Genomic DNA, 204,684 nt, shown 5'->3' with positions numbered 1-204,684 from the left:
ACTGTGCTCTCGAGCCGTGGCAAAAGGCCAAGCTTGAATAACGGACGTAGAGAAGAGATATAAATGAATTATGTTTCAATGTATGCTTCTCTTTGGAAAGGAATTGCTCAGGGGAAGTTTATGCCTTAATGATTACTCTTACTAAATGGGAAAACCTTAAGTGATTTTACCTTAACATTTTAGAACCTTACTCTCTTTTACCAGATTTTAAAAATTCAGGCCTCCTTGCAAAAATGCGAACACACTTCTACTTCTTGATGGGTTGTAACAAAAGCAGAAGACTTAATAATTCTTTGTATGAAAAGATGAAATCTGAGCACAGTTCACACATTTGCCAATGATTCTTCTCTATTGCATGTTATCTATGAATCATCTGACACGAAACAGCTGGAGGGCCTCTCTGCTCTAAGGACGGGGTGGCCTGGCCAGGAACTGCACCCCAGCTTGTGGTCTAGTCTCTGACAGCATTTACATAATACTTCTTGCAGCTAACTAAGCCTGCAGAGTGACTACCCCTCCCCTCCTGCACGCCCTGGAATGGCCATACTTGAGGCTGGCCCTGGCCTCAGCAGGAAGCACAGGTCTCCTGGCCGCGGATCACACCCACACATAGGTTTGTTTGCTTTGTTTTGTTTGGGGGAGGATCTTTTTATTTTGATATAATTTCAATTTTCCAGAAAAATTACAAGAACAGTACAAGGAACTTCTGCAACCTTTGATTCATGTGTTTGCATTTGTGCCTTATTTGCTGTGTTATTCTCTCTCTCTCCCACTCTCCTCTTGCATGCAAGATGGAGATGTAGTGCCCCTATTTGTTCCAATATGCATTTTCCAAAAAGGCATTCTCTTAATAACTGCAGGATAGTTACACGATCAGGCAGTGAAGCATTAATACAATACTACTATCTCTTTCATTAATTGTCCCCAAAATGTTCTTACTCTTTTTTTTTTTCCTCCCCCAAGTCCAGGATCAAATTCAAGATCATGCATAGCACTTAGTTGTTGGGTCTATTTATTTTCCTTTATTTTGGGACATTTCTTTAGCTTTTCTTTGTGTTTCTTGACCCTAACATTTTTAAAAAGTACAGGCCAGTTATTTTGTAGAATGTCTTTCAATTTGGGTTTGTCTCATGCTTCCTCATGATTAGATTCAGGTTATGCAATTTTGGCAGGAATATCAGAGTTGATAGTGTGCCCTTCTCCAAGCATCCTAATTGGGGTCGCAGGACATGAGATATTGGTTTGTACCAATATAGTGACGTTAGGTCTGATGACTTGACATAGGTGGTATCTGATACTGTGAAGTTACTATTTTTCCCTTTCAATAAGTAATTGGGGGGCATACTTTACATCTCTGTAATTATCCTATTTTTTTGTTTTAATTTAAATTCCAGTTAACATACAGTGTAATTTTAGTTTCAGGTGTACAATATAGTGAGTCCATACATCACCTGGTGCTCATCACAACAGGGGGACTCCTTAATCCCCATCACCTGTTTCACCTATCCCTCCACCCACCTCCCCTCTGGTAACCATCAGCTTGTTTTCTATAGTTAAGAATCGATTTCTTGGTTTGCCTCTCTCGTTTTCCCCCCAGGATTGTTTGTTCTGTTTCTTAAATTCCACGTATGAGTCAAATCATATGGTATTTGTCTTTCTTTGACTGGCTTATTTCATTGAGCATAACACACTCTAGCTCCATCCATGTTGCTGCAAATGAGAAGATTTCTTTTTTTTTTATGGCTAATATTTCATGATCACACCTTCTTTATGCATTCACCAGTAGATGAACATCTGGGCTCTTTCCATAATTTGGTTATTGGAGATAATGCTGCTTTGAACATCAGGGTGCATGTATCCCTTCGAATTTTTAAGAAATATTTATTTATTTTGAGAGAGTAGGGGGGAGGGAGGATGGTAGAGGGACAGAATTTTCAAGCAGACTCCCCGCCGAGCTCAGAATCCAACTCAGGACTTGATCCCATGACCTATGAAATTATGACCTGGGCCAAACTCATGAGTTAGACACTCAAGCAACTGAGCCACCCAGGCGCCCCTCAAATTAGTATTTTTGTAATCATTAGGTAAATACCTAGTAGTACAATTGTATATCCTATTTTATTTATTTATTTTTTTAAGTAGACTCCATGCCCAACATGGGGCTTCAACTCACAACCCTGAGATCAAGGGTCACACACTCTACCAACTGGGTCAGCCAGGCACCCCTGCAATTATCCTACTTTTTTCCTTCTTTTTTCTTTTTTTTGTTTGTGTAATTATCTTATTTTTAATGAAATTTTACACATCCATTGATGGTTTTCTATGTCTCTCATTTTGGCATTCTACTGTAACGAAGAGATTTCCCTTCGCCTCTATCTATCTATCATCTATCATCTATCTGTCATCTATCTATCTATCTATCTATCTATCATCTATCTATCTATCATCTATCATCTATCTATATCAGTATGATTCTTATTCTATCCATGGGATATAATTCATTGCAAATTTTATTTATTTTGATGCTCAGATTGTTCCAGATTACTGAGTAGAGCCCCCTCAAGCTGGCTTCTGAGTCTTTTCAACATATTTTCATGATTCTTTGAGCACTTGCTTACCTTCTAGCATAATAAAATGCTCCAGGCTTATCCTCTACTTTTCCTGCCCCCAGCTGCAGAATAAGCCCTTTCTCAAGAATCCCTGGTTCCTTTAGTGGGTAATGGTATTTAGAAACCAAGATCTGGGTGCTAAATATGCTCATTCCTACTGGTGTGTCCCTGCTTCTGGGCCCTCTTAGCAGACAGAATAGGTAATATTACATACACAAACAGAAATAGATACATATAGAGACATAGATATATATTAGAAATATGTTAGATAGATATATATATATTTATCTATAGCTATATGACATAATATATAGTTATACCAATAACTACAATTTCAATGCAACAAACACCTTTTCCAAATTTGTAATTTATTTCCCCAATGCTTAGAAATCTGTCTCCCGTTAACCTCAGCTCAAGGATACACAGATTGCAGTTTCAGAATTGTTAATCCATAGTACCATTAAAAGTAAACCTAATGAGAGTTCAAGTCGTTTACAGTTTTGGGGGGTAAAACTTACGTACTGAAGTGCACAAGCCCCAAGACTACACCTCAATGACTTTGGACAAATGGATATACCTGTGTGACCCACACTGTTTTCAAGATACAGAACGTTTATCTCTGTATCTTCTCAGAAAGTCCCCTCCTGTTTCTTCCCAGCCAGCAACACCCCCACCCCCCAAGCAAGAGGCAACCACTGTTCCAGTATTTTGCTTAGTCTGTAGACATCAGTTGGCTCCCCTGGTTCTGAACACCCATCTTCAACTTGGACCCTACTCTGTGCTGTCCCCCTCAAGGCTTATGCCACCTCAGTGTCTGGCCTTGGATTTTGTTTTGTCTGCTCTTTCTTGGCAATTCCAGATTTGATTTCCAGTTCCACTTCCAGTCTTTCCTGATCCCTGGTGCCAATGAGTCTGCCCCTCCTCTGGGCTAGATGTTAATTTGTTCTGCACTTGTCTACATTCCCCATTCTTCCTGGGCTTTTGATCTAGCCCCAAAGGACCTCTGGCCTGGAATGTGCTTCCAGGATAACACAATTTACCAAAGATAGTTTCATAAAAAGACATCATTTCATGAAAAGTCTCCTTAAGATTTGGTAATATTGCCCTGTCTGATCCTGCTTGATACCTGGATTCTGAGCAACACCTGTTCTTCCTTTTCTTTCTTTCTGTTTATTTGTTTGTTTACTTATATATTCATCTTGAGAGAGCCAGCGAGTGAGAGAGAACCTTAAGCAGGCTCCATCCCCAGCGTGGAGCCCAAGACAGGGCTCGATCTCACAATCCTGAGTCGAAATCAAGAATCAGATGCTTAACCAACTGAACCACCCAGGGGCGCCTGTTCTTCTGTTTCTAAATCTTGCTTCTGTACCCCACTTGGGTGTCTGTCACAATCCTCCCTTCCATGTGACAGCGCGAGCCAGAGGCTGGTGAGGCTTTTCTCACAAGGGTAGCTTGTGAGCGTGACTATGAAAAACAGAAACCATGTCTCTTGTGGGCGTTTAGTACATGTGAAACCACTCAGCCCACCACCAAGATGTGGCAAATGACCAGAGTGGGGGGCACAGGCAGAGGAGGTGGGTGGGTCCCTATGCACCCTGTCAATGCTTAATGAATGACTCCCTTTCAGTAGTGCCCAGCCTGGCCAGATCTATAGGGTGTAGGGTAAAAACTAAGGTGAGGTCTCAGAACCAGAAAGTCACACCCATGTTAATATTTAGAAAACAATGGGGTTATAATAGCTTCTTTTCTAGGCTCCTTAATGAAAAGGGGTAGTGTGGTTCAGTCATGAGAGCTTCTGAAAAGACTCTTTGACACGAAGGCTCTTAGCTTCTCTCTTCATGTTGGCCCTTGATTGTATCAGTGGTTTAATAAGCAGTTGCTTGTTCTGCCTTTTGTGTGCTTGGATCCCCGCCCCTTCCCCCCACCCCCTCCCCGGTTCAGCAAGGCTAAGAGCTCCTTGAGGGAGGTGACAAGGTTGTGCATTTTTCTGTTTTCCTCCCATCTCAGCACCAGCTCCTTGTCACGTGACAGGAGGTGTTCAGTAGATGCTTCTGAATTGAACTGAGTTTTCTTAGTCGCTTTAATGATGTCCTCCCTCCCTAGTATCCCAATTCCTCCTGCGATTCCAAGCACAGATTGCCTGAGTAAATCATGAACTAATTCCACTAAATTGTTGTTGAATCAAAGCGTTACTCCTTTCAGGAGTCTGTGTTTTAGAAGAGGGCAGACGTGAATGGGCAGTGCTTAATAACCCAAGTGGAATCAACCTCGTAGTGGAATTGCAGGCACCAGAGAGCCAGATGAGGACAGTTACGAGCAGAGAGCTCTTTGGTGCCCCACCAGTCATGCCACATCACTCTTACTCTTCCCCTGAGGCTCTCAGAATGTCGGGTCATAAAGGGACCGTTACATTCTGCTGATGCGCCCCATTGCTGCCTGCTTTTCCCGAGCTTCTCTCTCCCATTGATTTTCATCTGTTTACGTGGGCCCAGAGCAAATCGGCTGTAGCACCTTCCTCTAAAGAGCCTGGTAGACGCAGAATCTCCTAGCGGCAAACCTTCTAAGCTTTTGTTGCTTCCAGCAAGCCTGACGAGGTTGACAGCAGCAGGCCTGCAACCAGGGGCCCTGGGGGGCTGGATCCCCTCCTCGACAGGCCACCTACGTTCTGGGGTTGGGTTTCAACTCTTTAGCCTGCTGTATTTGCTCAGGTGCCCTGCTGTGTACAGTCCACCTGTGACACCTTCCACTGCTGTCTTGACCCAGTTCAAGCCCTTGCTTGCCTCTTACCTAGATTATTTTAACCGTAATGAGTCTTCCTAATGAGTCTACCTGCTGCTGATTGTGGTAAGATGTAGAGCTATTTGGCCATGATCTCAAATTTATGATTAGCCTCCTACTGGGGTTACTACCTGGCCCACTAGTGTCTCTAGTCAGAGACAAGCCCAGGAAAACACAAGCCATTTAGTACCAACCAGATGAACTGGACTGGGCCACACCTGACCTGGGAAGCCTCATTTGGACCCAAGGCCAACAGGTGCTCTCTCAACGTTGACTTCAGTTAGAATCGTCTGGGGAAACAAACACATTTTCACGTGCGTTCCCCACCCCTTGAGCTTTTAATTTAATTAGACTGGGATGAGGCCTGAACGTGTTTATTCTTTGCTCTGGAATGAACTTTTGTGTAGGTACAAAAGTACTTTTGTCCAAAGAAATGCTACAAGTTCATCATTAGTACATTTTAATGTATTATTACAAATTTTCATTACAATTTTAATTGTTACAAAATGTTTCACTGAGTACACCTATTTAACCATTCACCTGTCAACTTGTTGAACATTTAGTTTGTTTCTGATTTTTTTTTAAGATTTTATTTATTTATTTGACAGAGAGACAGCCACAAGAGAGGGGGCACAAGCAGGGGGAGTGGGAAAGGAAGAAGCAGGCTCACAGCGGAGGAGCCTGATGTGGGGCTCGATCCCAGAACGCCGGGATCACGCCCTGAGCCGAAGGCAGATGCTTAACGACTGAGCCACCCAGGCGCCCCCATTTCTGATTTTTAGCTATAGCAATTCTTCACATAAATTTTTCTTATTTGAGGCATTTTGCTTTATACCAAGAGAAATTTCCAGAAGTTTTTATTACTGGACAAAATAATATGAAAGTATTTTTAGACACTTAATATTATCTAATTGCTTTTCAAAAGGCTGTTAACCAATTTATACTCCTTCCAAAATAGATGACAATTTCTATTTTATCCAACATCAGTCATTGGCTAACATAACAAAACATTTATTCTCTATTTCAGTGTATATATCTGTATTTGAGGCTTATATTTTTTCAAAGCTTCCCAGGCAATTCTAAGGTGGAATCTGGGTGGAGAGCAATAGTAGGCTGGCCTGAAAGTTGCCAAGTGTTGTGGCCCCTTTTCCTCAGCCTCTGGAGATCCTTCGCTCTGATACAAAGGCCCAGGAAAAGTGCCCCAAGGAAATGGGCACCAAAGTAAAGAGGAGGTTTCTTTCTAAGGCCTAGGGCCAAGTAGGCCCAGGTCATCCTCCCCGGCTTTTCCTAGGGAGGGGCCTGTCTCCTCTGGCTGCCGAGGGTTGGAAGTGACCCAACGAGAACCAAGAGCACGTGGCCCCAAAGAGGGAGAACAGGGGAAAAAAAGGAACTGTTCTGCCTCATCGGGAACTTGGAGCCTCTCCCCCAACACTCAGAGAGTCTACTTCCCTGCTCTTGGGCCTGAGCCACAGAGGCCCTCCTGGCCGTGCTGACCACCCCCATCAAATGTGCCTCCTCCATACCGTGTCCCATAATCTTGGTTTTTTAAATTGCTTTTTTATTTTTTATTTTTAATTTTTATTTGTTTGTTTGTTTTTTAGAGAGGGAGAACTGTGTGTGGGCAGAGGGAGAGAGAATCTTAAGCAGGCTCCACAGCCAGCACAGAGCCTGACTCGGAGTTTGATCTCACGACCCTGAGATAATTGGCTAAACTGAAATCAAGAGTCAGACACTTAATTGACTGAGCCACCCAGGCGCCCCAATTGCTTTTTTAAATTACAAAAGAACTATTATTGGTCCATCGTAAACAAGTAATACAGAAATGAATATGGCAAAATTGGAACGTTCTCCCTTACCTCCCTATTTCCATTCTCTTCCCCAGAGGCAACCTGAGAATAGTGTAGTGCATCTCTTCCTAGATCTCTGTCTAGCAGAAGTGAGTCTGTGTGCATGCACATGCAGGATTTTTAAAATACGTAAATGGAGTTATGCTATATATAGTTTTCCCCAACCTGCCTTTATCATTTAACTTTAAGGTGTAGACCACCTTCTGTGTTAATTAATATACAGCAGTCTTCTTTTTCATGGCTGCATAATAATCCACAGCATATGACGCTATCATATAATCGAACCCATTTTGTTGCATCAGTTGCCTTTCATTTTTCTCTGTAACAACAGTGCTGCAATTAGCTCCTTTGTGTCTATGACTTTGTGCCATCTATCTGGCTTTGAGTATCGTCACAGCCAGAAAAGTCCTGGTGTTGGACTCCAAGAATCCAAGTCTGCACACCCCAGAGTATCTCTGCTACCTCCAGGACTCACCGAGACCCTGGACGAACACCGCCCTGGCTCAGTCCTGGCCTCTGCTCTTGCCCTGTTGTTCTGCAGGTATGTTCGCAGCACACCCATGGACCAGCCGCCAGAATTCTGATAACCCCACCATATCACGGAAAGGTGCAAAAAGTATAGCTAGTGTCCCTCCAGTCATTGGGAAAAAAGAAAGAGGGCCAGCTCCTTCAAACACAATTTGGTTGGAGAAACTATGAAAGTGGTTATCTATCGGAATGGTTTTCAAGATTCTCAGTCTTTCACTCCTGGTGTAGTGTGGGCCTGAAACAGCAGGGAATTGCTGGGGTAGAAGATTCGAGAGCTGCAGTGGTGGTAGAAGCTCTCCGGAGCCGCAGAGGGAGTGAGGCAGTATGGTGCATGTGCGTGTGTGCGTGCGTGTGTGCACGCACGCGTGTGTCTGTGTGTGCGTGCGTGTGCGTGTGTGTGCATGTGCGTGCGTGTGTGCGTGTGCGTGTGTGTGTTTAACCCCGAACCAAATGTCCTTGGCCCATGGGCAGAGATTGCCAACCCTTGATCTAATATGTTGTTCTACTTTTGTCCTTTAAGATTTTCAAGCACGAGAGTCCTGCAAGAAGCAGTAAGGGCTAATGGGAAGCAGACAGCACCCTGGGAAACAGGAAATCTGGTTCCATTTATGACTCCACCAGGGCCTGCCATGGAATTTCGGGCAGCGCTGGTTTGCTGCCCCATGCCCTCTTGTTTATAGAGGTGCCATCTGCACCTCTGGGATACAGGGGTTGCGTTTCTTGTTTTTTCCCGCAAAATAGTGCCAGTGTTACAGATGGGACAGGCACACTTCCTTCAGCAGCACCTATATTAAAAAAATTGGAATAATTCAGAGAAGATTAGTATGGCCCCTGCACAAGGATGACATGCAAATTTGTGAAGCGTTCCATTTAAAAAAATAAAATTTAAAAACAGGGACAGGCAAGGGCGCTTTTCCATTTGGCTGAGATGTTTTCTGTGTTTGGCTTATCCGGCTTGGATGTGTTGTTCTTCCTTACTTTTCGGACACGCAGAAAGAACACGTGTTCGTAGTACTGGAGACAGGGGGCGAACTTCCTGGGTGGCGGCCCTCCTGAGATGCATTCTTGCGCGCACAAATGCAAAGGCAGCTGTTGACCTGCTCTCGCAGGGCTTCGGAAACCCTTTGGGGAATGGTGACGGGGTCGCTGTTAGAGCCGAGCAACAAACAGATCTGCTGGAGTCGGGGATAAGCTACATTTGGGCAGTACTAAAGTTTGCTCATGGAAAAGTGATTTATTTAGACAAATCCAGATTTTAAAATTGTTTTTCTTGAAGTGTAACAGATACAGAAAAGTGCGTGCACGGTAAATGTACAGCTTGGGGAATTCGTGCAAAGTGAACACATCTACATTACCCTGGTAACCACGACGTAGATCAAAAAGTAGAATGTTAGAGGCCCCTAGAGGACCCCTGTATGCCTACCCTCCACCCCAGTAACTAGTCCTTTGAGATATAACCACTAACCTGACTTTCAACACTTTATATTTTTGCCTGATTTTGACCTTTATATATATTTCTGAAATTTATTCACATTTTATGTAGATCTTGTTCTTATTGCTATTACTTACTACTTATTCCCACGACTATACGGTATTCCATGATAGAGATATGTCACAGTTTTGTATCAGTTCTATGTTGATGGGATTTGGGGTTGTTTTCTTTCTTTTTTTTTTTTAAAGATTTTATTTATTTATTTGACAGAGATAGAGACAGCCAGCTAGAGAGGGAACACAAGGAGGGGGAGTGGGAGAGGAAGAAGCAGGCTCCCAGCAGAGGAGCCTGATGTGGGGCTCGATCCCATGACGCCGGGATCACGCCCTGAGCTGAAGGCAGACGCTTAACCGCTGCGCCACCCAGGCACCCCTGGGGTTGTTTTCTGTGTTGGCAATTTCAGAGGACTCTGGTGTGAATAGTTTTGCACCTGTTGGCGCTCACATGCATGCATTTCTGTTGCACACATTCCCACAAGTGGAATCACCAGCTCACAGGGTTTGCAGGCATTCCACTGTAATGGACCCTGGAAATAGCAGCAAATGAGAGTTCGGAATTTTTTTTTGATAGGGGACAAAGCACACAGTGAAGATCAGACCCCAGGATTCCGGTCTCCTCCCAGGCTTGGACGAGAAGGGAGCCAAAGCAAAGCACTTACCCTCTGTGCTTCCTCAGCTGGAAGTAGGAAATAATTAGTACCTGCTCCAGTACTTGCTGTGGGCTGGAAAAGCCCTCTGCAAAACTTGACGCTGTGCAAATGGAAGCTGTCATTAAAATGGAAGCAGGGAAGGGAGATTTTTAATTATTAATGAGAACAAGACAGTAACTATACTTATGTGGATTTCCATTCCCAATTAAGAATCCAGATATTAGATTAACTGCTCAGATGGACAGGGTTGTATTGCCGAAGGGGTCTGTGGTATTATTCTCTCAAACCCAGACACAGGAAGTAGCTTCCCCAACCCATGCTCTGTATCTTGCCAGAGGATTCCTCATCCGCCTGGAGCCCCAGGGGTCCTCCCTGTTCTTTCTCTCAGGCCAAATGCCCCAGCTTTTTCTTTCCCTCTGCATCAGCCCAAGTTGGCCTACTCTGGAAAAAACTGGTCTGGTTCTGCCTGACTGGACCGTTATAACGCACCAGGAAAGCCAAAGAACACAATCCTTCCATATCGTCCTGCATTATTGAATGTAAAGTGTGAGTATTGTCGACGAGGCACTGTGGTCTCACAGCACAACTAAAAGCTCACAGGCATTCATTCTACCAAAGACGGTGCTAAGTAAGCTACACCAGGGGCTGTAAAAAATAATAGTTGAAAGTAGTGTCAACATTTTGTCCATCCTACTGATTCCTTTGCAGATGGTTACACAAGTAGAAGGCAGTGCCCTCTTCTGGCCAATGCCACACTTGCATGGCTGTGGCTAGGGATGGCCAACTCATGGCACTGGTGCTTGGAAGGCAACTGGCTCATCTTGGGGTTAGTGTTGAGCAAATCACATTTGCCTCAAAAGGGAAAAATCCAAATTGTGATGATTACATTGTATGCGTGATTAACATTTAAATCGGTAGACTTCTTTACCCTCCATAATGCAGGTGGTTATCCTTATGAGCAAAAACGGAGGTTTCCGGAAGGAAAAAAAAGTTCTGCTTCAAGACAGCAAAATAGAAACCCGGCTGAGTTTCCAGTTTTCAGATTTTGAATACAAGACTGCAACATCAACTCTTCCCTGAATTTCTAGCTTGCCAGCCTGCTCTGCAAATTCCAGACTTGTCAGCCCCCACAATCGTGTGAGCCAATTCCTTAAAATAAATCTGTGTGTGTGTGTGTGTGTGTGTGTGTGTGTGTGTGTATCTTGTTCGTTTTGTTTCCCTGGAAAACCCTAATGCAAAACCTAACTCCAAAACCCATTTATATCAGTGACATCTCATTTGCACAAATATAAGGGGACATGATGTATAGCAGTTGACCTTCTGAGTTCAGGTTCGAGTCCCAGTACCATCTCATTTACTAGTGTCATAAAGTAGCTCCTTAATGATACTTAGCCCTGGTATTTTCATGTGTATAAAGGAGGAAATAGTAACACTTATTGAATAGGCTCTTGTGAAGATTAAGAGAAAACATGTGCTTAGAATAGTGATTGGCTCACAATAAGTACTAAATAAATGTTAGTCATAATTATTATTAATTATTATTACTAAGGTCATAGAAGGAAGTTGTCCAAGAAGGGTGACTTACAGGCTGAGGGGTACATGGAAGGATAGTTAGTTTCGTTCACTCCCCCATCCCTGGTTCCCCCAGACCCTCATGCACAAGCAGTTTTTCACTACCTGTTCCTGGGCAATATTATAAAGCCATTCCTTCTAAAGTGTCCCGTCTCTTCCCATAGGAACCCAATCAAGATTAAAAGTTGAATTCCAATTTAAGGACTAAGTCATAGATGAAGCCATTTTTATGTCACAAAAACAAAGTTCAGTAAATCTTGACAATCATTTAAAACAGTACATTTATCCTAAGTCCAAACATGGGGCTTCCATAAAATTTATCTTCACTCCATGATACAATTTACTAATTTAATTAGCAGTTTTGTTGGCCTTCTCACAATTTAGAAGGACTTCTGCAAGATGATTTGGTTGGTTAAAATCTTGTTTTTAAAGTTAGCCAAGTGGTTATCTCTAGGTATAAGGATTTTGGTCAATTTATATATATTGACATACATTTTTATATAAATTTATATACTTATATTTATCTCTGTGTTATTCAGTGATTCACCATAAGGACCCACAGGATTCAATAGCAGGTTATATACTCACTGAGATTTATTATAGCAAAGGATACAGAGCAAAAGTAGCAGGAAAAAGATATGCACACATGGAGTCCAGAGACATTCAACACAGACTTCCAATGTCCTTCCTGGTCCAAATACTCCTTCTGTGAGGCCATATAGGAGTACTCTTTCTCTCACCATTAACTTTGAGGACATGTGTGGGATGCCTGCCCAGAGAGGCCTGTTTGTCTCAGAGTTGAAGGCTTTTATGGGCGGCTGGTCACCTAGGTATATCCTGCTATGTATGCAACCACTATGGCAACCAACACTCAACCCTAACAATGAAACTAGGTGCGCACTGTAGATCCTGATGTTTGCGCGACTCAACCTGAGAAGCATATGGTGTGGTCCGTTGGTGCAGGTGTATGTGACAAACCCATCAACCAGCAACATGAAGAACACTCTAAGGGCCGCCAAGGGTTCATCATGGGTCCCTTGAAGACGGGTAAAGAGCAAGCAACCAGACCTGCTGTGTTAACTGTTTCCTCACAGTCTGTATTTTCTAAAATGTCTGTAATTAACCTCTAGTACTTCTATAATGAGAAAAGTAGTTATTAATCTAAAGGCATCCAAAGTTAATGATTTTCCTTTTTAGTTATTTAATGATGTTGTTTTATAATCTCAGGACATTTCCGTGTCGTCAGCAGAGCTGCTGAGAGAAGTCAAGTCACACTACTGGACACTTCATGGATACCCATCACAGCCTTCATGCTCTTTGGGAAAATCATAAAAACAGGCCAGGACAGAGCATGTGTGACATAGAAGGAACCACGGCAACACCTAGTTCAACTTCCCCATCTCGGAGATGAGGAAGTGGAAATTCTGAGCAATGAAAGGACTCATCCAAGGTTCTAAACCTTAGAACTTTCTTTTTTTTTTTTTTTAAGATTTTATTTATTAGAGAGAGAGAGAGTGAATGAGAGAGAGAGAGAGAGCACAAGCAGGTGGAGGGGCAGAGGGAGAGGGAGAAGCAGACTCCCCGCTGAGCAAGGAGCCCGATGCAGGACTCCATCTCAGGACCCTGGGATCATGACCTGAGCCCAAGGCAGATGCTTAACTGACTGAACCACCCAGGAGCCCCTAAACCTTAGAGCTTTCAGTTAAAAACCTCTCTTGGAACTCCTGAAATGGGACAGGGCAAGGTCTGCTCTGTAGCTTCTGCTTGTCTTTAGCCTGGGCAGAAACTGGTGGGGCTGCCTGAACTGAGTGTCCATGGTCCAATAGCCCTTAGTCTAGACAGAGGCTTCCTATTCTTCCCCAACCCCTCCCTTGTCCAGTGGCCTGACAGAAGCCCCAGGACTCTGTATCCAGAACCTATGCTATTGGGTCAATGGCCTAGTTTGGAACCTAATGAGACATTAGTTTCATCTTCACCAAATTTCCCCCTTTTCTCTCCTTTTACTGTCTTGTAGGCTGGAGGGTGATGTCTGTCTCTCTACTGCCCTGCACATCCCTTGAGGGCCTCCTGGAACCCGGTTATACAGCAGTTATGATTGTGGGTGGTGAAGTTAAACGGTCCAGGGTTTGAATTCTGACTTAGCATCTCCCTGGCTTGTGTGATTGGCGTGAGTGACTTAATGGAAATCATAGAACTTCCTTTATAAGGTTACTGGGAAGACCCTTAACTAGTATAGAGTTTGGCATATAAAAGCATTCAGTAAATAGTGCATATTATTCTTGAAAAAGGTATTCCATTTACTTTGGAAAACCCTATCCTCTGATCTTTGTAACATTTTCGTTGAGGTAATTAACATACAGTATACACTGTATGTATTTAAAGTATACAATGTCATAAGTTTTAACATGTATACACCTGTGAAATCATCCCCATAATCAACCTAGTTACCGTACCCGTACCTCCCAAAATTTCCCTTGTATCGTTTTGTAATCCCTTTTCCTGTCCCCAGGCAATCACTGTTTATTCTCTGCCTCTACCGATTAGCTTGCATTTTCTAGAATTTCATGTAAATGGAATCATACGGTATGCACCCTTTTTTGGCTTCTTTCATTCAGCATTATTTTGAGATTCATCCCTGTTGTTGAGCGGACCAGTTGCTCAGTTCTCTTCCATTGTTGAGGGTATCACTTGCTCAGTAGATAGACCACAATTAGTTATCCATTCACTTACCAATGAGCATTTGGGATGTTTCTAGTTTTGAAGTATTAGAAATAAAACTTCTGTGAACATTTGTGAACAAGTGTTTGCATAAACACATACTTACGTTTCTCCTGGGAGGTGAATGGGTGGGTCCTAAGGTATATGTTTAAATTTTTAAGAAACTGCCAAATTATTTTCCAAGTAATTGTACCATTTTGTATTTTCAGTTGCTCCACATCCTTGACAACAGTTGGTATGGTCAGTCTTCTAATAGATGCGTAATGGTATCTCTTTGTTATTTTAATTCGAGTTTCCCTGATGACATTTTATTTGTTTGTTTTAGGGGGGAGGGGTGAAAGGAGAGGGAGAGAGAGAATCTTAAACTGGCTCCACGTGGGGCTCAATCTCACAACCAGAGATCGTGACCTGAGCTGAAATCAAGAGTCAGACAGTCAACCAACCGAGCCGCTGAGGCACCCTCCACAGTGACGTTTTAAATGTGTTTTTTTGCCAACCATGTATGTTTTGGCAAATTGTCTGTTCAAATCATTTGCCTATTTTAATTGGGGTATTTGTTTTCTTATTGTTGAATTTTGAGACTTTTAAAAAAATATATTCTGTATACAAGTCCTTCAAGTGATTTAAAATATTTGCTTGAAGTCCGTAACTAGTCTTATCGTTCTCTTAACAGTGTCTCAGAGAACAGAAGTTCTTAATTGTAAAGAAGTACAATTTATCAATTTTGTCTGTTATGGAATGTGCTTTTGGTATTCTAATCCAAGGATCCTTTCTCTACTAAATCACTTTTATGTTTGTTGGAAATCAATTTACCGTATATATGTGGGTCTATTTCCACACTGTTTTTTTCCTCCCGTGATCTGTTTTCATGTCAATACCGTACTATCTTGATTATTGTGGCTTTCCCAAATTTGTTTAGCTGTTTGATTTACGTCTTTTTCATTTCCAAATGAATTTTAGAATTAGCTTGTCAATTTTTACACAAACTGCTGGGGATTTTGATAAGGACAGCATAGAATCTATGTGAAAGTTTAGGGAGAACTGTCTTCTCAACTATATTGAGTCAAATATTGAGTCTTCTGGTCCATGAATATAGAATATCTCTTCATTTATTGAGGTTTCTTTAATTTCTCTCGGCTATGTTTTGTAGTTTTTTGGGTATAGGACTTACACATCTTTGTCAGTTTATTGCTATGCATTTGATATTTTTGGTACTAGGGTAAATGGTATTGTTTTTAATTTCAATTTCCAATTGTTTGCTAGTATATAGAAATACACTTTATTTTTATACATTGAACTTGTATCCAGCAACTTACTAAACTCACTTATTAGTTTTAGTAGTTGTTTTTATGGACTTGATAGGATTTTCTGCATAGACAATTATGTCATCTATGTATAGACAGTTTTATTACTTCCTTTTCACTTTGATTGACTTTTATTTCTTTTTCTTGCTCTGTTGCATTGGCTTGAACCAGTACGATGTTGAATAGAAGTGGTGAGAGCAGACATCTTTGGCTTTTTTTGTAATTTTAGAGGGAAAGCACTCAGTCTTCCACTGTTTAGTATAATGTTAGCTGTAGATGCCCTATAACCAGTTGAGGAAGTTCCCTTCTATTCTTAGTTGGCTAAGATTTTTTTTAAAGATCTATTTATTTCAGAGAGAGAGCATGTGTGTGCCAGCAGGGGGAGAGGCAGAAGGAGAGGGAGAGAACAAGAGAATCTCCAGCAGACTCCCCACTGAGCATAGAGCCCAGCTCAGGGCTTGCTCTCACAACCCCAGGATCATGACCTGAGCTAAAACCAAGAGTCAGATGCTTAACTGAGTGAGCCTCCCAAGTACCCCAAGATTTTTTTTTTAATCAAGAATTGATGTTGGGGGTGTGTGGGTGGCTCAGTCAGTTAAGTGTCTGCCTTTGGCTAGGGTCATGATTTCAGAGCCCTGGGATTGAGCCCCAAGTCAGGCTCCTTGCTCAATGGGGAGCCTGCTTCTCCCTCTGCCTGCTGCTTGAGCTCTCTCTCTCTCTCTCACTGTCTCTCTCTCTCAAATAAATGGATAGATCTTTAAAAAAAAAATTGGTGTTGGATTTTGTCACATATTTTTCTGCATCTATTCATATAATTATTTTTGTCTTTAATATGGTAAATTATAAAGATTGATTTAATAATAACTTTATTGAGATATAATTCATAGAGCACAAATTCACCCTTTTAGAGTGTGCAGTTCAGTGGATTTTACTATATTTGCAGAGTTATGCATCCATCAGCACAACCAAATCCCATAACATTTTCATTACCCCAAAGAGAAACTCTGTACCTATCAGGAGTCAGTCCCCACTTCCCTCTAGCTCCCCAGGCCCTGGCGACCGCCAATCTACCTTTATGGGTTTATCTATTCTGCACATTCATATCAATGGAATCCTACTCAATGTGGTCATTTGTGACCGGCTTCTTTCACTTGGCATAATGTTTTCAAGGTTCATCCATGTTACAGCACGTATCAGTATTTCATTCGTTTTTATGGCTGAATAGCATTCTACTGTGTGGATATACCACATTTTGTTTATCCATTCCTCAGTTAATGGACATTTGGTGTGTTTCTACTTTTTAGCTATTATGAATAACGCTGCTGTGAACATTTGTTGCAAGTGTTTGTGTCAACATATGTTTTCATTTCTCTTGAGTATACACCTAGGAGTAGAATTCCTCAACTGACTGAGCCACCCGGGGGTCCCATACTGTTCTTTTTTTAAGATTTTATTTACTTATTTGAGAGAGAGGCAGAACACAAGCAGGGGGAGGGGCAAGGGGAGAGGGAGAAGCAGGCTCCCCGCTGAGCAGGGAGCCGGTCACAGGGCTCAATCCCAGGACCCTGGGATCATGACCTGAGCTGAAGGCAGATGCTTAACCGAATGAGCCACCCAGGCGCCCCTGGAATTGAATACTTTGAAACTATACATCAGATGCACTAAACCCTCCTCCATTAGTCCTTCTTCTTTCTGTGACAGTCACCTACTTTGCCGACAGTACTCACTGAATAAGTGTTAAATTAAAAATAAGCGAGACCCTCAGGTAGTCTTGCCATAGAGACATACTTACTCAAACAGAATAAGTACGTAGCTAAATATGTGTAGGAACTATTGGGTTTCTTCGCTCTAGGACTTGTGAGCGCCTTAACACACTACTGTGGCGCTACCTTTCTATGAGGGGAGGTCACATGTAGTGAGCTCAACCCTATTGACTGATGAACCTCTTTACTCCAGGTGCATCTCTAGCAATTAGTGTTCTTTTTTTTTTTTTTTAAGATTTTATTTATTTATTCGACAGAGATAGAGACAGCCAGCTAGAGAGGGAACACAAGCAGGGGGAGCGGGAGAGGAAGAAGCAGGCTCACAGAGGAGGAGCCTGATGTGGGGCTCGATCCCATAACGCTGGGATCACGCCCTGAGCCGAAGGCAGACGCTTTAACCGCTGCGCCACCCAGGCGCCCCTCTAGCAATTTGTGTTCTACACAACAGATCTCGGGAAATGCTTGGGAATTGCTCTGTGCAAGGCCTTAAAGAGGACTGGAAAATGTAGCTGTTCACTATAGCAGGCACAGGCTAAGCTGTTCATCTGAAATTACCTTGTGTGCTTTATAAACACTCTGTTTTTCTGGGTTAGAAAGAAAACTATGGCAAGAAGCAAGATAGGGAAACTGAAGTTACTTGGGGTATGAGCTGACCAAATTATTCAAGGGTTTCTCTAATTTCACCTTTGGAATAAATTCAGGGATGATACCTCCCCCCCCCCTCAGCACAGTGCTGACAATATTCTTTCACAAGTGGCTTATAGACTGGTGCTTTGGTGTAGGCAGGCACTCTGAACGATATTAAGATTATGAAAAGGAGACTTCCTGTTCCACCAGGCTGGCAAAATATGCCTAATGGGGCTTCAGGGAACCCAGATCTCTATGCAGAGGATCTCCCTGGTATGATTATTCTGGATGGTCAGGGGATTCTTAAGACTTGAAACCGAGTTTATCGGAGCATTTATCAATGGGAAGATAGCTTGCTGCATTTAGTAGACAACACAGAGGAAAAGTAGAGCCGATCATAGGTCTTCTACCCTATTGTGCTCCATTTCACATCCTCTGCCCCAACACCATCAACATGCAGGCAGGTACTCGCACTCCTGGCCCCTTCCTCCCCCCTGCACACAAGGGTGGCCTTTTTCTTGCCGCTCTTGGATTCTCTTCCTGGCACCCTTCTCCTAACTTACTGCCTGCCTAAATCTTGCTCGTCCTTCATATTGCAGCTCAAATGTTTCCTCTGGTGAGCTTTACTCGACTCCTGCCTACTACGTTACGCTCTTTTCCTTGTCACTTATCACAAGTGCAGTTAACATTATTTAACGATCGTCTTTCCCGCCAGGTTGTGAACTACATGAGGTCGGAAATTGTTTCGACTAGTTCACTATTGAATTACCAGACATGGCAGAGGGTAAGTGGTTAGTAAGTCCAGTTGCATGATTGAAAACAGTCTAGGTGCTGACATATTTTGCAATTAACTTAGGGCTGTTCTGTTTTCCTTTGTCCTTGGTCAAAGGTTTCTCAATTCCCTTTGTCCAAGGCTTGGATTCTCCTAAGATTCTTCTTAGATACTCATTCCAAGGAATGCCTCTCTTATCTATTCCCTGATCAGAGTAGTGGTTGACATCAGTGTATACAGGCTAAAGTCTCTCACGTAATCTGGAGCAAAGGAGCAATGGTTTTCCTTTTAAGTATGAGGTGTTCAGAGTTTCCAGTGAGCTTGAGACTCCGCAGTGAATAGCCCGTGTGTTCTCCCAAAACCCAGCATGAAGGAACAGTGTAGCTGTGGGCAGCCATGAAGCAAGTCGTGTTTGCAGTTATGCTGCTGACGTCACGAGGAAGAATGCAAGGAAAGCTGTTCCAGTGTGGGGACATTCTCCGGAATGTTGGGAACACAGCTCCTTGGAGGGACCACAGTTACACTCGACCTGCTTCTATCAGTTCCTACCCAGCGTCCCGGCCTGAAACTCCCACGCACACCGGGAACGAAGGATGTGATTAGGCAAATATGGCCGGGGGCAAGGTGGCTGGAGGTGAGGACAGTCTCCCTCTTGTGCTTTCTCTTGAGACAGGTCTTTTTCTGGAGTGCCAGTTTCCTTGCGACACTCATGGAGACCTGCACCACGAAGGGGAAGGAACCCAGCTCTGCACTGGACAGAGCTGACTTTTACCCCTGGCTTGAAGGTGTTGTGAGGACTCAAGGAGATAATGTGATTAAAGCCCTTAGGAGACCAGGTCACACATGGTTAGCGCTCAAGACATGGTAGCCGTTTAACTACTGGGTGCTCACAGGGTGTGCTCAGAGGAGGCTGTGCCTCCTGCCTCAGTGACATCACACCGGATGCAAATGGCTCGTTCACTTTTCTCTTTCCTCTACTAGACTGTAACATCCTTGTAGGCCCCAAACCTGGAAAAATGCTTTTCAGGTCCCGTGATAAGCTCCCGTTGGTTGAGTGCTTATGATGTCAGCACTAAACGCTTTACGTGGATGGCTTCATTTAATTCTCAAAACCCCACGGAGTTAGGAACTACTGTTTTCTGCATTTGTGGCTGAAGATACGGAGGCACCAAAAGATTACATAACTCTCGCAATGTGATGGATCTAGTAAGTGGTGGAAAGAGTATTTAAATAATACAGCTGGTCGGGGTCCAGGGCCCGGGGTCTCTACCGCGGCATACACTCCTCAGTGCTCACTCTCCGCAGATTTCCCAGTTTTCTCCAGCTACACTGATCATCACCGTGGAACACATCACCCCTATTGTCTCCTCCTGTGCTTGTGGGGCTCTGTTTACTCTGTGATTCTCTCTGTGCCAGCCCCACACAATGCCTCATGTAATCGCACGCTTTACAATTGCTTCTCCATTTGTCTAGTGGGGCTCTGGCGGACTGGGTTTATGTACCAACTGTGCTCTCTCACAAAACAGCTCTTGGTTCCAGGGTCAGCCTGGACACTAGACTGAGTGGCTCACTGGGCAGACCCTTCATGCTTTTGTGTTCTTAATGACAACCATCTGTTTCCTAAAGCAATTGAAAGCTTCAGTTATTAGCGTAAAGGAAAAACATTGACTCTGGGCACAGCCTCACACCGCTGTTACATGCCTGGGGACTCAGCTACCACTGAGGTTATTAGGCTGTCTACCTTTCTCAGAGACACTCTGGGTGAAACGGGGGTTCCTTTCAAGATTAGATGCACAGTCCCCTTATACTTGTAAAAAACCATGTAAATTGTACATATAAAAGAGTATTACGTATTTTTGGAGTTAACAGTGAACATTCGAGTATAGCCATCGCCCCACTCAACAGAATATTGTCAGATTCCACCAAGTCCTCCATGGACCCCCTCCCCAGCTGCATCCCTCTCCCACCCCCTCAACATGCTTTTCCTCATACAAAGAGTATGAGCTGTTGGAGAGCTCTGTGTTGTGGATGAGTGAGTCAGATGTGATTCCAGCTACTTTGTTGTGAAAGGTGCGAGCAGCAAATGGATACTGGTATTTTGAGGTTTCACATCCTATTCAAACTGATGTTTGCAGTGAGCGGTTTTTAACTTCATCACTTCATCCCATTCTAACTGATGTTTTCGGTGAGTATCATAGTGTACTGAGAACAGATGCGTCAGCAAATTGTGGTCAACGTGCAAAATTAATTTTTGCCACAGCTGGGGACGTGTACTTCTACGGCAGTGGCTGTCAGAATGTGAAGCTGACTGCGGCTGCAGATGAAGAGTGGGGCTCAAACTGCAGGGGGAAAGAGGGCGTATACCATTAAGCCAGCATCGAGGAAAAACTGTTTCTGACAACATGCAAGAACTTTGCTGTGAAACTATGTGAGAGAACTTGCAAGAACTTGGTCGTGCCGCAGACATTCTATTCAAACAGGAATACTGGGGGAATACGAGTGTGCCAACCCCAGAAGCAGTCACTCTTTACAGAAGAGCCACAAGTTCCAGTATTAAAAAAATATGTCTCAAACACCAAAAAAGTGAGAACCATTACTCCAGCCGACAGGTATTTCTGAAGTGGTTTAACGAGTTTTCATCATTTATTCCCTGCCACTAATGTACCCTTTGAAAAAATTTCACTGTGTGCTCCTTCCCACCATTACTGTGAATTACAAACATTCCTGTCAGTCCAGGACGGGAGGAAATGAAATGCAATTCTACCACAGATTTGGTAAGGTTTCTATGCAGCAGCTAAAAGACCCCCAAAATTGGACATAATTTTCAGTGCTGTTCAGTGTGTGAGATTAAGTTAAACAACAACAAAAACAAAGAAACTTGAAGCTTTAAGGGAAATTGCTTTCAGGATGTGGGGAAAAAAAGACATGTTTGAGGCCATGAGGCAGAAACCTTTGGAAAGATGCCCAGAAAGTAGTATTCCCATCATTCCTTCTCTATCCATCTTTTCCAGCCTAAAAAAGGCATGGCTTCCTATTCTAGAACTAGAATGTGTGCTTTTCATGCTTTTGGGATTTGCTGAAGACAATGTGGCTACAATTGAGTGACTTGGATATTTTTCTTCACCTTTCTAAGATGCAGTATACGTGGCAGCCTAAATGCTACGTGAGTCAAAGGTTAACTTCTTTGCTAAAACATGGTCTTTAGGATGAGTTTGTATCAGGAAACCAATACGGAAAACCTTCACTTGCATTCTTTTTTGTTACAGTTAGGATAGCCAATTCATAATTTATCCTCAAAACCAGGACGCTTGAGAATGCAAGGAGGGTGCTACTAATAACTATACCTGGACAACACAAACCAGAATTGCTCCAGGCAAACTGGGGTATATGACCACTTACATACTTACTTACGTACTTACCACTACAACCTTGGTGTCCAGTAAGTATATTATCACATTGTGTAACTTCAAGCCTTTAAGCATGACAATCTATTTTTTTAAATAATTTTATTTATTTTTAAAGGTTTTATGTATTAATTTGAGAGAGAACAAGCAGGTGGAGAGGGAGACGCAGACTCCCCGCTGAGCAGGGAGACCGATGCGGGGCTCAATCCCAGGATCCCCTAGGATCATGACCTGAGCCAAAGGCAGACGCTTAACTGACTGAGCCACCCAGGCGCCCCCATGACAATCTAAGTTTAAAAAGGAACATTAATATAGGTATTATTTATTAGAAGTGTAATCTCTTAGTTATGCTACTACACCAAACAGATCCCTTTGGCTAGGTGGAAGGATAGATGTTCCATTTTTTCCCCTGTGGTGCTGTGAGCATGATGACGTGTCTTACATTAAGGTGAGCACAGGAAGCTAGTCAATTGCAGCAAATCACACTGCAGAGCTGAGCTCAAAGCAAAAAAAACTGTTCCGTGGGTCCCCAGCGGTTGTGGTGCTCACTGAAACCGTGAAGGGTTGCCTTCTAGAATTTGATCAGATTTCTATTGCAGATTCACCAGAGGTGGAGACTTACTACTGCCTTTCAGTTAAGCAATCTTATATAAAATTTGTAAAGAGGCTTTTCCTAGTTCGCATTAATCCTCTTCATCCCAATTCCGTAAAAAGCCTGGGTGCTAGTCCAAATCATTAGTCATGTACTTTTGGTCTTTTTCTGTAAAGATTTCTTCGGGCATTCAAGAAGGGATCCAGGTATTCATTAAGTTTAGTCCTTGGGAATTTTGTGTGTTGCAGTAACTAGGCAACGGTCAAGATGTTTTAACTTAGCATGTCCTGTACTGGCAAGTTTAAAAAAAGAACTGTCAAGCCGTACTTGGCAGAACCTCCCTTGGACTCTCCCACCCTCTGTACAGTTCTCCTGTACATCTTGGCTGCTCCTCCACTGCTAACAGAGACCTCTTGTCTCAGCCACTCCGACAGCCTTGTCCAAGCCTTTCCCACTGCAGGGCAGCTGGACACCCAGTGTCCTCAACAATCGGTAGCACTGCGGTCGACTAGTGGTTTGATCATCCGGGACCTTTCCTAACAACGCTCATGTCCGTATCTGAAACCTTTTTTGTTGTTGTTTATTTGAGAGTGAGCACAAACGGTGGGTGGGGAGGGACAGAGGGACAAGGAGAGGGAGAAGCACTTTCCCTGCTGAACAGGATCCAACGCAGGGCTCGATCCCAAGACCGAGATCATGACCTGAGCCGAAGGCAGACGCCTGACCGACTGAGCCACTCAGGCGCGCCTCTGAAACCTACTCCTAACTGCTACACCTTTGAACATAAACTTGCCTTTGTTTATGAAAATACAACTAAGTTCTAAATTAGTTTAAGAACTGTGCTTATTCATCAACTATAAGGACATACATTTCAGACACATACTCTCTTTAAAGTGAATTTCCAATGCCACTCCTTCAATGACATGGAATGTGTGAAAGGTTTGCTACATAACATTCAATGCTAGATGGATCTGACCTCCCAGGTATACAATTTTGGAACTACTGCCCTAAGGCGACTAGGATAAGATGCCGTTCTTAGAAAGCAGCGTTCTGTAGTACAGTGGTATGGGGCAAAGCTTTGGTATCAGGCACAGCTAGGATTGTAATCTGAGTTCCTTACATAGTTAGCTAGGTGATCTCTATAACCTCTTAGCCTTAGCTTCATCATCTGTAAAACGGGGACAAGAACTGTCCTTGTCTAAGAGGATTGTTGCGCGGCTTAACTGAGATAGTGCATGTGAACTGTTTAATACAGTGTCAACTACTTGTTTTTGTCTCCTCCTAGATTCTATGTATCTCAAAAGCAAGGGTGTTAAGAACTGAATGAACCAAAATATATAAAATGTACATAAAAGCTATCATTAGCTCCAAAGAAATTAAGCTGTTAAGTAGGAAAATACATGAAACTCAATTAACTTGACTTCTTTATCTAAAAAGTTAACCAGCTGAGTGTTTTCACCAGTTTTCCCATAGCTTTGGAACCTACCAGTGGCATCTTAAGGGGACAAGAACAAGTCAGGGTGTCTTGTGGAATAGGCAAGGGTTGAGACTGGTAAGCAAGCAACTGCATAAAAAGGGTACTGAATGCCTGAGCGAAAAACAGTGGACAAACCCTAAGCCTTGAAGACAGAACTGGGCACCATCCGTTATTACTATGACCTTGTGAATTTACTTAACCTCTTTATCTCTAAAAAATAGGCTCTTTTTAAGCTGCCTACCAACCTCTAAGGAATGCTAGTCTAAATGATTTTAAAAAATGAGGCTTAACATAAAATAGGAACAAAGCAAAAACTGAACAGTGTTAAATTTCCTCTTTTATATGACATTAACACTTCAAGCATAGCTTAGAATTCTATATGGACTAAGATTCTCTTAAACTTGTGAATGTCTGATTATGATTTTAGCAAAACTCAACCAGGAGACATAGTCTTCTACAACTGTTTTTGGAACTTAAAAGCAGCAAAACATTTTGTTCCCCCAACAACACATCTGTAGTGTTATGAACCAACTGTCCCCCAGAATTTACACTGAAGCCCTAACCGTGGATGTGATGGTATTTGGGCAGGGAGCCTTTGCGAGCTAATTCATTTAGATGAGGTCATGAGGGTGGAGCCTCGATGGGATTAGTGTCCTAAGAGACAACAGTTTGCTTCTCACTCTCCATGAATGAGGACACAGTGAGAAGATGGCCTTCTACAAGCCACAAAGAACCCCTAGTGGGGAACTGAGCAGACCGGCACTTTGTGGACTTACGAGCCTCCAGAACTGTGAGAAATAAACCCGTTGGTTAAGCCACCCAGTCTATGATGTTTGGTTATGGCAGCCGCAAACTAATAAAGTAAAATGATAACAAGTGGAAGAGAGGAACTGCCTTACGAGAAAACACGGAGTAGGGAGGGATGAAGCTCTACCTCATCCCGGGAACCCCAGGGTCCCACAATATACGAAGTGAAAATAACTGTTTAATGTCCACACGAGAAGAATCATGTCCACGGGCCACAGGAACAACTCTACAGGATGGCCCAAATTCTCTTCGGATATTAGACTTCTTTGTATTGTCTTACTGAAAATAAGCGCATAGGATTCTATTTTGCTTTAGACATCTGTTGCGAAAGGATTGGCGCTAAGTCTTTATACGGTGGTAAAAAAAGAACCAGTTTGGGTCAGGTACCTGGGGAAGAACGTGTCTGCTGAAGTGGTGTCATTTCCCGACGGGAAAAAAACCCCAGCCCTGCTTCAGAATGATCTTCTATTTCACTACCTACTTTAAGCTCCACCTGAGGTCGGCACCTTTAAGGGATAGGAAGTAAGACATCAAATGCAACTGAAAAATTTACATTGCGCTCTGTCCAACTTTAAGGCAAAAAGCAGAAGACTCTTTCAAAAGCATAATCTAGTACGTACGTTACAGCCCCACGCACACTGGGGCTCAAGACAGGCTAGCAAACCCCCTGTGGAAAGGGAATGGCAAACCGTACCAAGTCTGATACGGTGACCCTCACCATAGGCATGGTAGTTACAGAAGAACAGACCCATCTTTCATAGAAGAAAGCGGGGGTGGTGGCAGTAGGGGCAGAGAGGGAAACTTCCCTAACTCTGTATATACAGATAACCTGGTTACAAAGAATAATGCAGCCTTGAAGGGATAAGAGGAAGCGCACACAGTGGACACCATGTTGCTGAAAGAGGGTCCATGGAAGGTCATTCCCCGGCAGCCTGTTTAAACGCCTAAGTGAATGCAGGTCACACACCGAGGAGCATCTCAGGCCCTTTTTGTCGTCTTTATGACAACGATTTTGTAGTTAATGAGGCTCTGGACTTCTCAGGGAAGCCCAGAACTGGGCCCAAAGAAAAAGATACATGGAAAACCCGTGAAACCATGAAAATACATTTTTTTAAAAAAAGTTTTCAGATATAATACACAAAAGCAAACAAGTTTATCTTAAAAAATATCAAGTATCACATCCATAGACTATTCCTAATTATAATTACTTCTTAAAGCAACATATGTCTTTGTTTACAAATACAGCAGCAGGTGATAAAACCTAACGTCTCAAACAGATTGCTTACAGTTCATAATACAAACAAATGTCTATGTCTCAAATCACATTTTAGGCAGTTTAACTTAAAATGCATAGACAATTACATACATTAAATTTGTCATTATTAAGTCAATTTAAAAAATCACAATATTAAGAAAAAATACAAAAAAACCTTTATAGAGCACACATAAGAAGTCAAGTTTACTTAATGGCAACAAATCAGTATCTGCTAACCAGTGACAGGCAGTTTAAGTGCCTTCATCCAGGGAAGAAGTGAAGAGGAAAAACATCCCGTTACTTTGCACACATGAACAGTTGCACTGACAAACACTACAATCTGAAGAAACACTAATTTCTTACTTTTAAAAAGGACACAACACACCTTGCTCTTTAAAATGTCCAAAGGCTGGCCTCTGATTTCCACCAGCAGCAAACTAAAACATGTTTAGGTCTACCAAAAATGGGTGTACTGATGCATTCCGTAATGCCACCCCTAGACTGTAAGCCTCCACGGGACGGGCATTCTCTTCCATCTCTGTAGCTCTGGAAGCTGGCAAAGCACCAGGGTCAGACACTCAAGTGTCTGCTGAATGAATGCAGTTCTCAGATGTTTTCTCTAGCCAGCAGCTTGCATGGCATTTAATACTGATTATTTTATTGGCAATTTTCATTTTACTTGGCAGAATTCTGAAAATAAAAAGTGCCTGTCTTCAGTACTAAATATTGCTTAATTAAGATTAAATTTAGTCTCCCTGAAAGCTACCCACCCCTTTCTCTGCATAGTACCCTCTATCAGTGTGATTCATCTGAATTTAACCTTATGCTTTTCAAAAACCAACATTTGAAGGTCTGTACTTAGGTTTAATGTCCAGGGTTTATAACCCTGGCATTTTATAAATCTAGCACTCGACTATTCAGGGTGAGGAAGGAAGATATTGGCACTAATCATTTAGAAGCCTGGGCACTTGACATGCAAACGAGGCCCACCATTTTAACTGACACGTGAGTATAGCTTCGTCCTTCTATACACATGATTTCAAAAGCTGTCCATTTGAGTACAATAGGTAGCACTTAGTATTTTTTGAGGTAAAATTTTATGGGCAAAACTGACTTGTTTCCTAGAAAGTAGGCCAATATTCTGTTGTAGTGGTGTGCCAGATCAAGGCCAAAAATTCACCCCCTTTCTTATCTCCCCTTTTATTATTCTCTACTGAAAACAACAGGAAAACTGACCAAGGAGAAAGGAAGTCCTTGGGTTATTAAAACAAATGTACTGCCTATTCCTGAATAATGAATGTTTTACATTATACAAAACAGGGCCGTAGGGTCCGAGCTGTAAACAGCTATCTTCAAAAGCATGGAAAGGTGTCAGGCCGAGTCCAGTACAGACAAGCCAAGGTTATTTCAAGCACTCCTTTAAGAAGGCTTGATTCTTGAGAACTGCGTGTGTGTGTGAGGACCTAAGGTCTTTATTTTCATTTTTAGGTTTAACATTTCAAAATCTAAGATTCCAACTCCAGAAACACAAATCCTCAACACATCTCAATTATCTCCAACAAATCTGTCTTCAAGTTCTTGCTCTGAGAGAGTACAAGTGCCAGCATATTCCATCCTGTGTATTCCCTTCTGAGACCAACAAACTTTCTAAGAAATAGTCTCTTCCCTAAACTGATGCCAGCCTAACAGGACTGGTTTCAGAAGCAATGTTACTCCCTTGTAAACAGAAAAACCTTCCCCCATGCTTTCCCCCATTCCTCCACCGGAACAACTTCTGCGCTTACCTTTACCCCGAACCAAAAAATACATTTTTGTCCCAGAGTACCCACAAGAATCAAGACTCTCCCTGGAAGTTGAGAAATAATGCTCTAAAAAACTGAAAGGAACATAAAAGCAAATTCTAGTCCCTTTGATTTCCGTTCTTATGTTTTAAAAAAAAATTCACAACTACCAGTTGGAAAGTCCTTGAAAAGCAAAGAAAAGGTGTTATGTCTAGGGCACACTGGGCAGTACGGGTCACTAGCCAAGTTTATGTATTTACTGGGAGTAGTAATTTCCAATCTCACATTCATGGTCCTTCAAATCTTTTAGCAGATTTTCTTGTCTAATAAATGGACCCCATGATTACAGATTCCCAAACGTGCTACCACTTCTCTTAATCAAACAATATCCTCTAGTGTTACAGTAAATATTGTATCTAAAGCCAGAGTTGTCAACTTCTCCCAATGTAGCACAACCAAAATAACCACCGAGAGAGAGCTCTTCGCTATCACACTTTTCCTCTTATCCTTCCAGTCAGCTGACATGATATTGTCTGATCATCTAAGCTAAAATACCTTCTCAGGCTACTGCCTCGTAAATGGGAGGCTACTCTGACCAAAGATTCCAAGAGTGTTGCAGAGCGGTGCGGCCTGTCCTCACAAGGAAGCGAAAGAAAACAAGACCGCTTGTGCCACTATGTAGGAGCTGTCTAACAACATTCCCCAGTCTGAAGATACCTAAACAAATCAGTTTCGATTCTGCAAGCTTGACTCTATCATCTACTTAAAAGGGAGCTTAATCGCTGAATGTTCTTCTCAAAGATGACCATCTTGCTTTCTTAAAAGGAGGTAGCTATCAAACCATTGAACTGGCAGCATTTGGCATTCTTGACATTTTAACTGTAAGAGAAACAAACTACTCAACATTTTATTTCTAAGCAAAAACAAGAGCTTCAGCATAAATCTGTCCTAGTCAAGAAATTCACAACATATTTTAGTAACCCGATAGATACATTCAAAGGTTCAACATGTTATTTGACAAATAACATAGTCATTTCTAAGACTCTAAGAATCTGATTTAGAGATAAGGTGCCAAAAAGCTACTCAGGCTATTCTGGTGGTTACAAACAACACGAATTTAGGCGACAGTCACACTGCTCTCAAAGCAACTGCAAAGATCTACACATTATTATATTAGTTTCGGTGTTAGAGCTAGAGGATAATTTTTAAGGATGGCACTCAATTCTACCTATTGACCTGTCAACAGACACAGAACTGAACTGTTAGCCATAAGCACTTTACAACAGACGGAGGAAACTATGCAAAAGACAATGACACGGCTTCATCAGACTCTGAAGACACAGACACGTTTTGAATGCACTCGTACAAGGAGTCATGTCTAAATGACTAAGGTTCTTTCATAACTGCTATGTGTGTTTACAACAGACCCCTAGAGTGTGCCAGTTTTCCATTATCAGGGAGAAACTAAGGGATGTGCTCCTTCCAAAGAACGGAGGCAGAGGGACCTACAGGGAAGGGTCTGAGTAGAAGAGTGTTTTGTGGGAATGCAAGTTACTTGTCACTATGAAGCAATTTCCAGGGTTTCCTCCGGCTTGAGGTTCAAGACAAAGGAGAGAATTATTTCCTTCTTCGAGTTCTTCCCAAAGCAATACTGACATCTCAAAATCTATTCCAAAGCAATACAGAGATGACCAATTCTCTAATAACAATTTACACACATGTTGGCCTGCATTAAAAAGAAAAAAGCTTTCATAAATGGCAGATTTTGGAGCTGTGTGACCCATCTGGCTAAAAATAAAGCAAATCAGGTGGAACTCAAAATCAAAGTTTTTACTAAAAGCTCAAAGATAAAAATGAACACTGCCTGGCTAATGAACTCAACATCTGACAGTAATTACCAACAGCTTTAAAATATATATCCAAACTACCACCTCACGAGGACCAGGTTTATTTATTCTATAGACAGAGCAGTTCAAGATGTTGAGAGGCATCGTTTGTTTAAATTATGACAATGTAATTGTTTTCAAAGTATGTTTATTTAGGGAAAAAGTGATTATAGAAAAATACTTGAAATAATTTGCCAATGAGGTTGCAGATTCTAACAATAATCCACATCATCTTAGATTTTTGTGTAGTTTCATAATTTAAACAAATCGGAAACTTGTTTTAAACAAACTGTATCAAAGAGCTATTCAATATACTTCATCACTTTAACGTTCCATAAAAACCGAATAAAAATCACATTTGAATGATTTACTTGTACATTTTTATCTGATTGTATCCATCAGATGTACTATACATCCAAGAACAAGAGGCAGATATCTTCTCTGAGAGGTGCAAGAGTTGTTCTTTCATGAATGCCCTCTAAGAAGAGTGAAACCAGCCATTTTTATATATGCATTCATGTGCATATATATGTACTTCAAAAAGCAAAGCGTCATCTCTTCGTCCATTAACTTAATGGTAAGACTGCAACAGAAAAAAGAAAAAGTAAACCTCCAAATTTTTCTAAGTGGAGTTTAGTAACTCCTTGCTGTGGTTTAAAATAAACTTATTGCTTAATAAAATCCAAACGGCAAGTCATCCCATCTATTTTGGCATACAATTTGCAAAAAAAAAAAAACAAACGTATAGCAAGAAGTTATACTAATGAAAGTTGGGTTTTGATGGCATTTTATTAAGATTCCTTTTCCTTTACAGTTGAGGCGGATGTTTGATTAATCTAGTTGGAGACCTGATTATTTTGTTATAGAGTCAGTCATGTTTTCCCCCTAAGGAGAATCATGATTCTGTTTGAACACTCACTTGGCTTACTTCTGGGGGGAAATGAGATGCTTTTCTATTTGGTTGTATGTCCAAGACAGGTTCTCCAACTAATATGTCAACTCTACCTCTCTGGCGTGGCGGACAGTAAAGCATGAAGCATTACCCGTAACTGACAATGCAGAATAATGGTGTAACCTGGAGCTCAGTGCTGCTGAGAACCTAGCAAAACTTTGGCTGAGAAACACTACGGAGAGTTACAGAAAGGACAAGCAATGTTACGTACTCACTGTCCTAGATGCTCTAAAAATCTACCTCTGTATGAAGTCACACAGGCAGAGACTTTATTGAACTGTGCTTTGGTCTGAGGCTATAAAATGTGACTGAGAAATACTAAAAAAAAAAAAAGTCCAATGAAATGCACCTGAGTTTACCTCAAGGATGTTACTGAGGACATTACTTACTATATTATGAAGTCTTTGTGAATCTCTAGGAAATTCTTCTATTTTTAGTAGTACCAGGAATACTTATGTTTTCATCCTTCTAGTAAATGCTTTACCTGAAGCTCAAAATTTACTCATATCTTACATACACATACCCCTTCTTTTAAAAAGTTTTAAATGCCTTCTAATCTTTTATCTGAAACTGGAGGCAAATAATCTTTCAGTTGTGCTTATGCGACTATTAGTGCATTTTAAATAACAAATTTAACACTCACATGGGGGCCACCAGGCATCGGTGGAGCACCAGAAGGTCCTGAAGGCACTTGAAAAGGGTTGTTGGGAGTGGGATAGAGTCCTGGTGTGGGATATGATCCTGCAGGGGCAGGATATGGTGCTGGTGGTCCCCAGGCTCCTGGTGGAACAGTGCCCCATGGAACAGGTGGCGCGGCCCCTGGTGCTTGGGGAGGGGGTGCGGGATATGGCCCTGGAGATGGATATGGCATATTAGGGGTAGGATATTGCCCTCCCATTCCAGGTGCCCAAGGTCCAGAAGACATGGATCCCCATGGACCTAAAGGACCAGCAGCAGCTGGATCTGTGGGTGCACCATATGGTCTCGGAAGCTCTGGAAAGGGCATATTTGGTGTAGGATATGGCCCTGTGGGGCCGGGGCCTGGCACAGTTGGGGCTGGATAAGGACCACCAGGTGGGGGACATGATGGTCCAGAAGGAGGAAAGGGTGCTGGGGGTCCTGGAGGTGGTCCGGTGGGAGGCACAGAGGGATACATTCCTGTTGGTGCTGGTCCAAAAGGCACAGTGGAGGGTGTTGCACTTGGTGGGAGTCCAGACGGCACAGAAGGTGGAGCACTTGGGTTATTCCAAGGGTTGGAACTTGGCCAGCCTTGAGGAGGTTGGCCAGGTTTTGTATTGCTCACAGCAGAGGTTTTGGCAGGGGAGTGTTCAGGTAGCGCATCTGCCAACTGGAATACAAACACGCGTGTCTTATCAATCTTACTTAGGGACAAATCACGTCCAACATGATTATAAACCCAGACAGGACAGTAAGCTGTAGAGTGAGCCATTATAAACACCTGGAACATCTTCAACAGCCAAACTGCTCAGTTCAAAAACAATTCATTTAATATAAAAATCAACTTTACAATGCAAATTCCTTAGAGAAGATCAAATTTTCTAAATGCAATTACTCAAAATACTGTGGATTTGAATCCTGGCTTTACCTCAAACAATTTACATACTCTCTCTGAGCTTTAGTTTCCTCATTAAAAAAAAAAAAAAAAAAAAAAAAAAAAGTTTAGCATTAAGTTGAGGCTTAAATGAGATAATTCATGTAATACCCTTCACATAGTGCCTGGTGTATATTATATTCAAAAAACGCTGGCCACTATTAACACTCCCATGTTAACACTTTTAATTTTTTTTTTACTTAAGGATTCATAAATGCATACAACAGACTACAATTTCAAACATATCTAAGTCAAGGCAGATCATCTCTTAGAATCACATGCTCTCCCCAGCCAAAACCAAGATCACAAAATCATCTCTTTTAAAATAAGAGGTCTATGGCCCACAGTTAGAACTATGTCATTTTCCTAAGAGCCAAAATACTTATGAAGGATGAATGCAACAACTTACCGAAAATTCATCAGACATTTTCCTAAAAAAGATAAAGAAAGAAAGAAAGAATACTTCAAAACCAGTGCTTACCATTTCTTATATATTCTTCACGGAACTTTCTTTGTATAGACCACTGTTACTTAATCACGTACGCAAGGTCTTTGTCTTTATATAGGGAAAACTTCCACTGTAGTTCGTGTAGTTCTACCAACGTCACCCCTTTTTACTGGCTGCACATCATATAAAAGGGATCCACAGTATAGTCTGCACTCTCACTCTGCTGGTAGTTTAGGATGTTTGCACTTTGAGCTGTGTTAGACAATGATACAGTGAACACTTCTGAACACGTATCCTTGTGAATGTGTGTCATCAGGAAAAAGTACTGCAAGTGAAATCTACAATCCACAGTTAAGGCTACCTAAAATCCATCCTGAAGTCCATGCTACTTTGAAGTCCTTTGCCAATTACACTTTTTTTTTTTAAGATTTAATTTATTTGAGAGAGAGAGAGAAAAGGAGCAGCTGGAGAGGCAGAGGGAGAGGGAGAAGCAGACTCCCCGCTGAGCAGGGAGTGTAACATGGGGATGGATTCTGGGACTCTGGGATCATGACCTGAGCTGAAGGCAGATGCTGAGCTGACTCAGCCACCCAGGCACCCCTATACTATCTTTTAAAATTCCTCTTCACCACTGGATATTATTGTCTAAATAGTTTCCAATTATGGCAGGTTAAAAAATTGGCACCTTGTTTTAACTTTTACATTTTTAAAATTAAGTGGAAAGTAGAGCATCTTTAAAATTTCATACCCAATGTATAATAAACCTCTTTTTTGTGAATTTGCTCACATCTTTGGACCACTTTTGTCAAATTCTAAAGGGAAGTATAATTGTCAATAAAATGCACCGATGTTAAGTGTTCAGGTCAACAAGCTCTGACAACTGTATATGTCCGTTTAACCAAGATACAAAACCAACTTCCTTCACTCCAGGTTTACTCAGGCTACTTTCCAACCAACTCCCCCTTCCACTCAGCAACCACTTTCTTAGTTTTTGCTTATTCTTTGACTTCATATAAATAGAGGAAGACAGTATGTACTCTTTTTGCCTTTGATAATTTTACTCCTTAGTAGTATATTTTTTTTTAACACCTTATAAAATTTTAATATTAGCTCTGAAATATATCCCAGGACTCTAGGATCATGACCTGAGCTAGTCAGACGCTTAATTGACTGAGCTACCCAGGCACCCCTAACTTAAATTGTTATCATCTATCTTTTCTCAGTGGATATGACAAACTACCCTTAACACAGTCTACTGCCAGTATTGACAAGAAATACTTAAGAGTTTTCACCACAGAACAGGTACTGTGCTCAAAGTGTTTTAGGTGGGTAATCTCATTGAATAGATGCAAATTATTTCACTCACTTGATAGCTTGAGAAAAGGAAACTCATCAAGTTAACTTGTTTAAAGGTACAGAGCTAGTGACAAGCAGAAAAGGGGTCAGACTCAGGTACATTCTGATTCCAGAGCCAAGGCTCTTAACCACCAGGTTACAGAGTCTCTATTATTTCCCACAAATATTTTGAAGTCTGCTCTTTTCTACTGATCTGCATCACAACATCCCATTTTAATTTCAGTAGCTTTATATTTTTAACAAAAAAAATTTTTTTTAAGATTTTATTTTATTTGACAGAGAGAGAGACAGCCAGCGAGAGAGGGAACACAAGCAGGGGGAGTGGGAGAGGAAGAAGCAGGCTCCCAGCAGAGCAGGGAGCCTGATCCGGGGCTTGATCCCAGAGCGCTGGGATCACGCCCTGAGCCGAAGGCAGACACTTAACGACTGAGCCACCCAGGCGCCCCTATTTTTAACAAATTTTAATGTCAGTTAACCTATTGCTGTTGTCCTTTTCCCCTAGATTCCTGAATATTCTGTTTATTTTTTCCAGATCATTTTGTAAAAAAAATAAAATAAGAAGAATCTGATGGTGTTCTGGTTGGAATAGCATTAAATTTACAGATTAGAGGACATGTAACATATTCAAAATATCAAATCTTCTTATTCAAGAACAAGGTAGATCTTCCTAGGTCCCAACGTCATTTACCACTCAATAGTTTATTTTTATTTTTTTAAAGTAAACTCTAGCCCTAACGTGGGCTTCGAACTCACAACCCTGAGATCAAGAGTCACCCCTATGTGAAAGGCTTTTTAAATTTTAGTGTATTACTTTTGTAAGCAGTGACGTTACTAATTATTTTACTACAGTTGATTTGCTAGGATTTCAGGTAAAGAATTATGTCATCTGCAATAGTAATAATAAAAATAAAAATAATATTATTATAATATTATATATAATATATTCCCTTTCCAATATTTACACCTCCTTTCTCCTTTGCATCAGCTAAACTTAACAATGAAATGTTAAATAGTGATAGTAAGCACAATGGTCTTGTTCTCAATTCTCCTGGAAATGCTTCTGCTATTTAAATAAAACTCCCATTTTTAGTTTGAGATGGAAAAAATTACATTAAAGATGTCTATTTATGCCTATTTATTTATTCCTATTTTGCTAGTTAAAACATTTAGAGGAAAAAAAATTTAGAAAAGACACTGCATTTTTTCAGATCTTTTTGACATCTAATGAGCTGATCACACAGTTTTTCTCCTCTGACCCATGAACAGTTAATTGTATATAAAAACTGCTTAATAATGAGCCATCCTTGCATTTAGTTTTATCTTCAAGTACAACTGGCGAACAGGAATGATAAACAGAATATGAAGGCTAAAACTGCTACGACCCTTTTTATTCAGAATACCAGAAAACACATCTTGAATATATAGCAAATACAACTATCCATTCATTCCCATGTTAAGGTTTTATACCAAAACATTTTATCACACAATAGTGAATTATTAGGATGAACAGCTGAAGAAACTTTATCAGTGCATGACAAGTTTAAAGTCTACATAAGACTAACATGCTTTTCGAATAGGGTGAGCCTTTCTGATACAGAAAGGGAGTATCAAAGTTCACATTAATTCTGGAGCAGAGAACTAACAAAGCAATACATTTGATTTCATGTGGTCTTGCTGTTCAGGTTTTCAGAATTCCTCTTTTTCCTCTTAGTTAAAAAAATACATACATATATATACACACACACACACAAGATATAAAGTTAACTAGTTATAAAATTACACTAGATATAAGTTAATAATAATAAACTGACTCACAACTCTGGTTTTCAAATTTGAAGTTAAAAATTAAATCCTGGGGGCACATGGGTGGCTCAGTTGGTTAAGCAACTGCCTTCAGCTCAGGTCATGATCTCAGGGTCCTGGGATCCAGCCCCGCATCTGGCTCCCTGCTCAGTGGGGAGCCTGCTTCTCCCTCTCCTTCCCACTTGTGCTCTCTCTTGCGATCTTAAAATCTTAAAAAAAAATTAAATCCTGGAAGATAAAGGAAGTATTAGAATCTCATGATTAAGGAAGGAAGCCCTGACTAAAGGGATTAAAAGTAGATCATTTCTTGTTCTACAGCACTTTTAGTAAAGTGACCTTCTCTCCATGTCTAGAATATAGTGTTCATATTAATAGGAAACATTCTATTTTAGTCTTACTTTCATCATAAAAATGTAAAAAACAGAATTGGACATCAGTGTGTGAGTATGAGAAGAGTTATATAATTTTTTTAAAATCTAGATTTTCTAAAAAACTAATTCTAAAAAACTATTCCAAAATACCTAGATTATGCTAATTTTTAGAGGGGGCAGAGGCAGAGGGAGAAACTCTTGTGCACGCTCCACATCACCGTGGATACCTACACGGGACTCCATCTCATGAGATCACGACCTGAGCCAAAATCAAAAGTTGGACCCCTAACCAACTGAGCCGCTTAGGCGCCCCTGGATTATGCTAGTTAAGATAAGGCCAATGTGACCCTGAACTGGCCAAAAAACCTTCCCATTACTACTTTATGGCAGCATCTACGCATCGTCTGAAAAATAATCATTCTATTTTCTGAGCAGCAAGAATAGTAATTTAAAAACAGTATAAAATTTCTTTTGACATACTCTAGAAAATATTTCTGTAACTCTTATGGCTTTTAGAATAAAATGGCAATCCAATCACAAAGAGGTTTTAAAAAGTTGAACTCTGTAAATTACTAGTGACTACCGAACAAGGACTATTTCAAAGGGCCATCCCATTGTGGTGGAGTGATAAAGCGCATAGAACTAGACAGTTATGAAATGTGGACATCAATCCTTTTGACTAAGGCAAGCTTCTTAACCACAGACCATTTCTCATCTGCAAAAGTTTTAATTCCTGAATACTTTACAGATAATTAAAAGTTAACATGTTTATTGTAAAGTACTACAGACATGTAAGATATTTATTAAAAGAAACTTAAGAGGGGTGCCTGGGTGGCTCAGTCGGTTGACTCTTGGGTTTCATTTTTTTTTTTTTTTTAAAGATTTTATTTATTTGACAGAGAGAGACAGCCAGCGAGAGAGGGAACACAAGCAGGGGGAGTGGGAGAGGAAGAAGCAGGCTCCTAGCGGAGGAGCCTGATGTGGGGCTCGATCCCAGAGCACCGGGATCACGCCCTGAGCCGAAGGCAGACGCTTAACGACTGCGCCACCCAGGCGCCCCGACTCTTGGGTTTCAGCTCAGGTCATGATCTCAGGGTCATGGAATCGAGCCCCACTTCAGGCTCCGTGCTCATGCTCCAGGGAGGAGTTGGCTTGAGATTCCATCCCTGCCCCACTGCGGCTCCCCGACTCCCACACTCACTCCTCCTCTCTAAATCAATAAATAAAATCTTAAGAGAAAAGGCTCTCCCTCTCATTTTGCCCCTCCCCGCCTCTAAAAAAAAAAAAGAAAATAAGAGAAATCAGGACTATTGCATTGATGTTTAGTATGGGGAAGATGATGGTAATATACTGAAAACATAAAGTTCGAATTCTAATATTTGATTGTTTTATTACTGGCTTTTATTAGATACGTTCTATTTTACATTTGGGCAACTCAAGGAACTGGGGACTTGATAAAGGTTTGGAGTATTTTAAATTTTTAAAAGACATATAATTTTAAAACATCATTTTTTTATTCTTATGCCTGGAACGTACATACCAGGCACTGTGTTAGGCTTTGGGTAAATGAACAGTATTACATGGAATAAATGCGTAAGGAATTCAGTCTGGTGGAGAACTACCCTTTGAACAGTAACTACCTTACCTGGTGTAAGCACAGGGCACCAAGAGAGTACCTCAAGGAGCTCCTAAAGGAATCAAGGAAGGGAGTATCGGGAGGAATCCTGAGAAGAGGTTCCTTTGCAGTCTGGAGGAACAATGAAGAAAGAGCTGGGAGTAGGGGATGGCTAGGAAAGAAGAGCAGACTGTGCAAAAGCTAGAGGTGGCAAGAGTACACTATGGAAGTGTAAGCAGTTCAGACTGGTTGGAATACAGGAAGAGGGATAGGAGTCTTAAACGGCCTTCAGACTGAGGGTTATGTCTCAATCAGACTGAGCTCCCCTGAGTGATTCTCAGTTTCTTCATCTATAAAGGGGCTAGTGATGTGAAAGACTAAATGATACTCATAAATTAAATGTCTAAGGTAACCGTGCTCTAAAAATAGTGGGTGGGCAACAGACACATTCAATCCTCTTCCTGTGTACACAGGCAAGCAGCATAGGTTAAGAGTGACCCACAGTTACCACTGCCTAGATAAAACCTCAGCTCATCACTCGCTGGCTCTGGACAGGTTGAACTCTACAAACTTCAGAGGTGTAAGTAGACAGGAATGGTATCCACCTCACAGACCTTCTCTGATACTTACGTAATAAATCTCCTGGTCACTGTCTGGCACACAAGGAAAACTCAACAAATGTTAAGCTTTTCCAACTGCTATTATAGGTCTGCAAACCTTTATCCCCAGTTCTCTATTCAGAAACTTTTGAAAATAAAATGAACATTCCCAAGTTTGGCATAAAACAGTTGGTGGCAAAACCTGACCTGAGGATATTTATAGTTTCCACCAAGTCACACCTATCACTGCACAGATATTAATGTTGTCTTAGGGGTGCTGCCTCGACTTTGCAAGGGTGATACCTCTTGTCTATGCATCTTACTCTCTTCCTAAAATCTAAAGATACAATCCAAAGATTTCTGAATTCCAAAACACACTGGCCCCAAGACTTGCAATTAAGGAATGGGTCTCTGTTTCCCCTGGAGAGAGAAAAAGAATATTCTAATACACACAGCCCAAGTTTCTGAGACAAACTAATTTCGAATAGGAGGTTCAGAGACGCCAGTACCAAGAAAAATTTCTGTTCTTCTTGCCCAATGAATACAGCTGAACAAAGAACTTCTGAAAGATCTCTGAAGGCTATCTTGGCCTGTAATGAAGATGCGTTTTCAAAACAGGCCTTTACAATCATCAGGTGTAAGAGTGTGTATTTCTTTAGCTCTAATGCTATAAAAACATTTTTTTTGGTATGCTTTGATGCTTCAGCATTAGAAATTTTATCCAGTAAAAGCAATGCTCTTGGTTTTCAAAAAGGAAATGGTTCAGCTATTTATAAGCTGCCATGCGCAACATAAGCTCCTAAATCCTAAAAAAGAGAGTATCACAGAACTCAGCACTTCTCATGGTTTCTGTCCTGTGTATTCATCGAATGGAAGTGCTAGCAACTCCTTTGGTAAGTAACGACCAGAACGTTGTCACGTTGCAGACGATCTTAAACAAGTGCCAGATTCCTCCAAGACTATACAGGTCCATCTCTCCCGTTTTATTAGAAACTAATGAATGGAGGAACGAGGTCGACCGAGGGGCGCGAGCTGAGAGCCCCTTAAGGCCAGACAAACAAAGGGAGTCCGGGATCAACCGGAGCGAACCGGCCTCCGAGCGGGTCTCGCCGGCCTGGAAAGAGTGGGGGTGGGGTGGAATGGGTGGGGGAGGGGCCGGGCACGCTCGCCGCCCCGCCCCCAAACCAGGCCTGACGTCAAGTGCGGAGAAACCCGTCGGGCGCTACGTCACCCGCCTCCGACGCCTTCTCCTGGGGGGCGATCGGAGGGTGTGGGGGGGAAACCTCGTAGCTCTGACGAAGATGGCGGGGACTAGACGCTTAGTCCCGGCACCCGAAAAGGCGACTCAAGGTGCCTCTGTTACCGCGCCCGTCTCCCGCTTAGGCTCGCTCCCTTGCCCGCCTCCACGATTCCCACTAGCGCCGAAGCAGCCTCACCCGGCAAGATCCGAGCCCGCAGCAAAGTACAGAAGCGGCGATGGGTCCGAGCGAACCAGGTGCCGAAGGACCGAACGCGGACTGACTGACGGCAAGGCGGCAGCAGCGGCGGCGGCGGCGGCGAGAGCAGCAGCAGCAGCACTAACAGCGCGCGGCTCCTCCTGGCGCCGGAACAGGAAGCGCCGAGCGCGCCGCCCCCGCCCGCTCTCTCCCCTCCTCCCGGGGCCGGGCGGGACAGCGCGCGCCCCCCTCAGGCTTCCGGAGGCACTGCGGCCTGCCTGGCCGAGCGGTGGCGCGCGGCGCGGCTGCTCCTTGGGCTCCCCCGGGTTGGCCGTTTTCTTCTGGTGGGCGGGAGGAAAGCTCCCCGGTTTTCCGGAATTCTCGGCACTTGGAGGAAACTCCTGTAGTCAGTGACGTTCTGGGCACCCTGGCGGAAACTGCTAACTTATTTGCTGGAGTGGTCTAAGGACGGGCTCTGGATTTCCTACGCTTGGAGATTTTTACAGCCGGGCCTCGAAGCTGGCTGGGTGTGGACGCGGCCCTCTGGCCGAAATTGAGGAGCGCTAAAGGAACAATACAGGAAAGGGAAGACGTTTGTAAACGGCTTGGCAATTGGTTCTGACTGAAAGCTGTCTATGCAGGCTTATTCTGATCAGTGTCTCTTGCCTCCGCCTGTTTATCTTTGAATAAACCTTTACCTACTCTAGGTCAGGTCGGAAGAATGATTGACACATTCCCCCAGCGTCAAGGAATCTGCTAGCGAGTTATGTAGATGCCATAATTATATAGTGTGCAAAATATATATACGTATAGTATATATACATTAGAATACATGTGTGTGTATATATATATATATATATTAGAAATATGTAGACTTTAGAAGTATGCAGAATCATTACAACATTTTGCTTCTTTGTGTAACCCGTTAGTGGGTCACTGGGCAGGGGCATTTTATTAGAAATTTCTTTAACGAAGACTTATTCCTGAGTATGCTCCACCAGCACACACGCTTCTCTTACTGAAAAACGAGCAGTAGAGAAGCTGCAAATACCCAAGCCTGTTGAAGACTTATTTTTGGACAGGGAAAAGGGTCTATGGAAAATGGTATTAGTGTGAAAGACTTAGCCTGCCCTCAGGAGGCAGTGAATCCACAGTGCCTTGCGGAGCTATAAGGAAGCCTGAGTCACCAGAGGTCAGGAGAACTATAGTTAAAATTTTGGCATTTTTCTTCATTAGGTTATTGTTTTAATTCTGATTTTATTTTTTAAAAAGATTTTATTATTTGAGAGAGAGCAAGAGAGCACAAGCTGCAGGACAGGCAGAGGGAGAGGGAGAAGCAGGCTCCCGCTTAGCAGTGAGCACAGTTGTGGGGCTCCATCCCAGGACCCCGGAATCATGACCTGAGCCGAAGGCACACTTAACTGAGCCACCCAGGTGCCCCTTAATTCTGATTTTAAAACGTACTGAAATATTGCTTTCATTGCTGAGGTTTTTGGTCGAAAAATTTTTGTGCCCAAGTTAAGTGCCTCACTCACCTCACCGTAGTCCTGGTCACCTATCAGAGTGACTGACAGCCTCGTTTTCCCATGCTCAACCAGTAATAGCATGCTGAGAGTTCTAGAACTAGGCCATTCCATCCCATGTGGGTTCCCTCAGTCAACCTTTGCTTGGATACTAAATCCCCATCTTTTTCACAACTGCACTGCAGTCTGAAGCCCACCCTGATCAATCTTTGCATTTCTTTGATGTCTGTCAGACTTGCAAAATGATAGGAAGACTTCACCTCCTTCCTTCATAGGTGTTTCCCCAGTAAATCTCTTGCACGTTTAATCACATCTTGGCATCTGCTTCTAGAAGACCCAAACTGACACACTTAAGACAAAAAGTGTATTTTAAATTAGAAAACGTGTAATATATATTTAAAATTGTTTTTCAGATTTTTTTTTTTTTTTTTAGATTTGAGAGAGCGCGCATGCATATGAAAGCAAAGTCGGGGTGGGGCGGGGGGCGGGAGAGATGTCAGAGGGAGAGGGAAAGAATCCCAAGCAGATTCTGTTCGGTGGGGCCCTATCTTAGGACCCTGAGATCATGACCTGAGCTGAAACCAAAAGTCTGATGCTTAACTGATTGAGCCACCCAGGCGCCCCCAATTTTTTGAGATTCTAAGTTGAAAGTGCAAAGCCAGGATATGCAATGTTTCTTGTTTTCAGGGAGAGAGTGAGTGCATAGGGAAAGGGAGAGAGAGAATCTTAAGCAGCTCCATGCCCAGCATGGAGCCCAAGGCAGGGCTTGATCTCACAACCCTGAGATCATGACCCTGAGCCGAATCAAGTGTCAGATGCTTAACCAACTGAGCCAACCAGGCACCCCAGGATATACAATGTTTTGAAAACAAAATACATAGCCTTTGGATTTTATATACGAAGTTTTAATTAAGAAGAAGTGAAAATTTATTCAGATCAATTTATTTGAACTCACATCCAAGAAGAAACATTCAACTTCAGGATTAGAAATAAAAATGGTAACAGTCTACTTCTTGGGTAAGGGGAGGATCATACAAGCCCGACTGACAAGAGTACCAACAGCTTTGTGAAGTTAATACTTAAACTCTGTATATTCAAGTATATATCAAGTTCATACTTGGTTTATACAGAATTGATTTAATCCTAGCAAAGTCAGCATAATTTAAGTAAACCTCCTTGAGTTTTACTTTAAGTCTGAAAGCTTAGATTTGATTATAACCACAGCAAAAGTGATTATCTTCACTTCCTGCAAATGTAATCAACTTTTAAAATAACAGGCAAACATCAATTTTACATAAACCTTATTAAGGGTAGGAGGAAACTGCAATTGTTCATCCAATTCCAGAGTCTAAACTGTAAATCCAAATTGTACAGTTATCTCTGTTGTCAAACCAAGCCAAGAATGTCTAGTACAGACTATAAGAAGTGAATGTGAATTTGCAGGGTCCACTAAGGGGATACTTTCAAAATCTATCACATTATTTTCAAGAAATTACAGAAATTATTTTCAAGTATGCTCTAACGGTCACCTCTTAAATGAGAATTAACCTTCAGGAAGTCAAGCGACAAGTATTATTTATCTACATTTTATATGCTAGGAGATGATGATTTAGGATTAATATATTCAAAATTAAACAAAAAATAGACTCTGCTTTTATTTGAAATAGGATTAATGTGCCCCAAATCCCTTTACACTGGGTTATATCCATTAGTCTACACTTCTGCTTAGAAGCCAATCCATTTAAAAAGTCACCTCCACTGTGTCCAATATCTTAATATATTAAAACGGCACAGGCAGACTCTTGTAGCATTGCTCACTTCTACTCAGTCATCAAAAAAAGAAAAGAAAACCGTTGTGCTTTCTGCTCATTCTTTAGAAATAAAAATAAATGTAAAACTGATTACAGTTAAAACCAAAATTGTAAAGATTTTTTTCCAAAATAGAAACAGTAGTCTGCTTGACTTAAAATCTTTTATTCATTTGGGTATTACTTAACACACAGGTTTTTTTTACATTTAAACATTGTTCTCTCTGTGTTGTTTCTAGAAATTATTCAGTCTACTTTCCTGTGAAATTTACTCCACCAAAATCAATATATAACCTATTTGACTCATTATAGCTAAAAGTGACAAAAAAAGTTTTAAAATGAAAACTACGAGTATATTTATAAGAGTTAGGTTTCAAGGTTTTTGTTTCATAGGAAGAAACCGCTCTATTACATGGGTCTATAAAATGATCCAAACTTCAGAGAGACAGGAAGCTGATAACTTGATTTGTCTTAATGGCTTTGGCTCATGAATAAATGATAATGGTTTGTGTTTTTCTTATAAAAAGAAATGGAATTTGTATGAGTCCTATTTGCCACATTTACTCTACTTTTTAAAGGATTTCTAATTACTTAGACATTCTTTACATTATTTATAATAAGTCACAACTTTAACAGAAAGCCATTCTTTGACCATTAGCTGAAATTCAGGAAAGAGCACAGTTCAGTTCACCAAATCAATATATCTAACCACAGGCTGACTAAAAGCTTCCTTTAATCTTCTTCCTATTAGGTCTTCCTTTAAATTAAACCATTCTCTCTATGAATTATTTAAGTGAATGGCATGGCTATAGAAAGATCACATAGGATTCTTCACACAAAAATGCTCAAGGAACCTAAAAAAATTCATTCAGAGTATTTCAGGAATTAGAGTATGAATCAAGATGCTATAGCTTAAAAAAAAAAAAAAAAGATGCATGGTGGTGGTGGGGGGGTTGTCCTGAAAAGCTTGAGGAATATAAAAGTCAGGTTTATTTCCTGATTAGTGCAGGATGATTCCCAAAGCGCAGTTAAGTGGCTGGTCCAGACCAGCTATTAGCAGTTAAGAAGTTGCCTTTCACTGTCAAGGCTCTTCCCTGAGGTGATGCCTAAATTCTTAATTTAATATTTTATCTTGTTTCTTTTAGCTCCATCCTGTCTCACCAATAAGCTCTACATATTTCCACCACGCTGATGCCTTCTCAACTCTGGAATTTACACTTTTCAAATGCCCACAGAATTAGAGTTACAAAATTTGTATTTAGTTATATTTGTATCTTTCCTCATGTTTCTCTCAAAATGTAGTCACCTGTTATATATTCAATAATTACATATTTTACACTTTTAAAATAAATTTGTGAATACTGGATGCTCTTCCAAATGTGTCCTCACAAAGTCAGAGAAAGGGATTAAACTTTCTAAAGTCCAACCCTTTAATGTTTTAAAAATTAATTTATTATTACTCTTTCCTTTTTCCTTCATGGTAAACAATTCCCTTCTCAGTCTTTATACTTCTACTTTCCATATTTCTTTTCACTGCAGCAAATACCAAAGGAAAAATACAAACCATTTCAGAGTAAATGAATTTCTTCCCTGCTCTCATTTATTAGGTCATTTACTTCAAGGATATATATATGGCAGTATTTTGAAAATGTTGACAGCTATTGATACCTTGAAGTTGAAAAAATAAGAAAGCCAGAGAAAATATATCACAAGCAACCAGTTTGAATATATGAAAAGCTACTTATATCTTGATTTTCATATAAACATTAATTTTTACCATTATAAAAGACAACATAATTATACTTCATTTTTTCTTTATAAAATTACTCTTTAACAGAATATGTTAGCTAGTCATCCCTTAGGTTTTTCTGTACTGATAAAAAGTTATTTTTAAAAGAAAAATATTTAAAACAATAATTGTTTCACAGAAACAGAAAGTCTCATTATCAAATTCTGATAAAAAACTATAATCATGGGTAGAGTCTTACTTTACTGTTAATGTTCTTTCACCAAAAAATGGATATTTAGGAAGTGTTTTATTGGTAAATAAGACAAGCTTCTCAGTGATCTACAAAAGTGTCACAATAAAGATGAGGTAGTATGAGACTTTTCTACTTTTGTAAAAGGGAAATATCATCTTTAGAAGAGATATTTATCCCGATATCGGTGTTAATGATATCCTGAGCCTCATTACTCCACAGACAGGTGCCATAATTCGTAGTTACCCTACCTGGAACCAAGACAATCTTGAGATCACTGAGGAAAAAAATGCTAGAAAATGGTAGATTTTCTTGGTTTAATTTTGCTGTAATTGCTAAAAATCTATTTTAAAGCTATTACTGAAAAATGTCATCTTTATGTTTAGAACAGAACAGCAGGAAAGGGAAGTGCTACTTCAACATAAAAGCAATGATACTTAAGAAACACCTGTTCTAACTTGGAAAGTTGAGTCAAATTTCTTTCAATCCAGGTAGAAGCAGCTTCCTACTGGATCTCAATTAGCGTCAAGAAATCAATTACATGATATTAAAAATGCCAATTTGTACAAAGGGTTAGGCAGCTCACCAGAAGAAACAACTGTCTAGGAAATTATTATGCACTGACTCTTTAAAAAAGTGGAGTTAGATAGGATATCACTCCCTTTATCTTTATTATACTGGGATAATGACATTTCTAAAAATGCTTCCATATTGGGATAGCAAATTTAAAGTATTACTCCTAGTGCTCAGTACTGTTCAGTATGGCATAAGCCATGTAGCTCTCAAAATGTTTTCCCTTTTTTGAAACCACAGTAAAGACATGTTAATTCTGAAGACAGGAATAATTATTTGAAACCTGAAAATCAAAACCAACATTAAGCTTCAGAAAACTGAGCTCCATGTTCACTTCTTGAATCTTTAGTGAAGCTCACTTTAAAATAATGAAGACCACTTAGGTCTTCTTGGTTACTGATAGAAATTTCTGGCTGTTTATAAAACTGTGGCATCTCCCCAAAATAACAGGCTCAGAGTTTCTATATGAAAAGGCTAATCAGAAGGAACAGTTCATAAGTAAATACAGAAAAACCCCACAGTTGCTTTAGTATGTTAGTAACTACTACTTACTAATAGTGTTATCATTATTTTTAAAGCTTCCAGTGAGAAAGGAATAATATTTGTTCTGAAGATAGCAACTCATCTAGGTTGAGTGAAAGACCTATTCAAAAATAAATGACCACACTACAGTGTAAAAAATAATTTCACCTCCAAAAAGTCATGTTCTCATTTGATTCTTCCTGATCAGATTAATCAAATTTAGTAATACTGCTTTATAGTTAGTATTTAAAATGAAAACACTTCAAGTTTAATTTCAAACCATTTTGTTACCTTTAAACATCGCTATTATTTATTAAGTTACAAAACTCAATTACATTGGTATGGATTGTGAATTACAACACACTCAGCTTTACTAAAGAATTTTAAAACAACTCTGAAAAGGGAGATGAGGAAACTATATTTTATGTATAGGAATGCCAATGGCATAGGTTAACAAGGGAGTTCACATGTAGGAAAGGATATAAGATTATTTTTAAAGAAAATATGAAATGTAGATTATTTAACTGTGTTTGCAATGCCTACCAAATTTCAAATATCCCTGGATCATAAACAAATTACAATTAAGAAAAAAAAGTAAGTATACAATCTATTCAGTAAAAACAAGAACCAAACACCTGGTCAAAAATATTCATTAACCCCTAGTGTGTAACTTTAAACAATTAGTGTATCATAAGAAAAATAAACTGATCTGGAAGTAAAATTTAGGGCAGAGATTTATTTTGGATTCCAACTGCCCTTGTAGAAAAATTCAAAGTGACATAAGAAAAATAAAATATTAAATGAAAATATGTATATAATCATTCCCATATTCCTACACTTTTCCTAGCATTGTTCTGGTGCATCAATCCTGAGTACTCTAACTTTTGATTTATAGTGATATTCCTTCAGATATAATTTCATAGAAGAAGGAATAGGAAGGGCATCAATGCCATCATAAGTTGTACAGTTACAAATAACTGTTCTGCATATATGCTGCAAGGAAAAGGGGAAAGTCCGAATTAAAGGAGTGGATAAAAGTGGTTCGAAGAACATACAGGCACTCGGGTCCTTATAATGTTCTAGGAGCCCAGTAATGTCGGGAGAATGGAAGACACAAGGATCATGTGCATCAAAGCTAAAGTTGTGATTCCACTGTTCAATTCTAGCATGAAGAGAACGACTATAGCGTCTAAAACTAACTGAGAATAAATAGTCTTCCTGTGCTGAGTCTCGAAGTAAAAAGGTACCCTCTGGTTTTCCCTCTAGTAGAGCTTCAGCTGCATATTTATCCATAACTCCCCAGTAACATGGATTGTTATTGATCTGAAGAAGGTCCGGTACAAGACAGTGGACATAATCAATCTGGGTATGGTACTTAGGAGGTGTTTCCAACTGCAGGATTTCTTCATCCATTTCCCATTTGGGTTTGTTTCTTTTCCTGGAACTTGTGCAAAGTGTTATAACTTCATCATCCGAATCCATATCACTATCTTCTATACTGTCATTTGAACCCAGGTTCATCACAGAGCCAGTCACAGGACCACCTCTACATGAAGCACTGTTGGTGGTTATGACACAGGGCTGAACACTGGTATGTGAGAAGCAGTTTACCTCTTCCACGTTCCTTCTTGGCTTTAGCTGACCATCCCTCAATTCACTCTGACACAAGTCTGTGCTTACCCATTCACTGGATTTGGGATTTATAGGAGCAGTGTGTCGTTTAATAAAATGCCACCTAAAGGCTAAATCTGATCGAGGTGGGAAAGGACACGTATCTAACATGAGTTCACTGATATGAATTTTCCTTTTAGACGGGAGCCCCGAAGAGTGCCGACCACTACAGTTCTTTATTGGAAAACACTGCCCCACAGCATCTTGCAGTTTCTGTTTAAGAGATCGGCCTAAAAACCTGTGCCCACAGGAATGATCTAAATCCAACTCGATGGATGAACAGCTGTGCTTCCTTTCTTGGCTCCTTAAAGGAACTTCAGTTTTCTCTACAGCATTCACCGTTTCAGCATCTGAACAACTTTCACTCTTTTTTGACCAAGATAATTTCTTTCCACTCCACACATAACCGTCCTTTCTGTCAGCACTTCTACTTCGACTAGTTTTGGGCCTTACATCTATATTTTTGCTATTACTTTCATTATTTTCTGCCATTTTAACAAATTATCCACAAATTCCAGTGTTATAAATACTGCTTTTTCAGTTTTTCCAGCAGGAAGTTTCTTCTGGGCACTCTCTGGATGTACCTAAAGGGAAAAAAAACAAAACAAAACAAAACAAATAGGAGTCACTTGTCATTTTTTTTTTTTTTTTTTTAGAGAGAGAGCGAGAAAGAGTGCACGAGCAGGGGAGGGGGAGAAGGAAAGAGAGAATCCCAAGCACGCTCCATGCTCAGCGCAAGCTAGTGTGCAGGGGTGGGGTGGGGGCGAGGGGCAGAGAATTTCAAGCAGACTCGCCGATGAGCACTGAGCCCAACATAGGGCTTGATCTCATGACCCCGAGATCATGACCTGAGCTGACACCAAGAATCGGACACTTAACGAACTGAGCTACCCAGGCGTCCAACTGTTATTCATTTTGTATACTGTAGTTTCCATACTAAGCCAAAATCAGACATAAGATGAAAAAGCATAACTAGTACATTAACAAGATAAGAGTACTGGATATGTTGGAAGGCAGCTCCAAGATATTTTGTTTTCACTTAAATGATCTGTTTTACCATATACTAATAATTTCATAGTGCCCGGGAGTTAAGAATCTGTGTTCCTTTCCCACAGCTAATTTTCAATGTAGATTAGAAAAAGTGAGGTCGCCTCCCTTAGTCCAACTGAATGCTCAAAATGTGAACAGTTTCTAGTCTTGAATATATCTTATGCCAATCTCTCCTCCCCTTATTTTTATTTCACAGCAGACTAATCAGTGAATTGTTTGTAAGAGACAGTGAGAAATATATGACTTGGTGTTTGAGAACCACTACCCTGTAGTTCCCTCACTTCCCACTCCTTCCTTTGTTTCATACTGATTGAAAAGATGAACTTCAGTTGTAAAGGCTGTTAAAAATTAAATACTCACCATCGAACAATAGGAATGCCATACAAGTACTCCCAATGCAGTTTCGTCAACTCATATCAGTAATTGGTCAACTTCACTATCAGTCTAGGCAGTTGTTAGGAAATATGGAATCGGATAAAAATTTGTTATTTTACACATATACCCTGGTATTTTTCTTGGTAATTTTGAGAAACAAGCAGATAAATTTCTATAGGGCAATGACTTTCCTATAAAACTGGCTAGATATACTAGAATTTACAATGTGAAATACTGAGTTTTATTATGACTAATAGTAATGATTGGTGATAGAGGGGATTAATTTAACTATTCTTAGGTGGAATAAGAGTTACGCCCAGAATTGGGGGTAAGGATTCTATAATCTCAATATTTTGCAAATGAAATTTGAATGTGGAGAAAATCAGTCTCACTCAGCATACTGATTACAATTAAGTTTCTGATTATGTCAGAGGAACATTATAATCCCAACAGTCAAGTAAATGTTTAGAGCCACTTGAATGCATTTTCAAAGCAATAGGATTTGAAATAAGCATCTGTAGTAGCAAATATGATTGGCAAGTACTTAAGTGTGAACTAATGAATCAGACTTACCAAATAAAATATTCCACTTCTGAACACTGAATAGCACCTGGCGATTATACACATTATTTTGATTTAGTGAGCTCACTAGTATACACTCATTTAAAATCCATAGGGAAAATATTTTAAAATCTATTTTGGAAGATACATCCTCACTTATTATACCAAAATCATATTCAACATTATGTTTTGGCTGTTGTTGACTAAGTTCCACTGAGCAAAAATAAACAAGAAGCAACAAAGAAGGCTGAAGAATATGAAGTCATTGATTAGAAGAGATGCTTGATATTAAGAGCTTACACTTGAACATATTTTTCAAGATAAAAAGTAATAAGGGAGCCCCAAGCAGATCTTTTTCGTTAATACTACATAGTTTCTACTTTTTCAATTCAGTTGTGAAAAAAACGTAAGATTTGAAATGCCTGGTGATTTACAAAAAGGTATCAAAATAGCAGTTTATTAAACTCTATGACCAACTTTACTCCACTGGATATAAGCTCCCTCATCTTGCCTATTACCTCTACATTGTACTATTTCTTCCTTCACTTCTATTATCAAAGATAAGCTCCCTATCTCTGTTCTTGATGGCATTCCCACCTTTACCAGGGACTACTTCAGTTATTCTCCCTCAAGTTCTGCCATCAATAACAATCAAATCTCCTAAAAAATCCTTTAGAGATTCTAATGCTTCCTTTAGCTATGACACCTGTGCTTTCCATTACTAATTTCTTAGTATTATAACTTCATTTCCCCTCAAAATGAGAATAACCTTTTGTTTTCTTCTGATTATAAAACAAATAATTGTTTGGTTTGAAATGGCCAAGTGAAAATCTTTTTGCTCTATCCTCTCAGAAGTCGACCCTACCTTCAACAAGACTAGCAAATGTCTATAACCTGAATCACAAAATATGAGGACAGAATATGAAGGGAGGAGCAGTAAATAACTCAGCAGCAGACAGGTGGGTAACACTAGGCACACAGACAACATGGATGAGAAGCAAACCAACAGAATAGGCAAAGTCCAGGACCCAGAGGCATCAGATGATACAGAAAGTGTAGGTGGAGAACAGGGTGGAAAATGGAGAAGCAGGGTGAAAACATGCATAAGTACAACTGGATCTCTCCAGTTTTTACTCCTACACTTAGAGGAGATGGGATATTTATCATTTGGAGAAACTGAACTAGAGGGGCTCAGGACTTTGGATATCAGACATAGAGGGTAGAGGGGAGATTTGGGACTAAAATCAGAATGAAAGTTCCTACTTCCTTCTTCCACCCAACTCCCAAAACTCCAGCAGCCAGACTTACACCTCCTATTAGGGGATTAAAAGATACTTTGCTGAAGAACTAGAATGGCCAAAGAGAAAAGGTTTCTAGAAGCTGACAGCTGGGACTCTGCCAATAAAAAAGCTGGGGCAGGGGGAGGTGCCTGGGTGCCTCAGTTGGTTGAGTGATCCAACAGTGGACTCTCAATTGCAGCTCGGGTCATGATCTCAGGGTTGCGAGACCAAGCTCCTTACCAGACTCCATGCTCAGTGGGAAGTTGGCTGGAGAGTCTCTCTCTGCCTCTGCCCCTCCCCTGTGTGTGCACTCTCTCTCTCTAAAAATAAATAAATGAATCAAAAAAAACCCACAACCGAACAAACAAACCTGGAAGGCCACCCAAGCATGCAAAAAAGCTTGCCAGTCCACAAGCCCCACCTACTCACACACAGCTGTCAGGCAGCATTGTTGTGCTTCATTCACTCCAGAATATGAATGAATAGTCACAGATCATCAGACTTTTGAGGAAAGCCTCTAACATAAACAACAACAGAGGCTAAAACAAAAAACTGGGAGAAAACCACAAAAAGAACAGAAAATAAAATTGGTTTCTTCCAGGTTAAGAGAAGATATTACACCTATGAATGAGTAAGAGGAGTTTGGGACAATCAGAGAGTAAGAAAGTTTTGTAAATTAAAAATATGATTACAGAAATAAAATATTCAATAGGAAAGTTGAAGAATAAATTGAGTAAATAACAGGAAATAGGAAAAAATTGGTTAACTAGAAAAGGTAAGAAAACTAGAGGATCAATATAGACATTTCACAGAAAATAACAACAAAATGAAGGGGGGAAATTACAAAAGAAACTATATTAGAAAATTTCCCAGAACCAAACATGAGCCTCCATACTGAAAGAGTCCACTGAGTACCCAGCACAATGGGGGAAAAATACACACTATGCTACGTTATTCTAACATTTTAGAACCCTAGAAATAAAGAGGAGATACTAAAGTTAAGAGGGTAGATGTTGTGTTAAGTATTCTTACCACAGTTAAATAAATAAATAAGTCCAAGCCAAAAAATATATAAAAATTAAAAAACAGTCTTCCTGAGGGAAAAAAGTCACAAAGGACTGTAAATAAACGGCATCTGGTTTTTCAACAGTAACAATGGAAGCTAGAGGCTAGTTTTGGAAGCTAGAGGCTAGTTTCCAACTTTGAAGAGATAGCCAGCCAAATTATCAACGAAATATGAGAATAAAATAAAGAAATTTTCAGACATGCAAAGCATCAACAATTTTACCTCATACTGTAAGACACAATCTTCTAAAATTAGAGTCTATACCCACAACAAAAAACATAACCCAGGAAATTAGATTCTTTTTTGTTTTTTGTTTTGTTGTTTTATTTTTAAGATTTTATTTATTTATATGACAGAGAGAGAGAGAGAGAGAGCACAAGCAGGGGGAGAGGCAGAGGGAGAAGCAGGCTCCCCACTGAGCAGGGAGGCCAACACGGGGCTCAACCCCAGGACCCGACCTGAGCTGAAGGCAGTCGCTCAACCAATTGAGCCACCCGGGCACTCCGGGAAATAAGATATTTAACACAGGAGAGAGAAAATGTGAATTCTTAGGATGATGAAGAAGGAAAGTCTCTAGACAATAGGGTATCCAGAGCAACTAGTCCATATAACCACAAAAGGCCACAGGCTCCAAGGTGGAAAATCTCGAGAGGAAAAAACAAAAAAAAGAATTGACTTCTGGAAAATTCAACTAAGAAGAATGCAAACAGAGGAAGAATTAGGTAATTATTTATTACACAAAAATTCAAGAGTTATACAAAAAGAAAACAGAGTTGTAAAACAGCTGGCTCAGCAGTGAAAATATCATTTACATATTCATCAAAACTGTGATATAAATACAATAAGAAAACAGAAAGAAAGGAAGGAGACTAAAAGAGAGTTAAATCCTCATCTATCATAAAAGGAAGTCAGGTGATAATGTCTGGTAACTGATGAATCAAGAAAGAAGTACTAGCATATGATTTAGAAATATAAAGGTAAATATATTTGAAAATATAACTAACAGTTAAAAGATTGAAAGCAGATGCCTTTGGAATGGGTAGGACTGTAGCACTTATCTTATCTAAGCTTTCAACTTAATTTTTAACCTGGGTGCATGTATCATTTTGATGAACATAAATAACAGTAATTCATACTCATCATGATTAATTCAAACTAAGCTTAAAGTTATGAAAAAAACCCAAAAACTGTCCATAATCCTACCATTCAGCAGTAACCATTTTAACATATTCAATAGCTCTATACATGTATATGACAAGCAGCATTTCTACAGCACAGGAATGGCAGCCACTAGTAGAAAGGTTTGAGTCCGGTTTATTTTATACTAGCCATATGATTTGAAACCTCAGTGTTTTCATTTATAAAATAGAGATATTAATGCTATCTATTTCATTCAGCTGTTGGGGATTAAATGAAATCACGTATGTAAAGCACTCAGCTCAGATCCTAAATGTACTAAGTAATCGATAAATGTTCCTTTAAAAAAAAACATTAGATATATTGTTTTATTAAAGCACATAAGCCAGTTTAATAGAAATAGTCATGGGGCATTTGGGCGATACAGTCGTTGGAGTGTCCAACTCTGGTTTTCCACTCAGGTCCTGATCCCAGCCATATGTCCAGCTCCATGCTCAGCACGATGCCTGCTTGAGATTCTCTCTCCCTCTCCCTGCCCCTCCCACTTGTTCTCTCTCTCCCTCTCTCTCTCTCAAATAAATAAATAAATCTTAAAAAAAAAAAAAGAAATAGTTTATAATGACATCACAGAATACTTCCATCTCTAGTCCAATTCTAACTATAAAGTTTATGAGCAAATATAATTTTCAGGAGGATAACATGTTTCAGTGAAAAAAGATCAATATGCCAGATATAGCTGGAACTCAAGAAACCACGCAGCTAGATAACAATTTGACATTTTCCCCCAGAGAACTAATTTCCAGCCTTATTTTATATAAGCTAACATGCCAACATAACGGATTTACCTTGGCAAGGCTTATCAACTTGTATATAATAGGTACTAATCAGTTAAGTATCTTTGGATTTTCGGTTAGCTGCTCTTATATGTGCTAATGTTGCAGGTGTCCATAAAATAAAGTGACATACCATAGCCCTAAATGAATGTTTCATACATTTACTTGTACTTAAAGGGTTAATGCACAGAAAATCTTGGCTTAGTTTTGTATGTATCTCAGAATTATAGCCTTCAATAAATTTCACATAGCTATTCTTTTGCTAGAAAACTGTGTTCATGCTTCAGAAGTCCCTCCCACTTTTATAAATTATGGCAAAAAATTGATTTGGTAAAACATACCATATCAATACACGATCCAAAATGTCATTTAATGTTGTAGACTTCAAAGTAGTAAGAAAATTTAACTTCTATTTATATTTGTATAAACATTAGAAAAATTAAAATTCATTAATATTGAATATATGGTTGGCAATGTTCCCATCACTCATTGTCAAATAGTCACTTGTTGGATGGTGTCCTGTTCCTAAAGGAAGAGTGGGAGTTCCAAAAAGCTGAGGATATGATGGCAGTCCTCTCCATTTCTTTGTTTACCTTTAGTGGACTGCATCTGCTTCCATGTTGCTAGAATAGATTTGTAGATTGTATTACCTTAAATAATAGAATCTTCACAATACTTTGTAAATAGACACAATCATAGACATTTTATAACATATTAGGTTTGCCAGTTACCTCAGAGCAAAGTACTGAAATTGTTGAAATTTAAGGTGTTCTAAAATTGATGATCTTTACTGGGATAAGTGGCTCTCAGAAGCTATTTAGCAGATATATTAAAAAAGAAAGGCAAAACAAAACATTTAATTGGTCATTTCATGGTATAGGTAATATCTTAATTACTAAGAAAGTAACCGCTTAAAAAATTTTGCGCTACAGAGAGATCTTTTTAGAAAAAGATATTCAGAATTTCCTTCACTATTACATGATTTCTTTACAAAAATGATAAAAATGTATCATATGTATAAACTCACATCTTTATACTTAGATACATGGAAAAATAATTTTCTAATTTCTTCCACAAGTTTCATCAAATCTTAAAATTCCTTTTTTTTTTTCTTTTTGAGAGAGAAAGTGCATGCAAGGGGTGGGGAACATAGCAGAGGAAGAGGGAGAGAGAATCTTAAGCAGGTTCCACGCCATGTGGAGTTTGATGTGGGGCTCAATCTACTGACCCTGAGATCATGATCTGAGATGAAATACAGAGTCAGATGCTTAAGCTTAACCGACTGAGCCACCCAGGTGCCCCAAACCTTAAAATTTCTTAAAAATAAAAAAATTCAGGGGCGCCTGGGTGGCATAGCGGTTAAGCGTCTGCCTTCGGCTCAGGGCGTGATCCCGGCGTTCCGGGATCGAGCCCCACATCAGGCTCCTCTGCTATGAGCCTGCTTCTTCCTCTCCCACTCCCCCTGCTTGTGTTCCCTCTCTCGCTGGCTGTCTCTGTCTCTGTCAAATAAATAAATAAAATCTTTAAAAAAAATAAAAAATAAAAAAATTCAATCACACTGTTCTCAATAAAAGTAATTTTTAGTGAGAATAAAATTATTTTTATTGCTCTATTTTTAAAGACTAAAGATGAATTTCAGAAAAGTGCTTTGGTGTCTTGCCTACAGTGGTAAAATCTAAGTGTAAAAAAAAAAGTGTTGGGTTCTGAATCTTAATGAATCCTTTCAAATAGCCTATCATTAGTTCTTGGAATTTTACAAACTTTGTATAAATGAGGCAGAAGAGACACAAAGTGATAAAAAGTGGCTTTCCTACCATTTTTTTATGTATCATAGAAATCAAAGATGATACTTTATTTTTTTAAAAAAGATTTTATTTATTTATTTGACAGAGGGAGAGACAGCAAGAAAGGGAACACAAGCAGGGCAGTAGTAGAGGGAGAAGCCGGCTCCCAAAGATGATACTTTTAAAGGTGCTGACAAATCAAAGATCTTTGCTGGTAATTGCAAAGTTTTTTGTTTGTTCGGTTTTTTTTTTTTTTAAGAGGGTGAAAAAGTCACTTGGGAGAAGATTGCTTTGGCTCTTGATTCAATAATTAATTTTTTATGAAGGCAGCTAAATTATATTGCTCTGGGGAGTACACAGTTACGTCTTTTAAAAAATTATTTCTTAATGAGCAAGAGGGAAATATCTAAAAAGCAAATTTATATAAAAGCCATTTTCAGGAAAGCAAGTTCCCAATTCCCAGTAGTCATTTGATCCCAGATTCTACTGCAAGGACAGTAAACCTAGAATGAATATCCAACATGGTCATTCTACTAACAAAGATTAAAATAACATTTAATTAGTTCTACTGAATAAGGCCAGGTAGGTGATTTTAATTCAAGACTTCTACAGAAAATTGTTAAAAAGCCAATAATTAGGATGCCTGGCTGGCTGGCTCAGTGGGTATAGTATGCGACTCTCAATCTCAGGGTGGTGAGTTCAAGCCCCATGTTGGGCATGGAGTCTACTTAAAAAAAAAAAGCCAATAATTAAAGGATTAAACTTCATCTATCTGAAAAATTCATTGTATTCTCTATGACACTGGATATCAGAGCATTAATGTATATATTAATTATTCATCAAACAACTACTTTATCTACAATGCTGATGCATATCTAAGACCAGAATTCATGTAAATACTAAATTAAAATAAATTTGATCCTAAAATAATTATTTATTACACTACATAAAGAACTCAGTAACAGGGGCGCCTGGGTGGCTCAGTCGTTAAGCGTCTGCCTTTGGCTCAGGGCGTGATCCCAGGGACCTGGGATGGAGCCCCACATCGGGCTCCCCCTCAGCGGGAAGCCTGCTTCTTCCTCTCCCACTCCCCCCTGCTTGTGTTCCCTCTCTCACTGGCTGTCTCTTTCTCTGTCAAATAAATAAATAAAAACCTTTAAAAAAAAAAAAAAAAGAACTTAGTAACAAATTATTGCTCTGGTAGTATTTCAGCTCTGGGAATTTCCTGACCAAATCCGCAACTCCTAAGTTTACCTGCTATTATGTGTCCCAAAAGTCCCCGAAAGCATTCTGACCATAGTCTGTGATATTTGAATTGGATTCTGTGGGTCATAGGCCTTAACATTTGATCATAGTTTGATACTTGAGGAGGAGTCTGTGGAGACATTTAGGGCCCACAAACGGAATATACTGGATAGTAGATGACAGATGAATTCCTTGAAATGTTAAAGAAAAATACAAAAACTGGGTTTGTTCATATGAAAAAAAATCTCTGAACTAATAAAATGTTTTGGTTTTTTTTCATTACAAGAGCAATACAGGTTCATTTTCCAGTAAATATTTTAGTGTCTGCCATTTTCAAGCTACCAAGTCAGCTCATGGGACTTAATTGGATTAATAAACAAAACAAACAAAAGGAATTACTGATTAGTACCACTACACCCTCCTTCTCCCCACACTCTCCACTTCTTTCCCAATTATAGTTTGCTTATGCCAGTGTCCCCCAGTCTGTACTTTGGTGGACACTAGTTCTAAAAGATGTTAATCCACATTCTGGAGAGATAGGGGTTTCCTTGTTAAACAAGTTTAGGAATGGCTTCCCCTCTGAAATATTACAATGCATATTTAGCAAAAGGTTCTGAGAGGTCCTTCAGTTAAGAAGCCTGATTAAGCCATAGTTTCCTGTACTTAGCTCACACAAATCCTTCTGGAGCAAATTTTAGGGGAAATATTAACTTGGGCTAATATTTAAATATTGAGCATGCCAAAGAGAAATGTCCCGGAACCTGTCACTGAAGAAGGTTAATCTAGAGTGAAGAAAGAACAGAAAACTAAGAGCTGGCAGTACCTGGACTGTTAAAAGTGGAAGGACCTTAAAAGAATCTGAGAAACCAGAATATTTAAGATATATGATTGCAACTCCTTAGTGAATAAACTGAATTAAACAGATGTATAAAATAAAGGCAGTCAATGTAGACATTTTGGCCTATTCCCTTGCAGTCTTTTTTCCTGTAAGAGTAATTTAGTCTGAAGAGAAAATTTCAATGCTTTAAACATCTATAAAAAATAAACAATTTAGTTTTTCACTATGTTATATTTAAAAATGAAGCATGGTGCAGATGAAATAGCATGAAGGGCTAAATCATCAAACATGGGCTAAAATTCAGACTTTGTCACATACTAATTATATCACCTGATTTTAAAATCTCATTTAGCTTCAGTTTTCACATTGTAAAATCTGGATAATGCCAGCTGTCTTATGTTTTTACTGCCAGGATTAAGATGTATGAAAATAGCATACATTGAGATTAATGAAAATGCATATTAGCTAGCTTCTAGTAGTACTCCGAACTTTTCATGTAGAAATTAATTCCTAAAAATGAGAGGTGGGAAAGTGGCAAAATTAAAAAAAAAAAGGAACAAGAGGAAACAAAGGCCACATGTACGGCTTGAAAATCTGAGGCTGAGGAGGCTTCAGCATTTCTGAAATACCATAAAACACTTTATATTACTCCTGATATTAAACACAGTTTTTTTAAAAAGTTAAAAAATTTAAAATTCTTTAAAAATGTTATGGGTGTAAATAACTAAACCTTTAACAATTAAAAAATGTAATTTCTTGCAATCTAACTTAGTAAATATATAGATTTCAACAGAAAGAATAGGTAAAGTTTTTTTTTTAACTGATTATAAATCATTCTTTCCATTGCTTTATAATAATATATATCCTTATATTTAAGCTTGGGTGACAAGTTTTACCAATACAAGCTTTAACAAACTAGTACAAGGTGACTCTAGACTTAAATAAAATGCTTTTATGTCCTGATGTGTTTTACTAAATTCTAAGTTTCATGGCAACAGTTAAGATATGGAGTGGCAGTGTGGTAGACTACCTTGAATCAGAAGGTAAAAAACCTGCGTTCTATTTCTCGTTTTGACATTTGGTAGGAGTGTGACTTTGGACAAACTATAACCTCTCTGAGTCCTGGTTTCTTCATCAATAAAAGAGTGATTATATCCGTCTTGCTGTGTAAGGATCCACTATCCATGTAAAAACACAAATACTGTGGCTGTGTTTAGCCACAAGAACTGGAAAGCTGGTAATAGAATTTTTACTGTATTGCCTTTTATACCTTAGGAAGTTTATACCTATGCAAGTATTATTTACTCCAAAAATAAATTAAATAGGCTGGTAAGTTTCAGGACATCTTTAGAGATATACAAATCTTCAGATTTCTAAATTGCCTTCGATATTATTTTCTTTAATACTATGTTCTCCTCAGTTATTTCTTATTTTAATTTTTTAGAGAGAGAGAGAACACACATGCGTGAGAGAGACGGGGGTGGGGAGATCAGAGGGAGACAGAGACTCATAAACAGGCTCCATGCCTAGTGTGGAGCCCACCTGGGGCTCAATCTCACGACCCCCCCTGAGATCATGACCTGAGACGAAATCAAGAGTCAGACACTTAACCAACTGAGCCACACAGATGTCCCTCTCCCAGGAGGACACTGGGTGGCTCTCTTCCAGCCTTATCTTTCACATAATTAGTGATTTTTACATCAAGTACATATTTTGTTGAAAAGGCATTTTTAAAACTCCTTTCATAAGGCAATACTGATATGTGTCTTAGATAAACTGAGTCTCTAAGAGTATGTGATGTAGATAATACTCACCACCATCAGCAGAATGGTAAGATATTTATGTTTTCTCACCCTATTGCCCTTGAGAACACTGTGAGCGTAAGGGTACTATAAATGGTCACAACAGAGGAAAACTAACGAATCTTCATAGCACTTTAAACTGTGACCTTGGTGTCATTTTCAGTGAGTTCATTCAGCTACCCACTCCTATGTGACATGCACTCTTAATGATAAATAAATCCGTCTGGAAAATTTTGATAGCCAGATCAATGACAGCTACAATGGATTTTTTTTTAAGGCTACGTTATCCTAAATAACCACACAATTTTGCTAACATTTAAGTTACATGCATTTCATTACCACACTATCTTGTACATGTTGTTTTAATGTCTGTTTCCATCAAGACCATGAACTCATTGACATTAAAATTTGTCGTCATTTGACTGAAAGAGAAATGTAATACTAGCAAAAGTAAGAATATATCTTTTAATACTTGAAAAATTTTAGAGGATAATGATTTAAACAAAAACCAAGTCTATTTTAAATAAAAGCACTAAGTACCCACCCAAAGTACCCAGTTAATAACACCAGACATTAGTAACAATTAGTGTTATACATCCATGAGTATCTCCTGTACACTATAACTAACAATCAATGGAAGCAGATATCTCCATTTTAGAAATAAGGAATCTGACATTCAGAAAAGTAAAGCATATTCAAGGTCATACAATGAGTAACTGTCAGAGCAAAAATTAAAACCTGGGGCTGTTCAACTCTAAGGCCTAAGCTCTTTCCATACATGTGAAATTTGTAAAGGAAATTTTTCTTTAACCTATGGATCAAATGGCTGGATTGCTAAGGCAGAGTGAAGGGAGAGAAATATATACACCATTCATAGTTTTAAAGTCACATAGTGTTATAGATGTCATAGTTAGGGCATTTTATACCTGTAACTCTTGTTCCAATTTACAGATTCTTCTTATACTGAGCTCTGAATAGTACTACCTTGAAATTTCATCAAGATATATGCAATATAGAGATGAATATTAACAGAGTTCATCTTCAATTCCATAGTCTATCCAGTGATATTGACTTGGATAAAAAAATTACAAATTAGTTTATCTAAAAATTAATGAATGATCTCCAAATAAAATTAAGTCACTCAGAATCATCTCAGGTATCTTTTGCTGTTGTGGGAAATCCACTAAAGTTTCGCTATTTTTCCACAAATTAAAAGTTCATTTTCAGCCAATCATTCTTCCTCTTCATTAATATACCACTTAAGTATCTAGGAAGCCTATTTGGAACCCTAGCACTCAAAACAACCTTCACAGAATGCCAAGACAGTAAGAACAATAGCACCATTTGTGTAACTGTGCAACTTTTCACAATGGAACTAGACTGAAAAACAATGGGAAATGTATACACCAGAAAAATGTCTCACTTGGGTCATAAACTAGTGTCTGATGCAGACTGGAAGGTGGGTACCACAAAAATACGTAACTGTGAAGGTATTCATCAGAGCGGTCTACCAACACATGGGAGAACATGGGGACACAAAGCATGAATTTGATGGCCAAGACCTTCGTTCAGATTTTAAGGAGCGAACGAAGTATTCAACAATATACTTTAGTTCGAGCTCTTCCTTTAGCTCTAAATATGCAGTTCAGTGAATTTTAGGTGGGTTTTGAACGGGGAAACCCAAGTTACTTTCTTCTTAAGGGATATATGTAGAGTCCTCCCCATATAAGCCTTAATGTGCAGGCCATACTTCTAGGAATTGAGAACTGAGATTAAAGTCTTCCCTCCTTTGTCTCTATAGAAACGACAAGGTGAGGGCACGGAAGATGCCAAGATTAGAGGTCTGAGAAGGGTCTCGCTCCCCTCGAGAGAAGATGCTCAAAGACTTCATTCTCTAACCGGGCCCCAAGGAGGAGCTGGACACGTTCAAGGACTCGGATATGGCTGCATGTTACGAGAGCCTGGAAGGTGATAGCAGACCCCAATCAGCAAGGCCAGGCAGCAACCACCCTTCCCCCACTCACCTCTCAGAGCGCAGCTTAACTGGGGCTGTCCGAGTAACTGCCGCCATCACTCTGAGCGCTCGCTAAGGTGGAGAAGGGAGGCCCAGCCACTCCTGCACCTCATGTAGGTCCTAAAAGGCGGAAGCCTTTCTGCAAGCCCCCAACCGTCGGCGCTGAGTTCCTGTCTCACACGTTGCGGTCACCGCCTCCACCTGATCCCAAGGCGCTGCCATCACTTCCGCGTTCGGCACCCTCCCTTTCTTCCTCACTCCCCCAGCAACCGGCTTTTTCCTTTGCAGGCGGCGCGCAGCTGACGCCACCACCCGGCGACTTCGGTCCGGCAAGGCGCTGGACGTGGGCGAGCGGGCGCAGGCGCAGTGTAGTGAGCACGCCCGAGAGCGGGAAGTGGCTCTGCGCGGGCGTTTGCGGCGCCGCTTTCCTCGGTGGTGGAGGTCGGTCCGGCGGGTGAGTACTCTTTCCCGCTGCCGGTGTCCGTGTCGCGCACCGAAGAGAAGCGTATCCTTTTCCCGGCTTATTGTCTGACAGACCCTCTGTTATATCTTGTTCGTGCCGCTCGGGTGGGGGAAAAGGGGCAGCCGGGAGACTAACTTATCTTCTCCATCAGCCACGGTCTTTCCTCACCTTTAAAATAATATTAGCGTTTATAAAACATTTTTCTGTAGGTAGAAGAAAAGATGCCTGCCATACAGAAGCCGATGAGATTTGGACATACAGAGGGACACACGGATGTCTGTTTTGATGATTTGGGGAGGTAAGGTGCTTTGAAAAACAAAAAGAACGTTTCGGGTGTAAGTATTTTTGTTGTTATATGTGAGATAAGTAGTTTGCCTAAAATGACTCACCCAGAGATAGAGAAATAAGGCTGAAATCGAAAATGGCACATGTATTTTCCTTAGATTTATTGTTCGATTCAGACCGACATTGTAGTTTTAGTATCTCGAAAAAATTAACGAGTGTAAAATCTTATTTCCAGAGGAGCTGGAAAGATGTGACCTTTCCCCCATATTTTCCTTTTGTTGACATCTTCTCTGTGTCCCACATTATTATTCTGTCAGATCAACTAGCTGCCTACTTGTCAAATTCAGTGGCCCGTTCTATCTTTCCTTGGCTTTTGTGATGCTGTTTTATTTTTTCATTATTGTTTTTAACCTTTTGACCGCTTTTTTAAAGTTAATTAATTTATTGTTTAAATTAACATGTAATGTATTATTAGCTTCAGAAGTCAAGGTCAGTGATTCATCAGTCTTACGTAATACCCAGATATAATCCCTAATGTCCATCACTCACTTACCCCATCCATCCTTTTGACAGCTTTTTTTCCAACTTATTTCCTCTGCTTGATTGCTAAATTGTGATAGTTTCCCAGAACCCTGGTCTCTTTTATCTTTTTAAGTCCCATTCCTCTCTGTACTATCCAGTTGTGTGGTTTCCAGTGTCACTCCTGTATTGATTCATTCATTGAAAAAATATTTGTGTGTCAAGTCTGGTGGAGGCTAGAGATACAGTAGTACAAAGCACAGTCTATTCCTTAATTGACCTTAAAGTCTTTTTAAATTGACAGACATTGAGCACAAATTAATCACAAAAGTAAATGTATACTTAGAAATAATAAGTGATAGTGCAATGATGAGCATATTTGAAGGGAAGTTGATATAGCTTGAGGAGGCAGGGAAGGTTTCTCGGAGGCATTGTTTCTTGAGATGAGATCTGAAGATCGCGTAGGCATTAGGGAGTAAAAAGAGATGGGGTGGTGATGGCAGTGAGGTGGTGGCGGCAGCATTCCAAACAGAGGGAACATTACAGAATTCCAGTGGGGGTTGGGACCATGCTCAAAGGACTGAAAGAAAGGCAGCAATGCCAAAATGTATAGAGTGTGATACAGAGACTGATGAGAGATGAATCTGTGAAGGTAGGTAGTGGGCATCCTATGCAGGACTTTCTGGGCTTTATTAAGGAATCTTGTTTTTATTCTAAAAGCAGTAGGAGTGTATTAAAAATTTGAAGCAGAGAGATGTGATCAGACTCTTGTTTTTGAGAGGCTACCTGGAGGATGAATTGGAGAAGTAGAGTGGATGCAGAAAGACTGTGGGTATCTGTATTAGTCTGGTGGAATATGATGGAAGCTTGGCCTAGAGAAGATGTGTATGGAAAAAAGAAGATACATTCAGAAAATACTTAAAAGGTAGAATCAATAGAATGGATCAGACATTAAAGATGGAGGAGAGAGAGATGTATGGGATAACATCCGTCTTTCTGGATGTTAATTTGGGGAAATGATGGTGCCATTCACCGATATCTGAAATGCTTGGAGAGGAGTTTATTTCAGAGGTAGAATGAGGGTGGAGATTATGAGTTTACATTTGGACTTGTGCAGTATTTCTTTGAGATCAACTAGAGATGTAGACAGTTGGATAAATGGTTCAAAAGCTAGGAGAAGAAATGTGAGCTAGAGATAGAAATCTATATCTTTTTAAAAAAGTATTTGAGAGAGAATGTGAGAGAGAGCGAGCACAAGCAAGTGGGGTGGCAGGCAGAGGGAGATTGAGAAGCAGACTCCCCACTGAGCAGGGAGCCCCGTATGGGACTCAATCCCAGGACCCTGGGATCATGACCTGAGGTGAAGGCAGACGCTTAACTGAGCCACCCAGGCACCTTAGAAATCTATATCTTTTGCTGATGCCTCCTGGAGTTCAGGATTGAGGTCCTGGCTGGAAATCTAAATGTGGAAGTTGTCAGTAAGTAGATATTTAATGCTATGAACTTGGATGCAGTCACCTAGGGTGGGAGTAAATGTAAAGAAAAAAAGCTTCAAGGGCTAAGTCCTGGGACACTCCAGAATATTTAGAGATCAAGTTAGAGAGGAAGATCAAGTTAGAGAGGAAGATCCAGCTAAGGAGACTAAGAACAGGTGAACGGAAAAGTAGAAAACCAGGAGACAAGAATGATGTCTAGAAGGCAAATGAAATATAAGCATTTTAAGGAGAAGGAAATAATAAACTTTGCCAAATGCTGGTGGGCATTTGAGAATCCACCATTAGATTTAGTGATGTGGAGGCATTAGATGAGCTTGAGCTTCTTTTATGGAGTGGCAAGAATGAAAACCTTGTCACAGTGGATTCAAGAAAATAGGAAGGAATTGGAGTTAGGCTGACACGCAAAGAGTAAGGGTAGTTGAATAGGAATGTGAGGTCAGGAAAGGTCTTTGTTTTAAGGTGAGAAATACAGTATATGTATGAGTGGAAATGATCCAACAAAGAGGGATAAGTTGTTGTTAGAAAGAGGGAGAATTGCTGGATGGCCTTCAGTAGATGAGAGGGGCTACAATATAGTGCACAGGGGGAGAGAGTGGCTAAAGATAGGAGCATGGTCAAATTCACAAGTGGAAGGAAGGAGCACCTAGGTGGGATGGGGAGAACATGCAGCCAATTTCTATAGACTGCTTCTGTTTTCTGCTTCTGTTTCTGTTTCATTAGTCAAGAATGGGGAGGCAGTGAAGGTTTGAAGAAAGAGGAGTAGATATGAGAGAGATGATTAGAAGTGAGGGAAAGCTTAAAGGCCTAGGGACATATTAGTTGGAATACTGGCAGCGCTAAAGGCCTATTAGGTTAGTGATCATGAATTTAAAGTGAGACCAGGAGCGCCTGGGTAGCGCAGTCGTTAAGCGTCTGCCTTTGGCTCAGGGCGTGATCCCGGCATTCCGGGATGGAGTCCCACATCGGGCTCCTCCGCTGGGAGCCTGCTTCTTCCTCTCCCACTCCCCCTGCTATGTTCCCTCTCTCGCTGGCTGTCTCTCTGTCACATAAATAAATAAAATCTTTAAAAAAAAAAAAAAAAAAAAAAAGACCAGACAACCTAGTTGTGTGGTTTTCTCTAGCCATGTTTAGCTCTGCAAGTGCAAACTTTTTTTTTTAAGATTTTATTTACTTATTAGAGAGAGAGAGAGAGAGAGAGCACAAACAGGTAAGGGCAGAGGGAGAGGGAGAAGCAGGCTCCCCGCTGAGCAGGGAGCCCGATGGTGGGGCTCCAATCCAGGACCCCAGGATCATGACTTGAGCCCAGGGCAGATGCTTAACCAACGGAGCTACCCAGATGCCCCAAGTGCAAACTTATTAATAGGCATAGAGATGGATTTAACCAGGGTTGGGGTTTTGCCAGGTTAAGTATGACACAGTGAAAGAGGGCCAGAGCGTTTGAGGATGAGGCAAAGGAGTGATTTTAAGGCCAGGCTGTGGAATCTAAGCCAGATTAGGAGGAATGTGAGAATTTGAAGGGAATGAGAGACAGTGAGGAAGTAGTTTCAGTAGATTATAGATCCTAATAGAAATAAAAAATCGTTGAAGTTAAGATATTAAGGTGAAAAGATAAGTGATTAGGATGATTGAAACTGAAATTATGAAGCAGTTGCAATATTGATAAAGACAAAATCTATGCTATGACTGTGGGAGTTTGGGGATGAGGTGGAGGATAAGGTTTTGTATAAGGTTTTGTCTGCATGGATACTGAAAATACTAAGAATTATGATAAGAATAGTGTTGTTAGAGAATGACAATGACCCTTGTGCTAAAAATCCTTAGGGAACATGGGAGATTTCTCTTTAGGATTTGTAAGTGATCTCTTAGCAGTTTTTTGTCTTTTTTTTTTTTTTAAGATTTTATTTATTTATTTGACAGAGAGAGATAGACAGCCAGCAAGAGAGGGAACACAAGCAGGGGGAGTGGAAGAGGAAGAAGCAGGCTCCCAGTGGAGCAGGGAGCCCAATGTGGGGCTCGATCCCAGGACCCTGGGATCAGGCCCTGAGCCGAAGGCAGACACTTAATGACTGAGCCACCTAGGCGCCCCAGTTTTTTTGTTCCTGTTTTTGTTTTTAAGAGTGGGTTGTAGCAAAAGAATGGAAGTGGTAGTGAAGGGCAAACTTTTTTTTTTTTTAAGATTTTATTTATTCATTTGAGAGAGACAGGCAGAGAGAGCACAAGCAGGGGGAGAGGCAGAGGGAGAGGGAGAAGCAGACTCCATGCTGAGCTGGGAGCCCAACATGGGGCTTGATCCCAGGACCTGGAGATCATGACCCAAGCCGAAGGCAGACCCTCAACCATCTGAGCCACCCAGGTGCCCCGGAAGAGTCTCAGTTTTTAAAATTTATTTTCAATAGATAAATCTTAGTATTTTTACAGGTTCTGGTTTTTTACCTGTAGTCAGAGTGCCCTTTTTAATAGTAAGCTCTTCAATATTTTTGAAATTTATTTTATCATTTTTTTTAGTTCTTTGATATTTTTAAAGACAAAATTCATCAAGTAAGTTGTGGTTTCTTTGACTGTTTCACAAATTTTAAGCTTACTCAATTTAATATGCTGGCACTTTCCGGTGGTTGGTGTCATTTAATACAATTAAAAAAGGAGTTCCCTCAGAAGATTCTTCTCACAGGTCAAGATATTCCAGAGTACAATTAACAAATTTCAAAATTATATCATTCACTCTTTCAGCCTTTAATGTACAGTTTGTTCAATTCTGACTTGCTTTTGTAGGGATATATTTTAGTTTCTTCCTGTGCATAAGCTTTGTTTTCATTAACTGCATTTTACTAAAAGCTTCAAAGCCTTAAGTTGAATGCTTAAATTAAAGATTGTTAACTGATTTTGAGCAAGATGCAACTAAGAGTTACGGAACTTGTTTCCAGTAATAATAATACTGTCATTATAGGGCACCTAGGTTTTGTAAAGTCACTCTTCATGAGATAACCTGGTGACGGGCATTAAGGAGGGCACTTGATGTGATGAGCACTGGGTGTTATAAGCAACTCATGAATCACTGAACACTACATCTAAAACTAATGATGTACTATATGTTGGCTAATTGAATTTAAATTTTAAAAAGTCACTCTTCAAAGACTCAAGTATTTAAAAATCTAATTGATGATAGGCAGAAGAGAAAACATCTTATGCAATGCTGAAGTATTTTTGTGTATTTAATATCAGTTTGTGACAAAAATTTTGTTGTTATCCTGGGTAGAAATAAAATGATCTCAAAATTTGACAATTATGGCTTCTGTGTTGATTGGTACATTATCACAGTGCATTTGGTTTTGAATTATACTTTCAATTCGAAGTACATATGTGTTTCATAGATTTCTTAATTCAGTAAGTACATTGTTTTTGCTACAGTGCTGTGCTCAACCAAAATGTGTATTACTGTAAAAATTAAGAATTTTATCTTTAGCACTGAACATTTCAAATGAAGTTAGATAGAATTCCCAATAATGTTAGATGTTTCACTGACACAGAATAAACTTCTAGAAGCTTTACTTTTTTTCCATGAGCTGAAGAGAAAACTAAACCATTATTGGAATTAATCTGACTGATTTTCTATTTAAACCCTCTGATGACATTGAGATAAAACCAGTATGATTTAACTGTTAGAAAAATTATTTTACTAATGGAGACAACATATTTATAGCTATAACTTTACTTCATACTTGCATTAGAAAACTTAAAATATAAAATGAACAAAATTAATTTAGAACCACTGTCATCTGTTTTAATGCTGCACTGTTCAGTAAGATAGCCACTAGCCACAGGTGGCTATTTAGATTTTAATTAATTAAAGTTAACTAAATTTAAAATTCAGTTCCTCAGTTGCATGAGTCACGTTTTAAACCACATTTTAATTGCTCAGGAGCCTGATATAGACTATTTCCATCCTCTAAGAAAGTTCTTTTGGACAGTACTGAATTATGAAAAGTCATGCCTGACAAGATGCAGACTCACTTTCTACAGCTGTAGAAACATGGTTTTCAGGGAGTCGCAAGATAATTACTAACTTACAAAGTAAATTCTCAGATTTCTTCAGGAATTTTGTGTCTTCTGACTTTCCGGTGGTTGGTGTCATCACTCCAGCCCCCATGGTAAACATCAACTAACATTTTGTTCATGTTACATTTCCATTATCAACTTCTTTTTTTTTTTAAGATTTTTTTTTTTTTTTTTTTTGACAGAGACAAGCCAGCGAGAGAGGGAACACAAGCAGGGGGAGTGGGAGAGGAAAAGGCAGGCTCCTAGAGGAGAAGCCTGATGTGGGGCTCGATCCCAGAATGCTGGGATCACGGCCTGAGCCGAAGGCAGACGCTTAACGACTGCGCCACCCAGGCGCCCCTCCATTATCAACTTCTTGAGAAGCAGAAATTTAGTATTAATTTTTTGTTAAACATGTACTTCATAGCTTTTTTTTAAAGTTGCTACTGAAAGGTATTTTATTAAAAGGCATAATCAATAATAAAATTAACATTTAATTTCATTCCTACAGTAAATGATAAAAACACCGTCAGAAGAATGCTCAGACTACTCTAAAAGCTCAACTCAACTGTTTAACTTAACTATTTCTTGCATGTATTTCTCATTAATTCCACTGTATTTCACTATAATTTTCCATTGATACCACCAACTGGCACCTGCAACTTTCTGCATCTCCTCACTGGCTGGCTTATTGCACCAAATAGTCAGTAGGGACAGCAGTATGAATTACTTACCCCATCACCACTGAAAGAAATTGCTCTCTGTAGGGCCTCTTGACTGACTTCACTTTGGTTTTCATCCATCAGCACCTGTTGTCTGTGAAAGGAGGTATTAGTTGTGTTGCATCAAGAAAGGATTGGTATGGGGAGATGGGTTATCACTTGTCTTTCAGATTTACCTATGTGATAAAGTGAGAATTCTATTCATTGTACATGTTTCACTACTAAACAAGATCACGGCAGAAGCTGGAAGTGCAAAGAAGTCTGTCAAACCCACCTAACCAATTTTGATGCAAATATAACTAATATTTTTTTAAGATACTACATTTTATTTATTTTTTTAAAGTTTATGTATTTTTTTAGTAACCTCTGTACCCAACATGGGGCTCGAACTCACGACCCGAGGTCAAGAGTCACATACTCTTCCGACTGAGCCAGCCAGGTGCCCCAATACTAATATGTCTTAAAATAAAAAAAATCAAGGATGGATTCTAAACCAGCTGGATGCATAAATCGGGGATGTCCTAGGCTGGGGCGCCTGGTGGCTCAGTCAGTTAAACGTCTGCCTTCAGCTCAGGTCATGATCCCAGGGTCCTGGTCACGATCCGAGCCCTGCATCGGGCTCCCTGCCCAGCAAGGAGTCTGCTTCTCACTCTGCCTCTTCCCCAGGCTTGTGCTTTCTCTCTTGCTCTCTCTCTCTCTCTCAAGTAAATAAATAAAATCTTTGAAAAAAAAGGAATGTCCTAGGCAAAAAGACTAATGGTCCTTCTATTTATTTCCTGTAGAAGGGAGTCCTTACTCTTGCATTAAGATCATTGTAAATAGGATGACCCCCAATCTGCATTTTCTTTCTCAGCTTCTTGTACTGTCTGCTCTAAGTGAACTCCCCCATATTTTACTAACTTCATATTTTGGTTCATGTGGTTTCCTGTTTGGAACTGCTCTTTTCACCAATCTCAGCATATCCAGTTCTGCTTGCCCTGTTTGACCTTTGACTTCCCAGTATAGATACCACCTTTCTTATGAACCTCTACAGTTCTTTATGTGACTTCTCTTTGCCATTTGCCATGTTATTTTTGTATTTTGTTTGCTTTTGTTTGTATCAGGACACATACAGATAGGACACATACCAAATGAATAAAAGCACCAGGAAGAAAAGGGGTTTAAAACAAGATTTGAGAGATACAGATGGCCATTTGAATAATCAGCTTTGGATAATTGAGCTCTTGCATCCATGCGCTTATTCATTCAACAGACATTTATCAAGGCTTCTATATGTCAGAGCTTGCTTTGTGCTAGAGGCACAATGGTAAGCAAGGTAGACCTGGTTCCTGTTGTTAACAGAGATTACCCATTCATCTTTCTTACATTATTACAGATAAAGAATTTTATGCCAAGGAGAAATTGTAGGGGACATTAAATTCACCTTTCATTTTATAGGGTAGGAGATTAGCGGGCCTTGTTATTGAGGTTTATGTATGTAAAATGAGAAAACATTGACTAACACTTTGATTTTATTGAAAAAAAGATAAAGAACTCCAAAAAAATTAATAGGCTTGAAACTGGTTGACTTTTCTTTTTCTTTTCTAAAACTTGGATGACCTTTTAATGAACGTGTTTCCTTCACAGTTATATTGTGACTTGTGGAAGTGATGGTGATGTGAGGATTTGGGAAGACTTGGATGATGATGATCCTAAGTCCATTAACGTTGGAGAAAAGGCATATTCATGTGCTTTGAAGGTATTAAAAACATTTATAGCTACCGATGAGAAATGATACTGCTGTGTGATTTTTATGTATGGGTGAAGAATATTTTTGTTGAAGTTTTGAATGTAGGTGTAGTTTTGTTTGTTTCTTTTATAAAATAATATTCAAATATGCATAATAATGCCAAAAACTACCTGAAATTTTTACAAGTAAAATCTGAATCTGAATGGGTTTAAAATCTGAATCTAAAATCTGAATGGTTTATTAAAGGTGATTAATGGTTTAGTAATGTAAACCAATTAAAATATTTGCAAGAAATTATACTTCTTCTTTTGAGATGTTCCCTTCTTTCCCTTTGAGAGAAAACTCCATGACATTTTCAGGTGTTCAGTTCACTAATTTAGACAATTAATGACACTAGAAAAGAGGAATGTTTTAACTTTTTCAAGATACATACATGTTTCATGTTTCTAATGTTTTATGTAAGTATGGGAAAGATATGTAGGTTATTTGGAGAATGGAGACATGTTTTCAGAAGGCCTTTGCAAACTAAGTATCTAAAAACCACTAAGCTTTTTATTTGTGATGAATTTTAAATAGAGTGTATTGTATTTGTGTAGAAAAATATTTTCATAGAATTCATGTTTTTTTCAAACTCAGGCTCATTAATGTAGATGAATGAGATGGTTTTTAGATACTTTTGATATTCTTTTTAAAATGGTCATAGTGGCATTTAGGTGGCGCAGTCATTTAAGCTTCCAACTCTTGGTTTCGGCTCTGGTTGTAGTCTCAGGGTCGTGAGCTTGAGCCCTGTGTCAGACTCCATGCTCAGTGTGGAGTCTGCTTGAGTTTCTCTGTCCCTCTCCCTCCCCCTCTTGCTCATGCTCATGCGTGCGCAAGCACGTGCTCTCTCTCTCAAATAAGTAAATAAATCTTAAAAAAAAAATAAAATGGTCATATATAATGGTAAATATATTCTCAGAAGGAAAAATATAAATGACCAACATATATTTGATACAAGTTAAATTTCACTAATAAGCAAAGAAGTACAAATTAAACAATTGGATTTTTTTTCTATCAGATTGGCAAGGATGAAAAATATTGCTAATTCCAGTAATAGTGAGGGTTTGGAGAAGTATTTGTAAAGGAAAAACACTCTCCCATCTTTTTCCTTTATTCTCACACTACTACCTTCCTCATAACACTTCCAACACCAGATGTGTGGGTTTTTTCCCTTACACCGAGCAATTCTCTGTAATACTGGGTGGGTGTCCTACAGTTCAGTTCAATTCGGACACTGACAGGAGTGAGCACAGACCTTATAGGTCAGGGGCTCAGTCACATGAGACTGCCCCCTCTTTAGATAACAGTTGCAAGCAGTAGGTCCCCAGGTTACCCACAGCATCTGTCCTACTTGGGTATAAATCAGAGGTTCCCACGACCCCCTCCTCCGAGCCAATCTTTTGCTTGAACAGCTCACAGAATTCAGGGAAACTCCTACCAGTTCATTATATTGTGAAATATAAATAAAGGATACAGGTGAACAGCCAGATGAAGAGATACATAGGATAAGGTCTAAAAGGCTCTTTTTTTCCCCATGGAGTTGGGGTCCACCACTCTCCTGTTAACGGAGATGTGTTCACCAACCCAGAAGCTCCTTGAACCCCATACCATTAGGATTTTTATGGAGGCTTCATTACATTGGCATGATTGATTATTAACTCAATTTCCAGCCCTTTTCCCTTTCCCGGATGATGATGGGATAAGGCTGAAAGTTCCAAGCTTCTAATCATGGTTTGATTTTTCTGATGACCAGCTCTCATCCTGAAGCCATCCAGGAGCCCACCAAGAATTGCCTCCTTAGAACAAAAGACATTTCTATCACCCAGGAAATTTCAAGGGATTTAGGAGCTTGTATCAGGAACCGGGATCAAAGACCAAATGTTAGAGCAAAAGCTGCTCCTAGTAATCTTATCACTTAGGAAATTACAAGGGTTTTAGGAACTCTGTGCCAGGAATGGGAGGCAGAGACCAATATGTATTTTCTATTATTTTATAGTATTGCACAACCGTTGCTGAAAGTGTAACTGGGGAGTTTTGTTTTTCTGATTTTTATGTTTTTGGGGGAGAAGGGGCAGAGAAAGGAGAGGAAGAATCTTAAGCAGGCTCCACGCAGGGCTCCATCTCACAAGCCTGAGATCATGACTGAGCTGAAATCAAGTCAGATGCTTAATCAACTGAGCCACCTGGGGAGCTTTTTAAGAAGTAAATTGAGGGGTGTCTGGGTGGCTCAGTGGTTGAGCGACCTACTCTTGATTTCAGCCCTGTTCATGATCTCAGGGTCATGGGATGGAGCCCCATGTCAGGCTCCGTGCTTGTAGTCCGCATGGAGTTTTCTTGTCCCTCTCCCTCTGCTCCTTGCACCTTCCCCTGCCCTCACTTGTACTCTCTCAAATTAAAAAAAGGGGGGAGTAAATTCATACTGTGTATCAAACTTCTAATGCACATGGTCATTTCTGGCTATTTACCTTGAGGAAATTCTTATACACTTTCATATTTGGTCAAGGATATTAGTAAAACGGTTGTTTATAATAGCAAAAATTAGAAGTGTCCTTCAGGAGAGAATTTGTTTTGTAAAGTTTTTTTTAAAGATTTTATTTATTTATTTGAGAGATGGCAAGAGAAAGCACTTGGTGGTAGCAGGAAGAGGGAGAAGCAGGCTCCCCGCTGAGCAGGGAGCCCACCCTGGACTGGGGCTGGATCCCAGGACCCCGGGATCATGACCTGAGCCGAAGGCAGATGCTTAACCAACTGAACCACCCAGGCACCCCTGTTTTACAAATTTTGGTAGACCCATGTAATGTATTACTATGCGGCCACCAAAAAAAAAAAAAAAGTGCGTGTTGTATATCTTCATCTGCAAAGATATTTACAGTGAGTTGAAAAATGAAAAACAGTTGCAGAGTAGTCTGTATTGTGTAGTCTTATGTTTGTTAAAGTAAAAGATATGTATATACATAAAAGTATATAAGAAAGTTAGAAGACTTAACCCCAAAACGTTAACGGGGGTTACTTCAAAAGAGTAAGGAAACTCATTCTTTGCCCAGAACAATTTCATGTTGTTATTTTTCTTCTATAGTATGTATGCGCTGTGTTTGTGTATGAAAAGAATGTAAAGAAGAAAAAAAGTGGTTTTGTGGTAGTTTCCTAGGGCAGCTGTAACAAATTTTCACAGACTTGGTGGCTTAAAATAAAAAATTATTGTCTCGCAGTTCAGAAGGCAAGATGCTTGAAATCAAGGTGTGGTCAGGGTTAGCTCCTTTGGAGGCCCTGAGGGAGAGTCTCTTCCATGCCTCTCTCCTAGCTTCTGGTGCTTGCCACTTATACGCAGTGTTCCTTAGTTGGAAGATATATCACTCCAGTCTCTGCCTCCATCTTTACATTGCCTCCTTCTCTGTGTCTTTGTGTCTCAAATCTCTCCATTTTCTTAAAAGGACACCAATCATTAGATTTAGATCTGTAACTTACTACATGTGCAAAGATCCTATTTCTAAATAAGACCACATTCACAAGTACCTGGGCTTAGGACTTAGGCATGTCTTTTGGGGGCCATTATTCAATCCAGTACAAGTCTGTTTTCTTTGGCTTTAGGAATAGGGTTTATGGTACTTCACTGAAATGACATTACCAAATAGCCATGTGAGGCTGACAATTTTATAACAGATTTCATTTAAAGTATAATTGCTTATAAATATACTTTCTGTTTTTGGAGTTGGTGGTACAGGGAAGTACAGTTAGATGTTTTGTTTGAGAACAAAGTGGAGAAAATGTCACTCTCCAAAATAGTGAAAATGAGATGAATCAACTGGTAGTAATAGTTAATGCTTGCATAGTATTTTACATTGTCAAGGCCTTTTAACAAAGATATGGGGAAGTATGTGGAATTACCTCCGTTCTATTCTTGGGAAAGTCAAAGCTCTGAGGAAGGTGAGGTGACACTGTTGGTAAGGAACACAGTGGGCTGGAGCTCAAGTCAGCCTGTGCTGGTATCCATTCCTCTCAGTCCACTAGGGAGAAGAGTGATCTGACCAGATCCCTGGTCCTTTGGCTGTTTTCTTTTTTTTAATTTTACTGGTTGATAAAGTACTGATAGTGACTTGGTTTCCCAGTAGATTTGTTGGAAATTGACTTCAAAGCAAGTCCTTTATTCAGATCTCCTGGGTGAGTAAGTGCAGATATATACTTTATTTTCACGACTAGAGGACCAGTTAATGTGTTGTTAAAGAATTACCAAAGATCTAACTGAGGATGCTTAGTCAGATTCTAATGAGAGATCTGTCTGTTAAATAAAGCACAGCCAGGTCGCAGAATTGCTGTGCATGCACACAAATAGTTGGTGTTTCTGTAGTTTTGCCAAAGAACATGTAGCATCATCAGTGTTGTCTTGAGTTGGTTATAGTTTTTCCTTAATTCTCTTCTTGTTTTCACATTTAAGCAATTGTTAGTTTAGCTTCAACAGGATAGATTTAGTGTATTGTGGATTGTTTAATTACTTACAGTAGTTACAATGTAGGCGTAAACAGTATTTTTCACCAATTTTCCAGTAATTGAAGATAAGTATATATTATAGTTCAAATCTGAATCATCTCTGCTGTTACTTGAACAGATGTGTACATCCTCCCCAGTTTTCCTATATAGTAACATGTCACTGTATTACTAAGTTCTTTTTCCACTGGATTGGGAGCAGGTGCTGTAGAGAAGTGGAGGGTCTTACATGTGCAAATAAGACTGAGACCTATTACTGTAGAATATTCATTAACTAGTAATTTGTTTCTTTAGCAGTTATCATTTAATCCAAATAAATTGACCATATGATTTATCAGAGTGTGTATGGCATTGGTAGACTATGATTTAGTCTGTCAGGACTTGGTTCCTCCTAGAGAAGTAATAAAATTAAGGTTCTAGGGCAGATACTTAACTTTTTATGATTCTTAGCCAAAATCTATGCAAAGCAGTGGTGTCTGCTGATCATTTTCAGATCCTAAAACTTTCTGTTTATGTATTGTTTTTATTATTTTTTAAAAAGGTCATTTTATATTTTTAATTCCAGTATAGCTAATGTACAAGGTTACATTAGTTTCAGTTGTACAATATAGTACTTCTCACCAGTTCTACAGTGCTCACCAGTGTAAGTATATTCTTTTTAGGACCCTCCTACTCTGCTGTCTTCTTATTTAGTGTTTTAAAGAGAATCCATGGATTCTGCGTTTAGATTTTACCTACTCCAAAAAGACATTTAATGATTTTATTGTGGAAACACAGGGCAACACTGTAGTGCGGACATGCCTTCTGATGTGCTAGTCCCTCACTGAGACTAGCTATGTTTTTTCTCTGAAAAGCTCTCTTGAGTCCTTTCATGACACTTTGGGATGCATAAAAATACTATTTAAATAATTTTCTTGTCAGAAGCAAATGAAAATCCAGAGGCTAAAAATTTGGCTGGTGAAGGGAGAATTAAATTCCATAAATGTAATAAGTAAATTTTCTTGCTAATAGACACTTCAGGAAACTTGTACATTGAGTGATGATTTTTCTCTTGACATTAACTACATTTATAAGTTTTTATTTTTTTATAGAATTGCTAATTGTGGACAGACTCAATTGATTTGGACTTTTTTTTGCCAATGTTTCTTTTAGAATGGGAAATTGGTCACTGCAGTATCTAATAATACTATTCAAATCCACACATTTCCTGAAGGAGTTCCAGACGGTATATTGACTCGCTTCACCACAAACGCAAACCATGTGGTTTTTAATGGGGATGGTGCAAAAATTGCTGCCGGATCTAGGTAAGGCCCTCAGGTACCAGAAAGAAAAGTAGTACTAGAACAGAATGGTCTCATTCATTGGCTTCAGGGTAACATTTTCAGGATTCTCTCCCTTCTTTGTGTGTGTGTGTGTGTGTGTGTGTTACTTAATTCTTTGTGAGGTGGGGAAGGGCAAAGGAAGAGGAAGACAGAGAATCTTAAGTAGGCTCCATGCTCAGCACAGAGCCTGATGTGGGGCTGTTGTCTCACGACCCTGAGATCATGACCTGAGCCAAAATCAAGAGTCAGATGTTTAACTGACTGAGCCCACCCAGGTGCCCCACTTATTTTATATTCAAGTCTTTAGTAAAGGTTGTTGAGGGCACCCGACAACCTTGTGTTTCTTTGTGAATTGAGATATATTGCTTTGCACACAGCCTTTTCAGTAAATGCTGAAAAAGACTGTGGGGAAACATGATAGTTTGATATGAAATTTTAAAAATCATTTTGGGTAGAACCTGGACTGTCAGGATTTTTGTTGTTTCTCTTGATGCTTATTTGTCATAGGAAAAAAAGAAAGGAACTAGTGAATTGCTGAGGTGGAGTAAAAGGCATAGTATGTTTTGTTTTGTTTTTTTTTAGGATTTATTTTAGAGTGTGCACGAGCGGGGGAGGGGCAGAGAGAGAGGGAGAGAGAAAATCTCAAGCAGACTCCCTGCTGAGCGTGGAGCCCAACACAGGGCTGGATCCTAGGACCCTGAGATCATGACCTGAGCCAATATCAAGAGCTGGCCACTTAACCAACTGAGCCACCCAGGTGCCCCTGACATAGTACTTTTAAAAGTGGTTGTGACTGAAAAATAAAAAAGGTTGGGACTTTAATTAATTAATAAATAATAGAGGCTTAAGATGTAACTAAGGAAGCCACTTACAAAGTTATTTGTGTTTTTGTTTTTTTTTTTAAGATTTTATTTATTTATTCGACAGAGATAGAGACAGCCAGCGAGAGAGGGAACACAAGCAGGGGGAGTGGGAGAGGAAGAAGCAGGCTCCTAGCGGAGGAGCCTGACGTGGGGCTCGATCCCATAATGCTGGGATCATGCCCTGAGCCGAAGGCAGACGCTTAACCGCTGTGCCACCCAGGCGCCCCAAAGTTATTTGTGTTTTAAACGAAAATCCTGAGTTGTGTTTTTAGTATCTTTACAGAGCAAGGTTTTTACAGAGCAAAAATTGGTCTTAAATTTGGATGCCAAATTTTACATGTTGCTATAAAGAAATTATGACATTTACTCTTGTGATTTTGAAATATTTGGGTCATAGATTTTAGGAGAGGCTTTTGTATGGGTATTTATTAATGTCCCTTATGCATTACTCTTATTGTTCATAGTGATTTTCTAGTGAAAGTTGTGGATGTGATGGACTGCAGCCAACAGAAAACATTTCGAGGACATGATGCTCCTGTTTTAAGTCTTTCCTTTGATCCTAAGGACATCTTTCTGGTAATCATCTTTTTCCCTTTCTTCTTTTTTTCTTTTTTTTTTTGTCTTTAATATGTTTAAAATTGTAAGAGAATTAGGGGCGCCTGGGTGGCACAGCGGTTAAGCGTCTGCCTTCGGCTCAGGGCGTGATCCCGGCGAGCCGGGATCGAGCCCCACATCAGGCTCTTCTGCTATGAGCCTGCTTCTTCCTCTCCCACTCCCCCTGCTTGCGTTCCCTCTCTCGCTGACTGTCTCTATCTCTGTTGAATAAATAAATAAAATCTTAAAAAAAAAAAAAAAATTGTAAGAGAATTAGCAGAAAATTTCACACAGTTAATAAAAAGGCTGTTTGGTTTATCAGTTGAACCAGTGTCCATATGGTATTATGGCTGTAACTATAGAGAAATTTATTGTTTTATTCCTGCAGGCATCAGCTAGTTGTGATGGATCTGTCAAAGTGTGGCAAATTTCAGATCAGGTAAGCTTATCAATTTGAATTTGAAACTTTATGCTCATTTCTGTCATAAATGGGGTGTTATATAGTATTGGGTCAAATGAATAATTCTTTTTCTTTATAGTTTGTTTCTTTTGAGTAGCATTGAGTACTGTTTTTGTGATCAAATCTATAATAATCTAATGCGAAAGTATGTTGAAGACTAATTGTGTTTGTACCCAATCACAAGGGAAATAATAGATTTATATTTCAATTTTAGGTTTTATAAATCAGTGGGGAAAAATTAGTCAGTATATATTTACTCTACCATGAACTACCATGTGTTGGGATCTCGATGTTAGGGATACAAAAATAAAATAAGACGTTGGCCACACTTTATTTGGAGAGTCACACAAATGACTTATTCTAACCAATCTGATAAAAGTTTTAAAGGAGGTGTGAAGAAAGTGCTCTCTAGATTGGCAAAGGGAACAATTAATTCTTCCTGAGGCATTCTAGAGATAATGTGGCTGATGAGAAAAGTATCCCCCACAGAGTATTCCTCAATAGCCACAGTTTTTTCCCCTTGTATTTGAACTGTTTAAAAGGGTTGATTTTGATACTTTAACATTTTGTTGGAGATTTCTTAACTTTATTTTTGTAGATGTTTTAAGATTTTAATGTATTGGGTTTTTTTTTATGTGTGTATATATGTTTATTCAGCGAGTATATTGTTCACTTATTCTGCATTGGAAATACACTTATTTAATTATTTAAGATTTGTGCTTTTTATACCTCTGAATTATTTAAAGTAATTTAGGTAAATCAGATATCATAGTTAAATGAAAGTGAATCAGGTTGCTTTTTTCATAGCTATATGTCATTTTGAAGAAAGCACCTATGAAATATATTCCGTTCTGCATATCTCTTTGGGAGAAGTTTCATAAAGGGAAATAAATTCTCTTTTTTAAAATATCAGACATGTACTATTAGTTGGCCACTGCTACAAAAATGCAATGATGTGATAAATTCAAAATCAATCTGCAGACTTGCTTGGCAGCCAAAAAGTGGGAAGGTAAGTGACTCTTACTTTTCAACCTTTGTTTTAGTTATTTCTTCTAGTTCTTGTCAACTTTGAATGTGAGAATAGTAGAATTAATTTTTTAAATAGTAAGTATTTAATTTAGGTTATAATTTAGTGCCCCAAGCCAACCAGTTAATATTGAAATGCTTTAAGAAACATTTTAACTTTGGGGTGCCTGGGTGGCTCAGTTGGTTAAAGTGTCTGACTTGTGATGTGGGCTCAGGTCTTGATCTCTCAGGGTTATGGGTTTCAAGCCCCCAGGTTGGGCTCCACGCTGAAAAAAGGAAACATTTCAATTTGGTAAAGGTTCTTTCTGAAGTGTACATTTTGTATGAATTAATTTTATATTCTTCTTTATTTTTGTATTTGATGGAACAACTCTGGAAACAGTCTTGTTATGTCTACTCTTACTAGTAGCGTTTAACGTTTTGGAGATAGTAGCTGATAGACAATAGAAAAGATAGGAACTGCTTGAAAAGAGGAAGGAGAATGTTCATTATTTACAAATGAAATCGTTGAAGATAAGGAGATCTTAAGAAATCAACTGAAGGAAAAATATTATTAGTAAGAAAGTCCAGTAAGGCAGTTGGAAACAAACTTATATACAAAACCAGTATCAATCCTATATATAAATAATAGCCATTTAGAAAATATGGTGAGGGAAAAAATGATGCATTTACTGTGAAATCAAAAAAGATGAAATAACAAGGGTAAACTTACCAAAAATGTTAAAGGGCTATATAAAGAAAACTTTTAACATGATATCAAGAGGAGTAAAAGAAGACTTAAATAGAAAAATATATTCCATTTTTAGAAAGGAATTTTCAATATAAAGATGTCAGTTCTTTCCTAAATTAACCTATAGTTTTGAGAAATTCAAATGTAAAGTATCAGTAGGATGTTTGAGGGGGACCATAGAGCTGTTGTAAAATCCATGTGGAAAATGCTTGGAAAATAAAAGTGATGGAGTCTAATCTAGGCAGATATACATATTATGATGCTATGAGAATTAAAGTGTGCCACTGACTCATGGATGGACAGATATCTCTTAAACAGAGAAATAGACCCAGTATATGAGGAGTTAGTATATTGAAAAGGTGTAGAAAAGAAGATTGAGTAAATGTATTGGCAGAGAGCATGAATACCAGGAGCTAAGAATCTTTGAGAATCATCTTAAAGGCTTCTTACCACATGATGAATCTCTATAGGTATTTGCTGTATAATTCTTTCAACTTTTCTGTACATGTGAAATTTCTCAGAAAAGATTAATAATCTTGACAATATAAAAAGTAAACATTTTTGTATGAAATATTTCAGTCAAAGAACAAATGACAACCTGGGAAAAATGAAAATATGACAAAGAGCTAATTTTCTTTTCTTTCTTTTTTTTTTTTTAAGATTTTATTTATTTATTTGACAGAGACATAGCCAGCAAGAGAGGGAACACAAGCAGGGGGAGTGGGAGAGGAAGAAGCAGGCTCCCAGCAGAGGAGCCCGATGTGGAACTCAATCCCAGAACACCGGGATCACTCCCTGAGCCAAAGGCAGATGCTTAATGACTGCTCTACCCAGGCGCCCCTCTTTTCTTTTTTTTTTAAAGATTTTATTTATTCATTTGACAGAGCATGCACAATCTGGGAGCTGCAGAGGGAGAGGGAGAAGCAGACCCCCCCTGCCGAGCAGGGAGCCCAACGTGTGGTTCAATCCCAGGACCCCGAGATCATGATCTGAGCTGAAGGCAGATGCTCAACTGACTGAGCCACCCAGGTGCCCCAAGAGCTAATTTTCTTAATATTCAGAAAGTTCTTATAAGTCAGGGTACCTGGGTGGCTCAGTAGGTTAAGTGTCTGACTGGCTCAGGTTATGATCTCGGGGTCCTGGGATCAAGCCCTGCACTGGCCTCCCCACCTCGTGGGGAATTGGCTTGTCCCTCTGCCTCTGTCCCCACTACTGTTCTCTCTCACACACACACACTCTCTCTCTCTCACAAATAAATAACCTTTAAAAAAAGTTGTTGTTGTTGTTGTTTTTTTTAGATTTTATTTATTTATTGGACAGAGAGAGACACAGCAAGAGAGGGAACACCAGCAGGGGGAGTGTGAGAGGAAGAAGCAGGCTTCCTGCCGAGCAGGGAGCCTGATGTGGGGTTTGATCCCAGGACCCTGGGATCATGACCGAGCCAAAGGCAGACGCTTAACAACTGAGCCACCCAGGCGCCCCTAAAAAAAAAAAAAGTTTTTAAAAATCAGTAAGATCCGGGGTGCCTGGCTTTCTCATTTGGAGAAATGTGTAACTCTTGGTCTCGGGGTCATGAGTTTAAGCCCCACGTTGGGTGTAGAGATTACTTAAAATCTTTTGGGGCACCTGGGTGGCTCATTCAGTTAAGCATCTGCTTTCAGCTCAGGTCGTGATCTCAGGGTCCTGGGATCAAGCCCCACATCAGGCTCCCTGCTCAGTGGGGAGTCAGCTTCTCCCTTTCACTTGGCCTGTCTACCCCCGCTTGTGTTCCCTCTCTCTCTCTGAAATAAATAAATACAATCTTTGAAAAATAAATAAATAAAAATAAAATCTTTCAAAAAAAAAAAAACAAGTCAGTAAGATCCAAATAGAAAGGTTGTCAAGGACATGAATAATGTACAGAAAAAGATAATACAGATGACTTTTAATATATGGAAGTATATGCAACCTTTCATACCAAAAGAAATACAAGTTGAAACAATGTGATAGCTTGTTTTTCATATGTTCAAACATCAAAAGTTTGATTATATACTATGTAGAAGAGGGCGTGGCATTTTTTATCAGAATGAACACCAGTACTAGTTCTGGCCATAAATCCTATAAGCATATATATATATATATGCACTATAGGGTATATGTAATGAAAATGTTGTATCACTGTAATAGCAAAAGAATAGGAACATCCTAAATGTTTATTAATAGGAACTGGTTAAATAAATCCTGGTATTCCTGAAAGTAGGACTGTTAAAGTGAGGTAGATCTGTATGTCCTCATTAAGAATAGTCTTCTGATACACCGTGAAGTAAAAAACATCAAGCTGTAAAGTAGTAGGTATAAAAAGAATGCTACTGTTTATTGTGTGTGTACTTGTATGTATATATGTGCCTATGCATTCTTTTTTTTTTTTTTTTAGATTTTATTTATTTGACAGAGAGAGAGCAAGCACAAGAAGGGGGAGCAGCAGAGAGAGAGGGAGAAGCAGACTCCTGGCCGAGCAGGGAGCCTGACGTGGGGCTTGATCCCAGGACCCTGGGATCATGACCTGAGCCAAAGGCAGATGCTTAACCGACTGAGCCACCCAGGCGCCCCTGTACCTGTGCATTCTTGTGCAGTCTGTGTTTATGTGCACTTTTAGGAAGTAGTAATAGGATTTAGGGATGGGAGGGGGACTTTCTTTTAATATATGTCCTTTGTAGCATGTGAACTCTTAAGACTACTACATTCTGCATTAAAGTGATAGTTGAGGAATTTAGTATGTATTTTTTCTTTGCTCATGAAACATTAATTTAAAAATCAATACAAGTAGCATACTTTTTCTGTTCAGAGATAATATATTTTTTTCTCTTTTTTTGTATAAACAGGGAAAGAATATATTGTTTTTATTTTTTCTGTTAGTCTGTTTCTTTGGAAGATGTGTAAGAAGACCAGTTTCCTTTTCTTAAGATGTTTAAAGCATTCTGGATCTATTTCTTCCCTTGGCAAATGAGATGAATGTTTAGATCCAAAGGGCTTAGATTCCTGAGAAGTAGTATAAAAAATATGTAACTGAAAGTGCTCTGGTTTTCAGTGCAAGCAATAGAGTGATCACTCATTCTTTGCTTATCAGAATTTTAAGTAATTTTCTGAGTTTTGTTGCCAATTAAGGTAAAATTTTGCTTTTATGTTTCGTAGTCTTATTTGGATGATTTTTTAACTTTTTTCTCTCTAGCGTAAAGTTTTGTTTAAATCATTTATCTTTCCTAATAGTTACTGGCAGTTCCTGTGGAAAAATCTGTTAAACTATATAGAAGAGAAACGTGGAATAATCAATATGATCTTTCAGATACTTTCATTTCTCAGGTAGGTTTTGTAAGTGAAACTTTCATTAGGCTGCAGGAATATTTCATGCATACTTTGCCTAAGTACAATTGTAGTTAAGTATTGCTGGAAATGGAGAACAACTCCAGATTGTTGTGCATGTGTCCACTTTTTGCCCCTTAGCCGTTCTTCATTTAGCCAGTAACTGGACAGTAGGTAGGTCTTTGCTAGGTCCTATGTGAACTCTCTCCTTGTGAAATTTGATAAGAAAATCTCTTAATTTATAAGAAGTCAAATTTAACCCTAACATAGTATTAGAACATGTTGTTTTCACGTTATGAGTAATTAATTAGCCTTTATTGTTAAGTGACTTTCATTGAGACTAGTGATCATAGACTCTGGAATTTTTAAGCAGGAAAGTTGTTCTGTACTCTCTCTCACTTCTCTTATACATTCCCATTTGGCTCTCAAGGAAACAAGAGGTCCAGTAGGTCAGCAGTGGCTTGATATGGTTCACTTCACTTACTGTGGTTCTTTTCATCTTGATAGCAATGGCTGAGATGATACTTTTTATGATCTCTCTTCTAGGATAATAACAGTTTTTAGATTTTGCTTTTAAAATTGTGCCAGTATAATTTTCTCATGGTAAACAAAATAATAGCTGCTAGTGATAGTTGAATATTACTGAAAAAGAAAGTTAAAAAATAAGCAAACTGTCTTGCCATTTATGAATCAATTTAATTAGGAGCTACACAGAATATGAGTTATAAAAATTTGAATTTGGTAATAAAATAAGTATTTAGTTTCAAATTGTGCAAATTGTTATTTATCAATTGTTTTTCCTCATAGGCCCTAAATGTAGTAACCTGGTCTCCCTGTGGGCAATATTTAGCTGCAGGGAGTATTAATGGTTTAATTATAGTTTGGAATGTGGAAACCAAAGATTGCATGGAAAGGTATGATTCAATGTATCTTTTGTCTTTTTTTTTTTTTTTTTTTAAGATTTTATTTATTTATTTGACAGAGAGAGAGACAGCCAGTGAGAGAGGGAATGCAAGCAGGGGGAGTAGGAGAGGAAGAAGCAGGCTTGCAGCAGATCAGGGAGCCTGGTGTGGGGCTCGATCCCAGGACCCTAGGATCACGCCCTGAGCCGAAGGCAGACGCTTAACGACTGAGCCACCCAGGTGGCCCTGTCTTTTGTTTTTTCAGCTAATCTCTGTATGCAATGTTGGGCTCAAACTCACGACCCTGAGATGAAGAGTTGGATGCTGTACTGACTGGGTCAGCCAGGCACCCCCTTTTGTCTTTTTTTTTTTTTTTTTTTGCTTATTTCTATTAGATTTTTGTTTGTTTTATTATGAAACATTTCAAACTTTTGCAATTATTTGATTATTGGAATACAAACGTATAGTTATTAGTTTGTCAGGAGTCATTTAACCTTTTCTAACTGAAATTTACCTAAAGAAATATATAGTTTATATGCATTTGGTAGTGTTTTAAGAACTCACTTTTTAATTTTTAGGGTGAAGCATGAGAAAGGTTATGCAATTTGTGGTCTGGCATGGCATCCTTCTTGTGGTCGAATAGCTTATACTGATGCGGAAGGAAATCTAGGGCTCCTGGAGAATGTTTGTGAACCCAGTGGAAAGACATCAAGCAGTAAGGTAATAAGTGGAATAGTTTCTTCAAAGTCTTTTGTGGTCATATGGGTTCGGAAAACACCACAAAATAAATTACTTTCTTGGAAAATTACAGTTCATGTTATTATATTAGATGCTCAGTAATGATCTGTCATAAAGAAAACTGTTTAAACTTGTTTAACCTAATGTTTCCTAAATATGTTTTACTGAGAAACTTTTCCCCTCCATATAATGCCTATTAATATTCGTTGTCTTTATAAAGAATACCATTGTGAAGTACTATTTTAGTATCCTGGTGTTCTGGAGATTGTTATTTAAATAAATACAGATAAAACTTAGAGTTAATAACTATAACTTAGTTTAGCCTATAAACCTTTCTGCTCTGAATTAGCTTTAACTCTTAGAGCTACCCTATATTTCTTAATGTTTAGCCATCCGGCCTTACTGAACTGCTTTAAACAGGCCACCTTGTTTTATACAACTCCTTGTTTTTGTTTGTTATTCCTCCTGCCTGGCAGATATACCCAATCATATTTTAAGTGTTGGTTTAGGGTTCCAGTTAAAGATCATTCACTTAACACATTCATTTATGTCTACTCAGGTACTGATACCTGAAACACCTAGAAGTAGAAGCATGATGGGAAACTTAAGTTTAGCTTCTCAAAAAGTTGAAAAATTGACTCCAAAGACTGCAGTTGGGGGAAAGTGGAGATACAATTCAGCCTGCCTGACTGAATCTCCCAACGATTCAGAATTTGGTAGCACTAGGCACTTCTAAAAGTGGGGCTGAAAAAAGGAGGGTTGGTTTAATAAACAAGTAGATATCTCCAGTCTCAACATTAGTGTGCATAGCTAGGTAACTGCCTTCCCTCACTGCCATGTATATTCTGGCAGAATGCTGGAGGTTTCTCTAGAAAATGTAAAACAGGAAAGGTCTTTGGTTGGCATACTGGGCACAGATGAGCAGCATTGGGTGGAAGAGGAATACTGTACTGAAAAAGATGAAATGAAAGTGTATATACTTGGATGTTAAAATTCTCAGCTTATTTTTCATACTTGGCTCCTACAGTCTTGTCAGCCAGTCTTACTTAGGCTTTTCAGGCAAGAGATTGGAAGAATTGTCCTTGGGGAATCTGTCCAAGAAAAAAGACCTAAAGATAGAAAAGATTCTTAACTCCAGGAAAAAAATTTATAAAAGGAAGGAAAAGTGATCACAATATACCACATTTATAAAATGAGGATAGGAATAATGTCTACCACCTAGAGTTTTATTGTGAGGATTATATGAATTATGTATAGAATAAAAATGGTCTTTAGCACAGTACTTTGTAAGTTTGGTTTTTTTAATTTATTTACTTGAGAGAGAGAGAGCATAGAGGAAGAGGGAGAAGAAGGCACCCCACTGAACAGGTAGCCTGATGCAGGGCTCGATCCCAGGACTCTGGGATCATGACCTGAGCCGAAAACAGACGCTTAACCGACTGAGCCACCCAGGCACCCCCATAAGTTATTATTTTTATTCAACCATGTTATTATTATTATATTCAGCCATGAATAGCTGTTATTATTTTTATTATTTTTATTCAACCATGAATAGCATTTACATAGTCATAATAATCTATATTTCAGGGTTGTGAGTTCTAGCCCCACGTTGGGTGTGGAGATTACCCAACAAATATAGTAATGTGATCTCAAAAACTGTTTACAGTAATATCTGGGATCTGCAATGGTAGATTCCACATCTACACTGTTCATATTCCTAAGAATCAGGGATTAACGTTGAATTTCCTTGCCTCCTTTGTCTATTGGTTCTATCCATTTGCTTTCAATAAGCATCAAAAAAAAAAAAAGCCCACAAAAAAACTAGCTTTAACTGAGATCATTGAAAGCAAACATATCCTACCTAAGCAAAATAAAATAAATTTAAAATAAAAGTGAGAGAATATCTTATAATAAGAGATCTTATAGGAACTTTAGGTGACTTGTCTGGAGAATGACTTTTGAGGAATAAAATCTTGCCCTGTGTTTGGATATATGCAGTATTTCTTTACATATCTGTCCTACACTCCTGTCCCATCCATAGAGTGTAAGGCACTTAAAGTAAGGATTAGGTCTCACATAAATATAAATCCAGTCCTCGTAAGTACATTTATTAATTATTCTTATCAGGGCATTTGCTTACTTGTAAGGTAGAATGTATAGGTACGTATTACAGAATTGCCTTTTGAGTAATTAAATAGTTCACTAATACTTTGTAATTTGTGTTAATTTGTTCAAGGTATCTAGCAGAGTGGAAAAGGATTACAGTGATCTTTTTGATGGAGATGATACAAATAATGCTGGCGATTTTCTAAATGACAATGCAGTTGAGACACACTCTTTTACAAAGAGGATTATAAATGATGAGGAAGAGGATGACGACCTCATGCTGGCCTCAGGTCGTCCTAGACAGCGAAGTCACATCCTAGAAGATGATGAAAACTCAGTTGGTATGTATTGACTTTGTGGATATGATGATCCATCCTGTTGATCTTTCCAATTTTTTATTAAGATGATTATTTGAAGTCATTATTAAATTTGTAGAATGTAGCTAACACAGTGTGCATAGAGGGAAATGTATAGTATTAAATACTTGTTGAAAAGGTTTCAAATCTATGATCTAAGCTTCTGCTTTAGCAGATTAGAAAAAGAAGAGGAAATTAAACTCCAAACTAGCAGAAGGAAGGAAATAAAAACCAATTCAATGATACTGACACCCAAAAAACTTGAAACCAAAAGCTGGTTCTTTGAAAAGATCAGTAAGGTTGTTAAATCTCTATCCTGACTGACCAGAAAGAAAAAGAAGGCACAAATGACTAAGAGAAGTAATGAAAGGGGAGTTATCATCATAGATCCTGTAGACCTATACTATCCAGTATGGTAGCCACTAGCCACCTGGCTATTGAGCACTTGAAATGTGGCTAGTTCAAAATGAGATGTGTTGTAAGTGTAAAATGAAACCAGATTTTGAAGACAGTATGAAAAGAAAGAATGTAAAATATTTTTAGTCCTTTTTTACTTTGAGTACATGTTGAAATTACAATATTTTAATATAGAATAATATTAAAATTAATTAGACCTGGGTTTTTTTTTTTACTGTTTAAAATATGGCTACTAGAAAATTTAAAATTATATATGTAAATCATTTCTGTTAGATAGCACTGCTATTAATAACAAAAGAATGAAGGAGAATGTTACGAACAGCTTTGTGCCCATAAATGTAACAACGTTGATAAAATGGACAAAGTCTTTGAAAGATACAAGCTACCAAGCTAACTCAAGAAGAAATAGGTAACCTGAATAGCATAGTTTCTGTTGAAGAAATAGAGATTATAATAAAAAACCTTTAAATAAAATGCCTATTGCAACAATTTGCATACTAAAATAGCACATTTGAGCATTATCAAGTAAAATGCCAAGTACCATTTTATGGTGGTGAATTGTGCTACATTTAAATCATATAGGGTTTTATAGGACAGAAGTCCTCAAATGTTTGGTCTCAGGAGCTCATTACATTCTTAAAAACTTTTGAGGATCCCAAAGAAAATTTTTTGTGGAGTTACAGCTATTGTTATTTACCATATTAGAAACTAAAATTGAGAAATTTTAAAAATACTTTGAAATAACAATAAACTCATTTATATAAACATAAATAACATTTCAAATGAAAAATTTCATAAGAAAAGTGGCATTATTGGGGCGCCTGCTGGCGCAGTCGTTAAGCGTCTGCCTTTGGCTCAGGGCGTGGTCCCAGCGTTCTGGGATCGAGCCCCACATCAGGCTCCTCCGCTGGGAGTCTGCTTCTTCCTCTCCCACTCCCCCTGCTTGTGTTCCCTCTCTCGCTGGCTCTCTCTCTCTCTGCCAAATAAATAAATAAATAAAATCTTTTTAAAAAAAAAAGTGGCATTATTTTATCCTTTTGAAAATTTCTTTAATGTCTGGCATAGAAGATGACTTGGATTCTCTGATATGCCTCAGAATTCAGTCTACTGCTATATATGTTGTTTTTGCTTGACGTATGTGTAGAATATTCAGGCTCACATGAACTTGTAGTTTGAAAAGGGAGTATTTTAACAGCCTATTGAAATACTTGTAGATACTCTTCTTTGCTACTGTACCAAAAACTCAACTAACTTGCAATGTGGAATCCAGAAGCTCCAGTGAACATTCCAGCTGTGTTATGTTAAAATCCATTGGTCTGACTTGAATGGATCTTTTCATTTACCATGTTTGATTTTGAAATATATGGATTGGTAATTTGGAAAATACTGGTTCGCTGCAGGTCTGCAGGTCTTTTAATGTTGACACATTATCCGGGATTATATTTGTTAGTATCATAACTGATCTCATCAGAAGTTTTTAAATATTAGGAAGCAGTCAAGCTTATAGTGACAAAAGTTTTCTAATATTCTTTTTTTTTTTTTTTAAAGATTTTATTTATTTATTTATTTGACAGGGAGAGAGACAGCCAGAGAGAGAGGGAACACAAGCAGGGGGCATGGGAGAGGAAGAAGCAGGCTTCCAGTGGAGGAGCCTGATGTGGGGCTCGATCCCAGACCACTGGGATCACGCCCTGAGCCGAAGGCAGACGCTTAACGACTGAGCCACCCAGGCGCCCCTAATATTCTGATTTTTGCTTGAAAACTCAAATTTGATCATTGACAACAAACTCTGTCATTCTTCTTAAATGATCAACTTCATTTATTTAAAGAAAATGTTTACCAAATACCAAAGTCTGCATAGCCATAGTTTATCTGGCATTCTTTGAAGTAAAAATGGTGTTCTGTGAAAAAATCAACTAGTTCAGCTTACAACTCCTGCTCAAATGCTTTTTTCTTTTGCGACAGACATCACACTTCTTTATGCACACTCCCATTTTAGCACAGAGAACATTTTTAAAAAAAATCTGTGCATTAGATCAAGATTCAGCAGAATTAATATTTTTACTGCAATTGAGTGATGGTTAACAATGAGTCGACTACTAATACAGATGGGTACCACTGTCTTAATTCATGTTACCACACCAACTTTACCCACTATTGTTTTTGCACCATCACTGTAAATGTTAACATGGTGGAAGAGGCAGATAGCATGTAGTATTATTAAGTATGAATGGAAAAGGTTATTTAGATTTCATAATGCTTTCCTTTTTCCAGATCATTGGTATTTATGATTCTCTAATTATAATTCTTTGTTTTCTAGATGTTACAATGTTAAAAACTGGTTCTAGTCTTCTCAAAGAGGAGGAGGAAGATGATCAAGCAGACAGCATTCATAATGTACCACTTGTAACATCCCAAAGGTCATTTTATGATGGGCCAATGCCAACTCCCCGGCAAAAGCCATTCCAGTCAGGTTCTACACCCATGCATCTCACTCATAGGTTCATGGTAAGCCTTGGATTTACATTTAACTTTAAAATAGTTTTATCTAACTCTTTAACGTGTAAGTATTTTATCTCACTCTAGTTAATTTTGTTTGGTACAAAATATTTTTAAAAACCTTGATTAACTGGCCTGGAGCACTTTGGTTCATTATAATTTTGTGGTTGATTTATTTTATGGTTAACTTACAGTTTTAATCATATTTCAACCTTACTATTGGAAATCATGTTAAATAAAATTCTGCTTTGCAAAGTGACATAATGAACGTAAGTTAATGTGACTGTATATCTTGCAATATCTCATGACTGTACTTCCAAACTTTATTTCTCACATTTTTATATAGAAGTTTATACTGATTCCAAAACACTAGTTAGAAGGTGTTTTTTGAAGGCAGCTCCTAGTATAATATATTAGAAGGCGATAAGTACTATGGAAAACAAACTATCTGCCTCTTTTCCCCACCTCACCCCACTGGAATATAAACTCCAGAAGGATAAGAGATGTTTCTTTTTTGTTTACTTATAGCACTTAGAAAAAAGTATGGCACAGTAGGCATTAAGAATATATGTCCTAAACAGATGAATGAATATATTAGCTTTTTGTTTTGAAAACTAAAAAGTTTAATATTTTTATTTGTTAGTTATTAGAGGTTTTCCAATGAGGACTTTGCTTGTTGTCCTTTTTGAAAGGTATAGGCCTGGCATAAGTTTGTATGTAAGTATTAAAGGTGATGTTTTATTTCAATAAAACTTTTTATTGCTGTCCGTAATGATCATTAATAGGTCCTGATTTTTTATTGTCAGCTTTCTTATTTATAGTTATTTGTAGGAGAGAAAAGGAAACACTAGGGCCTAGTGTGAGCCTGGTAGTGTATATGGGTGGAAGATAAGTTTTCTAAATGGTATTGATTTATGTTGCCTTAAAATGTATATATTTATTCCTACAATATAAACCAGTTAGTTGGAACAGGAAAATATGCTGTCATTTATATCCATTTTTATAAGTAAATAAATTTTTGAAATATTTCTTTTGGGGAATTTAATGGATTGGTTGTTCAAAATTGTATTTTTTATGGCAGTCATGTAATTTTCAAAATATTAAATGAAATACTCCATTTGCTAGTAAATATTTATGTGTCTTCTCATGAAGAGTGGATAGTAATTGTAGTTCTGATGTCACTACTCTTACTTGACTTTAAAGATAAATGAGCTGTGGTTGCTCCCAGAACTTCAATTTTGATGCAGACGGAATTGTATTTATTAATTTGTACTACTTTACTGATTCAAGGACCTTTAATTTCTCTCAGACTTGTATTTAACCTTAATGTTTGTAGGTGTGGAACTCTATTGGAATTATTCGCTGCTATAATGATGAGCAAGACAATGCCATAGATGTGGAGTTCCATGATACCTCCATACACCATGCGACACACTTATCAAACACTTTGAATTACACAGTAGCAGATCTTTCTTATGAGGCTATTTTGTTGGCATGTGAAAGCACTGATGAACTAGCAAGGTAAATTCCAGATTATTAGGAAGAATTTATCACTGCTGAATTGTTAGATACAGAAGAGTTCCATACATAATACCTCAGAACATGTCTGTTTTTGCCTAATTGTCCTCTCCTTTACATTCTCTAACTACAAATCAAGGTGACATGGGGCGTCTGGGGGACTCAGTCAATTAGGCATCTGACTCTTGATCTCAGCTCAGGTCTTGATCTCAGGATTGTGAATTAAAGCCCTGCATTGGGGGGGAAAAAAGATGACATGATGTAATTCACAATTTGTAATTGTAAGAGAAATTAGAATTAGATAAAACATTATTACTGTTTCATTAGTATTGTAAGATATACATATAGATGAATATAGTATATTATATAATTACATATATTTATAGAAATAATTATATAATATTTAATATATATTGTAAACAAACAAGCAGTACGGGATTTTTAGAAAATAAAAGTTCCCCCCAGATTCTACTCTCAGATATAACCACTGTTAACAATTTGGTATGTATACTTCTAGATTTCTTTTTGTATAAACCCCTGCCTCCTTTTTAAATTTACTTTATTAGTGTAATTCATGTACAATAAAATGTACCTGTTTTAGGGTATAAAGTTTGATGAATTTTACGAATATTTCTGTATTCAGGTAACCACTGTCACAATCAAAAAATTTTTATTTTTTATTTAAAAATTTTTTTAAACATTTTTAAATTTAAATTCAATAATTAACATATAATGTATTTTTTATTTCAGAGATACAGACCTTTGATTCATCAGTCTTATATAATACCCAGTGCTTATTACATCACATGCCCTCCTTAATGTCCATCACCCAGTTACCCTATCCCCTACCCCCGTACCCTCTAGCAACTCTCAGTTTTTTTCGTATGATTAACAGTCTCTTATGGTATCTCCCTCTTTGGTTTCGTCTTGTTTTATTTTTTCCTGTCTTCCCCTATGATCCTCTGTTTTGTTTCTTAAATTCCACACATCAGTGAGATCATATGATAATTGTCTTTCTCTGATTGACTTATTTCGCTTAGGATAATACCCTGTAGTTACACCACGTCATTGCAAATAGCAAAATTTCATTTTTTGATGGCGCATAATATTTCAGTATGTGTCATCTTTTTTTTTTTTTTTTTTAATTTATTTTTTTGTCAGAGAGAAAGAGAAGGAGAGAGAACACAAGCAGGGATGGCAGGCAGAGGGAGAAGCAGGCTTCCCGCTGAGCAAGGAACCCTGATGTGGGACTCGATCCTAGGACACTGGGATCATGACCTGAGCCGAAGGCAGATGCTTAACTGACTGAACCACCCAGGCGTCCCTATAACACATCTCCTTTATCCATTCATCTGTTGATGGACATCTGGCTCTTTCCATAGTTTGGCTATTGTGGACATTGCTGCTATATTTTTGAGTAATCCTTACACCAGTGTAGGGCTCGAACCCACAACCCCGAGACCAAGAGTCACACACACTACTGACTGAGCCAGCCAGGCACCCCTCAAAATATTTTTTATCACTCAGAAATGTTCTCTTGTATCCCTCTGCAATTAATACCAGGCTTGGACAGCTACTAACCTGGGTTTTTTTCTGGTTTTTTTTGGGGGGGGGAGTTGTCACTATAGATTAGAATTGAAACTTCTTTTAAAAAAGGGAGGGGGCAGAACGATATTTGGTAAGTAGATAGATACATAGACAAAATTATGATGGAAAAGTAGTGGAATGCTGAATGCATATTGTTTTAAAGAAGAAAAAATATTTTTATTCAACTTTCTGTTATTTCAGCCAGATGGCCTTTTCCTGATATCTTTTCTTCAGCTGCTTTTAATGCTTATACACTTGATCATAGATTTTACCAACTCCGAGGTGATTTGAAATTAAAATCCTGATTGGATACATTCGCTTCTTGCTGCTCAGAATGTGGTCCACAAACTAGGGGCATGGGTCACCTGGAAGCTTGTTGAAAACAGAATCTCAGACCCCACCCTGGACCTAAGTCAGAATCTGTGTTTTAATGAGATCCATAGGTAATTGAGTATGCATTAGAGTCTGAGAAACACATTTTAACATTTTAATTGGTTTCCTACTTTATACATTGTAAAATCCACTCAATACTTCATTATTGAATTAAATTAATTGAATTAATTAATTGAATTAATTCAAATTGAATTAAATTAATTAGTTAATTAGTTAATAGACACTGTTGACTCAGTGTCTCCAACTCAAAGCCTTACATAATTAGAACATTCGTTTCCATGTGCAATTTTGATTTCAGATATCTTTCTCTCTTTTCCTGGATATGTTATTTCACAGCTTATATTCAATGTTACTTTTCATTTTAAAATTGAATTTAGGGGTGCCTGGGTGGCTCTATAGGTTAAGTGTCTGCCTTTGGCTCAGGTCATGATCCCAGGGTCCTGGGTTTGAGCCCCGCATTGGGCTTCCTGCTCAGCAGAGAGTCTGCTTCTTCCTCTCCCTTTGCCACTCCCCCCGTCCTGCGCTCACTCTCTCTCTTTCTCTCACTCTCAAATAAACAAATCTTTAAAAAAAAATAAAATAAAATTGAATTTAAGATTACTCTTCAGAGAATCAGTACTACCTCTGGTTCCAAATACTATAGTATCTGCATTCCCAAGCTTAGCTTGAATAACTTACATGTATGTATGTATGTGTGCAAAGAAAAAAGACTGGAAACATATCAAATTGTTAGCAGTGGTTGGTGATCTTGCTGGTGGGATTATGTGTGATTGTTTTTCCTTTTTTCCTTTGTTTTCCTATATTAAATTTTTTTGTCAGTGAACTCTAACATTTTGATTCTTCTTCCCTTTTTAAAAATTTAGTTGTGATTTTTCTGTATATTTGCAACCTAGAATCATATTCTGCAGCTTTTGTCTGCCTGTTTTCATTTAACATTAAGTTTGAGCATTTTCCTGTTAATGAAACATTAAGTTATGAGCATTTTCCTGTTAACATGACTGTTAATGGTTTTAATATAGTCCATTTTAAGGATATTCTGTAATTACTTTCTCAGAGCTATTTTTGTATTATTTATGTTTTAATAGAAAAATTAGCTATTTGGTTTTGTCACTGGATATCATGATTAGTTTTATATATATAAAATGTCAAATACGGAAGTTTGATTGTTTCTGTCTTGTTTTAATTTTTAGCAAGCTTCACTGTCTGCACTTTAGTTCTTGGGATTCAAGCAAAGAGTGGATCGTAGACATGCCTCCAAATGAAGATATTGAAACCATATGTCTTGGTCTGGGATGGGCAGCTGCTGCCACCAGTGCTATGCTCCTTCGACTGTTCACTATTGGAGGTGTTCAGAAAGAGGTGTTCAGTCTTCCTGGGCCTGTAGTATCAATGGCAGGACATGGAGAACAGCTTTTCATTGTTTATCATAGAGGTAGATATTTTTTCTAGTCTTTTATTATTTTACCAAGACCTGAAGTAAAATGAAAATTACTCGAGTTTTTTTCTGTTTCTCTTATTTTGTTTTGGGTTATATACCTCCTTTTGCATTCATTTTAGTATTTGAATTAGTGTAATCTTTGTACAGAATTTTGTTGTATTCACTAATAGCAATGAAAATGAAAATACTTTATTTGTAGGAAAACTGTATTGTAGAAAGAATTCCAAGGTTAGTTACTTCCATGTTTAAATCTTATAAGAATTTTCAGAGCTTAAATGCCTCAAAAAATAAACTAACTTGTAGTATGCAGGACCAAGACAGTTTGAATATGACTTAAAAAGTTGCTGTTTCCTTTTCTTCACTTCATATTCTGCGTCAGTCCCCACCAGTATGTGTCAAGACTGATTTTATCAAGATTATTGATATGGGGCAGGCGACCTTCATCTCAGGGCCATGAGTTCAAGCCCCATGTTGGGCCTAGAGCTTACTTAAAAAAAAAAAAGATTACTGATAATCTTTTTATGCTTATTTTTTTGGTAATTTCATTGGGAACACTGTTTTTCTATTTTTTAAAAATTTTATTTAAATTCAAGTTAAATAGTGTAGTATTGGTTTCAGGAGTAGAATTTAGTGATTCATCACTTACATATAACCCCCAGTACTCGTCCCATCAAGTGCCCTCTTTAATACCCATCACCCATTTAACCCATCCCCTTGCCCACCTCCCCTTCCATCAACCCTCAGTTTGTTCTCTTAATTACAGAGTCTCTTACGGTTTGCCTCCCCCTCTGTTTTTACCTTATTTTATTTTTCCTTCCCTTCCCCTATGTTCATCTGTTGGGTTTCTTAAATTCCACGTGTGTGAAATCATATGATATTTATCTTTCTCTGACTGACCTATTTCGCTTAGCACAATACACTCTAGTTCCATCTTTCTCTCTTTTTTTAAATTTTAATTCCAGCATAGTTAAAATACAGTGTTATATTAGTTCCAGGTGTACAATATAATGATTCAGCGATTCCATTCATCACCCAGTGCTCACCACAACAGGTGCACTCCTTAATCCCCATCACCTATTTTACCCATCCGCCACCCAGCACTTTCCTTTCTTGGATTCTGTGGCATCACTCCAGATGTTTTTCTTACTGATAACTCCTTCAGCTATTCTTCTGGCTGGTCCTCCTATATCAGCCTCTTAGCTGGAGTGCTCCAGGACTCTGTCACAGCCCTTCTTCTCTAGTACCCTCTCTAGATGAGGAGCTTTCAGTCTTTTGACTGTTGTCCCTAATAAGAAGTATGTTCTACATTGCTATCCTGTACATATCTGCAAATGTAACAAATAAAAGGCTCATGGACAACATTTACTCTTTAATTTCAGTTTTCTGTAAAGATCTTATTTATATATTTATTTATTTATTTGACACAGACAGAGAGAGAGAGAGAGCACAGCAGGGGGAGCAGCAGGCAGAGGGAGAGGAGAAGCAGGCTCCCCGCTGAGCAAGGAGCCTGATGCAGGGCTGGATCCCAGGACCTTGGGATCCTGACCTGAGTTGAAGGCAGACACTTAACCAACTTAGCCACGCAGGCGCCCCTAATTTCAGTTTTCTTTAAATACTGTTTGCAACTTTGAATTGATTTTATAACTCAGCTCAAAAATTCAGTTTGAGAAATTACCCTGGGATATCTCCTCAAGGCCTGTGGCTTTAAATACATCTGTGTGTCCGTGACTTATATCTCCTTGTATCTACAGACTTACGTATCCAGTGGCCACTTGAAATCTCTGTACAATTTTGATACACATTTCAAACTTAACTTGGTCATAATAAAACCTTTGGGTTTTTGTTTTTGTTTTTTACCTTCCACCTTGCCTTTTACTTAGTTTTCCCCATCTGAGTAAATGGCATACTATTAACCCAGCCACTCAGGGCAGAAATGAATCATGAATTCTTCTCTTTCCCTCGCCGCCCCCCCCACATCAGCCCTATCAGTGAAGTCATATCACCATGTCAGTTCTATTGAGTAAAACATTCCAAACCGTGTTTTCATCTCCTCCACTAAAACCCCAGTCCAACCCAGATGTCTTCTCTTGGACCAGTAGCCCTGTAACTGGCTTGTTAGCTTCAATCCTTGCCTTCCACAGTCCATTCTCCATATAACAGCCTGAATGATCTTTTAAAAACAAATCAGAATACATCTCTCTTCTGCTCAAATTCCTCTGATGACTTCCCATTGCTTTAGAATAAAAATCAAACTTTTTATCACAGCTAGCAAGGTTCTACGTGATCTGACCTTTGCCTGCCTCTTCAACTTCATCTCTTGCCACTTTTTCTTATTATTTTCTTATTATTCATTCTAGCCATGCTAGCTTCTTTGTGTTCTTCAAATTTACCAAGCTTGTTCCCATTTTAGGACCTTTTCATTAGCTGATTCTTCTGTTTACTCTATTACAGCTCTTTCCACTAACCAACTTACAATTTACATCTCAACTAAATTTCACTTTCTCAAAGAGGCCACCTCTGACTCTCCAGTCTAAAGTAACCACTCAGTCTGACACTCTATCACATTATTATTTTAATTCTTTGATAACACTTTGCATTTTTTTTTCTTTTTCAAAGTTAGTCTCCTCCTACCTGAATATAAATTTCATGAGGACATGTCTTTGCCACTGTAGCCCTAGTACCTGGCACATAGTAAGCTCTTTGTAAATATTTCTTGAGTGAGTGAATTACCCCTTAATACCACTTTATATAAATAGTCCTTGTAACATAGTATTCTGCTTCTAATACCTGAATGGTACCTCAGTCAGGTGGTTTATCCATAAAAAGTAGTGCTAGTTAATATAAGAATTTATCACAAAATCAATTCACAGAAGGTACTCTGGCCTTTGATACCTCATTTCTATTTATATATTCTTACTAGGTGCAGGATTTGATGGTGATCAGTGCCTTGGAGTTCAACTGCTAGAGCTGGGGAAAAAGAAAAAACAAATTTTACATGGTGATCCTCTTCCTCTTACAAGGAAATCCTACCTAGTATGGGTTGGATTTTCAGCTGAAGGCAAGATAAACTCATTTATTTATATTAAAGACATTTTTTCAAGTAGAAATTGTTCCATTGTTTTATTCCTAATTTTTTTAAAGATAAATTGTCTATATTGTACGTTTAAATTTCTTTACTATGTTGGCAGTGGGAAACTGGAATTGTTAGGCAAGGTAGCCATTGCTTTTATGTATAAGACCTGTTCATGTGAATTTTGGTTAGAAAACATACAAAGAGTGAAATACATTTCTCTACAAGTATGCTATACATAACAAGGAGAGTGGTGAAGGTTTGGCTTTTCCAGCAGATTCTACGCAAAAAATAGGAAATTTCAGCAGCTGCACTCTCTACTACAGTAACCACATGCGGCTGTTGAGCACTTGAAATGTGGGTAATCCAGACTGAGATGTGCTATAAGTATAAAATACTCCAAATTGTGAAGGCTTAGTATAAAAAAAGAAAAATCTCAGTAGTTATTTTATGTTGATTACATGTTAAAATCATAATATTTTGGATATATTGGATTTAATAAAATATATTAAAATTAACTTCACTTTTTCCCCCTTTCTTCATGTGGCACTAAGAAATGAAAAATTACATTTGTACACTCATTTAATAGTGGCTTATGACTGATGATGATTTGAAGTGCCTTATTTTAAGGTACCTGTTAGCCCCGTTTCCTGGCTCAACTATTTCCGTTGGAGATTCATGTCCTTCAGTTATATTTTTGGAAACTCCAGTTTGTCTTTAAAAAAATCAACCATTTCTAGATGTGTTTTCTAGTGGGGTATTAATTGGTCATTTATATTCTAATAATGTGACCATTAATAATTTCCATTCATATAGCTTTATTTTTTTCCCCAGTTACTAGTCGGATCTAGACTTGAGGAGCATGCCGTTTGCAGCGTGAGAGGTGTATGAAGTCACAGATAAGGAAAGGGGTAATTAGGGAATATGCTATGTACTTCCTGAGATGAGAGCAGAGTAAGTGGGAAACAGGGATACTTACTTGTTTTTGAGGTAAAGAATTACTTATCCAGGAGTTAGGGAACACAACAGTGACAAGGCCAAGAAAGCAAGAGGAAGAAGAGTACTAAAGACGGATTTCTCTAGATCATCACTGTGTATCAGGTTCTGGTCATTTTTCCAAGTCTCTCTTAACTAGTGAAACTTCAGATTCAGGTTTAACTTTTTTTACTGAAATTGGCTTTTAAAAATACTGCTATATTCCAGCAGGTGGCATAGTTCTCACTGAAACAGCTTTTTCTCTGGGGCAAATTTTAGTCCTATCACACGCAATTTTTTTTCTTTTTTCAGTTAGATCTTACTCTGTGTAGTTAATGAAGTTTTGTGGGAAATGATCTTTAATTATTCACCTTTTTGCTTTTGAATTGACAGTTGAATCATTGGTATGCATTTTTGAAATAGGATTTATTTCACAAATATGTAGCCATTTCTCCATGTGGTTTTTTTTTCCAATTGGTGTGTAGGTACCCCCTGTTATGTGGATTCAGAAGGCATTGTTCGAATGCTTAACAGAGGGCTTGGTAATACATGGACTCCCGTATGTAACACAAGAGAGCACTGCAAAGGAAAATCTGATCACTATTGGGTGGTTGGTATCCATGAAAATCCCCAGCAACTGAGGTAAGCTATTAGGAAGTGCTTAGTTGATTCTTTCTAAAAACTTCTTTGAAATTTTTTGTTTTGTATTCTTTAAAGGTATTTTTAAAAATTTTTGTCTTTCACCTTAGTTCGTTTATTTGCTTTCCATATTCACTAGCTTAGAAATATGTTTATATTCATTTTGGTTTTCAACTGATTGCTCGACTTAGAACTTACTGAACAAAATAGAAATTAAGTTTATTGGTGTGACTTTTCAGCCAGACAGGGAAGGGAGTACTGGCTAAAGGTGGCATTTCATCTTTTATTACAGCCTTTTATTTTAAACTGTGATTTAGAATTGAATAAGTTAGTGGCTTTTTGAGATTTTTAAAAGGCTCAATAATTGTAACCAGGGAGAGGGCTAATAGAAATTTAGTAGTTGACTGCAAGTGTAAAATTCTCAATCTGTATAGTCTCTATTCAATATTAAATATTTTCCTCTTTTTTGACACCTGATATCTTCTTGGTCTAAACAACTGGCAGTGACATTGTGTAGGTACTTGGTGAACAAAGAGGTCTCTGCTTTCATGGAGCTTACAGACTGGGGAGACAGATAACAGAAATAAGTAAATGTTAATTACTACTTGGGATAAGTGCTGTAAATTAATCTGAGCAGACCCATGATGAAAATAACAAAAGGGCACATTCTAGGTAGCATGGTCATATAGGATTCTTTTTTTTTTTTTTAAGATTTTATTTATTTGACAGAGACACAGCGAGAGAGGGAACACAAGCAGAGGGAGAGGGAGAAGCAGGCTTCCTGCTGAGCAGGGAGCCCGACGTGGGGCTCGAACCCAGGACCCTGGGATCATGACCCGAGCCGAAGGCAGACAGTTAACAACTAAGCCACCCAGGCGCCCTGGTCACATAGGACTCTTAATAGAGATAGTATTAAAATGAGACCCATGGCCAAGGAGTCTGTTAGGCAGAAATTGAGTGAAAACTGATCCATGCAGAATAGACAGCATATATAAAGGTGCTCAGGTCAGAAAGAGTTAGGTTTGTTTAAAGAGTTGAAAGAATGTAAACGTGGCTAGCATACAAGAAGTGAAGGTTGATGGGAGGCATAAGTCCATGATGATATCAGAAAGTGAGACACAGGCTGCATTATAGACCATATAGAGAAGTTAGTATTTCATTTGAAGTTGTATCATGAAGCCATTTTACATTTTTATCTGGGGAATGATGTAATCTGATTTATACTATAAAAAGAAAATGGATTGGCAGAAGTAAGACTGAAAGTAGGGAGCCCAGTTTTCAATCGGGATTTATCCTGCTTTCTGAGGATGTTTGGAGATGTGGGTAGTATTTTGAGCGGTCAGAATGACTAGGGGTTACTGTAGCATTTAGAGAGCTGTGGCCAGGGCTGTCGAACATCTTACAGCGTGCAGGATGGTCCTGCTCAGCTACAGGTTGTCCTTCCCCAAGTTGCTATCAGTGCCTCCATTGAGAAACATTGAGGAAGATTTTGCAGTCATCCAGCTGAGCTATAAGGATGGCTGGAACTAGTGTGGGGGCAGTAGAAATTAAGGAAACTAGATTTGAGATAGAAACCGTAGCATTTTCTGATAGATGCGGGGTTGGGAGTAATAGAGAAACCTCAATAATGACACCTGTGTCTCCAATTAAAGCAACTAGATGGATAGTCGTACCATTTACAGAAATAAAGAGATGAAAATGAATTTTCTCTTGGGTGTGTTAAGTTTGAAATGCCTGAAGAATATCCAAATGGAGATATCAAGAAGGTATTGTAATACATGATTGTAAGATATAAATTTGGGAATCACCAGAGTATAGAAGGTATTTAAACTCATACTAATAAATGAGACCACTTCGAAGAAAGAAACAAAAAAGGTCACAGAATCCACCTCTTTAAAAATTCCAACATTTAAAGATCCAATATTGGGAGACAGAGCTTTTGAATGAGGAAAAGGAATATTAGCTAAGCAAATAAGAGAAAAATCACTTGAAGAGGGTCATATCACAGAAGCTATAAGTAGAGACTATTTCAAGAAAGGCAGTAGTTAGAAAAGAAAATAAAAATGGCTCTTAAATATATGAAAAGATGATTGATATCAAGACAAGAAAAATACAAATCAAATCTAAAAAGAATTCTCTTTTTACTTATCAAATGAGGACAATCTGAAAATTTGATAACACTCTTAGTTGGTGAGGCTGGGGGGAAATAATCAAGCTTATAATTGCTGATAGGAATATAGATTGGTTACAGTCCCTATGGAAGGCAATTTGTCAAGAACTATCAGAATTAGAAATGCACGTGCTCTTTTATCTGCCTTAGGATTTGTCCTGCAGTTATACTAGTACTTGCTGTTTGAAGTGTGATCCATGGACCAGCAGCATCAGCATCACCAGGGAGATTATTAGAAATGCCAGATCTCGGGGCACCTGGGTGGTTCCGTTGGTTAAGCGTCTGCTTTCAGCTCAGATCATGATCCCAGGGTCCTGGGATCGAGCTCTTTGTCAGCTCCCCCACCATACTCTCTTGTACACATATGCATGTGCTTTCTCTCTTTCAAGTAAATACAATCCTTTTTTTTTTTTTTTTTTAAGATTTTATTTATTTATGTGACAGAGAGACAGCCAGCGAGAGAGGGAACACAGCAGGGGGAGTGGGAGAGGAAGAAGCAGGCTCACAGCGGAGGAGCCCGATGTGGGACTTGATCCTGGTACGCCGGGATCACGCCCTGAGCCGAAGGCAGATGCTTTAACGACTGTGCTACCCAGGCGCCCCATGTGCTACCCAGGTGCCCCCAAATAAATACAATCTTTAAAAAAAGAAAAGGAAGGGAGGAAAGAGAGAGAGAGAGAGAAAGAAAAAAGAAAAGAAAAGAAAAGAGAAATGCCAAATCTCAGGCATCACTTCAGACCTGAATCAGAACCTGCATTTTAACAAGATTTTCAGGTGATTTGTGTGCACATTAAAGTTTAGGGAGTACTGCTGCTAGCACATGTGGGAATGATACATATAAAAGATATCCTACATTGTAGGATAGTTGATATTAGCAAAAGATTGGAACCCTAAATTTCCATTAGTAGAAGAACAGGTAATGTTATGTACAAGGGTACACTAGTATACTATGTACATTTTTTAAAAGGTGAAACACATTTATGTGATAAGGCATGTGTATCAGAATATATAAAGAACTCGGGGCGCCTGGGTGGCTCAGTCGTTAAGCATCTGCCTTCGGCTCAGGGCGTGGTCCTGGCGTTCTGGGATCGAGCCCCACATCAGGCTCCTCCCCTGGGAGTCTGCTTCTTCCGCTCCCACTCCCCCTGCTTGTGTTCCCTCTCTCGCTGGCTGTCTCTCTGTCAAATAAATAAATAAAATCTTTAAAAAAAAAAAAAGTATATAAAGAACTCTTATAACTCAAAAAAAGATAAAATTAAAAAATAGGCAAAGTATTTGAGTAGACATTTCTCAAAAGAAAACACAGATGGCCTATAATGCATGAAAAGATATTCATTAGTTATTAAGGAAATGCAAATCAAAACCACAGAGATACCACTTCATACCCACTAGGATGGTTATTAACCAAAAGATGGACAATAACTAGTGCTCGTGAGCTGGTGGAGAAATTGGAACCCTAAACAGAGCTAGGTGGGGATATAAACTGGTACAGTTTGGCATTTCCTCAAACGGTTAAACATAGAGTTAGCATATGACTTCTCTGTTCAACTCTTAGGGATATAAATAAAAGAATTAAAAACATGTCATTTGAGTCCATACAAAACATCTGCCTTTAATTGTGAATATGAATAATTACTAATCTGTAGAAGCTATCACTCCTACCTCCATTTGAAACGCACTTCAGTCTAGCAAAAACTGTCCTTAGTGTTTCCTCTGAAGATTTTATTTCATGTCACTACTGGTTAGTATATAACTGAGTTCACTGATTTTGTGTGCTATAATCTAGTTTGCTCTCTACAAACATCACCCTTCCTTCCTTTTCTCTTTAGTTTTTAAAAGCTCGTAAGGGTTACTTAACATGCTTGAAAACAGATTCTTTTTTTGAGTTTTGTTTGTTTAAAAAGCATTTGTTACAGTACTGATTATATGTTCCATCCTACATAAAGGTAAATAAGGCCAGCGGCCTGGAAGAGTTGGCTGGTACAATCATTATCTACTCCTGAGTAAGTGCTCTACACAAGTTGTGAACCAAGTCTCCTCCACGCAGCCCAGAACACAAAGCAAAACTCATTGCCTGGGGGAAGCTTAGTCTGGACATTGGCCCCAATTTTCTCTAATCTGATAGTTTTTCAACTCTTCCTTTAATAAGAGAACAAGTTTTATTATTTATTTGAAAAGGAATTGAAGTAATTTTGTCTTCTTAGTAAACCGTAGTTTATTTTTTCCATTTTCTCCTCCAAATGGTTTAGCCACACAGTTTCCAGGAAGTTCATTCATTGTAGGCAAAACCCACCAAATTAGCAGTCAAATGAGTTTGTTTTTCCTCCTCTTCCATGAAAGGGGTATTTAATGGAGAACAGGTCTTTCTACTTCAAATCTTTAAAGCTAATAGGATAAGAAATGTGAATTAGTACTCTGCTTTGATGTAAATGTGGCTTTAAAAAACTATTAATAAAATCCTAATTTTTCTTTGTGATAATTGCTTACTGTAACTAAGTCAATAAAGTATTTGAGCTATAAAATGTTTTTAAACAAGACAGTATAAGTCTTTTAATAGAAAAAATAAATGTTAAGGCAATTAAAATTACTCCCAATGTTCCTTCTGATTTTGTTAATATACATATGTATATTACATATGTATATGTATATACATACATACGTATATATATAATTAGACTTGTTCCTTTTTGAATGCACTTTTTCATTTTGCATGACTAATAAACCACTGCCTTTTGTGAATGACAGAATTTCTACAAGAGATTTTTTCAAGTATTCACACTGCTACCTCATATTGTGTGGTGACAACCACTGATTTATATGAAATCATAAAAGGGGAAGAAGAAGAAATGAGATTATATGTTCAAAAATACTGGAACTCTAAAAACATGTTTGTATTTTTATTGTATGGTCACAAAAAGAGGAAGGTGTATTCAAATCTTACAAGAAAGGGGAGACCTATGTGGTTCGAAAAAGATTCCTGAGTATTGCCACTTATTTAATTTTTAACTACTCTAATGGGCATTTGATAATATTAGAAGACATTTATGAAAAAAAAATTTACACCTGAGGATCTGATTTCTACTTAGTATTTCCCTTTAGGAAAGTCATGACTAAAAGGCTGTACTATAAATTAAATGGGTGGTTATTAATAAGCATTGAACATTGTACTGAATTTTTTAAAAAATTTTTTATTATGTTAGTCACCATACAGTACATCATTAGTTTTTTGATGTAGTGTTCCATGATTCATTGTTTGCGTATAACACCCAGTGTTTCATGCAATACGTGCCCTCCTTAATACCCATCACTGGGCTAGCCCATCCCCCTGCTCCCCTTCCCTCTGAAACCCTAAGTTTCTTTCCCAGAGTCCATGGTCTCTCGTGGTTCATTCCCCCTTCTTTTTACCCCCCTTCATTCTTCCCTTCCTTCTCCTACCTATCTCCCTGCTATTCCTTATGTTCCACAAATGAGCGAAACCATATGATAATTGTCTTTTTCTGCTTGACTTATTTCACTTAGCATAATCTCCTCCAGTCCCGTCCATGTTGCTGCAAATGTTGGGTAATCGTTCTTTCTGATGGCTGAGTAGTATTCCATTTTATATATGGACCACATCTTCTTTATCCATTCATCTGTTGAAGGGCATCTCAGCTCCTTGCACAGTTTAGCTATTGTAGACAATGCTGCTATGAACATTGGGGTGCATATGGCCCTTCTCTACATCTGTATCTTTGGGGTAAATACCCAGTAGTGCAATTGCTGGGTCATAGGGTAGCTCAATTTTTAACTTTTTGAGGGACCTCCACACTGTTTTCCAAAGTGGCTGTACCAACTTGCATTCCCACCAACAGTGTAAGAGGGATCCCCTTTCTCCACATCCTCTCCAACATTTGTTGTTTCCTGCCTTGTCAATTTTTGCCATTCTAACTGGCTGTACTGTATTTTTAAATGACTAGAGAAATCAGAGAAGTTGCCCAAGGTACTTACAGTGTGTAAGCATGGTTTTCCAGTGGTTTTCTTATAAATAATTTGGAGTACATAAGTTAAAAGGGTATTCTATGTGCATGTATCATTCTGTGATGAATGCTTTTTAATTAATAAATTGCATTAGTATTCATACCGATGGGCATCTTTAAATACCTTACATATTCTAATCAGAAAAGGTTTAGACAAAGTTCTTGCCCACTGAGCTATTTATTACCACATAAGGCAACCATTGATTTAGCAGAGCCAGGTATATAGTATAACCAGGTATATGTTGGATTTTCTGCTTCACTTCTACCAATATCTAGTAATAGACACTTATCTGTATTGGACATATCACCATCTTTTTCTCTTGACACTTTTTACCAGCAGTACCAGTATTCCCAAACTGATAAATAAAAGTGAAATGCTTCATCAGCATTTCATCTTGGGTGATCTGTTTTAGAACATGGATTCCTTGACAACTATTTATGGCACAGCTGCCATATTTTAAAAGTAGACAGTTTGCTAAGGAAAAACTGATGTGAGGAGGGATTGTTGAAATTCTTGAAATGCATGGGGAGGGATAGTTTTTATACCTAATCAGGTGTGAAGTTAAAAAAAAAGAATAATTTGTTGTATATTATTAAGCCAGCTATTGGAATATTACTATTCCAAGTTATTGAATTTTGGAAATCTTATATTTTAACAGTTTTTATGATTTGGAGGGGAAGTTTTTGTGGTGAGATTTTTTTTTTTTTTTTTTTTTACTGACAGGTGCATTCCTTGCAAAGGTTCTCGGTTTCCTCCCACCCTTCCACGCCCTGCGGTAGCTATATTATCCTTTAAGCTTCCTTATTGTCAGATTGCAACAGAGAAAGGACAAATGGAGGTATGTAGAAATCTTACCTTGACACTCTGAATTCGATAATATAATAACTATGATGTAGACATTTTAAAAATGTCTCTGATGACCAGTGTTGAATACTCATTACTTTATAATTAAATAAATAGTGGTAGCAGCAGGGGAGGATGACTGCTTATGGTCACCAGGGTACCCGATTGCCGTCACTGGAATTTTGCCTGTGAGGTAAGTGGGTATGAACATCAGGGTAAGGCTCTCACTCTGAGTTGAGTGAGTGCCTGAGAGGGTGGGCTTCCGTAAATATTGTGTCTTAGGCCAGGCTTGCCTCACTGTAGTCCTAGCCCTGTGCCATCAAAAGTCATTTGAAATCTTACATTTAGTTACTCTAAACAGGAAGTAAACCAGCCTCTTAAAAAATAGTTTACCAAGTTCTCTGAGCATTACCTATGATAGCTAAGAAACTGTTTCAAATGCTATATTTCCTTTTTTTAAGGACAGAAGATGAAGTTAAGCTTTGATATCATATTAAAATTTGAATTACAAAATAAACTATAGAAAGAGTATTTCAAGAATTATTTTATTCAAAATCTGTTATCTTAAGATAAATATTTAACACTTGCCTGGTATTAAGCTGCTAGTTTTCTCTAAGCAGCTTTTTCCACTTTTCTAGGAACAATTTTGGCGTTCCGTCATGTTTCACAATCACCTTGAGTATTTAGCTAAAAATGGTTATGAGTATGAAGAAAGCAGTAAAAATCAAGCAATAAAAGAACAACAGGAGCTTTTAATGAAAATGCTTGCGGTAAGTAAAATAAATATGCTGGAAAAATTAAAGTTACACTTTTCTATAGATTGGATTTCTTAAAAGTATATGAATAGAACCAAGTTCCAGAACCTCGGTATCTTTTTTTTTTAATTTTTAAAAATTTTAATTCTAGTATCATTTACAGTGTTTCAAGTGTACAATACAGCGATTAAACAATTCTCTGCCTTACTCCGTTCTGTTTCCCAGTTGATGTTGCAGTTAAAATATTTTAAAAAATAAGTAAAATATTTAAGATATTACCTTGTAACTAAGATCATAGGCAGATGTGTGTACTTTTAACCTCCTTCACCTATTTCACCCATCTCTCTACTGACATCTCGTGTGGTAACATCAGTTCTCTATAGTTAAGAGTCTCGGTTTTTTGTCTCTTTTTCCTTTGTTTGTTTTGTTTCTTAAATTATACATATGAGTGAAATCATATGGTATTTGTCTTTCTCTGACTGATTTCACTTAGCATAATACACTCTAGATCCATAATGTTGTTGCAAAAGGCGGTATTCACTGTTGTCACCACTATGCAACACTGCCTTGAGTTTAGTATTAAAGAAATTTAATTAGCTTACTGTAGACTAAGTTTTGTTCCTTTTATAAAATGTCATTTGTGATCTAGGAACTAGTAACGTTTTTACTTTCCACAGCACATGTAAGAAAATCTGTTTGGTTTATTTACCATGTAGCGTTAGAGGAGCTTTTCCTCTCGAACAGTGTTTCTCAGCAGGGTGTCAGCTTGAGGACTGGTCAGTTCTTGGGTTACCATTCCTGTCCTGTCTGGCAAATGCTGGAAGTTTAGCCTGGTTACTGTGAGAACCATACTACTTTTCATTTCCAAATGCCCCCTAAGACAGAGTACTACCCTGATTAAGAAGTACTATTTATAGATTAGTGATAGAAAACTTGAAAAGGACATGCAGGCAACTGTCTAAAGCTCCTGTGCTGACGCACTGGTTGTGGGATGTCTTAAGTAACGAAATAATCCTTCTACTCTCTGAGTTAGAAAACCCTTAGTAGTCTTCCTTACATTGTACTTGAGTTGCCTCACTTTGAGTTGTCAAGATTCATACCAAAAGAAAAGTAGTCAAGTGTTTTCTAAGGTGTTAAATGAATGCTCTTTGTTTTGTATTGTTACGTATAAAAAACAGAGCAAGAAAAAGGAAGTTGTTAATTTGGAAGTTATATAACTATTTCTGGTAGTTGGAGATCACAGACAATCACACTTAAAAATGAATGGATAAATCTGCTTCCCCCCACCCAAACTCACTTAGTGGCATTTGTGTACCAATTCTGGGCAAAGTAATAACAAATAAATCATTTATAATCTATTCCTTCATTGAACTTGCTGCCCTATTCGGCAAGGGTGGGGTGAGGGTATGTGGGCAGTGAAATAAGTTTAAGAAAACCACATTTGAATTTTAAAGGAATATCTTACTTCCCTTGCAATTAATAACTTGAAACCATAAGCCTTATTTCGTTGAATCTAAGCTACTATTGATTGTAAAATTCACCTTTATTTAAGCCTAAAAAATTGCTGCAAATTAAACTCTGACCCACCATCAATTGTGAGATGCTTCCAACTTTCAGAGATGTTAAAATATATAAAAATATGCATCTTAGAATCAACAAGATACATTATCTAGAAAGCTGTTTTCTCAGTTTTACTACTAGTATCATTCTCTTATATTTAGAAAGTTTCTCTTGGGTGTTATATGCCACTAATGAATCGTTCAACACTACATCAAAAACTAATGATAAACTATATGCTGGCTAATTGGTCATAATAATAATAATAATTTTAAAAATTAAAAAAAATAGGGGCTCCTGGGTGGCTCAGTCATTAAGTGTCTGCCTTCAGCTCAGGGCCTGATCCCAGGGTCCTGGGATCGAGCCCCACATTGTGCTCCCTGCTCTGCTGGGAGCTTGCTTCTTCCTCTCCGACTCCCCCTGCTTGTGTTCCCTCTCTCGCTGGCTGTCTCTCTCTCTGTCAAATAAATAAATAAAATCTTTAAAAAAAAATTAAAAAAATAAAAATAAGTTTCTCTTGACGTGATTTTATTTTTTTTCCATTTTGGGTTAGCTTTCTTGTAAACTGGATCGGGAATTCCGTTGTGTGGAACTAGCTGATTTAATGACTCAGAATGCTGTGAGTTTAGCCATTAAATATGCTTCTCGTTCCCGGAGATTAATATTGGCCCAAAGACTTAGTGAACTGGCTGTAGAGAAGGCAGCTGAATTGGCAGCACCCCAGATGGAAGAAGAGGAGGAGGAAGATTTCAGAAAAGATCTGAATGCTGGGTAAGAAATATTCAGTTGCTTGAATTTTTCTTTACTGTTCTGAATATTAAATTGGTCTTTGCATAGCTCTTTATTGAATAATATATTGTCTTTTAGTTACAATAATACTGCTACAGAGTGGAGCCAGCCGAGGCTCAGAAACCAAGTTGAAGAAGATGCAGAAGACACTGGAGAAGCTGATGATAAAGAAGAAAAACCAGAATTACATAAGCATGGCAAGATACTTTTTTTTTTTTAAGATTTATTCATTTATTTGAGAGAGAGCGCATGCACGCATGTGAGTGTGGGGAGGGGCAGAGGGGGAGAGAGAGGGAGAGAAGCAGACTGCCCGCTGAGCGAGGAGCCAGATGGGTCTTGATCTCACAACCCAGATTATGGGTCTTGATCTCACAACCAAAATTATGACCCGAGCTGAAATCAAGAGTTGGATGCTTAACCAATGGAGCCACCCAAGCACCCCATAAGATATATTTTTAAGGCAATTTAAAGATGAGAAATGTCATATTCTGTGGCTTTCCCCATTTTACTTAGCTGAAGAAAATTGAATACCTGTGCTTTGTCAGGACATCTTTGCTGATTGTTGATTATAGAGAGTAACTTTATCTCCCCATTTGCATTGTATTGTTTTATCTTAATTATTTTATAGGACAGAATCCATTTTCCAAAAGTGCAAATTCCTCTGATGTGCCAGCCATTAAGTCAGGTAAGAAATATTTGTGATTTTGTAATATCAAGAAAGTTGTGCAAGTAGTCTTTAAAGTGATATATCTATTCAAATACACCCCTTACCCCCACCCCCACCTCCATCCCTCTGCCCTTGGTTTGTTTTTATCGGAAATATTATTTATGAAACTGCTAATTTTACAAATATGTATTAAGTGCCTATTATGTGTCAGGTATTTGACTAGGTGGGAGATACAGAGGTCAAGCAGACATGCTTGGTTGATTCCTGCATAAATCTTACATAGTACCAGCTGACTTTTTAAACCATGTATATATATTCCTTTGATTTTAAAAAATTACCTGTAAACACATGTACAGGGTATTATAAGAGCATATAACAGTGCGCTGTAATCTAGTCAGTGGTAAGGGATTGGTTGGGATCCCAGGGGAGGCCTCATGGAATGTTTAAAGCAGAGACCTGCAGGATGAGTAAGAGTCAGCTAGGCTAAGGTGGGTGAAAGCAGAAGCAAGAAAAAGGTATATGACTTAAGGAACAGCATTTGTAAGGACTGTAAGAGTGGTGCGAAGAGCACAGAGGCAGAGAAGAATGCTGAGCAGAGCTCGGTGGGCAGGAGGTAAATCATGCAGATCCATGTAGGCCATAGTAAGGATTTGGATCTTTATTCTGAGGTTGCTGGGAGGCTGTTGTAGGTTTCAGGCAGAGGTATAGCGTGCACACTGGCAGAGGAGAAATGTACATCGGGTGGTGGTGACTAATGGGAGAAAGAAGGAGAAGAATTGGTGAAGTGTTTCTGAAGAAAATGTAGAGAGGATGGAAGTTCAGGGTGTGAAGAATGACTCAAGTTTCCTGGCTTGAATATTTGAACAAATGAAGATACCATTTACTGAATTAGAAAACACTAGGGAAGCTCAGGTTTAGATAGGATGATGAACTCCTGTTGAATATTTGGGTTGGGAACTCAGGAAAGTAGTCTGGGAGGGAGATAAAAAGTGAAAGTTGTTGGCATAACCAGAGCAATTTAAATCATGGGCATGGTGAGTGAGCCCTGGAGGAGGCTACAGAGTGAGAAGAAAGTGAGCGTAGGGGCCAGAGAATCCCTAACATTTAAACATTAGGCAGAGGAGGAAGCATCAAAAGAGAATGAGGTAAGAGAGGAAGGAGATAGGAATCTATCTCAGAAGTCAAAGGGAAGTCAAAGTCTCAAGAAGAAAGGAACACTCAGCTATATAGAAAACTGTTGAGGGGGTCAAATAAGATGATGACTGAAAACTACCCACCAGATTTGGCCACATGGAGTTTATTGGGTCCTTAGCAAGACCAGATTCTGTAGTGTAGTGGGGCTGGAAGCCATATTATTTTGGATGTTGGAATGTATGAACAGTGAGGAACTGGAAATAGCTATGTAGACAGCTCTCGAATTTGGCTGTATAGGGAAGGGAATTAAAAATGGTGGCTGGAGGGAATGTGGGTTTGAGAGGGTTTGTTTCTGTTTGTTCAAGTTGGGAAACTTGAGTAGCCAATAAAGAGGGAAAAGATGGTGTACATCCAAAGATGGTGTAGCCATTGATAGGATAAGTTTCTTGACAAAGCAGGAAGGGATGGGATTTAGAGCACAAGTAGAGGAATTATTAACCTTAGCTAAAACAAGGCACCATTCTTCCATGGTAATAGGAGAAAAGGATAGATCTATACATATTGGGTTGGTATATTTCATAGTGACAAGCCGGGGTAGTTCCCATTTAATAGCTTTTATTTTGGCTTGGAAATAGGTAGGAGGTCATATATAGTTGTTAAGAGTTTTTAAGTTGCAAAGTACATTTGTTTTTGTATAATACAGATTAAAATATTCCATCTGTTATTGCAGAAGTCTTCTATGTTTTACCACTATTAAGTGAGGGTTTCTTTCTTATGAAAGGTGCAGTTACCTCTAGCAACCAAGGACGAGTAAACCCCTTCAAGGTAAACTCTTTCCAGTGATATTTAAAATGTATTTCAATACATTTCTATGCAGAAATATTTCCAAACCACCAGATGACACTCCCCAGACTTGGAGGCATTAAAGACTAAGCAGATCTTTATGAAAACAAATGAAAGCAGCACTAGTTCACACTTGGGCTAAGAGTTGTATGTTCTCCTTACCTTCTAAATACCGATGGTTTTGAAAGATATTCCCTCTTTTCCTTGGGGATATAGTATATTTAATATGTGTATCAGTCTTAATTTGTATTGTACAAAATGTATTCAATTCCAAATGTGAGACCACAATATAGACCTAACAGATATTTTAAGGAACAGTGGATCTCTTGGGATTTTTTTTTCTTCTTTAAACATAAAATGCTAATAGTAGTTTGCTCATTAGGTATCAGCCAATTCCAAAGAGCCAGCGACTTCAGTGAATTCAGCACGTTCAAGTAATATTTTAGACAATATGAATAAATCATCCAAGAAATCTGCACTTAATCGAGCTACAAATAATGAAAAGTCCCCAGTTATAAAGCCTCTAGTTCCAAAGCCAAAGTCTAAGCAGGTACTGTTTCAACTACCCACATCAGCAATAAGCGGCACATGATCTGTTTGTTTTGTTCACTCTTTCAGCTATGGGACAGGAGGCTCCAGTTGTTTATTATTGTCGAGTGAGGGCAGTGGTTCTCAAATCTGATTTTGCTTCAGAATCACATTTTGAAATACACACACACACACACAGAAAAACTCAGGGCCCAGGGACTCAAGCATCTATCTGGTTTTTAAAAAAATTTCCCAGATGATTCTTATGCATATCTTTGTTTAATGCGGATGCTGTAGTACCTGGCCCCAGTCTTGTTCTGTATTCTGATTTTGTCCTCTAGTTTCATCCTAGATTTGGTATTTCACCCCAGATTTGTCATTAGTACAGTAATCTTTTATCTTTTCCATTTCATATAATAAAATTCAGCATTTAGAAAATGTGGAATTTGTAGTTTTTTGGGGTTTTGTGTCTATAGTCATGTTGATGTTCAGCTGAGAACCTCAGGACTTCTTATGTTGGTGTAAGAATTCTAAATATATTTTGCACATGTAGTGTGTAAAATCGTACTGTCTGTTGCAGTATTCATTATGTTTGTTTTTACAGGCATCTGCAGCATCCTATTTCCAGAAAAGAACTTCCCAAACTGATAAGACTGAGGATGTGAAGGAAGAACATCCTAAAAATTCATCATCTGAAACACCAGCTATGTGTCCTCAAAACACTGAAAACCAAAGGTCAGTACATAGACAAATTTATTATTTTTAAGATGTAATATCCTGATAAAAGGCATACAGAAACAGCAATACAAAATTATTCAACTTTCTTGTTCATAATTACAAATAACACATTGGCACTGGTAGTGGGCATTCTGATCACATAACTTTAAGGAAAGGAAGCCATAAATATTGATTAATGTGTATTTATATTACTTACTAAGGTATGCCCTGATAAATTATATGTGTTTTACATTGTACATATTTTATAATTCTTTTTTTGTTTATCTTAAAATAGATGTAGTTACATGGGAGAAACAGTGAAAAGTGTGATAAAGAGTAAATATCTTTCCTGTCCATCCACTTTCCCTCTTTACAGTCACTACAACAGATTTCTTACATAACCCTCCAGAATTATATTTATATTCTTATATTCACTTATGTTCACTTATATTTATCTGTTTTTTATCTTTACAGAAGAGGTAGCATACACATTATTCTGTACCTTGCTTTTTTTCACTTAGCAGCTTTTGTAGACCATCTTATAGTACTATATAAAGAATTTCTTTAATCTTTTCACATCCACCTAATGGATATGCCATAATTTATTCAGTTCTCTACTGGTGGACAGAGGGTGATTGCTGGTCTTTTACTAGTACAAATAGTACTGCAGTGAATAACGTTATATGAATGTCATTTCTCACATATGCATATAGCTATAAGATGGATTCCTGTATGGTTCAAGTTAATGTGCATTTGTAATTCCAATATATATTGGAATGATGTTGTATCATTTTCTATACCTCCTGCAATATGAGAGTTCCTGTTTGCCTGTATCCTATTTGTCTGCCAATGCGATATGTTACCACATTTCTTGAGCTCTCTCTCTCTTTTTTTTTAAAGATTTTATGTATTTAATTGAGAGAGCTCAGGCACGAGCAGGGGGAGGGGCAGAGGGAGAGGGAGAAGCAGGGAGCTCGACATAGGGCTCAGTCCCAAGACCCCTGAGATCATGACCTGACCCAAAGGCAAACGCTTAACTGACTGAGCCACCCAGGTGCCCCTAAAGGTTTTATTTTTAAGTAATCTCTGTACCCAACGTAGGGCTCAAACTCATGACCCCAAGATCAAGCGTTGCATGCTCTACCATCTGAGCCAGCCAGACGCCCCTCATGTTGACCAATTTAATTTGAGGGGTAGCTATGGTTTTTATTTTTCCCATTTTGTCCCACATTCAAATTAGATATTAAATAGTGAAGATTTTATTTAAGAAGATTCCATTTTTTTAATTATCAACTGGCTATACGGAAAACTTACTTATATGAAATCTCATTAAAGAATTATCACTGCTTATCCAAATATTTTGTCACAAATGTTGATATACTAAATCAGAAGAGAAATGTTCAATTTTGTTTTTCTCTTGAACACCAGCTGTTTAGGGGCAGGGAGATTGCATGCTATTAGCTAGACTTGTCCCAAGTTTGATTAAAATGAGTATTTATTAATTTCTAGAAATTTAAGAACCTTTGTTTAGTGTTGCTATTTGTTTTGATTTCTTCTATTATTTTTCTGAAAGTAGAATTATAATAAGATTACTTGAAATTTGTGTATTTCCAGAAATCGGGGCAAGTAGTTCTAGCCATACTAGTAGTATTTTTTTAATAGCTTGTTTTTCTAAAAATTAGAAAGTTTGGGCAAAATCCCACAATTGCTCCTAAAGGTAATTCTTCCCTTCTAATCTTTTTTTAGTAAAATTAAGATGTTATATTTAATGAGATTTGTATTAGAGATGCAATGTTATATCCTGTGCTTTTGTTTCCACTTAAAATTTTATCATAAACATTTTTCCCTGGTATTTTTGCCTCTGATTTTTGCTGTGTCCTTAAATTTGTTATTCAGGATCCATTTGGTTACAGAGTAGTGAGGGGCAGTAGTGTAGCTGGTGTGTTAAGCATGGGATCACTGGAGTCAAACTGCCAAATTGTTAAATCCCAGGTCTGATTTCTGCTATCTGTGTAATCTGGAATAAATTATTTTACACTTCTGAGCCTCAATTTCCTCATCTATGAAACAGAGATAGTAATTGTACCTACCTCATAGGATGAAATGAGGTAATACATGGCGTCTAGAACAATGCCTAGCAGATAGTAAGTGCTCAGTAAATATTAAACCTTTGTGACCTAAAGACAATTTGTGTCAGAAGTAAAGTCTAATAAAATTGACAAGTGTGCTGTGTTTATGCTTTACATAATAATTACCCAAGAAAGGACCCACACTCCCAGGTCAGCTATGAGAGCAAGGATGAAAGGATGGATAAGGGTCTTGAGAGAAATAAAAATTTCAAATAGCTGGTTTGGGAAATGGAAAAAGAACCCACCAAGGATACTTGGAAAAATTTTACTGGCCCATAGGGTCTGAGTGGAATTGGAGACCTTGAGGTGTCAGTATTCTAAAAAGAGCTGAAAGTGTGGACTTCATGGTTGCTCCACTTGGAAAATACAAATGTAAGTAAATCTTTGAATTGACCTTACATGGGATTTTTCAGTTCATTATTGCCGTGGTCTCCAGGCAGTTTTAAGTAATATGTAGTATGAACATTAACAAGTGTAATTAATTGTATCTCTCTTACTTTATATAGGTATGCAAAGACTAATGGTTAATTACTAACCTGAAAAATCATAAGGCACTTTGAACTGGATCTTAAGTATAAAATTTTTTCACATATTACTATTTTAGGCCAAAGACTGGGTTCCAGATGTGGCTGGAAGAAAACAGAAGTAGTATTTTGTCTGACAATCCTGACTTTTCAGATGAAGCAGACATCATAAAAGAAGGAATGATTCGATTTAGAGTACTGTCAGCTGAAGAAAGGAAGGTAAGGATAATTTTGCTGAGATTGAGATCTTAGTAAATTCCTAGGTTTTAAAAATTCTTACAGAAAATGCCTTTTTTTGTTTTTTGAAATTGCAGATATTCTGGTAAACTCTTGGTAGAGAGGAAATTAACTAACTGAAATGTCAGCTTTGACCATATGGATGTGTATTAGTTAGTGCTGATGGTTAAATTTTGGGTAGATATACTGTTTATGTCTGTATAGAAGTTCCTACATAATATAAGCTGGGAGGATACCCCAAGAAAAAGTACATTACTTCTAAATCAAAAGCAAACTAAATTTATAAGTAAAAATGAAATTAATTCACATGTTTGGACTTTAGGATTCTTGTAATTTAAGCAGAATTTTTTTAAATGCTATAATATACTTCCACATTGAATACAAAGTGAGGGTACTGGGCTGCCTGGCTGGCTCAGTCAGTACAGCATGTGACTCTTGATCTCGGGGTTGTGAGTTTAAGCCCCACCGTGGGTGTAGAGCTTACTCTAAAAAAACAAAAACAAAACCCAAAATGAGAATACTGCTTTTGGGAGGAAAAGATGGTGTTCTGTTATATCCTTTCACTCAGAAATTAGGACAGGTGGCTGGTACCTATTGCTCCTCATGTAATTTCTGCCGTGTGAGGGAGGTCTAGGAACAGCTTTCTGGTGCAAGGAGAAGGAATGTGTGGCATATCAGTTAAGCCTCAGATTTCACTTCCTAGGGATGACAGTATGCAGCATGGGCACCTGGTGAAATAGATACTTGCCTTGATAAACTGGGTGTTAAGAGTAAAGATATTATAAAATGAGGAAGCTAGAAACTGGTTTAACCACCTCTAGCCTCATTAGAATTTCACTGGCAACTTCGTGCTTCTCATTTTTTATAAGAATTTATAAGAGCATAAAAATGCTGAAGAATTAGATAAAATGGCATCTGAATGGTCTTGTGCAGCAGAAGAGGAAGAGGCTTCGTAAAAGTTGTGACTGTGTTTTTGAATACTTAAAAATGTAATCAGTATTGTTAAGGTAAAACTTAAACATTTTCTTAAATCCAGTCTGTTAATGTGAGAAATTCTGCAGCTCCAAAGGGTTCCTTTTCTACAGTAAAGAAATGGGAAAGTAAACAAAGGAAGAAGGAGGAACTATTACATGTTAAAATAGATTGAAGAGACAGATGGAGGGGCACCTGGGTGGCTCAGTCGGTTAAGCATCCAACTCTTGATCTCTGCTCAGGTCTTGATCTCAGAGTTGTGAGTTCAGGCCCCACATTGGGCTCCATGCTTGGTATGGAGCCTACTTAAAAAAATCAATCAATCAATCAATAAGAGACAGATGGAAATGATTGAACTTTGTAAGATTCTTGCTTAGTGAATAGAAGCCAGTCCTAAAAGAATATCTGAAACGTCATTCCTGAAATGACAAAGTGATAGGGATGAAGAACAGAGTATGGATTACCAGAAATTGGGGCCTGGGTGAGAAGTGTAGTTTTTGGGGCAACATGAGGGATCCTTGTAGTGATGGAACTGTTTTTTATCTTGAACGTGGAATTTACATTGGAATTAAATATAAAAACACACATGGGAGGGGCGCCTGGGTGGCGCAGTCCTTAAGCGTCTGCCTTCGGCTCAGGGCGTGATCCCGGTGTTATGGGATCGAGCCCCACATCAGGCTCCTCCGCTATGAGCCTGCTTCTTCCTCTCCCACTCCCCCTGCTTGTGTTCCCTCTCTCGCTGGCTGTCTCTGTCAAATAAATAAAATCTTAAAAAACAAAACAAAACAAAAAACACACATGGGAGTAGAGAAAAAAATGGAAGGATTGTATTGATGTTAGTACCCTGGTTGTGATATTCCATTAGTTTTGCAAGATGCTACAATTGGGGGAACTGGGAAACTGGTACATGAGATCCTTCTGTATTATTTCCCACAACTGCATGTGAATAATCTTAAAAAGTTTCATTTTTTAAAAAGTACCTGTAGTTATAGTATTTTGCACTTAATATGGTTAAATACAGCAGAGTTTAGGTTGAAATATTAGAGGTACAGTGTAAATTTTTTAACATGCTCTGCAATTAAGTAATAAGAGATTTGTTAACAATGAGAACCCCTAATGATTAGCTTAACAATTCAAGTGCTAATTATGCCGTTTTTTTTTTAAATACTGCTTTTTATATACAGGATTGTTACCTGGAAAAGTAAGGCAATCATTTCCTTCCTGTTTCTTTGTTATTGCCTAAAAATCTTTTCTCCTCCCATATTTTTACAAAGGCATGGACTTCCAAGGCCAAAGGAGGGACTACAAGTGATGGAACTGAAGCAAAGAAGCGAAAACATGGGATCGATGAAAGTCATGAAACTGAAAATGAGAAAGAAAAAGCAAAGGAGAATCTGAATTTGCCTAAAAAGCAAAAACCTTTAGATCTTTCTACCAATCAGAAACTGTCAGCTTTTGCATTTAAGCAGGAATAGAGTTAAAGAAAGTAGGTAATGGATTTTTTACTCATCATCGATGAAACTGGACTTAAAAAAACCTTTAGAAAACTCATTATATATTTTTAGGGGCGCCTGGGTGGCACAGCGGTTAAGCGTCTGCCTTCGGCTCAGGGCGTGATCCCGACGTTATGGGATCGAGCCCCACATCGGGCTCCTCTGCTATGAGCCTGCTTCTTCCTCTCCCGCTCCCCCTGCTTGTGTTCCCTCTCTCGCTGGCTGTCTCTATCTCTGTCGAATAAATAAATAAAATCTTTAAAAAGAAAAAAAAAGAAAACTCATTATATATTTTTAAAAGAGTTTAGGGACAACTGTTTGTCTTTATAAGATAATGTAGTAATTATATTGGTGTAGGTAACAGGGCATGTGTAAAAACCATCACTCTGCAGTTGCTCTGTCCCCAAATGGAAGTATATTCAGAAACATTGTGATTAGTCACTGACTTGAAGCCACTGGCATGTCCCAGTGGAAGCCAGTTTGATTTTGCTTCTTACCTTCAAAATCATCAAAGCCAAGGTCTCCAAAACTCTGAGCACTGAAGTACCTTCAAGCGGTTTCCTCATTTGGTTTATGTCATGTACTGAGAAGAACTACAGAAGTTTGTCATCATAGACTCTTCTGCGTTTGTTACCTTAGACTTCACTGGACTAGGTTTTTAATATGGACCTCAAACATGTAATAATTTTGTAGATGAGATTTTTTCTTTTGTTTGTTTCACTAATTTCTTCATATATGACTTTCAATTATCTTTGTATTGCCTGGTTTTTAAAAAATAAATGACTTTCACATTTCCATATTTAGCTTGCCGTGGTCTTAACATTGTATTTCCATGAATCGAAAATATTTCTAGAAAATATAGTTTATATTTATTGCCATAATTTCCACCACCACCCCCATCCTGCTACACATCATACACATGGGTAAGAAGATTGAGGATACTGCTTTGATAGTATTTCAGCCCAGGGCATAATGTGTTCCTGGTAAGATACTCTAGTTATCATCATCAGCAGTACTTTCCTGAGCAGGTCTTTGAAGCCTTGATAAGTGAGTAAAGAGTTAGGGAAAGTGTTTAACTCCTCTTTAATTTTGAACAAACAAGATTTAATTATTTCATACATTTTTGGTTATTATTCTAAGCAGAATTTAATACAAATGCAGCCACTTAATGAAAGTAGAGTACACAGGGGTGGGGATGGAGGGGGATTGTAGGAAAATAAAATCAGGTGGCTCAGAATTGAGGATGGCTTTGTATGTTGGAAGGAACATAATATGTTGAAAATTCAGATGTATAGAAGCCAAAGATATTCCTTATCATGATGACTAAGGTTAGGAAAGAATACATTTCTGATTTTTTAATTAGTAGCTGGTATAGAGAGACATTATAGTGCAGTGATTAGGAGCACAGATTTCAAAGCCAAACAACCTGGGTCTGAAGACTCACTGTAGTACCTACCAGCTGAATAAACCTTGGACAAGTTTGTAGCCTTTGACCATTCATCTGTAAAATGGGTATACTAATAGTACTACTTTAGGGTTATGAGAATTAAATGAGATAAAAGCACTTAGTTCCTAGTACACAGTGATGTTTTATATAAATGTCAGCTATTATTAGTTACGCTATTGGCTATTTCATGTTGCTTCATTATTTGGTTTCATTCTGAATACTGTATGAATTTTTATTTCAAGAACCTGAGATAAATGTTTATTTATAGGGGCGCCTGGGTGGCTCAGTGGTTAAGTGTCTGCCTTTGGCTCGGTTATGATCCCGGGGTTGTGGGATTGAGCCCTGTATCGGGCTCCCTGCTCGGCGGGAAACCTGTTTCTCCCTCCCCCACTCCCCCTGTTTGTGTTCCCTCTCTCTCTCTCTCAAATAAATAAATAAAATCTTTAAAAAAAAAAAAAGTTTATAATACTTTTGAAAACATGTTTGTAGACATGCATTTTTTTATTTCCTCAATTTATTGTACATAGGATATAATCCTTCAGTGTTATATTACAGTTCCATAGGAACCTGATAATACTAAGGATTTGCAAAAAAAGTGGTTTTAATCCCTTAGTTTTATTTGGTTGAAGGAACATTTTTGTATTGACTTGGTTTAAATTATGAATCCAAACTTGGAAACCGAGAAACATTATCTTTATTCCTTTGCTTTATAAGATTAAACCTTAAAAAGAAATTTTTTCAGAGAATTGGGACTTAAGGTGGGAAAATGAAAATGGAAATGAATGAATATACTAACCACCATCATGATATCAATAATATTGCCTATTCTGAGCTGCTTATGGGCTGTGGAATATAATGATTTGCTTAATTTCATTCTCCAGTAGTAAAAACTTCTCAGAGAGGTTATTTTAATACTCTGTATTCATGAAAAGAGCATCCTCTGATTATTCCAGAGAGCAAGTGAGTGAGCAGTGGGTTATGCCTGCCAACTCTGGGGGCTGTGGTAATCTACAGCCTATCTTATCAGTGCAGCACCCTGTGGTTTGCCACTGTCATTAACATGGAACAGATCCCCGTAGACAAAAGGATGGGAGCCATCCATGTAGAAAGTATCTTAATCAGTGACTGGTTGTCTTATGGGTCTTTTTTGTTTTCCAACTGCTTTATTATAGAAGTGTGTAATTTTTCCTCAGGTTTTTATTTTGAAAATTTTCAAATCTACAGAAAATTTCAAGTAGTACACTGAACATAACATACCCTTCATCTAGTATGACTTACTGTTGACATTTTGCAATATATGCTTATAGATAGGGTTTTTGCCAAGCCATTTGAAATGTGCATTGTGACATTTCACCCCTCAGTGCCTCGACATGTGTCCCCTAAGAACAAAGACGTTCTTCTACGTAACCACAATATCATTATTATACCAAAGAAATTTAACAGAAGAATATTATTGCCTAAGATGCATTTCATATTAAAATTTCCCCCAAAGTATCCTTTAGCCTTCCCCCTGCTACTCAGTCTAGGATCAATCAAGAATCCTGCCTTGAAAAAAAAATTTTTTTTTAAATCCTGCATTGTGTTTATTTAGAAGTACATACATTTTTTTTTTTTTTTTTTTTTTTTTTTTTTTTTTGCTCAGGTATAGTTGACATACAATACTATTATTAGTTTCAGGTGTATAACAGTGATTCAACATATCTATACATTACAATAGAAGTACATTTTTTTTTTTAAAGATTCTATTTATTTGAGAGAACACAAGCAAGGGGAAGGGAAGAGGGAGAAGCAGACTCCCCGCTGAGCAGGGGGCCTGATGCGGGGCCGGATCCCAGGACCCTGGGATCATGACCTGAGCCAAATTCGGACATTTAACCAACTGAGCCACCCAGGGGCCCTAGAAATACATACTTTTTAATACAGGAAGAATGAGGAAGAATATCACCCCCAATCCTAATATCCAGAGATAATTACTGTTAACATTTGGTGTATGTCATTAGCTTTCTTCTGTGCATGTGTTTATTCTTTCACATAGATGTGCTGTCCAAATTCATGGTCCCAAATGGTGTAAAACACACACACACACACACACACACACACACACACCAACCCAAAATCCAAAAGAAAACAAAACAACTCAAGCCTAAAATTTAAAGTGCCACCTTTGCTGGTAATGGTCGTGTTGTTGATCCCAATTTCTGTCTTCTCTGGAGCTGTATCATAAAGGGCAAAAACTGATGGAATTGAAAATAAACATAATGGAATCGGAAAGCCAAAAGTTGGTTTTTTGAAAGACAAATTAGAAAAATATCTGGCAAGTTTAATCATAATAGAAAAAGGGAGATAAGTGCATAATAGAAAAAGGGAGATAAGTGATACTAGGAATGAAAAGGAATGTATTAACTACAAATGGTACAGATTTTTGAAAGAGACCTATCATGATCGGTTTTGTGTGTCAATTGGCTAGACCAGATTTGCCAGTTATTCAATGAAACACTAACCTATGTATTGCAATGAAGGTATTTTATAGATTGTATTATAATCAGGTGACTTTAAGTAAGTGAGCTAGTCCTAGATAATTTGGGTGGGCCTGATTTCAATCGTTTGAAAGACTTTGAAGAGCAGAACTGAGGCTGTCCTGAGGGAGAAGAAATTACACCTGTGGAAAACAGTTTCAGCTCAAGCCAGATTTCCTGCTTGCCCTTCAGAAGGTCTACCGTGGATCTAGGGTTTCAGACTTGCCCTCCAGTCTCCACGATTGTGTGAATGAATTCCTTGCAATAAATCTTCTAATATATTTCTCCTACTGGTTCTGCTTCTCTGTTGAACACTGACTAATTCAGGACTATTATAAATAGCTTTATGACAAATTGGAAAATTTTGATGAAATAAGTACCTACAAAAGCAGAGCTTAGTAAAACTGACTCAAGACATCAAAAGACTAAAATACTTAGAAATACATTTGACAGATAAGTGTAAAACTTATACCCTGACCTACAAAACATGAAAGAAGACCTAAATAAATGCAAAGACATCCTGTATTTATGGACCAGAAGACTTAACCTTGCATTATTAAAATGGCAATACTCCCCAAACTGATCTACAGATTCAATGCATTCCTTATCAAAACCCCAGCTGGCTTTTTTTTTTTTCCAAAAAAATGACATGCTTATCCTAAAATTCATACGGAAATTCAAGGAACCCAGAATAGCCAAAATAGCCTTGAAAAAGAAAGAACAAATTGGAGGATTCACAATTTCAAAACTTACTACAAAACTATAACAATCAAGACAATGAAGTCCTGGCATGAGACTAGACCTATAGATCAATGCAATGGAATTGAGAGTCTAGAAATACACTCACGCATTTACAATTGATTTTTGACAAAGTTGGAGGGACAATTCAATGGGGAGAGGATAGTCCTTTCCACAAATGGCGCTTGGACAACTGGATACATGCAAATACATACATACATTTTAATTAAAAAAAAATTAACTCCAGAGGGCGCCTGGGTGGCACAGCGGTTAAGCGTCTGCCTTCGGCTCAGGGCGTGATCCTGGCGTTCTGGGATCGAGCCCCACATCAGGCTCCTCCACTATGAGCCTGCTTCTTCCTCTCCCACTCCCCCTACTTGTGTTCCCTCTCTCGCTGGCTGTCTCTATCTCTGTCAAATAAATAAATAAATAATCTTTAAAAAAAAAAATTAACTCCAAATGGATCAAGACCTAGATGTAAGAGCTAAAAACAAAATTTTTAGAAGAAAACAAGTGTGAATCTTTGTGACCTTGGATTGAACAAAGGTTTCTTAGATATAACATCAGCAACACAAGCAACAAAAAGAAAAGATGTGGGTGGGGGATGGGTGAAATAGGTGATAGGGATTAAGGAGTGCACTTGTCATGATGAGCACCAGGTGATATATATGGAATTGTCGAATCACTATATTGTATACCTGAAACTAATATTACACTGTATGTTAAGTAACTGGAATTAAAAGAAAAAATTAGATGAAGTCAACATCATCAAAATTTAAAATGTGCTTCAAAAACACCATCAAGAAAGTGAAAAAAAAAAAGCCATAGAACGGGAAAATTTTTTTGCAAATAATATCTGCTAAGGGACTTGCATCTAGAATATATAAAAAACTCTTAAAACTCAATAATTAAAGGACAACCCAATTTAAAAATGTTCAAAAGACTCGAACAGACACTTCTCCAAAGACAATACACAAATGGCCTATAAACACATGAAAAGGTGCTCAGTGTCTAGCCAGCAGGAAAATGCAAATTGAAACCACAAAGAGATATCACTTCACACCCACTAAAATGGCTATAATGAAAAAGATGGACAATAACAAGTGTTTGTGAGGATGTGGAGAAATTGGAATCCTCAGATACTGGAATGTAGGAATTGAAAATGGTGGTTTTGTAGTTCCTCAAAAGGTTAAACATACAGTTATCATATGACCCAGTGTTTCCACAACTAGGTATAAATCCAAGAGTAATGAAAACACATGTACACAGGAAAACTTGTACATGAATGTTCAGAGCACCATTATTTACAATAGCCAAAAAGTGAAAACAATCCAAACGTCCATCCATCACGGGATGCATGGATAAACCAAAGGTGGTGTATCCATACAATGGGATAGTTGGCAATAAAAGGAAATGGAGTACTGGTACATGTTAGAACATGGATAAAATATGAAAACATGGTAAGTGAAAGAAGCCAGTCACAAAGCCCATGTACTCTGATTCCATTTGTATGAAATGTCCAGAATCGGCAAATCTGTGGAGACAAAGTGTTTTGGTGGTTGCCTAGGGGTACGGGTTAAGAGGAAACGGTGAGTGACTGCTAGTGGGTACAAGGTTTCTTTTTGGAGTGACGAAAATGTTGTGGAATTGGATGGTGACAGTGGTTGCACAACTTTGCAATTTGCTAAAAACCACTGAATTGTATACTTTAAGTGTGTGACTGTATGGGATGTCTTCTACGAAGTTATTTAAAAAACTGATTTGAAGAAAGGAATATATGAATAGTCTAACCAATTTTAGAAATTTAGTCTATATTTAAAATTGTTCTCAAAAAGAAAATACCAGCTAGATGAATTTATTTTTCTAAGATTTATTTATTTATTTGAGAGAGAGAGAGAGCATGGTGGGGGCAGCGGCAGAGGGAGAGGAAGAATCTCCAGCAGACTCCCTGCTGAGTGCAGAGCCCAATGTGATGAGGGGCTCAACCTGGGGCTCTGTTCCACGACTCTGAAATCATGACCCTGAGATCATGACCTGAGCCAAAATCAAGAGTCCCATGACGCTTAACTGACTGAGCCACACAGGCACCCCAAGCTAGATGAATTTAGAAAACAAGTTCTATCAATAGTCAAGTAAAAATTCCAATCTTACCAAATTACTGAGTATAGCAGCTGTCATAGCCATAATATCGAAAACTGACAAAGTTCTAGAAGGAAAATTATAAACAAAATCTCACTGATGAACATGGATGAAAACTCCTAAGTAAAAATTTTAGTAGGTCAGATCTCAGTCTGTGGGAAAAAAACCACAATTTAGTGATCCCACTGACTTAATTCTAAGGATATACCATTGATTTCACATTAGAAAGTTAGTTAATGCTTATTAAAGGACAAAAATTTCATAAAAGCATGTGTCTTGTTTAGAGAGATCTGTGTCATTCTGCTTTTTTCTGTCACTTTGTGGAATTACCTTTATATGTCAGTGAACCATGTCACCCAAGAACTCAAGCACACTGAAGTATTTTGATGAGGAGGATAATAAAATAAGCATAGATTTAAACTACTAGAAAACTTATTTTAAAAGGAATGATGCTATTGTTGTTTTAATTATAAGTTGTATTTCATTGAATACATGTCTGTTTTCTGTTTTCTCCTGGTATATTTCTCTGTTGGAATTCATGTGTCTCTACTGTAATTGTGGGTACGTGTTGATCTCACCAAGAGACCCAGGGTTTCAAGGGCAGGAACCGTGTTGGTAGATGGTTGGCATAGTCGACACAGTGCAAGCTTTGGAGCCCGAGAGGCTTAGGGTTTATACCCTGCCTCTACCGCCTCTACTGCTGGAGCTATATGGCTCTGGGAACCACTTAACCTCTCTGACTTTCTTTCCCTCTGGTCGTTCTAATAAATAGAATAAATAAATAAAATTCAATAATTTTCTGCTTAGACCTCCTTCTCAGTCTCAGAGAACCAGCACAGGCCACAGCCCCAGAAGGATAGCCACATATCACTTGCCCCTGGACTTCACTTCCCCAGGCCATAGCCACACTAGAAGTGCACAACTGACCCCAGTACTCAGGGGTCCAGTCTCTCTCCCAGAACCCTGGAATTTGGATCCAGAAGCAGAATCAGTTAAGGTGAGGAACTGAGCTGCATAGGCATGTAGAAGGGCGTGCTATCGTCATAGCAGGGGAAAGCTAAACTTATGCGGAAGCAGAGAAATGAATGGACAGAAGAAACCCATCTAGTGAACGTGGAAAAGTAGGGGAAAAAATTAAAAGCAAACAGAAAAATTGCCATGTCAGTATTATCTCAGCGGCTTTGGGGCTCTGATAACAAAAACCCTAGAGAAAGAAGGATGAAGAGCTGGCACTCTAATTTTTAGAGTGTGGAGCAGATTAATGGCAAATGAAATGCTTTGCCTAGGGTTGGAAACTACTCCCCACCCCCAAGAGTGCTCCTCGATGAAAACAGCTGGATTGGAATTGATACGGATGGTTTTTCTAAAGAGGGAGGAGTATTCGTGTGGTTCAATGAGATAAAGACTCTTCATGACATCATTTCTCCCTCAAATTAAATGCTACAGCAGCTGATTAAAAATAGTAGCTGGGTATATCTAGAAAATATAAAGAACTCTTACACTCATCAGTAAAAACAAAACAAAACAAAACACACAGTCCAATTACAAAATGAACAAAAGACATAAACAGACATTTCACTAAGAGGATATACAGATGGCAAATAAACACATGATAAGATGTTCAGTCTCAGTAGCCATTAGAGAAATGCAAATTAAAACTACAATGAGACACCATTACACACACACCAGAGCAGCTCAAATAAAAAACAGTGAGAACACCAAATGCAAGTGAGGATGTAGAGAAACTGGATCACTCATATATTGCTGGTGGGAATGTAAAATGGTACCACCACTCTAGAAAATAATTTGGCAATTTTCTTCCAAAACGAAAATGGACTTACTATATGACCAGCAATTGCCATCTTAGGCACTTACCCCAGAGAAATGAAAACTTGCTTCACACGGGAATATCTCTGCTCATAGCAGCTTTGTTCTTAATAGCCTCACGCTGGATACTATCCAGATGTCCCTCCATGGCTAACTGGTAAAACAAATGATGGTATATTCATATCATGGTACACTATTTAGCAACAAAAAGGAACAAGCTATTAACACATGCAACAGTTGGGATTAATCTCAAGGAAATGATGCTGACCGAAAAAAGCCAGTCTCAAAGGATATTCTCCATTCCACCGTATGATTCCATTTATACAATATTCATAAAATAATATAATAATAGAGTTGGGGAACAGATGAGTGGTTGCCAGAGTTAAAGATGGGGAGGGGAGGGACATGGCTATAAAGCAAGTCGTGTGGTGCTGGTACAGTTGAGTATCTTCATCATGGTGATGGTTTCACGAGGCTTTATACGTGTTAAAATTGCATAGAGCGGGGCGCCTGGGTGGCAGAGCGGTTGAGCGTCTGCCTTCCGCTCAGGGCGTGATCCCGGCGTTATGGGATCGAGCCCCACATCAGGCTCCTCCACTATGAGCCTGCTTCTTCCTCTCCCACTCCCCCTGCTTGTGTTCCCTCTCTCGCTGGCTGTCTCTATCTCTGTCAAATAAATAAATAAAATCTAAAAATAAAATAAAATTGCATAGAGCTACACACACACACACACACACACACACACACACCTGTACTGGCAAAATCTGAATAAGTTGAATGGATTGTTCCAATGTCAATTTCCTGGTTTTGATATGCTACCATAGTTGTGAAAGGTGTTAACACTGGGGGAAGATGGGGAGAAATAGCTGAGGATATCCTACAGTTGACAGTGAAAAACCCTACGTGGCATTTGTAGCTCATGGGAGAGGATTTATATTCCTGACTCCTAAGAGGGTTATAAGCTCTTTAAGAGCAGACCTATTTTTGTGTATCTTCAGTGCCTCTCCTAAACAATGTTTTCCTCATTGACACTGATAAAGGATTCTGAGCCCACAACTGGGTAATCTGAATGATCTTTGTCAATACACCAAGAATAATACTCATTATACCATTTTAAAGTGATGATTAATTTGTAGAAAAAGAAAGGGATAGTAAGTAAAAAAAAAAAAAAAACCTTATTAGGAAAGTTAACAAGAATGTATACATAACAAACCACTTCAAATGAATATTGGCGTACAACAATAAGAAAGATAAAAAGAATACCATCATTTATCCTTTTAACAAAACAAAAGAGTCCAGGTTTTTGTCACAAAATATTGTGTAAACATAACATGCTTCCTGTCAAATGAATGACTATCTGAATGAAAATGCCACATTTCCTTTTTGTCCTAGAAATATATAGGTCACTTACTGATGTTTGAGTTTGACAAAATTTATCAGTAACACCATCATCTGAAAACTCATGATCTGAGATTTCATTTATATGATCAATTCCAGCATCATTAGAGTCTGGAGTGCTGCTGTCTGTGTCTTTGCATTTATCTTCTGATCCGTCTAATAATTTTGAAACATCTCCTCTTGTCAATCTTTTTCCTTTGCTACTATGGTTGGAGAATGAGAAATTCTGAAATCTCAATTTGTTCTCTGAGAACAAGTAAATATTTCCTCCAGTCCTTTCTTCCTTCTTGAAAACTAGTGCAATACTTTGGGCAATGCAATAAGAAAATTGAAGGATAAACTTTTTTTTTTTTTAACCATTGATTTGCATCATCCTTTTAGGTGATTCCATCATTTTTCCATTTTTTTATAATTTAATTGCTTTTTAAAATATAACTAGGAGAAAATTGAAGGGTATGATAAAAGAATCCCCTAAATGATGAAATAGCAAAACATGAAGTAAGAAAAATAAGATCAATAAGCTCCCATAATGTATCTTCAATTTATAAAAAGTGTCAATGAGCCCATATGGTAATCACCAAGATGGATTGAGTTATTCTATTTATTTTTAAACTAAGTTTCTCTTTGTTCTTTGGAAGACCTCTAAGAAAGACTTAGTCACAGAATATTACTGCTTATAAATAGTTAGAACTGCTCCAAAAAGAAAATAAAAATTAATATAGGGTCCAACAGAGCCTGATGGCGTCCGCAGGTTAAAGATGAGTTATTGCTAATTTGTTTGGGATAACAAGGTTACAGAGACAGACACTGTCAGTCACCCACCTAACAGTCATCCCCCTTTTTACTTAGTTCAATGGAACCCTCATTTTGTTTTGTAATAGCCACAGGTAATTGATAGAAGCCATTCTTCTTTACTGGCAATTGGTCTAAGAGTGTTCTAGCCATTGAGATAAGGAAAAATCTCCTGAGGCTGAGGGGGCAGGGTGGGATTTCCCTGGAAAGTTTTCCTAGAAGGACAAGTGAGAGGCAGGTGGTTTTGACCTCCCTTTTCCAGCTGTGTTGGAACACTTGATGTTTGGAGCCACAGCAGCCATCTGTATCAGGGTGGAGACACTGAGAATGACTAAGGAGAAAGTTGGGAAGAGCCTGGGTCTGTCATGACATTACCGAATCCCCAGGCCATGCCCACAGTGCCATCTGTCTGCATGGTTTCAGCCTGTGGTTCTCAACCTCAGCTGCACGTGAGAGTCCTTCCCAAGGCCTAGGTCACAGTCCAGACCAACGAGATCAGACCTCGCCCTGTGGGAGCCAGGTTTCCCAGGTAATTCCAATGTGCAGACAATTTTGAGAGACACTAGTTCAAGCCACATATAGTAGGATATTCAGTTTCTGGCAGGAAAAAAAAAATATCTCTACGCGGTACAGTTTCTTTTTTCTCTCTCTCTTTTTAAGATTTATTTATTTGAGAGAGAGAGTGCACAGGGTGGGGAGGGGCAGAGGGAGAGGAGAGAGAAACACAAGCAGACTCTGCACTGAGCACGGAGCCCGACGTGGGGGCCCGACCCCACTACCCCGAGATCAGACCTGAGCCGAAACCGAGAGTCCGAGGCTCAACTGACTGAGCCACTCAGGCACCCCCGTACAGTTTCTGATTGAAAACATTTATTTTCAGCCAGATAAAACTCAGATCCCCAAAATGGTGAAAAGATCAGAACCAGTTTGTTTTCTCATCAGCTTTGGTTCATCCATCTGTGAAACATTCATAACATTGCAGTTAATTTCCACAAATACTTGGATGACTGGCTGGGACAAATGTACGGTAGCAGTTGTGATGCTAAAAATAAAAATACACCCAGAACAACAAAGAAACATGGTTTTGCACGTCTCTGCTAAGCTGTTCCATTCCCTTTGTCTTTCTTGTAATTTCCAGTTTATTTTTCTTTAATGCCAGTACCGCCGGCAGGATGGTGGCCACCAGTTTTGCAGGCAGCAGCATCTCTGAGTTTTCCAGGTGTAAAGTGATCAACCAGAGGGCATCAGGAGACTCCTGCATGAGGAGCTGTTCCATCAAGATCATAAACATCTGTCATCCCCTCTCGCATCTGTGCTCTTATTGAGAGGATAACTGAAAAACATAAGCAAGCAAACAAAACAAAAACAGGGCATGGCAAAATTTTCTATTGCTTCAGTGTTTTAAGAGCCATCAAATTGCCGAATTACTGACCACACAATTTTTCTCCCTTTGTCTCCAGGGATCCTATTAAATAATGGAAAATAAATGAAAATAAAAAGTAAACCTACAAAATTGATGAAATGGAAGGGGTGGGAAATATCCTTGTATGAGATAATCAAATGAATTTAGGAAGACAAAAAAAGGAGGTGGGGATGCCCAAGGAAGCAAGGGCAGGGAAACTGTAGTCTAGACCAGTTCTTTTCTTAATCTGCCTAGGAGTCACCAAGGGAATGTCGTCAAACTGCAGATTCTGATTCAATAGGTCTAGGACGGGGCATGAAGTTCTGCATCTCTAACAATCTCCCAGGTGATGCCACTGAACCTGTTCTGGCTTGTGGACCACACAGTAAGTAGTGGGGGAATACATAAGGGGGGGCCACGGTCCCAGAGAGGCACGGCCTGCCCTCTGGAGCCTGAGAGAGGGGAGTGAGATGTGGGGCTGGAGACAAGGAGATTAAGTGCAAGTCTGTATTTCAAGGGTTGAAAACCCATTACCTCAGGGGCCAGACAAGGAAGGGGAAGAAAACTGCTGTTGCACATAATTGTAGAATTTGAGTCCACTTACCCAATCTTACGATTTTTCAATAGAAGACAGAAATCTAGAATTTATGTGAAATCTCCTGAATTGGTTTCATGCTTGGCAACCAATTAAAATGGAAGGCTGCTCTAAAGAAAGTAAGCAAATTTTCTATGGAGAATCAGAGAAGCACATTCTGGCATTTTGGGGGTTCCTGTGTGCTCACAAAACCTAGAAAGAAGGGGTAAACCAACGATGCCCAGACAATGATTGATCAGGTAGTAGTGAAAAGTCGGAAAAACATGAAGATTCCATTAAAGGATCTGGTGGAAGTGAAAGATAGGATCCCCGCTTCAATTTGACGTGGGGAACATTCTCCACTAAGTGACAGATGGTCATGATCCTGGCCTTGTGGAAAAGGACTCCTAGCATGCTACTTGCTCTGCAATGACTCATGTTTACATCACCATAGAAATGTAAATTTGTATTCGTGTCCCATTTTGTAAGATGAACTTAGACAAATAATGGACATTTGAGTGGTGGTTATTGAACAGGATGAAAATGTTATAAATGACAATGTAAAAGTAAAGAGGGAGTGCCAGTCGATTAAGCACCTGACTTCGGCTCAGGTCATGATCACAGGGTCCTGGGATCAAGCCCTGTTTTGGGCTCCCTCCTCAGCTACAAGTCTGCTTCTCCCACTCCCTCTCCCCCTTCCCCTGGCCCTACTCTCTCTCTCTCTCTCTCTCTCATATAAATAAATAAATAGATAAATAAAATCTTTAAAAAATGAAAGTAAAGGGGATAGACAAAGGGGAGAGGGTAAAGAATTAGAATGCTAATATCCTCTGCTTACAAAGTGGGAGAGCAGTTGTCCGTCTCTGGAACAAGGGTGGAGACTTAGTATGTTTGTTGAGGGTACAGAGGCGACCAGCAGATCAGGAATACTGATATCTCTGTGGGAGAGAGGGGGTAAATGGGCTAAATTCTTGCTTTTCATGGTAGTAAGTTAAAACAAAATATTCAAAGTTGAATAGTAAGAAATAGCAGAAGTGTATTATTTAGAGATGTGTAGGTTTGGGAAGAACCCGAAGTAAAAAGGACTGATTAAAATACTTAATAATATATTAAAATATATTAAAATGCCTCTGAGGAGCAGAGCTGAGCACAGAACTACAGCTTCCCATTATAAAGTCATCTTTTCTATTCGATTGTTTGACCATATGTGTTGACCACTTTGATAAAAGATAGATGTATGTATCAGTATGTGTATACTTTTATGTATATATTAAAAACATACGCTGAGTTGTAAATTATAGGAAACGAGTACCAGTTCACATGAAGGAAGTGATTGTAAAGAAAACACATTGACGGGCACCTGGCTGGCTCGGCTGGTAGACTGTGTGACTCTTGATCTCGAGATCATGAGTTTGAGCCCCACATTGAGCACAGAGCTTACTTTTTAAAAAAGGACTCATACACAGGATTCAGTGACTTAAAAGAGTGAGAGAGATATGATGAAGCAAGCACAACAAAATGTTAACATTTAGAAGATCTCATAGAAGGATATATGGGAATTCTTTGTGCTGTTTTTGCAAATTTTCTGTAAAATTATTTCAAAATAAAATCCTCATTTTTATTTTTTTTTTGTTTTTCTCATCTTTTAAAAAATTTTTTATTTAATTCAATTTCTTTAAAAACCTGAAAAATCTAGAAGTGTTTCTTCCTTGGCCCCCATAAAAGGCATTTTAGAATCTTTGGAAAATACCTTATATTATAGTAAATTTCAAATGTGGGTTCCATTATAAAATTTTGTTTGGAATAACATCTAGACATTTGAAGGCTAAAGAAAAATAACATGTCCTGCTCTTTGCAGGAAAGCATCTTGTTTGTCTGGTAGAACTTCGAGATTTGCTGGACAATTGAGAAGGGCTGGCCTTAGCGTTCCTGGAGGCACTGAGCTGACCAGTGCAGAGAGCCACTGTGTCACTGTATTGTGGTCTGTGACTTCCAAAGAGACAGTCTGGCAGTGCCTGACAAAGGCAAGCTGGACACTGCTGGATCAGGAGTTAACATTTTTCATTTATTGTATGACTTACATTTCTTTAGGCTGCCCCCTACACTTGGGGCAAGATCATAACCTAATTTAATATCTGTTACTAAAAATCCGACAGTTCTTTTCCATTTGCTTTGACTGGAAATGAATCCAGTTTAAAAGATACCTTTCACTTATCAGTAGCATTTATTGATTGCTTAGCATATGAGAAGAATTGAACTCACATATTCTTGAAGGGGGTTCTATAGTCATCCCGTTTTACAGACAAAAGGGCTGAGTTTAGAGGATAAATAACTTATGCAAGGTCACATCACTTGTAATATAGCTGTACTTTCGGTACTTCCAATTTTTCTAAGTATAGAATAAGGAAAAGTACCTTAAAAGTAAAGAGTAATTTACTTATCTATACCTGGTACAAATTTAAGACCCTGGCAAAGGTCATCTGAGAGTGATTATCCTTGAGTGATAGTCGATAATGATGTACTCTATTGTTAATAAGAGAATTATCAAATTAACTGGATAGTAAGCTACTTTTTTTTAAAGTGGCTACAAAAATTTTGTTATAACATGGAAAAATTCATATAATACAGAGGTAAAAGAAAAAAGCAGGTTGCCAATGGAAGACAACAACATGAAATAAAAATAACCATCTCTATACAGGAAACAAAAAAGATTAAAAAGAAATACAGCAAATTGATCACAATTGTGGTGAGGTTATAGGAGATTTTAACCCTATCAAAAATAACTGTCATTATTTTTCAAATAAAAAAACTGTACATCATTATTTTAAAATATGATTAATTTGTTTAGCAATTATAAAAAAACCACTTTAGTGAATACAAAAGTAAACATCTTGCCTACAAGAATTCAAACAACATAAAGTCTAAAAAATTCGATTTGGAAGGATAAAGGGAATTTAAAGTGAAGGATATTTACACTTAAAACATGGAAAATTTATATACTGTTTGCTAAATGGTTTGGCAATAACTTGACTGTAGTTTTGCTTTAAAGGTACTTGCCAGCCTGTTCCCAGTGGGAAGAAAGAGAAAATGTCACAGTAGACTCTTGCGCACGAAAATCAGATTATTTCTTGGGTCTCTCTTCATCCTCAATAGTTGTTGAAAGTCCTGCCTTTACTTCTTGTCAGAAAGCCCTGGGAGTAAATCTGTTCTGCTCTGTTTGCATGGCACAAAAATACCTCCCCAACTGCCTTCAAAGAGACTATGGTGACCTTGGGTATGACTCTTTGCTCAGTATCATAAAATCTCAAGAGAAAGACAGTGTATAAACATAACATTTACTCATTTCCCTTAAGTAGGCATAATTCTAATGTTTGCAGAAGGTTGCAGAGTCACTTGATGCAGGAGCCAGGTGACAATAAATGACAAAGGAAATTCACCTGAATTGGTTCAAGATGTGTGTTGCTGGGAAACTATGTCTAGGGGCAAATAATTGTATTGATTCCTGGGAAATGGTGACACAATGTAAGTGAACAGACAGGTGCAGCCACACAAACACCAGTTAGGCTTTTTGTTCTTAGAAAGATGAAAGGCTTGCCCTTATTTCCTTTAAAGCTGATGGAAGATTTTAAGGAAAAAAAGAATAAAGATTTATTTGCTATTGGGCGCCTGGGTGGCACCATCATTTAAAAATGCGTCTGCCTTCAGGGCGCCTGGGCGGCTCAGTCGTTAAGCACCTGCCTTCTGCTCAGGGTGTGACCCCGGAGTCCTGGGATGGAACCCCACATGGGGCTCCTCCGCTGGGAGCCTGCTTCTCCCTCTCCCACTCCCCCTGCTTGTGTTCCCTCTCTCGCTGGCTGTCTCTCTCTCTGTCAAATAAATAAATAAAATCTTTAAAAAAAAAAAAAAAAAGCATCTGTCTTCAGCTCAGGTCATGATCCTAGGGTCCTAGGATGGAACCCCTGCATCCCAGTCCCTGCTCGGTGGGGAAACTGCTTCTCCCTCTTCCCCTGCCTGCTGCTCCTGCTGTTTGTTCTCTCTCTGCCAAATGAAAGAATAAAATCTTAAAAAATTATTTGCTATAATCATAATTATTAACAAGGTCTTTTGCATTCATTATTTTCAAAGCAACTTTTCCCTTTCTGCAAGTGAGGAAAATGCAGCCCAGAGAGGTTAAGTATTTTCCCAACGTCACACAGTATAGAGAAGAGTTAGAAGATTTGGAATCTAGGTCTATCAGATTTTGGCCTGGACTCTTTTCATCAGAGATGCCAAATGATCATTTCCTTGTGGTCAGAGGAAAATATTAAAATAAAATAAACAATAAGAAGCTTCTCTGTGGGCTCAGAGGATGCTAGACATGGATGGCTTTAGATTCTGTTTGCGGGAACTGAATGTATGTTTGCCAGTGAAAAATGTTTCTGATGTTTTCCATACTAGGGGAAACGAAATAATAGAGAGCCACTTAACTTGCATGTCATTAGAGTTACTCATTCTCACCATACAGATGCCAACCTTCTTAATTGCCTCTTTGCAGGGTATCATAGAAAGATATGGAGATGCCCAAGGTGGGTTACATTCTTTTGATAAAGTCAGGCAGGGGTTGTGATGGGACAAAAAACTGCCACGGGGAGATCACTACGCTGATATCCAAGTACTGGTGGACATCAATGATATGGAAATTACTGTGCATCCCACCGGAATTTGGTCTTAGGGCCAGGCGACAGATGGAGGACAAATGGTCCCAGTGGCAATCTAGGCTCTTGGTTGTCAACCCTGGTCTTCCGAGAGCCATCGGAGTCAGGAGGGAGGTCCTCCATTCTCTTTCTCCTAAGGCAGATACTACATCTGGAAGAGACTGCTGATAACTTGGCCTTCCTTTTTTCTCCACGGGGGCTAAATGGTGGGTTGGTCCAGTTGGGGCTTCGTGCTACTCACCAGCTGAACAAATTAGTAACATTCTGCAAGTAAAAACCAGTTTCCTCCTCTGTAAAACGGGAATAACAATCCTTACCTCTGAAATGCTTCTTCCTGCTAGATTTCTCTGGCCTCTTTCCCCACTAATCACCCCTGTTCATTTACTTAAACTTGGCAACTCATGTTGATCTGTTCTTTTCATCTGATCACAGAGATCTGATCCTAATTTCCCCGGGGGTCCGGGCTAAGCCCAATTAAGTGAACTTTCAGATCTTGTTTAAAGGTATGTTTCGCTCCTCTATAGCTGTTTTTTTTTTTTTTTGCAATAGTTAATGTTTTAGTTTAATTTTGACACATTAAAATAGTGTCAATCTGGGAAATTTGGCTTGTGGGGCAGGGGAAATAGGGTGTTAGGAGACAAGGGGAAGTAATTTGGGGTTATTATTCCCTACTCCATTTTATGGAGTCTTCCAACTGCAGACATCCATGTAAATGCAGCCTCAAACTGATAAGCTCCTATATCCAAGCTGATTGGAAAATCGTGATAGTGAAAGAAAATGATGAAAATGAAGATTTCATTTTAAATGCCTTCTTTTGTTACTTGCAAGAAGGGCTACCAATCAAGGGCTGATTAGATCAACCTCTTTGATTAGATCAAAGCTTGACCCAATTTTTCGATGGAAAAATTTGTGTTTAACTAACAGAAACTGAATTTTCATTTAAAATGGACATAAGCAGGCCTAAATGGTAGATAGATCAGACTAGAGGGAAGGATTTCAAGGTATCTCTAGTAGGACATGGGAACTAGACAAAGTGTTAATGTAACAGTAAAACTGATCCTCTTCAATTATATGAAATACAGTTTTTCACACCTTCCAGTTACTTCTTCTCTGATGCTAATAACAGTATTTCTCAAATTCCCATGTGGGCTGTTAATGACATGTTGTCCTTCTGTACAAAATATTGGAATCTGGATTCATTCTTATTGATTTCTCAATTGCATATCTTTCAACAGGCTTTAACATCTAAAACGGACAACAAATAACAATGGCCATTCACCAAGTGCCTAGACTCTCTCAGGCACAGTACTACGCTCTTACATATGTCATTTCTTTCAACTTTAACAAAAGTTGGCTATACTTACATACAGAAAAGTTCCCAAAACATAAGTGGAAAGCTCAATTATCACTCCACCCATCTCTTGACTAAGACCTTCCCCTCTCTCAAAGATAGACAATACCTTAACTTCTAACATCTCAGATGAGTTCTCTTTGTTTGCAGAATTTATATCAATGGGATCATATCATGTGTGTTATATTTAAAAAAAATTTTCAGTAACTTTTCAAAGAAGATATTGTTAGTCCCATTTTCCAGAAGATGAACCGATCTGCCCAAGGTACAGAGCTTCTAATAAGTGGCTAAATTGGAATTCCACAGGCCTGTCTGAATGCCAAACTATGTTCTCTCTCTACATCATTGCCAAAATCAGAACGGATGGCTTTCGGAGGCTCTTCCTCTCAAACTCTGCCACTGCTCACAGATTTCCAAAACCTAAGCCTGTAATGACTCAAGGTAAAGAAATAAAAACCTAAGGACAACGAATCACAAAGAACCAATTAGGCTTTCCCAAATAAGGCAGTTGCTTAAGCTATAGCCAATCAAATAATTTCCTTGCTTTGCTTCCACATCTTCTTTATTAAAGTCTTTTCTCTGGCTCCTTTTGGTGGAGCATTCCTAACCACTTCTGGTCTAGTGCTGCCTGACTGGAATCAATTTTTGCTCAAATTAACTCTTGAAAATTTAATATGCTTCAGTTTATCATTTAATAGTATAAACTCAATCCATACATCTTTGGTTAGGAGTACCCTTTGTGGACCAAGCTTTTCCATGGATATTAAATGACATAGAACTGTAACAAATAGCTATAGGTTGGTTGAGGAAGCTTTGGGATTTTGAGATAATATATGTGTAGAGGGAAAACGTTAGTTTGAGTTAATACAGAATTCTTTTTAGGGGAGAAAGTTGTCTGTAATAAGCAAAATATCTTTTGGGAGTAGAAAGTACATGATCATCAGGGCTTAGCTAGGTTGAGACCTAGAGTACAGATGAACTAACAAAATAAATGGACAGGAATGTAATGGTTGACATGGTGGACAAATAGAGCTAATCCTGAAAAGAGGGGAAGTGGTAGGAGAGGCACTCAGCATCTGAAGAAAGATGGGAGCTTAAGCGGGGCTGAAGTGGGATATGGCCAAGGGTTGTCTGATATTTTTCTATTTTCTAGAATGATGTCTATGTACTATGTCAGAGAATTCTTACTCAAACTGTCATAGTAGTGGTGGGTGTTTGACTGCTAATAGAGTAATCACTAAAAATTTGACTTGATACTTATATCTGTTGTAATTAGGTTTAACTTCATATAATCCAAACCTGTAAATAGCAATGGTATGAATACACTAGAGATTAATTTTCTTTCTTGTAAAAGCCTTGAGGTAGATAGTCCAGGACTCCTATGGTTACTCCATATTTTCCCTATTTTTCCAATCTGCCATCATTAGTGCACTCATTCTGAAAGTTACCTCGTGGTCCAAAATGGCTGTCAGAGTGCCAGTCATCACCTCTGAATCCCAGGAAGGGTAAGGGGAAATGACAAAAGGGCTTACATCAACTGTATGTCCCTTTTAATTAGTCTTCCTATCCATCCAACAACTTCTGTTTGCATTTCTTTAATCAGAACTACTACAACATGTTTCTGGGTGGGGGAAAGATTCAGAAAAAAATTTCACAGAAAGAAATCATGAATAACGAGCATCCATTTCCAGGTTTTTTTGTTTTGTTTTGTATTGAACTTCTGTTCAGATTAAAGTTTCATTATAAAAGAAGGACTAAGTGGTAAGGAACATCTTTCCTGCTTGATGAATACCTAACCATCTTTAAGATGCATATCAAATGCCTCCTTCTCTATGAAGCCCTTTCCTAACTCATCCATTATTTCAAATTACTGCGTCCTCTGTACTCCCCAAAGATTTCACACTTACCTCTTTAATTGTATTTATTACACTGTATTGTAATTAGATTTACACATCTGTTTCCCTTAGTAGATGAAAAGGTCCTTTTCCCATTATCCTTTGTACTTCTCCAAAACCTAACATTATACTTGGATTATAATGGACAATCAACCAATGTTAGTTGAAAATGAAAGGAAGAAAAAAAAGTAGAAAGGTAGCTGTAGATAAAAACTCAGAAGTGCTGGGAAAAGTAACAGGGTAACATATTTTAAGTATAACCAGTGTAACCAACCATCCTGGTTTGTTCAAGAATGAGGGGTTTTCTATGCTTTCGGTGCTAAAACTAGGGATGTCCCAGGCAAACTGGGATGGTTGTCATTTTACACTAGACCCTGGTTGACAAGTCTAGACATTCATACACTGAATCAACCAAGAAAAAACTAGAAAGTCAAAGGGAATGGCAAGGTCATTTCTCTCATAGTGGTAAACAGTCCCTGACAGCTATAGAAAGGAATCTGGAGGCTTTGAGACTAGAAGTCATCAGAGAAAGGTCGAATTTCAGGAAAGATTCAGAGTTGTTTTTATTAAAATGTGGGATTTTTTCTATTCAATACAGAGTTCTACAACAATGATGTCAGTTAAAGATTGATGAATCAGATAAATCATGCAGGATGCCAACATCATATGATTGACATTTGCATCTCTTTAGGTCTGGCTCTGAAGTCTAAATTATATATCCCAGTTATATTCATTAGGACATAGGTTCTGCTTCCAACAATGGAGGTCCAAAATACCAGTGGTTTAAACAACAGAGGAATTAATTTTTCTCTCAAGTATATGACTGGACGGACATAGTGGCTCTGCTCCATAAAGTCACTAAGGCTCCAGGCTCCATCTGTCTGGTTATCCCATTATCTGTAGGAGATTTGTCTTTGTCTACATAATCCATTAAGCCCCTATGTTCCCATTCCAGGCTACAAGAAGTGAGATGCAACCTGAAAGTTGAATACATTCCTTTTCTTAACAACCCATTGTCCAGAAATCAGTGTCCTCATCTAAGTGTGAAGGTGTTGGGATAGCGTCTTCATTGGGGGTGGCCATGTACCCAGATTAATATTAGGATTCTATTACTTTAGAAGAAGGGGAGAATGCAGACAGAGACATCTAGAATTCTCTGCTACCCTAGTCAATATAGTAACCAGCAGATGTTTATGCCTTACTGTTATAAGAGAACAAATTTACAATTTTGGGTTTTTTTAAAGCATTAAGTATAAACACTAATCATTCCTACAGAGAGCCTGCCTCCATGGGGCCATGATGCCCAACACAACCACCTCCTCACAAGAGGAGAAATACACAGCATGGTCAACCAAAGACTTTAAAAATCCAAACTCATAAGGTAATAGTAACTATCATGGAGGCCAAGGTCAGAATGAGGATGATGACGAAGAATGAAGTAATACTAAAGTAACATTAAAGTATGGTAGTCAAGAGTTAGAACACTTGGATTAATCCTGGCTCTCTTACTCACTCATTCTAATTGTGTGATCTTGGACAAAGTGCCTAACTTACCTGTGCCCTCTGTACCTACAAAACTATTGCAATAATAGTTTCCCATTGACAGACTAACATAATAATAATCATGTTATGGTGTTGTAGTGAAGAATAAATCAGTTAATAAAGTTCTTAGAACAGTGCCTGGCACATGACAGCATTCAAAAAGTGTTAGGTAGCATTACTGTCCTATGGTTTTGACTAGGACTGGCTATCAGAAAGTCCAATTTATGTATGTATGTATGTATGTATGTATGTATGTATGTATGTGTTTTTTAAGTAAACTCTATGCCTAACATGGGGCTCAAACTCATGACCCTGAGATTAAGAGTCACAGGCTCTACTAACTGAACCAGCCAGGTGCTCATCAAACCTAGTTATTTAATCAATTTGTAAATTGTTCACTTTCTTGAAGGAAGGATGATAATCTAGCAGATAATGGTAAAACCAACAAAAGCAAGATTCTTATCTATGCACGTTCTGAAGTGAGACAAGAATAAGATGATAAGAGTGTCCTATTTAGTTATTCAACAAATTCCTTTTAGTTTTCATATGCCAGTCACCATGCAAAGTACTTGGAGTCAATCCTCTCATTTATGTGCCTTACTAGAATGGATTCTATAATGTAAAATGCAAAGAAAATATAAAGGATCATTCTTCTTATCCAATAAGAAGTCTGGGGATGGCAGAGCTGGTCTAGAATGACTTGGCAATATTCTCAATGGACCAGATTCCATCTATCTTCTTTATCTGCCATCATAGTGTGACTGAGGCACAGCAAGCAAGATACAGTAGAGACCGTTTGATCACATGCCTTGTCAAAACAGGGACCACTAGCTTTCCAGCCTCCAACAGGTGGATCTTTAAAGCCCTCTGTCTGAACACTTAGTTTCCAATTTTACCTATAGCATTCCATTTACAGGTACAAAATTTTGTGTAAGATAGGGTTTGTGTTTGGCTTTTAATGATAAGGACACAAACTCTAGTGGCACAAATCGTTTCACTTTTCTCAAGTAATGGGAAGCCCGGAGGGAGGTGGTCCCGAGCTGGAATGGAGGCTATGCTGTGCTATCAGGGACACAGGATTTTCCTATCTTTCTGCTCAGCCATCCTGAGCATGTATTTGTGGCCTCCTGGGCACAAGATGACTAATCCATTTCTAGCATGACTTCTGCATTCCTGGTAAGAGAAAGAATGTGAAGGGCATACAGTGCCTATCAGCTGACCACCTATCCAATACCCTTTGAAAGGTCTTTCCCAGAAATGCCACCCAGTGACTGATAACTGTCTGGATAGAATTATGTCATAAGACCATTGAAGCTGCAGAGAGCTTGGAAAATACGTGTTTTTAGCCAATTCCAGGCACAATGCCTCTCTGAACTAAGCTAGAGATCTTCCAGTAGAAAAAGAAGGTGAGAGAGAATATTGGGTAGGTATCTAGCAATGACTGCCAGAAACCAGTGGTCAACTCAGTGCAGGGCTTCAGCTTGCCATAAGGCACCTCTCTGATGGCTGCCCTCTACATGTGATTCTGCAAAGGACGAACCACAGTCTTGAAAGCATCAGATCATTACAAATTTGAATGTTTCCTCCCAGACACCTCTTTGGGCAATAAAGATATTTTCAATTTATATAGGATTCTTTCTCTGGTTATTTAACAAGTTAGTGGAATTTAAAAATGTATTAAAATTGCTTCAGATCCATCACTGTCATGAATGATGTTAGGAAATATTTGCCAGAAGCCAAACATTTGAACAGCTTTAACCATGGCATCAGAAAAACTACAATTACATTCAGGAAAGAACTGCTTGACGTGTGACATTAAAATGCAGTTCCCCAGGCAACTGAGAGGAAGATACATTCAGTAACAACAAAGCTTCCATGAATGGCTCAGATCTTACACAATTTGCAACACCTTTTATTTATTTTTCATTGACAGTTAAATTACCACTTGAAAGCATCTGCTGACTAGAAAACAAATCCTCTACTCTGGGTAAACGAGGCATCCTCCAGGAATAAGTGCTATGCTAATTGATGGAGGAGGTTGGGAAAAGTGGAAATTCTAGGATAGGAAGAGCAACCTTACATCAGACATGGTTGTGTTGGGAATGGCACTCTTTGTAGATATGTATGGGTCAGTGTCCACATCACCTTTGTCTCAGATGAGAGAGCACTGCCTCAGTCTTTCCATACATGAATTTGCCAGCCTTTCTTGTTGAATCATGCCATTTCACAATGCCTGGTTGGGAGCTCAATGTATGGGCATTTACTAGGAAATGTTATTCAGTGAATAGGTATAATTCTGTACTTCCACGATCAGAGGTTGTACAAAGTACATTTGAAAAGACACCAAACTCACAGTATTTACACAGTTTTACCTCACAAACTATTACTGAAAGACTTGAAACAAATATTCTTATTGATTTATGTTATTTTAACTTCTGATTAATTTTCAGTTAATCGTAAGAGATAACACTAAGCTTTTCTGGTCTGAACTTAGATTCTCTTGAGTCAATCGACACTTAAATACTCCTTTTCCAAGGGATCTTTCGATAATTAAAATGCTCTTTTTGCATTTTAAACACCTTTACCATTCACAATGGCTAAGATTTATCACTCAATTGTTATGTGTCTAGTGCTATTGCTACACTCTACACAGATTGTCTCACAAGCTTACAACAAACGTATGAAGAAAGTCTATTATTATACCACCCATTTTTCCAGATGATGAAACTGAGGCTTGAGAAGTTAGGAGACTTGCCCATGGTCACCAAGTTGATAACTGATGGAGCCAGGGCATGAACCCAGAGAGTGTGACACCACAGGTTTTTTCTTAACCACTATATGACATTACCCTTATTTTTTCTAACTTGTGAATTTACATAGTTTTATCTTCTTAAAAAAGATTTATTTATTTATTTTTGAGAGAGAGAGAAATCACGGGTGGGAGCAGGGGGCGGGGCAGAGGGAGGTGGGGAGAGAGAGAGAGAGAGAATCCAAGCAGACTCCCTGCTGAGTACTGAGCCCAAGGTGGGGCTGGATCCCAGAACCCTGAACTGTAGGACCATGACCTGAGCTGAAATCAAGAGTCGGCCACTTAATTGACTGAGCCACCAGGAGCCCCATACATAGTTTTACTTTTTAAGTGGCAACAGTCTCTAGAATTTTCCTGAAATCAATAAAAAAACAAACAAAACAGCTATATTGTAGAGGTAGCAACATCAAAGAACTTGACGAATGAATGAATGTATGTATGCTCCTTGAGGGCAGAGAGGTTTTTTGTTTTTTGGGTTTTTTTGTTCACTGATGTATTCCCTGTGCTTCCCACAGAGCCTGACATAGAGTAGATAGATGTTCACTAAATATTGGTTGAATGAATGAATGACATTTGATCTTGATAGCATCATGACCTGGGGTCACTGCAATGGAACCCTTCTCTGAAGTTTATTGACTCAGCTAGAGTAGATTACAAGCTTAATTTTTTTAATCTCTAAAACCACAAATATTTTGCACATTGTAGGCTATAGACCAAAAAGGGCCCCCTAAACATACCCAGAAATTGACTAAAATCCTGAGAGAATCAGCTAAAAAGTGAAAGCATTTGGAAAATTTCATGAAACTTTAAATTTCTCCTTCTTGGCTTAGGATTCTCAACCGTAAGGTTCACATCTGGTTTTGGATCCAATATAGAATAGGGGAAATTGTTTCTAGAGGTCTTCTATTGGTGCCTGACATAGACAAGGTTAAATGTAACATGGGTGGAAAGAGGTTTGTTGCATTTTAGAGTGTGTGTGCAGATGGTCCTAAGCCAGGGCAGTAACTGAAGGAAGGGATCCCAGGACTGTAGCCCTACTCTCACCCCCATCATCAAGCAGACTGAAGAATGCTTCACATCTAGTTCTCCCTGTGAATTCCACAATCTTAGCACAAGTTAGGGTGGTGACAGCATGTGTTGCCTGACTTTTTTCATAGCTACTCAGGAAACAGGAACTTGATTTTGCTTTCTCTAAGCATATTTCCTATGCTGCAATTAACAAGTAACACACCCAGAGAAGAAACACAGCTACAGCAGCCTTTCCGGAGTGGCATTTACCTGATTGCCCACCCTGGGCATTGGGATCCAATCTTCAGTTGGGGTACTATGTGGCTTATTCCATACTTGGGATTTTAATGGACTTTATAGCTGATCCTACCCTATAGAATGAGAACCGCATACAGTTTATTGGAGTGGTAGCTATGAATACCATGCAGTGGCATTCTAATATGAATTTTCAGCTCTTCACTAAAAGCTGGTTGAAACCCTTTGCCAAATGGCACCCTATCAAAAATTCTATTTTTAATAGAAACACATTCATTTTATTTGAATTTAATAGGAAGAAAAGGGATCTGAAGCAAATCTGAAGGAAGATATTTTGAAAAATCTGTATTAGTCTGGTTTCTCCAGAGAAACAGAACCAATAAAATATATAGAGAGATATATTTAAGAGGAGATTTATTATAAGAATTGGCTCACGTGGTTATGTGGCCAAAAATTCCCACAATCTCCCTTCAGCAAGTTGGAGGGCCAGGAAAGCCAGTGCTGTACTTTCAGTCTGAGTCCATAAGGCCTGAGAACAGGGGTAGGATGAGGGGGGCTGATGTTATAAGTCCTCATCTGAGTCAGAAAGCCCAAGAACCAGGTTCTATTCAGGTCCTCCACAGATTGGATGATGCCCAACCACTTTGGGGAGGGCAATCTTCTTGACTCAGTTCACCAATTCAAATGCTATTCTCTTCTCGAGACACCCTCCCAGATGCACCCAGAAATGTTTTACCAGGTATCTGAGCAACCATAACTCAGTCAAGTTGACACATAAAATTTCTTCATGGTATTTCTTTAACAATCCCTCTAAAGTTAAAAAAAGAAATTATAAAAACCATGAATATTTTTAAAAATTTTTTACCAATATGTTTCAGTTTATTTTTATCTTTTTAAAGATTTTATTTATTTATTTATTTATTTATTTATTTATTTATTTGAGAGAGAGAGAGCATGCGAGCTGGGGAAGGAGCTGAGGGAGAAGCAGATTCCTCACTGAGCAGGGAGCCAGACACAGGGCTCCTCGATTCTGGGACTCCAGGATCATGACTTGAGCTGAAGGCAGATGCTTAACTGACTGAGCCACCCAGGCACCCCTAATATGTTTCAGTTTAAATAATATTATTGACTCCTTTTTATGAAGGGTGAAGACTGCCCATCTCCCTTCTCCAATTCTTGGTTTGGGTTAGTTGTATATTATCCAGGTTCATACTGTTCATGTTCTGTTCTGTAACAATGATTTCAAAGTGGTTTAGTATTGGCTTTGTACTTAGAATTGTTTTTATATTAAAAACATTTAAATTGATTTTATATTTAAATATTTACCATAACTTCTTTATTCTTGAGTTCTTTATTTTGATCATCTCTTAATTAGCAGGATCTCATATTGAGTGGTTTTCTCAATAAGGAACTTATATGAGTTGTGTTTTCTGAGTTTGTACATGTTTAAGACAGTGTACCCTTGTACTTAAGTACTCTCTTGAGTAGGTATAACTTACTTTCCTTAAAGGTATAAGGCTGTCCTCCAAAAAAAATTAATTGTTTTTTTTTGGCAATGACTGTTGCTGTGGAAAAACCAGAGAATAGCTTGTGTCCTTACTCCCAAACCTTTTTAGGCAATTTGTTGTTTTGTTTTGTTTTTCTGTGGATGCTTGAAAAACTCTATCCTTGAAACTGTCTTTATCCTTGAAGTTTATCCAGCCTGGTGTTAAACATTCTGTCTCAAATTTTTCTAGAACATATTGTTCTAGGAAAATTATAGATATATTTTGCAAATTTTATTTTTAGTTTTTAAGAGAAATATCCTTTTTTAAAGATATAATTCAGATACCATAAAATTAATCCTTTTAAACTGTATAGTTCAATAGTTCTTAATATATTCACAAAGTTGTACAAATATCACCACAAATTCCAGGAAATTTTTGCCACTCAAAAAGAAACCATACGTTATTAGTAGTCACTCCATGGCAACCACTAATCTACTTTCTGTCTCGATGCATTTGTTTATTCTAGGCATTTCATACAATAGAATTACACAATACATGACCTTTTACATGTGACTTTTTTCACTTAATATAATGTTTTCAAGGTTCATCCATGCTATTGGATATATCAGTACTTCATTTTTATGGCTGAATAATATTCCAGTGTACATGCATATCATACTTTGTATCACACTTAGTTTATCTATTCATCAGTTGATGGACATTTGGGTTGTTTCCACTTTTTGGCTATTATGAATAATGGTGCTATGAACATTCATGTGCAAGTTTTGTGTAGGCATATTTTTGTTACTCCTGGGTTTCTACTTGCTGTGGAATTGTTGGGTCATGTGGGAATTCTGTGTTTAACTTTTTGAGGAATTGACAGACCATTTTCTAATGCAGCTGCACTATTTCATATTCCCAGGAGCAGTATATGAGAATTCCAATTTCTTTACATCCTCAAAACACTTGTCATCATCTTTTTGAATACAGCTATCCTAGGGGTTGTGAGGTAGTATTCACTCATACCCTAATTTGCATTTCCATGAAGGTTAATAGTGTTGAGCATCTTTTCATGTGTTTCTTGACTATGTGTATACTTTGGAAAAACATCCATTCAAATCCTTTGTCCATTGAATTATTGCCCATCAGTTCTTGGTCTTTTTATTGAGTTGTTAGGGTTCTTTATATATTCTAGATACTAGTCCCTTATCAGATGCATGATTTGTAAATATTTTCTTCCATTCTGTGGGTTGTTTTTTCCCTTTTTTGATAGTGTCCTTTGAAACACAAAAGTTTTAAATTTTGGTTAAGTCTAATTTATCTTCTCTTTTTCCCTTCATTACCTTCACTTTGGGTGTCATTTCTAAGAAATCTAATTGGCTGATCCAAGGACATGAAGATTTATGCCTATGTTTTCCTCTAAGAGTTTTATAATTTTTGCTCTTAAGTGTAGGTCTTTGATCTATTTTGAGTTAATTTTTGTGTATGATGTGAGATAGTGATCCAACTTCTTTCTTGTTTTTAAATTAAAGTATAGTTGACATACAATGTTATATTAGTTGCAGGTGTATAACATAGGGAATTGACAGTTCTATTCATTATACAGTGCTCACCATGTAAATGTATTCACATTTGTCACCATATGCTATTAGAATATTATTGACTACATTCCCTAGGCCATACATTTTTCCTCTTGATTTATTTATTTTATAACTGGAAGTTTATACCTCTTAATCCTCTTCACCTATTTCACCAACCCCACACCCCAAGTTCTTTTTTTGCTACTTGCAAGAGGATGTTCACTTCCCCTAGTACCATTTGTTGAAAAGACTCTTTATCCCATTTAATTGTCTTGACACTCTTATTGAAAATCAATCACATATAAATATAAGGATTTCTTTCTGTACAGAAATATGCTTGTATTATATCTTTGACTACATTCTCTCCCATTTGTTGAGTTCTCTTTCTTTGGGACTCTAATTATTCTTATGCTGGATCATCCTTGTCTTCTCTAAAAGCTTTCACCTTTTTATCTTATTCTGCATTCATTCACCTGCCTTTCTTCATGTCAGTAATTACATTTTCTGCAGTGTCTGTTTTATACATGGTTCTTTTTAACAAATTCCATAATAATGATGGTCCTTAATTCATTTCCTTAGATCTGTAACTCCCTTTTCAATTTTATTATTCTATTATCTTAGTTTTTTTAATTGTATTGAACTCACGTATTTATTAAGTTGTTTTGTAGCATAAAACATTTGTGAGGAATTTTCTTCTGTTCCATGAACTTTGTTTCCTACTCAGCTGCATTCTTTGTCTTTGTGTCTTCTATATGGTATATTATTTCCACCTTTGTTTAGTTTTGTTTTATTTGACTATTGTATGTTTGCAATGGTTGCCATGCTGTTTCTCTGTTCCATCTATGCCTGATATTATTGAGGATGACTTCTTTGTGTTCCCATTACTGTGGAAGCTCATTTGCTTTCCTGATTCTGCTACAGTTTGGGCTTGAGGTGATTGTGATATATCCCTTCTTCTGTAAGGGACTGTGAAAGTTGGGACAGTGTTCATCTGTTGTAGAGAGCACTCTTCATTAGTATCCCTCTTTTTAGCACATGCTAGTTCTTTTGAGGTGTTATTTAAGATCCTCTGCCAGGGACATGTGACATTTGGGGTACATCTACCCTTCCCTTTTGAGGTAACCTAAGGCTGTGGACACCTTCCTCACCTTCCTCATCTCACTATAGAGCCCTTGATCATTTCTTTCCATCTCAGAGAGTCAGCTCAACGTTCCATTCTTCTCTTCAAAAGTTGTTCCATTCCTCCTCAGTCAGAGGAGAAGAAAGGTAAGGGTCTCAATTTAGTTTGCTTCCCCTAATATTTGGGGAACTTAGTGAGACATCTCAGGATTGTATTGACTTCACAGTCCTACTTCTGGAAGTTAGGAGTGGAATAAGGACACTTTTCTTGTGTATCTTTCCACCTCAATCAAGAATACCCTCTGGTGGCTCCTGGGTGGCTCAGTCATTAAGCGTCTACCTTTGGCTCAGGTCATGACCCCAGCATTCTGGGATGGAGCCCTGCACTGGGCTCCCTGCTCAGTGGGAAGCCTGCTTCTCCCTCTCCCACTCCCCCTGCTTGTGTTCCCTCTCTCACTGCCTCTCTCTCTGTCAAATAAATAAAATAAAATCTTAAAAAAAAAATACCCTCTGAAGTTTGAATCTCAAATATAAAATCCTCTTCAAGTGCATTTAAAGAAATTTGCTTTTTTTCCAGTTACCATTGTCAAATGCCTAAAGTTAGTTTACCTGTTACCCTTGGTAAGTGACTATATATTTCTATAGCACTGCAGTATTCAATCTTGGATACTGTATATCTCACTCATCTCCTTCTCCGTTCTGCTACTGACCTAAAAATGGAAGAATTAAAAAAAAAAATTCCTTGGTTTTTTGATAGAAAGCAACTCCCAGTTTGGGTCCAAGGTGAAAATGGGCCCCCTACTGGGTTAGAAACATAGATGCCATTACAATTTCTGGCTGTGAATGCTCATAGTTTTACTGTTTGAGATATTTTGTGCTAATAAATTCTGTGGAATATGTCCCTCCTGTTTTAGTTTATTCCTCCTTCTTCTCTCATTTCTACTAACAACCACCCCTGCCAGCAACCTACATTTCACTGTTAAACTGTTTATATAGTGGTGATTGTAAAGCTTCCTTGTATTAACTCTGGGCATTTGGCTGAAACGCACTGCCTCCATTTAACAAGTAAATATTTTCTAAAACAAATCCAGAGACTTTGTACTATTTGGTAACAAAAGTGCTGATGCCTCAGTGGCAGTGTTTATAAGAAAATTTAATTTTTAAGGTAAAAATTTAATTAGTAATTGTCTTTGGAGAATACGATATTAGTTAATGTTTACAAGTGCTTTTAAAGGAAGGTGCAAGATTGCCACTAAAAAAACATCTTATCGAAAGTGTCTCCATTGAACCCCTCCACTTTTAAAAGTACCTCACTTGGTATCTTTGTTTTCATTTGCTAAATACAAGGCCATTCTTTAATGTTGTCTCCAACTACGCTGAAACAGTTTGAGACCCAGTGGATAACTCTGACCAGAAAATATCAGTGGACAGTGAGCAGTGCAGTTACAGGGAAAAAATGTTGCAGGACCTTGCTGATGGGGGAAGAAACTTAAAAATATTAGCAGACTGACAAAGAGCCCAAGAGATGGTCATATTTCTTGATTTATGTAGTTTGGTATTTAATGCATATAGAAATTCAATAATTATCTATAAAAACCACATTGGCATGAATACTTCTTCTATTTTAGACTAAAGGTGCTGAGCAGGCCAAGGAATTTCCATATTTCTTTCCTTGATGTTTAGGACAGGGCTATGCCTGGAGCAGATATCCAATAAATACTAATTAACAATTATAATGTCTGAGCTACTGTATTAGTATAGAATAATTTCAGGGGCTTCTCTCCTGGTTTGTCTGATCAGAAGCTTTTTAATACCTGCATATATGTCAGAAAGTCAGCATTAGAAACTCTCTGAAGCAAATCATACGTCATTAATTTGATATGTGTTTTAAAACTTACCTTTGGGATTATGAAAGAATTCCTCAAGTGAGGAAAAAAAGCCCATTTTCTTAATCTTAAAAAAAAAACAGTCAAAGCAGATGTCACTGGTTACGAGTCCAACTGATCAATAACGTTTCACAATTTGTACCAACACCAGGGGAAAGGAGCTTACTTTGCACGTCACTCTAAAACGACCAGTACCAAATTTCCACAGAGCGCAAATGGGTTTTTAACGAAAGTCCTAACTTTTCTTCTCTTGTAAATAAATTTTTCCCCAGGGTCAAAGTTCTGGACCTCACAAATACCATCCTCCTAGATACAGAGACTCACGCGAGGGCCACTTGGTGTGACTCTCTACCTCAGAGAGGCGAGAGGGTTCTCGTAGGTGGCAGGTGCACTGTTCAATTTTTAACTAACGAACGCCAAGAATTTCGTGTCATACTATTCTTTTGCCCTAAAAGCATAAGAGTTGGTTTCCTTACCCACAGTCTTTTCCCCTCGAGGCCACCTGTTTGGTCATCTTTCACAGAGCACTTCTGAGGCAGCGTTTTCTTCGCCTAAGAGAAGGGCTGACCGTGCGCCCAGTGCATGCATCCCCACGCCAAGGTTCCAGCACCCGACGCCTGCCTCCTTTCGGATTTGGTTCACAATGCAGCAACCCAAGGGGTCCAACCCCTCCTCCCGGCTGGCGCCCGAGGGGTCCCCCGCGCGTCCGCTTCACCCGCCCGGGTGGCTGCCTTTCCGGAGCTCGCAGGGTCAATTCCCCACCCCTCGCGCCCCTCCCGCAGGGCCGCCCCCCTCTCGGGAGACCCGCGGAGGACAGGCGAAGGGGCGGGGCGAGCGCCATGACGCGCGGAGGCTCCGGCCAATGGGAACGCCCCGCGGCGCCGGCCGAGCCGCCCGCCCATAAAAAGGAGGCACTGCCGAGCTCTCTAGCCTTCCTCTGTCCCTGCCTGGGAGGGTGTCACGGGCCGGTCGCGTACTTTCCTCAGGTGATTCTCGCCGCAGCCTATTGCCTGCGGCGGCCGGCGCAATTTAGTTGCAGTCCCCAAAGCGTCCCAGAGTCCCTCCGGAGAGGCAGCGGCGAGTCCATGGAGAAGGGTCCGGTGCGGGCGCCGGCGAAGCCGCGGGGTGCCAGGTGCAGTAATGGGTTCCCCGAGGGGGAGCCACCGCGACCCGGGCCGAGCGGGCCGGCCGAGAAACCGCCGCGGCCGGAGACCAAGAGTGTCCAGCCGGCGGACGGCTGGAAAGGCGAACGGCCCCGGAGCGAGGAGGATAATGAGCTGAACCTCCCCAACCTGGCGGCCGCCTACTCGTCTATCCTGCGCTCGCTAGGCGAGGACCCCCAGCGGCAGGGACTGCTCAAGACGCCCTGGAGGGCGGCCACAGCCATGCAGTTCTTCACCAAGGGCTACCAGGAGACCATCTCAGGTCAGTGCGCCCGCCGGCCGCGTGGGCGCGGGCTGCTACGTCTTGCAGGGCACCGAGTAGGTGGCCACGGGAGGCGCGCGCCGGCTCCGGGAAGTTTCCGGAGTTGCCTCACTCTTGGCAGAGGACAGAGTGCTGTCACCTTCCGAACCCCGCCTTCGGCCCTGGCCCCGCTGTCCTGCCCAGGCGAGGGCCCTGCGCGGGACGCACTTTGGGCGACCAGGGAGACAGCGGCCTCTCCACCCGGGGTCCGGCTCAGCGGTCCTTGCGGGGTCCTCCCGGTTCTGCTCGCAGCCCTCTCCTTGAGCCTCAGGTTGCGGGGACCGCGGTCACAGAGCTACCTGCGGGGGGAGGGGGGCAGGCTGGAGCCCCTGTCGCCTGAGCGCCCAGGGCCGGATGCTTGAAAGCACGTGCGGAGCCCAGAGTTGCCAGGATTAGGATCACCTGGCGCTTATGGAAGGGAGGGCTTCCTAAGTCGTCCTTGTTCGTGAGGTCTAATTTTTGGTAGGTCTGGGGTGAAGCTTTGGCTTGGTCGGCTTGGAGCGCCGGGGTGATTCTTTGTGGCAAACTCGAGACCCGCACGCTCACTGGCTTGCCGGGGCGCCCGGGTCTTTGGAAAGTTGTAATTCTCTTTTGTCCACTTCAAGTTAACCCCATCTCAGGACTTTCCCAGGATTTGGCACAGTTCAGGGCATGGACTAGCCCAGAGTTTGAGGCGTGAGGTTTCTCTGGCTAGTTTGCTGTTTGAAGCCTCCGCCCCCATTCTAAAAGCTCAAAAGCAATAAAGTTGGGGAGATTCGCTGGGCTCTGGGACCCCGAATCCGAGTACCTTTAAGCCCGGTTTGCCCAATGCTATCCGTGCCTGAGGTGGGTCGGGCTTTCTCACCCAGAAGGCTGGGAAGCTGTAGGGGATGGGGGAGGGAGAATGGAAAATGAGGACTTCGCTGCCTATTTGCTGGGTGAGTGGGGCCGTTCTTTACAAAAAAAAAAAAAAAAAAAAGAGAGAGAGAAAGAAAGCTCTGACATCTGCAACTGGGACCAGCGACGTTGTTTTCTAGCTTAAATCTTTTGTGGCTCTTGATGACATTTAGTAATTTGGCCTAAGAAACCCCTACTTTCACGTTTCTTAAGGAAGAACAGTGTTGCTTTGCAAGGTAACTTCCCTGTCCTTGTTATTTTCTTGATGGAGTATCCGGTGACTCCCCTATTAGATCCTGGGAAGAACAAAGTTATTTTTGCCCAGTCTTCCACACCCCAAAGGAAGGGTGGGAAATCAGTGTGAGAGGGGTGGGGCCCCAAAAGGAAATGATACTACATACTAAAGCCAAGAAATGGATCTCTCGTTCTGTATCCAAGTTCACTTTTTTACCTCTTGATGGTAAAAGTTCAGAGACAAAAGCCAAATTTCAAAATGCAAAGACTGAAGAATAAGCAGTCTCCATTTGATGAATATTCTATCATTTGGTGACATTCCACAATGTAATGAAGAAACCTCTTTTAGGGCCTTACTCATTCTACCTCTTGTGGACGCTGAAAGCAGTTTCCTTCATAACATTGGTCAGACTTTGGGAATCTTGCCAAATTCACAGGAGAGAGGAATTTCTGACTCCCAGACAGGTCACAAAATTACCTAAAGAGGCTCACAAGGTTTATTTAAGCAAATGGTGAGCAGAAGTCTGTCTCATGAGCCATAGGGTTAATGAATCCAAAGAACACTTCAATCTACCTTAGAAAATGGTTGTACAAATGTTAATTTATTACTTCGAAAGTCCATGGACCTAGTGACAGAAAGAAGAGTAGGGGTTGCCAGGGCCTAGGAAGGAGGATAGAATGGGGAGTGGCTGCTTAATGGGTTTCCTTTTGGGGTGATGAAAATGTTCTGGAACTAGAGAGTGGTGCTGGTGGTAGTCGCACAACATTGTGAATGTACTAAATGCCACTGAATTGTACACCTCAAAATGGTTAAAATGAATTTTTTTTAAACGACGAATTTCATGTACATTTTACCACAATAAAAAAAGTCCACAGGCTGTTTAAGAATTATTACTAGCCATTAACTGAATACTTTTTATGCTTTAACTGCTTTATGTAGATGGTCTTGGTTAATCCTTAGTATCGAGGTAAACATTGTTCTTTTATCCCCATGACAAGGAAACTGAGGCAGAGAAGTTGACAGCTTCAAGGGGTAGGGCCGGTATTTGAATTCAGACAGCCTGAACGCCAACTCTTAACCTACTTTCTTGTATTGTTATTTTAATGTGTCAGTGTAGCTTATCTCTAAGTATTTAAAACTGCAAGCTATGACCTAACAGTTGGGTTAGCAGCATTAGAAAAAAAAAGGTGGAGTAGGATGGAGGTCAGTTTACCACATGTAGTAAGGGTACAAGTTGTGAGGAGCTTCTGTATAGGTTTTATAGGTATGTTTTTTTGGTGTGTACTGGCTCCAGATGTAAATATATTGCTTAACTGTGGATTGTGGTCAGAAGTTTGAAAGCCTCTATCTAGGGGTTCCCGCTTAAGAACTTAATACCTATTCCTTAGAGGCACATAGTTAGAGGACAGAGAAGAGAGGACAACGAGAATGGTGCTGAATTTATAGGAATAAACCTCAAATGGTGGTGGTCTAGACCTTGGCCCAGCCTGGGTGGAAGAGAGAAAGAAGGATATTTTAAATCTGTAGAAAATATGGCAGAGAGTAATAAAACAATCCTGGACAATCCCTAATTTTTATTTCTTTATGGAGCATAAGTCCCTGACCACTATAAATTGTTTTGGAAAGAAACAAACTTCTTTGAAACTCTCACTTGTCTGTACTTATAAACAAGATACTCTGTATCATTCATATCTCTGTATAGTAATTCCTGGTCAATGGTGTTGACTTCAGTGTTGTAAAATAGAAAATAAATTGGTGCTTTACATTCCCCAAAGAATTTTTTGTTGCTTCCTCCCGAGCGGATTGATGCTAACTTCTTCTTCTTTTTTTTTTTTTTTTTTTTTAAGATTTTATTTCTTTATTCGACAGAGATAGAGACAGCCAGCGAGAGAGGGAACACAAGCAGGGGGAGCGGGAGAGGAAGAAGCAGGCTCATAGCGGAGGAGCCTGATGTGGGGCTCGATCCCATAACGCCGGGATCACGCCCTGAGCCAAAAGCAGACGCTTAACTGCTGTGCCACCCAGGCGCCCCTTGATGCTAACTTCTGGCATTTTGGGGAAATTTGTCATTTCTCCCTATACTGCCCCTTCTCTCCATGACCCTTGCCTGGTGGACCTTTCCTCTACTTTCCAGTGTGTACCCTACCATGAGTACATCTATGATCACCAATGATGGGGCTATGTCATGGTTGTGCAAGTCTCCTGGTCACTGTTCACCGCTGGGTTGGCAGGGAATGCTGAAAGAGACGCTGTGCTCTCTCCCAGGAACTGGCTCTCCTTTGAATCTGGCATCACATCCTGTGATCCTTGGACCAGCTCATCTTTCTCTATTGCTGTCCCATTTCCATTTAACTACATTTCCATTTAACTAGTATTCTTATATATTCTAAGTTTTACCTTGATGAGGTCTCCTTTTTTGTTTTTTTAAAAGATTTATTTATTTATTTATTTATTTATTTATTTATTTATTTATTTTAGAGAGAGGGAGTGGAGAGGGGCAGAGGGAGAAGGAGAGAAGCAGACTCCTTGCTGAGTGCGGAGCCCGAAGCAGAACTCAACCTCAGGACCCTGAGCTCATGACCTGAGCTGAAATCAAGAGTTGGATGCTTAACTGACTGAGCCACCCAGGCACTCCAATGAGGTCTCCTTTCTAAATAAGGAATCTTTCCTGTATTTCCAATATTTTATTCAGAACTTTAATTAAATTGGAGGGTCTACTATTCCTTGAGGTTCTTGGTCTTCCTTTCCCTGTGTCTGACCCTTCCCATTCCCGGTCCCCTCCTGGGTGTAAATGGGAATAACCTCTTAATTAGCGTTATCTACCAAAGGTTAAGTGCATATACCTTGTTTCATCAATTGTCCTCTTTATGAGTTTTTGGGAACACACAAGAGTTTGACTTTTCTGTCATATTTCTAATTAAAGTAGGTTTTAGCTTGTCTTATCCAGGGTGCCAAAACAGTTTTCATAAATCAGTTGACAATGTCCCAAGTTTTAGGAAACACGTGAGCATGTATATAATGCAGCATGAGGAGATGGTACCATAGGTGATGGTACCATAGATGGTGGACTTCTTGACTGTCTTCCCACCAGGTTTGAGGAGTCTTGTCCCTGCCTCAATAATTTTCACTGCAAGATGATATCTATCCTTTAAAGATAACACAAGGCAGGGCATCTGGGCGGCTCTGTTCGTTACGCCTCTGACTCTTGATTTCGGCTCAGGTTATGATCTCAGGGTCATGAGATCACCTGTGTGGAGCTCTGCACTGGGTGTGCGGCCTGCTTGAGATTCTCTCTTCCTGTGGACCCCCCCCCCCCAATACAGGCACTGTCTCTCAGAAAGACAAAAAAGAAAGAAAGAAAGAAAACACAAGGCAAGTAGAGACTTTATTTATACAAGAATGAGTCTTAGCTACTTCATGCTGAAATGTGCTAACACTCACAAAAGATTTTTTTTTTCTTTCTGAATCACAAATCTTTGTGATTTACCAAATCAGGCCAATGATGAACTAAAAATTGTAACAATTTATAAGGTGTGAATGGGGACAAGAATCAAATTATTTACTATCCCTCCTATATTGTGGGTGATATGTGAGTTTATGTCTCAAGTTTTAAAGTATATTATATATTACATATCTCATCTTTGAGAGGTGCTATTTTTGGATGTGTGTAGTTCATCTAAATATCGATTCACTAATTATTTTATTTTGCTAATGAGTACTTTTGTAGGACTTAGTTCTGTTTATTACTAGAAAGAGTACTATGAATAAAGAAGAAAAAATGAGGCTGTTGAAGTGTATGACTGGAATTTGGGAGTAGTCACAGTTGATTAAAGTTGTTAAGAAGTCCTTGAGAATGGAGGAGAAAAGCTTGTCCTAATGGTTTATTTTATTTTTTAAAGATTTATTTATTTATTTGGGGGAGAGAATGGGAGTGGGAGTAGGGGGAGGGATAGAGGGAGAGAATCTGAAGCAGACTCCCTGCTGAGCACAGAGCCTGTCTTGGGGCTTGATCTCATGACCCTTGGGATCATGACCTGAGCAGAAACCAAGAGTCAGACACTTAAGTGACTGAACCACCCAGGCGCCTCCTAAAGTTTTCTTTTAAAAATATATTATCTATAAACAATGTTTCTAGCCTGGGAGAAAAAATTTCACTACACATAACTTTGAAATACCAAACAAAGCCATCAGGTTGATACTTGTTTTAGTTTCACTGGGCTGATACAAACTACCACAAACTGGGCTGTTTAAACAACAGATATCTATTGTCTCACAGTTCTACAGGCTGCAAGTCCAAAATCAAGGTGTGGGTGGGACCACACTCCCTCTGAAAATTGTAGTGGGGAGACCTTTTTTGCCTCTTCCTAGCATCTGGTGGTAGCTCTCAATCCTCAGTGTTCATTTGCCTGCATTATTACAATTTCTGCCTCTGTTGCTGTTCAAGTTTTCCTTTTTTAAAGACACCAGTCACATCGAACTTAGTTTATAGTATTCCACTATGTCCCATCTTACTTTAGTTAATTACATCTGCAATTATTTAATTTCCAAATAAGTCACATTCTGAGGTACTTGGTTTTGGACTTTGACGTATCTTTTTGAGAGGGAATATGATTCAACCTATACCAGTGCTGAATACTATTTATTCTTCATAAGACTGGCTGGCAACTTTATAGTTTCACGTAACAAATTTGTTGAGTGCCAGGCCCTGCACCGAATGCTGGGAACACAGGATGAGTAAAACCAGATATGGTTTCTGCCTTTATGGAATTTACAGTCTTTTGGACAAAGACAGATATTCATCAGAATCACATGAGTGAGTATGTGATTACAGATTGAGAAATGTTAAGGATAAAATGGACACAGCTTAATGAGAGCACTTAGCAGAGAATTTATCTGTGCTGGGAGACAGGAGCGTGGATGGCTGAACTGACATGTGAATAGCAACAGACACTAGTGATGACTTACTAGGTGCTGAACAGTGTTCTGAGTTCTTTACAGGTATCACCTTGGTTGCACTCACAATAGCACTAGAGGGTAGGTGATGTTATTCCCATTTTCTAGATAAGAAAACTGAGGCACAGAGAGGACCTGCCCAAGATCATATCTTGAAAATAGCAGTGTTGGGAAGATGATTGAGAATGAGAGTCATATTCTCTGACATTCTGTTTAATTTTAATCATAATACTGTACTGACTTATTTAAATTCCTACTCATTTTCTCCCTTTTTGTATTTTCTCTGCTGTTTTCTTTGTTCGGCTTTTGAAACTCTTCCACGGCTGGGTTTCCCCCACTGACTCATTTGCAGCATGCTCCTGTAATTTGAGTCCAGTATTAGGTTGAGTCAGACTGCAGTATTAAAATTTGCCAGGAGAGGGCAACTATCTAATCTTTGACGAATACTAGATTATGAATCTTGGATTATACGAACCATTTCCAATTCCCGTTTATATAAATGAATATATTCCCTATGGTTCTACATTCTCTACTGAATCTATGGCAATTAGATCTCGGGATAATTTGGATTCGGTTAACCAAAGATTGTCTGAACTGAGGTAAATTTGTTACACCTAAGGCTGAGAGGACATTTTCTCACTGGAATTTTGTCCAATTATAAACCTCAATAGCAGTTTTTTAGACCCTTTCAGAGAAGAGGGACTGTTCGTACTCCTCGTTGCATCCCTAGCAAACTTCCCAGCACATGTTTGAATTAATTTCATAAAGACAAGGACCCCTTAACTCTTACTTTCTTCTACCACAATCCTCTGTATATAGGTGCTCAATAAATGCTAATTGTTTTATACACTAAAGAAAAATTCAGAGGACTTGTCTTTATGGAAAAAAGCCACAAGTTATTCCAATTGGATCTCCTGAATACTTTTAGGTCAGAGGTCATCCTTTGGACATGTTTGTAGAATCAGGGTCCTGCTTCTCCAGAAACTCACCTGTTTGAGATAGCTCCTATAGTCAGTCAACCTATTATTTCAAGATATCAATTAAAGTGACTGGCCTGTTTCCCTGGCACATAAAAATTATCATGGGGAAGATTCTCTAGGAAATCTGTCTGGATTGCTGTCAGTTTTTAAACTATCATAGAAATGTTCAAATGTACACAGCATAGTATAATGAGCTGCTATGTGTCTATTAGCTAACCTCAACTGTTAACATAAACATAGGTCTATCTTCTTTCATCCCTTCTGCCTCACCTTCCCTCACTGAATTGCTTTAAAGCAAATTCCAAATATGTCATTTCATTGATAAATACTTCACAATATCTGAAATAAAAAGACCTAAAAAATATTATGCTTGAAATTAATAGTAATTTCTTCTAAATATCCAGTGTTTACAGTTCTCTTGATTTTTGCACAGGTGTCTTTTTACAAATTGGTTTCTTTGAATAAGGGTTCAAACAAGATTCATACATTATATTTGGTTAATGTCCTTAAGTTTCTTTTAATTTGTTACAGTTTGCTATTCCTTTTTATCCCCTAATAATTTATTGAAGAAACAGGGTCATTTGTTCTATAGAATTTCCCACATTCTAAGTTTTGCTCATTATTTTCTCATGACTTAGTTTAACATGTTCCTTTAGTTCCTGTATTGTTTATATACTGGTAGATTTAGAGGTGTGCCTCCCTGCTCCCACCCCAAAAATAACTCTTAAATTTAGTCAAGAAAAATTTGTAAATGGTGGCATGTGCTTCAATCAGGAGGCAGCTAAATATCTAGTTGTCTTTTTGTGTTGTTAAAATTGATCAGCGTTAGGTGTTATCAGCCTGATTTATCTATTATAAAGTTCCCCACCAGTCTTTCACCTGCTACTTTTAATAGCCATTGGTGATCGTCTAGATCCAGTAATTATAAGTTGCAAAATAGGGGCGCCTGGGTGGCACAGCGGTTGGGTGTCTGCCTTCAGCTCAGGGCGTGGTCCCGGCGTTCTGGGATCGAGCCCCACATCAGGCTCCTCTGCTATGAGCGTGCTTCTTCCTCTCCCACTCCCCCTGCTTGTGTTCCCGCTCTCTCTGGCTGTCTCTATCTCTGTCGAATAAATAAATAAAAATCTTAAAAAAAAATAAGTTGCAAAATAATGATGTTTGGTTAATTCCTTTTGAATTTATTGACTGGATTTCAATAAAGAAGGTACAGAGGAATGTGTTAGGCTATCTTTGCCACTATTTAGTAAGCTTAAAGGTATTTAAAATAAAGCTTAAAAATATGAGTTAATTTATTTAATTCTGCAGTGGAGAGCCGCCTCATTGTGATTTAATCTAGAAGCCATAAAAGAAAATAATTTAATTACATAAAAACTATGAATTTTCTTTCACATGTGAAATACCAACATGAATGAAGTCAAGTGAAACAATGGGAAGAAATATTTACAACACCTCTTGAGACAACAGGATAATCACAATAATATAAATATATTATATTAAATAATATAAAAAGAGATGCTAGAAACTAATGTGAAAGCCCAAAAACAGAATTGAAAAATTGGGAAGACATGTAAGCAGACAGATCACGGGACACGAAATACACATGACTTTTAAATACTTGGAAAGATGCTTGATCTCACTCTCAATAAGAGAAATGCACACAACCGCCCTTCCGCAAGATACATTTCTACCTTGTTAGATTGACAAAAGTTCAGAAGTTTAGATACTGCATTATGCTATTGAAGTGATAGGGAAACAAATATTACTGTTGAAAGATAACTATTCTTATGGAGGATAATTTGGCAACATCTATCATATACAAAGTTATATATGGTACTTGAAAATCCTGCCTCTGGGAATTTATCTTAGATAGATAATTGGACACATGAGATATGTATGCTCAAAGTTAGTCACTATAGCCTTGAATGTGGAAGTAACCTCAATGTCTAGGCCCTTAGAATGGCTAAATTACTCAGAGGAGTTATATTTTGTAGGAAAAATGGGGTAGGGGGGACAATAAAATGTTGTTTATATTGGTATTAAGAGTTAGAGGATACATAGTGCTTACATGTTACTCAGGAATATGAACTGGGCAGATAGCAGATAAGTGTAGAAGTAAGACTTTTCACTATTTTCAGTTTTTGATTTTTGAGGTATGTACATGTACTTTCAAATAGATAAACTTAAAATATTTTGGCAAAGTTGTTTCAAATCCAGGAGTAAAAGAAGTACAACTTTTCCCAAGGGCTAGCTAACAAGAAAAATCTGGTAACTGAAAACCATTTACCCTGAAATTAGAGAAAAATAGTTAGATATGTGTGTATTTGAGCCTGGTCTTCATTGTGATCTTTATTGCATGGACAAAGAGACTGTGTCTGAATGTGACCTTCTTTATTAACTATCTGTAAAATTACTGTCATGTCTCTAAACTTTGTCATTTTTCCCTTTTTGTAAAGGGTAGGTATGGTAATACCTGCTTTGCCTGGGCTCTTCTAAGAATTAAGGTATGTGAAAAGCACGGGATACATAATCTATTCCTTCTTTATGGTGAGGAAGAACTGTGGGATGCTTTGGAGCCCTAAGCCACCACGTAAAAAGTCCAGTTACTCTGAGACTGTCATGCTGTGAGGAAGCTCTGCCACATGGAGAGGCCACGTATGGGTGTTCTGGCTGATGATCCCACCTAAGGTCCCACCCAGCAGCTAGCATTGAACAATAGACATGTGAGTAGATTCCCCCAGGTTGTTTCAGCCCCCAGCTGACTAGCCGTCTCCACTAAGGCCCCAGGTATTGAGGTATGGAGGCCAGTCATCTTCTCTGTGCTCTGTCTGGATTCCTGACCCACAGAATCCAGAGACATAATAAAATAGTTGTACGCCACTAAATTCTGGGGTATCTTCTTATGCACTAAAAAAGCCTAAGCTGGAACAAATTTTTAGATGAGGGTGGTTAGATTTGCATTTGTATAGAGGAAAAGGGAGTGACTTAAATAAGCCAAGAGATGGCATAATGGTTTAAGGCCAGAGATTTAAATTTGTGAATTATCAGTATAAGGTTGACAGCTGAAGCAGGGAGAGTGGCTGAGCATCATAGGAGGCAAGGAAAACAAAAGCAAAACTGAACTATTGGGACTTCATCAAGATAAAAATCTATGCAGCAAAGGAAACAATCAACAAAACTAAAAGGCAGGCTACAGAATAGGAGAAAAGGGGATGTCTAGTTGGCTTGGTTGGTTAAGCATCTGCCTTTGACTCAGGTCATGATCCCAGGGTCCTGGGATCAAGTTCTGTGTCAGGCTTCCTGCTCAGTAGGGAGCCTGCTTCTCCCTCTGCCTCCTGCTTCCCCTGCTTGTGCTCTCTCACTCTCTCGCTCTCTGTCTGACAAATAAATAATAAATAAAATCTTAAAAAAAACAAAGAATGCGAAGAGATATTTGCAAATAACATATCTGATAAAGGGATAGTATCCAAAATCTATAAAGAACTTATCAGACTCAATGCACAAAAAACAACCCAGTTAAGAAATGGGCAAAAGACATGAATAGACACTTTTCCAAAGAAGACATCCACATGGCTAACAGACACATGAAAAAATGCTCAACATCACTCATCATCAGGGAAATACAAATCAAAACCACAATGAGATACCACCTCATAGCTGTCAGAATGGCCAAAATTAACAACACAAGAAACAACAGGTGTTGGCGAGGATGCAAAGAAAGGGGAACCCTCTTGCAGAGTTCATGGGAATGCAAACTGGTGCAGCCACTCTGGAAAACAGTATGGAGGTTCCTCAAAAAGTTAAAATTAGAACTACCCCATGATCCAGCAATTGCACTGCTAGGTATTTACCCAAAGGATACAAAAATACAGATTCAAAGGGGTACAATGCACCCCAATGTTTATAGCAGCATTATCAACAATAGCCAAACTACGGAGAGAGTCCAAATGTCCAGCGACTGATGAATGGATGGATAAGAGGTGGTATATATATATACAATGGAATATTATTCAGCCATCAAAAAAGAAACCTTGCCATTTGCAATGACTAGATGGAACTAGAGTGTATTATGCTAAGTAAAATAAGTCAGAGAAGGACAGATACCACATGATCTCACTCATGTGAAATTTAAGAAAGAAAACAAATGAACATATGGGAAGGGGGGAAAGAGAGGGAAACAAGTCACAAGAGACTCTTAATAATAGAGAACAAACAGGGTTGATGGAGGGAGGTAGGGGGATAGGCTAGATGGGTTTTCAGTATTAAAGAGGGTACTTGTGGTGAACACTGGGTGTTGTATGTAAGTAATGAATCATTGAATTCTACTCCAGAAATCAATATTGTATTGCATGTTAACTGAAATTTAAATTAAAAAATAATAAAGATGTTTTCTTAAGAGAGAGAGAAGGAACAAAATGAAGAGGTCATAAGGCATAGTAGACTTGAGCCAGATTGCCTGGTTTCAAATCCAGTTACTTATCAACAGTGCCTCAGTAGCATCATCTGTAAAATGGGGCTATTAATAGTGCCTATGCATCTTATAGGGTTAATGTGAGGATGGAATGAGTTAGTACAAAAAAGTGCTAAGAGAAATGCCTGCTCTATAGGAAGGTCTGTAGACATTTTGTACATGTTAGCTGTGAGTCCTGAGATTTGATTTGAAGTGGTTGTTAGTTTTAATAGCTTAATGTAGTCAGAAGCCAGATTCTAGGACTTTAGGGAGTAATTTGACGAATTATGGAAGGCAAGAACATTTTTGAGGTTTCTTTTCCTGACTGGCAGGATCAAGTGAGTTTCCCCTTGGTGTGTATCAAGACAGCGCTGTGTTGGGTGCTGGATGTTGATGAATGAAAGCCTTAGGTGTCAGAGAAAAGCATGGGACTCAAAACTCCGGGAAGGTGGGCCGGGTTGTGTACATGTGATCTTACATGATACTTCTGTCAACTTGAGGTTATACCCATTCTAAAGAGGTGGAAACTGAGGAGGCTCAGGTTAAGTCACTTCCCAGAGGTCACAGAGAAGAACCCAGAGAAGAACTACAACATTCATGTTCTAATTGACATCATGCCCCCTCAGTTTTTAAGTGCCTATGTTACAATTTCATATGAAGATCCATTTAATATGTGAGGATCATAGTATGTAGAAATTCTGCTTTTCTTCCTGAATCCTAGCAAAGAGAAAGCCAAGTAGATTTAGTTTTGAGGCATTTCTTACTATCCTGAAAGATATTTCATGAAGTTTTCGATCTAGGGAGTTCATGAATACTTGCAAAAATTTTAGCTAAATTGCATTCAATTCTAAAGTGGATTCATAACAAATTTTCCCCATTTAATCCTTTGAGGGAGGTATCTGAAGACCAAAATTTTATATATTTTGTTTAAAGCACATTCAATTGTGTTGTGGTCATTTTATATTTTATTAATGTCTTTTAATGGTTTTATTTGGAAATTTTTCTGTTTTAAGTATTAGTTTTTATAACTGTACTTTTTATTAAATGCAGTTATAAATGCTTAATATTTTAGAGTAATTTTATCTATAACTACAATAGTATATAAATTTCAGAGATACAAACTTTAACTCCTTTTTGAACAATTAGGCAAATATAATACAACATGATTATGTTCCATCTGTACTAACATATCTAAATTGTGTTCCCGGCTGTATAATTGCAACTGTCTCAAAATGGATATGCTTGCTTGTTGTATATTGTCTTTTTTTAGTTGCTTGATTCTTATTGTAAAATATACATAGCAAAATTTACTATCGTAACCGTTTTTAAGTGTATAGTTCAGTGGCATTGAGTTTATTCACATTGCTGTGCAACCATCACCACTATCCATTTCCAGAACTTTCTCATCCTCCTAAACTGAAACTCTACTTATTAACCAGTTAACCACCTATTGCTCTTTTCTCCCAACCCTTGGTAACCATTAATTTCTGTGTGGATTTGGCTATTCCATGACCTCATATGAGTGAAATCATAGTATATCTGTCCTTTGTGTCTGGCTTATTTCACTTAGCATACTGTCTTTAAGGTTCACCCATGTTAAGAATATTTTAAAGTTAGAAAAGACCCATTTGGTCCTTGTTTAAACCAGTAACTCATTCTGTAGAATGTTGTATATTCTTAAATTTATAAGCGTCGGAGTGCCTGGGTGGTGCTGTTGGTTAAGCAGCTCTTGGTTTCAGCTCAGGTCTTGATCTCAAGATCAAGCCCTGTGTCAGGCTTCATGCTCAGCGCAGTGTCTGTTTAAGACTCTTTCTCTCTCCCCGCCATACACACACACACACACACACACACTGTCTCTCTCTCTCTCTCTCTCTCTCTCTCAAATAAATAAATAATTCTTTAAAAATTGTGTTATATTTTTATTTTCTTACTTTAGAAAATCCTTACTTTAGTGACCCTGCACTAACTGTTAAAGGGGAAGCAAAAATGGTCCGTCTGGTATTGGCTCTGAAGGAGCCTGTGGTCCATGCTGGCAGAGACCAGATACTAAGTTCCTGTGGAGAGGAGCATATGGAGTTTTGTGTGGTCAGAAGTAAGGCAGAATCTTCTGGTGGAGAGACTTGAGATAACTATGGAGGAGGTAACTTTTGAGCTGAACCTAGAAGGAAATTCATTTTGAGGATTTAAAAAAAAATTTTTTACATTTTTTATTTTTTTAAGTCATCTCTACACTGAACTCAGGGCTCAAACTCTCAACCCTGAGATCAAGCGACATATGCTTCACCAACTGAGCCAGCCAGGCACCCCAAGTGGGTTTTTTTTAGTTGTTTATTTATTTATTTTTAACAATTTTTGTTTATCTATTTGAGAGAGAGCACGAGCAGAGGGAGGAGCAGAGTGAGAGGGAGGAACAGACTCCCCGCTGAGCAGGGAGCCCAATGTGGGGCTTGATCCCGGGACTCCAGGACCATGACCTGAGCCGAAAGCAGATGCTTAACCAGCTGAGCCACCCAGGTGCCCCTGTTGTTGTTTAAACAGAAATTGTCCATGCAGGTTTAGAGAAGGCTACAGTCTAAGTGTTCTGGATTAAAAAGAATATACTAATATTCATAGTTGTTGGTACCATAGAGTTAAAATTAAATGAAACTTTTAAAGCAATTTATTGTCAATTTTTTAAAGGTCAGCACAGAAGGCATTAAGGTTGGTGCCTTTCCCTGACGTTTTAAAAGTCCATTCTGGCCAGTCAGCCCTTCTATGAACTTTACCTGATTGCATGTTGCTAGTTGGTCTATTTGGTCTAATTGGTGTAGTCTTTATAATCTGGTTGTTCGTTTTGTCTGTGATTCTTCCTTCTGATTAATCTCCTTGGTTACTTGGGCTCCAAGTCCTGACCCTTGTACTTCTCAAGTATCTCTAGACTCTGTCTTATCTTCTCTTGCTCTGACTCTTTGCCTCTCTCACCACCAAGTACAGTAACTTCTTAACTGGTTGCCTTGCTACCTAGCTTGTCCTGCTCCAGTCCATTAGTGCCACTGTGATTTTACTAAAGTTGAACAGGTCTCTTCCTTCTGAAAATACTTGCCTGATTATTTTCTTGTTTTTCCTTACCATGGTTGTGAGGTTTTGTTGTGTTCCATTCTCTTGCCTGCATTTTTCCCCCTTCTGTCCCATCACTGTTCCCCTCATGAGGGGCAGGAGTATTTTAGTTTAGTGCACAGTCTATCTTGAAAAATCACTCTGCCTCATTCGCACACTGGAGCTGGAGATCAAAGCAGACATTCTACCTAAGGCTCGTTTTTCTGAAATATTTGGCCCTTTTTATCTGTTCTCTTCCTCCAATTTTTTTTCACTATCTTTTTTTTGATTTTGGTTGCTAACCATGAGGATCCCCACCCACTACCCGTTTATCAACAGCTATTGCTTCTTTAGAGTTCTGTGAACAAGAAACCAGATTTAGGTGAGGAAATTGGCTGTTGCTGAGTTCTGCATTGAATTTTTTTGAGGTCCAGTTGGTCCAAATGCTGTTTCAAGTGAAGAGCTTTGCCAAGAACATATGGCTCTTGCTATGAAGTATGATATATTTTATGTATGTAAATGAGTATTTATTTTTCTAAGTAGGAATCAGAACCCATTTCAACAGAGGCCATTGACAAATGTCCCAAACAAGGGAACTCTCACTAAAATAGCTTAAAATACAATTATATCTATTGTATGGTAAGCTGTTCATGAGCAGCGATGAAGGTGTTAGGTGCTGGAGTTCAACTGAGAGTGAGGACTTTGCCAAAAAGCTAACTGACTATCCCTTCAAAATATAAGTGCTTCTGCTAATGCACAGGCAATCGTGGAGGGGTGCCGCTGATTGCCATCAGAAACAATTTGCCTTTCAGCAGCACAGAGTGATGAGCTTACAGCCTCCAACTGTTAGAGCTCTTGCTTTGCCTCGGTGGAGGTCATTCTTATCCCACACTGTTTTTTTTCTTTCATTTGAATATCCATTTCTTCCTATGTCTCTACCACCACTATCAACTGAGCTTTTTTAGAGCGGGGCTCTTTACAAATGAAGTACTTTATAAGGGAGGTAAGTGTTTCAGCTTTATAGTTCGTGTGTTAGAAACTTTGTTCACTGATACAATCCTTAGGTCCATTTGATGTTTCTTAAACTATTTTAGTGTGTCAACAAACTCGTCCTGGCCTAATGGGAAGAACAACTAGTCTGGACTAGTCACAGCATCCCCACTAACTAGTTTATGACCCTAGACAAGTTTTTTTTCAAGGCTTTCTGAATCTGGTCTACAGGGAGGGGCAGTTGGACTAGGAGTGGAATTGTCACACCTAGGTCTCTGTATTAGGGGAACCTTGGTCAGAGTTGTTTCCTTGCTCATTCTGTTGACTTCTTGCAGTTGACAGGTGAGGTTCCACCAAGGACCTCAGTCTTCTTTCGTTAGTAGAGGTGCTGTTTTCCTTTGAAACATTCAACCACACAGATAGTTTCTATGGTAACACGTCTCTTTTTTTTCTTGTGACGCAGATTTTTGAAAAGGTTCTTCATCTATATGCTCTTTAAAGCCTGTGGTCTTCTAACCTATAGCCCCTTTGATTAGACAAAGTCTTTATTTAAGGACTTTTTCCTCAGGAGTATTGTAGACACTTGTAGAAGAATAAGCAGTTGCTAGTCATACCAGCACTTGAGATTTAGTCTGTTTATTGGATTGCCTGGTAGCACAGTAATAACAAGAAAACCGATGTTCTCTTTTAGAATTGTGACATTTTATTTTTTTTAATCTAAAAAAATGTATTTATTTATTTATTTTAGAGAGAGCACACTTGCATGAGCAGGGGGAGGGACAGAGGGGGAGGGAGAGGGAGAGAATCTCATGCAGACTCCACGTTGAGCATGGAGCCCTAAAGGGGGCTCGATCTCACTACCCTGAGATCATGACCTGAGGTGAAACCAAATGTCGGATGCTTAACCATCTGAGGCACCCAGGTGCCCTGTTGCATTTTATTTTACTTTTAATTTTTTTATATAAAATGTTCAAACACAAAAATAGACAAAATCATATATGGCAGCTAACATACTTACTACCTAGATTCAAAATTAATGTTTTGCCATATTGGCATGGTCTATTTTACTGACAACAAATCAGACATTTATTTACAGGTGAAATGTCACCCTAGAAAGTGTTTTTCTTCTTAACCACTTATACTATCCTTAGTAAAAGTAACTATTAATTTCTTTGTATCATTTAATACCTAATCTACATTCATAATAGTAGAATTAACACCTAATTCTACACCCCCAATTGTCCCAAATGTCTTTAACTCACGATTTGTTTAAACTAGGACCCCCTCAAGATCCATACATTTGCGATGGCTGGATGGCTCAGTCGTTAAGCATCTGCCTTTGGCTTGGGTTCTGATCCCAAGGTTCTGGAATCGAGCCCCTCATGGGGCTCCCTGCTCGGCGGGAAGCCTGCTTCTCCCTCTCCCACTCCCCCTGCTTGTGTTCCCTCTCTCACCATCTCTTTGTCAAATAAATAAATAAAATCTTAAAAAAAAAAATCCATACGTTTGCATTTGATTGTTAGGTTTTAATCTAGAAGATTTCTTGCTACCCCCATCCCCCACCCCGTGACACTGATTTATCAGAGATTGTAAGTTGTCCTATAAAATATTTCACCTTGGGGATTTGTGATTGTTTTCTTCTTGTTTTCGTTTAACTTGTTTCTCTACCTCTCATATTCCTGGAACTGAAAGTTAGATCTAAAGACTTGATTAAATTCAGGGAAAACATTTTTAGCAAGAATGCTGTTTTCTTCATACCATATTACACCAGGAGACATAAAATATTTGGATCTTGAAGATTTAAAGACTGTAGTTGGTTTGAAAAGTGATTTTTTTTTACTGGTTTCCTAGAATAAACTTCTATAGAGATGTTCCTTTTTTTTTTTTTTTAAGCCTTTTTATTAGTTTGCAGATTTAATGGGATTCTCCTTTCCCCTGAAACTGTTCCAGTTTCATTTCAAAAAGTAAAGGTCAAAGTAGCATTAAATTACTGAATTTTCCCTCATATAAACCAAATAAATAGTTGGTAAAACACTCTTTTGCAAACAGTGTGCACCAGCTCTGGGCTCTGGCAGCCTCTGGATATCAGGCCACTCTTTCTGTCTGCTCTCTTGGGCTGAAGGATAGCTTCTCTCCTTCAACCCCCATGTTTATCACTAATACTACTTTTATTCTGAAACATTAGATTTGTTCTCTTTGTTTCCTTTGCTGTCATTGGCTTTAGGCTTGTCACCTCATGGCTGACTGTGAACTACAGCAACTCCTGATTCTGGTTTCTTGCCTCTGGGCTTTGCCCCTTGAATTCATTGTTCCTGTAGGCCAGGTTCAGACTTCTGGTGTCTTGGTGATCAGGCTTTTCTGTGGAAGTCAGAAGATAGGGATCAAAATCCAGCTCTCATACTAACGGGTAGATCTTCTTTAGCAGGCACTTCATGTTTCCAAATAGAGCATCAGTTTGCTCATCTGTAAAATGGGGATGATAACTGTTTTTGACAGATGCAGAGTAAAGCAGGGCTTGAAAGAAGGCATGAGCAAAATGTAAAATTTAATTTGAAAACGGCTCTAAAATAGAAGGGTATTTGATTTCTGTCCAATTCATAGACCACTCAGATAATCCACTTTACGTTTTGTTCCCTATATTTCTGTATTTTATTTCCTATAGTATCTCTCTTCTTTATCCCCTCTGGAAAACCCTCCCTTCCTTTCCTCCTAACCATCCTTAAGGCCTGGATCAAATCTTTATGCTCAATATAGTCACATGTTTTTTCCCAGCCCATAATTTTTCCTTTATGTAAACTATTGCTTCTGTAGTTTAGCTTCTAGGCATTCTCTCCATTTTGGGGGACTGATTTTTTAAAAAATCTAGTATAATTAACAGACAGTGTTATATTAGATTCAGGAGTACAATATAGTGATTCAGCAATTCTATAAATTACTCAGTGCTCATCACAATAAGTGTACTTTTAATACCTTTCACTTTTTATTTCCTCAGATCTTAAGTTTCATGAGGTCATGGTTTGATATATTTGTGTCTAGCTTAGAAACTAGTACGAACTTCCTATGAAAACTTCATCATATTACCCTTGAATCTGATTTCTAGTGAGTTGGCTGTAGGACTCAACTGGTTTCTTAAATGGCTGATATTTTCCTAGGAGATATGGGTACCATTCTTATGTGCAGTCCTCCTTTCTTTACTTTTCCCTAGACCTCTTGGGTCTTGTCTGCTCCTGCTCTGGAAAGTTGGCTCCAGTTTCTTTGCCTTATGTCCCCCTCCAGTTGCCCACCCCACCTGCCAATCTCTGTCTCTATTCCAAGCCTCCTTTCCCAGGTGGTGTGCAGACCTCACAGTGTTCCATAGGAATTGTCACCAGTGCTCTGACTTGGTGACCGTAGTGAGGGCCTATGGTGGGAATTACATTGCCCACTGTTCAGCCTTGCTTAAATGGCAAATTAGGGCCAGTAGTGGGTCCATTTTTAACCCTCAACTTCTCTCACCCCTCAAAAGCCTATGCTCCCAGCCCATCTGGTCATCAGAATTGCTTGGGTCTTTAAAAGATATAATCCTGGGTTCACCCCCACAGCTAGTGAATCAGCCTTTCTCAGGGTGACTTGCGAAGCTGTATTTTCCAAAGCTCCCTATGACTGGCCGTATGTGGGAGCCACTGTTCTAAAACGCCCCTTCTCCCTTAATCATTTGTCGCTAATGACACACTTGCACACACTGCTGGTACTTACTTGTTGGATGGGATTACAGATAGTTCCATAACATCCGTCTGTATGATGTTTCATGGCATAAGTGAATGTAGGATGATAAGGGATGAGCCTATTAAAGGCTTCTGAAGTAAATGGATAGTTTATCAGATTGGTGTGTTCTTTCTTTAGAACTGCTGTGAACCAGACCTTGTTACCACCATCTGTTTTGTAAATTCCATTTACAGTTTAACAGCTGGATTGTGAAAGATATACAAAATTATCCAATTAAAAAACTAAATTTGTCAAGTGTGCATCTTTTTTTTTTTTAATGACTCTTTGAATACACTCTTATTTCTTTCCTTAGATAGCCTTTTAAGGCTCTAATTTTTGTCTACCACAAATTTTCAGAGTAGTAAACTGAAACCAGATTAGGAGTCCTTAGGCTTGGAAGTTTGGATAACTTTGAGAGTTAATAATGTATAGGATTGGCAGCCTTCAGTTTTATCCATGAAAAAAAAAATCTGAATAGTTTAAAACAGGTGCTTTTCCCTACCTCAGTACAGAAAGCTGCTGGCCACTGCCTTTGCACATCCCAAAAGGTGACCGACCAGTGGGGGCAGGAGGATAACTGTGTTGTAATTTGGCATTGATTTCCAACACCCCTAGAGTTGTGCAAGCCAGGGACCTGGGAGTCCTGCTAAATTCCTTCTCTAAAACCATCCTCTTACCTGTCAGGACCCTGTAGCTCAGGTCACAGTCTGTACAAAGTTCAAATGAGAACATAGGTCTTTGGACTTTTAAAATTCATTTCTTCTGGGGGCGCCTGGGTGGCACAGCGGTTAAGCGCCTGCCTTTGGCTCAGGGCGTGATCCCGGCGTTCTGGGATCGAGCCCCACATCAGGCTCCTCCGCTATGAGCCTGCTTCTTCCTCTCCCACTCCCCCTGCTTGTGTTCCCTCTCTCACTGGCTGTCTCTATCTCTGTCAAATAAATAAATAAAATCTTAAAAAAAAAAAAATTCATTTCTTCTAATTTGCCATTCTACTTTTTTGAACCACTGTGTGTGTGGTTTTCTAAGAGCCAGTTAAGTAATGCTGTTTGGGTAGAGAAATTGTATGCACTTCCATTTTCTCATTTCAGTATTTCAGTATCTTATAAATAAACCACAACAGACATTACTGTTGTAATGAGGAAAAAGTTCTGATTAATAAAGATAACTTCATCTGTGAAAACATGTCCCTCAACAACAGGCACTGTTCATGACAAGTCCAGCTAAGAGGATGGGAATAGATCTCCAGTATTTTATCTGCTGAATAAAGCATGCGTATCAGTAATATTTTGAGGGCAGCCAGTACATTTATTTCAGTAGCCTTGACTACATTTTTTACAGTCTTATTAAGATATAATTGACATGCAATATTATGTAAGTTTAAGGTGTACAATGAGTTGATTTGATATACTTATATATTACAATGTAATTACTACTGGAGGTTAGCTAACACCTCCATCACATCACCCAATTACTGTTTCTTTTTTGTGATGAAAACATTTAAGATCTACTTTCTTAGCAACTTTCAAGTATGTAATACAGTATTGTTAACTATATTCAAAAAGGTGTGCATAAAAAAACCCTGTGCATTAAATCCCCAGAATTTATTCATCTTTAACTAGAAGTATGTATTCTTTGGCCAACCTCTCCCCATCTCTCCCACCCTCCCAACCCCTTGTAACCACCATTCTACTCTCTGTTTGTAAGAGTTTGGCTTTTTTTAAAGATTTTTACATGTAAGTGAGATCATACAGTATTTGTTTTTCTTGTATTTATTTCACTTAACATAATTCCATCAAGATCCATCTATGTTGTCTTCCCTATATTTTATTTTTTAATTAATTTTTTTTTAAGATTCTATTTTTAAATCATCTCTACACCCAGTGCAGGGCTTGAACTTACAACACCTAGACCAGGAGTCACATGCTCTACTGACTGAGCCAGCCAGGCGCCCCTTGGCTATATTTTACTTGCTTACAAGCAACATGGGAATTTATCTCTGCCAGGGATGACAGGAATGAAAATTTCCAAAATAACGAAACTTATACTTTTCTCTGCAATGCATTGGATCTTTCCTGCTGACAGACTTGCAGTTTATGAAATAAGTTCATGGAGCATATCAAAGCTGTGCCACAGCTCTGTCTACTCCAGCAGATGGTGTGAATGTTTGTCTAAAGTCATCTTAGTTTCCACCGTTAGATCAGTCTGTGGAATGTTTGAGTTCATGCTTATTTTGGCCAAGTTTTACAAATGTTTGCTCTGTCTTGTTAAGTGCAAGAAGTTGTGAGTGTTGGAAATGCTAATAAGAGGTGTACCATCATGATGGAAATGAAAGCAGAGATAGTGGTTTTCTTCCTTTTAATTTGTTTTAACATTGACCTTACTTGTAGGACAAATTTTTCAAATGGGGGTAGAATGCAAAATGTTTTAACATCACAATGAGGGCAGAAGAAGCCTTTGCTTTAATTGCAGAGTGTGATCTAGGGAGGTTTCTGAAAGAGTTTGCAGCATTGCATGAAGCAGGCTCTGTCTTTCCTGTGTAATTGGCCTCTAGCCAATTACCTTCTATGCAAAGGTAACCTCAGTTTCTTACTTTTTTTCAGGAAAAAACCAAAACACCACCATGTGCATGAACGACTCAATAACACTGTTTAAAATTAATGAAATGTCTCAAATATACAGGAAAAGTACAAAGAATTAACCAACATTCATCTAATTTTAACAACTCTTAATATTTTGCTATAGTTGCTTTTGAAAATACAAATGAATTTTCATAGATACCTCTTTCTGATCCTGTTACCCTTCCTCCAGAGTTAACCACTATCCTGAATTTGACCTCTACTCTCATGTCTATTTTTATACATTTATTTCATATGTATGTCCATAAAGAACATGTAATTTTGCATCTAGTTCATTTAAAGGATCATACTGTATATATATCTGCTATTGCTTTTAATTCTTGTTTTTTTTTATTGGACATTGTTTCAGGAAATAATTCAGCTTTGATTCACTCACTTTCACTGCTGGGTCATATTTTATTGTATGACTCTACCCAAATTGTGTAATCGTTCTTCTGATGCACATTTAAATTCTTAATTTTGCTCTTACCAATAATGCTGCGATAATAATTCTTCTGTTCCCTTGGCCACGTGAGTTTCTTTGGAGTCCTTTCTTTGAGATCTATCTTAAGGAAGTAAACTGACAGGGTAAAGACTGACATATTAATCAGATAAAATGGAAGTTCTATGCTTAATTCTGTCTCTGTGCGTCGCATATAGGGCCCTGTGTGGAAACTTAAAGCCTTAAGCTACAATGCCTGCCTCCAATGTTGGGAGAAATTACACACGTGACAGTGGTACCAGGAGGTGTGATGAAGTAAGTGCTGTATGCTGGTAGAGGCAGCTCTGATGCTGGAGGGTTTGGGCCAATGATTCAGATCTTTCTCTGCTAGGTCAGGGTAGGCTTGTCTTTGTTAGCCTCTTGAGTTGATTTAATTCCAGCCAAGAGCAAAGAAGCTTTTCATGCCTTTTTAGCTCTCATTCTTTGTGTTTTGCTGTCTTAATTCTAAAATCTGTAGGCAGACCCCATTCTCTTTGCTATTTCTTAGGATGGATGCATATTCAATGTTCCAAGCCTTCTTCCATTGTCTATTAACACTGCTCTCCAGGAACGTGCATGGCATGTGAAATTCTGGCTTCTTCAGAGATCTCTAATTTTTAGTGCTGATCACCAAACATCCTAGATGATGCTAATTTCTATTATCATTCGTTCAAAAAGAAGTTCCATCAGGTAGAATTTTTCTTTTGTAGGGAATCTCCCAGGAGAGAGATTCTGCCCCCTTTTACCCTTGCAGAAGCAGGCCCATTTTCTTATATTACTGTGTTTGAGAAGGAGCATTTCGAAGATGTGAAGATTTTGGTAGCAGCACAGAACATGGAATACAACTTTAATACAGGGGTTTTCAAAGTATGTTTCCCAGACCAGGGGTGTTAGCATCTTCTGGGAACTTGCTCGAAATGCCAAGTCTCAGTCCCACCCAGACCTACTAAATCAGAAACTTTGGGACTGGGGTCCAGTGTTTTGTGTTTTAACAAGCCCACTGGGGAAGTCTGAGAAGCACCCTGCTTCAGAGGGTGCTTAAATAGGAACTTGGGCTCCTGTTATGGACCTGACTTACTGTACTTTAAGGAAGGGACTAAATACTTAAGGGATGGCTGTCCCGCAGGGTTATTTGTTATCATTGTTTAATCATTAATGACACGAGAAAGGTATACTTTTACATTTTTCTTTGTGTGGCATTATAATAGACAAACCTTTAACTTTTGGGAGACCCTTCAGTTTCCTTTGTTGCTTATGACCAACAGTAGGAAATAGAATGCCATAAATCCTTGTTTCCAGGGTTACCTTCTTGCTGCTGATAACAGGCAGGAAATTAAAACAGTCTGTGATAGTGTTTTGTTCTTATTAGCCACAGATGGTAGCTTTCAGATATGTTGGACCAAAACATAAATAAATATAGCAGGGAAACTTCATTATTGAAGAAAAATGATTTGGTGAGGTCAAGTTTATAGTCTGGGTTCACTTTTATGAAATGGGATATAGGCAACATAATATTGCTCCATTACCACAAACATTAAGAGTTATGAGGGTCACAAGTTTTTTTTGTTTTTTGTTTTTGGTTTAATTTTCAGTATGTAAAACATTTAGATGATTCCAAAGTCAACTGTGTAACAAATTATGTTTAAAGACGTCGCACTTTTATCCATATCTCTTCTCTCCTGCTTTCTTAGTCCTTTATGGGTTAATCATTTTTATTAGCTTTTTGATTTATTCTTCTAGTGTTTCTTTTTGAAGATAAGCATGTACATGTAAATATGTTCATATCTCCCCCTTTCCACTTTCTTTACACAAAAGGCTGCAGGCTCTTCTGCAGTCTTTTAAGATTATTTTTAAAAGTTCGCCCCATTAAGGGATACCTTAAGTTCAATAAAATTCACCAACTTTATGTGTACAATTTGAATTTTGACAAATACATGCGGTTGCACAGCCACCAGTATAATGAAGGTATAGACTCTTTCCGTAACCCCAAAATGTTTCATTCCACTCTTTTGCAGTCAATCCTGTCTCCCATCCCTCTGGTCCCTGGTAAGCCATCTGCCTGCTCTCTCTCTTTATACTTCTCTTTCCTACAATTTCATACATAGTTTTTTGTGTGTATGTATATGACTTCTTTCACTTTCTATAATTCTTAGGAGATTCAGCCATATTAGTACATATATTAATAGTTATTCCACCTTATTGCTGAGTAGTGCTCTATTGTTTATACATTCCAGTTGATGGACATTGTCCTGTTGCTTTTTTTTTCACTTTTTTATTTTGAAATATTATTTTGAAATAATATTAGATGTACAGAATACTTACAAAGATAGTACAGAGGGTATTTATATACCCTTGCCCCAGCTTCCTCACATGTTAACATCTCATATGGCCTATGGTACAGTTATCACCCCTTAAGAAATTAGTATTGGTACAATACTATGAACTACAGACTTTATGTAGATTTTAGTTTTTCCATTGTGTTTAGTTTTCATGTTTCTTTAGTCTCCTCTAATCCATGACAATTCTTCAGTCTTTCCACATCTTTTTAAAAGAGTACTTGTTGAGGTATTTTACAGAATGTCCCTCAATATGTCTTGTGATTAGACTACAGTTACACACTTTGGGGAAGGACACCATAAAGGTGATGTCCCCTTCTCCTCGAATTATACCAGGAGCTACATGGTCTCGATGTGTCTTATTACTGGTAAAGTTAACCTGGATTACTTGGATAAAGTAGTGTTTGCCAGGTTTCCTCACTGCCATTAATATTTTCTCTTTTCTGTGGTCTCTCTATTAGAAGGAAATTATTGCTTCCAAAATTCTGATGTGTATTCATGCGCATGGGACACATAGTTTAGCGATGCTCTCAACCTTACTTATAATAATAGTAGTAACGACAGCTACAACTCACTCCAGGCTCACACTTCTAAATACACAGGGGTTATCTCATTTAATCCTCAGGATACCCTTGAAAAATGTAGGCACTTTTTCCATGCCCATTTTACAACTTAGAAGATTGAGGTACAGAGTACTTTACCAAAGGTCCAACAGCTAGTTAGTGATGGATCCAGATGCTAACTTAGCCTAACTTGAGGACCAGATTTTAACATGAGCCATATGGTTGTTGTCAGAGCTTAGAAATGGGAATGGTCTCGTTCATTGCCAGAGAAAACAAATGAATGCTGCTTTTCGGTAATTCTCTTTTGTTCTTTAAGAAACAATTTTGTTTGTTTTACTTTCAGGAATTTTTCTTTTTTTTTTTATTTTTTAGATTTTATTTATTTATTTGACAGAGAGAGACAGCCAGCGAGAGAGGGAACACAAGCAGGGGGAGTGGGAGAGGAAGAAGCAGGCCTCCAGCGGAGGAGCCTGATGTGGGGCTTGATCCCAGAATGCTGGGATCACGCCCTGAGCCAAAGGCAGACGCTCAACGACTGAGCCACCCAGGCGCCCCTCAGGAATTTTTCTTATGTGACTAAAGATTTTAATAAACTATGCATGACAGTAATCTTCTTTTAAAATCTTGGAGAAATCCAAGGTACTTTGGGGAGCACTAGGGGTCTATTTTTTGGACTTCTTTCAGAAATACGACTGAAGTTTAGGGCAGAGTACTCAGAATAGAGAACTGATTTTGGAGAAGTATTTACTTCAAGAATGACACCGAGCCTTTTCTTCCCTGGATTTTATCAGCTTCTTCTACTAGGAGTGTTGTGTTTGTCTGTGTGTATCTAAACCCTGCATGTTCACTTTTGTTGACCACACTAATGACTTTTCCACTACACAATCAAATGTATCTTTGAATAGCCTGACTCAGGGGATGATAACTGTGGTTAAATGATGACTCAATATCTGCGAGCCTCTATTCTAGTAGCAGCGGAGCCACTGAAGGTCAGGCTGTGTGGGTGGACGTTTGCACTTCTTCCCTGTGACTCACTGCACAGCCTGCCTTTCTGAGGGGAGATAACTGTAGGTGGCTGCAAACCTCTACGCACCTCGTCCCTGCTCTGTCTCATCGTACTATGTAGATGGGTATCCCCAAATCCTTGAAATCACACAGCTTGGACTCTTGAATGTGTGTAGGCTGCCAAGATGTCCAGATATCAGTGCACTTTTTAAAAATAAAGTTTTTTTGTTTCTCAGTGTCTGTCATATGCCTGGCCATATGTACCAGACTCCAGATGTCAAAAGCCAATCTGGACAGGCATATACATAAAAATTGTAGCATCTGTCTCCTTAGGGAAGAAGGCAACTGTTTAAGTCTGATGCTTGCTTACAGTAACTAGAAGATTTTACGAGAGTAGAAGATTATTTAGGGGATAGATAATGTATCAAGTTTACAGGTGTCTAGAACTGGCCTCAAAGTCAGATGGCTAAGGACTTCTGGCCTCAGAAATCAGATATGGTTTCCTACGCATCCATCATAGAGAAAGTGTTGGTGAAAGAAAATGTAAGGAAGAAAGTGAAAGCAGCCCATTTCCATCACCAGAAATAGCCACTCTTTTGTTTTGCATAATTTCTCCCTTTCTCCTTCTGTCATGCAGCAAACACATTTGTTTGTAATCCTGCATTTGTTATGTAATACTATATCCCAAGGATCTTTTCATCATTTAAAGAAAAAGACTTTGCTAATTTGGTGGGAGAAAAATAACTGGTTTTAATTTGTGTTCCCTTAATATTATAGTTAGGATTAATGTTTTGTCTTTGTTGACTGTGAGTCTGTATTTATCCATGGAGATTGTTAGTTTTTCTTCTCTGTATCTTTCTATAAAATTGGAAATGTTACTAAAGCAAACTTCTGATTTCAGATGTCCTAAATGATGCTATATTTGATGAAGATCATGATGAGATGGTGATCGTGAAGGACATAGATATGTTTTCCATGTGTGAGCATCATCTAGTTCCATTTGTTGGAAAGGTAAGGTTTCTCTGTTTCCTAGTAATTTTAAAAAGCGCATTAAAGTTTTAAAATTAGGATTATTATATTTAAAATCATCGCCTGCTAATTCCTAATATCCCAGATATGTACAGTTACACATAAACATTTACTCTTTATCAACCTGACTCATCTAATAGCTTGAAACTAACAAAACAAGGGGCGCCTGGGTGGCTCAGTCCGTTAAGCATCTGCCTTTGGCTCAGGTCATGATCCCGGGGTCAAGCCCCACATCTGGGGGCCTGCTTCTCCCTCTCCCTCTCCCTCCTTCTTCCTCTGCCTGCGGCTCCCCCTGCTTGTGCTCTCTCTGTCAAATAAATAAATAAAATCTTAAGAAAAAAACTAACAAAACAAAAACAAAGTAGCAGAAAGTCCTCAGGGCAAACATTTCATAGTAAATACCATGTTAATAGGTTAAAATAATGAGATTAAAGTTTCATTTTTTTTCCTAGGTAGCTGCTGCAGGCTCTGGAAACCTTTGCTCTTTATTTTGACTAAATAATGTTTGATCCAAGATATACTTTTGTATAATATGGCATGAGCAGCAATCATTGCAGAATGTCTTGTAGCAGAGGTCATAGTATTAGTGGATTTAATTTGTTTCCAACCTTTTCTATATTAGGAAAAATGAATCTAATGCAAACTAGGTAATGTTATCTAGCTTGTTTTACTTAAACATCTCTTTGAAAACATGTGGATTTAAGACCAAGAGTAGTCCTGCCCCATTATAATTTTATTTTATTTTGACTTGTTATTAATAGCTTTTAAACAGAAGACTTATAGGAAATAGTGTTACAAGTACCTATATATCCATCCCCTAAATTTAATGTGTTAACATTTGCTTCACATGCATTTCTATTAGGAATATGCCTAGGAGTGGACTTGCAGGGTCATGGAGTATATACATATTCAATTTAATAAGTGCTGATCTTTAGTTTTCCAAAGTGGTTGTACCACTTTACACTTTACACTATATACTCTTAGGTGAGTCTCAGTCACTTCACGTCTTGCCAACACTTGGCACTTTCAGTCTTTTTAAGTTTAGTATTCTGATGTGTCCGTAGTGGTATCTTTTTTAAACCTTTCATTATAGAAAAGTTCAAACATATGTAAGAATAGAAAGACTAGTAAGATAAAGTTCCATGTTTCCTAAAACCAACTTCTATAGTTATCAATAAAGAACCAATCTTGTTATATATAAGTTCCCACTGGACTATTTTGGAGTAAATCCTAGATATCATATTATTTTTTCCCATAATTTCTTCTAGTATGTGTCTCTAAAAGATAAGGACTTTTTTTTTTTTTTTTTTTTTTTTTTTAGAGATTTTATTTATTTATTTGACAGAGAAGCAGCGAGAGAGGGAACACCAGCAGGGGGAGTGGGAGAGGGAGAAGCAGGCTTCCCGCCGAGCAGTGAGCCCGATGCAGGGCTCCATGCAGGGCTTGATCCCAGAACGCTGGGATCATGACCCGAGCCCGAAGGCAGACGCTTAACGACTGAGCCACCCAGGCACCCCTAAAAGATAAGGACTTCTGAAGAAATGTAACTCTGATTTGATTATCAGCCTGGAAAGTTAGCAGTAAATTCTTCAACATATTAAAAAATATAAAGTATGTTGTACACAGCATGACTCTTCATCACTAATTATTAACACACATTTCTAAAATATTTTCTTATCCACAGTAGCAGTATCTTAAACAAAATTAACAGTAATTCCTAAATAGCATCCAATAAGTAACCCATATTTACCTTTCTGCAGTTGTCTCAGCTGTCTTACTGTTGGTTTGTTTAAACCAGAATCCAAGGGCACCTGGCTGGCTCAGATGGTAGAGCATGTGACTCTTGATCTCGGGGTTGTAAGTTTGAGCCCCACATTGGGTGTAGAGATTATTTAAAAATAAAATGTTTTAAAAATAAATAAATAAACCAGAATCCAAAGAGGAGTCATACATTTGCATTGCTTTGGGTTGTTATGCTTCTTACGTCTCTTATTCTAAAATAGTTCCCTCCTCCCACCTCCACATTCTGTTATTGAAGAGACTGGGCCAGTTGTGCTGTAGAGTGTCCTACCTTCTGGATTTGTTCCATTCAACCTCTGGATTTCTTATAAACTAGACTAGATCTAAAACTTCCTAATATTAAGGCTAACCATTTTTATTAAGAGTAATTCATGGGGTTGCTGAAGGCTCTGTATCCCATCTCATCAAGAGGCATGTACTGACTGGCAATCCCACAATTAATGATAATGGCCATGTGACATCAGGGCTCAGGCTTTTCAAGAAGGAGGAAACCTTTGAGCTTATTTTACTACTTTTTATTGTAAGTGAGGAATTTAGGTCCAGAAAGCCTATGATTTGTCCAAGAGGATAGAGGGAGTTAGTGATTTGGCTGGGGCTAGCCTAGGGACTTGTTCTGTGCTCAGCCTCTCACCACTATATCCTGTTACCTTCTGCTATGATTATCTCCGTGTTTGTGTTCTTGCTAACTTTTTAAAAAATATATTATTCAGTGACGATTTTCTAAAATCGACATTTAAATGGCTTAGAATTTTCAGAAAGATAAAAAATAGTACAAACAATAAACAGTATGGCTTTGCATATAAATATAAAAATTTCAAGTGGTACAGAAGATCTAAGTTCTGTGGGAAAGTTTTAACTCTATTTTTCTTTAAAATACCCAGTGTTCAGGGGCTACTTTACTTTCTCCTTCTGCTGACCAGGAAGGTGATGAATTGGTATTCTCAAACTCTCAAAGCAAAGTGCTAATAGATGAAAAATCACTACTTACTAGTAGATCAACTACTCACATGTATAATAAATATTAATTAGCTGAACAAATGCAAAAAGTGCTGGCAAACCATGATGCAAATGAATCTATGATTTTATTTTAGGCTAATCGATTGCCTCCAAATGACCATTTACTTTATTAGCCTTTTTGTAGAATGAATGTTTTTTCATAATTGATACATGGCTCAAAGAGAGGTAACATGGACATAGGAGATATTAGTAGTAACTTTTAAGATCACAGAATTGGCTTGGCTTTATATTAGGTCCTATAAGAACTTAGGTCTTAAGGTCCAGGTCTTGACAAGCACATTCGTAGCTGTGTCTTTTATTGCCCACCCATTGGGAAGATAGTGTTCTCCGGCAGCTTGGAAATGAGGCCACCAAGCATGACAGAAAGCATGGAGACCCTCTTTCTGTGCAATGGGGTGGGATTTTTTTAAGGTGGAATGGCAGTATTTATAGTTACAGCTTTATTAATTAATTTATTTATTAATTTATTTATTTATAGATTTTATTTATTTGACAGAGAGCACAAGCAGGGGGAGCGGAAGGCAGAGGGAGAGGGAGAAGCATGCTCCCCCACAGAGTAGGAAGCCTGATGTGGGGCTTGATCCCAGGACCTTGGGATCATGACCTGAGCCGAAGGCAGTCACTTAACCAACTGAGCCACCCAGGAGCCCAACTTCAGCCATTTATTTTCTTTACTTTTTATTTTTTATAATAATTTTTTATTATATTATGTTAGTCACCATACAGTACATCCCTAGTTTTTGATGTAAAGTTCCATGATTCATTACTTGCGTATAATACCCAGTGTACCATGCAATACGTGCCCTCCTTAACACCCATCACCAGCCTATCCCAGTCCCCCACCCCCTCCCCAACTTCAGCCATTTAAAGGAAGCTTTCCTGGAGCTTTTGGGTGGCTCAGTCAGTTGAGAGACCAACTCTTTTTTTTTTTTTTTTTAATGATTTTTTATTATATTATGTTAGTCACCATACAGTACATCCCCGGTTTCGAATGTAAAGTTCGATGATTCATTAGTTGCGTATAACACCCAGTGCACCATGCAATACGTGCCCTCCTTACTACCCATCACCAGCCTATCCCATTCCCCCACCCCCCTCCCCTCTGAGGCCCTCAGTTTGATTCTCATAGTCCATAGTCTCTCATGTTTCATTCCCCCTTCTGATTACCCCCCTTTCTTTATCCCTTTCTTCCCCTACCGATCATCCTAGTTCTTATGTTCCATAGATGAGAGAAATCATATGATAATTGTCTTTCTCTGCTTGACTTATTTCACTTAGCATTATCTCCTCCAGTGCCGTCCATGCTGCAGCAAATGTTGAGAATTCGTTTTTCTGATAGCTGAGTAATATTCCATTGTATGTATGGACCACAGCTTCTTAATCCAGTCATCTGTTGAAGGGCATCTCGGCTCCTTCCACGATTTAGCTATTGTGGACATTGCTGCTATGAACATTGGGGTGCAATGGCCCTTCTCTTCACTACGTCTGTGTCTTTGGGGTAAACACCCAGTAGTGCAATGGCTGGATCATAGGGTAGCTCAATTTTTAACTTTTTAAGGGACCTCCACACTGTTTTCCAGAGTGGCTGTACCAACTTGCATTCCCACCAACAATGTAGGAGGGATCCCCTTTCTCCACATCCTCTCCAACAATTGTTGTTTCTTGCCTTGTCTATTTTTGCCATTCTAACTGGCGTAAGGTGGTAGAGAGACCAACTCTTGATTTTGGCTCAGGTCATGATCTCAGGGTGGTGGAATCGAGCCCTGTGTTGGGTTCCATGTTCACCAAGGAATCTGCTGGAGATTCTCTCTCTCCCTCTTTCTCTGCCCCTCCCCCCACTCACACTCTCTCTCTCAAAATAAATAAATAAAATCTTTTAAAAAAATAAAGTTTTCTTGAAAGACATTGAGGAAGACATAAAAAGATGGAAAAACATTCCATGCTCTTGGATCGGAAGAATTAACATAGTTAAAATGTCCATGCTTCCCAGAGCAATCTACACTTTCAATGCTATCCCGATCAAAATACCGAGGACATTTTTCAAAGAACTGGAACAAATAGTCCTTAAATTTGTATGGAAACAGAAAAGGCCCCGAATCTCCAAGGAACTGTTGAAAAGGAAAAAACAAAGCTGGGGGCATCACAATGCCGGATTTCGAGCTGTACTACAAAGCTGTGATCACAAAGACAGCATGGTACTGGCACAAATACAGACACATAGACCAATGGAACAGAATAGAGAACCCAGAAATGGACCCTCGGCTCTTTGGGCAACTAATCTTTGATAAAGCAGGAAAAAACATCCGGTGGAAAAAGGACAGTCTCTTCAATAAATGGTGTTGGGAAAATTGGACAGCTACACGCAAAAGAATGAAACTTGACCACTCTCTCACACCATACACAAAAATAAACTCCAAATGGATGAAAGACCTCGATGTGAGACAGGAATCCATCAAAATTCTAGAGGAGAACATAGGCAGCAACCTCTATGACATCGGCCAAAGCAACCTTTTTCATGACACATCTTCAAAGGCAAGAGAAACAAAAGATAAAATGAACTTATGGGACTTCATCAAGATAAAAAGCTTCTGCACAGCCAAGGAAACAGTCAAAAAAACTAAGAGGAAGCCCTCGGAATGGGAGAATATATTTGTAAATGACACTACAGATAAAGGACTGGTATCCAAGATCTACAAAGAACTTCTCAAACTCAATACATGAGAAACAAATAAACAAATCAAAAAATGGGCAGAAGATATGAACAGACACTTTTCCAATGAAGACATACAAATGGCTAACAGACACATGAAAAAATGTTCAAAATCATTAGCCATCAGGGAAATTCAAATCAAAACCACACTGAGATACCACCTTACGCCAGTTAGAATGGCAAAAATAGACAAGGCAAGAAACAACAATTGTTGGAGAGGATGTGGAGAAAGGGGATCCCTCCTACATTGTTGGTGGGAATGCAAGTTGGTACAGCCACTCTGGAAAACAGTGTGGAGGTCCCTTAAAAAGTTAAAAATTGAGCTACCCTATGATCCAGCCATTGCACTACTGGGTGTTTACCCCAAAGATACAGACGTTGTGAAGAGAAGGGCCATATGCACCCCAATGTTCATAGCAGCAATGTCCACAATAGCTAAATCGTGGAAGGAGCCGAGATGCCCTTCAACAGATGACTGGATTAAGAAGCTGTGGTCCATACATACAATGGAATATTACTCAGCTATCAGAAAGAACGAATTCTCAACATTTGCTGTAGCATGGACGGCACTGGAGGAGATAATGCTAAGTGAAATAAGTCAAGCAGAGAAAGACAACTATCATATGATTTCTCTCATCTATGGAACATAAGAACTAGGAAGACCGGTAGGGGAAGAAAGGGATAAAGAAAGGGGGGTAATCAGAAGGGGGAATGAAACATGAGAGACTATGGACTATGAGAATCAAACTGAGGGCCTCAGAGGGGAGGGGGGTGGGGGAATGGGATAGGCTGGTGATGGGTAGTAAGGAGGGCACGTATTGCATGGTGCACTGGGTGTTATACGCAACTAATGAATCATCGAGCTTTACATTGGAAACCGGGGATGTACTGCATGGTGACTAACATAATATAATAAAAAATCATTAATTAAAAAAAATTTTAAAAAAATAAAGTTTTGGGGCACCTGGGTGGCACAGCGGTTAAGCGTCTGCCTTCAGCTCAGGGCGTGATCCCGGCGTTGTGGGATCGAGCCCCACATCAGGCTCTTCCACTATGAGCCTGCTTCTTCCTCTCCCACTCCCCCTGCTTGTGTTCCCTCTCTCGCTGGCTGTCTCTATCTCTGTCGAATAAATAAATAAAATCTTTAAAAAAAATTAAAAAAAATAAAGTTTTCCTGGTTATATTTTAATGTTGCTACAGGATAATTTGTACTGTCTGGAGAGTACATCCCCCTCAATGGAAGAAGAACTTTAGGAATTATATCAAGAGTTTAACTTCATCAGTAAATACCATGACTGTATTTCAAATTTGTCATTTCATTAACAGTCATTCATGTATATTTTCCTTTTTTGCATTATATGTAATTTTCTAAATGCTTTTCTAAGTGCTTCATTTTCTAAGTCTTAATCTAGCTATCTTGATACATTTTCATTGTGTTAAATTATATAATGCGTATACTGTATTATGTTTCCTTATTTCCTTATTTTGTTACAAAGAAGCATTGGATTTTTACTTAACTTGCGATTTCTATCTCTTCTTTGAAGGTCCATATTGGTTATCTTCCTAACAAGCAAGTCCTTGGCCTCAGCAAACTTGCAAGGTAAGTATGACTATGTGGTGAATAGGAAAACACATTTGTAGGACCTGCCCCTATATGGCAAGAATCTCATAAGGCTTTCTTGACTGGTGTGATCTAACTTGGAAGTCACATTGCTACTTCAAATTTATGGCTGCAGAAACAAACATATTTGGAGGACCTGAAACACAAATCCCTTTTCGTTTCACCCCTTACTGCCTTCCTCCTGCACCACCCATCCCTCTTCTACCAGCACATCCTTAAAGTCTTAGTTCATACCTTTCTCTGTAGAGCCTTCCTTGACTGGAAACGATCCAGGGGTGCATTCAGTCCAGCCCCCATATTTAAGGGTGGTGTAGCTAATGTATGGGAAGAGGAAACCTGCGCAGGGGTCTAATTGCTCTACACTGTTTTCAGACTTTTTTTTTTTTTTTAAGATTTTATTTATTTATTTGACAGAGACAGCTAGCGAGAGAGGGAACACAAGCAGGGGGAGTGGGAGAGGAAGAAGCAGGCCCCCAGCGGAGGAGCCCGATAGGGGCTCGATCCCAGAGCTCCGGATCACGCCCTGAGGCGAAGGCAGACGCTTAACGACTGAGCCACCTAGGTGCCCCTGTTTCCAGACTTCTAATCAAACTACTGTTTGGGGTCTCAACCCTGTCTTCCACTGCACCTGGGTATCTCCAGGGGGTCCTGCAGGGGGCCATTCATTCATTTCTGGTTTCTTTACCTCTGCAGACACAAGACTATGCTGTGCCTTTCTTGGCTTTCTCAGCAATATTCCAAAACAATACTTACTCTCCTATCTCTTTCTTTTCTATTACAGTCTTCTTTTCCATTCTTTATCCTATGGGTTCATGCCTTTTAAAAATTCCTGTGCTAGGGGCGCCTGGGTGGCACAGCGGTTAAGCGTCTGCCTTCGGCTCAGGGCGTGATCCCGGCGTTATGGGATCAAGCCCCACATCAGGTTCCTCCACTATGAGCCTGCTTCTTCCTCTCCCACTCCCCCTGCTTGTGTTCCCTCTCTCGCTGGCTGTCTCTATCTCTGTCGAATAAATAAATAAAATCTTTTTTAAAAAAATTCCTGTGCTACTATTTTTGTTTCAGCTTTAGGAAGGAGAAGTAATGGACAAGTATGGTCATCTATGTTTAACTGGAAATCACCTAGGGGATCAGACTATATGTCTGATGCTCTCAGTCACCAATACTTTATTGTCCCTAAATATTTTTTGTAATTTCTTTGTAGGGAGTTAGTGAGTCCTGAGTATGGAAAAATGCTGGGAGGTGTGTGTGTGTGTGTGTGTGTGTGTGTGTGTGTGTGTGTGTGTGAGAGAGTGTGTGTGAGATGAGAGAGAATTAAGAACAAAATGAGGGAGGGGCACCTAGGTGGCTCAGTCAGTTAAGCGTCTGCTGTCAGCTCAGGTCCTGATCCCAGGGTCCTGGGATTGAGCTCCACGTCGGGCTCCCTGCTCAGCAGGGGAGTCTGCTTCTCCCTCTCCCTGCTTGTGCTCTCTGTCACTCTCTCTCTCTCTCTCTCGCTCCCTCACTCTCAAATAAAATCTTAAAAAATAAAAAAAATTTTTTAGAAAAGAACACAATGAGGGAATAGGTGATGAATGTATAGTCAAGTGCCCCTCGCCCCTTAAAATAAACCAAGCTAAGTGTGGATAATTTGAAGTTATAGTGACTGTATCAAAATTGGAATAAATGAATCTTTGTGACCAACTAACTATACTGTGGCTCTGATGGGTTCCTGCTTCTTCTCCACCTAGACACTGGGATTCACCACAATCCTGAAATGGTGGTCCAGATCTTTTTCAGTTCTGTGTTGGGATCTGTAAAAACCACCCTGCCAATCAATCTGACAGCTGTTCTCCACAGTTGTTCTTTTTACTTTGTTTTCACTTCCACTTTCTCACTCATTTCCTCTATGGATTAAGGAAAGAGTAGGTAGAAGAGAAAATTTTAACTTCCCTAGTTTCTGACCTTTCCATCAGACAGGGCTACTTGATACCATGAAGATATATTTTATATCATAGCTGTAATTGCTTCCCTGCAGAAAGGCTCTTAACACAAATCCAGAAACACCTTGCCACTTTTCAGTGATCTGTACCCAGTGGTAGTGCCAAGGGGTGGCTGAAAAAGGGTATTGGTGGTGATGGGGGAAAATAATCTTACTATGATGTCTATTAGCACCCCCCTCCCTTGTAACTTACTCCTAAATCATAAAGAAAGTCATGTCAACTGTGAATGGAAGTGTCTTTGCTAAATTTGGTTATTCTTACTGTTTTGTAAGATACAGTCTAAGTAAAATCCATGTGTTTGCTGTGTAAACCTAGCTGCAGGCCCAGCCCCGTGGCATGCTCCCTTCCAATAAGACTGCCAACCCTATGCCTTTCCTATATAGAAATTCTGCCACTGCTGATGCTTTTAACAGACTGTCCAAATGTGAAAGGTATGTAGTGGATGGTTTTCACATTATAAGGAAGCTTGGTGGCCCATATTAGGCCTTGGTCTTAATGTAAGTTGCCTTCTCTATAAGACCACGTGCCGTGTAGACCATGGCTAATACTTTATGGAAATGGATTTTTGAGTAATCCAGTAAGACCTTGGACTAAATGGTAATTTAGGGATAGAAAGGAATAATCTTTGGTTATTTTCTTTCCCAGTGAAATGGAAAGATCTCCAATAATTAAGCTTTTATGAAGCAATACAAAGGAGTTGATTATTAGCATGGGGATTTGTTCTTATGCTAATGGATTAAAACTTTAAAAAAAAAATGGAACACTAAACCAAAGAACAGAGTGTATATTACTTTCAGATATTTGTAAACAAAATTTGATTAAAAGGTCTATTAAACAGGAAAGAAAGCTAAGATTTTATCCAACTGCTTATTTCTTATAAGAAGTAGGAATATTTAGGGAATGAAGAGTAAGAAAGAAAGCTGAATGTCTTAGCAAAACTTCACTGCTCATTCTAATCTTGTATGTGAAGTCTGTTATATGCTTGCCTTTAAACGAATGACCTTTCAGTGCCAGGGAAGTCAAATATCAAACAGTAAAGCCTTAAGTAACAAGAAAATGCCAGAAGTGAGTTGATCTGGTTTAACTCTAGTAGAAGTCTAGAGTAAATGTAGTTTGAATAGAAATTCCTTTTGCTGGGGTCCCTGGCTGGCTTAGTCAGAGGAGCATCCGACTCTTGATCTCAGGATCATGAGTTCGAGCCCCATGCTGGGTGTAGAGATTACTTAAATAAATCTTAAAAGAATAAAATAAAATCTTTTTAAAAAAGTCCTTTTGTTGCTGAAAATCCATTGAACATATATTCATTTTCTTGCCTTAACATAACTGAGTGAGCACAATTAAATCTTGAATATAGAATTGAAGTGCCTCAGGGCAGCCATGGTTAATCTCCTTATTGAGCATCTGCGATGGCTGCTAGAGAGAAGAAGGACACAGCCACTGCTTCAGGGAGGGTGGACAGTATGCGGCAGCAGGTACCACTGAAATGCCCGGTTTGGAGTCCCGAGTTCAGAGGACCCAAGATGACTGTGGCCTGGCAGGGTTAAAGAGACAGAGAGGTGGAGGGCTGAGCAGAATTCTAAATGGAAGAGAAATTCCTTTAGGTATAGTTAATACATAATAAGCAAAGACAAATATTTCTTTATATTATATTTCTTTAATAGAGTTTGAATCCTTATAGAAACTTCCTGCTTTTAGTTAGCCTTTGCAATTTTCCATTGGATTGCTTGTCTTTTTATTACTGATTTATGTGAGCTCTTTGAATGTTAAACCACTTAGGTCAGGTGCTGCAAATAATTTTTCCAGACTTGTCATTTGTCTTCTGATTTTGTTTTATAATATCATTTTTCCACAGAGAAGTTGTAAAACTTTATGTAGTCATAAACTCATGTTTTGGGGTTATTTTTATATTTAAATCTTCACTCTGTCTGGAATGCAAGGAGTGAGGAGGAATCCATCCATTGCTGTTGTATGCCCACTGACCTCCTGCAGCACCCCCACTTCCCTCCTGTTACCATGCTGCCTTCTTGCTATCCTTGCTGCCACTCTGTTGGGCCTTTTTTGTGTTCTTTCTGGATTATAAAACTCTGAACTCCACCTTGTCTCCAATCTCTCCGTGTCTTTAAATCTGCTCTCATACACTGCTAGGATGTACTTTCTAAAGTCTGGATTTGATGCTGCTGCTCCTTTGTAGCTCCCCATAGCTTTTAAGATAAAGTTCAAACTCCTTCCTTCGGCTGGCAAGTCCCCCTGTGATCCACCTCCACCTCCTGCTTCTTTTTGCTCTTTGCTCTAACCGTAGTGGAGAATTTGCAGCCTGGTGACAAGTCAAAATGTCTATTCCCCCTGCTTGTGCACTTGCTCATTCTCTCTCAAATAAATAAAATTTTAAAAATAAATAAAACTTAAAAAATGATGTTGGGAAAACTGGACTCCCTTCTTATACTATACACAAAAATCCACTTAAAAGTGATTGACTGTAAGACCGGAAACCATAAAACTAGCAGGAAACATAGAGGGTAAGCTCCTTGACATTAGTCTTGGTGATGATTTGACACCAAACATAAAAGCAACAAAATAAAAAATAAACAAGTGGGACTACATCAAACTAAAATGCTTCTTCATAGCAAAGGAAACCATCAACAAAATGAAAAGGCAACCTGCAGAAGGGAGAAAATATTTGCAAATCACATATCTGGTAAGGGGTTAATGTGCAAAAAATATAAAGAACTTGCACAACTCAATAGCAAAGAATCAATCCAATTAAAAAATGGGCAGAGGAACTGAATAGACATTTTCCCAAAGAATATATACAGATGGCCAGCAGGTACATGAAAAGGTGCTCAATTTCATTAATCACTAGGAAAATGCAAATCAAAACCGCAGTGAGATATCACCGTACAACTATTAGAATGGCTACAGTACTATTAAAAAGACAAGATATAAATGCTGCTGAGGCTTGGAAAAAGGGAACCCTTGTACACTATTGGTGGAAATGTAAATTGGTGCAGCCACTATGGAAAACAGTATGGAGATTCCTCATAAAATTAAAAATAGAACTGGCATATGATCCAACAATCCTAATTCTGGGTATATATCCAGAGGAAGTGAAGATAGGAGCTAGAATATTAAAGAGATAGCTGTACTCCAATGTTCATTGTTCTCACTGGGGGGGAAAAAGGTAAATATGTGAGGCAACGGGTGTATTAATTAACTAGATGGGGGATTTTTTTCCCCACAGTGTATACATATATTAGATCACAATGTACACTTTACAATCTTTTTCAATTATACCTCAGTAAAGCTGAAATTTAAAAAAAAACCTGTGCTTTGGAGATATATTTATAGCCACAAATGCTTTCATTATTGAATAAGAAACCCAACACATAAACTAAGCATTCAATATTAAAAAAAAAAAGTTATAAAACAAGCTTAATAGAAGTAAGAAAAATAAAATGATTAAATTAGAAAATTTAAAAAAGAACAGAAAACATAAATTCAAAAGATCATATATCATAGATTGCTTAGCAGTCTGATTGAGAGGAGAAATACACCTAGAAATGAGAGGCGATGTAACTAAAAATATGCTTTAGAAACTTCAAATCTTTATGAATAAGTTAAAAAGGATGGAGAGAGAAGGGAATGAATCAAGAGTTGGAAAACCTGGATAAATTAGTAACCATTGGAAAAAGTCAAATTAATGTTGGGATTGGGGTGGGAGGGAAAGGGGTGGACAGTCAATTTAATAGACAACTTCCAAATAACCACTAATTCCAATGTTGTATAAATTATTCAAGATCATGGAAGAACCTGAAAAGCTACACAGTTAATTTGATGAAGCTTCCTATCTCTGATAAAAGTCTGATAAAACTAGCATTTAAAAGGATGATAGACTAATCCCACTTATGAATATAGTTGAAAAATCCTAAATATCAACTCCTTCTTTAACAGGCACAAGTACTGTTTCCATAATGACCCAGGGAGATTTATTCCAAGAATACAGAAATGGTTTAGATTAAAATTAAGAACTACTGATTCTGGGACTATGGTAACTAGATGGTAATGATATCCCTCCTAGTATAACATACTAGGATATAATGTATATGTACATTTCAAACATTGGGGGAAATGTAAGGCAGTTCCAGTGAGAATTCACAAGAATTAGCCAGCCCTGGAGTCAAAGGCAGGGTTCTGTCCTCCCTATTCCACCCCAAATTGGGAGAGATATTACCTGTTAACTTTGTTCTGTGGAGAGCAGGGAAAAGAACCCATAGCCGTGTATTCACAAGGGTTTACGCTCAGAATTCACATCACCATGTGTGGTCCTCAGAAAACCCAGGGCAATAATTTAATTTAAAATGTTGCCAAGGAGGTAACCTTTTTGCATCTAGCAGAAACAAGTGCTCATTCTCTGATGCACTTTTAGTTTGGCTTCAGAGAATTCCCACCAATGATATTCCAAGGAGCATGAATTCACCAAAAGTAAAAGAAAAGCCACCATGAGTCAGAGTCAGCTGAAACAAATGGTCAAAGAGGGCAGAGGTGAAGCTAACAGATACACAACATAAAACAAATATGTTAGAAAATAAGAATCCTGAGGGGTGCCTGGGTGTCTCAGGCAGTTAAGTGCCTGACTCTTGATTTTGGCTCAGGTCATGATCTCAGGGTTGTGAAATCGAGCCCCATGTCTGGCTCCACACTTGGAGTCTGCTTGGGATTCTCCCTCCCACCACCACTCTCTCTTTCCCTCTTTCTCTCTCTTTAAAAATATATAAATAAATCTTAAAAAAAAAAAAAGAATACTGATAGTTTGGCAAAGGAATAAACTTTTAGAATTAGACTGAAAAAAAGGGACCAAATAAAAAAATGTCTAGAAAAAAAAAGTGAAAATTGGATTTGAAGCCCAATATAGTTACATTCCTGAGTGGCTCAGTCAGTTAAGCTTCGGACTCTTGATTTCGGCTCAGCTCATGATCTCAGGGTCTTGGGATCAAGCCCCGTGTCCAGCTCCACACTCAGTGGGAGTCTGCTTGAGGAATCTCTCTCTCCCTCTCCCCTTGCCTCTCCCCTGGCTCATGTGCTTTATCTCCCTCTCAAATAAATAAATACAAATAGATAGATAGCAGGTTAGACACAGCCAAAAATAGTGAACTAGAAGAAAGGTCTGAAGCAATTGCATTCAGAGCTAAGTGGAAAATATGGGTGAGAATGTAAGAGATGTGGAAGACTGAGGAGGTCTAACATGTCCTTAATTGAAATTCCTGGAGGTAACAGAGGCCATGGGGTAGGTGTAAAATTAGAGAAGGTGATGGCTGAAAACGTTTCTGGAGCACATGCAAAAAAATCAGTCTTCAGATTTAGGAAACCGAATGAATCCCAAACAGGACAAAAAAATTAAATCCCCACCTAGATACAACACAGAAAACCTCAGAGTACATATACTGAAATATCATAAAAGCAGCTGCAGAGAAAACATTACCTACAAGGTAACAACAATTAGACTGGCGGTTGTTTGCCAGTGGCAATATTAAAAGGCAGATGAATATTAGTGTCAAATTAGAATTCTGTTTTCAACAAATACTCTCAACACATTATCTTCAAGAAAGAGAGCAAAATAGTTTTTGTGTTTTTTGTTTTTTTTTTTTAAATCCAGGGAAGCTATATGATGAACTTTAGTGCTGAGAAGACAGAAATTCAATGCCTTCTGCTTACTTGAAAATGAAAACCAAATAAACCAGGAATAAATTATAAACTCTCTAAGCATAGGGACCCTGATCATCACATATAATCATATACGTAGAAGACAATAGCGATCTGTGCGAAGGTCTTCCTTTGGCCTGAGAATGGCTATCTACCAGAAAAAGGCAGGTGTCATGGATGATAGTAAAATGTCACAAGCATTGCTGTTAAAGTAGAGAGCAAAATGTGGGTGCCCAATATCACCACTGTTGTCTAACGTTGTACCTGAAATTCTACTCAAGAGAAAGAAATGATGATTATGAGAAGGAAGACATTACTAATTTTTAAATCAATGGCATCTCCTATTCATACAACAGAAATTAATCATCTGGAAAACTATAAGAAGTAATATATAGAAATTTGACCCAAAAGAAATAAGACATATTTCCTATCCAGGAGCTTAAACAGCATCCTTTCTCAGGTTTTTGTTCAAAATTAAAAATATATAATTGTATTCATTCAGTGTTATAAATCTAGAAACATGAAGAATCAGGGTGGCTCCTGCATTCAGGTTGAGTGGTAAACAGGGCAACGTACCTGTTACTGACCTTATTGGCTATAATGGGTATAAAAGGGCAACTTTTCAATTTTATCTGAGCATCATAGTGGGGACACGGGGAAAAGCCACAAAATGCCTCCTAAATGAAATGATTCTTAAATTGAGTCCAAATTCATGACTAACAGACCAAATTTTAAAGAAAAGATCCTTAGTGTGAATTGTTTCTTTGAATAGGTAATTCATGTGGCCATCTTTACATTTCACAACAAGAGTGAAAGATGTGAAAGGGGGAAAATCCATCACTTGACAGATTGTGTTATAAGCCAATATCAGGAGGCTTTTATTTTTGGGAGTTAATCACACTGAGTGCTTATATAGATGTACTTTATAAAGAGATGTCTGAAGAAGTCTGTTCAGTTCTAATACGATTATCCTAATAGGTTTAGTGGGTACAGTAGTTGACAATGGCCTGCTATTAATTAACAAATAGTCTTTTTATTTTTAACTTGAACTTTAAGCTCTGGTTAAACAATATGATTAATTAGAACACTTGAGACTTGGCCTAAAATTGATGACTTGGGAGCTCTAAAATCATTGTGTTTTTCCTAAGTGAATATTCCTGTAATTCTCTCTCTCTTTGGGGACATAGGGAAGTACCACTCTGTGTCATGCTTGGTGGTCTCCTCAAGACTCTCCCTCTTCTCACTTCCATGTAGTTTTTGTATCTTTCTTCATCTTAGAAGCATTAATCTCCTGCCCACACCCTACAGTTGCTTCAATAAAGTCCTTTTGGTCTTTTGAGGAAGACTGACCAATTCCATTTCAAACAAATTTATGATTAACTAAAACAATTCTTTCTTTTCTAGGATTGTAGAAATCTATAGTAGACGATTACAAGGTAAACCTTTAAACTTTTATTTACAGAAAAACATTTTTTTTCTTAAGGAAAAAGTATTTTTTGTTGTTCTTATTACACATGTAATACATATGACTTACCAAAGTCAAAACCTCATAGGAATATAACATAGAAAGGGAAAGTCTGCAGTGTTTTAAGCCTCCAGAAAAAAATCATTGTTGTATTTGCACATTCCTTCATATTTTGTACATCTACCAACATTTTAAAACCAATTTATTATATTTTTAAATGGGCTCATATTGTATGTCATGGGCTTCACTTTTTTTTCCCTATTTTTTTTTCACTTAACATTTTTCCCCCACATGCATGTAACTATCTCATTCATTTTCCTGGCTGTTTAGCATTCCATTATATGGCTTTGCTGGGTTTGATTGAACCACTCCCTGCTCTAATAGATATTTGAAGATTTTGTCAGTTTTCAAATAGACACAATGCTGCAGTGAACACTCTTAATGTGTTTTCAAAGACGAGTTGTTTATTCCGCACAGGGACTGCATTGTTTAGGTTAGATTGTTGGTTTTCAGCTTTACGTACAAGTCAATAATTGGGTTACAGTGCCTTTGTTAACCCTGCTGCGAGCTATTTAGTCATCCGCGTGGAGGTGCTTGTTATCAGTGGGTCTTCTGCACGCCTAAGAGACAGTTGTCATTCTTACCCGTTCCCTGCAGTGCCGCTGATCTGCGGGTGAGGGAATTGAACAGCTGCCTCCTATGGCCCAGGCAGCAGACAAAGCAAACTGGTAAAATCTGGTGTGTCTTGGTGCTGAAGCCTCACAGAAGTCTGCTTTTTAAGATTTCAAATATCCTAAAGACAACAAATACCCTAAAGACCGCTGTTTGTGTCAGACTCTTCAACTGAGCTTCTTGTCACCCCCACAGTTCAAGAGCGGCTGACGAAACAAATTGCCGTGGCAATCACAGAAGCCTTGCGGCCTGCTGGAGTGGGGGTGGTGGTTGAAGCCACGTAAGTCCATGCTTGCCTTAATGATGTCATCGTGGTGCACGGAAATGGTATTTACAGCTGCTCTGTGTTTCCAGCACCAGGTGATGCCATATCATCGACACTGTCATGTTTTCTGTCTCTGACCTGAAGCTAACCTCTTGCATTTACTGTGTGGCTGATGCAGGAACCAGAGTATGGGAGACTGGTTTTGTTTTGTTTTTGGTGGGGGTGGTGGAGCTGTCGGGAGTCATCAGCCTAAGCGTAGTGATTTGTGCAACCAGTAGCATTTTGTGTCTTCTCTTGATTTCTTCTTTAGCTCTTTGCTGCTCCAAGCAGACTTTTCCTAATATTTTGTCACACATTTTTAAAAAATGGAGCTAAAACTGGGTATAAAGGGCACCGGAAGACACTTCTTTAAGTTAGAATGAATTACGAGAATTGCACGCATCTCGTCTGTTCCTCTGGCATGGAATGAGCTCTGTACTGTGCACGCTGTCAGCTTCACCAGGTTGCTTATGCTCACTGGGGTCACTGTTCTCTAGATTCTGCCTGGTGACACCTCGTACTTCAGTACTTCTCCAAACACCTAAGCTAGTATTGTGCTGTTTCAGTCCTACAGATGGAGCAAGTGAGAATTCTGAATTTCTTTTTATCCAGAAGTTGTTTGAACTCTATGGACCCCTTGTATTATTTTCACATAGGAAGAAAATTCCCTTGTTTTCCCTTCTGCTAGATGCATGAAAGATTCAACCACTGATAAGAATAAGAGCTACATGACTAAGAAACGTAAATAAACCTCTAAGGTCACATTTGCCTAAGAAGTGACATTTGGGTACAGTAGATAGCTGTGAGCTCAGTATAATCAGATTTAATTTTTTGGCCTGCTTTTGACTTTAAAAACCAAACCAGCAACTGCGTATTCCTTTAAGCCACCTCTGTTGTCTTGTTTTGTAGACACATGTGTATGGTAATGCGAGGGGTGCAGAAAATGAACAGCAAAACTGTGACCAGCACGATGTTGGGTGTGTTCCGGGAAGATCCAAAGACTCGGGAAGAGTTTCTAACTCTCATTAAGAGCTGAACTTCAGCATGTGTCATGTGCTTTGAGGATCGTGCCACTAGTAGCGTTGTTTGGTCTTAATTGTTTGTACATTCCATTTTCAATTGTTACAGATGTGAACTTTATTCCTTGTCACTAATGGTGTTTAATAATTATTTATAGCAAATCAAATAAAAATAATTAACAAAGGGGTGAGCCCTCTACTTTCTTCTTGCCACCTTTTAGTGGTAACTTTCAAGGAAACCGCCCATAGTGTAAGTTACATGCACAAAACCACTGCCATTGGGATAACCTTGAGGGTGCTGGGAAGGAAGAAAAATTCAAATATTTTGTTCAAATACTAAATAATTGGGTTCATAAGCATAGGAATGTTGGGATTGGGGGAAAACTATGGCCAATATACTATTTTTTTCCCTCCCCATACAAAAATGGTGTCGTGCTTCAAATAATTTTTGTACACTGTGCAGCATTGCTCTGCAAACTCAAGTCCAACAGGCTTCACTTTAATCACATTTATTAAACTACCAGGGCACTTTATTTTTTATATATTTATTTTTTGACTATCCAGTTGTAATGTTAGTCACCAAAGGAAGGTGGTGGAAATATCTATGTTTTTGATTTTGTGAGTTAAAAAGACACATTTCTACTTTGTATTCTTTTTTAAATCCAAGTACAGGGAATTAGTTCCTATTGTTTACAAGTGTATTCTCATGTCAGTATACAGGGATTTAGACCTTTAACTCTCTGTGCCTTGATGAGAATATCACACCACTTAGAGTGTAGTACCTTTGCCTTTTTTGGAAAGCCATTGTTTTATGAGACTTAAGTACTAACCCTGAAAATAACTAGTCCTCATAGTTTTACCTTTAGAAGTTTCTTGCAAGCTTACTTTGTGTATTCCTTGTAGATGCTTCAAAACTTTTTTTTATCTTAACAAATATTTTTCTAAGTATTTCCAGAAACTTTTGAGAATGTCCATCATTTTCAGGTCTGCAGAACCAGAACTTCTGTGATTAGGAAAGCATGCAGAATGAACTAACTGTGGGCTGCATTGTGAGTGATATCAATGTTCAATGAAACCTGCATTGTTTGTATCTGTGAAAATGCATTGTAATTTTCTGGAATTACTGGAGAATATTGAAAGCCCCCATACTGGTTCCTCTCATGCTCCATATGGGTCTTGTCTTCAGCGTAACTATTCAAGTGGTATACAGGTCTTTTTGTCCAGGAAGCTGTTGCCTTATTAATGACTACTTAAAATTTCCTCCATTGGGGCAGTGTGGGCCAAATTAAAAACAACAAACAAAAAAACCAAACTCCCCTGCAAAAACAAAACCACAGTCATTCCATGGAAAAGTCTCTTATTTCATTGACATTGTGCTCTTCAAATTTATTCCATTACCTTAAGAAGAGCTAACTACAATGATTACTTTAACCTTGGTAGTCCTGTCTCTGCCATTTTGGTGTCATTTGCCTTATGATGGGACAAGGTGGCAGAAGTGCTGTTTTTTAAAAAAAAATTCTTCCCTACTTCTATTTCCTATATTTTTCTATATTTGGAGTTTCTGAAGTACAGTGGTAATTTATTTTGAGTTTCTTTTAAAATCTAATGTGATATAAACATTATCCTGCTTAATAGTTTAGACATTTAGAAGTAGAATTAAACATTCAACACATGTTTGGTATTTTAAAGTAAAAACAGATGTGACTTGGAGGACCAAAGAAATTGTTAGCTATAAATTCATCTTTCTGAGATCAATTGTATTCCTTTTTAATGAGTCTCTGTTCTAATATTGCCTGGAAGTGTTCTCATAAAGGTCTAATGTATCTACAGGCTATCGTCTTATTGGTAAATGCAAAGTAATAACCTTGTCTGTTTTACTCTAGTCTGTAGTACTTCAAAATTGCCTTTTCATATCCATGGGCTCAAGTCCATTTTGGGGACTTTTAAGAATTTGATCCATTTAAGTACACTGTTCAATTAAATTGTTTGAATTTTATGTGTATGTGTATCTGTTCTACTGAAATTATTAAAATGTTATAACTTAGTTTCTTGTGAAAGTAGTTTCTTTTTGAACCACTTGTATAAATATACCAATAAATTGGATTATTTTAATTGTATTCTCTTTTACCAAAGATACCTATCATAAGGGCTTCCCTCAGTCAAATTAACCTGGGGTTCTCTGTCTTCCTTTGGTATTTGGTTTGGGTATTACTGTCCTCATCCTCTGGCTGGTCTGAGGTAAGAGTGAGGAATCTGAGTGTCCCTCATGTCCCTGTTGTCCTAAATCTAAGTTTGGGAAACTGCAGCCTCCTGAGAACTGGCGCTGTTGCTGTGTGGGAGCTATTGGAGAAGGAAGAGCAGGCTGGGGCAGGGAGCCGGGCAGTGCAGGGAGTGGAAGAGAGTTTCCCTCCTCCTTCTAGGGAAGATCCTGCCCCAGACAAAACTTCTGAGTAAGTGCAAAGGTTTTGCTGCCTCTTTTCTGTCTGTGCCTGGTGACCTCATCATTCCCTCCTTCAGGGTGTTCTTCTCCCCATTCTCTGCTCTACCTAGCAAAGGCCCCTGCCCTCACTAATGTCCGTGTGCCCAGGTGTTAGGGCTCTGGAGTGGCCTGCTGCTCCTTGAAGGACTCTGTAGACTATCGGGTAGTGAATCTAGTCACCCAAACTAGGAATGCTTATTGAATAACACTCCTAAAACCACAACTCATAGGTGTCAGTAAAACAATGAGCTGCTCAGCCAAACCCTAGTTGCTGCTCTTTTTTTCACTAAAGATTGGCCAAGTTCCTTGTTTTGTCACATAGTGGAAGAGCAGTTGCAAACACCAAAGGTGTTAGAGAATGTCATCAACACAGAACACTTAGATTCACCCTGAAGGGCCTGGGTCCTCTCGCCGATGGTGAGAAGAGGGAGTCTCAGTAGATGAGTTCAATGCCAAGTGTAAATATCTGATAGCCTCAACCCTCCAGAGGCACTTGCCTTATTTTAGTCTTTATAACAGAAAAAAAGGTATACAACAGTAGACAATATATAATTACATGACCCCCATGTACCCATCACCCAGCTTCAATAAGTCTCAATTCATGGCCATCTTGATTCCCCCATACTTCCCATCCCCAATGGATTATTTCAAAGCAAATTCCAGATATTATTTCACCCATAAAATATTTCAGATTATCTAAAAGGAGAGGAATCATGTTCATTATCACACAAAAAATTAATGCTTTAATATTAAATATCCAGTCAGCATTTGGTTTTTCCCCTATTGTTTCATAAATTTATTCATCACTTGTTTGAATCAAGGTACAGATGAGATCCGTACATTGCAATTGGTTGATCTAGGTTTTTTTGTTGTGGTGGTGGTGCTTAAAAAAATACATAATATAGGGGTTCCTGAGTGGCAGAGCTGGTTAAGTGCCCAACTCTTGGTTTTAGCTCAGGTCATGATCTCAGGGTCATGAGCTCAAGACCCACATCAGGATCCATGCTCAGCAGGGAGTCTGCTTGAGATTTTCTCTCTCTCCCTCTCCCCCTCCCTCTGCTCGCACACACTCTCTCTAAAATAAATAAATAAATCTTTAAAAAAACCCACATAACATGAAATTTACTAACCTAACCATTTTTAAGTGTATGGTTAGTAATAACTATATATTGTTGCACAACAGATTGCTAGAATTTTTTCATCTTGTAAAACTGAAACCTTATATCCATTGAACTCTTTTCCTCCTCCCCCCGAGTCCCTAGTAATCACCATTCCACTTTGTTACTGAGTTTGACTACTTTAGAGTCCTCATATAAGTAGAATCATGCATTATTTGTCTTTTTGTGACTGGTTTAATTTCACTTAGCATAATGTTCTCAAGACTCACCCATGTTGTAGCATATGACAGGATTTTCTTCTTTTTAAAGGTTGAATAATATTCCACTGTATATATATATTGCATTTTTAAAATTTGTTATCTATTGATGGGTATTTAGATGGCTTCTACCTCTTCGCTATTGTGAATAATATTGCAGTGAATATGGGCATGCAAATTATCTCCCCAAGAATCTGTTTTCAATTCTTTTGGATATATACCCAGAAGTGGGACTACAGAATTTCTATAGTCTCTCTAAATGATAATTCCTTAAGATTTTTTGAGGAATCTCCATTCTGTTTTCCATAGTGGCTGTACAATTTTACATTCCTACCAACACTGCACCAAGTATTCCAGTTTCTCCACATTCTTGCCAAAACTTGTTATTTTCCAACTTTTTTGGATTGTGGTAGGAGCATGAAGCAATAGTTCCTTATGGTTTGGATTTGCATTTCCCTGATAATTCTTGATGTTGAGCACTTTTCATGTGCATATAGACCATTTGTATATCTTCTTTGGAGAAAAGTCTATTCAAAGTCCTTTGCCTGTTTTTAAATCAGGTTATTTATTTTTTGTTGTTGAGTTGTGGGAGCTCTTTATAATGCTTTATCAGATAAATAGTTTGCAAAAATGTTCTCCCATCTTATAGATTGTCTTTTCACTCTGTTGATTGTTTCTTTTGGGCACAGAAGTTAAGTTTGATGTAGTCCCATTTGTTTATTTTTGCTTTTGTTGCCTATGCTTTTGGTGTCATATCCAAGAAATCATTGTCCATTCCATTGTTGTGAAGATTTCCCTCTGTGCTTTTTTCTAGGAGTTTTTTAGTTTTACATTTAGATCTTCAATCCATTTTTAATTTTTTTGTGTATGGTGTAAGAAAAGGGCCCAACTTCCTTCTTTTGCTCGTGGATGTCCAGGTTTCCCAACACCATCTGCTGAAGAGATTCTCTTTCCCCATTGTGTAGCATTGACACCTTTGTCAAAAATCATTTGATCATATACGTGCAGATTTATTTCTGGGCTATTCTGTTCCATTGGTCTATATGTCTTTATGCTAGAACTACAC

The 204,684-nt window shown here is 38.6% G+C and overlaps 4 protein-coding genes, 1 long non-coding RNA gene and 1 other non-coding gene across 13 annotated transcripts; 4 read left to right on the top strand and 2 right to left on the bottom strand.

Moving 5' to 3' along the window:
• Positions 1-8,536: 8,536 nt before the first annotated feature.
• On the top strand, positions 8,537-8,638 carry LOC113242427 (U6 spliceosomal RNA). Its single transcript, XR_003311919.1, has one exon. It is a non-coding gene; the product is annotated as a U6 spliceosomal RNA (small nuclear RNA).
• An 875-nt stretch (positions 8,639-9,513) lies between these two features.
• On the top strand, positions 9,514-14,788 carry LOC113242346 (uncharacterized). Its single transcript, XR_003311889.4, has 3 exons — positions 9,514-11,040; positions 12,703-12,925; positions 13,490-14,788. It is a non-coding gene; the product is annotated as an uncharacterized LOC113242346 (long non-coding RNA).
• Positions 14,789-26,027: 11,239 nt separating this feature from the next.
• On the bottom strand, positions 26,028-40,231 carry MAPK1IP1L (mitogen-activated protein kinase 1 interacting protein 1 like). 2 transcript variants are annotated; one of them, XM_026480343.4, is made up of 4 exons: positions 40,054-40,231; positions 32,835-32,856; positions 31,457-32,161; positions 26,028-30,444 (listed from the first exon to the last, which is right to left on the bottom strand). In XM_026480343.4, exons 2-4 carry the CDS (start codon positions 32,850-32,852, stop codon positions 30,433-30,435), a joined length of 735 nt encoding a protein of 244 aa, XP_026336128.1. In that variant the 5' UTR covers positions 32,853-32,856; positions 40,054-40,231; the 3' UTR covers positions 26,028-30,432. The 2 variants fall into 2 exon arrangements, with proteins under 2 accessions (XP_026336128.1, XP_057174703.1); XM_057318720.1 differs by having other exon boundaries at positions 26,028-32,161; positions 40,054-40,152.
• Positions 40,232-42,465: 2,234 nt separating this feature from the next.
• SOCS4 (suppressor of cytokine signaling 4) lies at positions 42,466-153,438 on the bottom strand. 5 transcript variants are annotated; one of them, XM_044377643.3, is made up of 5 exons: positions 153,164-153,428; positions 128,944-129,049; positions 69,644-69,725; positions 62,125-62,745; positions 42,466-48,713 (listed from the first exon to the last, which is right to left on the bottom strand). In XM_044377643.3, the coding sequence occupies exon 5, from the start codon at positions 48,619-48,621 to the stop codon at positions 47,302-47,304; it is 1,320 nt and encodes a 439-aa protein (XP_044233578.1). In that variant the 5' UTR covers positions 48,622-48,713; positions 62,125-62,745; positions 69,644-69,725; positions 128,944-129,049; positions 153,164-153,428; the 3' UTR covers positions 42,466-47,301. The 5 variants fall into 5 exon arrangements, 3 of the variants coding, with proteins under 3 accessions (XP_044233578.1, XP_026336132.1, XP_026336133.1); XR_008961485.1 differs by lacking the exon at positions 42,466-48,713 and adding an exon at positions 133,900-133,999 and having other exon boundaries at positions 56,301-62,745; positions 128,944-132,418; positions 146,631-153,438; XM_026480347.4 differs by lacking the exon at positions 128,944-129,049.
• Positions 62,480-121,027, top strand: WDHD1 (WD repeat and HMG-box DNA binding protein 1). Of its 3 annotated transcripts, XM_026480345.3 has the most exons (26): positions 62,480-62,568; positions 62,787-62,875; positions 71,258-71,369; positions 77,034-77,185; positions 78,531-78,642; positions 79,049-79,099; positions 80,034-80,129; positions 84,123-84,215; positions 85,023-85,129; positions 85,696-85,837; positions 88,092-88,302; positions 91,055-91,242; positions 92,570-92,754; positions 95,922-96,163; positions 99,090-99,227; positions 100,700-100,856; positions 107,764-107,878; positions 108,522-108,653; positions 110,749-110,966; positions 111,063-111,181; positions 111,613-111,669; positions 113,567-113,610; positions 114,011-114,178; positions 114,761-114,891; positions 117,607-117,745; positions 120,010-121,027. In XM_026480345.3, the coding sequence occupies exons 2-26, from the start codon at positions 62,799-62,801 to the stop codon at positions 120,208-120,210; spliced, it is 3,387 nt and encodes a 1,128-aa protein (XP_026336130.3). In that variant the 5' UTR covers positions 62,480-62,568; positions 62,787-62,798; the 3' UTR covers positions 120,211-121,027. The 3 variants fall into 3 exon arrangements, with proteins under 3 accessions (XP_026336130.3, XP_026336131.2, XP_044233572.3); XM_026480346.4 differs by lacking the exon at positions 114,011-114,178; XM_044377637.3 differs by lacking the exons at positions 62,480-62,568; positions 62,787-62,875; positions 71,258-71,369; positions 77,034-77,185 and adding an exon at positions 77,790-77,960.
• A 165-nt stretch (positions 153,439-153,603) lies between the features above and the next one.
• GCH1 (GTP cyclohydrolase 1) lies at positions 153,604-201,808 on the top strand. The gene is made up of 6 exons (XM_026480349.4): positions 153,604-154,112; positions 181,353-181,462; positions 188,552-188,607; positions 197,709-197,740; positions 198,637-198,721; positions 199,655-201,808. The coding sequence occupies exons 1-6, from the start codon at positions 153,773-153,775 to the stop codon at positions 199,779-199,781; spliced, it is 750 nt and encodes a 249-aa protein (XP_026336134.1). The 5' UTR covers positions 153,604-153,772; the 3' UTR covers positions 199,782-201,808.
• Positions 201,809-204,684: the final 2,876 nt, after the last annotated feature.

This window comes from Ursus arctos, unplaced genomic scaffold (genome assembly GCF_023065955.2).
Source record: "Ursus arctos isolate Adak ecotype North America unplaced genomic scaffold, UrsArc2.0 scaffold_25, whole genome shotgun sequence".
Classification (NCBI taxonomy): domain Eukaryota; kingdom Metazoa; phylum Chordata; class Mammalia; order Carnivora; family Ursidae; genus Ursus; species Ursus arctos.
The sequence above is the reverse complement of the archived record's forward strand: the minus strand, read 5'-3'. Positions and strand labels throughout refer to the sequence as shown.

What these genes read in the sequence shown, in the direction of transcription:
- WDHD1 (XM_026480345.3), top strand. Translation starts at nt 62,799, where the DNA reads ATGCCTGCCATACAGAAGCCGATGAGATTTGGACATACAGAGGGACAC. An exon ending in AAAATTGCTGCCGGATCTAG is followed by an intron (nt 77,186 to 78,530) that starts GTAAGGCCCTCA and finishes TATTGTTCATAG; the next exon opens with TGATTTTCTAGTGAAAGTTG. An exon ending in AGCACTGATGAACTAGCAAG is followed by an intron (nt 92,755 to 95,921) that starts GTAAATTCCAGA and finishes TTTAATTTTTAG; the next exon opens with CAAGCTTCACTGTCTGCACT.
- GCH1 (XM_026480349.4), top strand. Translation starts at nt 153,773, where the DNA reads ATGGAGAAGGGTCCGGTGCGGGCGCCGGCGAAGCCGCGGGGTGCCAGG. An exon ending in TAGTTCCATTTGTTGGAAAG is followed by an intron (nt 181,463 to 188,551) that starts GTAAGGTTTCTC and finishes TCTTCTTTGAAG; the next exon opens with GTCCATATTGGTTATCTTCC. An exon ending in GGCCTCAGCAAACTTGCAAG is followed by an intron (nt 188,608 to 197,708) that starts GTAAGTATGACT and finishes TTTCTTTTCTAG; the next exon opens with GATTGTAGAAATCTATAGTA.
- SOCS4 (XM_044377643.3), bottom strand. Translation starts at nt 48,621, where the DNA reads ATGGCAGAAAATAATGAAAGTAATAGCAAAAATATAGATGTAAGGCCC.